General features: G+C 38.1%; 6 protein-coding genes across 8 annotated transcripts in view; 5 read left to right on the top strand and 1 right to left on the bottom strand.

Moving 5' to 3' along the window:
• Positions 1-2,968: 2,968 nt before the first annotated feature.
• LOC141427965 (T-box transcription factor TBX6-like) lies at positions 2,969-51,805 on the bottom strand. The gene is made up of 5 exons (XM_074087582.1): positions 51,596-51,805; positions 44,609-44,726; positions 23,806-24,073; positions 10,529-10,669; positions 2,969-4,599 (listed from the first exon to the last, which is right to left on the bottom strand). The coding sequence occupies exons 1-5, from the start codon at positions 51,672-51,674 to the stop codon at positions 4,126-4,128; spliced, it is 1,080 nt and encodes a 359-aa protein (XP_073943683.1). The 5' UTR covers positions 51,675-51,805; the 3' UTR covers positions 2,969-4,125.
• A 10,402-nt stretch (positions 51,806-62,207) lies between these two features.
• LOC141427964 (ubiquitin-protein ligase E3B) lies at positions 62,208-85,878 on the top strand. The gene is made up of 19 exons (XM_074087581.1): positions 62,208-62,625; positions 64,232-64,468; positions 65,139-65,391; positions 68,250-68,438; positions 69,736-69,927; positions 70,782-71,107; positions 71,404-71,528; positions 72,526-72,697; positions 73,340-73,458; positions 73,941-74,113; positions 75,033-75,113; positions 76,275-76,476; positions 76,826-76,989; positions 77,437-77,583; positions 77,885-78,000; positions 78,435-78,564; positions 79,201-79,365; positions 80,057-80,168; positions 80,468-85,878. The coding sequence occupies exons 1-19, from the start codon at positions 62,465-62,467 to the stop codon at positions 80,638-80,640; spliced, it is 3,237 nt and encodes a 1,078-aa protein (XP_073943682.1). The 5' UTR covers positions 62,208-62,464; the 3' UTR covers positions 80,641-85,878.
• Positions 85,879-95,055: 9,177 nt separating this feature from the next.
• On the top strand, positions 95,056-221,690 carry nmo (serine/threonine-protein kinase nemo). Its single transcript, XM_074087569.1, is given in 11 exon segments — positions 95,056-95,613; positions 156,495-156,624; positions 158,228-158,283; positions 189,875-189,981; positions 202,431-202,599; positions 208,348-208,474; positions 209,127-209,297; positions 210,860-211,079; positions 211,895-211,988; positions 216,036-216,064; positions 216,067-221,690. Coding segments are annotated over 11 exon segments (1,368 nt in total). The 5' UTR covers positions 95,056-95,419; the 3' UTR covers positions 216,138-221,690.
• Positions 221,691-223,506: 1,816 nt separating this feature from the next.
• On the top strand, positions 223,507-233,247 carry LOC141427956 (lymphocyte antigen 75-like). Its single transcript, XM_074087570.1, has 7 exons — positions 223,507-223,674; positions 226,271-226,452; positions 227,952-228,054; positions 230,192-230,347; positions 231,628-231,764; positions 231,835-231,961; positions 232,638-233,247. Exons 1-7 carry the CDS (start codon positions 223,635-223,637, stop codon positions 232,805-232,807), a joined length of 915 nt encoding a protein of 304 aa, XP_073943671.1. The 5' UTR covers positions 223,507-223,634; the 3' UTR covers positions 232,808-233,247.
• Positions 233,248-235,208: 1,961 nt separating this feature from the next.
• Positions 235,209-274,450, top strand: LOC141427954 (uncharacterized). Of its 3 annotated transcripts, none has more exons than XM_074087567.1 (37): positions 235,209-235,307; positions 241,533-241,775; positions 242,607-242,765; positions 243,078-243,323; positions 244,172-244,375; positions 245,929-246,165; positions 247,244-247,399; positions 247,525-247,770; positions 247,975-248,178; positions 248,599-248,838; positions 249,133-249,294; positions 249,902-250,147; positions 250,989-251,144; positions 251,724-251,960; positions 252,177-252,332; positions 252,452-252,697; positions 252,964-253,167; positions 253,461-253,697; positions 253,923-254,078; positions 255,032-255,277; positions 255,952-256,155; positions 256,576-256,812; positions 258,683-258,832; positions 259,128-259,373; positions 260,864-261,067; positions 261,912-262,154; positions 263,054-263,203; positions 263,475-263,723; positions 263,887-264,090; positions 264,565-264,801; positions 265,486-265,635; positions 265,728-265,973; positions 266,106-266,315; positions 271,098-271,352; positions 272,119-272,274; positions 272,856-273,101; positions 273,435-274,450. In XM_074087567.1, the coding sequence occupies exons 1-37, from the start codon at positions 235,271-235,273 to the stop codon at positions 273,710-273,712; spliced, it is 7,683 nt and encodes a 2,560-aa protein (XP_073943668.1). In that variant the 5' UTR covers positions 235,209-235,270; the 3' UTR covers positions 273,713-274,450. The 3 variants fall into 3 exon arrangements, with proteins under 3 accessions (XP_073943668.1, XP_073943666.1, XP_073943669.1); XM_074087565.1 differs by having other exon boundaries at positions 251,724-251,975; XM_074087568.1 differs by lacking the exons at positions 247,975-248,178; positions 248,599-248,838; positions 249,133-249,294; positions 249,902-250,147 and having other exon boundaries at positions 251,724-251,975.
• A 5,362-nt stretch (positions 274,451-279,812) lies between these two features.
• Positions 279,813-280,149, top strand: part of LOC141427953 (uncharacterized) — a 7,677-nt gene continuing 7,340 nt past the window's right edge. The window contains exon 1 of the mRNA XM_074087564.1: positions 279,813-279,923. Within this exon, the coding sequence (XP_073943665.1) occupies positions 279,875-279,923 (49 nt within the window). The 5' untranslated portion in view covers positions 279,813-279,874. The remainder of the gene's footprint in view (positions 279,924-280,149) is intronic.

The raw sequence follows: 280,149 nt of genomic DNA, 5'->3' as shown, positions 1-280,149 counted from the left end.
TGGCATGATAAGCTAAACCACCCACTTGCTGAGCGGCCCATCTAGCAGCTCGCCCCCTCTCCGGTAAGATGCAAAAGCCGTCTGAGGCTAACAGCAACAGTCCGACCGAAAAGAAAGGCGTCATTTAATTGATGATAATTTAATCAACTTTCTAATTCGGTAGGTACTTTTGTGTTTACTTACCTAAATATCTACCTCTGTTATACTTTACCTACTTGGTAAATACTCGTAGTTTTAAAAAATAGGTAATTAGACAATGTCTTAATTAAAACCTACTGCAATACCTAGTAAGTAGATAGGTACATTATACATAAGTTTCATTAATATTTCTTAAACAATATACGATGTGAGTACCTACCTACCTACCTATGCATACGCAAACTATTTTCACAAGTACATTCCACGTTATGCTAATCGACGACTGGTCCCATTTAGCGTTTTACTTGTTCTTACATTAGGTACTTAGGTATGTAGATAAGTCAGTTTACTTAGTTTACTAACTAAACTGACTTATATTATAAATAATGTTTGATTTGTCATTTGGTTCGAAAAAACAGGAATCGAACGTCGTACAAGTTGGTACTAGGTATAATGATATTGTACTGGATACGTCTTAGGTAAATCGAGTTTAGCTCGACTTGTTTCGGTTAGCATTCGTAGCCCTTCTTCTTTAGAACAACGCGACTCGGTGGCTGCCACAACATGCGCACTGCGCGCCACCGCTCTGCTCGCGCTACTATAGTAGTAAGTATACTTACCTACCCAACGAAACTAACACCGGCGCGGCGGGTACAATATCATTTAATACGAGTGAGTCTCACGGTACTTTTATGTCTAGGTACTTGTGTAGGCGAAGGATAATAACGGCTAAACCCCTTCGGCCACTTTGGAAACCAAAGGTTCGAAACCAGTTTAGAAAACAGCATTATTTTTCTTTTTCGGAAACCGGGTTTCGAATGAAGAAAAATAATTCTGTTTTCTAAACTCTTCGATCAACAATACAATCTTCTTTTGAAACTCATTCACAAATTTCAATTTCCCAATTTTAATCGATACAGAAACATAGGTAGGTTTAGGTTATATGTTAAGTTTACATCGGCCCGAAGGGCCAAAACTACACAAAAGAAGGAGCTCCTCGTGAGCGGAGCTCCGTCAACACTGTGTCCATATCGATTCTGATTGAAAAAAAAACGCTACTGTGAAAATAAGCTTCAGTAGAAAACCAGAAGTCGATCACTGATCCTAGTTTCGTGCAAGAACAAAAAGTGTTCGTTCGTAACTGGTTTCGTATAAGAACAAAATAGTTTTCGTTCGCAACCGGTTTCGAAAAAGACCAAAAAGTTTTCTTCCGCAACTGGTTACGAAACTCCGGTTACTTACGCGGCCGAAGGGGGCTGAACTTATGTTTGCCCAAAACAAATAAGTAATTAAAAAATAATTCTGATACTTCCAAAACCTAAGGCCAAGTGCAGATGTTGGACTCGCAAACGAAGGGGTTCGTCCTTCATTACCAGCATAAATAGTTTAGCGTCAAAATTTTAGACAAAAACGCTAAAAGATTTTTCTTGTGTCTTCCGGCCGTAATTTATTCAATTTTTTTTTTATTTTAACTTCAAATGAGACTATACAACTTTAATTTGAAATATTCTTCAAGCGATTCCATACGTAGATGACATGTGGCGTTTATCCCGTTTGCGCCTTTGGAGTATCTACCCGTCCCTCGGTATAGTGTACTATTACTTATTCTGTGGTATAGAACCAAAGAAATGGTAATACATTTTTCACAAAATAAATGTTTTCTACTTAATTAAAAATTAATTCAGAATACCTACTCTTACAAGTATAATTAAGTTAGTTTGACCACAGGTTTGACTAAGTATACCTACTCACCTATGTAAATGTTTTTTATGATTTTTACGTAAGTACCTACTACATATTACCGGCTCTATCACTGAGTTTTTTTTTTTCTCAAGTAACACTACCTACTATGTTAATTTCAACTTGTTTTTAATAATTTTTAAAGCCTACATTAAACAGATTTCTTGAGCGAAGAGTAACTTACAGGTTGCAATTGCCCTGCCCCAGGTGTCTTGGTCTATTCTTGTATTGCAATTATAAAAAAAATATGTTGCGATCTAATTGTATATATATCTGTAGCGCAGTGGAAACCAAGGGTGGTAGGTATAGGTAGGTGGGTACATAATATTTTTATCTTACTTTTCCGTCGCTGATTGTTATTTACTTACCTATACAAGGTGTTAATTGAATAACTGAAAACCAGAAAGTAGTTTGCTCAAATCGAGAGTAGAATCGATGACACTATGTTTTAAATCTGGTTGTGTTTGTGTTTTTAAATCCCTGTTTTATTGTGCCCAGTCTAAAAGTTACGACTGCGACAGGCGCCATTTAAATATTTTAACAAGGTTGCATACTATTTCGATAATTTCATACTGGCCGGTTTGCTTGCTGTCACTGTGTGATTTTCTTCTAAAAACTTCAAAGCCAACGCAACTGACAAAAACAAATCATGAGTGGGTCATCGTTCATCCACCATTACCTCTAATATTTCGTTTTCTAGATTTTTTTTACGTACAACGGGAAAACCTACTAGACACTGGCAAAATTGTCCTCCAATGGACAGAGCCATATTTTTCTAAAAAATCTAATCTAATCTAAATCATGAGTGTAGAGTTAGAAATTAAGTAGATTTACTGACTTAGCAAAACACACCAATATCTTTTAAAATAATGAAGATATTCAAAAATAAATTCAATCAAGTTACTTAAAATAAAATGAAAATTTTAGGGTGTCTGAGGTTTTCAGTTAGTTAATTAACTAAGTAGGTATCTAACAAAAAGATATCCGAATAGGACGGTATTCCAGTAATTAAAATAAAACAAAACGTTACTTAAATTGTAAAATTATATTTATAATAGGAAACCTATAAAAATATAAGTAGAACGTTTACCTCTATAATAGAATCTCTTAATTATGTACAAGTTATTTAACGCACAATTTTAACTCAAGTACAATTTATATGCGTATTAAATTTAAGTTCTCATATTTTCTGTAACAACATATTTTTATACGACAATTTCATTTTGACCTTTCAGTCGGTTTAGTGTCTGTCTAATTATATTTCTACCTAGCTTCAATCGTCAATTCAAACGATGTGCACTTTACAGTTAAGCATTATTGTATTTACGTACAGTTTAAAGGAAAACTTTAGTAGGTACCTATTTGATCTCTTCTGTGATCGCAGCTCAAGTGCCGATTTCACCAAAAATATTTAATACGATTTTTTAAGTTGTCAAATCAATTGATTGTGAATTAATTGTTGCATATTTTTAACTGTTGGTGGAATCAGCATTAAAGATAGGAAGATATTTATTTAAGTTACATTAATACAATGCTCTAATAATATTACTAATCGACGCAGATCCCTATTAACTATAAATAATTATTTATTAAAATTATTTTTACAAGGCACTGTTATCACAATAAAATATATCTCAAGTATCCTACGAGGTAATTCTGAACTCACATTTTATAAAAATATCAACAATATTTACATTTTTAAGTATCTATTGCGAATAATGCCCGTCAAGCTTGCAGCCTTACTTTAAGTCTATAGCATACTTTGAAATGCGAAATTCGAATTGAGAAAGAAATAGTACTTAATATAAGAAAAAGAAAGAATTTAATGAAATTCAGAGAATAAATCACAATTTGGTTTATTCTAATTTCTTTGTTTTTAGAACAGTTTAGGATTATGTACAGTAAAATGTATGTAGGTAGGGACGCACGCTAGCTACTCGAAAAGTACAAATCAGATTCAAGACAAAGAAGGGCTCATTTTGGTGAGCTGCGACTACCTCATTGACTATTATCACACTGAAAGTGATCGTCACCTTAAAGAAACAATGTGGATACCTTTATACTTAAAAGGCTTTTAGATATAGGTACTATTTCAAATTGCAACTTAATTTTATACAACTTTATACTTCATACAATTGTCATTGGGGCTTCCGATTGATGTAATTGAATAAAACTTGCCGATGTTAAAACGGCATTTCAAGTCCATCCTTAACACAATTCGTTTAAATGATTACGAGCAAACTCAAATCAACCTTCACCTAGGAGCGCGCTTATGGTGAAACTTTTCAGTCGGCGGCATGGCGCCGGGGCCGGCCCCGGCGGGGAAGGCACGGCCGGCGGGGGAGGGGGCAGAGCTGGTGCCCAGCCAAATCCGGCCATAGGCCCGGGCCAAAGGCCTAACGGCAACGGCATATGTAAGTGGCTTAAGTAGGGAAGCTCAGGGGGGCAGAATGGGGGTGGCGTGACGTTCCCAGGTGGTACGACGATCGGAGTCGGCGAGTCCACAAGCGGCGGTGATCGTGGCGAGGAAGAGCGTAAACTACCCTCTTCAGAACATGATGAAGCTGCGTCCGAGCAGGGTCGCTTGGGCTCAGAAGACTCCGTCGATTCAGTGTTGGTGTCGGTGTCAACGTTCTTTCGTTTACATTTTGACTGCCCGCACGCGCGGAATCCTTTTGCGAAGGGGTTGTTATCGATCTTTAACTTCGTGATGCGGTCGTTCTGTGGACAAGGAGATAAAAATTAGTAACAAGCCACAGAAAATTCAAATTGAAGACTAACTAACTTAAAAACCTAATTCGAAAAGCTTTGTTTTCCTACATTCATGTAGGATTCATGTAGGTTAAACAAAATCAATGATCTACACTTTACATTATATAGTATATATTTGTATTGTATTGTATGTATATGGAATATCTCATGCTTCTTCGCTAATAACCCTGTACGACTGCTGTCTTTGCGACACATAATATTATTACTTATGCAAGTAAACGCATAGTACTAAAAATATTGTAGATCATTGACACAGGGGTGGGGTGGGGTGTGGCTCGCGAATTATAATAACATTTAATAAAAAAAAATGTTATAGACATGTAATATCCTTGGTTATAGCTTAAGGCACGGACTAATGGGATACGACGGTTTAAGCTTCGGCGCACATTATCAACATTACTAACAGATAATAACTCTGTGGCAATCATCAAAGTGTTCAAGACGGCTCACCTGGGCAAATAGCCGGTCATTATAATTATAATCTTATATTATATTCGATCTAGGTACTCAGGAAGTAAACTTTATAAAATTAGTAGTAGTAGTTTGGTATTTGGTAAGTTAACGCATTCACTGCAACCAACGCATATATGCGTTTTTGGAACTTCCCCCCCAGTGCCGCTATCATAATTATTCATACATTTTTAACGCACATGTGCGTCGGTGGCACCTGTGTTCAGTCAAGTCAAGTCAGGTGGCAGTGAATGCGTTAATAAGGTAGGCATTAGATAAGGTTAGGTTAAATTTATTTCGTAAATCAATCACAAATTGACTTAAGCCAGAAACAAGAACATTAAGCTGTTACAAAGTGTATAGTAAAATAGCTTCTGTTTGTATTTATCTTTTAATAATGCCATGTTAAATATCAACCCAATACAATTATCACGACGCTAAATGCTGGCAAATAGAGAAAGTTACTTTAAACTCGGATTAAACTGTGTCATAATTAGCATCTATCGAACTCTAATATCCTCTGCCTCGTTAACCTCAACGACCTATAGGTACTTTTAATTCCAAAGTCAATTAGAATCTTTCTTAAGATATTTACACGCAATTCACGAGACACAATTTACAAATAGCGGGTATTCATACTTATAATATTACTTAATGTAATCTCATGTTTCACTGAAATCTTGTTGGATTAACTCTTGTATTTTATTATTTGCGCAAGATTGAAACAAACAGTTAACTTGACAGAAGTAAACAATTAAATGCAATGTAAACGGTTTGATCATGAGTAGTTACACGTTACCTAATCGACACGATCATCAGCCTGAAGACGTTACATCTACTGTTGAAACAAAGGCCTCCTCCCCTTAGAACTCGCCACTTGCATCCACGGTGGCCGTATCCGTTCGTTTCGCACTAACGTTTGGCAACCTGATTCTTATCGCAAACTCTAAAACTGTAAATACTTCAGGATTTATATCAGGGCCATCGTGTAGAACTCTTTAGAGGTTAGTTTTATAAAGTCCGGAAATATTTACAGTTTCAGAAACAGAAATAAGTAGAAACAGTTGCGAAATAAATCAGATTGCCAAACGTTAGTTGCGAAACATAGTTGGTTAGTATTAATTACTTTGAAATCAACAGTCACCTATTCAATACGAGCTAAAAGACAGGCGAAATATCGCTAGATGGCGTTAGTATCGTGAGGTTTTTACAAGCTTTTCTTTAGCTTGCCCTATTCATTTATTTGGGTCAAATCTTGGAAGCTAAATTTGACTCACTTCCAGCGCTCCGATTGACTTTAAATTTGGCATAAGTATGCCAAATTTAAAGTCAATCGGAGCAAATTTACATAAGTATGTAAATTTGGTGACAATACAAATCAGGTAGTGACATCTTGGTAGTCCTGCCAGGATCATCTTCGCAGAGGGAACTCTTCAATGGTTAATAAGACCGACTTGAAATTTGGTACGAATATGCAGTTTAGATGACAATGCAAGTACAGTCAGCCAAACAAGGTTGTATTATTTGACGTAACGGTCTTGCTTGCAATTGGCTAATAAGTAAATGGGCCAATTGAACGCAAGACCGTAACGTCAAAAAAACCTCACGATACTAACGCCATCTAGCGATATTTCACCTGTCTTTTATTTATTTAGCCCTCATTGAGTGACGTCATAGTTCACTCAGGCCAGACCAGATAGTTTAGACAGACAGAAACCCTCATTGAGTGGTGATGTCAAATTGGCAGATTTAATTTAATAACCTAAACCATTCTCAAGTTACTTCTATCATATATGTATATCCGTAGGTACGTGTGTTCCTGGCTTTACACAGGATTGTTCCCCATCAAAGTTCGACTTAGGTTCCAACGGCTACAGTTTTAAGGCACGGAAACTTCTTATCTCGTTCGAGAATGCAATTTAAACATCCGTTTCCGCATACATCCCTAATAGCTTGTAAGGGATAATTGTCACATGTGGCGTGGCGACAGGCCAATTAGTGGGGCTCATGCGCGGCGCCGGCGCCGACCAACCACAGCTAGTGCGAAATTTGATACTCGGAAGCTATACTCTGGGTACAAACTACACAATATTACTACGTAACAAATCCGATACTCGGTAAAACCCGGCCTACCGCCAGTGGTGTAAGTAACTGTCACAGAAGACACTCTAGGAAGCCTAACTCGCTAGCGCTAGGCTTTTCGCGACTAGAGCAAGTACGTAGCCCGTTCCAATCAGTAAGCATGTTTGAAAGAGATAATTGCTACTTGCTACAGAGGCTGCTTAGTTTAGTGGCAGTTGAGTTGAAATTCTGGGATTTACCAAATTCCGATCGGAGTTCCCGAAATTTTAATTTAGAATAAACTGAAAACAATAGGTAAATTTATTTTTCGTGTATAGTGAAACATAGAAATGTCCAGTAATGAACTTAGGTAGGTAAGTACCTAATACCTACGTACATCATTTTGTTTTAATGCAGTGACTCGATTATTTATGAAAGACTTTACAAATCCCTATTTTCTAATATGACTCAAACGCTTATGCTTGAGCCGACCTGGCCAACCCTTCAGCGACCGAGCCTTTTTAACGCACCCAGTTATCGGCTAAATCCTGACCGCAAACAGTCATCATGGTATGCGAAAGTCACTTGTAAATGATGTTTACCGGGCTTGATAAGCTGGCGCCGACTGCGATAAGGGAACACCCGTCGGGATAAAAAAGAGTGCTAAAAGCATGGAGCAGTACCGCTAAAGTGTGCTTCTCGAGCTGGGCGATTGGCGGCGCCGCCCCCGGCCCGCCCTGTCGTCCGTGACGTCACACAACCCCTGCGTTTTCACTTTTTGCGTGACCGTAACACATATTGGCGACTGTCGCCAGTTTTTTATATGTATAATTAGGTGGCTATGCACTGTTTAAACATTAACCTAACAAGGGTCCAGGGCGGCCAACAGATTACCGCACCGTATCTTTTTTTGGGCATGTGCTTGTTCAATACTGATGATAGAAGCGGTGTGCCACCTAGTTACGCTCGGCGTCGGCTACTACAAAAGACAGTTTCTAATTCGTTGGTAATTCGCAACAATGCTTTAGCCGGCGGGCGTCCGTCTGGCCGCGGTTAATGCGCAATGATACGCCGTTGGCATTGTCCGGTACCGTTACTGGGATAATCCCACAAAGTCGCCGATGTAAATGGACGTTCGCGCCTCGCTGCAGTCAGCATCAAAGGCGCCGCGGGAGCAAAGATGCCGCGACCTAATTATACTGCAGTCCGGGGATTATGCAAGAGCGTCCGCCATTGTACTCGCAACAAACAACGGGGGGCTCCTGTAACGGCGTATGTAGGTAAACAAGCCAAGTACGTTTATAATTGAAGTATCGAATAAATCGGATTAAAAATAACCGCACACGCGTATTAAGTTAATGTTATGTTAATATTTCTTGTTTACGTTGGATTGTCAGCAGTCATTTTAATATCAATATTGTATAAACTTTAAACGCACCGGGCCCTTAAAGGTCTTGTCATAAATAATCCATTCCTTAAAAGCAAAAGTTACTTATAATTAGACTGCCAGGACTAAATATTATAAGTAACCAAAACATTTCAAGCAAGTATTATACAAAAGACCGGTATGTCATCTCAAGTAAAAATTCATAGAAATAACAGTTTCCATGCTAGAGATGCGCATAATTTAACTTTAACACAAAACGGCCTGACAAAGTGAAACAGTTGAAAAGTAAATTAACTGTCTTTTGTTTTCTTAAGTATACAATGACCACTCGAGTCGCAATCGGCACCGTGTTTTTATCTGTGTTTTTTTTTCTGGCACCACAGTAAAAGCATTGGCGCCTTCGGCCGAAAAAAAAATGGTCATAAGTGCGAATCATCGCTTGTTCCAGGAATTTGAATTCGTTTTCGAGGAAGCCTAATGTGATGATATCACTAGGAATTCCCGAGTTCTGATTGAAATTGATCATAGTTAGCCTACATACAGGCATGTATAGCCGCGAAATTAATATAACCCGTGTATCCGTGTACAATTAATTATATATGGGATAATGTTATAAAGGATTTTTTGAAGTCACAGAGTCTAGAATATTAACTTGGCACAGTTTCAGGAGCAACATGACTACAGGCTACGTGAGACAGAAATATCTTGCCATGTCTTTACTTGGAGATGCAAGACAAGTTGGATGCAGAAGTACATAATAATATTAGCTACGTTTCGGACTACGTATTTAATTTCTAACCTCTCTTCTTAACCACACAACGCAATCGAGACATTTAGATCTACATTCTTAACAGAGTTTGTCGGTTGAATACCAGTAGTGAAGTGCGGAACCAATCCTACAGGAATCGAGTTGTCACAGCTCCAAGCTATCTGCTATGTCCTTTTATATCCTTGGCAGTAGGGTCGTAAATCGATCATTGTTCCGACTTTCTGACTGTTCAGTCAAATAAACTGAACCTTTTAATAATCAAAGGAGCTACTGCGCAATCGACAAAGGCATCATCAAACTTTCGGAATGGGGGCTTGTGACGTCACTATTAGGTAAAAATCGTACCATAATAATGGTGACTCCACTCAAAACTTCTAAACACTCTATCCTCGTCACTTTTTGTTTTTCAAACAAAAGAAAAAATACGTGTACAATATTTTTCAATGTACGGCCTTATTTTATGGGGATCTGCTGCAGACATTGAGTCAATTTTTATCTTACAAAAGAGAGCAATTAGAGCAATTTATAATTTGAAGACGCGTGAATCTTTAAGATCTTTTTTTTAAGGAAACAGATATCCTAACCCTGCCGTCGCTTTATGTTTTTAAAATAATCATGTATGTTAGGAAGAACATATGTGATTTTCCCACTAACGTCGATAAGCCAAAGGCTACTAGAAACACAGGGAAGCTTAAAGTTCCATCTTACAGACTGGCTAAAACCAAAAAGTCTTTTCTGGGAAATTGCATACGTTTTTATAATAAAATTCCAAAAAATATTATAAATGAAACGGATACAAATTTCAGATCTATTGTCAAGAAGACATTAATATCAAAGGCGTATTATAAAGTTAATGTTTATATCATGGACAGGGATATTTGGAAATAATTCCGATCCGCATTAGCGATCCCTTCAAATAGCGAACCTACTGTGTTAAAAATAAAGCTGTGTTAAATACTTGTGATGTATACATATCATTTAATAATATTGTAAATCTGTTTTAAAAAAAAATATATATCTCGTTGAGTTTCTTGCCGGATTCTTCTCAGCAGAGGTTTTTCCGAACCGGTGGTGGATTTTTTTTGACATTCATAAGTGCTTGTTATAGCCTAAATTGAATAAAGATATTTTGACTTTGACTTTGAATTATCTAACTGACGGACTAAACAGTTTTTAGTCGTCTAGCCCATGCGTGGAAGTGTTGTGCTAACCTGGTAGGCGGTTACAGCGATGAATTCTGTCTCAGGGAAGGAGAAGGCCGCGTGCGGCGCGCCCCACGCCAGGGCGGCCGCGTCCCGGGCCCGCACCACCACCACCCGAGGGCGGTATTTGTGCATTGACGTTAGCACCATCTGAAACAAAACACAAATACTGTTGAGCGGAAATCATATTTCTACATGAATAACTTTCTGTTCCCAATCCGCGCTGGGCCCGCATTCTGAGAGGAGGCTGTTGCCAAGCATTGGGACGTTATAGGCTGGGACAATGATGATGAACTTTTTGTAAAAAAAAAAAATTAATACAAGCTTTTTTTGCTGACCGAACTTGTTGACTGTAAGTACAGTAAATAAAAAGCCACGCCACACAACAACAACCAACAAGGCAAGGTAAATGAAAGCTTTGTAACTACACTTACACAAATTAATAAACAGGTATTGTTTTACAAGAAAACAAAAATAAAACTAAAACTAACCTATTGAGCCTCAAAAAATGCATATTTACAAATATCACCCAGATCGCTTTTATTAGGCAGAGTGCTCATAAGGCTGGCTACGTTTCCTCGTTGTATAGCAATGCCAATGTGTTGATCAAGGATAGCACCAGCCTTATATGGTCACCTGTGTAACTGACAAGCAAAACAGTTCTTAATTTAGTTATTTAAAATTATTAATGCTCAATTTGCAAAAAAATTTTAATTTGGCCAGATATTTATATAAAAATCCTGTCACTAATTTAAAAATTTAGAACAGCTAGACATAAAACAGTAAACTAACACTCGGCTAAAGCAAAATTACTTACTAGTGGTCAGCGTTAAATAATCCTAACAACTAAACAAACCAACCCAAATATGTATACAGCAAACAGACATAAAGTTCGATACATATTGGCAACGACTGTCGCGACAGCAACTCGTGACTCGTTGTGTGTACAAGCCCTTATGGCACTTGACAATTCGCTACCTGCGGTGCGCGGGCGCCGCTCGAGTGCTTTCGAGAGCGTAAAAGGGTTTTGGTTATTGTTTTAAATTGTTTCGGGTTTAAGCTTCTTGTTTTTGAAAGTAGTGTTTGAAGTATCTTTGGTGGTTTACAAAAAGTTTGATGATGAGAGGCAGCTTCTTAACTTCTGTTACAGTTAAAATAGTAGAGTAAAAAAGAAGGATCAAAAACATTGTCCTAAATATTTACATAGGGAAGTTACGGAAGCATTTTTGTATTAATATTAGGTATAATGTGAGTAGCACAATCGATGAAAGATCTAACAGAGATCGACTCACTCTATCATCTATCATAATGACTCAATGTAGCCGGCCGGATCATGCAAACTGTGTCAGACCTGTAGATATCTTAGACTGTATACCAGTTGCGCAGCGTCCATAGAACCCTATTGTCATCATATTTACAAAATAGACCAACAAGACATACATAATTTATGAAAGATGTACCTAAGCGATCAATGCTTCGGTTTAACCACGAAAATATCTGACGCCACGCCACTGCTGTATACAAAAACGTAAAAACGAGCACAAGTAGTCAGAATTCAATCAAAGAATCTTTTCACTAAGACAATTCATCAAACCACGATGCAAATAAGTCAAATCTGAAAAACCCTCCGTTACGCAAACACATGTCACGCTCGGAGATCGCAGATAAAGCTGTCTAGACACTAGCTAATTGCTGCCGGCGTTTTTGCGTCACAAGTGTGTGCACAGCTTTACGCGACGCCTACGCTTGAAAAAATTGACGCCCACTGTATATGGTACATTGTTTATGCTAAAGATATAAATTGTCGATTGCATCAATAAATTACGGTATTCCGTGGTGATAAAAATGTAGAGCTTTCTAAAATTTATAAGCTTCCTTACTAGTTTATGCCGTAAAAAATCGTCCATTGGTTTGCCTTATTTTATTTACCTACATAGTTTTAGGTTATATATATTTAAATAAAAGTAACGGAATTTAAAAACTACAAATTTAGGTATGTCATGTCGGGTTGAATAAAATTCCATTAAGTTTCATAGCTGTTTCAAACGTCTTGTAACGAGAAACACTTGCATCTTGTTTGAGACGGACATTCGATATGTAGCAACAAAGTAACTCACGGTCACTAGTGCTACCCGAGGATATAAAAAGCCCGCGCCCGAGTTTGTGAATCCCCGTCGAGTATAATTGCTGTTGTAATAATTTCACGTATTGTTACATGCCATCACAACTTAGAAACACTACAAAAAAGACAAGCAAATGTTTGCTTTGAAGTTATGTCATTTATACTTAGTCCATCGTATATGGACGAAAAAAAAACAAAAAACCCGACTGCCTTAAAAACTAAAAGGAAGGAAATAAGTCTAGTGGTCTAGAACTCTGTCAAGAAGCTCATTTAAGGTTCAACAGTCGGGACCCATTCAAATCGTAACCAGCTCAAAAAATCTTGGTCATGGGTCCCGACTGTTGAACCTTAAATGAGCTTCTTGACAGAGTTCTAGACCACTAGACTTATTTCCTTCCTTTTAGTTTTTGAGGAAGTTGGGTTTTATGATTTTTTAAATTTAATCTTTTTTATTTTATACTTTTTTGATATTTCTATGAAAATAGTAGATTAAAAGTATTATAACCCATATATATATTTAGAATGGGCTAATTATTAGCTTTAATTTGAATCCCATATTGTTACTATACAAAATATTTTTTTTTATTCCTCCGCCATATTTTTTTTCGCAGACGCCATATTGAAATATTGACGAATCCAATGATACCTCATATGTTAAAATCTGTCTAGCCTTTTAGGCTGCAGCGAGGACCAAAGAAATGGACATACATACCCACATAAATACATACATACATACGCTCGAAAAACATAACCCTCCTTCGGGCAGTCGGGTAAAAATAGAAAGCATTGCAAGCTACCACTCACATTTGCTGCCTGCTGTAAGATCCTGTTCAAAAGCTTGCAGCATTATGACAGCCGTAACCCTAACTCCTCACTGCTCGTGAAATTGAACGAGGTTAGGCGAATACGATGGTTTGGAAAGGCCGTCCAACTCGCTCGGTACTTCGGTCAACTTTTCCGAGTAGAGTAGGTATATACTTCGTCGAGAACTTCGCAAATTGTGTGGAGCTAGGGTAAAATTGTGATTACTAGCGGGAAATTCCAAAATTCGAATTTTGTATCATGTTTATGATACAACTCTTCCTCTCTCTCTCTCTCTCTCTCTCTCTCTCTCTCTCTCTCTCTTCTTCTGCTTTTTTTTCTTTCTTTCTTCTTTCGTCTCTTTTTAGACCGTGAGGAGTGGCGATTACTCCACCGAAAAGAGCACAGATCTTAAATTTATGAAAAGAAACTTCCTCTCAATCTCATATTAAATACTATTAGCATGAGAGGAACAGCACGATACGTACTTAGTTCGAATTTTGTACTTTGTAGATAGATCGTACACGTATGGGCAAAATCGCGGGCGAAAACTGTAAGAATTTACATTTTTCATTTCCACCAAAGAGAATTTCTATATCGAAAATAAAAACTGAAACACAGATGCACAGAAAAACCAGAAAAAGAGACCAGCGCTGGGAATCGAACCCGGCCCTCAGCATTTTGTCCTATGCACCACATATCTCAGCTTGTTTGTTTCTTATTTAGTCACTTAAGCAGCGACTCTAGCGACATCTATGCTATAGCCCTCATCGAGAAACTTTCAGCACTCCATTGGAACTAACCGCTCACCCGGAAAAGAGATGTCGCTATTAATAAAAAAAAAGCCTTTATTTCTTCCAGAATTTAAGTTTAAAAATGTACTTAATTACTTTTAAATTTAGTGTTAGTATGTTTTCTTGTTTTTTTTTAACAAGATTCAATATTTAAATAAGATTAATTTTATTTATTATTTATTCTGCAAGCTCTGCAGGTGGCTTCCTCCAAGGTAAGCTGTCGCTATTAAGCAATTAAATAAAGATTGTTTTTTTTTTGGAGTCTTATATTATATGGATTCGCAGTCCATCCATTGTTAGTGGGTACAACCCCACGAAAAATCAACCCAATACAACATACTTTCAAATAGGATCGACAAAAAGTCTATGAGAATACATATTTGATCCAAGAATTTCAAAAAACAAAAGATTCATTCGCATCAAACTGAATGATTTGGGACTTTGTGACGCTATCGATGACGTCAATCGGTTTGATTGAAGACGTATCCGCGTGATGGACGAGCTACCGGACGCGGCGAAACTTTGTATGTCTGTCTATCAATCCATGCAAGAACGACGTGAAACGGACAGACGTAGTTTAGTTCAATTGAACTTTTACCCGAGCAGCTTCCTTAGCTTTTTTGCTTCTAGAGAGAAAGTAATGTCTGTCTTCGTACTGGTTGTTCAGCTACCAATATATTGTTTATGTAAAAGTACCTACTTATCTACAATTTGTTTAGGTTAGAATATGAAGCAGCAAACAGATAAAACAGCCCACGATTCCAAATATTCACTTTGCGATACTTTATATCTATCTATCTATATAATACCTTTAAACGAGCAATTCTTTTATAATACAAGATATTTCGGGGATCTCGGAAACGGCTCCAACGATTTCGATGAAATTTGGTTTCTAGGTGTTTTCGCGGATGAAAAATCGATTTACCTTTGGTCTTATCTCTGGGAAAACGCCTTTGATCGAGTTTTAGCCCAGGTGCTTAAGGTATTAATAGTACATTCCCCTCTTAAATTTTGTTTGATTGTAATGTTTCAGGACAAAGTTTTTTATTTCTCATTTTGTGTCTAAATATATATATTTTTTACCTTTGCAGTAAACAAAAGTTTTCTTTCGCAAAAATAAAAAAAACATCCAGTGGTGCCGTTTGAGGCATCAGATAAAACGCCACATTTACACGTGTTAACAAAAAGAGGTTTAATGCTGCGTCTTTATGCGACAAGATAACGCTGTCCTTATACGGTCGGATCGACCTCGTACAAGATTATTAAGATAAGGGTGAACCGGAAATCGGTCTCAGAACGCGGAGGCGAAGGGCCCACTGAAAGGGAGCGAAGTCGGTACGATTTGTTTTGAAAAGTACCCAAATATTTTCCTGGTACCTGATTTTTATTATAACATCCCTTAATATACCATTCATAAATTGGGAAAAATTGTGCTTAGGTAATTTTAAATACAAGTTAAGTAAAAAAATTTAGAAGCTCTGATTATTTTTGTGAAAGAAAAGAAAATTATTTCAATTGCAGATTTGTAGCAATACAAAGATTTTAATAGAAGTTGTGAGTTTTTCACGGACATCATTGCAATAATGGCCATTCAATAAGTCTTTGAATATTTTGAATATTTTATACATTTATTTATTGTTACGTGTATGATTGTGATTATTTCTCTCTTTTACATGTTTGAAATTAACTCGTAGGTTATAAAGCGATTTATTTCGATCCAATAGATATCTTGATCTATTTTTCCACTTGATGCTACAGAAAGCTACGCTCAACAAATTACAAAATTTCCAAAAAAAAACCAAAGCTGGCCGTAGGGCGTGGTCTTTCGTCGCTTTAGGGAAGCAAGCAAGGTGAGCTTTTCCTGATCAGGTTTATTTATTACTAGCTTTTGCGCGCGGCTCCGCCCGGCGTGGTATTCGGTTATCGCGCGCTGTTCCCTCGGGAACTGTGCATTTCCGGGATAAAAAGTAGTCACTCTCGGGCCCATAAACTATCTCTATGCCAAAAATCACGCCGATCCGTCGCTCCGTGAAAGACGGACAAACATACAAACACACTTTCGCATTCATAATATTATTAGTAAAGAAATTAGTAATTAGTAATATAGTAATTAGAATTAGTAATATTAGTAATTAGTATATTAGTATGGAAGTATGGGTTTAGGTACAGTTTTGCATAAAAGGTTTGACAAGCTGAGCGACTATACTTTTATTATTTATACTGAGCGGCAAAAAATCTGGCCCTCAGATGTATGCAGAATTGGTAATTTTGTATGAAGGGTGGGCCAAATTTTGTGCCGCTAAGTATATTATTACATATAGGTAGGTTAAATTAAATACTGTAATGTAATTCAGTTTAGTAGTTTAATAAAAGATAACCATGAACACTTCTTTAAAAAGTACCCCTTTCTCTTTCCGTACTTTTTATTTCACGCGTAGGTGTCAAATTCACAGAATTACTAAGTCGGCCTTTTGTGACGTAACGTTAGACCCTCAGTGATGCCGCATTCTTCATTATCATTATACATTATGTAATAGTAATCTTCGTAATCTTTGATGAACTCGGAAACTCAATTCTTGCCGACTCCGAATGAAGTTTAACAGGTAGTTACACAAAGTATTCTACCACAAAGCACAATTAGTTAAAGCTAGTCTTCTCATTTACTAATTCTGAGGGTTATTAGTTAATCCCTTCGTAGTAATTGCCTTTAGTTAAGCGAGATTAGGTGTAACTAATCCTTTTTGTCATTAGGCATTGTTAAGAAAAAATATAAAGTACTTAACAACTTCTGAACGCTTCTAAGTAGATCTTACGAAGTGTGATAATCATTTATAATGTGATGTGACTCATACGAGTAAAAAATATGAAGATAGTTTTTGTAACATTTTTAACATAACAATATATAAACCAATGAAAAGCTCATTAAAGCAACAATTAGAACGCTATGAAAATTCTACGACTTTTTCCAAATAATTATCACATTAAACTGAAAATAAAACTAGACTAGTATGACAACAAATCGTTTTCAACAAAGAACATTTTCTGTGCCGTATATAAAAGTAAATATTAAGGCTGAATTACTTATTCCTTTGTAATAAAATAAAATGAAATGAATATTAAAAACATCAAACAAACTCAAAAAGGTCCTTAGAACCCCGCTGACTCCAAAATCATATTCCCACCAAACACTGGACTATCTCACTGGTCCCAGCACCGCGGCTTATCCTTTGAGGTCTTAAAAAATGGGCAAAAAGGGTAAACAATACACAGGAGCATTATCGCAGGTGGCGAATCCTCAAGTGCACAGTCAGCCAGGCGAGCGAAATTTCCACACCAACAACCTCGACGCTACACGGATACAATAGGACATTATACTACTCCTTCTTTCACCATCGCATAAGGGACACAGTAGTTTGTACCCTAACTTTTAGTTATAGGGACGTTTGACGTTGAATTTGCGAGGTGCAAAGAAGTATTACAAAGAAGCCGCCTGAAGATTATTGTTTACACGTAATTATATATTATTATGGATTGTTGAGGCCGAAATTATCGCAAGTAGGGTTACTTTTGTGTGGTAGCGGTTCCACTTTGTAATTATTAATATTTTGTGTCAACAACATAGAGAGCCTAGCTATTCTGTCATATCTTATACCACTGATATTATAATAACAGTGACAGAACATGTTCGGATATTTATTAAACACAGTCGAACTAATTTAATCATGACCCAGGGTGGAACCTTTGTGCTACTAATGTCATGTTGACATCACATACTTTTGTCAAGGAAATCATAATGAAATTGATTATTAAAAGGTCAGATGCATGTAAGTTACAAACGAAGTCGATGTTCTTTAACACCTGAGGTCATATAATCTTATTGTCTAACACACTTGGAATCACAATCTTTTTCGCTACTTCGTTCTGTCAAACGGTTTGGGATAAGGGTAGAAAGAGACAGTGAATGCGGTCGCTAGCGCCTATTCGTTAGGCAATACGGTCTTATATTTTGTAGTAGGTATAGGGAACAACTGAATGTTAAGTGAGGTGCATTTCTTGAAAACTTACTCGCTTTAATTTCTAGCTATGGTGTGGTACCTAATTACTAATTGCTGTTCTCTATATTCAGTTACCACATCTACAATATTAATAAATACACGGCATAAACACAGTATCAGGACCTTATTAATACATCACATCGTAGCGCGTTACACGGAAGGCTGCGCTCGGATCGACGCGGGCGCAGCCAAGCGTCATACTCCGTGTTGTGTCGTGATTGTTTTGATGTATGTCTGTGTTTTTCAATATCACTATGATATAGGTCAATCTAAAAGATAATGTTTCTTTTTGGTTTTGAAAAAAAAATGATTTGGTTTAACTATTATGGATTCCTTAAAGCAGAGTTTAGACTTGCAAGAAAAATCGTGCAAGTTGCATTACATTGCGGCTCTCGATTGACCACTACAAACTTCTTACGGCCTCGCAATGTAATGCAACTTGCACGATTTGTCTTGCAAAACTAAACTCGACTTTAGATAAGTTAAGTAAATTAGTTAAATTATTGTCAATTTATTTATTTAATCGTATGTCATACATTTAAAATAAACATTATTGTCAATATGGAATCGAGACACAGCGTCATGTTGAGTAGGTAATATAAAAGGCTTTATAATTTCAGTATGAAATATTTCTAAGCTTATTTTAGATAGATAGATAGATAGAAACTTTAATCTTTAATTTTAATGAAATACCTTCAGTTGTATAATTGTTTGAAAAATCTGGGAAGGTTCTTAGAGTTTTAATTACTTACCTGCTAATGAGCTGTTGTGTGGCTTTGTCTATATAAATGTTAGAGCTAAGTAATGAACACATTCGCGACCACATATCGCTACGCGCTACGCTTGTAGCAAAAACTGCCTGCGAACAGAAAACCCGTTTGTCCAATTAATGGCACTGAACGTGTTAAATATGAATGTAAAATTTTTACTTCATAAGAATTGAGATTATAAAAAAATAAGAACAAATTTTACAGCCCTTGTGTTTAGAGTTATCTTTTCTCACAATTCCTTCAACACAGCAAACAAGTTATAAAAGGAATTGTTGAGACACAGCATCATTAATCGAGGCATTCGAGGCGTGAACCGCTCTGTTCAAACACTGCGCCCGCGCACACAAGCCTAACAAAGCTTTTCAGCGCGATGGTTCGCTGACGAAATACTAAAGCTCAGGCTACAGTGAAGACTATATACTTAGAGGCGAGACTACACTATGTATCTATGTAAGACCAAGGCTGCGCAATTTTTTTGACAGACGGGACAAATGTCTGACGCTAAATTTTATTTAATAAGTACGAGAGTAAAAGGGATGGTATGATACGAACTTCGATTTTTGAATTTTATAGTAGCCTCCCAGGAATCAGACGAGACGGGCTGTTAAGACGCTTTTATTAGATTGATCTATAGACACTAACTATGATTGGTATTAATGGACTCTAATACCCCAATTTTGTGGCAATAAGAGCCATTAAGACTGGGGTAGGTACGACTATTGCTTCCAGTATGCTGTACATTCCCTTATGAGTGACAAGTTAGTTGCGCTTTTGTGAGGCGTCAAACGACTGAAAAATGGGACGCAAATCCAAGCGAAGCAAGGAACTGGGTACGCTGGTTCAGTACGATGTAGGCGGCCCACCCCATACATCCTTGTTATATATTAAAATAGTTAGTTGTAATTTTTATATTTCATATTGAAAAAAAAAAACTTTCTGCCAAGTTTCTTGTGGCGCATTCTTCTTGGCCATGAAATCTTTCTGAAAACGTGGTAAGTATAGTATAAAAAAGTGTAGGTAGTACCTAATATGAAAGAGCCCTTTGCGCCCTATTTGCAGAATTAAACGTTTTGATTTTTGTTTTTTTTTTCAAATGTTTATTTTCTTTTAGTAGGTATAACTATTTTATTATTTATTTTGATATGTCTCATATATTTGAGTATCTATCAATGCTTTTACTGTAACTAAGCCATCTGTGGTGTGGCGTTAGCCTAACGCTTCTTTGTACAAAAGACTCCTGCGGCGAACTTAAACCACATACAAATTTCAACTTTACCATCAATTCCTTGGGTTGCTTTTGCCAGCTAAGCTCAAAAGGTAACCTTACCCGCCCACGTTGCGTAAACGCCGCATCGCAGGAAGATTGTTGTTACAAACTGGATTCTGAGCACGTGTTAATACAGTTCTGAATTGATCGAGTATTGCGTGCAGTTACGTCATGTTGTTACAAGACAAGGTATGGGAGGCGTTGCCTTTGAAATTTATGTAGAGGTAGTGTGCAGTCATGACTGGTCTCGATGTAAGATTCGATTCTTGTCTATTGATTTCGTTTGTATTTGTATGTGATTCTAGTGGTCTATCTTAAGTTCGACTTTATTAAGCGCTTGAATGGAATCATTCTTTGAATCGATTTCGGTGCGGAAATAACCTTTGATGCTTTGGGCTGGAATTAGATGAAGCGTATAGATAGCTGCCCAATAGCAGATAAAACATATTCCACGACTTCACGTTTAGATGTTTAAATGGAGTGTAGATAGCAATTTAAGGCTATGGCATGGGATAAATAATATTAAAGTCACCGGTAATAGATACCTACGATAGGACAAAACTCTCAACAACATCGTTTATCGTTCTGACGGCTATAGAAATTGAATTAAGTTAAATATTTTATGTTATGTTTTTTTATCTTTATGTAAAAAGGTTAGGTACTTAACACTGGCTTTCCTACCAAGATTTTAAAATAAATAAGGTAGGTACCTATAGCAAAAGTAATACGTAACACTTTTGCTCAAGTATTTAAGCAATGTTTAAGACGACCGGATGGCCAAGTGGTTAGATAACCCGACATACGAAGCTTGAGGTCCCGGGTTCGGTTCCCGGCCGGGGCAGATATTTGTATGAATAACACGAATGTTTGTTCTCGGGTCTTGGATGTTTAATATGTATAAGTACCTATGTTTATCCGTTGCTTTTAGTATCCATAGTACAAGCCTTGCTTAGTTTGGGACTAGGTCAATTGGTGTCAAGTGTCCCATGATATTTACTTATTATTTATTTATTTATGTTAATTTGTTCGATCAGTAACATCAACGTTCTAAAAAGTCTAACAAGTCAAGTAGATACCTTTGTACATTATGTTATTGAAAGTCTCTATGAGTAAAGATTAAGGATGCGTCAGCGGAGCAAATCTAAGAGCTATTTTTTTATAGAAATTACAATAGCTAAGTTTCAATACGTACCTACTCGTAAACCTGTTAGCCGTTTATCAGCGAGACGCGTCTCGAACAATTACCAAGACAATAGCAGCGATTACCAGTACCCGGGACATTCTTCGTGGCGCAAATCGTTAATCTTATCTGCGAGAGGCCGTGGAGGTTATGACGTGTCTTTGGTACTTTTGGTCAAGTCAAAGGTCGTAAAATGTGGCTCCCTGTGTTTTAACTATTCTTTGTTTTGATAAAAAGGCAGATTATAAGAATATAATGGTAGTTCCTACGATAACACAGAAGTAGCATGCTTTACATGCTTGTAGAGATTTGCATTATCAGTGAGCAGGGGCTAAGAACTCTACGTTATGCTGACAAATTTAATGTATCCTACCTAGTTAGTACCTATATACCTACGTCCTTCACTTCATACTATAGATAGATAGATAGATAGATAGAATCTTTATTCAAAACAGCATACAAAGCTCAAAGTACAATAGAAAATATACAATAATACCTTTTAACTTAAAACTAGCATCAAAATAAAGTTCACTTATTATTGTTTAAATTCTATGAAATCAAGATTTTAATTTGACATTTACTAATAGCTTTCAAACAAAATAAGAGCATTACGGCTAAAATTGGTTGTGACAGCCTACATACCTAAGTAGGTACAGTTGCGATTCACTTAGGTACATACTTAGCAAAAAAACGCGATAAGCGATAACTTCGTGCAAGGCCGAAACTTACTGGTCAGATTCTCTAGGTATATTTGATTACGTGCAATGCGATTATAATAAGCCAAATATTCAATATTTGTTTATCGTAATACTCTAAAACTCTAATCCACTTCATAAGACATCGACAACAATGTGTGAAAAATTGCAAGCGTGTTAGCAGTTTATTGGCAACTTGTGGCATGACCAAAGCTTTTTACCCATTTAATTCTAGTCAATATGTTAATTCAACTTCAAAGCATTATTAAACTTGGCTAACAACTTCTATTAGGTTTTTTTTATTCGACTGGATGGCAAACGAGCAAATGGGTCTCCTGATGGTAAGAGATCACCACCGCCCATAAGCATCTGCAACACTAGGGTTATTGCAGATGCGTTGCCAACCTAGAGGCCTAAGATGGGACACCTCAAGTGCCAGTAATTTCACCGGCTGTCTTACTCTCCAAGCCGAAACACAACAGTGCAAGAACTGCTGCTTCACGGCAGGATTAGCGAGCAAGATGGTGGTAGCAATCCGGGCGGACCTTGCACAAGGTCCTACCACATGCAAAAAATAGATATAAAAAAATATCTAACGACTCAAAGAACAAGGCAATATTGCACGAAGTACTTACTCACACACTGATAAAACTTCATGACTAAGAAGTTAAAAGACGGCATTTCACGATATGCCTAGGAATTTCGTGATCTGGCGGATTTTACGATCGGCCGCCGACATATATATAATCTGAACAAATATGAAAAGATTTCAAAAAACGGTTGTGACTTCGTGCTAGTAAGAATGACAGATCTGATTGCATACAGAAGTAACCGTTGGAAGTCGCCTCTATTGATTGCACCATTGGTAACTTTATATAATAATATCATCCTATCTTAGTGCATTGCTGGACATAGGCCTCTCCAATTGCACGCCACTGAGCATGGTCCTCGGTCACTCTCATCCAGTTACTGCCAGCTACCCAGCGAAGATCATCGCTCCACCTAGTCTGAGGGCGTCCCACGCCACGCTTGCCGATTCGCGGTCTCCACTCAAGAACTCGTTTACCCAGCGGTTATCGGTTCTTCGGCTGATATGGCCGGCCTACTGCCACTTCAGTTTGCTTATCCGGTGAGCTATGTCGATGACTTTAGTTCTCTGTCGGATATAATAATATGAGATGATAAAATAATGACTGGCATAAGTGGGTAACGTAATATGATGATGATGATAATATTATATGAATGTGACAGTTCGGGTATGAGGAGGATGTATTTATGTGTAGGTGTACCGTAAGCCATTTTAAAACTTTGTACCTTTAACAATTTTACAGAATATTGTTAAATTCAATTCAATTTTGTATTTATTTGTTCAGCTTTCTTCAAGACGTGTTGACGAACTAAATTTCAGAAAAATTATATCATACTTTTAAACGGCAAGTACTAAAGTCATAGTAATTTTAAACACCAAACAAATAAACTGTTCCAAACAAATGAAAAACAACAAACACACATTTCTAAGAACTTATGTTCCGCTTTAGTTGCTGTAAAATATCTAACTGAAAATCGAAATAATAATTAACAGCGGTTAAATAATCTACTTACATGTCCCTGCGCATCCATCGTATTATTCGTGAGCTTGAGCTTGCTAAATGACACGGGATTGGCGGTCCAGTGGTGCCCCGGCGCCGGCGAGTCGGGGTGCAGCATGAGGCGGCGGGGGGACTGGGGCTCCGCGCCCCCCGCGGCCGCCCACGCGCCGCCCGCCCAGCGCCAGCGCCGCCGCCCCACCAGAGTCAGCTCCAGGAGTACGCAGTACTCCTCTCGGGGATCCAGACCGGATAGTGAGATGCGGAGGGAGGGGAACATACGGCTGTAACAAAAGAGATGGTGTCATATTCATTCCTTGTTATAAATAATTATATTTAACAATCAATCTGAAATTTGAATTATTAGAATAAAAAATAAAGAGAACATTTTTCATTCTACAATTACGAATTTATCTAGGTACTTAGAATACACAACCACAACTGAAATTAGGCAAAAATACTTATTCAGTGTTCAGTGTCTGAACTTCAGTCAATCTAATTCACCTGCAGAAAAATTCCATATTATTATTAATTTTAGAACACCTTGTGTATGTATAGGTACTTCTCTAACTTAATATATGTAGATACTATTTACATACTCTTTATTTATCATGCAAGCCCCTACACGAGCCCCTTGAAACGGTAAACACAGAAATTAGTGTCAAATTTATAACATCTTTATTCTGTCAACTCGAAATCGTGTAGGTTTTGTCACAAAGTCCTCAAAAGGGGAATTGACAGTACGCAATCAAAGTGCCTACTCCGAAGCGTGCACGCGTGGGAGGCATGTTTGTTCATTGACAAAGCTTTCGTCAAAGCCGACTTAACACTATTTAATAGACAACGGAGGCAACAGACAGCTCTAAACTTACTTAATTCCCGAACAAAAGTTCATAAATTCCAATTCACGAAACAAAGGTGATAAACAAACATTTCTATACGACAATGGGGTTAGCATTTTATCGTGATTATAAAGTGTGTGATAGAGTAAAAGTGTTGATCAACGAGGACCTTTTGGCACCCGTTTGTTCGGTCATAAAACGACATTGTCATAAAGTCGGATGCATCTGGCGCCTGCGTTATCGAGAGACCGCCCAGCGACTGATTGCCAGTACTTACACCGAATTACCGATACTTTGGGCGTAAAATACGGTGGACGGAAAATTGATGCGGATTTCCAAACTAATTAGCCTTTTTTTAATTGCATGTTGTAAATTTTTGTGAGTTTCGGTAGTTAAGTAATTTGTGTTTATGACTTGTTGCTTAGAGTGGGTCCGAGTAGAGTAAAAATAGTAAGAAGAGTCAAGAACTGAATCAAGCTGTTTCGAGTGTAGCAATCACATTTCTTGAATTATTATTTATGGAATGATTAGCTTGCATTTTTTATTTTGTATTTCATTAATGGCATGGAATCAGCCACTTCAGATCAATTGCGTTTGTCACAAAAACAATTCTATCAATCCTTTTAACTTACTGTGTATATTTTTGGTATCAAATTTCAAAGCAATCCGACAGCTAGAAGTGTTCGAAATTCAACATAAAACTTGCAATTTATATATTTACCTACTGCCATATAATTATAAATATTTCGTTGCGAGTTAAATAAATATATTAAAAAATGGCTCTTATATTCTCAAAATGGTTACATCAACGCGTAAAATTGACTTATTAACTAACAAAACCTCGATAACTTCAATAACCGATAATCTACTCGTACAACTCCCACTTTTTCACGCATTCCATTAAAAAGCCGTACGTCCATCAGTCATAACAGCCTTATCAGTCTCCGGGAGGTCGCTAATGCAGTGGCCTGATAATACACCGACAGAGGGTCAATTAACAGAATCAGAATTAGCTGCCATTAAATGTTAACGATGCCCGCTACCGCCTTACGTATCGCAGCGGCAGAGGATTGGAATATGGAGCACTTTACTGATAAAGTGGAGTGAAAAATCATGCCAGTGTCGGTAAAATGAGGTGACAAATGAAAACCTAAGTCATTTGATATGTGTGAATCGTAATTTCACAGAATAATATTATGTGATTTTTAAATTTTAATGCTGACATAAGGCCCATCTCTAAATTATGTCATATAAACCTTATTATTATTATTTTTTAGACCTCCCTTCACCTCTTAAATTTATGAAGTAATTCATAGATGTTTCCTTAGCTGTTAGTCAGTATTTTAGAACTCTTATCTCATATATCTGTTGTGTTTCGGCGTGGAGAGTAAGACAGCCGGTAAAATTACTGGCACTTGAGGTATCCCATCTTAGGCCTCTAGGTTGGAAACGCATGTTTATGGGCGGTGGTGATCTCTTACCATCAGGAGACTCACTTGCTCGTTTGTCATCCAGTAAAAATATTTATAAAAAAATCTCGTGGCACAGTGTTTGTAACCAAACTCTTCAGAAACGGCTTGACCGATTTTTTTTTTGTGTATATTCGGTAATCCTGAGAATAGGACGTAAACGGTCTACGCGGACGGAGTCGCGAGCAACAGCTAGTATCCCAATATAAATGTATCAACTACCTATACTACCAACAGGACTAGGCTACGGAAATTTGGTAGCAGCCCCCATATAATGTTGGTCCTTCGAGCTCGAGCCGGATTAACTTCAAAAAGATGAATTGGTTCTTCAACCTTTATGTTGTTAACGTTTTTTATTTTATTAAGGTAGCATATGAAACCACTCAACAGCCAAGACAACGAAAATTTCTGCACTGAATCATAAAAAGGTTTCATTTTAAATGTTCAAAAACGTAACTCCATCCCAAATGCGTCAAATCAGTAAAAAACCTCTCTCCCAAACACAGACAATGTTTACTAAGCCCCTCCAAACATGTCATACGGTTTACAAATACGTTCAATACCGAAGTGTGTGCGCCGACGCCTCTTCTGTTGACCGTACATTGACAAATCTGTGCTTGCTACTGTAGGTATGCGCTATCTCTACAGATAATGCGACTGTGAAGTCTTTGAAGTCGCCGGCGCAGTCGATACTGCAGAATGTGTATTGATATACCTATTTAGTACTTTATAGCAAGTAGGTACAGCATAGATAATTTTAATACGAAAGTTGCGCTCGAGCTTTCCTTTGCTGATAACTATGTCTGCGGTAGGCTTTAAGTTTTTTTTTAAATTTAGATACCTTAGTACAGCGAAACGGAAAAGATGGTATTCAAATATCCCTTTGTCTTTATTGTAAGTAGGACCTACACGGTAACTTCAAATGATCTTTGAAATTAAGTAAATGAAATCTCTTGTTTTAAAGTCTTTATTTATACGATGAGATGCAAATGTAATAAAGATACAATAAAATCCGGACTCTATAAAAAGGGTTCTCAACTTCAAAATGATTTAGCCGAAGCGTTTGATTTAAAACGCTTCTTAAAAAATATATTTATCGATTGAGCATTGTCTCTCTCTCTCACTTATCGCTTGACTGAAGAGTTGGAAAGAGATAGGAATAGTTAAGGTATTCCTTCATTGTAATATGAAATTGAATGGGCTGACCTGCCGTCGCGGGCGGCGGGCACAGCTTAAGCACAAACAATGGGACCACCAGAACGTTTGAATAAACTTTAGAGTGGGTCGTAAATCGGTAACAACCCGCCAATTGCCGCACAGAGGCGCGAACAACCCTAGCCGAAACGGTCACATCCGCTCTAACATCCGCACTCGAAAACATTCGGCAAAAACCGATTGACACAGCACTAGCCGCGGATGTCGCTCAAATTTATTGAAGCCGAAGCGGAAAAGATTAGTTTGCTCAAAAGCTGATAATTGCTGATATGAAACAGGTTGTGTCCGTAAATTAAGTCTTGCTCAAGTTCATTAAACTTTGAAGTAACAACATGAGTCTGTTAATTAACATGTCAAGATTCTATGCATCAAGTAAGACTTAAATAAATTGATTAGCTCCTTATCTGCCGTCAGAGAAACGTTGTTCTCTATAAATCTGTGGTAAAATTTACGAGACGTTCACAAGTAGCAACAGATTAGTTCGGAGCCATATTGCCCGCGTTACTCGTCGCCCTCTCCTTCACCCTAACCTATCCTACGCTACTGCTATCTTTACTGCTAATTTCATGGTCTTTTTATCGCCCAAGTTCAATGTTAAGCAGCAAGGCGTCGTTAACGTGACAACCCCGTCGTTGTCCCACGACATCTGCTTCATTTACACTGCGGGTTGTAACTTTAAAGATAAACAAACTCTCCGATTCTCGAGAGCCAAAACATAAGAATGCATATATCCAGTCTAACCCGCGCTCATTAGCGCACACACGAGAGGTCCGGCCAGTTTTTTCCGTCCGCCCAGATGTGAGGCTGAGCAAACAATCCTCCATAACCTGGCTGGTAAAAAATCGGACACCTGGAAGTGTCAAATTGTTCACTAACCCTGTGAGAGCGGCCGTGTGAATCACCGACCGACGTGTTAATCCCACGGCTCGACCCTTCCACGCTTTTTGTCTCTGCTACGAAGCTAACTATAAGAAGCGGCTTCAGGTACTTATCAATTATTATCGCATGACATTGAATCGTAGACATGAACTCCTAATGTCAACAAATAGTACCGGTTTTTGTGTGGGACGTTCGACAGAAAAAGTTGTGTGATCACATGTGTTAATTGTAGCTTTGCGTGCAGCTATCGTGATGGGCGCGGGGCAGCGTGAGCGCTGCACACCCCGCGCATGACAATGGCGGTATTGCGCAGCGCCGGGCGCGCGGACGCAGCCACAAATTGATATCGCCCGCGGCTGAGGCAGGCCCCGTCATTGTTGTTTTAGTTAAGTGGGTTGTTAGCCAGAACGGAACTGTTGTCGATGAATCAGCAACTAATACCGATCACAATGCTCTCCGCTACATATCAGGGGCGGTTCCGATCCGCTATATAAGTACTATGTTTATTCTCGCTGACAAATATCCAGTTGTGACACGGATGTCAAAATTTAAAGTCAATAAATTCGCGCTCAGAAAAAAATAACAGTTTTTAAAATGCTTTCATAGGGCTTTGTGTTTGTAATATCCGAAAACGAGCGCTCCATATGCAGTTTAGGCGCGCCTCCGCAAACCAAACAAACTACACTTCTAAAGCAATACACTCGTAACCAAAACAAATAAACCAATTTAGGGCCGGCCACAAAAAAGTCTCGGAATCGTCTCGAGCGGTGCAACGCCGTATTAGCATATTGATGGGCATCGTCTATCTGTCGTTCTTTGTCTAAAATCAGCGACACCACCTTCAATCATAACGATCGCGACAGAAAAAATATTTTATTAATTTTTTATCGGCGGTGTTTTGCCGGTTTTTGCAGACAGGTGGTGAACAAAAACAGGTAAAATGCGTCAGAGTGAATCCTAATGCGCGTTAAAGTATCATGTTGGAAGGTAATTTTGAGAGACAAGTTTACCCGTTAGTGTAGTTTGTACAGAGCTAGCGCGCGGCGGGAGCGCGGGCGGGCGTGAGCGGGACTCCCGGGACAAAGCTCGCCCGCAGAGAGCACCTGTGACATGTTTATGTGCTACTCGTCGCCAAATTTACAGCCTCCCGGACACCGCCGTAGGAGAAATTGGAAATTTTTAATCACCGCGCCGGCGCCCCTTGAGCCCGACAAGGTTGCGTTTAATTGCAACGAGATTGCATTACGGCTGCAAATTATAAAGCGTCAGCCTTTACCGCTGCTAATTAACTTTTGATGTTATCCCATTGATTTTGCCGAATCGATATCGGCAATCAATGTGATGGCTTTAAACATTGAGATTGGTTTGATTTCAGCTGAGTTTTAATAATGTTTAATCTTGAGTCATAATCCGCAAGGATGTGGTACTTAAATTGATTGATTACAAAGTGCTACTTTATTTCGAGTGCGAAATTGATTACGTGCATACAGGAGGCGCCGGCGCCGGCGCTGCCCGTAAATTGCGAGGGCAAGGGCCGCGCGTAAATCAGTTGACAGCGCCGCCAAAGCGCAGGCGCTTATCGACGGTCCATCTATAGCGTATTATGCGCCTTTTGACGCCGCTCGGACAACGGCCGTTTAGATACCATAGCTATTTTACGGGGTAATTGATTGTAATGCTTGTAAAAGTACCGTTATATTGACGATATGATAGTAGGTACTTGTCTCGAGTACACCGCAAAGTAGCGAAATTAGCTGCTTGCTATTATTTGTATCATAAGCGAGTAAGTAAATTCTTTTTTTATTTCTCAGAATTATCCAAACAATCACGTTCGTGAAAAACACTTACGAGACTTTCTAATGGATTTTCTAATGGCTCTAGCCTGATACAAAACGCATACGAGAAGGAGCAGACATGGAACTTTCCGATAAAAAAAAACAAATTGTCTAATTCAAATGAATCCCAAAAATTGATCTGTAACGTGGTCATAATCATGCGTGAAGTTGTATTGCTCATGCGTTCCGGATTAGGGTTGCCATGTTTTAAAACCGAAAAGCTGGACTGACCAGATAGTTTAGTCGGATCTTTAGGTAAAAAAAGTTTGGAACGCGAAGGAAAAGTGCTAGGCCGCTCACTATCTCGCTTGTGCTAACGATATGCAAAATGAGACGTGCTGAACAGAAACAAACCGCGACAAATGTAAAAAAAATGTCAAATAAAAAAGCTTAATAAAAGTCTAATTTGGCTGCGCACGCAACTAAAAAGCCTGACTATGTCCGGCTTTATCCGGACGCCTGGCAACACTACTCGGGACCAGTGGCGATCGCTCGTTAGCTCCCGACCCCAAATAAATCACTGTTTTATGAGAACACACCATTTTTTAACCTCAAACTTAATGAAATGCGAGCGCAGTATGGGACCCGACTAGTGACATTAAAAACGACAAACCATAAGGACGGACAGTTTCTAATTATAATCCTGTCAAAGCTGCGATATAAGGAAGAATTGATGATCATCTCAAACAAGAGATTTTATCTGAGATAGTGATCGGCGAGATAGTAGCTGTTGAATCGTAATAGCTTATCGTGTTTTTCTAAGTTCGGCTAAACACAAATGAATGTTGCGATGGCCTTGTGGATTTGGGACAGTATTAAAAAGGGCCGCCTCTACAATATTTGTTAAAAGTAGCAATAAATACGACACTTAGTTATCCCTTGCCAATCTAACGACACATTAAAAACCAGGAGATAGCGGTAGGTCAGTCAATCACGAAAACGAAGAACACAACAGAAAAAAGGTAAGTTACGAGTGTTTCCAAAAGTTGAGCTCTCTTATCACTATTTCATGATTGAATACATGACAAATAGGTTGTATTGCTTTCTAAATTCAATTGCAGTATAAATATTTCATCAAGGAGCCTTAAAGTGAAATAAGAACAATCGGTTTTTTGACCCATTACTTTACACCTCTCGATACATCTATGAAGTGATAGGTATTGGTTAAGAACAATTGCCTACTCATATACATAAGTGTAATCATTTATTTATGCAGACCTGTCAGCAACACGCGGAACCGCTTGCAAACCAGAACAAACGACTATCAATCAGGCACAGGATCTGCGCTCGTCCTACCGTGATGCCGCGATCCCTAGAACTGCTACTGTCTTGGTTTACGGAGTTAATCAGAGACATATGCCTGGGTGGTAGGATCCATTTTGGTTCAAGGGGGCGAATGAATGGCGCCAGTATTTTAGGATTTTCGAAGAAGGGAGAGATACGGCGCGGATTAAAGCGCACACGCACTCAGTGACGCCGACAAAGAGGCCGCCGCACGCGAGTCTGCGCCGATTCACAATTAAGCCAGTGTGTGTTAATTGGTATTAATTTGGTGTGTGTGGCCTAAGTAAGATTGGGCAGCGAGTTACGTGGCCTAGAAACGTAAGTCTAGGTTTCGAAGCTGAAAAACCTATGAGGGTCCAATTTAAAACATTACGTCTAGTAGGTAGGTACCTATTAACTGTAATTGGCAAAAAAAAATAACCCAAAGAAAAGAGAAAATTCTCCTTGATTTGGACGCGTTTTGCTACTTATAAGTAATTCAATTGATAAAATTGAATAACCATGCTGAAAAGGCTGCTAATAATCGATCGCAATATGTGTGACATTGCGGCTTGTCGCAACATTTTTCTGAGTGGGCCCTATTGTAAATCCATAATGGATGTAATGAATGGATCTTAAGAGATAAAAGGATTATTTCTCTATGTATGTAAGTTTTCCTTTTTTTCAAATGCACTATTTTTATTCTATGCATATATTGAATATTTGTTATTTGAATAAATCTTCCTCTGTCTTTCTTTCTTTCTCTATAAAGATACTATCGGAATCACGTACATTTCAAAACAAATGCCAAAAATCCCTATGTGAGGGCATCCCATTGAAAACTAAGTTTAACGGAACACACACGAAGTCCGCGACTTCTTGTCATCGGCTTCTGATTGCATGATCCATTCACTTGAAGAACTAAATGACAGGTAATTCATTAATCATCTGGCTGGACAGTAGCCGTAGGTATACTTTAAGACATGCGACATAGCACAGCTGCAACTATTAATCTTGTTTCTCATGTAGGTAGTCATGTACGAGGCATGAAATATTTTCATTCTCTGTACATCTCATCGTTCTCACCATGAAATTCTTTGCAAGCATATGTAGTAAAGTTACCTAGCTAATTTTTTGCACATTCAATAGGTTGGTGATTAAACAGCTTCTTACGAGTAGATGTTGATCCAAGTTGGTTTCCCAGGGGCCTGAGCTGGGTTATCGAAGCTTAAAGTCAATTATTTTCTAAGTACATATTTAGCTTCTTTCTTTAGTGTTTTATTCTGATCTGTGAAAGGCACTGCCTTAGACATCCTAACATTTTCTGTAAACTGTGTTCCAAGTTGTAAGTAGTTGTTGTAATTGTATCTGTCACAAAAAAAGTCAAGCAAATCTCGTTTTATAACAAATTAATTAGTCTATTAATTAAGAAAAAACATTCTATTCGCCCATAAAAACCGTACCTAATTTACTTTTATCCTGGGATCGCTGGTGTTAGCCCAGTGGCGTAGCTATGTAACCCAGGACCCCGGTGCCAAAAAGAAATTGGGCTCCCAAATTTTCATTGACTAGCTTTTCTTTCATGGCGTTGTTTGCGGTTAAAGCACCATTAGGGTTTTTTTATAATTTGCAGGAAAGGATCCGAGGGCCGCCTGAGTGTGAGGGCTGCAGTGCACGATACTACCTAGCCTGGCCCTCCGATGTGTTTTACATTTACATATATCTATCGTGTTGTGTTTTGATGCTCTCTGTCTCTTTCTCTCTCTATAGCTTGTGATGCTACATAACACAAGCCGTCACAAGTCACAACACACTGCATCAGACAAATGTGAACGCAATCATATAAAATGTATGAAACCGATACCATTCTGATGCGTCATGACACAACACGACAGATAAATGTGAATGCGGTTTTAGCCTCTGATGGTCTTTGCAGCCTACCGGACGGACGGCGAGCTGACCGCTGAGGTGAGCCACTTAGCAAGGGACCTAAATTACCTACCCCATAACATCTCTTGCTCTGCCTCACTCGCATTTTCCTGCTGATCCACTCTAAACGCGTGACTCAAGTAAAACCATATGAGTTCTTTATAACAAAGTCCCATCCCTCCGTTTGTTTTGCTATTTTTGGAGTAAATGTAATATTTTTGTGGCCTGTATTACTCTGTTAGTTTTAATTCACAAATTAAGCTCTCTTATTCTTTAAGCCTGTTCGTAGCTCTTATTCGTATCGTTTTAACTCAAATTTCTATCAACATTGTTATTATTATTGTTCCCCTTAATGGCGATCAACATTGTTCTGGTTTTATTTCGCGTTGTCTGCTGATGTCATATGTCAATGTATTCTTATCTTTTTCATTACATGTACTGTTGCCATGATAATGTGGGCTATACAGCCAACTTATATTTTAGTCTCGTAACTATTTTTGTATTTGATTTCACTTTGATTTTTTTTGTGTGACTTTCCGTAATTGCACTCTCCTGTAAGACCAGTGCTGGTTTTACCAGCGATATGCTGAGCCGGGACCTTTTTATAGCGGCAACATTTCCTATTGTTATTTTTACTTATTATGTGTCATTGCTGTTATAAATAAATTATTTTCTTTCTTTCTTTCTTTTCTTTCAAATTTAAACCCTTTCCCGCTTCCTCCGCCCCCATGGCCCGCAGTACCGCGAATCGCGCCAAGGCTGGCCTGATGTGTGGAGTTCAAACGCGCCGCGTCGCAGCAATTAGTGGATGGATTGCGACATCCCACTTCGTGCTATTGACATTGAACACTTGTTACACATTTCACGGAAACCGCTGGTGTCTCGGCTAATTTGTCGACGCGTGAATTACATTGTAGTGTTGGTGTTTGCTTGTGAACGGTAGATTTGTTAGTTTATTGGCTGACTGGCTTTAAGAAGCTTAGTTTCTACGTATAAGCAACGATTTTTCTTAAAATTTGGGACGGTTACGGAAAATCTTTTCTTCTCGTAATCACTTTCTTCGTAAATTTAATCCATAAGCGATCGAATGCCGGGATAGAATGCTTTATAAACATGAAGGTATCTATCAGTTATCAGTTGAAAATTTTAATCCTAACAAATTTCGAAAATGAATCTGAGCTTCTTGATGGCCAAAAGATAAAAATCAAGAAAGTACATACATAGCCCTTAGAAGCCTATAGAGTTCAACAAACTTTAAAAAAGAAGAAGGTTCTCAATTCGTCTGTATGTTGCTTTTTTTTAGTTGCTAGATTTCCGCAGCAAAAGACATGTCGGTTTTGAATAGGTATGTAATAAAGCAGACAACTCACGAAAACCAAGAAATTCCTCCACACCGTTTCTCCCACGTCTACCTAGAACCCTTAAACTTCGTATTCATCAAAAGGCTCCATCAGGACCCGGCATGATACCACGACGCGCTTATGCGGGAATCGTGGGTCCCCACCCACCCCGCTATCGCACGGTAGCCGGCGATATCATCACGATGCGCGAGCGATGCTATCGGCCTCACGACTCTACCCACACGCGATTATCGAGCGACATTCACGTTCATTGCATGGTTGAGACGCTCACCGCGCGTGTGTTTACTGATAATACGCGCAATGTATTGTTTATACACTTGACGCGCCGCCAGTCGCGCGTCGTCCCGGTGGTGGCTTTTATGGGCGCGGGACCGCGGGAGCACGAACCGCGGGTGGCTCACCCTCGGATCATTCCTCGTATACAAGCTACGTTAATGTGAAAGAAACGTTATATGTATGTAACCCTTTTTGGCTCAGGACAGTAAAGCGCACTTTCCCGAAATGAATATTTTAGTCATTGTACCATCAGCCAAATAAGTGGTCTACCAATTTTTAAACAAGTTCCTATCAAAGTAATATGTCGCTAAAGTCGAACTTTTAAGTTGACAGACACGTCTATTGGCATTATTGTTTTATGACATGCAAACGATTATCGACTTTAGGGTGGTAGACCACAAAGGCTATACCGGTGTAAGGGAACAAAATATGCCCCTGACGTTATTAGCCAATGAATGTCAGGGGCATATTTTATTCCCTTACACGGGTATCTATAGCCTTTGGCTGATGTTACACTGCCAAAACATACATTTGCTCATTCGTACAGTCAAGTGCAAAGATGAAGTCCAAAGTGACAAAAATATTAACGACCTTAATATTAAGTGCATAAAGTCGTGTACAATACTTTTCCCGAAACACATGGCACAAACAAGTTTTCTTATAATTGATTGATGCTGCCATTTTGCAGAGATCCATGTCAATTTTATATATTAGGTATGATACGTACCCAATGTTTTTGTTTGTGATTGTTGGGCCTGAGTGACACGCGTATCGATTTATTTGGAAGGAGAGAATCGCAGGGTTATATTAACATATGTGTCGGAGAGACGTTGTTGTCGCACGTGGCAGCAGACACGGAAAAATAAAAACATTTCAATGTTTCCTCATGGGCAGTAATAAGTGTTAATGCTTTGTTAATTGAACATTAAATAGTTTTCGGAATCCATAACTTTACAAAGGATACCTAAGCGCAATTAATGCCAATAATTGGAATGAATAGGACGCCGTCTCACTTCTTGTTGAAGCTATATCTTCTCACTTAGACCAAAAAAAGTGTGTGTCGGGGTGTTTCTTGACTTGGCTAAAGCCTTTGACACGGTCTCTTTTCCAATTCTATTTAAAAAGCTGGAGTTGTCAAGAATTCGCGGCATCCCGCTTAATTGGATCCAGAGTTATTTGTCAGCCCGGACACAATGTGTGAGGATCGACAGTAAACTGAGCGGCCTCAATAATCGCGTTTAGCGTCCCACAGGGAAGCATCTTGGGCCCGGCTTTGTTTGTGTGTATACGATGACCTTTGTAATTTGAAATTAACCAATGCAAGTATTCTGTGTTATGTGGACGACACTGCGGTCATATTCTACGACTACGACGAAAAAGGGATCTCGCGTGTAGCAGAATGGTTGCAAAGCAATCTACTGACGCTTAACTCGCAGAAGTCAAATTTCCTCTGTTTTCACAAAACAAAAGCCACCGCCCCTAAACTATCTTATAAATTGCCTAAGTATTCATACTTGCCTTTCGGCTGTGGATCCGGGAATATGTATGTGCAAAGAGATAGAGAGAGCCGCTTCTACGAGGTATTTGGGTATATTTCTCGACAATAGGTTGACTTTTGGCAAGCATGCTGTTGCTGTCGCCAACCGAATTAGGAAGCTATGCTACATTTTTAAAAAACTACGAAGTGTCATGGATAAAAGTCCACATACATTGCACTTGCTCAATCCATTATCACTTATTGCATTGCAGTGTAGGGTGGTTCTGCCAGCACACACATGTTGCTCCTGGAGAGAGCTCAGCGTTCACTGCTGAAGGTCATGCATGCGAGGCCGCGAAGGTATCCGACTTATGCATTATACAAGGAAAGCGAGGACCTCAGCGTGAGGCAGTTGGTTATTCTGCGGTGTGTGATAATTGCTCACGATATTGTCACATGTTTGCCAGATTATGACCAACGGTTAAATAAACGTGTATTCATGGTTCCATTGCCGAGGGTAAACTCTAAATTTGGAAAACGACTTGGGCCTTATTTGCGTCTTATGATATATCAAAGAGTAGGTACAAATAAACTTTGCAACATCTCAGCTCTGTCGCCAAGGGACGTTAGAGTTGTGGTCTTTGGATGGCTTAACTTATTGAATTAGTATGAAACGGAAAAGATCGCATGGCTACAATTGTAATTTTTAAATTATGAAACAGGTATACAGACGAAAACACACTCACACATATTCACACACACACACACACACACACACACACACACACACACACACACACACAAACACATTAACACACACGCTTTCTTAACACCGAAGGTACCCTCTTTCTTGTTAAAATTTGATGCTGTTTGTATTTTATTGTCTATTGTCCATTTTATGCATGGAAACTTTGAAGTTTAATTATACAGATTATAATAGATGCCTGTCACTTGAATCGTCACAATTAGTAAAGGGTGTAGTGTCACTCTACAGGACATTGCAGGCCTAGCCTAGTGTAGGTGTCACAGGAAATTGTTTTTTAAGAAATCTGCCGCAGCGCTATATTTGTTAGATCGTTTTAATCTATTCATGAATGTAAATTAACTGTTTCAATAAAATTTATTCTTATTCTAAATTATAATTAGTAAAGAAGTAAAAACTTGTCGTATTTATAGGTACCTTCACATTTCATTCTACTTATTAAATGTGGATTTCTATTAGAAAGTGTTTTACAATCCAAAGAAATTGTATTAGTGAATGATAAACATGCGTAATTGAAAATATAATTAGCAGTTCATTAAAATCGGAATTCTTTGAAATTAATCGTTTGCGGTGAATATCAATAATCGATATTTTAGATAGATAAATGACCCTCATAATTTAAAAGGATCTTTCCTCGTTTTACTTACATGGTGATATAAAAACAAAACGTTTTTTCGGTAAGTAGGCCAGAAAAGGGTCTCTTACTTGTTGCTTTCTTTAAACTAACAGAGCTTACGAATTCTCCATCAAGAATCTTGTTCAAGATGGTCAATCCATCCTGATTCAAGATGGTATGGTCAATTTATGCCTGCTTTTTCTTCGTCTGCTTTTCCTTCTTTTACAGAAAGTTTTCTCGTACAGATACTATAAATTTGGCAACTTGCCCTGTATACATCGAAGGTACTTACCTATACTTCGATTGATTGTGCTTGCAATACATATTGATTTTTAGACATATTATCCTGAGACATGCGCGAGCGCATGGCGCCAGCGTCACATTTACATGCGCGGACGACACGCCCGCGTCTGATTTTATCGCGTCCTCAGGGAGCCGGCATCGGGATGAAAATCGAGCCTTAAGGCGAGCTACTGATGATTATTTGGAATAAAATATGTTTGGTTATGTGTATGCCTACCTCAACCTCTCTAATGATCTTGCGTGAAATGTAACAAATTCATAGATGTAAGTATAGAATGTCAGATACGACGGATCGTACGTGACGCGCTTTTTACGGCTGTTATGATTGACGACGCACCCTGTATACACTCATACACATAACAGCTTCTTGGAGACAAGAAATGTTCCACTTAGCACCGCCAGGTTAGGACTTTTACACATTAACACTATACGATGTCGCGTTGTGCTACGACGCGCCATTGTTCCTCGATGCAAAGTCGTGTCGTGAAAAATCAGTCGCATCGTATCGTGTTTGTATGTTACCTTTAAGTTAAGTTTACTTTAGTTTTGTATCTACGTGTACTGCTATGATTAAGATATGTAGAAAATAGTCTATAAATGTAAAACGGTATAAAATGTTATTAAGAATATGCTAGCGACCACCCAAAGACATTTAATTATGGGTAAAAAACCAATAAAATATTTATTAGATATGTACCTAGTTAATTAATTTATCTATAGTTTTATGAGGTTTTCACGGTTGAAACTGACAAAAAATTAAGGGACTTTTTTCTTCGGCCAAATTTATAGTGCCAATGATTTTGAGTAAAAAGAACCCAGGAATACCTAAATCCGTAAAAAAATTAAAGAGTACATCAAACACAAAAACACTCAAAATTAAAAATTCCCATAAATGGCATAGATGGAATGGATGGATGGATGGAATGGAATGGCATGGATGTAATTATCTGAAAATTAATTAAAATATATATAAAAATATAGATTCCCGTAAAGAGTGGCGTAGAGAAAGAATGAAAGAGTTTTATTCAAAAACAGATAGTACTAAGACGAGCACACCCCTCGTTATGAGCACGTAGAGCCCTACACGTGCACGTGAGGGCTTGCCGGGTGCTGGTAATCCTCAGACGCCACGGTAGCCGCGTTGCCCACTTCACGTCACCACAAGTACCAAGGGTGGGCGTGATTAGTGACTCGAAGTACCAAACAAAGACTCTTGCTTTCAAAGAATATTTTGTGCCAGTTCTAAAAATTGTGTATTAGATATTTTAATTCTGGTTTTAGAAACCCCGCTCTTCCCTTGGGTGATATAAAAGGTGACTAAGGGATTTAATGTTAAAGTGACCTGCAGCACTTTTTATTGCCAATTACGAACTCCGGCCGGATTCTAGCTCTGCGATGTGGATGACAAAGGGGACCACCACTCTACATTCCCAAGGAAGTTGTCATGAAGGTTCACTAGCGTAGCGACTTAAGAGAAGGTATTTCATGACAAAAATTAACTACCTGAAAAAGCTTTTAAGAACCAAAGTGGTGTCTTGTTGTAGACATTCTTGCGTAATACCCGTTGCGCGCTATAGATGTGCCAGCGGCGCAATGACGTCATCTTTCGAAGTAAAGTAGGTAATAAACAAATGAAATGTCATTTATTTCTTCCAAAAAAACACCAGTTGACGCTTTAAATGAATGCTGAATTGTTAATCAAGCCCACTTTATTAGTGGAATTCGGCACCCCAGATGCCTCCGCCGCGCGCATTAAAATTTGTTAGCGAACGTTTGTGGCCGTGAGAATTATCCCCGAGTTCCACGTAACATGGGTTAAATGCTTGTATCGGGAGATACCGATCTAACCCGAGCTGCTCGTTGGCGCCATAAAAACAAAACATCTTCAACACGACCACTTTCTTCCCTAAATTATTCGAGGAATTTACGACGTTTCGGCCAACAAAAATGTTATAACCTAATGAGAAATTATCATCAGCCCGCTGTCGTCTGGCAAAAAACAAATCATGCGCCCGAACGCTGGAACGCGTATTTTTTACATTCTAAATTCGAATTATAGTTTTCGTGTTTGTTTTTTCACGAATCGTCGATTGTTTTAGACCGTGGCGGCAAGGTGCGGGAGCCGGCGATGACGCGCCGAGACGCGTGATGGATCTGCGGTCGTGCGCGCACTACATCGCCACGCGGCTGGAGACTTGCCGAGTCAGCGCCTTTGATGGCCGCAATGGAAGGAGTTCTGTGACAAATGACGCGCGCCGGCGGTTCCCTGGAGATATGACAGGTCGCGATATGATCGCTCGGCGCGTGCTTCGGATGCCGGGCCCACGTTTGCTCCTCTTAGCCGGAATTACCCATTACATTCAATGACGTTACGCTTTTGTCCAATGACAAAATGTCCCGTGATTTCATGTAAGCCATCATTAAAGTAAACGTTTTCAATCAATTTAAAAGGTGTACAAACAACCTCATTGTAGATAGGTATTAAGGTGTTTAGAGCAATTTACAGCTTCGTAGACTTTAGCACTCAGCGGCGCACCTTCTGCTGGATTACACAGTATGTCAGTGGGTAGGTATGTAATTGACGTTGCTCGCACGACTGCCTATTGCGTTTACTGAACGTTTTCAATCACTCCTCAAATCAGATAAAGTCATAGTCAAAAATTATGAAGCATTATGTCAGTTTAGTATTCGAGTAGCGCTAAGCGAGCCGCCGCGCCGACAATCAATATGTTTGATCTGAGCCGTTGGCAGGTCTATGCGGAGTCTGATGTCGTCTGCTGGAGCGGGCGCTGGCGGTGGATGCGGCATGCATGCGGCTGTCATAATCTGATTATTAGTGCTGCGTGCGCTGGGCGGGGCGCGCGGCGGGCGGCCGGCGGCGCGGCAGGCGGTCGGCGCCCGCGCACGTCCCGCTCGGGCGCGCGCGCGCCGCGCCCCGCGCGACAGGGACCGCGCTATGCCGCGCAGCGCGCAGGCGACAAACGACCCGTGGTAAAACAAAAGGAATGTCGGCGGCGACGCTTTGAGGCGCCCGGCGCCGGGCCCCGCGCCCTAATCACCCATTTTAATTACGACACAGATCGAATCAATTAATCGGTATTTCTGTTAAAACAAGCGCCGGAATGAGCTTAGCCCGCCGTAATACGAAATCGTGGAGACGAGATCCGAGGCGCGATACGTCTTTCACTCATAAACGTTTCATAGAATGATGATAAATTCGTATGATTTACCGCGAGCGCAACACCGCTTGAGTTCAGTTCAGCCGCGATCACTGACCATGGTAGCTAAACCATGGAGATGCATCCTCAGACATTTTTAATTATAACTTATGATTTTTTCAAGCGAATTTTGGTTCGCCCTTCCCCTCGAATAACACGAGAATAAATAACGAGTTTTTGTGTTGTATGTTTGTTTTAAAATGGCGGGAGGTCCGCGCGACGACACGCGAGCGAGCTCGCGGCGCGGGCGCGCCCATTTGTCATATTTCGGTTTGGAGAAAAAACAAATAGAACAAGTTAAGTCTATTCGAACCAGTGTTTGTTTGTAGGACGGTTATTGAGGGTCGAGTATTATCCGCCGCGGACAGATGGACTGTGTCAGATTTGTCCAATTTACGTTACGTTTTATGTTTTTGCTAGACCCAAAGCGACGAGAAACTTATGGCGTGTCGTAATGTAAACAGAAGAGGGTAAAGATTTACAAGCATAAACTAATGCACCATTACTGGATGCTATTAAATAATTAACTGTTATCCAACAGTCTACGATTGCTGGCGGATTAGGAGGATAAAAATATTGTCCCTTCTTTAATGTTTGAAGTACAAATACTAGTCTTAGAGCATGTCTTGGGACACCATGAGGTAGTAATAATGACATTGTGTTAAATATATCACTTGTATTGATTGGTTAACACATCTAATTCGTACCTACAGTCAGCAACAAGTAGCGGATCCCTTTTTTACTCTGTCTTATTGACATCTTAACAATCTTGCTTGGCGATTAGTACGTGGCTGTAAAACGACAAAGTATAAAAGTGTGTAGCTACTTTTGATGCTGACTGTACCTAGTTGAGAAAGTGACTTACATATTACCTAAGTAGTCGATCACTGTATTGTGGAGCGTTGTCGACTAATTAGGAGTGTAGATTGCGCTCTAGGGTAAATCTATGGGCATCCCAGATCGACCTGTCTGATTGGTTTGTATTGAACAACGTAGCTTACAATTATTAAGTCGAATAAAAACATAAAAAAACGCAGATGTGTCGTAGCAGGCTACAACATAGCCACGTCTCCGACGCCCTTCGACGCCTATTCGTCGACACAGGTAGAAAGGTTGTTAGCTTCGAAAATTCAAAATTTAAACACATAGAGCAAGATGGCAGCCGCGCAGGTGTTAACTCCGCCGCAGCCAGCCTGCACAAACGAACCGCCCAAATCCCCGTGTTTGCGTTACCAATTCACCGGCCGGCCCACTCGCGAACCTCGCCTAATCAACGTAGGAAACCGCTTCAGCTGTTTGAACAACCACTAAAAGCACTCAGACTTAGTTCGTTTCGTAGTTCTTACGCTTCGTTATTTGTATGGACGTGGTTTCAATAACTTAATTACGTCTAGGACTCGATGCGAGGAATAAATGAAATATTTTTGAGCCATTTCGGGTCGCATGGCGCCAGGGCCGGCGCCGGCGCGCCCCCGGCCGCTCTCACGCGGCATCATTAATACAAAACAAACAAAAGTGACCTCTAGACGGGCGCGCAGCTAACGAGATTCACCAAACGGTCGGATAAAGCGGTAAATTATTGGAATGCTAACCGCTCGGTGGTCGTCCGTTCACGAAAAAAACGTGTTAAGGAGATGACAAGAGCACGGATGAGCTGGGCTAATTATCCGCGGCGCAAAAAGAGCGGCGACACGGCGCAGGCGCGCGGGACACCGCCCGGGCATGCGCTCGGAGCCGAACACCACTAGTTTTTGCGGCGATATTTAATAACAGCGACGCTGGCGACGCGACGTGTCTTAGCTTTCGAACAGTAATTACACGCCATTAATTACAGTGTTTTTTTTATTATTCTGGTGCCGACGGCGGCGACATTCGTTATCGATCAAACTTTCTTCTGCGCACGGAGGCAGGAGGACCACTACGAAATTCAAAAATAAAAGTTCGTATCGTACGGTCCCTCTCACTGTCGTATTAGCGTCAGCGGGACGGCAAGATCGAAGTTCGAATTTTGCTCTTCGTAGTATAGGGCCAGGGCTGTGAGCGTCGCTAATGAGGAAGTGGCTCGGAGGCTGCTGCGCGGGCGACCGCCGCAACGCGACTCACGACGACCGACCTGTATAATTTCTTCACTGCTCGCTCCACATTATCGATCCCGTAAAAAACATAATTGTGGGGGTACCATCCTAAAGCAAACAAGCTTATAATAAGCTGTAATTTGTGCTCGGCCATTTAGAGAAATGCACAAATTGCCGAGGCAGCTGTTTGTTTTGTCTATGACGGAGGTCCGGGCTCCCAAATTATCCGTTAACAAGCCCCGCGTCAGATTCGGCAGCCCTAATGGGTTTTCGTTAAGTTTTTGTTGTACCTTTTTGAATTTATGACGAGTAATATGTTTTCTTATATTTGATTCTGGAATTGCGACAGCTGCATCGCTTAATTGACTAGATGGTTAGTCGGAGTGAGATATTTAATAGGTTTACGTCTCGCCGGGCCGTTACCGCGCTGCCAATGTACAGCACTAATTCATGGAAATACTTATTAAGAAAACTCACTTACCAATTAAAGCAGCGACTTAACTAGGAGTTGCACAGAACTGCTTTTCAGTGCTCTACAATATGCATAACTATTCTACCGCGAAACAAAAAATAAGCAATGTTTAAAATACATCGCCGGAGCACATTTTAACGACATGATTTGATCAATGAACTAAAAGAATTTCCTTGCTCATCCGCGACCCTACGATAGTCGCGGGTGAGCAAGGAAATTCTTTTAGTTCATTGATATGGACCTTCGCAAATTAACGCCTGATTCAGTAAATTATGATTTGATCAATTCAAATTTAAACAAAAGCTTTATTTTGGTGTCATCAGTTTCTACTCCGAATGACGTCTATCAAGCATCGAAACATGTTAGATTTAGTCATAACTAATTAGGCATTTAGATTGAAATCTGTACATAATTACAGCTAGTTAGGAATATTCGACATGGTCGGTAGAACATGGCGGGCATTAATAGCTACATTAATTGCCGTTGTATTACTAATTAATGGTTATAATTCCTAGTAATTGGTTAAATGCGGAACCTTGTGATGCGAACGTTACCGGCGAATTGACGTCTGAATTTTACCGACTCGTAAACACAAGGACAATCTTAACTTAAGAGTAGGGAAGTAGTACCTATTATTTATTATACTTAAAAGGAGGTCTCAACTTTGATGTTACTATGTCAGCTAAAAACGAAATAAGTAAACATTTTTTCATTTATAACAAGTCTATATGGCAAATGAAACATTTGGGAATCTTCAGTTGGGAAAAGGCAGAGAACCAAGTAGGTAAGACTATCTTAAAGAAAATGTAATGTTAATGGTACTTACCGTCCCCCCTTGGTGATTATCATTTCAGTGCCGATGTCATGGAAGCGCCTCCAGAGGTCGCCGTTGAGGAGTCGCGCCTCGCAAGCCGGCGGCTCAGCCTCCACGCCCAAACGGTGTTCTGCAACAAACGTACACGTTAATTAGGGTTCTTCGTTATAGAGTTACTTTAATAAAGAGTTCCTTGACCAATTTCAGGATGCCGACGGTGTTGCTGATGTCATTTTTAATACAAGCTTTTTTGGTGACTGTACTTTTTGTTGACTGTACTAGTATTAGTCAAAATACCACGCACAGGACTTATCACGATAACACACACGAGTAATACTACAAGTATTGTCACCCAAACTACATTCGCATACCAAATTTCAAGTCGATGCCGTTAACCGTTGAAGAGTTCCGTCCTGTGGAGACAATCCTGGCCAGACTACCAGGATGTCACTATCAGATTATTGTATTATCACGCAATTTACATAAGTATACCAAATTTCAAGTCAATCTAACTAGTGGAAGTTGGTCGTTTAACTTGCACGACAGACTTGACAGACATACAGACAGAGAGATAGACAACGGGACAGATGAAACTAAATAAAAGCTTGTATTTTTTTTTTAATTTTTGTTGCTTTTTTTAATCCGTTTTCCTATCTTTTGTGATGTTTTGTGTCCAGGATATAGTTAGTTCTATACCTTCATCATCCCAGCCTATAAACGTTCCACTACTGGGCACAGGCCTCCTCTCAGAACAAGAGGGCTTGGGCCATAGTTCCCACGCGGGCCCAGTGCGGATTGGGAACTTCGCACGCACCATTGAATCGCTTCGCAGGCTTGTGCAGGTTTCCTCACGATGTTTTCCTTCACCGTAAAGTTCTATACCTTACCTATGTATAATTATTACCTACCTATGTGTATAAATAGGTAATAATCTATTGTTCTCATAATAAAATATATATATATAATGGATTTGTTGCCATTCCTACTCCCTTTTATTACTTTACATTATTAAATGACAACTGCAAAAGAGAATGGAATCACTATACATATATACATATATGTACCGTACCATCAGCGAAATAAGTGGTCTATTAATTTTTAAACAAGTTCCTATCAAATGAATGTGTCGCTAAAGTCGAACTTTCAAGTTGACAGACACGTCATTATCAACTTTAGGGTGGACGGTATATCGATATACAACATAGGTACTAAAGAAGAATTGACCATATGGTCAATTTGTTTTTTTTTGCAAATAAAACAAGGAAACTTATTTACTTTAACATGGAATATTATTTGTTAGCTCGCAGAAAGCTTTTGATTTTATTAAAATCAATGACTTTGGAAATATATTGTTGTCCTATAAACTCAGCACAGACCCCATGTGGTCATGACCTCATGACTCCCACCGGATCCGCTCTAAGGGAGCGTTTCCACCAGAGACGTGCGAGGATATGGTGCGAGAAAGGTATGTTTTTCATGAACCAATAGAAACGCTTCGTTTATCTACTTATCCTCGCACAAAGAAAGAAAGAAAGAAAGAAGAAATTTATTCACTAATACGGAAGACACACAAATACAATAAAATGTACACATCACACACAAATAAACCAAAAAAAAGTAATATATGAAAAACCATGAAAATAGTAACATAATACACAATTTGGGTGTCCCCGCAAAAGCGAAACGGTCGCTGACTGAGCACCATGCTGTGACGTTAAACGTCAGCAGCGCTGATTTTCCGCCAGAACCGTCTGTGACTCACGGAACGATGCACAAATGTATGTATAAAGAAATAAAATGAATAAATAAATAAACCACTTATCTTCACGTAAATAAAAATAGATTGAATTAAATTATAAGTGACCAAGAAATACATAAATAAATTACCACTAACAAAAAGTAAAAAGCAGGGATAAATATGTAAATTGTTTAAAAGCAACAAGCCGGAATACCAATGTGGATGGTACGCTAAAGTGCTGGTCTAGGAAAGGGATTTTCACAACACATCACAAAACAACACAACACATCTCTGGTGGAAACACAGCCTCAGCCTAGCCGATCTTCCTCGGCGTTTATTTTTTCACAGAAATAGGCTTGCGTTGGACTACAATCACGTTGTTAACGAGTTGTAACGTTATAACGTCGTTAAACGTCAACTCCAAAGTTATCATAACGCAACTTATTTACGACTTCCGACGATTCCTCGCGACGTCGCGTCGAACATCAAACGCGCCCGCGGCTTCGATATCATTAATATTTTGATAGGCAGATAAATTCTATTTATCATGTCATATGTTATTGGCATTGAGATAAATTAGGTATAATTAAATTTTATACATAAGACGTATTACTGCTTAAAACCGGCCAAGGACGACTCGGACTAGCGCACCGATGGCTTCGTACAAACTTGAAGGTAGTTATGAATATTCAGGGTCTGCAGAATCCCTCTCAAGGCAAATGGACGACCGGATGGCCAAGTGCGGTTAGAGAACCTGACTACGAAGCTTGAGGTCTCGGGTTCAATTCCTGGCCGGGGTAGATATTTGTATGAATACCTAATACGAATGTTTATTCTCGGGTCTTGATGTTTAATATGTATTTAAGTATGTATTTATCTATATAAGTATGTATATCCGTTGCTTAGTATCCATAGTACCATCAGCCAAATATGTGGTCTACCACCATAAAGTTGATAATCGTTTGCATGTCACAAAACAATAATGCCAATAGACGTGTCTGTCAACTTGAAAGTTCGAGTTTAGCGACATAATTCATTTGATAGGAACTTGTTTAAAAATTGATAGACCATTTATTTGGCTGATGGTACAAGCTTTGCTTAGTTTGGGACTAGGTCAATTGGTGTCAAGTGTCCCATGATATTTATTTATTTATTTTAAATACCTATGCAGATATTCCTTGCACTAAAAGTCTTTAAACCAAGCCGCGTAGAGACAGACGGACATGACGAAACTATAAGGGTTGTAAGGCTCAGTTTCCACCAGAGAGGGTGTTGCGGTTCATGAAAAACACTTTCCCGGCAACGCATTATCGCACACCTTTGGTGGAAACACAACCTAACACTACGGAACACTAAAAACGCTATAAAATAATAACATAACCGTTTTTGTGGTTTACTCTATTGGCACGAAATTTTATTTTCGTGTAGGTCATTATTTAAAGTTTTTTTCTGGTTATAGGCATGCATTGAGCATGTAAGGTCGTACGTAGTTAATGATGAACACGGTTCCTTAATTAGATGTTTAAAGCTAATAATATGTGTACAGTCAGCACCAGAAAAAGTTTACTTGTGTACCTTTTTTGTTTTACAGCCGCGTGTTTAATTAAAGTCTTAAAAGATAGAAAAAGTTTGAATAAGGTGGAAAAGTGATGTGTGTGTGTGTGGCACCGTAGCTCTGAAACGGGTGAACCGATTTGGATGCGGTTTTTCTTTATTTGAAAGCAGGTTTTCTAGGTTCTTAGACATGTTTCATCAAAATTGGTTCACCCGTTTTTGAGATATTAAACTTTGAAATGACAATGTCGGGGATTTTCTACTTTTTAACACTTTTATTAACACTGCATCTATTAGGTACGTCGTTGAATTTTATGCCGGTTTGTGCTCAACAGAGGTTTATCTAAAACGCTGGAAGTTTTTTTTGACATTCATAAGTGCGTCTTACAAGTATAAAACCTAAATTCAATAAAGATATTTTGACTTTGTATTGTATTTAGTTTTTTGTTTAAGAGCACGTAGTTTTGCTTACCATGAGATGACCCGCAAGCTCGTTTTCCCCTTCGTATATATACATATAAAAGACTATTCAGTTTATATTGTAGGCGTGCCTCCTGATTAAATATTTTAGAGGCAATAATAAAATAATAACTGTAGGAAAACGGAAGGTTAGAAGTTGTACGTAGTGGATAGAGCTCTGCTCAGGACCATGCCGCCGGAAGGAATGTGGCTCTGCTTCTAGACTGGCCTTCTGGGCGATTGAAAATCATTCCGAATCCGCTGCGCAGTTCCGGTGTGCGTATGTTTCGATTCGACACTATTGCCAACACGCGGAACCGACTGCGGCTAGGGGGGTAATGGTTTATCTGGCCGCTACAATATTAAGTGCCATCCTACTACTAGTTAATTTTTAGGATTCTGTACCCAAAGGTTAAAAACGAAAACCCTATTATAACGGCTTCGCTGTCCGTCCGTCCGTCTGGCACCAGGCTGTATCTCATGAACCGTGATAGTTAGACAGATGAAATTTTCACAGATTATGTATAACTGTAACCGCTATAACAACAAATACTAAAAACAGAATAAAATAAATATTTAAGAGCGGGATCCCATACAACAATTGTGATTTTTTGCCGTTTCTAGCTAATGTCTAATGAATGTTGTAACATACTTATAGATTGTACGGAACCCTTCGTGCGCGAGTCCGACTCGCACTTGGCCAGCTTTTTATTTATTTATAATGTGCCTATAAAGTGCTTTATTACACTACAATCTAGTCTCTAGGCTAATAAGTTATTTATCTTGAATTTAAACTATCTAATTAGAATTACATCTAAGAAAATGACCATTGGCCGTTCTTAGTTTCTTAAGGGGAAGACACTATGTTCATGTGTTCTTTTGTGCACTGCAACAATTTTTAGGGTTCCCGTACCCAAAGGGTGCCAACAGAACCCTATTACTGAGACTCCCTGTCCGTCTGTCTGTCTGTCCGTCCGTCTGTCACAGGGATCTATCTCTTGAGCCGTAATAGTTAGACACTTGAAATGTTCACAGATATTACTGTGGTCGCTATAACAACAAATACTAAAATAGAATAAAATAAATATTTAAGGGGGGCTCCAATAGAACAAACGTGATTGTTATGCCGTTTTTGCTTGATATTAATAACAAAAATCGATATTAATATTGATATTAATAACACAAAATCTTTAGTTATATAATCACTTTAAAAATAAATATTAAAATTTAAATAAAATAAATATTTAAGGGGGGCTCCCATACAACAAACTTGTTTTTTTGCCGTTTTTTACTAATGTCTAATTTTGTATAGATAATGGTACGGGAACCCTTCGTACGCGAGTTCGCCTCGCACTTGGCCGGTTTTTATTACTCACTACCTAGTCACTATTCTAGCACTAAACCAATTCAAAAGGCTTTAGTTCTTTTGAGTCTTTTTAGTCCGTGTTGTCGAGAAGCCGGATTGCCTCAACGTTCACATGTTGGTGAAGTCTTTTCTCGTGACTATCTTCGTATTTCTGTATTACTTTAGGAACGAAATCCACTTTGAGGTCCCGATGGAGCTCTTAATTCCCACAAAACGTACCAGGATGTGTTCACAATATCCCTGAACAGTTTATTTTGGAAACGGAGTATTAACTAGTAAGTATGTTACTTTGTTTGGTGTAGTCCCATAGCTGTATACCATAACATCCATACCGGGGGTTTAATTATTATTATAAATGTAAAATAATATATGTATTTTAAATCATTTATTTTTTTATGTAGACCACATAGCTGCCATTTATCAATTGTTACTTCACCACTAACTTACTTACCTATCTCCTAAATGTGAAAGTGAGTTTGTTTGTTTATTTCGTCTTTGCACCTTAATTACTGTACCAATTGCCATTAAATTTTGCATGCATTACATGATATTGTTAAAATTATTCTGATAATATTTAGGATGTGATCAAGTTACAACTTCAAAGAGCGCGTTGATGTCTTTTCTATGAATAGCAAATTTCGCATGTTCATTCGAGAAAATGAAAAAAGCTGCAAGTAGGTATTTATATTGTAATTTACCTAAATTTGCTATTCAAAATTCATCTTTTACCTACAAGATGTACCTATCTATGTGAAAACAAACTATTTGAGATGATGATGAAGAAGAAAAATTAAAATTGTTACAACCATCCCTACACTTTGTTACAGCGCTAGGGGATGGTTGTAACATAGTAAAAAAAACTAAACTTATCATAATAATCATTTTTTATTTTTGATGTTCTACCTTTTCAGTTTTATGTTAGTATCGTAACTGTTCAAAAAATATAATTTATAGAAACCTAATCTTTTTTTTATATAGCTAATCAATATTATAAAAATTTGCTCGGTACTAACTTTTGTTTTAATTTAGCCAACATTTGAAGGACTCGTTGAACCTTCTTCAAGCATTTTTTTTCAAGCCTACTTAAGATCTGCCTATTTACTTACTTATGCAATGTTTACTAATAGTAATAGGATCTTTTAGTCTTTTCTCGAAATGAAGCTAAAATAATCATTCGCATTGAGAACTCATTGACATTTCTGTAATTACTTATATAAAACAATTTTATTGTTCGATTTTACCTTCACAATGTTTATATGTGATTTACTACAAATAGGTAGGTAGAACCTAGTATATCTAACAATAAACAAGTTTTTATGAAGTAGGACTTCAAAGACTTATTATACTCGTACATTTTAATACCTATAGTGTTTTTTTTTTAGATTTTTGGCTTACTGTAGCGAGTACCTAGGTATTTTCAACAAAACAAATTAAAGTGCCCGTATTTTAAATCTTAATGACTTTCTTTCATGCATGGAAAAACTTCAAGCTTTCGTGTTTGTTCCAAAGTTATAAAAATACACGTACTTAATATTAAAGAAAAGGTACTTAGGTATGTACTTAGCAAAAGCTGCAAAAATGAGCACTACTTACTTTTTTCAATTCACCTTAATTTCTAAAGCTATTCTTACCAAAAACAATATTTGTTACAGTTTTAAAATCTATACACATATGTAATAATGTAAAGAATTGTATTTTTTTATATTTATTATTGGAATAAAAAAGGTAAAGTAGAATAAAAATCTAAAAATGATATAATAGACACAGTCAACATACATTTTAGCCGATACAGTTTCCGCTTATAATTTTGTGAATCTTAATATTTAGAAATATCTTATATGGATTTGATTAATAAATCAGTAAGACAATAATATCAACTTACGTAGCCCACTGAGCGACGCAGCCTGCATCATCTGATGCCTCAGCAAGTACTCCCCGAAATGAGTCTGATCCATCATCATTGTGTCCACTCAAGTCTACCACTTCACAATAGCATAACTAAAAACAGTCAAAATTATCAAAAAACAAATAGATAAACACTCGCGACAAAATTGCCAAGTCGTCAAAACGTGTCGACGGCACGGCAGCTGCGTTAAAACTGGAGTCGTTTTGTAGACACAGGCGGCGCGTGCGCATGGCCACGCCCCTCGCTCGGTTTGGTGGGATTCTGACCAATAGGGGCGGGGTATAGAGCCTTCGTAGCATTGGAGAGCACTTTCCCGGGTCTTGCCGCCTTCGGTTAGAGTTGTGATTGACATTCGGTTCGATTCGATGCGTGTAGGCGACGAAATGCTTTTGTTCCCTATTCGTAAGCTTTTTTAGATAATTTTCCTACTTGTGCTCTCATTAGTATCAAGTTATCACTATCACGATTGGCAAAATAACTATTTATATGCAAATTTAATAAATATGTCCATTTTGGAAAAATGAACGTACCTGCTGCTTCCACTGCTTAGAATCTCAATATGAAATAATAATAACATAAATGTTTTACATTTAGATACTTTAGATATTAGAATCTACATAATTCGGTCACGAACATAATGCCTCTTCATTTTTCTTGTTCGTAAAAAAAAGGTAGGGTAGGTATACTGGATGTCGGAAACATATAACTATCTACTTTTTATGCTCTAGCGCATAAAGTAAAATCTTCGTCTAAGACCAAGGCAATCAGGGGGCTACTACGAGGAAAATCGAGGTTCGTATCGAACCTTGCCTCTCACTGTCGTTAGGTAAATAATATTAAAGTCAACGGGACGGCAAGATACTAAGTTTGAAATTAGCACTGCCAAGTAATAGATATATCTAGAGCCTGGTGCCAACAGCCACGAAAAATATATTTTTTTTTTTTTATTCGACTGGATGGCAAACGAGCAAGTGGGTCTCCTGATGGTAAGAGATCACCACCGCCCATAGACAACTGCAACACCAGGGTATTGCAGATGCGTTGCCAACCTAGAGGCCTAAGATGGAATACCTACCTCAAGTGCCAGTTATTTCACCGGCTGTCTTACTCTCCACGCCGAAACACAACAGTGCAAGCACTGCTGCTTCACGGCAGGATTAGCGAGCAAGATGGTGGTAGCAATCCAATAATGCATAAATTGTGTTTTTTTTTTGTAATTATGTTTCCTATGGTTTATCTAATAAATTAATAAAACTTGTAAATGTCCAAATTATTCATTCGTCTGAAGGTTCGTTACCATAGGTACTTTCAGTAGGTACCTAAGCAGTTAGGTAGGTATGTCAGATATTTCAAAAACAAAAACTTTATCTCTGTCTATGTCAATAAACATTGAAAATTACCCCACACTGTGTATATTTCGCTTAGGAGAAGAGCTCTGCTAGCACTGGGTATACATTCATATATATTTGTACCTACCTAGTAGGTAGCTACAAATTTAGGGTTGGTTTTTGGAGTCTTATTGTAATTTTTTTATTTTTTCTTGTGTCGCTGCTTAAGTGGCTAAATATGAAACAAACAAGCTGAGATATGTGGTGTATATGAGAATTTCGTGCCTGTAACTACTCCTGTCCAGTGGTGGTGTAAGGGTAGGTACAGCACGCAGTGCGGAATGCTAAGCGGGTTCGATTCCCAGCGCTGGTCTCTTTTTCTGGTTTTTCCGTGCATCCATGTTTCAGTTTGTATTTTCGAGCTACAAATTTGTTCAAAACCTTTGATGCACGAGTACCTACCTACGACACGCCATCCAGTCGAATAAAAAAACCGTCAGTTACTCAAATCTATAAAAACACAAAAGAAGAAAATAAAATGATACTTAATATCTCTCTCATTTTATTTTTATGAACCTAACCTACTTCAAAAGTTAAAACTTGCAAATTTTGAATCCTGATGCTAATTCACTCTCCGGAGAGACCGGCCAGCTCTTCAACCGCCTCTGCTTCGTCTAGATTCTTTACACCCCACGGAATCCACGGACCAAGGGTCTCGACACCTCGGAGCCTAGATCCCTGTAGGGTAAGGCCTCCGTGATACAAGCTCCAGGACTATATGCAGGTGCCCATTCAGTTCAGGCCGTACGTACATGCTAACGTTATTAAAACGCTCGACGTTAGCATGTGTACAGCCTGAATAAAATGTATGTACCTACCTACTTAGTTGTAAACGCGCGTTAAGCGGTTGTCGTCTGAACTTAGCCTTATTGACTGAAAACTTTTTCAAACATCCGAATTATTAATAACGACAAAATTTTAATGCATTTTATTTAACATATATTTTAGCGAACGTATGTACCTAGCGGTTATATTATTTATCGAATGCGTGAGATACTGTGAGATGATGGATGTTAGGCAATCTAGTAAGTACCTATCTTTAAGTGATGTATTAAAGACAAATAATTATTTGTCTTTACCTAGTCCATACTAATATTATAAATGCGAAAGTGTGTGTGTTTGTATGTTCGTCCGTCTTTCACGTCGAAACAGAGCGACGGATTGACGTGATTTTTGGCATAAAGATAGTTTATGGGCCAGAGAGTGCTTTAATCTACTAAGGGGCTGTTTCACCATCCATTGATTAGTGTTAACTGGCGGTTAAATGTGATGCCGTCTCCGTCTATCCGGACAAAATAAATAGAGACGGCATTACATTTAACCGTCAGTTAACACAAATCAATGAATGGTGAAACAGCCCCTAAATCTACTAAAAGAAAGCGTTGCTAGAATTTTTTTCTGCAGATTGATTGAGATTTATAAGACCTTCTGTTAACCTCATTTAATGCAAATAAATAAATGAATGAATGATCATTCACATTACGTTTACCTAAACGTACGTGTTACGGTGTAAAAAACAGTATATTTATTTTATTTATTTATTTATTTAAGAAACAAACAGTCATTTACAAAAATTGGCTTAATGTCTATTTCTTATATATAAAATTCTTATATATATATTATTATAGTATAAAAACCTAATTACCCTAATGACAGTAGTAATCACTAATCAATAACCTATATAATAACTTTGGTGGCGGCTGACATTCCTTTTAATAACTAGTTTTTAATAATTGATATTTGCCGCGAACAAGCGCCTATCTGGCCTCAAAGCCATAATGCGTTAATTTTCCCGGCTTTTCGGTCTGTATCGGATGGTCAAAATAGTACATAACTGCAGGGGCCGGGAAAGAAAGTTTTGCAGTCCTATCACACCGACACACAACACTAACAACGTCCGATCGTCCCTCCGAACAATAATTGATAGATAGATAGATTGATATTGATAGGGTGACTAATAAAAGTGACCAGGTGCGGGTAGTTCGTGATACGAGTGCCGGCACTATTAGTGATCAAGTGCGGGTAGTTCGAAGAGCTCGCGCTGCTAGGCAGACTTGACACCCCACACTTCAGTCTACTCGTGACCACGGCAACTGTAACGTTGCCGAAACGTCGAGGTTAAATATTACTTGTGTAATAATAGCGTGATAAGTCCCGTTTGTGGTATTTTGACTATGAGTGAGAATCACGAAAGTTTAAAACGTTATATAATAAGATGATATGTCAAATATAAGTATAAAGGTGGTGGGGTGGTGGTGATCTCTTACCATCAGGAGACCCACTTGCTCGTTTGCCATCCAGTCGAATAAAATAAAAATAAAAAATTAGCCTAAGTTAATTTAGTATAAGTATCTAGTAATATTTTTGAATCTAAGCGTCGTCGGTGTCGGGGGACCGCTAAGGTTAATACTTTAAAAAATACAACATATGTGTACTTTAGTTTTCTGTTCTTCCCCGGGACTCAAACTATCTGTACACCGAATTTCATCTAAATCGGTTCAGCGGTTTAGACGTGATGAAATAACAATCAAACAAACAAACTTTCGCATTTATAATATATACATGTGGGAATGAATTTAAAAGCAAATTTTCAGCCATTTACATGTTTTCTTTAATCAATGGGGTGTAAAAAAAATGGACCACCGGACTTCCTGGCAACATTCAGAGTTATAATTTACAAGCTTTTCTGAGTTCAAAACTATTCACAGAATGCGGTCCTCATATTTTGCATACTCAACTTCCCTTGGCGCCTGCACTATGAGCAACGCGTGAAACAATGTCGTTATTCCAAAACTGCATAATCGTAGCTTCCTGCGATAACTCGTGAGTAATGTGCAACAATATGCAACTGGTTATCATTCGTTATCATCTTATCAGTGTTAGTCAGCGCATAGGTTTACATGGGCGCCAGATGGGGTGCAAGGGGGTGCACTTGCACCCCCTGGCTTATGAGAAAGTACATAGAACAAAACTAAGATGTCGAACATGTGAAACAAGTCGAGCTAAACTCGATTTAAGACGTGAGTTATCCCGATTAAATTTCATTTAATTTTAATATAAAAAATAGCATGTATTTTTTGGCCAGACATACATAAGTCAGGACGAGTTGAAAATCGAGGGAGAGGCCTTTGCCCAACAATGGGATAGTGCCACAAGCCAATAAAAAAAATACATAAAAAAATGTTAATGTTAAAAAGGTTAGTCGGAAAGGTTATGTATGGATGTCATTTGTGTTGCTTTTGTTCTGGAGTTTTGGGAGGCCACGGTCCCACGAGGATTTATAATATTGTGAAAACTAAGTACATTTAGAGACTAAAGCTATTTTATAAGCTACTAATGACAAAAAAACAGCCAAGAGCGTGTCGGACACGCCCAAAATAGGGTTCCGTAGCCATTACGAAAAAATGAAGTAAGTTTTGAACATGAATATATTTAATATGAATGAAGTACGTACGTAATATTTTTCTAAGGATTTCGTATTTTATACGGAATCTTCCAAGTTTAGGTGTATTTTATACTTAAGGCTGCTATTTACTCTTAAACTACTAATAATTCTCAAGCAAACTTTGCCGTTAATAGTTTTCCTTGAAAGTTTGATATACTTACTACCATCCTGAATTTTTTCAAATTTTTCCACCCACCAGTTTAAATTTTAGAGGGGGAGGACGCTCGATTTTAATGAAAATTTGCACTTTAAAGTTGAATATTTCACAAACAAATCACTAAATCGAAAACTCCTAATGGTTCTTAGCAAACCCCTAATGGTTTTAAAAGACCTATCCAACGATAGGTACCCCACACTATAGGGTTGGATGAGAAAAAAAAATCACCCCCACTTTACGTCTATGGGAGGTACCCTAAAAAAATGTTTTTTTAATTTTTTATTGTACCATTTTGTCAGCATAGATTACATACATATTCGTGCAAGTTACAGCTTTCTAGCATTGATGGTCCCTGAGCAAAGCCGCGGACGGACGGACAGACAGACAGACAGACATAGCGAAACCATTTTTGCCATTTTGGCTCCGGAACCCTATAAACCATAAATAACCTACACTAGCTGTCGCCTGCAACTTCATCAGCGTGCCAGGGGAACATCGATTGTAAGGATTTTAATTCATGAGCCACCATGGAACCTTTTCAAAGAAAAAGTCATTACGATTCTCATTGTTAATTAATGTGATATCACTATGACGTTTACTGTAAAATGGTTCCGTGGTGGGTCAGGGATTAAAGTCCTTCACATAATAATAGAATTGGCATGTGTTACGTTTCTTAGCAAATTTTTGGTTTTGAGGAGCAAATATATGTATTTTTAACCAGCGCCGGTAGTCGCCAAAAATGTGTCCACTTACCCTAGTAGGTATATAGTCTAATTTGGTCCCACCATTTTATTCATCATCATCATCATCATCCCAGCCTATATACGTCCCAATGCTGGGCAATTTCGAAATGAGTGCCGTTTCACAGGTATGTACAAGTTTCTTCACGATGTTTTCCTTCACCGTAAAGCTGGTGGTAGCGGCTGGTAAATTTAAAATGTATTTTCGAAAAACTTAGGTGCGAGCCTAGGTTTTAACTACTTGGAACCCACGATCCTCTGCTTGAGAGGCGATAGGTCACCAGAGAACCACGGCTAGCATCCATTGGATACAAGCATTTCCATTATCTTATTTTATTACCACTTATTCAGCTTGCCCTGTAAGGTATTTATTTATTTTGGGTCTAATCATGGAAGCTAAAATTGATCCACTTCTTGTGGTGGATTGCCTTGAAATTCGGCAACTTAGGTATGTAAATGTGGTGACAATACAATAATCTGGCAGTATCTGGCTTATAATATTAGTTAGGACGCGAAATTTTGGAAGTATCTCTATCATTATGCGCAAGAGTGTGTGTGCTTGTTATTCTTCAACGTTAACACGGCGGAAATATGGTATTTAGAATTCTGGAACACGGTAGTAACAATAATAGGTAACAAATTGGCTACTTTATACCTAGATATTTCCACAATATCGTGATCTATGCATCTAAAATCCCGAAATATCAACCGTTAAGTGGATATACGTGGCACGTTTATTCTTCGTGCAACATTTATTTATTTATTACATTTCACAGCATAACAGTTAAACCAAAGCACTGTGAAATTCGGATACAATTTATACAAAGAATACACATAAAAACAAAATAAAAGGTCGTACATCCATCTTCTCGCAAAACTTCAAACATTCATCACACACTTCTAACCATCTACTTGCAAACAAATCACAGCTAGGGGTCAATTCGAGAAGCGGGTTTATCTGGTGCAAAGCTCGAACCAGAGGAAATTTTCTGCGACACACTGTTCGCGCTGCCGGCAAACATAAATGAAAGACCACGTACCTAATTATTTTTGGGAATTCCGTAGGTAATTAGTAAAATGCTAGAATTTCTACTGAACTGCCGGGCCTAATAGTTTACGCGTGCGAAACCTCGGGCAAAGGTTAGTCACTTGTACCTAATCACAAACAAAAGAAGATTAGGTACATTTGTAAATTGCTTGAGTAGTTTTTTTTTGAAGTGAAAGGTTACCTGACACAAAAGACTTCTTGTTATTGACATAATATGCCATTATCGCCAAAGAAGGATTACAACTACTTAGGTGTGCGAGGAAATGAAGACAAAAGGGTCATGACATTACTCACTAATCTATGTTCCAACTTTTTAGCAATTCCTAGCCTCAAAAAGTTAGTTGAGTAAATACTTGTGATGAATTTGAAGCCATAATTACTAAATAGTTAGGTACTGCAAACTGAGATTTATTGAGATTGGTTTTTTGGAATCTTTTTGTATTTTTTTATTTCAATTCCAAATTTTTACTTTTACGGTTCTTTTCTGGTTTTTTCTGGCTCTTTTCTGGTTTTTCTGTGCATCTATATTTCAGTTTGTATTTTCAATTTGAGATTTATTGAACTAAGTAATTAACTTCGTAATAGTAAATTGTGTCTTAAGGGCGGTAAATAAGGAATTACGAACGAGTGTCTATTAGAAGCCCGAAGTCGATGTTCGTAATTCTAGTACCGCCCGTGCGACATACAATGTTTTTCATCACATTTGCGAGTAAAATTGTATATTTGTAAAAGAAAAACTAATATTTTATCCAAAATTGCCGATACCGCCGATTGCGCTCTTGGCAATCCTCAGCATGTGCATGGCGTGCGTGTGCAGCGCGCGCACGGAGCAGCAGCACAGCACACCATGCAGTAACAAGCTCATTTACCGTCCTTGGGCTTCATGACATGAAAATTAGTACGGGCAATGACTCATTTACCGACCACGGGTTTCATGACAAGCACATTAAGGTCGAGGGTTTTATTTGGGGGGTTGCAACCAAAGTAGCCTGCATGTGTGATGAAAAATCTTTTTTCATCACACTTGCTCGTAAACAGTGTCGTAACATGCAGGCTACCTTGGTTGCAACCCCCCAAATAAAACCCTCGACCTTAATGTGCTTGTCATGAAACCCGTGGTCGGTAAATGAGTCATTGCCCGTATTAATTTTGTTGTCATGAAGCCCAAGGTCGGTAAGTGAGTGTGATACTGCATGGCGTGCTGGTCGTGCTGGCGTGCAGGAGCATGTCGCGCGCATGGTCAGGCTGGGGTAGGGCGGCTCGGAGGCTGGCGCTGCCAAGAGCGTAGTCAGCGGTATCGGCAGTTTTTGATAAAATATTAAGATTGTTTTTTTTTTTGAATCTTTTTGTATTTTTTATTTCAATTCCAAATTTTTACTTTTACGGTACGCGGCGATGGGGGGCGGTTCTGCGGTACGGTGCGGTACGGATTACCGAGGACCTGGGTTCGATTCCCAGTGATGGTCTTATTTTTCTGTTTTTTCTGTGCATCTATATTTCAGTTTGTATTTTCGATAAAATATTAGTTTTTCTTTTACAAATATACAATTTTACTCGCAAATGTGATGAAAAACATTGTATGTCGCACGGGCGGTACTAGAATTACGAACATCGACTCATTAAAGCCCTCAGTCTTCGACTTCGGGCTTCTAATAGACTCTCGTTCGTAATTCCTTGTTTACCGCCCTTAAGACACAATGTACTATTAAATCGATACCTACGTATTAACTGTCATGCATCGAAAGAGGAATGATTGGATCAGACGAGTCACAAAAGTTCGAGACGTGGTGGAAGAGATCGCCATAGCGGGCTTCATCTACTTTCTGACGGGCCGCTTTTTGCCTTGATACACAACCTGAAGAACGTTTACGTTGACAACGCCGCAACGTGGACATGTGGCCGGGCCCTTAGTCGCTAATTATTTAAATTCTAACGTATAAAATAGTGGACATTTTATTAAATTAGACCTACCACTGTTAATTTTTTGATGACAATATTGTTAAATTTGATGTTCGTTAATGGTTGCTTCAGTCATAATTTCTATCTATATACTAATGTATAAAAATAGAGGTGACAATATGAAATTAGAGTGTTAAAATTGTTTTCTAGATGCAATAGATACACTTATTAGAAGCTTAACATTTGTAGGCATAAGTAGTACAAATTTAGTTGCTATACAATAATAATCGTCATGTTGATTTACTAAAACGTAGCTTGAAAAGTATTTATTAGGCGCTTAAAATTAGTCGCTGATTTATTAATTCAGAAGACAAATAATTTAATTTGAAGGCAAAAATGACAGTTTAAAGAAGCTGCGTTAATTACAACCCGTTAAAGTGTCCCACTGCTGGGCAAAGGCCTCCCCTTCTTTCCGCCACTCGTCTCTATCGAGAGCATGCTCCTGCCACTCTATTTGATATGCGTCTACTCTAAGTCATTGTCGCCCCCTCTTATGCTTCTATAAATGTCATACATATATACGAGTACCTGAGGTGTTAATGGTATACAGCAATAATAAGGCGACAAATATTGCTGAAGCGTGTAAGACGAGTTCTTATTTATGGCTTCACAAGATACCTATGTGATAACGTGATTCCTAACGCGGTGTGGCTGTCCCACGTTCCTATCACAAGCTAGGCCTAAGGTAGCATGCTTAGCTTACGGTCGATTTACTCCGGTCTAGGCACAGCGCTATGCCTGGGTGCCTCAATGCTTAGGTAGAGAGATCCTGGGCCTACCCAGAGTGATCTTCTGACCTATCCCGACCGATCAATAGGCTCCTGGCCGGTTCAGTTTGCCCGTGATCTGGCCTGGCTCCTGCCAAGACCTCCACCATCCCCATAGTCCTGACCTCGGTTGCTCCATCATCATTACGACCGTTACCTAATGCTGGGTAAGAGATACTTACTTGCTCCATGTCTAGTTTATGCGCTCCGCTGTCTATGACTTACCAAGTGTACATTGTACTCTAGCGCTTACTAGACCCATGTACGGAATCTACCCTGTGTTAAATTGCGGTAGTGCCAACACACAAAATTAGACCAATAAGGAAAAGCAATGTATTACACATACTAGGGCTGTGACACTTACCGAGTTTTATATGGCAAATCGCGCTGTGCGCGACACTCATCTCGCCATATCTCCTCTTCGGTCTGCCTCTGTTACGATGGCCATCCGACTGAACCCAATGGGTAGTAATTTGGGCCCATCGCTGTGAGTGCATGCGGCAGACATGACCAGCCCAGTCCCACTTCAGCTTCGCGATCTTAGCACCCACATCTGCAACGCGGGTTTTGGAGCGCAGTTCGGTGTTTCTGATGCGGTCAGTTCTACGGTACGATTTTCCAGCTATTTAATAAAAAAAAAAGAAACAAAACCAATGGTGGAGTTATCTCGTCACAAACAACACCACATTTTTTTGAAGTCGAAAATTGCATGGAAGTACACAGCGCGGTATTACTGCCATCTAGTCAGCAGCAGGTAACATAATTAGGCATAGAAAGAGAAAGGTCAGTTAGTCAAGCTCAAGCGTTTTAGTATTTTAACTATCTGCAAGATGGCGCTTTTAAATGATTTCAATTACCAGTGACAAAAAATAAAGTAGTGCGTCGTTCTTTTTAGTAATAAATTTGATCTATTTGATTATTGCCGGTTAGTGTCATTAAGAATTACTTAGATCACTGACTAAGATTGGAAATCTCGTTATTCGTTTAGGTTTATATTTACAGTTTTATTGTTTCTTATCCTATTTTCGTCGACAAAATAAATAATTATCTTACCACAGGCAACATTTACTGCCAAAACGTCAAAATAAATTTTTCTCTTCGGTTGCCGCTGGTTATCGCTGTTAATTAATTAATAAAATTATCGCTTATTCGAGTAACAATGCTTTAGGAGAGTGCAAATGAAATAAATCCAAAGTGCTAGTTTTGTGAAAATGACAGTATTACCGGGGTAAATCGACGTATTTAGAGTCGGGGCGCCATGTCCTGACACTCGAAATCGGGAAGGAGAGTGCAATAATAACAAAGCACTAGTTTGTGTTTATTGGTTCAAAAAGGTTGAAGATGTTCTCTAAATCAATGACGAGTAAGGACACATTTTTGGAGCAAACCAAGGCTGCGCGAGAGGAGCGGGCTTTGGAAAAGAAAAGGGAGCAGTCTGCCGTAAAGATACAGGCCTATGTGAGGGGATGGCTTGCGAGAGCGAGATTCTTGCGCCTGATACTGTAAGAACTACTTTATTTATTTAGCTATAGTTAAATCGAACATTTTTTCTAATTCAACAAGAATACAATTAGAATGAGTGCATCCAGTATTTTCTGCTACCAATTTTTCATGAACTGAATAAACAAAGCATATATATTTGTGATCACTTCAATAATTTTAACTTAACACTGATTTGGAATGGATTTGGATAAATCCATTGCTAATTAAAGATAAAAAAACTGGGAGTTTCTTGTCAGGTTCTCAATGGAGTTAGACCACTCAGTAGTTTTTTTTCTATGGGCGTGTACACGAAAAACAGGGCTGGACGGCCGGTATTTCCATGTCGGTATTATCCGGGCCGGGAAAGAGTGTCACCCAAATTTAGGTCTTATTTGACATATGTGCTTGTCATAGCCTAAACTTTGAATGAATATTAAAACAAACTTGTATATCACAAGAGAAATCTTATTTCAAGAGCCAAATGTTTGCTTTCTATGATTAAAGAACCTCTTTCATACCAGGGAAAACACTGGTCCCTGGGCCTGTGCTGTAGTATGAATAGTGATTGTTATGAACAAGCACTTTTCGTAGCAAAGGGTATGGTTGACAGAAAAAACAAATACATTTGAATATTCACTTTACCTTCTTAGGATTACACCTCTAGATATAACTCCTTATGGTACAAAACTTTTTTCCTCCTACTATATTTTTCCAATATAGGCACAGGTTTTTTACAATATAGGTATGTCAAATGACATTAATTTATGTCATAAAAATACAAGTTTAGTTGAAAATCTAATTAAATTACGCAGTGTTTATTTGAATCTAAATAATGCACATTGTATCTAAAGTTGATATTCAAGTATTTCAAGTGAAGTCCTAATAAAGTGCATCACAGTATTTTACATTCACAATATAGATTTGACACAATAACCGGATTTTATAACAACGGATGAAGGCGCTATTTGCAATGTCAATATTAAAAGGAAAAAAGACGGTATAAATAAGCACCTAAAGTCAAAAGTTTATAATAAGCTAAAAAATGTCCTGAAGAAAAACCCGAGTTACAATACTGAAAAAGTTGTGTAGCAGCTGATTTAAGGCAAAGAAGTGGATATGCCGGAGGGTGTCAATAAAAATTGTGTGCAATATTTTAAATACTTAAATTACCTTCCTGTGTCTTCTGTTACCATAGAAAGATCATTTAGTTATTTAAAATGGTTTTTTTTTAATCTACATGAACAACTGACAGCCAAATCTATTGAACAAATTTTAGTCTTTTATTCAGTATAATTTTGATAAATGATTATAAATATGTATATAAATCTCATAATTTGTGAAATATATAAGTTTAAAATACTTGTGTATTTGTTTTTTTGTCAACCATACTTTGCTTTTTGTGGCAAAGTTCAGTGTCAAAATTCGAACTTTGTATCTCTCCATCCTACTGACACTTATGTTATTTAACATGAGAGTGAGTGGGATGGTATGATACAAACTTTAATTTTCGAATTTCGTAGTAGTCCCCAAGAGAGAGTAGCCCCCTCAGTATATTTGTCTATATCCATGTCACAATTTTGCTCCAGAAACTACATCCATCCAGAGTAACATAAATTTCCATTTTAGAAATGAGTTTGATCAACTCTTTCCTGATGAAAAAACCTCCCAAGATGATGCACTGCAACCTCCCGAGCTCATCCCAGCCCTGGATGTCTACAAGGCTACCAGTCAGCTGTTCCTGGTCTTCAAGAAAGAGAGAGATAGAAAGCGATTTGAGAAACTCTGCAAATACATAGTGCACAGCCTGCATTCGGAGTCCGTGAAGCTGTCTTATGTAGGAGTGTTTTTTAATAAAGAATACAGGTATTGTTCCAAGTTATATTTATTTTGTGCACTGTGTGGTCAAGGACTTTATTCATGAGCCACCATGGAACCTTTTCGAAGGAAAAGTCATTACAATTTTCCTTGTAATGAGATGTCACTATGACGCTTACTGTGAAATGGTTCATGGTATTAAAGTCCTTGACCATACCATGTTTGGGTGAATGAGGCTCCAGTGTATAAAAAAAAAATTTCATATTCTCTTAAATTCACTAACATACAGAAAGGTTAGAAGTAAAGGTAGAATTCTATATGACATTTTCCTGTTTACCATGATGAGTTACATTGGGAAAATTATGATTCTATTGTTATGTGTTCCTATGTAAAAAATCTATTAGCATATGTGTTATAAAAACAATATCAGTAGGGTTTCAAAAACATGCAAAATTCTCACAGTTAGAAGATAGAAACATAATGATGTTACACTAGAATGCACACACAATGATTTTGCCTATTGCTATGATTCTGTATTGTTACCGTCTTGTACCTCGCCTAATTACCACTTGCTAAATATATAATTTTTCTGAGTGAACTTTATGAACATTATTTCAAGGGTCTATTTTGTTGGGGTATTGATTTGAGATACAAGATTTTTCAAAGTAGTGACGAATTGCAACAAGTAACAAAACAACATACCACTTCACTTCCACAGTCTTCGATGGATAGCCCACATCAAGGACCTCCTGTTCAAATGCTGTATGTACTTAGAAGAACTAAAGCCGGAGTCTCCAGTTGATATGCAGAGTATCCTCATATACCTTCACACCCTCGTTGCCTTCACGGCCACCAACACTTGGGCTCTGACCAGGCTGAAGAACTTTGAGAAGCTCCGAGGTGGCATGATGCAGTTGTGTGCCAATGTCATGGGATCCTTGTTCCATAAAGGATATTATTTGACATTGAAGGTATGTATCGTATTTCAGGGTCCCGTAACATATGAGGCTTAGTAATAGGGTCCCATTTTGTACCCCCAATGGTATCCTATTGCTAAAAGTCTGCTATCTGTCCATTGGTCACAGGTGTGTATCTTTTTACCCATGAAAGGTAGACACATGAAATATTCACAGACTGCTAGGGTTGCGAAGGATATTGGGTAGTTTCTTGTATAATAAAAATAATTATTCTGTTAAGGGGCTGTTTCACCACCCATTGATTAGTTTTATTTGACGGATAAATGTGATGCAGTCTCCATCTATTTGAACAAATCAAACAGAGACGGCATCACATTTGTCCATCAAATAAATTTAATCAATAGATTGTGAAACAGGGGGTTAGTTTGTCAGGTTGATTATCTTGTCTGAATATATTGGACGCGCATTTTTTTCTTTTGTCAATCAAGTGGTGTAAATGGTGGAGGTGCTGGGATGTACAGCAAGTATTAGTTTTGTATTCAAAATGCATATTATATCTTATTCGCCAATTATTCTGACGGACAAAGTGATACCTAAGTAGCTATTCCTCGCGACTTCATCTGCGTAGAATATGGTTATCGCGCGCCCATAGGAACTACTCAAATTTCCGAAATGAAAACTATCCTATGTCCTTTTTCAGTCTAAACTACATCCATAAGTACTTAATGTCTGCTGCCTGCGAATTCATCTGCCAAGAATTCGTTTATCGCATGCCCTCGGGAATTTTTCGGGATAAAACTATGCTGTCTTTTTTGGGGCAGGGTCTCAAATTTTATCACTATCAGTTGAGTACTTTAAGCGTGAAAGTGTAATAAACAAACAAACTACTCCCTTTTGCATTTATAATTATTATTATTAGTAAGGATTACCAAAACGTGAACAGCAAGCATGTAGTGAAGTACCAACTTCATTATGGCATAGTCGATTTTGTAATAATGTAATGTAACACGTACCAGAGCGTTGCGTGACGCGTTAGAATGCATTAAATAGATAGTAGAACAGGAAAAAATTATGAGGTCAAGCCAGTGAACTGTGTTATCTTTATTTTATTACAACAAAGTGCAATCGTTGCAATGATAGTGATATTGAATTGATGTAATTGTTCCTGTTATGTATAATCCGAATTTAAGATTTGAATGAACGGTCAAATTGTAACACCCGTTTCTCGGTTATCGAACACAAATGTACTAAAAATAGCGACATGTACATTTATTAGCGGTATTTATTATGTTTTTACTATAGAAGTTAACACAATTTTAAATAGTTTCGTTGTTTCATTTAAAAACGTTTGCAACCTTTACCGTTAAGTTTCAAATGTTAGAATAAGGAGTATAATGCTGCATGTGTACTGTGGAATAAGTAAATGACCAAACATGGACTTTGAAACTTGGTATGAAGATAGTTTGTGACCTTGGGAAGGACAGGATAGTTTTTATCCTGGAAAAATTAATAGTTCCTACGGGATAAAGGAATTTTTCGCAGGCCCTAGTTTATTTAATACCTCCTGACGACTAAGTCAAATTTTTGATGAGATAAAGTTTAATGTTCAAACGCCGAGTGTCCTTTACAAAGGACACAGGGCGTCAGGAGGTTAACTAAGTTTGATGCAACTGACGCAAATGGCACGATGTTAATTGCCTAGGGTAAGAACACCTTATTCCAATTACGAGTATGTAATGAGTTGCATATTATTCATATTATTGTTATCATGCAGTGTAGACAAAATCCCAAGGGAGAGTGACTGTGCCAAGTTTATTATAATACATACTACAGTAGTTAGAACTAAGTAAGTCTATATAATATCTACTCAGCAGCGTTATAACTTTTACCCTACAATTTATCATACATCGACTTTAGACAGAATATTATTATTTGATTCAGGCCATAACAAAGTAGGTGCATTACCAGTTCCTTTTTCTTTAATTTTGCTGGACAAGCTACCGCGTGTCTAGATTTAGTTATCTATACAAGCATGTTTATCTGTTGACTACCTAATAACTGTAGTACAGTTACCAGCATTAATATCTGCTACAGCGGAGCATGCAAAAATATCTGACACGTCCTTCTGGCTCTAGAAATAGCGTCGTATCAGATATTTATGAACGCTTGTGTCAGATATTTGTGCTGGTGGTGACTGTACATGTAAAACGTCGTATTTTAAAGACCCGCCGGAAACCTTCCTACACTTCCACATACAATGGTAGTGGTCAATTACATTGTGCGCTCTGTAATAGGACATCTACGAGTAAAACAAAGTTTGGCTTCTTCAGCCATATTCCGGCACATAATAAACAAGCCTAAGGTCATCATCATCAATGAGGGTTCTGTTGCGTGAGGTTTTTAAGTATGGCTTTCAAAGTCTGTTATTACGGGCGTGAAAACAAAGTTTAGATTAAAATCATATTTAATACACTTTAAAACCATACCATAAAAATATCGACCATGCCACAGTGTAGCATAGTCCCCGTTTTGTTCGGAAAAAAGGGAGGACAAGGGTTTCCGAAAGACAAAACTGTCTCAAAACACAGACATTCATTGCCCCGGAACGCATATTTGCCATAATTAATTTCAGATATTGCAAAATATTCACAAAATTGTTCTAATTATAAATAAACCCGCGTAGCTCACCCGAATACAAATACAAATACAAATACAAATAACTTTATTTCGCTTGAAATATGGTACAAGAGGTGTTAATTAAAAGACAATATTGGTTCACATATTTCACCATCATCTGGCATCCAAAAACTATGAGATTTGACATTTCGGAGACCTCACGCTACACTAGCGCCTCTAGTGGCGAATTCATACGCGATAGCCCTCATTGGCCCATGAAATATATTTTTTTACAGTCCCTCCTGCTCCGTGGCCTATGTCGCGAGAAAGTATGCCTCAAGAACGTGGCTCTGACAGCCGTGGTGACGCTCTCGCTCCGTCCTCTGGTCTCGTCCCAGTTCTCGGAGAAACTGCTCACGATGTACATCATACAGATACTCTCTGTGCCCACACTGGTGTTCCACATGCAGCAGATTTCGCCAGAAGTAAGTTGAAAAGTGGTGCCATGTGATCGTCTAAGTAAGTGCTTCACTATTTTTAATGACGGTTTCTACACCAGGATATAAACAATAAGGCTGATTGTCACATTGTCTTGTTTTAAACCATACAATAAATCACATTTTTAAAAAGCTTTTTGGGGGATTTGTACAAGCATCTCTTGGCTGACCTTGCCGAGTGTGTCAAATAAACACAGTTATTTCACTGACCCACCTACTCGAATGACTTGATTGATAATGATAACTTAAACACGCCAATAGTGATGTGTGGTGCCATCTATCGAAATTGTCACGAATACTATGTTCCAAATTTCGATTTTTTCATGTTTTTAGTTGACCAAACGTTCTGCAAATAAAAAACAAAAAATATTTGGCATGATTTCAATTATTGTTGAACAGAACAGAACATTTTTTTTTCTGTTTTCTTAAATTGATCCATTGTCCAACAAGGTTGCATGCTCTATTAACTAAGTACCTAGTATTAACAGTATGTATTTGTGTGTGTGTGTCTTTAAACGCGTTTGATACATCAACACTTACAGGGTACAATGATAATTAATCTAATGATAAATTCTACTAATAATAAGTATGTACATAAATTATGAAGTAAATAGATTATGTCATGGAACATAATATGTATGAAATTATGATGTTACAGCAGAGGTGACCCTTTCATCTTGTTATTGCAATTAACATGTCATGTTTATATTTTTAAATACAATACCAGTTTATAATATATCTATATGACTCACATTGAACACAAGTGTCTATTCTCTAATTTGTGAATACAAACGTTTTAAAAACTGATAATTCTAAAATTGGAATGTTTCTGAACAATAAGTGGATTGTGTGTGATGGGTCAGGAGAAGTTGGTCTTTCGTACGTAAAATAATGTATGTCCTTGTAGTAGTTTTTCTTAAATGGCACATTATTTAAGAAATGCTGCTCAGTCTTAATAAATAATAGATAATTAATATTAATTTATGTGCAGTCGAAGAAACTGAATTTTATATCAGGGTGGGACCTTTTCATAATCAATTTTGCTATAATTTCTTCACTAGATGTATGGAATGTTAATACGTCATCAGTAGCGCAAAGGTTCCACCCTGGTACGCGATTCGGTTTCTTTGACTGTATGTCTTCAATTGAGCGTAAATTATATCAAAAAAAAGCAATCACAGGTCTAATTTTAAACGTTTATATACCACACTATTTCCCCTTCTGTTTATCACTGTCTGTCAATTTTCCGAAGTAACGTAACTGGTTCTTTCCTATTTTTCAACAGTCTATAACCGTCTTCCGGACACACGCGATGTTCGACAAATGCTTGGAGTTTCTGAGCACTGATCAGAACATGCGTATAGTGTTCAACACGCTCGAAGGCAACTACGCTTTGTGTCTGCTCGCTAACCTTGTGCAATTGGCGCATTTGGAGCGCGAACATGCGATGGCGGAGAGTTACTATCCTACGTTCGTGGTGAGTTTTTGAGAATTTCTTAGCACTGATCAGTACATGCGTATAGTGACATCACGCACGAGGATAAGTGCGCTCTGTCTCTAATAGGCCGTACGACAAATCCAGTTATCAAAATACTACTAAGCCTAAGAGCCTACATCTTGCTTCCAAAATGTTCGTGACAAATGGTTATTCCTGTATAGTAGGAATTTTTTGAGATGTCCCGATCTCGTTAATACCACCTGTCGAACAAAGCCATTGTATTATATTATGTCCTCAAGTGCATAATCCTGTGTATAAAATGAACTAAAATATAAGATAAAATAGCTCATTGAATTAACTACTTTATATTTACAAGAGAGAGTTCATTTTAAATAAAACTTTTTTGGCAGATCAAATGCGTCGTAGACAAGCAGCCTTATGGAAAAGATATTATCTGCGAACGTGTATTTTTTTTAAATGCACTTTCTGTTCTACTAGATAATAAAGTCGTTATTTCAGTGAACTATTTTATTTTATATTTTCGTTCATTTTAAACTGAGGATTATGCGGTTGAGGGCACAATAGTATACAATGGCTTCGTTCGAAATGTGGGCTGTTAACGAGATCGGGACATCCCAAAAAAATCCTACTATAAAAAGTAACTGCTTCCATGAAACGTTGGTGCTCTAGAGTTCATAACTATTTTCGTGTTGATTTTCCATCATAATGTCCAGATCGTGTCTAAGCCATATTTCTCTAATTTATTGAATGAGTGTGGAGGTGGAGGAACTGCATGAACGCTCATATTTTACATAAGCTTAGCTATCGTAAGGTCGCGGGTGAACAAGGAAATTATTTTAGTTCATTTTAGTTCATATTTCTCTACTCAACAGCTAGTGGTATCCCGCTTCTTAGACTCCTGCCAGCAGTACGTCGTCTGCAAGAAAGGCAATCTCAGCAACTGGCATCCAGTCCTGGGATGGTTCTCGCAAAGCTTCGACGCGTACCTCCCCCCTGCTATGGGGAATCTTCGCACCCAACTGTCGTTGCTTTGGGGGGCTCCTTTGTTGAAGAAGATGTTGGCGGCGCCGCTGAAGGAGATGGTGGATTCGGGGGTGCATGGAGAAGAGGGGGCGGGGCCGTCGCAGCCGTCGACGCCCGTGCAGAGTAATAACCCCGCGGCTATCATTAGAAGGGCTTTTGAGGCGAGAACTAACAGGTAAACAATACTGAGATAATTAGGTACATATATAATGTTACTAATATTATGATTATTTGAGAATGTGTATGGACTTTTTATTTATTTTATTTTATTAAATTGAATTTGGAGATTTTTTTATATATACAAAAGGCTTAGGTCCTACGATTTTAGGGCGTTTCCTATTAACCGACTCTTTCATTAAATAAGAAATTGTTTCCGAAAGAAAAATAGACGAACGCTATATAAAAAAAAAAACAGATTTATTTTTATTGTTTTATCATTTACATGAGACTTGATTCTTATTTGCTTTTCAGAGCGAACGCCAACAAAAATTTCAGAAAACTGGGTTCTCCCGATTGTACCAAAGCAGCTTTAATATGTTCGATGTATCACACGGCACTGCAGACGATGACGCAGGTGAAACTAGACATTTTGACAGGTAAGAATAGGGGATAAAATCCTACAAAATATGTTGTCAAATTATAGAAATGGCCAGATAAATAAATAAGATCATGATGTGAAGATTCTTCACATCTTCATTCTCTTGTTGATATGGATCTCCGACCATGATACCATGGAAACCCGATCATTCGAAAGGTATTCCTGGGGCTGAAAATAAGGCGAAAAGGCTTTTGGTATATACACGTACCATAAAAGTAAGATGGGCGCAACTACTATCCCCTTAAGCTGCGTTTCCACCAGAGCTGTGTTGTGCGAATATAGGTAAATGAAGCGTTTCTATTGGTCCATGAAAAACACATTCCTCGCAACACATTCTCGCACATCTCTAGTGGAAACACAGCCTAATACTCTATGAAGATGTGCTAGAGTCATCTAGCTGCTTGAATCTGTAGAGGACTGTCCATTTCAATATCACATAAAATATAACTTTTGTTAAGCCTTCGACTCGCCTTTCACTAAACTCAATCTGCTTAATTTGTAGTGGGCGGATGGCGGATGACGGATGCACTTTACGTCAAAATAATTTCGAACGATATACGTAATATGGATATGACTACGATTGGTTTAAAAAAGAGAACATAATTGAAAAATAGTTCGATCATTTTTTTTTCATTTCTTTATTGTTGTAGTAAATAATCGTTTTTTTATATATATTACATAGTGCATTTCTTTTATAGTTCTCTATTCACTTATGTAGTGAAAATGACCTCTTTACATCTACAGATATAAGAGGTGCGTATTCGTACGGTGATACTTCACCATTTTTAGGAACATTATCACCATCACTCAAATTTCTATAAATTTTTTATACAAAAATATTAATCGAAGTTTAATAAAAGTCTTATCCATCCTATGCTTTCGTCGCCATATTGCATCCATCATCCGCCCTTTATTAATTTGTTACCGAATAACGTATCTATCTGGAAATGTGTTATTTTAATCATAAACTATGAACAAAAACTTGTCTTTTCTAGGTCTTTGTAACCAAGACGAAATATTGTATTCTCTGTGGCAATTCCTATGCACATTGGGACCAAATTGTGGACTGAAATCATTTCTCGATCTCCTAGCTGTTAATACGAAGACGTCGGCGCCGGAGTTTCAGATGCTGATACTCTTCGCTGATTGTATGACACATTACGTTACGTGAGTTTTTTTTACTTGGGCTGTGCTGACTATAGAGTACAGTTGAGGAAACTGAATCACGTACCAATGTGGAACCTTTTCATAATCAATTTCGCTATGATTTCTTTGGAAAATGAATGGGATGTCAACATGACATTAGTAGCGCAAGGGTTCCAGCCTGGTACGTTATCCAGTTACCTCGACTCTTACATGTATAAAGACGAGTAATTCTGCAGGGAGAGAGAGCTAAGTTGACAGTATTTATCGAGATCTTACGTGATATGTAATCATTTAGCTCAGAAGAGATAGCCTCGTGTTTAGATAACCTGACTATGAAACTTGATGTCCTGGGTTCCATGCCCGGTCGGGGCAGACATTTGTATGAAAAATATTTATAAATGTTTATTGTTCTCGAGTTAAATATGTATTTAATTATGTGTATATTACACGAGATTCGCTAATTTTGGGACTAGGTCAATTGGTTTCAATTGTCCCATGATATTTATTTAAATCCACAGGTCTCTGACTCAACCTTATTATGAAATTTTACAAATAAATTATTGGAATTAGTAAAATTCCGTATACGAAGTTAAGTCTAAAGTCCGACGATGTGAATCACTCGTATTTTTTTAAATACAATTTCATTGTTGTTTTTTTTTTCAGGATTTTAGATGATATGGAAATGTATGAACAACAGGAGCCGTTCAAGCTACAAGACTTTGTAAATATGTCGCAGTTCCTCAATATGTTTGTTTATAAGTCTATAATGAACCAATTGTTTGGTGAGTATTCGTGCATATACAAAAATGTAGCGTAATAAAAATCTGCTATGTTAATAACGCCTAATATGTAGCTATGTGTAATAATCTGTGCCCTGGGCAATACCTACGAAAAGCTAAAGTCAAACAAAATAAGTTTTTGGTAAAAAAATATTTTTAATACAAACTTTTTTTGCTGACTTGCTGGCTTATTGTACTTTTTGTCGACTTTACTTGCATTGTCACCCAAACTACATTTGCATACCAAATTTGAAGTCGCTGCTTTTAACCGTTAAAGAGTTCCGTCCTGCGGAGACGATCCTGGCCGGACTACCAGATTATTGTATTGTCACGCAATTTACATAAGTATGCCAAATTTCAAGTCAATCCGACTACTGGAAGTTGGTCGAATTTAACTTGCAAGATTTGATTACAGACAGACAGACAGATAAAAAAAACTGTGCTCTGGGTCTATAGAGGCTGTAACAATAAGCATTTATGGCCAGATCTCAAGAACATCCAAAGCAACGAGCTGTTCGCGTCTCTCCACACGCTGCTGCTGGTGTTGTACCGGCGCGATTGCCGCCGCGCCTACACGCCCAACAACCACTGGCTGGTGCGGGAGATACGCGAGGGACAGTTCATGGCTGACCTCGAAAAGGGAAAGAAGCCGCAACAGGTAAAACACGACTGCAGATGTGCAAGTTGCGGAAAGTTTTCAAGAAGTTCTCGGAAATTTCTTAAAATTTTCACAAGATATATACATTTAAATTTAAGGAACGGAAAGTTTAACCTCCATACAAAATTGTGAGAATTTTCCAAATCCACAATTTTGGAAAGTTTCCTTTGGCACATCAGTATTTACTACTAACCCTGACGTTAAATGATCACATAGCCCAATGCTTAGAGAACCTGGCTTCGAATCTTCAGGCTCTGGGTTCGATTCCCGGTACCGGCAGATATTATGTATGAGTAACCTACCCAACTTAGAGAAGTTGACAAACCGCCAACATTGTCATGTCAAAGTCCAGAGGCTCACCGGCTAAGTACCACGGCATGGAAATGAGGGCTACCGTTTTCGCGCTCACCTGTTGGTGCCACTGGAGACAAAGATCCTGGCTGATGTATAGTGGTTAGTTTGTTATTACGGGCGTGAAAACAAAATTTACATTTAAATCATATTTAATACCTTAAAATCGTACCATAAAAATATCGAGCATGCCACAGTGTTGCATAGTCCCGTTTTGTTCGAAAAAAAGGGAGGACAAAGAGTTCCGAAAGACAAAACTGTCTCAAAATACAGACATTCATTGCCCCGTAACGCATATTTGCCTTAATTAATTTCAGGCATTGCAAAATATTGACGAAGTTATTCTAATTATAAATAAACCCGCGTAGCTCACCCAAAGCAGTGACATTTGACATTTCGTAGACCTCGCGCTACACTAGCGACTCTAGCGGCGAATTCGTACGCGATAGGCCTCATTCGCTTATTGCGTCAGGGTTTGTTGTCTAGTCTTTGGTGTTTAATTAGTATTTAGGTCGAAGTTTATCCGAAAGGTCTCCTGGTTAATGGGTAACTTGATTTTTGTGTGCAGGTTCTGGTGCAGAAAACCCCACACATGATAGCACACGGCGAGAGAGTCAGACTATTTAGACGTGCTGTTGCGGACGAAAAGGTAAGTGAACGGCGGCGTGGTAGAGCCGACACACCTGTGACACCAGTATCTGATAATGTTATAACATTGTAATGAGTAAGACTGAACGAGAATTTTTGTAGCCTACATTATACGCTACCGTAAACTCAGGTTTCTATAGCCCCAAGCGTTCATTAATAGTCCAAACTGAATTTTTAACATTTCTAACAATTACAGAACTGCTAACGTTTACGAGGTTCATTGTGCATTTTCTATTAGATTAGGCTGCGATGAACCTCCTAGATGACGTTAGCAGTTCCGTAACTGTTCGAAATGTTAAAAAGTCCGTTTGGACTATTTATGAACGCTGGGACTATAGAAACCTGAGTTTACGGTAGTGCAAATTCAGACCGCTAAGACACAACAAATTTTTATTACATCCAGATTGCTTTACTTTTTTTTACGAGTTAGAAAATAAGTGACCCCACATCTTGATATTGCCTTTCCAAATCTACAACTCATAAAAGGTACCTGTGTGTCGAGTACCTAATTTAAATATAATGTTTATTATTTAAATATAATATAGAGTCTGAAAATTGTGTTGGTTTAGCTTTATTTTTATGTATATTTGAATTTTTTTGAATTTATGTGATGACCTAATGGTCCCGAAGGCATGCGTTTTTTTTCATGTTCACTTTAAAAATACCACGAAAATATGTTTTCTTTGTTTCAATAATAATGAAACTAATAATAAACTCAATTTAATGTATGCTACACAATTATAGTGCATAATTTATTTCCATCTGGAAAAGTCGGAATTCGACAACACTCGACATTTTGTCAAAACTGCTGTACGATGGATACTCCAGCTACATAGTTGAGAGAGCATGATAAATCAGGGTGTCCACTTTCTGGAAAGTCAGGGAAGCTCAAGGTGGTCAGGGAAAATTAGGGAAATTTGCTATAAATCCAGAAAGTCAGGGAAAAAACGTGCAGTGGATTCCCATCATCGGGTCTAGCTTAGTATCTCGGGCAGTAAAAAAAAATCATATAACCTGCTTTGAAATGTAAATGATTGGTCAGGGAAATTTAGAAATGTGGTCAGGGAAAGTCAGGGTTTTTTTTAGGATTTGTAGAGGACACCATGTAAATACAAACTTTTTCGATAAAATTCGATGGAAAACCATTAGTGTCTATTTCCAGGTGGTGTTAGGTCTGACGGAGCGCGCGTGCGGCGCCGGTCGCTCGACGCTAGTGACGGTGCGGCGCGCGCGGCTCGTGGAGGACGGGTACCGGCAGCTGGCCGCGCTGCCGAGCCGCGGGCTCAAGGGCTGCGTGCGCGTGCGCTTCATCAACGAACAGGGGCTGGACGAGGCCGGGATCGACCAGGATGGGGTCTTCAAAGGTCAGCGACAGACTTGGATAGTGCTCTAAAAAAGAAGTAATTAGTCCAGCAGTTTAATTATCAAAAAATAATTTAAACGTTATTTTTCTTATGCCTATTAAAGTAAAAATGATGGAGATTATAGCCAATTAAAGTTCTGTGTGACAAAAACACCATTACCATACTTTTCTTTGTGCTGGCTTTAGTATTCTTCTACAGCTTTCTAGCGACTTCCGAAGTCATCCGATCTTCTTCGAACTGGGCTGCCCTCTGACCACATCCTGGACTTTTCTCTTACACACCACTTTGACCCATTACTATATTACTTTCAAAGTCTGCAATGGTTTATATTTCATCCCCTCTCTTACAGAGTTCCTAGAGGAGACGATAAAGCGCGTATTCGACCCATCGCTGAATCTGTTCCGCGCGACGAGCGAGGAGCGTCTGTACCCAGCGCCTACTTCTTGCCTGCAGGACAATCATCTGCAACTCTTCGAGTTCATTGGCCGCATGCTGGGGAAGGCTGTTTACGAGGTTGGTGCTTGATTCATTTACAGTGTGGCCTTTAGCGAAAGCGTTTCGCGGAGTGAAGTACTCATGTTGCTGCGCTCGGGAAAAAAAGCGGGAAAATAGTAATCGACTAGGAAATCGAATAGTTTTTTGTCGGTTACAGGAGTTACCCCCGGCTCGAGAGTGACGAATGGCACGGCAGTCGCTTTTTGGGCGTCGGATGGGGAACCCGTGCCACTCGAGACGACGCGCACGCAATTATTCTTAGAATTGAACCTGTGATTTTGACTCTTAAGTAGAGTTTTCCGGTTTGAAATTAAGCGATCAATTATTAGTGATAGGACACTGTTTATTTATGTTTTATAAGACATTTGACTTTGACTTTTGACTTTGACTTTGACTTTGTGTGAGATTATTCAGGTAGGGGAACGGCCTAGGCCTGCAGTTCTACATTGTTATATCTCTTTATAGGGCATCGTGGTTGACGTGCCTTTCGCCTCGTTTTTCCTGAGCCAGGTGCTCGGACAGACCAACCAGGCTCTGTACAGCTGGATCGACGAACTGCCGTCGTTGGACCGTGACTTGTACCGCAGTCTCACCTACATCAAACATTTTCAGGTAATGACATGTATCAACTTAGTCTAATAGAAATAGAACGTGACGACAACAACCGCACTCAAAGACGTAATTTGACTTTAAAATATTTGAGAAGAAAAATGTGAGTAATGAATGATTAAATTGATTAAATGACACCCTTGCCTTCAGCTCGTGACAAAAATACCTGCGTGTTTCGTTATTATATTTTACGAGCTTATTTGTTTAATCCCTTTTTAATTTATGCAGGAAATAACAAAAACTTAATACCGCCCGACGCGTGAAATGTATCAGTATTATCATTAATAAACAAATACTTATACAGGGTGACATCTCAACGTTAGAGCTTACATTCTCTGTGGACGAAGAGAGACTCGGCGAAATCGTCACTCATGAGTTGGTGCCGGGCGGGAAAGCTATACCTGTCACAAACGAAAACAAGTCAGTACCTATTTTCCATTGCGACATACAGTCAAAGAAAAGGTTGAACCTTTGTGCTACTGATTTCATATTGACGTTCCATATTTCTGCCAAAGAAACCATAGCTAAATTGATAATCAAAAGGTTCCACCCATCAGGTATCAACGCGATCCAGTTTCGTCGAATGTATATCATCGCTTTTGCGTTCCGTTCAGTCAGTCAGAGCAGAGCTCGTCGTGTATTCAAAAATTTACACGCACGGCTCTCTTACATTTAACCGTACATTTATGTCCTCCACTTCAATATAACGTGGCTTGTAGTTGCTAGCCCACACAAAGTAGTCACCCTCTTGTAAAGCGACCTCTGTCGCCTGTAAAATATAAACAGAAAAGAAAGGACTTTCTTTTGTTATAATATGTATCAATCACTTTATTTCATCTGTTTTTTACTTACAGAATAAACTACATACATTTGATGGCACACTTCCGTATGCACACGCAAATAAAGGACCAAACCAACGCTTTCATCAAAGGCTTTAGGACTATCATCAATCCAGAATGGCTGTCGCTGTTTTCTACGCCTGAGGTAAGACATTTCACTACTATTAACTGTGTTTTAGTGGCCAGATTTTGTTAGTGACAGTTTTTTTACTTGAATATAAATAATGTACATTAAAATTTATATTGTGGCATCATCATTGCCCTATGTCGTCTATAAAAAGATGGTTTCAGCGTTCATGGTGGTGCAGCATTTACACACGTGGCTTGTAAGGCTGATTCTACATGGAGTACATACTTAAGCATTGCCACTCTTTACACTTACTGTCGGTTGCCTGAAATTGAAAGAGACGTACTGACACCACGGCAGTGCCGTTTTGCAGAAGTCAGAAAACTGATGAATTATAATGAGGAAATATTATACATCTATAATATGAACAGGCATTTTTTTTGCGTATGAGAGTGATGTGTTTTTGTTATGAATTAATGATACCTCGGTTACGATAATAAAGACTTGTATTATAACTGCTTAAAAAAGACTTCAATTTTTTTTTATCGAAACGATTTCTCCGGATCGTGTTTTGAAAACAACTACATGAACGTAAATATTACGAATATTAACACATATTTTTTCGCTTTGCCAAATCAAGTGGTTGTCGATGAAAAAACAAGTGAAGTCAATTTAGGTATGGTCAAAGCCTTAATAAAACATAACATTCTACAGCTTCAACGGCTGATAAGCGGCGACAACGTGCCTCTAGATTTGCGCGACCTGCGACGCCATACGCAGTACTACGGCGGCTTTCACGACTCGCACCGCGTCGTGTGCTGGCTCTGGGACGTGCTGCAGCGGGACTTCAGCGAGAACGAGCGCGCCATGTTCCTAAAGGTGCGTTATATTGTGTCCCGCAGCTCCAACGGCTCATAACCAGGGTTCGTAGAATGCAAGCAAAATTCATTGAAATGTTGGTTGTCATAATTGTCATACGTCATTTCAATCGATTTGGATTACTCGGGGTGGTTCCTTTGGCTGTTCCTTCGAAGGAACTAATGCGGTTTTTTTGCACTAGTTCCTTCACAAGAGATGAAGGTAACTGGGCCAATCAACTTTTTTATCCACACTAATCTGTCCGCGATTTTTGTGAGTAAACATGTTTTTTCTGTAATTTAATAGATGGTGTACATGAATACATGACCACCTATTAAACCATGAAATATCTTGCTGGAAGTACCATTTTTTGGTAACGCCAGAGACAATTTATTTTGGTAACGCAGGAGACGTCGAAAGTGTGGGTAAAATAGTTGATTGGCCCAACTACGTTTATTTTTCGCCTTTGTTCCTTTCGCAGTAGCACCTTCAGTTCTGGGAAAGAAACAAGGGCGAAAAAATAGACGCAGTTCTTCCTTCATCCCTGGTGAAGACGATAGATGTGGGGAGACCCTTATTAGGGCTTTTCATATTTTTTGTTAAATTTATTATTTTTGATTACCTAGTACTTATTTACTTATGTTTTATTGTTTGCATTATACCTCTCTTTCTTTCATATTAATTTTAGACTTACTGGCTTCTTTTTTCCCAGTTTGTGACGTCATGTTCGAAACCCCCAGTGCTCGGGTTTGCGCACCTCAAGCCTCCATTCTCGATTCGATGCGTTGAAGTTGGCGACGACGAAGATACTGGCGACACTATAGGTACGAATAGTATGGCATATAAAGAGGTCCATTTTGAAGGGTGTCTTTCACGTTATTTATGCGCGATTTAATGACGTGAGAGACATGGTTCAAAGTGAGATTCTCGAAAAAATCTGGGGTAGCATTAAAAAAGCATCTCATAGATAAAGAGAGAATATTGTAAATAAAAGCAAGGGCCTAGTGTCTTTAGTACTTAAGTGATTCAAGCCAAAACTTTAGACATTTCAATATGCATGCCTTAGTTCCGTTTGAGCCGCTTTCTTTATTTTTTACAATGTGATCTGTTTTTTTTTTTACAGGAAGCGTCATCCGAGGCTTTTTCACGATACGCAAGAAAGACCCCCTGAACCGTCTTCCCACGTCGTCCACTTGCTTCAACCTGCTCAAGCTGCCAAACTATCAGAAGCGGAGCACCCTGCGGGACAAATTACGCTATGCTGTCAACAGCAACACTGGCTTTGAACTGTCCTAAACGTATGTGCCCACTTTATAGGAGGTATGTTGAAGGTGCACACATGAAATCTGATCGCTTACGGTAGCATTCTGATGTTGGCGACCGCGACCCACGACCGCGACTGAGTCGCGTGACGCACTGTTTAGTATGAATTTATATTAAACACTGACGGATGGAAGCGACCGCGTCGTGCGATTAAGTTTATACTATGCAGTTCCTTGCCATTTTCCGTGAAAAAAAACTATCCTACCCATGGTCTCAAATTATCTCCGTACCAGACTTCAGCTAAATCGGTTCAGAGGTTTTTATGTAACATGAAAATGAGCCCTTTGTGGCCTGCTTGCAGAATGAACGTTTTGATTTTGATTATGATATGTCTGCAGGTTTTTTTGACACTGAAATCGATGACATGGTTTCTAAGAACATTTGTATGTATGTCTTTAATTTTAGATTTGCCCACACAGACCAGTCTAAATGAGCCACCCTGTATAACTTTGAAGAGTTTTATTTTATGTTTCGAACACAACCAAAGGCTCCTTCTTTTGTACAGTCAAAGGCATAAATATCTATACAGCCATAGCGTCAAATCGACCATCGACCTTATGTTTATTGGCATAAAGGTGTATAGATATTTTTGATGTCTTGGTAAAGATATATTTATGCTCTTGACTGTACAATCATAAACGCACTCGACCAATCATCGTGAACTTTATAACTTGATAAGGTACACAACTGGTCAATTAGGTGTTTGAGATTGTACTGGATAAATAAAACCAACATTTCATTTCACTATTGTAATTTTATATGGTTTTCGACGATTGATGTTTACGAATAACGACGTAATACTAGCCTGAAAATATATTGTGTACTCAATGTTATGTTAAGTTTCATGTACTCAAAGATAAGGTTGTTTTCGGGTATATCCTATTACTTGCTTTGATTTTATAATTATGACCGCAATATTTACTGGCATTTTTTTTTAAAGTAAGCAATACAACAAACAACAAATCTTGCATACCAAGGAGAGATAACTAAGTCAGATAGAAACGCCAAAGTGTTTAAAACTTCATTTGATTGATTCAAATGCAATGTGCAATCTTTCTAATAAAATGTATGAGCGGCATTGATGGCAAAAATCCGATCCAGTTGCAATTTATACTTAACAGTAGTCTTGCACGTTTAAAATAAATATAATATATTATTATATTATATTAACCTAGATAATAATTTTCACGGTTAATGATCATGAAGGATTCAGATTTGCTGTCTGGCTATTTACATATTAGGTACGTTCTTATGCTCTGTCTGGAAATCATTGAGCACTCATAATACAATTGTAAGGGCCGCCACATTCATTCGGAATTCCGAACGCAGTAAATCCATACAAATCTATGGACCTACCACATACAAACAGTAGTTTTCCGTCCGAAGCTTTCTCCGATTCGGAATTCCGGATGGTGGCTTGTGCGTACAGAATTGAAATAAATATATATGTGTGATGTCTTTACGTAATTCCGAATGCATGTGGCGGCCCTAAGTCAGTACACGGCGACTACAATTTTTGAGAAGAAACGTAATTATTATCTATTTAAGCACATCGAATGCTATGTCTCTTTTGATCTTTTCACTGACTATCAGGGCCATTGGTTCCTTATTTCTTTCAATATTAGACAAAACATTATTTTTTTAATCTTGAGACCACAAGTTCAGAGAATTAATTGACTTGCTGATACGTGATCGTTTGTATTTACTGAAAAACTGAGGCTTGCTGTAACTGTTCCATAGTCCTTTGGTAGATTTCTTATCAATTTGTAAGGGTATGACTAAATTGAAACATACTATGTATTTTTAAAAGCCTCAAAATTATTGATACGAATTATTTATACTATATTTGTTAAGAATGTTAGATCTTACTTAATGTTAGATACTGTCACGGATTAGTTGGTTATTACATAATCGGTGTGCGTGTGAGTGTTAAAATTAATGTATGTTTAAAATACGAAATTGTCCCGTCTGTATAATGCCCGGTTTACACTCGCGCGAAAAAGTTGCGAACGCATTGTAGTGTCTATTCACGCGCAAACTGTCCGTTAATAATAAAAAAAAAACGCTGTAAAATAAAAATTGTATCTAACAGTAATAATCTTTTGAGCATTGCCAACATGTAAGATAGTTTCTATAATTTATAAAAAAAATGCAAACTATGGTACATACATAGCAGCTCCCAAACCTAGCAGTACAAAATTATAAAAACCTGGTTTCCCGGGGGGACTACTCCGAAATGTGAGCGAGACGGCACGGTATGAAGTTTCAAATTCGAACATCATAGTATAAAGCCTGACACGTTCGTTCGTCCGTGAGTGTGGCTGGCTCCTAAAATATCTGGATCAACCTTCATGCTCTATTGTGTTTGTATCGCCATTCTCACTCACGGGACCGGATGACGTAATGAAATATTGTTCAATTAAATAGGGAATATTACTGCAATGTTCTACCGTCAGAATGCAGCACTAGCACAAAACGGTAAACAGTTTTTTTGAGTATCTTAAATGCCATAATATCATATTATTTCAATTACATTTTTGGAAATATAGCTCTATCGTTACTATCGATGTAAATATTATCATGATTTTTAAAGGTACTAATACTCTTTGGTCATGATCTGTCATGACGACAAAATATAAAGAGAACTGACGTTATCATAGCAGAGCTTTGCTTAATATGCCCTTTTACGCGTAAAAACATAGAAGCACTTTAAATAATGTCTTATTAAAACCTGGTAGTGGTAGTAGTGACGTTCGCATTATTTTTAAGCGCGAGTGTAAAGGGTACATAACCTGTGTACATAGACAATAAAGTCATTTTAGCAACTCGTTATAAACTTGAGTTCTCTATGGTATGCAATTAGTTCTAATGGCATGTTTTTAAAATTATGATAGGTCATAATGCAGTTTATTATAAATTAACGAAATTACAAGTATAAGTTAGCCGGTTACGTTCATTTAAGTTGGTTTTAGAGCACTCTGTTTCTACCTATACATATACAATTGAATCCTACTTTTTAAAACTAGGGTCTGAAATAGTAAAAAATATATATTTTTGTTTGTTATATAAATTAGTGAAAATTATTTTTATGCCATATTTTATTGTTCTGAATCGTCTGAGTTGCTAGCGCGCTGTTTATTATCGCTGAAAAATCAATAACGCGGTTGCTGCTGGCGCTCCTCGCTCCCAATAGTTTTCAAGATTGTAAAAGCGGCACTAGATTTCTAATGATGATTTTTCGGCAGGTGCAATATCGCTAGATTGGCATTAGTATCGGTCTGTTTGAAATTTTTGTCGTGTCGGGATTGGTTTATAACGCATGATGGTATTCTGACAGGTGAAATATCGCTAAATGGCGTTAGTATCGAGACGTTGGTTTGGCGTTATAGTTTTACTTGAAATTGGCTCAATTATTGAACCAATCCCAAACGTGATAAAAATAAAAATGTAATGTTGTCAAACGGACCTCAAGGTACAATACTTCGTTTTGTTTAGCATTATAAAGAAGGTAAGCGATCGTTACGTGTCTTTTTATTGAAAAACACTTGAAAAATAAGTCACAGCAAATAGTAACAATTAGCAGGGACATATGATCATTTACATGCTTTTGCTTTTGGTATCATAAGTAATAGTTACTGTTTTTCAAAAACGTTTTTAATTAAAAAGGCTCGTCAATGATGATTGTTTACCCTTTATAAATGCTAAAAAAACGAAGTACAGCGCCAACAGAGCTAGTCTTTCACAGACACCGTCATTGTAGCCAATCTCAAGCAAGACTTAAAGTCAAATAGATGTGTCATCGACGGCGCCATCTAGCGTTACCCTTCATTTACAAATGTGATACGCGACAAGTGGTTATAACCATCTGAAATATATTACTGGCTTAAGTTCCGTGTTAAAACGGGCTTCATATTGGCTACGAGATTTTTGTCGAATAGGGCCTAATAAAAAATAAAAAAACGTTAATTTCAGCCTAGCAAATCAATTTTTCAATAATTAGAGCTTTGAAAAATGAAATAAAATTGACAATTGAGTTCGCTAACGAGTTACGTCACAGGTTATTGAGCTCATCAAAAGTATTTCAGTTAATTTTTGGTGTCAAATTCTATTTTAATGTAACCTGACGCCTCTCACGTTTGTAAAATAAGGTCTAGACGAAAATCTAAAGCGCATACCTACATCACTACTTTAAAATAGCTCGTATCTCATAATCGATCATTTTTGTGTGTGAGCTTTATGAACATTAATTTCAGGGTAAATTTTGTTGACTTATCGATTTAGGATACGAAGTTTTTTAAAAAGTATTGACGATGTGCGTTGACAGCAGTGTATACGTTAAAAAAAATAAAAATAAAACGCATGCTAGCACTAGAAGTACTTTTAAGCGCTTGGTTGTTTTATGCGATAAACGCTGCGTTAAACGCAATGCGTTTGACGCACGTCAATTTGTATCAGATAATCTAATTATAGTTGTTGTTTCTTTAAAAAAATATGGCTCTGTCCATTGGAGGACAATTTTGCCAGTGTCTAGTAGTTTTTGCCGTTGTACGGTAAAAAAATTCTAGAAAACGAAATATGAGAGGTAATGGTGGATGAACGATGACAGCGCGAATCCATCTAATTATAGTTAAAGTGAGAAAAGTTTTTCCTTGTCAAAGTCTTTATGACATTGACTTAAGATAGATTTTTACTCGGTCTGTGTAAATACTTTTTTCACTACATTTATACTAAACATGCCGACTTGTGCTATAGCTTAAGTTTAATTTACCCACTTTTGTTTTATTTATTTTTATTTTTTAAGTCGATATCTGCTACTGTACGCTAATTATTTTTTGTAAATGTAGTGTTTCTCATGTAAGTGAATTGTTATAATTCTTTATGAGAATAAAGTTCTTAAACCAGAACATGCGTTCACCGCGTAAGACAATGTTTGGCAATTAGATTATCTGATGCAAATTGATGTGCGTCAAACGCATTGCGTTTAACGCAGCGTTTATCTCATAAAACAATCGAACGCGTTAGATTTAATCTAACTCTGAACAAAGATCATATTTTGTAGTGGTGTTTCCATTTTCATTTGTAATTTTTAGGTATTTACTAACTATACATGAACTTAAAACATGAATCATAAGGAAAATTTTTGTACTAGCCACGTAAATATGTTGTATTACACAATGTGATTCTCTGTGATAATATAGTTGATATTTATTACGATTGACTGTTATTTAATACTAAGACCTAACTAAACTACCCTCATGCGAGTCTTCCATTAAGATGAATAATGAGCGGAAATGAAGATGACAGACTGAGCAGACCTGGGTGTAACAAGCTCATGGCTTCTTATGCAGTCCACCTGTCGGGAGGTCTACCGACACTTCGCCATCCTAAAGGTCTCTCACCGTATCATACATGTAACATGACCGTTATCAACGTGTCGAAAAAAAATTTTTTTTCTTGTATCTAAAAGTATGAGATTTAGTACGTTTCGTCGATATCGTCATGTATGCGCTTGATACATTCCGTTCCTGACACGTTCTTATTACGGGCATAGTATGATACGGTGTAGTGGTTACGGCTTGAGCTGTAGTTCCCACGCGGGCTCTGTACGGATTAATACTTACACACCTACGAATAAATTATAAGTACTAATAAAATAAAAATAAATAAATATCATGGGACACTTGCCACCTAGGCAACTATGCAAAGGTAACTATGTATTAGGTAAATAATACTTTTTATTTATTCGTAGTTACAGACCATTGAACTGATTTACAGATGTATTGTGTATACATCTGTGTGGTTCTGCCTGATGTTTACAGATTATGTAAAAACTATTTTATTTGTATGACGTCAAAGTTGAAAATGGACTGAAAGCACGCCCGCTGTCACGTGTTAACTCCAAGAAATCGTACTGTAGGCATAGTCATGTAAATCCTACTAATATTATAAATGTATGGTAGGACCTTGTGCAAGGTCCGCCCGGAATGCTACCACCATCTTGCCCGCTAATCCTGACGTTAAATAGCAGTGCTTGCACTGATGTGTTTTGGCGTGGAGGGTAAGACAGCCGGTGAAATTACTGGCACTTGGGGTATCCCATCTTAGGCCTCTAGGTTGGTAACGCATCTGCAATACCCCTGGTGTTGCAGGTGTCTATGGGCGGTGGTAATCTCTTATCATCAGGAGACTCACTTGCTCGTTTGCCATCCAGTCGAATAAAAAAAATGAAAAAGTTTGTGAGTGAGTGAGTACGTTTGTTACTTCTTCACGCTGGCTGGACGGATTTGGATGAAATTTGGCAAATAGTTAGTTTATAACCTGGATAAAACATACGATACTTTTTATCCCGATATTCCCACGGGATAGGGCTAAAATCTTGAACTAATAACCGCTGGGCTTAGAGTCATGAAATTTGGCATGGTTGTTTAATATAACGTCAATGAAAACCACGATGTAATTTTAGGGAATTCCCACGAGAATTTAATAAAATTCCGAAATTTCAACTCAACTGCTACCTATATCCAATGATTTACGCGTGGGAAGCCGTGGGTAAACGCTAGTAAATGAATAAATTGACCCGTCTAGGTATAAATGCGGGTAGTAAATGGAGCACCGTGGCGTACCTACCTACATTGCCGAATATTTGCGAAGACATCGCAGCGTGCAGGCCGCGCTATGCCGCGATTCTGCAGGGCTGCTACGTAATTCGAAAATCGAAGCTCATGCCGTTCGGTCCCTCTAACACTTACTATTTAATACGAGAGGGAGAGGGACGGTACGATACGAACTTCGATTTTCGATCTTTGGAGTAGGTCCGCTATGCTGACGATTACACACACAGCTACTCCTATGTACAATGGCCTGCATAAGTGGATGGACACCTTACGTTCTATAATCGCTTGAACACGAGAGTTGGCGATTTTGTTAAGTGTTCACAAGAAATGAACTAGATGGCGCTGTTAAACAGTTATTATGATATGATCGATATTTTATCCCGTAACAGTAATGTGTTGATAGCTGAGTTGATCGGCTGCTTAGATAAACTCGTTAATGATCATGAGTTCGTATCCTACATATCAGAATTGTTTTTTTTGTTCTTATTTTTATATTTTATAAGTTTCTATTTTAATTTTGTAGATAACTGATATGGAAATTAAAAAAAATACTCTGAAAAAAGGATAACGTTGTAACAGAAATAATACACGTTTTGAAGTTTAAAACATAAAATTTTTATTCCTAAAACAATATTTCTATTCATTAAATATTGACGCAGTTATTAATGTTATACTATATATTAATTAAATAACTGAAAACCAGAAAGTAGTTTGTTCAGAATCCAGAGTAGAATCGATTACACTATGTTTTAAATCAGGTTGTGTTTGAGTTTTTAAATCCTTTTTTTATTGGGCCCAGTCTAAATATTACGAATGCATACACCAATTAAATGTTTAAGGGATGTTTCATACCCTTTAGATAATTTAATACCTACCTACTGGCCGTTTTGCGTCAGTTTGGCTTTCTTCTAAATCTGGCATTAAAAATTACAACTGTAAAGTTAGAAATGAAGTAGACTTACTTACTGATTACGTAAAACATACAATTATTTTAGGAAATAATGAAGGTATTCGAAAATAAACGCAAACAACTAACTTAAAATAAAATGAAAAAATATTTACTGGGTGTCGTGTGAGGTTTTCAGTTATTTAATTAGCACCTGACCAAAAGTTGTATTTTAACATTTTATTGAGGTATTAGCTTAAGTATTCATTTCCGATTCTGGAAAGAGGATTGAAGCTGAACCACAATAAAAAAAATAGTATTTGAAAGTATTATATCTCAGACCGGGTTATCATAAGACTCGAAAGCGTTATAAATTATAATAATTGAAGTTTTCCAGTTTTAAACATTTACTTATGAATAGTTGATGGAGTAGATCCACTGTACTGTAGTGTGTAATGTGTTACTGACAGTTATAATAAGATTACAGTATTTACAGTCATATATTGAACTTTCACACTTATCTCATATAAATAAGTAAACAAAACTATCAAGGTATAATTAAATGTTTTGTTTATAATAATAAAATAATTACTTTTCATAACAAAGTGATACCTACAGGATCATAAATAAAGATAAATATTTTGATATAATACAGTGTGCTAGAAAATCAGATGCGGATATTTTGAGGATCGATTATTTGCATCGTCGTTAATTGGTTTCAATTACTTAAATTAAATTAAAAAAATACAGTTCATGTTAATGCGAGGATGATTATTTTTGGACGGAATGGTATTTTTGTATGAAGCAAAAAAATATTACCACACAATACTTAAATAATTTATGCGTCAATTATGATTCTTAGGTTATTAATTACATACCCTGAAAATATCTGCACCTTATATATTTTATTATAACATAATTGTTTCAGTATATAACCCGGTCTACACGTAACTATCAATTTTATTTTAATAACTGGTGTAACCACCGTGATTGTCGATAACTGCTTGCAAAAAGAATCGCATCGATGCAACTAGATTTTCACACATATTAGAGCCGCGAATAACTGTCCCTTATTTTTACACAGTGGGCTTCTAACGTAACAGAGTTCGCTTATTTTGGTTATCCCAACGTTGGACATGGTTATAACACCCCATACATTTTCAATGGGATTTAAATCCGGTGATCTGGCGGGCCAAGGAACGACTTTAATATTATTTTTGTGTTGATCAAACCAGTCTTGCACAATACGCGACCCGTGTATTGGGCAGTTATGTTGCACAAACGTTATGCACGGCACTTGTTCTTCTGGATAGACAATTCTAACAGTGGGCAACATCATAGCGGGGCATCTATGAGTCGTAGTCTACCCGATCTTTGACGATGCAGCAAAGATCCTTCGTCTTGATATCGTCGTACCCATAATATAACTGTTTTTATCTGTAACAATATAAATAAACATAAAATAATATAACGTAGATATAATTTTAATGAAGAAGTTGGTAGGATGAACGTAAACAAAAAAAAACTCACATTATTAACTCCAATTTCTCTAGAAATTTCCGACATATTTTTTCCTTCTTCATATAAATTAATAATTTCACATGTTTTAACCATTTCAATATTGCGATGAGAACTCATTTTAAAGAATAATTACGATAATAAGCAGATTCAACTTGAAAGAGACGATCAAACGATGTTGCAAGCAGCTGAACAAGTAGCAAAATCTTTGTAATAAAAACTTAGACTGGTAGTTTGAAGATCTTCAGTCTACCCTCTTTAAGTTTCGTTAAACACGCATGACTTACCGATTAATTTTAAGACGACCCGATATAGATCCGATTTTCATCGCTTAAGATAACAGTACGATGGTCAAGTGGTTGTGAACTTCGTTCTTCGTTCGTATGTCACAAGTTCAAATCCCACCAGGCGATAATATTGAGTTTGTGTTTTTGTAAATTTACTGCTAGATTTGGAGATTACTAAAGTTGACACTAAGTCGCAACATGAGTCTTCGTAAATAAAGAATTTAACTATCATCAGCATCCCAGCCTATAGATACACGTCCCACTGCTGGTCACAGGCCTTCTCTCAGAATGAGAGGGCTTGGGCCGTAGTTCCCACGCAGGCCCAGTGCGGATTGGGAACTTCACACACACCAAAGAATTTATCGTTGGAATATTTGAAGGACAAGAAACGATAGTAATGCGAATAATAATATTCTCCTTCTCTTACGACAAGTACGAAAGAGACAGAAAATGTCGTTACGCGCTTCGCAGGCAGGGACATAATTTAGTTACTACGGCAGTGAAATAACAAATTTCTAACATGAATATAAAATATTTTTTTAAGGTCAGCGCCAGCGCCATCTAGTGGCATCTTAATAAACTAACTAAGTTAGTAAATAAGTAAATACCGCTAATACACTTCAAACACATAGATGGCGCCGTTTCACGTGTCAGACGATTATGTTTGGGAATTGTCCATCGACTTTTGCTGGCCATAGTACATGAAGAACTGGTTGCATAAAAGAAGAACGAATGAAATGAACGAGTGAATGTCAAAATCCCGCTGTCATTACATGTTCTTGTGTGCGTGACCTCAACTCTGGTGCACTGCCTATACCTACGTACGACAAAGGTTTTAATGAACGTGGCAAAAATTGAACTTGCAAAACACGCTCTTTTTAAAAGAAAATCAAGTAAGATTTTATTTTTAACTAGCTGTTGCCCGCGGCTTCGCCCGCGTGGTATTTGGTAGAACTGTGCATTTTTCCGAGATAAAAAGTAGACTATGTCACTCTCTGGCCCATAAACTATCTCTATGCCAGAAATCACGTCGATCCGTCGCTCCATATTTGCATTGTCATCCAAGTTCCAACAGGCGCGGATCCAGCCCTCAAAAAAGGTTAAGGTCACAGCCACCCGAAAATCGGTTAAGTGCGAGTCGAAGCATGAACTCGCCCATGAACAATCATGACTCGGGCATGAACGACTTTTGAATTTGATTATTTCACTTTTTCCGCGCATCAAGACATTAGCCATCCAAGCATCTCGATAGCCCGTTAGACCAAGTCTATTAGGGCTGTGGGCATGCCCGCCTATCGTGCCCACGACGGTGGATCTGCCCTTGAGTTCCAACCCTTTATTTGTGAGGTACATACATGACGTATGCCAATTTCAAGAGATTTTAAGTCAACCCGACCACTGGAAGTGGTTCAAAATTAACATGTAAGATTAAAAGCAACCAAACAAAAAAAAAAAGTAAAACCGACTCTATTAAAATTTAAAAAATAAAAAATGGATCCGACTACAAAACCCTTAAAAATATTTTATTACTAGGTACTAATTCGGCTCAGTATCAGATAATAACACTACCTACTGCGAAATCTTTTTTGTAGCTAGGCGGGTGCGAATATCCCCTCACCCACGGCCTCGCGGTCTGAGGGGCCTCGCGCGCTTCCAAAAGTTTTCGGTTTTTCCTCAATTACAAATTTCAAGGGACTCGCAAAATATATCTTGCCCACCCAATATTATTTAGATCCTACGCCGCCTCATTGAAATTTTCAGTTGAGAATAGCATTGTTACTAATATTTTTAACTGCTTTACATAGATTGCTTCACTTTTCCATTTTTCGCATTTTTCCTTTCATCTTAAAATTCGAATTCAGCGCGGAATGCTAACTATCGTCGTTATGGCAACGCTACCAGCAAAATTGATTGTAATGTTTCCGCTAGGTGGCGCTCTATTCCAAGTACGTTAGAGCTATGCGCCGATAAATATTTTGTAGATGCTAATTAATGATACTGGCACAACATGTATTTTTTAAATAAAAGCAAATTTCTTGACCTACACCTACGCAAATAACGTCGAAATAGAAATAAGGGGGGCTACTACAAAATTCTAAAATCGAAGTTCGTATCGTGCCGTCCCTGTCTTTCGTTTTAAAAAATATAAGCATAGCGCCTTAGCCCTTAACATTAGCGTCATGTATGTCTTTATTTGTTCTATGTTTGTTTTTTTGGCGTTAAATAAATGTATTTTCTTTCTTTCTTTCTTTCATCAATTTTGCACTTCGTACCTATTCGTAGTATATAGGGCAAGATGGGTTTTTTTCTTTGCAACCGGGTTCGATTTCAGATGCAGTTTCTCCTTCACTAAAACAAATGATTGATATGAATATGTATGCCTACAATCATTTCTGAAAATCCCAAATATTGTGGCATTTGATTATCTGGCGTAGAATAGAGCCAACGCTTCTAAGTATCGCAGTGTACAAGCCATGTCGGCCTGAAGCATTCAATCACGCACGGTGCCACACCGGCTGCACGTGTGAGATATCCATCCATCCCAGCCTATATACGTCCCACTGCTGGGCACAGGCCTCCTCTCAGAACAAGAGGGCCATAGTTTCCACGCGGGCCCAGTGCGGATTGGGAACTTCACACGCACCATTGAATTGCTTCGCAGGTTTGTGCAGGTTCTCACGATGTTTTCCTTCACCGCAAAGCTCGTGGTAAATATCAAATGTAATGAGAGAGAGAGAGATGCAAGCTTTTAACTCTAGTCGCAAACATATAGCGATCTGCAGTGGCCCAGGGCTCAGAAAGGTGCTAAGGTCCTGCCCGAAGGAGGGAGTGCATGCAGCCAGTGCCCGGGATCTGGGATCTGGTACAAATACAGCGAGCAGTTGCCGCGACACTTCCGCGAAATCTATATTGTCTATGGCAATGCCTTTAACTCTATGGTAAGTTAGTCTATGACTTCCTGTTCTGTCGATCTGTCATAGTTCAGTTGGCGCGCTCGTGAGTGTGACTTTTCTAGTAAATGTTCAGTATTCAGTTTACTAGTCGTAAACGTACTATACTAAGTATACCAAGTGCCAAGTAGCATTATGGGTGCGTTAGATTTATCATCTACCTACATTAACCTGTAATAACAAAATGTCCGTTAGAGACAGATATCTTGACAATTGTGGTCTGTGTAACCAATTCTTTGACTCCTAATGTGAGTAGTTAGAGGCTCGTCCACCTGGCGCCGAGACTAAGGTCTCAGAATATGAAAGCGATTCCCATGTTAGACTAACTCTTCATGGTCCCTATGGATATGAGGGGGGAGCTGCTCCACAGTCTGCCTTGCAGTATGAGCACAGTGGGTGACCTGCGGCGATCCCACTGGATGTTTAATATACAGGCTCCGAGAGTACCGATAAGCACATATATCGCTATAAAGAAAGCATATGTTTTATTTAAGTTAAGAAAGCATATGCATTAGTTGAGTTATGTACAATTGTGTATTTACATAATTGTACATAACTTAACTAATGATGATAACCATATAAGTTCACTAGGTAAACCTAAGACACCTATTAGGGCTCCATGCAGTGGAGTCATACTTTATCTACTCCAACAGGTGGTAAATAAAGTATAGCGAAGCAGCCTAAGGCAACGGAGCTGAAAACAGATGGCCTGACTAGGAGTATACAGGTATGAGTCGCAATCTTAATCACTTGCATACTATAATGAGAATACATATAGTTGATGCATTGTTCAACCAGGGCAAGTGTCACTGCCCTGTCTATGTAGGTACGTTAGGTAATGGTGTAACGGCCTAGGATAAAATCGTGGCGACAGCAGTTAGGGTTGCCCGGTAGTGTCCTTTCAATGCAAGTATTTTTGGTATAGCTTTATATTATATATACTCCTCTAGGACATTTGGACTGGATTTGACAGAACATGTGGGAAAAAAAATTGAATGAATGAATGTGTGAATGAGTAAATGTCTAAATTCTGCTGTTATTACACGACATGTTGTAGCTGTATGTGTAATCATTCACTTCAACTCTCGTGGTGTTTTACATGTCAATTATATTATGGATTTAGTTTACAGCACATCATGTCTGTGAAGCTTACTATATTCATTTAATAAATGCATAATAATCTTTATATCTCATCATCATCATCAGCGTCAGCATCATCATCAGCCAAAAGACGTCCACTGCTGAATAAAGACCTCCCGGATGATTATTCGAGCGTTTCAACCGTCTCATTTAAATAAATAATAAATAAATATCATGGGACACTTGACACCAATTGACCTAGTCCCAAACTAAGCAAAGCTTGTACTATGGATACTAGGCATCGGGTTAACATACTTATATAGATAAATAATTACTTAAATACATATTAAACATCTAAGTCCCGAGAGCAAACATTCGTATTATTCATACAAATATCGATGGGATCGAACCCGGGACCTCAAGCTTCGTAGTCAGGTTCTCAAACCACTTGGCCATCCGGACGTCATTTTTCTTGACAATTTTCTGTGTAAATGGCTGAATACACACTTACAGTTTTTTAGTTATTGGTAGAAATAAGAACTTATCAAATAATCGAAAACGACATCAAAAACCCCAATTCGTAAAAAAATGTGATAAAAAAAAATTAGGGGGCAAACGAAACGCTCGAATAATATGCGGGAAGGCCCTTAGAACGGCTCAGTCAAAGTCAGAGTCAAAGTAAAAGTCAAAATACTTTATTCCATTTAGGCTATAACAAGCACATGAATGTTAAAAGAAAAATCTACCACCGGTTCGGAAAAACCTCTGTGCGAACAGTGAAGTGAACTACAACTTGCCACTAGCATCTACCGGTTGCCCGTAATTCTTATGTCCAACAAATCACAATAAAATTAAAATTAGAACACCAAAAGCAAAAAGAGGTTAGTAAAGTTCAGGAAACCATTTTTGAAATAGGTTATATTAGTAGATTTTCGTTTTTACCAAACGGCTTGGTTCGGCGCAGTGCTCTATTTCATTCAGCGGACGAATCCAAGCCAAGCGAAGCAGCTGTTTATCGCGTCGTCGCCATTGTTGTTTGCCCTCTCGTTCTCGCAATCCCTTCCCTTCCAGTCTCGCTCGATTCTCGTGGCGCGTGGACGTTTGCGTAGCGCTGAGAGAAACATCACGGTATCCTTCTTTGTCCAGAAATTTAGATCTGGAATAGAAGAGGCAAACGCTGGTTTGCATACACTTTCGTTTTAAAGTCGCGTGCGTGAACAACCTGGTGAATTTGGTGTATCCCTCCGAGCTTGTGTGTGCGTTCAGTGTTTCCCGCATAGTCGTTCGAGCATGAATAATAAAGAAGCAGCCGGTAAAGTCGCGTGGATTTCGGGAAGGAGCTGGTGACCGGAGCGGTGTGCGAGTTTCGAGGGTCTGTGATGAGCCTGCGGTGACGGCTCGCCGCGGAGCGGTTGGATGGCGGCAGTGAGCGGCCCTGCGCGGCACTCTCGTGTGTCAATGAGTGTGTCCATGTCGCTCATGCAGGGAACGCCGACGGCGTCGCAGGGCGCCATCCTGGCGGCGGCGGCGCCCTACTACCAGACGCCGGCCATCCCCACAGACGTGCAGCCCGACCGGCCCATCGGCTACGGCGCTTTTGGTGTCGTATGGTGAGTCACGTCTCTCCTTATCTAAATCCTAGAGCCTACTTCGTAATTTTCCGGCAAATTAAACGAGCGAGATGCTTGTCTGATTGAGTTTTCCAATTTTGAAATAGGTAGAACTGCGGATTGAAGAATTGACTAAAACTTGGCCTGCTATGCTCTTTACCCAAATTATTCCTTGATCGACATATCGACAAGTTCTAAACAAAAGTTATAAAAGTTCCCTTATAGAAAAACATCTTTTAACTTGATAGTATGGTAACTACCCTACGTACATGTAGTTTTAAAATAAATTGCTGAACTTTGTTCATCCGGACACAAATAAAAAAGTCTTGTAAAAGTTTCATCCATTCAAATAGAGAGAATAACATTTCATACAGTTTTAAATGCAGAAAAGCTAAGCAACGAGCACCAACATAGAAACTTTATTTATGAACTGTGATTTCTACATTTTAAGGTCATGAAGGCACATTTGATTTCATTCTGCTAGAGAAGCATCTTCACATGGTTTATGAGAAGATCTCTTTTACATCAACTGTATGGAGTGATTCATAAACCATGAAATATTTTTATGTAGTAACTACCTACAAATGCTAACAAAGTAATGAATGACCTTGAATGTGCAGAAGTGTACTCTTCTCAGGTCAAAGTACATGAGTTGACTTACTGTCCACCCTGTCACATAAATTTTTATTATTATTATTATAGAAAAATAATAAACAATAGATGTAGATACATGAATCAGTTTGACTGTCCATCCATCCCAGGCTATAATAATGTCCCACTGCTGGACACGGGCCACCTCTCAGAATGAGAGGGCTTGGACCATAGTTCCCATGCGGGCCCAGTGTGGATTGGAAACTTCACACACACACCATTGAATTGCTTTGCTGGTTTGTGCAGATTTCCTCATGATATTTTCCTTCACTGTAAATTTGTGTTAAATTTCAAACATAATTTTGCACATGAATTTTGAACAACTCAGTTGTAAGCCAGGGTTTGAACCCACAATCATCTGCTTGAGAGGCCATAGGTCAAACCCCTAGGCCACCACGGCTATTATAATATTATATTATCATTATTCTTTATTTTTTTTATTCTTAGAATTAGGTTTTTATAATAGTTATAAAAAGTAGGTAAAATACAGAAAAGTACATACAAAATAAAAATATTATAAAAACTTAACCTAGTTTGCTGCCGTTAATGGGGCCGGGCCCAAGCTATGGGTGGTCAGGGCCGCAGAGTGAGGAACCTCCGGACGATGCGTTCCGTGTCCAGAAGTACCGCCTTCTGTATGTGACCCTTGATCCAGCCATCTAGTGAGAGTCTGTTGAGATGTTGGTCGAGACTTTGCGCTATTAGACCGTTTGCCGAATTATTACTTATCATTATTATTATTATGTTTTACTGTACTCATGCACAATGGTGGGCATTCTGGTCTTCCAGACGCTGAAGAAACCACTAACAAAATAATGTTATGGACTGGTTCAGCAACCCCTGTTGCGGACATATATATTTTTTTATTTTTCCTTGACAGATTAATGTTTTCAGACAAATTAGACAAGATATCACCAACAGAAGTTGTCAAGCTAACACACAAGTAATATTTACCCCCACTACAATATATACATACAGCCACTGCAACTGCAATGTAGCCGAAACGTCGAGGTAAATGTTACTTGTGTTTGTTAGCATGATAAGTCCTGTTGGTGATATTTTGACTATGAGTGAAAATCAGGAAAGTTTAAAACTGTAAATTAGACAAGTTTTCAAGCTCAATTTCTGTGCGATTCCAAAATATTGCTTAGGAACATTGGTGTCACTCTTTCTAAGCTTTGGTATTATCAAATTAATCTTTTGTTTGACAGTTAGGTGTGTTATTTGTTTGCTATTAGATTTACAGAACATGTGGAATCTTAACAAATGGTATTGATTTTACTATTATTCATTTAAAAATGTGCTTGGTGATTACACATTATTAATGTCTTCAGTTTCAAATACATCAGTCTACTTAAACGTTTCAATTTCATTTGAACACTTTAAAAGAAAATTGAAAATTTTAAAAATAATTTTGTTCTATAATATGTGAGCATATACATAATGTACTGAAAAGAGTTTTTACACAGGCTGAGCAAAGGTCAACCTTATGTCAATGTCATAAAGACTGACATGGAAAAACTTTTCTCACTTTAACTATTTATGTATTATGTATAGGTAGGTTAATAATACACATGAATAATAGAAACATTGTGTGCGCAATTGTTATTTACTTAGCCAAATCAGTAAATTCCTAAATTTGGTGCATTGTGTTCAGGTAGGAGATGTAATAACAATACAATACAATACTCTTTATTGCACACCAATACAGTAAACAGTACAGAGAACACAAGTATATACATAAGAACAACATAAGATAGGTACCTAAATAAAATGTGGACAATTTGTGTCATACTTCCTGGTGGTGACATGGTGTCTCATGGAATTCAAACTTGCATCAAAAAAATTTACGATAAATGTACTAAATTGTACGCTAATAAAAAAAAATACTGCCCGGAGTTACGAGAAAACAGTGATCAATCTGTCACCGCCAGGAAGGATACTTTCTGGCGGGGACTATCCTTTGTTCCTTGGCAACTAACTGTAAACCCGTGCTATTAAAATGAAAGTTTCGACGAATTAACATTTATTAACGGTTTTTAAAGAAAATAAGTTATAACGAATAATTATTGGAGTAGACATATATATTAAGATGTGTTCTATGAGACATTTTTAATTTTCATTAATTTTTTATGGAATAATCGAGAATAACCAACAAAAATGCAACGTTGCCAGCTCAGCAGGTATAAACGCTCTTAAACTAAATCTAGAATTGTATTTTGCAAAAGATAGAATGTCCTGTGGCCGTACCCGTACACGCTTGAGCGCTCGCGGCGATCCACCATCCCTTTCTACCCTCATCTTTTACCGTGTGACAGAAAGAAGCGGTAAAAAAGATTGTGACTCCTAGTGCGTTGGACGATAAGGTCTCTGCTCACTTTAGTAAACCTAGTGCATCTAATGGTCGCTGGATTCAGGGCGGCACGGCAAGTCGCATCACAGACAGTTGCATTGACAATGGGCGAGACTGCTGGCCATTATAATATCTTCGGGGCTTGCGGAGCTGCCCATTGTCGTGTACCTACACAATGCGAGGAAAGCGTATTCAACACATTTAAACTCGATTACCGTATAACTTTTACAATTTATCTTGAAATGAAAAGAAATCGCTTTAGGAGGTATTGAGACGTTTTCTATCCAAGCAATTTTTGGAGTAGCATTATTAAAAGGTTAAAAAATTTCTCCTTTGATTAATGAATGTTTTTTATATTAAGTTCGACGGACCCTGTATATTTATTTATTAGACGCAACCGACGCCCGTCTACTGCGCTGAAAATTCTCCAAAAGATAGTACAAAAGTGGCTGAATCCATACTAATATTATAAATGCGGATGTGTGTGTTTGTATGTTTGTCCGTGTTTCACGTCGAAACGGAGCGACGGATCGACGTGATTTTTGGCATAGAGATAGTTTATGAACCAGAGAGTGACATAGGCTACTTTTATCCCGGAAAAATGTACAGTTCCCGAGGGAACAGCGCGCTATAACCGAATTCCACGCGGGCGAAGCCGCGGGCAAAAGCTAGTATTGTTCATTTTATGCTCTTTTTTATAGTACTGGATGGCAAACGAGCAAGTGAGTCTCCTGATGATAAGAGATCACCACCGCCCATAAACATCTGCAACACCAGGGGTATTGCAGACGCGTTGCCAACCTACAGGCCTAAGATGGGATACCTCATGTGCCAGTAATTTCACCGGCTGTCTTACTCTCCACGCCGAAACACAACAGTGCAAGCACAGCTGCTTCACGGCAGTATTAACGAGCAAGATGGTGGTAGCAATCCGGGCGGACCTTGCACAAGGTCCTACCACCTGCATCTGCACCTGCTTGTCGTTTACTTGCATGCTTGACGTGTATTAGCGGTTATGAAATGTAGCTCAAGTAGTCGAAACGGTCATTTCACGTTGCAGTCATGCTGCATTGCCTAAAACAATGTCGCGTTTGAATCGAGCGTCACGTGCGATTATGACCGGGAGCGGCCGTTGATCATGTGGTCGCTTTAAAAAGCCACAGAGACAATTTGCGTTGATGGCTCGAAGGGCACGTGGTACCAAACACCAAATTGAGTCAGATATAGTAAGATTAAGTAGTATTCAGCCGGAACACGCCAAAACACTGGCAATATCGATTGTGGGAGGACATACACACGATAACATTTTTATTCCCCTTATAATTTGTTCTGTGGCAGCAATAGAGTACAATAATGATAAATAGCATGAAAAAAATAATAAGGAGGCGCCAATTTCTTCGAAATGCCTTATTTTTGAGGGCTTCAAAATGGCAACAATTTCGTTTGTACATATGTTAATTTATTTTCAGCCATAGTTTGCGTACGACCCTAATAAGAAGTGAAACAAACCACCTCACTACTCCACGAATCAGTTGGGTAATCCGTCGAACAATGGTTTTCTGCAAGGAGCATAAACTGCCAATAAGTACCTACAAGAAATAATAGTGTTGGTTGATGTGGGGGATAGCACGGAACGCACGAATTATGCTAAGCTAAGTAAGGCACAACCACATGCGGTACTTAATATGCTTTATGATATGTGTCTAGTTAAAAAGAAAATACAACGTAAGATTTTGCACGAATTGGTTCCTGTTAAGTTAATTACTTATTACACAGCCAATTAATTAAATTCTGTTTATCTTGAAATAATTGTGGCCATTGTTAACTGGCTGACCTTTCGCAGTACCAGCTTTACAACATACGAACACGAACAACTCGATAAGATGCGAGGAAAGCTATCGTCGCTTCTGATTGCTCGCTGTAACTCGTGGCATCAAATTATGGCTTTAACTCTTCAGTGTAAAAATAAACAGGTAACGTTGTATTGTTAACACGTGCTTCAAACTAACTTTCCAAGCGATAGCAACGTAGTTCACAGGCTGTAATCCGCATTGCTCTCTGTAAACACGTGGTGTTTGTGTCGGTCGTTGACGTGTATTTGATCTACTGTGAACGACATAAGAGCGGTTTTCAATATTCATGTTTCACGCAATCGAATGCACATTGCGCGTACCTAGCGACCGCAGCCGTCTTCAATTGATTCTACACTTTGTTCCTCTACATTAAGTTTCTAGTTTATACGCTCGCGAGTTCTGTTATCGGTATTAATGCAACGCCTGCGTGTTCCCAGTCTGTTCGAATTTCAACTCTATGTTTCGGTTTTAGGACTTGCTTTGTACAGACTGGTTTGGTCGTTGTTTGTCGGTTGAGCAGTGCAGCGGGGGTTGTTAGGTGGGTATGGGTGGATGCTTTGTGTTGAGTCGTCGTGCGTAGGTAGGGCTCCGACGGCGCTTGGCGCGTCGATTGTGTGTGAACGACCGCGACGAGGGGTGGCGCGCCTGATTATAGCGAGACCAAGTCGATCGCCCGGTCGAGGGCTCTAAAACCAGATCCGGACCCGGAGTCTACCCGAGCGCCGCTCTCCCAGTCCCCAGCACTTTACTCGTTCGTTGAATTTAAATAAGGACTTCTTTTAGCATAAACATTTTGGTTATGTTCTTTGCAGTGGGCACTTTAATTTATTCGAACATGCCTTCTTTGCATTTCGTGCTTTTGTATGTAGTAGGTAGCAAAACACTAAGAGAATGGAGGACGATTTGGGTCGCGCATAACGCATATGCGCTTCATATGTTCATCGTTCCTTGCAATAGATGGTTTCGTCACCGCGTGCCAGTGACCGTCAGTATGATGGCCACATTACAGTCTGATTGTTGTCATAATTGCAACAACATGTCTTACATGTTTATTACCGCTGTTAGTAACTGAAGTCTACGTTATGATCACTATGAACGATTGCACTGACTTGACAATATAAGTAAAAGAATATTAATTGTGCGGCTGTCGAGGCCGGGTGGCAATTGGGGGAATCGATCATCCCGGGCTGCGTAGGTGTTATTGATTGAACCAAGGCTGCTAATGCTTCTGGCATGAATACACAAAAACCCATAGCAGCCTGGGATGTAAAAAAAAGGTCAGGGGCTTTAAAATGTCATTGCTTATATTATACCAAACGCTCTTGAACAAAATCGATGTGCACTGAAGTGGAGAAATGATTCTTTTACGCTTTTTATATCGCATGCTGCGCAAAAGCTTCATGCAGTCCACCTTTAAATGTTGCGGAGAACCTGCGTGGAGACAAGTTGGTGACAAAAAAAATTGAGTGTGTTCGGATATTAAAACGAACTTTACATGTAGGTAAGTATACGTGTAATCCAAAACGAAATACATTTCATAAAATTTCGATAAAGTGGTATTTTAACCCCCGACGCAAAAAGAGGGGTGTTATAAGTTTGATCGCTATGCGTGTCTGTGTGTCTGTAACGTCAGTCTGTGGCACCGTAGCTCTTAAACGGGTGGACCGATTTGAATGCGGTTTTTTTTATTTGAAAGCAGGTTTTCTAGCGATGGTTCTTAGACATGTTTAATCAAAATCGGTTCAGCCGTTTCAAGATCATCAGCTCTTTTGTTCGCTGCGGTAGGAATCTTAGACGCATAATGGGTATTTACTTTACTTTCAAACATATTTGGGACCTAAAATTGGAAACACCCATGTATGCTACATAAATATGTAAAATTATGGAATTCTCGGCCTGATGCGGCAGCCAGGATATCCAGAATACTAGTAGGTAAACTCTTGAAAAAATAATAGCAGATATGTCTTGTTTGATTCCTTTTGATCGGTATTTGATTCTACATACAATGAATGGTGGCAACACGATGAGCTGATGCTGCAGCCAGGATATCCAACACACTAGTACACTTTTAAAAAAATAATATACCAAAGCTTAAAAAACATGAAATAAAAAAAACTTAAATTTAAAATTTAAAAAAACCCGACAAAAAACGCCAGCAAAAATTAAAAAAAAACACCCGAAAAAAACGCCGCCAAAAAAGACAACTAAAAAGTAAAAAATAATTATGCACTACCTAGCTGTTGCCCGCGACTTCATCTGCGAAGAATTCGTTTATCCTTATCCCGCGGGGACTATCCTGTTTTCCCGCAAAATTAGCTTAAGTTAATTTAGTATAGGTAAGTACCTAAGGAAATTAATATGCTTTAAAAAATACAACATATTAGTTTCCTGTTAATCTTAGCGGTCCCCCGACACCGACGACGCTTAGATAAAAAAATATTACTAGGTACTTATACTAAATTAACTTAGGCTAATTTTGCGGGAAATCAGCATAGTCGCCGCGGGATAGGGATAAACGAATTCTTCGCAGATGAAGTCGCGGGCAACAGCTAGGTAGTGCATAATTATTTTTTACGTTTTAGTTGTCTTTTTTGGCAGCGTTTTTTTGTCGGCGTTTTTTTTCGTGCGTTTTTGACTAAAAGTGAGTAGAGCATTAGGCATATAGGATTCTGAATCTGCACAAAACATTATTCCTTTCCCTGGCTTCTTTAATCTGATTAGCGGCCACATCATGTTATGTGGCTGTGGTTTCCTTTCCTGATCAAACTGATTGTCCCGACCAATAGTATTAGGTATCTAACTAAATTAATTACCGTAGGGGCGCGGGTTGATTGATCGGCGGTCGCGGGCGCCTCCTGGCCTAGTCGTAACCGTGAGTTTTACAGGAGCCTGGCCTAATGCCACTGGCACAATGGCCACTGTGACCTCGAAGGCGATGATGTAAAAAAAAGGAAACAACGGTTTCTGGACAATGTATTTATTTCCACCAGAAAAAAAAATCAATATATAAGGAAAGGGCTCTCGGCTAGCCAGTAGTTACATAGAGTTGGTGGGTTGTTTGGGCTACCTCAACTGAATGTTCGCTTGCACGGTTTTGTTCGCTTAGTAAAATTAGTTAAAAGGAAAATGTTGAGCGCCACCAGCCGAAGCGGCGACTGGACCGGAAGTTTAAAGGTAAAAAATGTGTGTATCTCGGCCCGGAGAACTACCCATGTGTTTGGCGGCTATCAAGATGTCCTGGAGAGGTGGGCAACGGGAGCCCGCAGGGGCTCGTCCAACCCGAAGGAAAGTTGACCCAGGCAAACGGCGAACCTCAAAGACTTGAAACTTCAAAAAAAACCTCCGCAAGTGAAAACTCCACACGTGAAACCTCCGGAGAGGAATGAAGGTCCCGCTTTAGCTGGCCAGGCTGGTGGTGACGTCTGTCAACTCTCCGGAGGTTTCAGCAGCTCCAAGTCTGTATTATGCACGCGACATTTGGCGTCGCGTTTACGTAATTATGCTCAGAGCGTTCGTTTAAAAAAATATGCGAGGTGAGGTGAGATCAGTCACACTTATTTGGGAAAAGGAGAAACGTCCGCGGCAATAGCCAAATGGAAAAAGAAAGCTCTGGAGCCTCGTGGACGGCGGCCCTCAGAGAGAAAAGTGCTAAATTCAAACTTCGTCTCTTGCCGTCCCGCTGACGCTTTGATACCTATATTATTTGATACGAGAGTGAGCGGGACGGTACGATACGAACTTTAATTTTCGACTTTCGTAAGTAGCCTGCCTGCCCCGAGAACCTTCGACAACTTTGAAGCTGGCGCTCACTGGTTTCCATGATCAAAACAACGTATGTAGCGACCAGCAGAAACAACGCTACAAATTACGTACCTAGGCTTTTTGCTTCTGAGTCAAACTGTGTAGATACCCCAGATACCTGTTACATAGATAAATATTTTCAGTCCCAGTCAGCCAGTAATGATGGTTGATTTATGAGAAAAATTCCTACTTTAAAATCAGATATGAACTAAATAAAAATAGAAAGGAAATCGTTATTATGCAAGACATAATATAATTTTGACATCATTGAATTTTAGACGCAAAGCGGGTTTGCGCGATTTAGGATTAACTATAATATAACTTCGGAGTATGGTGAAATGGTATCAAAAGGGGTCTATATGAATTAACATAAATTAATTGTCCTAATTTAAATTGGCATGTCGTTATTTCGCATAATTATTAATTCGCATAACATTAATTTGCATAGCTGAATACGCATAATGTAAATGCGCATAATGTGGATTGGCATAACGGTAAGTTGGCACAAATTTAATTAGCATAACATTACTTTGCATAAGTATAAAAGAGTGCAGACATAAAATTGTCAAGCAATATATAAAGTGTTAGGTGTACATTAAGTGAAAAATTATTACTAAAAGTAAAATGATTATTATTTTATTTATTCGATTCAATTAGGTAGATCTGACAAGTGAACTACTATTTGAATATATTTATTATTGGGCTATTATAAAAAATACCTAACATCGAAGGCTAAGGCGAGAGCTACGCTACGCTTCGCTCCCGCCTTAGCCTTCTGAACCTAACGTACGTAACCAAGTCGGTTTTGCCTTGAACAAGCTAATTCACTCACTTGATAAAATTATTCGTTTTCATTTTATAACAGTTTAAGTTATAGTTAATAATGTTATGCATATTTCAATTATGCGGATTCATTATTAAGCCAAGTAAGTGTTATGCTTCTTTATAATTATGCAAGTTCGCTGTTATGCACAATTATGTTATGCCAAATCTGTTATGCGAATTCATATTAGGACAATTCATGTTATGCGAAATAAAGGGCACCCTGTCAAAAGGTATCAAACTGTCAACCCTAACCTACCTGGGTTAAACCTTTAAAGATTTTAGTGCAAACAGCCCTTATTATTAGTTATTTTGAGAGCTAAATGTGTCTGCTTCTCCTTTCTCTAATATGCTAGTAATTACAGTTTACTTTCGACTACGACCTTTGTTTATAAATTCGGATATATTATATCTCGTTTATTTCCGACAGCGCGTATGCCAGTTTCCATTGTCGTGTTTTATATATTCCTGTTAGATGCCAGTTCCATATCAGCAAATCAACGAGCAGAAACACAAAGGAAAGGGACTTCATTGTGTCGCAGTTAATAATAGAAATATTTGTATTTACTTATGTAAGCTAGGTTCTTTCAGTATGTGGCTGAAGACCGACCCTACCTCTCAGTTTGACCGGCAAAACGTTTTATGTTACAGGTAAAAATCATTTCGTATTTCTACCTGCCCGCACGCTGCTTCAACTTGTTTCCACGCAATTTATTTTGTTCTTTATATGTTATTCCACTTATTTCGTCACTTATTTATGGCATGCCTATAAGAGCTGTGACGTATTTAAGTCTTACCGATAACACGTAGGTCAACGTAGCCTAGGTCATGAAATATTTACGCCGATATAGTAGCGTGTCATTATTCATACATTTCCGTTCAACACCTTTGATTAATTTATAAGTACTGTTTTAAAATGATAATTTCTTACTTTGTCAGCAATCTATAATTTCACATCAATGATATAACTAATGTGATTAAAGCAGATTTTTTGCTTGAGTTGGAGTGTGACGAATTAAGAAGTGTATGATAATTAAACTACAGCCAGTTAGATAAATGATTTTGGCCATATTATCATGGCCAGGTCCATGTCGTCCAGCCAACGTTATCATTATTATACTTAATAGTTTATTTGCAGAGCAATTTTTTTTTCACAAAGCTCGTTAGTAACGTAATTTAATTTTGTGACTTTCTTCAGAAGCAAGTTAGCGCCGGCAGCTTTCTCGCGCAAAGAATCTCAATCGCAGTTCAACGCGGGAATGCTGCCTGCGTGATGGGCACCATGCCAAGAGGCCCACCTCTCTTTTTTAATTAAAGTTTTAGTTTTAGTTATTTTAATTTAATAGTAGTTTTAGTCCTATGGATATTTTGTATTTTCTTAATAAAAACTTTCAGTTAGCGACTCTGTAATCTTACATTTCCAAAATGTCTCTCTTTCCTTGCCATTTTTATGAAATGGATAATCCAGGAAGATAGCGGTAAGCAAAGAATAATAAGCAATCTTGACGCTTATCTACAAAGTCCGATTTCACAACCCGTTCCTTTGTTTACCATTTGATAACTGGTTAAGGATAACCGTACCTACCTTAGTCCTACCTACACCATCTAGTTCGTTTGACGGCGTCACTGTTTATTATATAATGAATGACATCTGACCTAATTTGATATCAAATTTATTGGTGTCGTCAGCTGAACTGGTTTTGCTCGCAACCATGTCTGTCTAGTTCGTACCCAATAAACGTCACAGTGAATGTAAAACCTGTATGCAGTTGTTTATTGTATTTACTCCCCAGAGCCACCTTATAAGGATGAGTGGAAACTACGAACTGATAAAGTTAAGTTTTTCGCATAGCGCCCGCCGTATTCATCGCCCTCATATCAGCTTGGTTAGAAATGTTAGAATGACATCCCTATAGCGACAAAGCGACTTATTTTTGAACTTTTTCTAGCTGTCTTGTTGATGCGATAGTAGTCGCGTCGGCACGGCATGTATCATTACCGAACCAAACTCCTTTAACGAACCAGCTTTTAGATCAAGTTAACCCTAAACGGCATCGGCAAAGTCTCGACATAGCTAATTAGATCGTTGAATTTCAAAGATTCTGTGCCGAGAGTTACATGGAGTATTGTATCAAAGCAGTTTTTCTGAAGGACTGGCTTAGTGTTAATGGGCTCTGCTGTTATCTTGATTGAAGGTAATCATGATGATAAATATTCTGTGCTTTAGCACGGGCTTGTTATATTTATGAGGTAGACTGTTTAGATTTAATTACCAACGAGTTTATAATTGTTCTTATGGGGACATTTTTGATGCTAGTGAGATTTTTAGAGAATTTTGTTTCTCCGTGTTTGAGGGTGATTAGGATTAGTGACGGATGGAAAGAAAAAAGGAACGCCTTATTTTGAGAACTTGCAAATGAATTATAGGGTCCAACAAAAAAGTGTTTCCATATTCAGGCATTTGAGGAAAAAAATGTGGCAGTTACGAAAATTATATCCTCATTTCATTTACTATAATTTATTGTGGCAATTTAAATAACCTGAGTACATTTAAACCACGTACCAATTGTACCCGAGTGTCACGTTCCCTGTCCCCATACAACAACGTCACACGTCCTAGTGTCCTTCCACTTTGGAGACATGGACTTATCAACGTAAATTTGTGTGGCCCCGGATTAGAGGCACGGACTTGTCGATGTGAATATTGTTTTCCTTATTATCGTGCTATACCTCACGATTTGTCGAAAGATCGTAAAACTATGTTAGTTTATATTTTGATAAATTATATATATAAAGTTTAATAAGAATTAATTGTATTTTGAAACTAAAATGACAAATTCAAATGTGATCCCAATGTGGAGACACGGACTTGTGATCCCTAACGTCGTGGCCCCATTGCGGGGCCATTTGAAGTTGTGAACCCATAGTGGAAGCACGGACTCCTGAAAAAAAGCTTTATGGCCCCACATTGGGGGCATCCGGACAGGGAACGTGTTAACAACTCGATTGAGATCTAGTTCCAAGCCGACTTTTAATCATCTTTGCTTTTCGCGGTACGCCTTGTCTTAGTGGCGTGGGAAAGGGCATGCAATCGCGTTAACTCAATGATTATCTTATAGATAAACTCGCAAGATTGTTATCTTGAGGATGCTCCGTCATAAACTGGTTCAATCAAGCCCTTTTTAGCCGCTAAGCGATATTAGAATTTTGTTTTTGATTTGCAACACATAAAAAATGAAGTACCTACATTTATAGAAATTTCGATAAGATAAGCATAGTTCGAACAATGTCCCTCCCTTAATGTGCTAGAGAAGGCCAGAGTATATCGCAAATTATACAGACTCAATTTGATATATTCTCTTTTCGATGGTAAACTTTGTATCAAAAGTCCAAAACAACCAGGTAGAATATAAAACAATTTACAAAACCTGGACCTCCGCAAAGGAAAGTCTGATTCCATAAATAATTTAAAAAAACCTGAGAGTCTTACCTATGCACCTCCTTAAGGCCACTTGCACAGTTCAGGGTTAAAAAATTAGGTCGTTAACCTTTGGTTATGGAGTGCAGTTCCATACATTTTGACACTACTTAACCCTGGCTTAGCACTTAACTCGGATTTATGTAACTCTGGTTCGTGGAAGTCCGCCTATAACCGCTTGCCAAGCTTCTGCAAGTTCATAATTTGTTTGTCACTTTCATTGCTTTGCCACACAAACAAAACGTAATTTAGCTGTACCTAATGATTTGGAACTAAAAAAGTTCTCTTGACAGTAGGTTCATAAAACTCATAAAAATGAGTAAGGGGGGTTAGAACAACATACGCGTAAACCATTGGTTCTGGGCTTCTGGCAGTCGAATTGAAATTTTAGGATTTTACTGAAACTAAATTCCCGCCCGGATTCCTCAAAATAACAACCTGATTTTCATTTCATTGCAAGGTAAACGACCTTCCAAAATATCATGTCTCTGGACTTAGCGGTTAAAAATTTGAGATTTTACATGGATCCCGCATATTGTTATTCAGACGTTTCTACATACCAGTCTGTCGAGCCGTTTTCGCTAAAGAGTACTAACACACGCACGCATATACTCACAAATTTTCCTATTTGTAATATTAGTGGGATTAGTAGAATTTTGGTTTTGCATAGCATAGCGTAACCACAACGATGACAGAAGGCCAGTATGTGTTTGCATATCGCGTTTACGTTTGTTTTAGTAATCTGCACTCCGGTGGACGCCGGTCGCCACCGCGCGATAACGGCTCGTCGCCTATTTAGAACGATTTATATGGCCCCAAACGATTATTGACGATTAGATCCAAACTATGAATGCTGATAACAAGGTTCTTAGTAATTGTTCAGGTTTAGTTAAGACTCGATGTGGTGTAGATAGGTACAGTAGAGAAAACTGAATCGTGTAGGTACCAGGGTAAGACCGTTTCATGGTCAATTTCGATATGATTTCTTCGGCCGATGTATTGGATGTCAATATGACATCAGTAGTGCAAAAATTTCACCATGGAATGCGATTCAGTTTCTCAGACTTGTCCCTATGGACGGATTTTTGCAGTTCTTGTTTTAGATTACCGCTGTTCTGTTAGTGTCTGCATGATGGCTTTTATAGTTAACTGGAGGGAGAGCTGACGGGCCACTCGGCAAGGGGAGGTTCACTTAGAATATGTTTGCAGTTTTCTTGAAATTTCTGGTTTGTGTAGATATACACATTTAATTAATCTTTGACTAAAAAACTGGTTAGCGCGGTTATTCTTGTCATCAAGTTTTGAATATAACTTTACTGATGATACTAGTTTTAATTTGGATAATATGGCCGTGGATTTCAAAAATAAATTGAATGTCAAAGGTGCAAAGTAGTGGTAGACATCCAAAGATTCGTTTCACGGTCATAACATAAATGCCTTGAAAGTTAATTAAACCCACATTTTAATGTAAAAAGCATGTGCAATTAAAATAATTAAAGTGACAGGTATATAATGTACAAACAGACCTTAAATTTTATTTAATCCTGGCGCGCTGCTGCTGTTAATTTTGTGTAAACAAAACAAACTGTTATGTCGCTAATCCTTTTAATACCCCGGCAGATGAAATGACGACATGCATTGGTCCCCGTTTATCTCCAACGCCGAAAATAGGTTCGGATTGGTTGCGTAATTTACTCGTCATAAATAAACGGTATAATTTATAAATGGTTTACCTGAAAAGCAGCCTCTGGGTGGGAAAAATGGAAATATGTTAAAATAACAACTCGGAAAAGCAATCTTAGCCCAGTCAGGCTCTCGACTTGTATCCGAGCTGCCTGTAGCGTACACGTGCAAAAATATCCGCCTGCTAGCTTCGTTTAGTTACTGTACATTTTCCTGGAAACAATTTTTTTCCCAATACATACCTATGCGAAAATGTATTACTCAACCTTCGCGTCCTTCAACTTGACTAAGTCGCTTTTAATGAGTAAGAATGTTATCTCTATTTAGTTAATAAAGTAGCCTAATACTTACACTGCTGAGTTGAATTTATCTTAACTTTGAGATGAAACATTGGCGAAAGTGCCTCCCGTTTACTTACTTATTTCTTGTTTCCTCGAAACCAAATCTGATTACTGCCTTCGACAAACGGAAGGCTTCTTCACGGAGATTTCAACGCCGGCGTTTCGGTAGACCACATGGCGTCGCGACGAAATCCTTGCTTAATTTAAAGTAAAGCATTGAGAATTCACAATTTCGTTTAGACCTAAAATTCCTTAGGATTCGATTTGGAATTAAGCGGCAATTACTCTGCGTCGTTCACCTAATGCGGTCGCTGAATTTGTTTCAAACTACTTCGGCGAACGAACGTCGTCTTTACATTAGCTGTCCGTCTACTGCGGCGGCCATATTAAGGCGGTGGCAGCTGTCGCTCGCCGAATGCGGCCGACTACCGTGTTCTTTACACTTCTGCGGTCGCCGCATGTACCTAGCATGCGGCGAACGACTCAGTGTAATTGCCGCTTTAGAGACATAACAAAGATAGAAAAGTTATTTTAGTTATTTTTGTGTCCCATTGCAGCGCACCGCACAGGCCTTTCCTCTTGACCTATCTTCCTACCCAGAGCTGTATATGGTAGGCTTAAAAACTTATCTTGATTGATCAATGATCAAGAGCGCAGAACATACTGTTTCTTACCAAAAGTATAGATATCATGATTTTTTTATATCCTAAGATAGCTTAAGAAACGATTGATTCCCCGTATGAACTTTCACCCCCTTATGCACTCCTCTCTAGTTTTCGCTATATAAAGTAGGTAGCCTGTGTTTTCAAATTAGTTTAGGCGTACATTTACATTGCATATATGATATTAGTTTTCACTTGGATTAAATTTGATTATAAGTTATTCGCAGTTAGTGTACCACTAATACCACTATACAACTGTAGTAACCAAATTCCAGCCTGGGGTATTTCTTTAATGGTTATAAAAGTACCTAGTCTTGCTACGAATGCAGTTTGAATTTCATAGATCGAAATATTCCCGCTGAGCAGAAAGTACTCGTGCACCGGCCCCCGAGAGTCTACATCTCGTTAAATTGATTACGAAGAGCGAGAGTAGTGAAACGTATGCGTATAAATAGGTAATGTCATTATAGTTTCAATTCATCGCTTGAAACGTACTACTACTACTACTACTAACTACGTACAGTCCCGGCGGGCATCAGTTGAGAAACCGCACCGTGGGATCCCACACCTCACGCACGCACCAGGTTCAATCAACTTCACAATTTTATTTTATCGCCCCGTATTATTTATTCTAAGTTATTAATATATCCATATCGCAACGTGCGTGTGCGCCGCTCGTTTCGCGAGCCATTGACATTGGCAGATTCTAGGCAGTTTCTAAATAGCACGCGCTAAAAATCATTTTATGCGTTTACCTATCCCGTAGGTTATTGGCATCGCAGGAGTTTAACCAGGCGGCGTTAACCTCTTTCTTGTGTACTTTGTAATGGTTATATTTGGCAACACGGATTTGAATATTGAAGGCGCTGCCCTGTATTTTATATAGCGAATGTTCAATTTTACTGGTCATCTACTATTACCAGTTTAGAAACGCAAACATAACAAGCACTAATTAATGTAAATCGCAAGATGTAGTGCACAAATGTCACAAGATCTAGCCAATAATGGAAATATTTTTAACTATCTCTCCATCTTGTAGACATACGTCCCACTGCTGTATATAACCCATCTCTCTGAATGAAAAGACTTGGGCTGAGAGTTCCACGCGAGCTCAGTGCGGATTGAGAATTTCAATGAATTGCATCGCAATTTCGTATTCAGGTTTTCTCGTGATATTTTCCTTCAGCGAAAAACTGGTGATAAATTTTAAATTTTCGTTCGTTCTTCTTACATAAGTGACCATCCATATCCATAAAGTACGTCACACTAGTTTTGTCCCTTTTAGAACCCCCCCCTTGTCACACGTATTCCTAATATTGCTATGAAATTTGCAATTATTTTGTTCCCGTGTCACAAACCGCTTGACCTCCCCTAAATTTGTGACGTACTTTATGGATGACCCTTATGTCAAGATAAATAGCTAAGAAACGTCGCAAGGAAACTCACGTAAAACAAACGCATCGAAATTGGTCCACGATATGACAGACAGACAGGCATTTTACTTTGGGGGTTCAAAAAGGAGGATAGTACGTCTCTGCCACTGTCAAACAACAGAAAACTAAATTATACCAAACATCAAAGCCCAATGTCGTATTTTAGTTGAAATCATAGTAATGAGTTTTTTTGAATGTAACATATCCTTATAATACCTCATGTGCGGAATGAAATTTAAAATTTACTACGAGCTTTACGGTGAAGGAAAACATCGTGAGGAAATCGGCACAAACCTGCGAAGCAATTCAATGGTGTGTGTTTAGTTCCCATTCCGCACAGGGCCCGCGTGGGAACTACTGCCCAAGCCCTCTCATTCTGAGAGGAGGCGTGTGCCCAGCAGTGGGACGTACATATATAGGCTGGGATGATGATATCCTTATAATATTAAATTAGTTTACGTTACGAGTATCGGCTGTTTAAATTAAATTTAACAATTCAATAACAAAAACAGTTTACAATGCATCAGACAGACGGTCAACGATTAATCAACAAGCTAAAAATCATTTTGAAATTCCACCAAAACAATCTTGCTGACCACGAAAGTCATTAAGGTTATAACATGTTCTACGAAACGTATCCATTCTTTCATTTCTTATTCTTATAAGGGCCAGTAAGGGACGTTTGAAAATTCCGTTAAACTTCCTATATCGTGTGTTCTATTTTAGATACATTTATTTATTACCTTTTGAAAAAATACATTATAAACCGTTTACCTTTACTTGCTCGAATTTCACTTGCCATACCAACGTTTGCCATAAAATATATAGAACCGTGCTGTTTTCAGGATTTTTTTAAATGTCATCATTCATATAGAACGCAGTAGGTTAGGTTAGTTTAGTTTAATATCAACTCTGAAGAAATTACTATTTCAGAAATAAATTATTTTATGGCAAATGAAAATTCTAGAAAACGATACATTCGGGCATATGAAATTCGGGCAAACGATAGAGAACCATTATAAACACATGTCAGGTAATTATAAGAAATTCACAAAAGGATCGTTAATAGTATCTAAAAATAAATAAAAATAGAATTTACAATGTCAAATTAGCGTTAAATTAAAAAGTAGTAATAATCAAAGGTAAAAACAAGAATATAAATATATGTCAAATTTATGAAGTAGGAACAATCAATTAAACAAACAATAAAATAATTAAAATATCCATATATTTATATACTCGTATAATACCTATTTCGCTAACGTGAAATATAAAGTTTCTTCAAATTAAGACCTTAATACATTACTTCGGTACAAGGCGGTTTAAATTCAAGGAAATACAATTATAATTCGTTTCATTTGCTCACCGGCTTTCCTAAATTACCTTCTACGTCGAGGGTAGGTTTGAGTGGGCGGAGGTCCCTCGCCGAGGGGGTCGCAGCCATAATTTTTGTTTCCAGTCACATTCCGGGGCTTAGTCCGTGGTTTCTAAGCGTCAGGTACCTTGCTTAACCTTAGATATCCTTGGGACTAAACCAGGTTTTCCATAATTTAAATTTATGCGGAAATAATGTTTAATAATTTGCAAATTGTTCTTAACACCGTTAACTTCAATAAGTAATGAAATGATTCCCTAAGCTATCAGTTTAGCTCAAGGTAATAATGTTCTTTCGTATGTCAATACAAAAAACCTTTTCGTCCTAGTTTAGTACAGTACCTAATTAGCCTCAATAATAACGCGGTTATGTAAATTGTTTTGTGAAAAGGTCAACTGTGTAATTATTTAAAACCGCAGTAGGTATGTTGGCATGACAAGCCGGCTACGCTAGGTAGTTATGTCCCTTTGGCATAACAGAGGAATCAATATTAACCCTTTGGAGAAAAATGAAGACTTAAATTGTAATTTGTATACAATTAAACCCAATTTTCTAATAGGTTTTCCAATTCTTATTTTAATCTAATAGTGTGGTGCTACAATTCGCAATTCTTTTATACTACTTTCAAATACTTAGACGACATGATGTTTGATACGGTTTTGTTGATTCAATCGCCACTTCGAAACAGCACGTGGACGGTATTTAGAGAATACATCCAGGAAATTACAGCAGCGATAATGTGGTAAAGGTGTAGGCTTGACAAATATCTATTGCCACACTGCATAGGTAATATGCAAACTAGTATATTAACGCGAAACCTGGCTGACCTTCACAGCATACTTAGATACAGTGTGTCAAGGATACCCGAGGCGTGTTGTGAAGCGTAAGTACCTTCGCAAAGGTAGAATCTTTTTAGCCTTCCATCCAACCAGTATATACTTACTAGTCTTTAGCAAGATGTACTTTAAAACAGCTAAATTAGATCTTAAAACCCACCTAAAGCATCTTTTATAGCTGTCCGTTAAGTAACGAGACCAATCTTTAGAAGTAAGATGAAACATTTTCACATTTACTCTGAAGAGTTCTCTAAAGAATTTCTCCGCCCCAAAATGAGGTGAACGCAGCTTCGGTACATTTTACCGCGTCCATAAAAAAGTACTCTTAGTTTCCATGCAATCTCCCTGCCTGTCTAAATGTAGGTACGTCTAGTATAGTATTGATCACGTGGAGAGTTACCCGCACGTTACAAGAGTAGTCCCCCCGAGGCGAAGTGCGTCAATGACGTAAAGGCCGGGGACCGCACACGGCGTGCGTTCCCAGTGCCCTCCCGTTCTTCGATTACTATCATCAATCACTTCCTAATCATATTTATGAACATTTGATCACCGCTTGTTGTGCTAAACAACCGAATGTCGTTGTATTTCAGGTAAACAATAGCCGGACAGGACGTCGAATAGTCGTTATGCCTCTGAATCATGTTATAGCTTCGGAATTGATCCAGATGCAACGTTTTGACATGCATCTTCAAATGCATTAGGTCCCGCTATGTTTTATTCATCTACATTTTAGAAACAACATTTGCCAAGGTTGCTTTAAATAGGTCGTATTATACAGAAAATGTGAACTTTTTTCAGTAAACGGTACTTTTTAATATGCTGGTTTTTGTAATTCTTTATTGTTTGACGCACTAAAGATTATTATCTCGGGAGAAAGTAAACAGGAAACGCGGTCCGTGATCGCGCCGGTTTCCCAATTTGCATGTTTTGTGATCGCAAATCGTAACAATTGACTTTGCTTTTGCTTAATTACGATTACCTACAAATATTTAATAAAATGTATAATACATACAAAACGTGTATATACTTAATGAAAACTTCCCAGACCTGCTAATGAATTACAATGGCTATATTACCTCTGAGTACTGAGAAAATCGGAGAAGGTAATCGGGGAAGGTAAAATGCTCCGATAACTGAATATTTGTTTGGGTCTTATGTTTTATGATTTCCTGTTTGTTTGCATGTGTTATGTATGTCTTGTGTAGAATGTTCATCGTTAACATGTCAACATACTAATTAATAAGGCACTTTTTATTTAGGTACAAAAGGTACACAGAAATTAATAGCACAGATAGCATAAATGTCGAGTCCCCGAGCACCAACATTTTTAATTCTGTGGTTAACGACTACAGTGCTTTGTATGCAAGCGGCGTGACCCACGTTTCCGTTTTCGGGTCCATGTGAAAACGTTTACACAATGTCAATTTGCCTACCTGCCGTTGCAAAATTCGACCTTCCTGCTTGCCCGGGCATTGTTGATGAGGACTATGCAAGAATAACTGTTTGATCCTCATTGGCGTGAAAAATTTATTAGTTTTTACAAGCTTTTATTTAGTTTCACCTGTCCCGTTGTTTGTCTTTCTGTCTGTCTGTAATCAAATGTTGCTAGTTAAATTCAACCAATTTTCAGTAGTTACATTGACTTGAAATTTGGTATACTTATGTTACTTGCGTGACTATACTATAATCTGGTAGTGACATCCTGGTAGTCCGGCCAGGAACGTCTCCACAGGACGGAACTCTTCAACGGTTAATGGCATCGACTTTAAATTTGGTATGCAAATTTAGTTTGGGTGACAATACAAGTACACTCAACTAAAAATACAGTCGGCAAAGAAAAGCTTGTATTAAAAATTTAATTTTTACCAAAAAAATATTTATTTTAAAAAACAAATAACTGCCCAAGACTGTCACAACTCTTAGTTTTAATCTATGAAATATAAATCGTAAGGTAATAGAGTTGATTACAACAAGGTATTTGGTACAGGATCGTTTCGTTTCACATAAGCTAGTTAATTAAACCAAAAATTTAAATAAAACTGACTATTGCGTGTTTACTTCGGTTCCTCTACTCTCTGAAATTTCAGTTATAATAATCGTTTTCAAATTACCACCCGCATGGGTATTATTTTCATTACGCTAATAAACAGTACCTACTTAGTTACCATTCAGACCCCGTCGAACGGACCGGAACCTCTTGGTCATTGCTTCGCTCAAATATGGAATGACATCACGGACATTTCATCCAATTATAGTCATTAGGCCATTGACCCACATTGCAGACCACTACACGTGTGTGCTCCATCACATGCAATACGACTGTACAGGATCATAACCGCAAGCCCGTAATCCCACGAGGGTGAAGTTTGAAGATAGTGTTACCGAAATATTTTATTACTTTACTCCTTGGCAACGGTAAAAGCACCGCCAGGAGAACATTATATTTTTGACAGCGTCTATTCCTTTCGCGCTGGGGCAGAGTATAGTGAGCCTTTATTGTGTCTCTTTTCACAGGTTTTCTATTATTCATATTAGCCGTTAAAGTTGAGCAAGTGACCTAATTTACTAAAGAGCCACTTACTTACACATTGAAAAACAAGATCGGTTGGAATATAACTTGTAAGACGTAACGTAGTCGCATAATTATAGTAAATCACAGATTTTTAACTTTTACTATATGTATGCATCACGCCACGCGGTACCCGATTGTCGTGACGAACACTTGCGGTAAATAACCATCCGTGATTACCATGTCACCTTAGCTTAGCTATATACTCGTATATTTTTTTTTTTGTGTATTGGGATTTGCATTATTTTACGACGGATACGAAAGCTAGCGCCAGTGACAAAGCGATTACGGTAGAGTGATGGCTGTCGATTCAATTCCTTCTATACAACACCAGTGTAGAATACTATTTTTGTTCAACTGGCGTTTATATATCAGAACAGAATAGCAATATTATCGTATGTTATGTACATACGACCAAGTCGACTCGTGTGAAATGGTCGGACTTGTCGCGTGGACGTACGTATTCGGGAAAGTCTCTAGAACTCTTGTGAGCCAAGCTTTGCACTGATTGAATATTCCGAACGCGACACTGCTCTCTTTCCTCTTGCAGCGACCAACTATAAAAGTCTACCTTTATCTGGAACTTTATGGCGGCTTCATGAAACTTGGATATTTTTTGCTCTGTAAAATACGTTTTCTTATCGGTTTAATACTTTTAAACCTAATAAATCTGGAACGAAAAAGGACTATCATGATTTTTCTTTTAATCCTTTTTAAACACTTCATAGAATGTTTAATCCTGCCAACGTGTTAAATATGTTAGTCTTGAGAACGTTAACAGTGAAATCGCGAAGACCACTAGAACAGTTAATAATGTGGTAACTTCAGTCTTAATGACTTACGAAAATTAACATTGAAATAACATCAGCTTCCAAGGCTTCCATACAAAGTAGTCATGGCGAGACTCAAAATCGTATTGCAAGTTATTGTAATTGCAAAGGTTGGTTACAATTAAAATAAATACTATTCAACACTATCAAATATCAGTGAAACCGTTGTAACGACATTTGCGTGCCCAAAATCTCGGATTCCACTTGCGGTCCGGTGCGGATTATGCACAATCTTGCAATACAAGCCGGCTGCACTTTGAAATAGAATTTATGAATGAGTTCTCTCGCTATCGACGGACGCTAACCAATCGTTGCTTGTAAAATTTTCATGCGCGCAAAGAGCATCACGTACGTACCTAGTCACGTAGGTACCTACGTTCGGAATCCTTAATTTAACTCCGGCCTTGTGCCGTAGCCGGAGATGCACCCGGGATGAGCTTCCTGGCTGTGATTGCGTTCGCACCCGCTCCGTGACTTTAAATTAATGTCGCATCTTACCCCACTCCCTCCCTGCTTATGAACTCGCACTATGTCTAGCTTAGACTGCCTAGCTAGCTACTTCGAATTGTGCAGATGAGATGTTTAGGTCACCGTAGGTACGTACGTGTAGGCGCCATTTATCAGCTTGCATTATCTCATTTACGCAATAGGTAGAAGGTTATTTGCCTGTGCGAGAAAGTGTGAAAAAATAATAACCATTAATTATGCTCAAACTGCCAGCTTACGTGTAGCTGTTATCGTTGGCTAAATTATAATTACATGTCAGCTTAATATTTATTAGGTGAAGCAATTTTTCTCAGCAATGTTATAATTTTTTTTTCGTATTGTTCCAGGTAAGCCATCGCAGTGAAACCAATTTGTAAGACTCACGATGAGTAAGTTATCTAATACAAAAGTCATTTATAACCTCTAGGAAATTATATATCTTGAAACGCTGATTATATTTAAACGATAATAGCGGACCAAGCAGGTGCTTAATTAATTGTTCTCGCCTCCTACGCGAGTCGGCGCCCTGTAATTACACCAGGGATCCAGTCGAACGGGATAGCGAAGAGAACGTTCTAGACCTTAGAGAGCGATAGGCAACCGGCTCGACAGTTCCTGATCTAACAGGGTTTTAAGTTACGAGGGTGTAAAGTTTCGGCGACACTGCGGCGCTGAAGACGCCTACACAATACAAACGCGGTTGAGCTCGGATGGCCTCGCCCGCTGCCGGCTCCGGCTCGCAATCTGGTTCCACTAGTTGTAATGAATACTCGATGCGTGCTCGGACAAATTCACAGCGCCAAGGAGCGCTCCTATTTACCGACGCCATTCGTGACGTTACACCGCCAACCAGTGAAGTTTAATGTTTCATTTGGAACTTATTAACAGTGTTGCTGATTACGACTGTAATACTTAAACAAATTTGACGGTCGTATTTCAACTTCAACTAATATGAAAGCATTATGATATGCGCCCTTATTGTTAGATTGTTTCTGAAAGCTAATTCTAAACTTAAAGGTTCTTATCTCATATTGCGACAAACTCATCTTCTTGCTTACTGTTAACTTCGCTGTCAATTATTTAACCTCTGAAATCTTCTTATGTAGCATTAGCTAACATTCTGTTGACTGATTCACTTGTCGATAACAAAAGGCGGTCAAGTGCGGCCTTGTCGGTGCGACCTGTGTTTCAAACTTGCCACATGACGCGCCGTTGGCAACAACTCGACTCCATTACCGCTCTGTTCTACTCTACGGCCGCGGAACACTAAAAGTAAAAATTATAATAACCGTCGACTATTGTTCTCCTCTTTTTATACTCGCGCTAATAAAGGATCCTGCATCGCCGGGCCCGTCACGGAATTAGTGCGGTTACCGCACAGTACACTAGTTGTGAACAGCATGTTAGCCAGAATTAAAAGCGTCTCTGTTGAAAAGGGAATTATATCTTATTTTCGAGTCTAGCTTCCCAGCTAACTTGTAAAATATTCACACAATATGTTTTCCTGAATATTAACAAGAAATAGAAACATATAGTTAATTTAGCTTTAGGAGTAGAATCTGTGTAGTGTGTGCCGGCGTGAGAAGCGATGGTCATTAATAATAGAGTGACCCGGGCCGCGACCGCAGCGTCTGTGATTGATCGGTGCAGCTTCACTATGCCGTGAGGCCTAGATCACTGCTTGCTGCTCAGTCTTAGATACACGTTCTTGAACGTTGGACCTAAACACACTTAGGTACAAATACTTTGAAATACCATCTAGACTCTTACACTCACAACGGAAATTGTTAACATGCATGTTTGGCAAGTAAACAGAAATAAGTAATAATAGAAGAAGCGAGAAGGAATGTACCTAATTGAAATTTTATAAATCGCACATCAAGTGTAGACGTTTACTATTCTATCACCTATCTACTACTGTAAAATTCCCGGACGGGTATGAATACCTAACAGCGTCCACCAGCGGGGACGTGCAATATTGTTTATTATTCACTAACTGAAAATTGAAAAACATGCAATGACCGGCGCGCCCGTTTGACAAAATGCCTTCCGACCCGAACCTCGAGCGACGAATGCAACCGGCAGTTACGTACACCTTCACTTTTTCCAATTTTCGTGACAACCTCTAGATTTTTTTACAGTAGCAATGTGTTACGATTTTACTTTCGTCAAAAGCCGAGTCGCAATAAACGACAAATGTTCGAGTTTTTAAGAGCGTTTATACCTGCTGTGCTGGCAATGTTGCATTTTTGTTAGTTATTCTATAAAAACGAACTAATGTTTATGACCGGTTTTTAAAGAAAATAAAAGTCTATCACGAATAATTATTTGAGTAGACACATTAACTTATATATTAAGAAGTGTTCTATCAGACAACATTTTTAATTTTCATTAATTTTTTATGGAATAATTGAGAAAAACTTACAAAAATGCACCGTGCCAGCTCAGCAGGTATAAATGCTCTTAACCAAAAATGCCGCGGCGCGCTCCTATTCCTCCGTGTCTTCATAATTTTATTTTGTTTGTTTATGACCGGAATCGCGATCGTGTTTTCCTATTTGTTCATGCTAATTCAGTTATTGCGACTGCTTATTTATTGGCCATCGTAAAAACAGACTACGTTTGCGACAAAACTTGTAGATATATTTAACTTAATTACTAGACCAAATTTTTCAGTTTCCAACTGAACTAACAGTCAGTATAGACAGGTTTAGTTAAGGGCCATTGTCGCGTGGCGCGGCGACAGATGCGGCAGCGGGGTCACCGCACTCGGCGGACGCAGCTGGGAGCCCAACGCTCTACCCGGGACGCTTTTTGTGCTCACGAGCCGGACTCCCGGGATCGAATTTTTTTTAACCATTGCACAGCGATAATGCTAAGGGATTGGCACTTTGATTGATATTTATGTTGTAAATCAATGGCCGGAATAATACTCAATCCTCAAACTTAGGGTTGAGGTTGAGTCGGTCATTTGACTTGTGAAGATTTACAGAAATGTTTATCGTACAAAAATTATGTAGAGCTTAAAAATGTACATATATTTTATCACATTGTATAAAATACTATAATAGAAACTCAGCGGCACAAAATTTGCCTCACTCTTCATACAATATTAATTACCTATTATTGCATACATTTTTGAGGGCCAGATTTTTTACCGCTCAGATTTTTGTACTAGACTGTACCTAATCCTGTTTTATCAAATATTAGTTCTTAGCATTACGCGATCCTACCCATTACATGTCGAAACCACAGTACAAAATGATACCAGACGCTATTTTTTCTGTCCGCATTTCCAGCAATAACTCTATGACTTGGCCCATCCATTTGGGCGCTCTGGCGTGGCGTAATTTTCTCATTTCGAGTGGTCATTAGTTCCACAGGGACAGGACTCGACTGTCGCACGACCATTAACTTAACACGCATACCTGCTCGCTTCAAATGGTTTGAAAACTTCACCTTTATGACTCTACAGAAGGCACTCTGAATAGAATGAGAATAGGATGCGACCACATCTAAATGAAGAGATTTCAAAATCTGAACTCTTCGATCTGTCTGTCAAAGGTTTCTAATGACCCAACGATCCAAATGATGATTGCTGATGTTTGAAATACATATTTTGTTACTACAAATGACATAATAAAATCGTGATTGTTAGCCTATTCTGCCCCACTGCTGAGCAAAGGCCTCCCCTGATACTTCCAAAACTTATGTAAAATTCAAAAATCCTAAAAGTAGTGTGTTAAATTTCTTCTTAAGACCACTGTTTTGGTTTGGAAGATTGGTGCAGATGTAATGAATTCATTTATTGAAATAATTGGCTATTTAAATGCAAAATGCAAAAAAATAAGACGCGAGTTAGAGTCTGTAGGCAGTCTAATCAAGCTTTATTGCTGAGGCAGATACTTTATCATTAGATTTTGAGAGGGGCTCCGCGAGGGTACCTCGTGCGCCCGTCGCCTGCTCGGAGTTTGGGGTGCGTTCACCGCACGCGATCGATGCCGGCCCCAGGCCAAGTATGAAGACCCACCTACCAACGACTTGTTTTCATTTAATCATTGAACGCAACGCAAGGGGTGCCTTCTGTTCCGATCGTGACTGTGCACTTACCCTCTCATTATGAGACCCTATTCAATGTAGCGGTCTGAACCTATACTTTTTCTAGCTTTTATTTAGTTTCATCTTTCCCGTTGTCTGTCTTTATCTGTCTGTCTGTAATCAAATCTTGCAAGTTAAATTTGACCAACTTCCAGTAGTCAGATTGATTTGAAATTTGGAATACTTATGTAAATCGCGTCACAATACAATAATCTAGTAGTGACATCCTGCTAGTCTAGCCAGGATCGTCTCCGCACGACGGAACTCTTCAACGGTTAATAGCATCGACTTGAAATTTGGTATGCAAATGTAGTTTGGGTGACAATGCTAATGCAGTCAACAAAAAATACAGTCAGCAAAAAAGCTTGTATTATAAATGTTTTTTTATGGTTAGGTTAGTTATAACTATTAACGCACTTACCCGAATTTATTTCCGCACCTTTTCGAGTGGTATGCGGGAAATTGGTACCACTTAACAGTTTCCCACAGTCTCCATGTTACGCGGCATCTATTACTCTCGATCAAAGCGTGGTAACAGCTCGCCATCTACGTCGCTCCATCACACTACGGATTTTATCAATAACTACTATTCCGTCGTTAACTCGTTACATACGTTGCGTGCGGTGAACGCCGCCGAAACAAGCTTACTCATCGAAACGTGCCGATACTAGATCGCCGGGGCGGAGTTGTGAACAAATCCGAGTACATTCATTATGTGAGATTAGCCATCGATTCACAGACAGAAAGAATACGCGACGGTATTACTAAATTTTACTACCATATTCCAGTATAATTATACAAACTAGCTGCCCGCTCCTGCTTCATACGAGACAATATAAAAAAAAATCAATCCTTCCAATCTTTTTTTGTACGTACAATTACAATAAAGATAAATAATTGCAGCCGTTTTGAAGTGCTTATACATTTGATAATTGCTTTTTGTTTATGTGCGTAGTATAGGTAGATAATATGAATTACACAAGATTATTATCCCATATTATAAATAAAGGATACTTTTCAAAAAGCACTGTCTAATATCATTAATGATAAGCCTAAGTAGGTATACTTTAGCAGAAATTTGCAGGAATTCTTTTCGTTAATCTCATTAAGCGTCATCGCATCACGAACGGACATGCCTACCAAGATAAAAGGATGACTGCCAAGAGCTTCTACGAACGGACCGCAGCCTCCAAACTGGTTTGCTGCAGGTACTCGGCTAAAATTATACGTAGACAAAACGGACGGTCTCCGGTGAACACGAATTTCGGCACCGCGCCGTAGGCCGGGACGGGTCTTTGACAAAGACGCATTCCGATCGCGTATCGCCCTACACAAAGGTACCCGGCCCAAATATTGAAGTGCTATTGTACCCACCTTACACCGTCGAGCTTACGACGAGATATTAGCGTGAAACTCCTAAACATAGACAGTCCCTGGGATACCTTTATCGCTTTACTTCGCCTTCATGTTTAGCATCCCCTCTTGGGCCATTGTTACGTTTTCTGCTTACTTTTACGCGTGTTCTGGTCTATCGAATTTTGCAGGTTGTCAAGTTAGTTAATGTGTTATTTCACCGCGCCGGGAAGTCTCATTCGAAGCCACGCTCAGTATTCTACAAGCTATTTGCACATAATAGGTACCTACTTATAATGCCGATGACCATTCCCCTTCGCTGCTATTGGGAATCGATATCGCTTCCATCGTGTCCCACGGGCCACGCTTCGCTGACTCGCTTTATTCTTCTATAAAATAAGCTTCGCTTTTAATTTTTCTTTTCTGTCGGTTGGTAGGTACTTACTGATGAAAATTTCTTTGTTCAACTCACTTTGCTATAACAAAGCGAACCTTCTACTCTTGGGAGCTTCAATGCGGCCAAAAATAACCAATGTCAAACACGATACGATGACTAATATTGGCCGACTTAAGTTAACTGTTTATTATACATAACTCGAGACGCTGCTACATTTTATTTTAGAACAGCTCGCTGTTACTATAAAACTTGCCTATCGCTTCTATCAAGACTATAGTTTGTGTAGCATCCTTTGAAGCCAGCTCATAAATCGTTTCTCACGAGTCGCTCATGTCGATTTTAACTGTCCCTATCCCAGTAAACGTGGATGACTACGAACGTTAGAGTATTAAGTTGTACTGGAGCGTATTTCACCTCAAGTTCATTAGCTTCGGTATAATGAACGCCTACGCTTTCATGGCTAATTAAAAATACAGTTTTATTTACGAGGCTTTTAAGGCTTTTTCGGATTTAATATTAGAACAAAGGTCTTGTCGATCCGGAAGATTCTTGACTTGATACTGTTGGTGTGTGTGGATATAAGTCTTGGTCCCATGGGCAGGGCGGAATGCCAGCCGGAAACCGCATCAGGTAGAGCAGCGCTGAACCCGGGACGTAGCGCCACAGTCCCTGGACAGGGTTACCAGCTACGTGGCAGTTTATAACGCGACTCGTACAGAACAAATGAATGTGTCAAAGTCAAAGTTACCAACTCTCGGGAGGATGTTAAGGAGAGCTCAAGCGTCATTCTTATAACTGTGTCTCATAGTCTATTCAAGTATTATATACTGTTAACAAGGTAAAACTAGGGAAATATTGCATCCTCGACCAGGATAGGGTAGACTTGACGAGTCACGAGATACTGGTAATAATTTGGCACTTTATTTTATTTATAAGCTACACAAAGGCGTCGTATTCAAGATCTACGTTTGTTTGTTAATAGATGTTATTTACGAATACAACAAAAAACATCTTAATTGAATGCAAGACCGAAACTTATTTCTGACAGCTCTAAGGGCAATGTTCACGACAGATTCAGAACATTAGCCCTAGTTTCGCGGAATAAGACACAGAATAAATTATCCCATCACGATGACGCACCGAAACATCCGGTCCGAGTTCGAAGTATGAATTACTATAATTACAATACACATTGACATTTTAAAACTAACTAACTAACTAATTTGGCTCAGGGACCCAAAGAGGGTCTTGGCCTACGAAACGAGAGCATACCATCTGTCCCGATCGTGCGCAGCCTCTTGCCAGTCGTTGACTTGAAGACGTCGCAGATCCGCCATTTGACATTTTAAAAACAAAAGAACATTGAATTTTAATAAATGACCCATGTCGAATATCAGAATTAGATGAACATTTCTTAATTAAAACTTGCAAAAATTTCATTGAGCAGCCGACAAGCATATCTTGATTAACGTTTGGGGTTGTTGATCTGGGGTGTACCACCCCTGCGCCCGCCCCCGGCCGGGCCTAGCCTTATTCATCGCCAACAGCGCCCTTCGCAAGTTCGCGACCTTTACCTGAGAATGGATGGGAACTCAGTCTTTGTACCCATAGTTTTTGCCTGATGACTCACATTTCATACCTTTAAAACATCCGTCCTTCTAACTTGACTGTTCGCGATAACTACACGTTATTGTCACGGAATATAACGTGATGCACTTTCCTATATCATGAATATTTTTTGTTCTATCACGCTTGGGCCACCCCCACCAGTAATCAACATTGCTAGTCGAAACACTCTGATTCATAATTTGTGCATTCATCGAAAAAGTAAACTAAAACGTTGTATTTCTACAATTTACTAAAGGTAAAACTTTATAAATACAATTAAAGTATACGTTAAATTTTCTCCTTTTAAGTTACTACAAAGATATACAAGAAAATAAGAGGGTGAAGACCAAAAAGTTGCACACCTTAACGCAGGTAGTTAGAATTACTATTAACTTTTTCCATTATGACACGAAAATTATTAATACATATTTGTATGGATAATTTTCGTGTCACAATGGAAAAAAATAATAGTAATTTTAACTACCTGCGTTGAGGTGTGCAACATTTTGGTTTTTACCCAAGATAGTTTGTAATCTCAAACTACTTTTACTTGGCACACGAATCATTAGGCAGAACTTTTAATTAAATATGATGAAGAGTCAGTTTCGACGGATCGAATTAATGGTTTGGACAACGTTACACTTCGCTTTAAAACGGTATTCAATATAATTAAATTAGAACTTTACGAATATAAATTTATTGACAGTGTATCAACGATTCGAAGACCTGCTAGAGTGGAATCTTAGTTACTTAGTGCATAATCGATTGTCCACAGCTGGTTCCGCCGTGCATGGTGAGATTACGACAGTATCGATTTAGACTCGATTAACTAATAAAATCGTTAGATAGTCGGCGCATGTGAACACGCGATAGCTTACCGTGAGCTTGGGAAGGCATCGTCGTATATTACACAACATAAATAAGTTAATAACATCATTTTTAGTCGCTTTTTTGCGTCTTTATGTAGATGACATAAGGACATTTTGAGTTTTTAAGTCAACGCAAGAGTCTGCTAACAATCAAAACATCAACTTGCACATCGTTTTCTAAAATTGATTCTCATCTCGTTCCATCGACATTCATATTGTATTTTAGAATTCATTGCCTTAAAATGTATTTCCAGGAATCTCCTTTCATAACACCGCTCCGAGTAATGAACCGGAGAGCCGATATTAAGGTAGACACGGAAAACTGTGGATATTAATTTCAGTTATGTAAATAGGCTCGTGTTTACGAGCAGGCCTATGATGCGGCATCTTACTTTGTCTTTTTTTATTGCGCAGGTAACACGTCTTCGCGTTCAGGCTATAAATGTACCTACCAACATAAACTATATACTTACAGTATGCTTCTTCAATTTAATTAATTCGGTCTAGTTTAATTAGGTCTACTCTACCAAGGGTGTGAGAACCGAGAACCCGCCTAGTAGGTACATATGAATCAAGCTTAAGCGATGCTAAGTTTATTTATTTTTATTTGTCATGCATCATAAATACTTGAATTGAACTTGAAGTTTCTACTTTTTTATTTCGAATTCTTAATTAAATTGAAAGTTACAATAAAATGAACATAAACGTAAAAGTATCAATTTATTTAACGGTTATCAAACTTGCATTTTTTTATTACTACTTAAATGATTGTAACAATAAAATATATACCTACTTACCTACTGAAAATGGTTATCTTATTTAAACGTGTAATCCTACTAATCCTACTAATATTATAAATGTGACAGTTTGTGAGTGAGTGAGTGAGTGAGTATGTTTGTTCCTTCTTCACGCTGAAACGGCCTTACAGGATTTGGATGAAATTTGGTAAAAAGTTAGTTAATAACCTAGAATAAAACAGGATACTTTTTATCCTGATATTCCCACGGGATAGGGATAAAATCTTAAAATAACAGCCGCTGGGCTTTGAGTCATGAAATTTGGCATGTACGTATAGATAGCTGGACATCTGGAATAACACATAGGCTACTTTTTATCTCGATATTCCCACGGGATAGGGATAAAATCTCGAAATAACAACCGCTGGATTTAGAGTCATGAAATTTGGCATGGTTTTTTACTATAACGTCAATGAAAACCACGATGTAATTTTAGGGAATTCCCACGAGAATTTAATAAAATTCCGAAATTTCAACTCAACTGCTACCTATATCTAATGATTTACGCGTGGGAAGCCGCGGGTAAATGCTAGTGTTCCAATAAAACCCTCGAGTTCCTTGTGGTGAGTGTTCGTTAAGTATTATCTTGAAAGGAGGTTTTTTTCTTCAACAAATCAGGATTATTTATTGAATGTTCTTCATTTCTTTTTCAATTCAAATAAAGAACCGCTACTTTTCATTTCGGAAAAATGTAAGTGGGATAATTTTAAAGGAATTCTACGGAGAATAAGTCACGAGCAAAGGCTCTCTTTTATACCTGTATATTGTAGCCCAAATTAATTTCAGAGCTTATATTTTACCCCAAAAATGAAGTGTTCCCGTGGGTATCCTATAAGCATGAATATGATATTGCCCCAACGACCAAGCCGAGACGCACGGGCTAATTAAAAATAATCTAGCTCTGACTCTAATCTTATTCTGGCGTCCCAATATTTGGCTCCGCATGCGTAAGTATTAAACTGTAACTTAACCCTGCGTACCTCGTTAGCAGTGCGTACCCGTTTAATTATTAAACAGTTTCACACTTATTGTTTATGGTTCCGCAGGAAAACTGCATATTAGGCGCTATTTAAAATTAACATATATTTATCTTTATCTCTGTACTCGGTTGTGTCACATGGTCTCATTAGCCATGCAGACTTGTTAATTAGATTATTATTTATCGACTGAATCAGTAACGTAACGGTAAAATTCGGTTTGTGTTATTTATGTTATAACACAGAAATATAATTAGGTAACGTTAATTGGTACATTTTTCCTATTCTCTGAATAGTTGAAACGAAAGCGTTTTCTAAGTAAAGAGAAAAAACGTTTCTTTTTGTTTCGAGCATTAATTTTACAGCCCATTGCACTTAAGTTCGCTCGGTCACATCGAATGAATGATAAAAGTTATCTGTACGAATTGAGGTACGAATACAAGTGTTAATAAGTTACAATGGTTCTGTTTTTTTCATTAAGGCTCTAGTAAGTCTAGTAGCTAAAGATACAGTTAAGTAATAGTTTTTGGAGCTTTATTTCTTTCCGATACGAAACATTTTGCCTAAAAAACAACAACCGAACAATTAAAAAAAAGACAGTAATTTTTCATTGCGGTGGCAATGAAAGTACTAATAGACGGAAACGTAATAACCCATGGAAATTCACGGAAATCCTTCCATTTTGAGTTCCACATTAGTACCAATGTTTTCGAACTCTGTGAACCAAAATGTCGCACTTATTGAGCACTGAGGTCCGGTCGGATCCCGTAAGTAGGTCGCGGCGCCGGGCGTAGGTGCCAACTGGTCGGCACCGCCAGCGCCGCTCAGCTGATCGCGATACCATATGCAAAGGTCTCTGGGTTAATTGTGCCACCGTTACATATTGTAATATGCCCCTTATCACTAATGAAAACCGCGCAATGACTATAGCGTGCGAAAAAAAAATCGGATGACAATGATCAAGATTTGCTAGTTTCGTTTTTCACCGGTAACATAAATAGGCTCGGTACTAGGAGCTAAAATAATCTATGCTCGAATCTTCCTACACATTTTGAACATTCGACGGGCTTGTCATTATAAACCTAATCCAGGTTTCGTATCGGATAAGGCCGGGGTTGTCAATTATGTGACCAATTGAATTATTTAAAATTATCTTTTTACAGGATCACATAACGTAACGTAACTTACTTTTAACGGTTATTATAAACGTTTGAATAATACTTGAAACTAATTCTCATCCTAACGCTTGATTCCTTTATTGTTATAAAAAAAAACTTTATTTACATCAGTGTTAATCTGCAGTAAAAGCAACCGTTTTCTGGGTCGTTCACCGGTATTAAGATTGCCATAAAAAGAAACGCTCGACTAATAGCAATTTAGCTAACTTAATTTTGAGGGCGCGTGGATATTCTGGTAAATATTAAACTCGGCATATATTTTACGGTGCACATGTCATGTCTTAATATTGCGGCCATTGCGATAATTGACAACATCACGTTCGTGACATGCCTAATCGACTTATAATTTATATGTCTTATTGTTTTTTTATTGCCTGACGACCAGCCATGATTAAAAAAAAATCCCGGTAATTTTATTTTCGCCGTAGCTTGTTACTTCTTTCTGTAATTGTTTTGCTCCATGCGGATGGATAAAACGTAACCGGATTAAAACAAGTGAATATATTCAGTATCTAGACTCAATTATTATTTGTAGAAACAAAGCTCGGGTGTTGTGGGAATATCGGCCGGGTGAAAAGTAGCTCGGCCCGGGGTGCGCCATATGATGATTGATAGATAGGATACCTACTATAGCAACTGTGGCTACCGCTAAATAGAATAGTCCTATCTTAATATTATGTGAGTGCGAAAATTATTTAATCAATTCCTGTTTTTGGATGCTTAGATTGAATTAGCAAGGTTGGAATAAGTACCTACTTTTACTTGTCTGTTATGTATGGATGCAAGAAAAAGAGAGGAAAAGCACTCAGTCGACCTTTTAGTTATATAAAACGGTGAATATGTAGAGTAATCACGAATACCTAGTTTGGTATGAAATGGATAGAATAATTTACAAACATCATCCTTTAAATAATGGTATAGTAAGTTCCCACAAATATTCCGCTAAAGCCTTTACTACCCGCAAAAGTCCCCGTCCGGATCCCAGATAAATGTAGAGAAAGATTTCGCCCGCATTTCATTTGGGGTTTGTCAGGTTGGTTCGGAACAAAGAATGTTATCTTCGGACGCGTTGACGTGCTGAGTAAGTACCTACGTACCTGCTCCGATAATTCTGTCGTATATATTGATGATTTTATACACTGGAGGAAACTGCCTGTCATTATTTTGTCTGGAACAGACGCGTAGGTCTGATGATTATTGTTTGTATATTTGCTTAGTGTTTCACTTGGACGAGTGTACTGTCACATTATGTAGGTACTGTTGGATGAATATTATTTAAATTTGGGTCAATACTGTTGTTTATTAATTATCTACTGGAGATGCTGTGATTATAGGTTTAACGTAGTTGTTTCGCATAGTTTGTGCACCGGACCACACGAGAGTCCACGGCGGTTCTTTACGACAAATTGGCTCCAGTTGGAGGTTGTTTGCATAAATCTGTCTTAGCGAGAGTGGCTTTGGCTTATTCTAGCTAGACCTTGTTTTTGTATGTGAATCTTCTAAACGAGAAGGTTTGTGAGAACGGATGGAAGTATGGATGTTTGTTACTCTATCAATCAAAAACCTACTGAACGTATTTTTATACATTTGGCACTCAGATACTTTACATCTTATTAACGTTGAATGAATTCTTCGAAGGCGAAGTCGCAAGCAGCAACTAGTTTACAGTAAAGTCTAGTGAATGCTATGCGTTGTTCATGTTTAAATTATAAATATATTATTATGTAACCAATGCTGTGTGATATCAACTAGATGCAAAGGTGCTCCGAATACTCAAGGAGCTTAAATTCCTCTTAAAGGAATATTAAAATCGTCGATTAATACCAATGCGTTTTTTTACTCATGAATCCTATCTATATTTTGTTATTCCAACTCTGCGAGTACTAACTCACCTCTATCTATCGCGAATATTTTACAGGCACGGAATGTCGATGTATCATAAAGACGTACTAATTATTTCTCAATGTAATTATTACTATCATAATGTTCCTGCGGTATCGGTAACGTATCTTTACGACCTGCGCCTGGACCCACAATTAATGATTTGCAATGAATGAATATTAAATGCTAGTCGTGTCGTGAGCATCGAACAGCTATCAGTAATTCAATGTTATTAGTATTACGTTGTGGTTTCCATTGTGGTTGTACTATAGATGAACCTCTTATGAAATGTCTTTGCACGCAATAATACATTTTCTGTAATATTGTGGCCGTGGATATGAAGTGCTAAATGCTTAGATAAGTCTATGAATCACGAATAATAATATTGTAACCTTTGTGGTAAATGATTCTATATAAAATTAAATTGTGAGATATTTTTAATTATGTAGTAACAAGATTCTAAGCGTTGTCCGGCCAGTATATGTGGAACCTTTTGCCCAGCAGTAAAACACTTATCCGGGCTAAATAATAATGATAAATTATGTCTTTATTCTGAATCTTCACTTTGGTTTCTGAATTGTTCCAATCTTTAAAGTCGGAGCTGATACCGAGGCAGGAAAGAAGCGATGAGAGAACAAGTCGACAGAATCAGACGGTTAATGCTGTGCTAAAAAGGAAATTGCGTGGCTGACGGGAGCCATTTGTAAATTAATATGTTTCAATTAAACTCTTTTCTAGGCCACCCGAGCGTGTTAGACAACAGGACGTCCGTCAGTAATAATAGAAGTTCAATTTAGAGGAAGTTTGTACTTGTATCATTCCAGTAAAAGGGTTCTGTGTTCTGTGGATCGTCGCGTTCGCCCCGAGCGCGTTTCCGCCGCGGTGCGTTGACCCGCGTTCGCCCGTCTTGGACCAGCCCCATTATTGCACCTCTTTATACCCAATTAACGGACAGAAACATGCGATTCTGTGATAAGAGAACGTTTACTGCACATTCGAATACATTATGAGACGTTTTTAAAACGCCTACTAAGTGTCGGTCCGACTTCAATTGCGTCTGGAACATTAAGTGACGTCAGAGGCGTTTCGTCGCCAATAATATGCACTGGCGTGTTGGCGCTAGATGTGATTGAACTATTACATTGATGGAATTTAATGGCTTTCTCAAACTGTCTACGAGGAGTTGCTGGTAACTAGGAGTTGAGTTTGATTCAGATCAGAACTAGGTTGGTTAGCTTCATCATCTGTTTTGATCACAGATAGCAACTTTGTAATGCATATGAAATCACATGGGGACTTATTCTCATAATACATGTATAGCATCATTTAAAAATTAGAGTATCAACTTAAGATTGACTGTCATACTTCCAACTTCTGAATTCAAATAAATATTTTTTCTTCCGAAACATTAATTGTTGATAAATAGGCAGCATTGTTGCGCTTCCGTGGATTGGCTAAAAGGCACAGGTGTCAGTGGGAGTAGACAACGCCGTGACAGCTGGCGCGCGGCACACCTGTCCATCTGCCACCGACCCTGGGGATATTGACTTCCTGCGACAGTACTGTATTCCATTATATATAGTGATATATACATACATACATAAAATCACGCCTCTTTCCCAACGGGGTTGGCAGAGACTACATCCTTCCACTTGCTACGATTCTGGCATACAACTCTCGCTTCCTCTACATTCATCAATCTTTTCATGCATGCACGTCGGTTTAGATTAGAGTACTCCTGACCCGACCTTTCTTCAGAACGTCCCCGATTTGATCGTGGTACGTTCGTCTAGGCCTTCCTCTCCTAACGTTCCCATTCACGCTCGTCTTATAGATCTGCTTAGTCAATCTGTATCTGTATAGTCTGTGTATCTGTATAGTGATATATTTGACACAAATATGCTACATTTACTAGGTATCATTTCGATTATACACCGCTCTGTACTTAATATTTTATCAATATGAAACCTACATAATTCTCGATTAAAATGGCTCTTTTTTTATCCCGGGAAAGTGCAAAGTTCCTGTGTGTTGCAAAGTTGCAAACAGCAGCTACATAATTCCTTAAAAGTTCAATATCTCAAAAACGGCTGAGCCGATTTTGATAAAACATGTCTGAGAAAGAACCATCGCTAGAAAATCTGCTTTCAAATAAAAAGACCTCATTCAAATCGGTCCATCCGTTTAAGACGGTGCCACAGACAGACAGACAGACTCACACACAGACACACATAGCGGTCAAACTTAAAACACCCCTCTTTTTGCGTCGGGGGTTAAAAATTGTAGACAGCAGCGCGATAAGAACCCGATTCTTAAATATGATACCAATAAAGCCATATCGAATTGTCTGTCACAGTCCGAATTTAAATATAGCTAGTAGGTATTTAAGTAATACTATTTACCAGCCTACGGAATATAGGTCTCTACACGGTACTTAGTTATAAGCAAAAAACTCGCTTCCCCAAACACATAGTTTCCTGCTTACTAATGCATTCCGAGCGTACCGTCGTACGCTCGTTAAACTGATATTGCTGAAAAATGCTATCCCGTAACAGTTTTACACTCTTTTGCACTCAGCGTGGAATTCAATTATCGGTTAGTTTTGAATATTATCACAATATTCAATTTTGGATGTCACATTTTCGTGTTAAATTATCTTAAATGTTGTTTTGTTTGTACAAAATATTATGGTCGTTTCTACTTTAGATAAGAGTACTTGTTTATGTAGACCATTTAGCCCTGGAAACGTAGCTTTAAACTCTAGTCTTTCATTTTGCTGCGGATGTCACACGTCCGTCGGTTCTGGAAAGTAATATTGCATTTCCTCGGCAGCGGGTCGCTCCCGAGCACCTAACGTTAGGTACTCCGCTTAACGGCAACCGTTTCCCCGGAGCTCCTCCTCAGATCTACTCCGATAACAATAATATTTCCTTAATTCCATACCTCCGTGTTCCCTTCCCACAAGCCGCGTTCCAATATCAGTGTTAACAATTGGTTAGGCGATCGGGCACGGTGTTTCTCAAGCGGTCGCTGCGCGGATTTTGAAACGGTAATTTCGCAACACTCCGTAACTGAAGCTTCAAGTATCAGTATAGTGAGGTTCTCACGGCGCCTCGTTCGCGCCCGCCCACGCAGCAATCGGGATTATTGGCACAGCATTTGGCATTAAGCACAGATTATGATACCTTAATCTACCTTGTTACAACCACGAGCGAGCCGTTTCCTAAATTATCTATTCCCAATTTATCACTGATTGAAATTGCGTGTGCAGCTGCTACACCATAGTCGATATCGAAAACGAAAGCGTTCTGTATCCGATAAGTTTCATCGACGAAAAATTATGGTAACTACGGTTTGGCGTGTCGAGGGGGAATTCTGCAATATATCGCGTCTGTCGATGACTTGCGAAATTAACGTTTTCACCCTATCTCGTATCGGTGTTGGATTTTTACGATCAAAAATTTGAAAAAGGTGACTTTGCCAGGCGTATGATCGATTTTATTTGTAGCTATCGTGAAATGCATTGCAATCTACGGTCGGTGCCACGTCGCCTGCGGCACCGCCATCCCGATAGTGTCTGTCTGGCGGGTGACTCATGCTGAACTCTAACACCGAAACTTTGACGTGCACCATCTATCTATCTAATATCTATCAAGATTATTCGTACCTCATCCATATGACTTCGTAACTTCAAACTTTAGCTCTGTTCTGTTAAAAAAAATGCAGAAACTTTATGAACACATCACGTCTTATACCTACGTGCTTTTTCAAACAAACAATAGTTATTTGTGTCACAAGGGAGCAAAATGGTGCATTTACGGCGAGGGCGTAAATTGAATCCAAAATGTAGCGAAGGATTCTACAATAGAATCCTAAGCGTAATGAGGGATTCAAGTGTTAGCGCCCAAGATGAAAATAATTTTGCTCCCGAGTGGCTCATACAAATTTTCACACCGAGCATAAATAAACTTGAAAAAAATAATTCTAAATATTATTAAGGAACAACCAGCATAGAAAATGGCGTAGCTTTACAATTATCACCTTCAAAAAATGGCATTTGCAATAAAACACTTAGAAAAGCCTTGAACAGAAAAGTTGCACTTTGCTCTCTCTCGCCAGGGAGGAAAAGTTACTTTTCTGAAGGAGAGGTGTGAAAAAATTATTTAAGTCCATTTCACCTTGTTAAACTCCTTGATCAATCACAGTAATGTTAAGTGCTAGTTATTTTAAGTGCCCTGACTTAGTTATGACGTCATACGTAACTTAGCGACTTCTCTGGTATTCGATGTATGTATTAAATAAGATTTTTAATACAAGCTTTTTTGCTGAATGTACTTTTTGTTGGCTGTACTTGCAATGTCATCTAAGCTACATTTCCGTACCGAATTTCAAGTCGTCCATTAACCGTTGTGGAGTTTCGTTCCGCGGAGACGATCCTAGATGGTCTATCAGAATTTCACTAGCAGATTATTGTATTGTTACATAAATATGCCAAATTTCAAGTCAATTGTAAATTGCAAGATTTAACCCAAATAAATAAACGAACAGGGCAAGTTAAATAAAAGCTTGTAAAAATTCAAAGTGGTTTCTGTGTCTAACTTAGTTTCTTACGGTACCAAATCGATGTCTCTGGGACACTAAACGGATTTATAGAAATTTGTGACTAATCGAAGTCCCCTGCTGGTTCAGTTTTTATTGCTTGCGGCGTTAAGGCCGTGCCGTCACGTCCTCATGTAGACTTTTAATGAAAAACTATCTATATCTGAATAAACCGATTTTGATGAAACAAATATCTATGAGAACCATCGCTAGAAAACCTGATTTCAAATAAAAAAAAACTAATTTAAATCGGTCCACCCGTTTAAGAGCTACGGTGCCACAGACAGACACACAGACACACATAGCGGTCAAATTTATAACACCCCTCTTTTTGCGTCGGGGGTTAAAAAAAAGTTTTTAATGCAAATGTGCTACTAACTTGTAACGTCTATCGTGTGGCCTCAACAATGGACGCATAAGTACACCCCATATTTTATCATACCCACTTTACCTAGTAAATAAGTAGACATTCAGTATCTAAACCTAGAAGAAACACACTGACGGTGGAGGCGGAGTGGTGCGGCGCAGTGCGGAGACGGTACCGATTGTAATATTCGAGCTAACGTGAAAGAGGCCACACATAATACTGCGGCACGCTTATTTCCCGCGCGGTATTCTGTGTGGCCTCATTCACATTAGCTCGAATATTACAATCGGTACCGCCTCCGCGCCGCGCCGCACCGCTCCGCCTCCGCCGTCAGTGTGTTTCTAGTTTAACACCGACACAACATAATCAATCATCAAATATGCTACACACCGATATTATAGTCTTAGTAAGATTAAAAGTCATGACTTATGATCATACTGTACGTGTACTACAACGCAGATATGCCAAGTATTATACATACGTACAAAGTAAATCTTACTTGGTCGGTTATGAATTTACGAGATACCGCTTTTTAATCTTGTTTTCTTGATGTGGAAATCACCAGAAAAAGGCATGCATAACAAGTAGAGGTCGTCGTCTGAACTTTTGTCTTAATTAGCGCGACCACGATTAATACTTTGTCCTTGTTTATAAAATTAAAGACTAAAGTGTAATCATGTTTTTTTTCCGCTGTTTTGTAGCTGTGGTTTCTGTTGATGGAAACGATTTTTCATCATTCTTTACTTTTACTTTGTTTAAATTTTTCATAAGTACAATTGGTTTTCGCGCACATAAAGTAAAAATCCTGTTAACGCCCTTAAATTGTACCAAAACGTTCTTTAGTCTACGGTCTGTTTTCTTATTTATTAATAGGCCTCGGATTACCTTACACCGCTATGAACAAGCTCATTTTATTCCGCAAGTCGCAATTTTTAACGGTTTCCTCGGTCGTTATAGTTGATAGTTGTTTGGTGAAATATCACGTCGCGGCAATCCCCTTTGCCTCCCCCTCCTACGTGTTCTGTTGGTAACTCGACTCCTCCAGCCTGTATAGCCCCGCATGGTGCACTAAACTCTTATAGTTTCCAGTTTCCCTCACGACGCTATTGGCGGCGTTGTCGTAAACTCTTCAGAATGGTGCTGCGTTCGAGGTCGTTAAATTTGAAACGCTGCTCTTTGATAGGCTCTGTGTCATATCAATGCCGTGTTTTGCGTGATTATTGTTAATAAACGTGCAAAACTACCTTAGAAAGCCTTACCTACTAAGGATCGGTATCTATAAATTATGTACGTATGATGTCATTATTTTGTAAACAGTTTGACTGGGAAAACAAATTAGCTACATTTCTAACTTAATGCGTGTCGCATGTTTATCTACACTAAGAGAACAAAGTGTTCCAAAGGGCCAGAAGTCGTCCAAACTCTAATATGTATTCCCAAAACAGGGTGCGACGTGAAATACGTCCGTCACATCACTGTACATCTTTTTGTGTACAATTCCCACCCTTGGGAAATACAGTTGGCTGTTCGTTTCAAGGTTCGTAGGGAAGAATATATTTCTAAATTAAAAAGCGTATTTATGGCGGCATTGATTTTTTGGACAGGATTCGGATATCATGGACGTGCGACATGTGCGAACCTGTATTTACACACAATGGCGGCGTGAACCAGTCTGCGTGAGCGAACGATGAAATATTAGTACCACGGCCATGGCGGCGGGTGGACCAGCATTCGTCGAATAACGACCCGAGCCTGCGCATGCCCTGCACTCGGCTTCTCATTTGGCTCGATCGATACCAATAAACCGTTTTAATTTTAATCAAAGAATAACCTTTTCAAGTACCTTTAAGCAGTCTTTAGCCATAGATATCCTAAGTCAGTGCCCTGCTCGCTCTTTTCCAACCCCTGGTTGTGCTCTATCTCTGGAGCCCAGAAGTTTACGGCAGTAGTACGGTAGTTCATGAAAATGAAATCAAGTACTTTATTTTCTCATTCATCTAAAAACATAAGCTCCTCTAGCCGGCGTTAAAATTACGCTCACGCCAAGAGGCATCAATTTGTCATGGCCTGTCTTTGTCCGAATAATAATTATTTATCAGCCAGATTCGCACCGTCTACAGATTCCAAAAATCAATTCATATTTAATGAAGACATTGTGCTTCGTCTTACAGTTTTTGCGTCAAAAGAGATCCACGATCTTCATTATAACTGAAAGCGGTATAAAGATTAAGATTGTTAACTTTTAACCGGGCCTGGTATCCTTATCTTACCGTACCTTAGAAAGGGCCACAGGCGTGTCCAATCAACGCCTATATTTGAAACATTGCCAGGTTTTTCGGGTTGTTGAGTATCTGGGGGCACGGCACTGCCCCCGCCAAGTCGAGCAAAACAAAAACAAATGCACGGCCGTACCATACTTTTCTCGAAGCCATTCAGGCTATTTTCAACATAATCTTATCTTACCTTAGTTCAGTCGTTTTTTTTAACAAAAAAAAAAAAGTGAAAAAGTCAAACTGTGCTCTGTTCTGTACCACTCATGGTATGAGTTTACAGTGACCGTACTCGATAGCGAGACGGCGTAAATTATTTGTAGAGGCGCTGTACAATTCTCCATACAAATAATTTACGCCGTCGCTATCGAGTACGGTCACTGTAAACTCATGGTGGTGGTACTGTATTCAGATGCAATGGCAACGGTAAAATGATGTTAGTGACGTTAATGTTTTGTTGCGCGGGGCGAGCTGAGGGGCGTTTATATGGTCGATTTGATCGGGTTGCTTATCTCGGCGTGCAATTTCTTTGTTTGCCTTGTACGCAATTTCCCAAAGAGTGCCGCCCGCGCGCCGGGCCGGGTGGGACGAGATAAACCTCGCAATAGTCTAAGATCCGTTTAAGAACGAACGTCACCGAACTGGTTAATGGATGAAACGTATTTTATATTAAATTTAATATGTCGAATGTCGGCGGCCGATCGTAAAAGCCCGCCTGATCACGAAATTCCTTAGCATATCGTGAAATGCCGCCATTTTATGAATTGGCTAAGGGACATACATCTGCCGTATCGTTCAAAGCTCACCGTTTAACGATTTGCCTAGTGACGTTTAGGTTGTCTAAAAAATTTCAGTCCAGGATATTTTTTTAACGGTTTGGTTAATAGACAAATTTCATAGTAATTGAAAGTATGAAGTCATAGGCATAGGGTTGTCTGCGAAACATCAGTAATAAATTCCGGTTGTCGAATTTTAAAAAGTGAAATATTGCTGCGAGTGAATATGTGCGACTGAGAGTTCGCAACCAACCATCCCATGCGATAGAAGAGGATACAGCATAGCAGCTTTTAGTAGTCCGTCCATTTAAAAAAAGAGTCGCACATAATAATATTCACTCGCAGCAATATTTCACTTTTTAAAATTCGACAACCGGAATTCAGGATTGAATTTTCGCAGACAACCCTATACCACTGTGTTCGTAATGAAATAATCTTTATTTTCATTTAACTTTCATTCATTAACCAGACCGGTGCAAGTTACTAGTATCGATTTACCTGTTGATATATTAAATTTAATATAAAATTCGTTTCATCCATTAACCAGTTCGGTGACGGTCGTTCTTAAACGGATCTTCTACTACAAGGCTCGGCGCCTGGAGATGTCAGATATCTCGGCTGCGTAGTTCGCCGCCGTACCTTCGCGCTGCCATATTTCTTCCTCTAGGCGTGTCTCCTCGCCTCTCCCGGACGCCACAGCCGCCTTCCGCCTCTGAAATATGATTTTGATTATGAAATACGTCCGGGAAATTCTCTGGATAGGCGTTCGCACAATTTATTCACCCGCTTTGCCTAAAATGCGGCGTGAAATTGTGTTGCTACCCTGCGAGGCTGATATTTCTAGGATCGCGATAGTTCTCGTATTTACAAGTCTGACAGCGTCCTGGCAAGATTGCTCATAGTTGTATTGATGGAATGTTCTTTTTTTATCATGAATTATAGGGCGAAGCATGCAGGTGTCTTGGAGGCGAGGCGAGCCGACCAGAACGGCAGGTGTGCCGCGGCGCTACTTGAACCATGTCTTTTATAAATTTCAATCACGAGATACAGCCACTTAAAATATATTTTTGTATAATTTTGGCTTCTATTTAACAGATCCGTTACATACCTACCAGTTTTGTGTAAATTCTGACGTGTCATTAAGTAAGAAATATATGTAAATTGCTAATGCAGCGCGTCAATTAAATTATGCCCGCTCGTCGACTACTTGAAATAATTTGTTGTTTCATCTAGCAATTGAACTGTAAAATACGTCTAACTGTAAAACATGCTGTACTCACGGTACTATTCAATCAAATTATGATTTGTGAATTGACACAAATGCGGTAAACCAGGCTTAAAAAGCATTATATACGAACTTAATACATGCGTTTGCCACATATGGCACGTAATCGTTGGTAATAGCGTGTCGGTTATATGCAAATGTGATGCCTGCGGTCCGTGCCCCCGTTAATAGACAATTTTGCCGATACTGCGCTACGGCATGCTGGCCGCGTGGCTGGCGACTCGCTGCGCTCCTTGGCGACCGCCTTGCATTACTCGAGTTCTCTAGTCGAGTCGGGTCGAGCCGTAGTAATATTGTTTGCGAGCATTAAGCCTATTATCATCAAATTGCTCCCGTCTACTTGTAAAAAGTTCCCTGCATAGGTATAGTTACTTTGGGACTACTTTCTCTCACAGATAGTGATAACTCCTTTAATAATTGTCAGTCTACCGGCCAGGTTTGCGATGCTATAAAATACCGTTCTTTAAAGATACCGTTCAAGTCTATCCACATTTTATGATGCGTGCAATTAAACGCAGATTCTCGTTTAACAAGGGCGTGAGAATCGAAGACGCACGTTATACAAACAGGATATATCTGCATAAGCCTATAAATCCGCGAGTGCCACATGCGGAGCAGCTGTTGAGCCGAAGTGTGTCGAAGCAGCCGATATCTACCGGTACCCGCCGCTGACTCGCAGTTGACCTGCTTAAATGACGCCATATTGCCAGAACCAATTAAACTGACGCTGTCTGGTTTTTAATTGCAAGTTAATAATAATACATCATTCATCACATTCCAGCCTATATACATCCAACTGCTGGGCACAGGCCTCCTCCTCTCAGAATGAGAGGGCTTGGCCTGTAGTTCCCACGCGGGCTCAGTGCGGATTGGGAACTTCACATGCACCATAGAATTGCTTCGGAGGTTTGTGCAGGTTTCCTCACGATGTTTTCCTACTGTAAAGCTCGTGGTAAATTTCAAAATTAATTTCGCACATCAATTTCGAAAAACTCACCAGGTGGGTGCTGGGGTTTGAACCCACGATCCTCTGCTTTAGAGGCGATAGGTGAAACCACTAGGCCACCACGGCTTTATATATTTGATATGATAAATATGATAGGATATACGAGTATATGATCCGTCTTTCCTAGAAAAATAATATAGGCATGTTAGGCCGTCCGGGGAAGGCGCATCATTATGTAAATTTTGTGTGTATGAATGAGGTTAGGATTGGCTTTCCGTTCGAATTATCTATGACAAGGAACCACAGACTATTAATGCGTGGGATCTTATTTTTATGTCTGTGTCTTACTGTAACTTTAATCCAAAGATTGTGAATTTATCTTCAAGACGGGCACGGGCAATTTGCATACATACGGGCATTATTTTCTAAAAGCTGCACACCAAAGTAGGCCGTATAGCGTATTGTTGGCACAAGTGCAATTTAACTAAGTATGTATTCAACAAAGTGATAATTAATACGTTTAGAGAACACCCAATATATAGCCAAGGCATAGTGTTGCCTATTACACGTAACTGTATAAAACCAATAACTAGTAGCGATTCCCAGAGCGCAACAGCGAGCGTGGGAGTCTACTATGATTTGTTTACACCGGTAGGTGCGATCAGCTGGCGGTGACGCGCCGCGGGCGTGCGCCGGCGTCACAGTGACGTGCGCGTCTCGCCCACTCCCGGCTGAGGACTGTCGCGATTCGTGATTAGAGAATAGCGAACGTTGTAACGCTTATGTTCCATGCCGTCGTCGCTCACAGTCGTATTGCACAAACTAAGTTAAGAACGAGCGGCCAGACTGTTAACTGTTACTACGGCTTATCATATGAGCGCCTGCGTACAATAGCAAAGATCATTGTCACATCATCATTAACTGTTAAAAGCTATACATACGTATTAATTATTAAGTCATGACTTTCTACTGATTAGCCTAGTATTTTTATCTGCGGCCGGCGTACAATACACAAAAGCTTTATTTAACACTCAAATGAACAAGAATTATGTCGTCACAGTTGTAGGCCGTGGCCTTTGTTATCCGACTTCAAATATTTTCGCTGCGTAATTCTCCTTGACTTTTTCACCACTCAATTAGGGTCAATTGTAATTGAACCCTAGGACCCTGAGGCCCTTAGCTGGCCATTAGTGTCCGGTTACACCCGGGTTATTTATTAGCATTCATTTACCTACATATTTCATTTGCTTGGTCAGTAAGCTTGTAACAATAACAATCAACCACAATAATAATTAATACTTAATCGGGTGCGCTAACATGATCATTTTTTTTTACGTTAAACCGACAAGTGATCGCACCTGAATGTAAAGTGCAGATGAGGCCAAAGGTGTATCTCACTTGTCCTCAACATCCTTTTGATCCCTTACTATTCCTTACGAACAGTTTACACAGCCTTACATTCCGTGATCAATGATTGAATGATTATAATAATCTTTAAATGAGCAGATAGAAAATTTACCTGATTTATCCTACAAATTTTCTAATCCGATATAATTTATGAAAACCAAGTCCTGCTTATGATACATTGGTTGGCTGTCGTAACCGAACACTCCTTGTCAGCCTTGGTCTCACATGTCTTGTTCTAATGCATTACAGGCGTAGCGAAACATTGTGTGTGACAAAGTCGATGTACTGGCGTGTGCGGGGTTTATATAGATGACTCGTTTGAGCACGAAGCCCCGCAAAACGAGGGCGCGTGGAAAAGACCTGAACTGGCTTGTATTTTCATTGCTTGTACAGCTAGGTTCGGTGAATACAATGAACTACAACCTTTTATCTTGCTATTCCACAACCGATATTTTATGTATGTAAGGACCTCTGCAAAGTAACGTAACGCCTGCCCGTATCAATCAAGATAATACATTCTTAAATAAGACTGGTTCTAAGGCATATTTTGTGCAGTGAAATAGTTTGAGCATCGTGCTTGGTGTAAAACAGTATTTGCCAAAATGCCTGCTGCCTGTCTCTACGGGCTCTCATATCCGCTACTACATATTCCGTGAGGCAACGCACAATTATTTATGGGTAGCTCAATTACTTTCCAGCAACCTACATATTCGCTTTTAGTGGGTCAAGCACTGGTGATCTAACGACTTCCTGGCGCAAGGTTTGAGTGCGTCTAAATATAAGATTCTGTTAGTCATACCCGTATACTAATAACTAAAATAGACACAGGCTCAGCACGTCGCATAGGGCCGCACCGTGACATTTCTCGTGTGGCGTTATTCTTTTTTTCTTCCCACTGTACTTGCTTTATGACCTTTTCGACATTCGCTGTCCCTAAGGAAAAGTCGGGCTCGTTGTGATTTTCTGTCTTGTTAACAATATCATAAAAAAGATGGAAGAATAATTTTTAGGACAAAATATCTTATAGTTAGAGCAATCCGTTAAGAATATAGCGAAACGTCATAAGAAAACTAAAAGCAATTACCACAACTTTGAGTCTGCTCCACACATCAGTCGCGCACTTTTCGTATTTGCATACTCCGAATACTGCGACGTTGGCGATGGACCGGCGAGTGATTCACGAAAAGCGTGTAAAAAGCCCAATACGCTGACATTGACACACTTGCCTATGTAGGCTTCCTGCCCGCCACCTCTGTTCTCCATTTGTTTTAGTTATCTACTCGAATCCGCTTCACTTTTCAACAGATTTTCAATTGTTCTTTGCGGAATTTTTCCTCCCGTTCAATAACACGCTATTTATTTGTTGTTGTTCTTTTCATCGCTTTATGTTACCTTCCGTTGTTTGAAGTATTCTGTTTTTATAGGAACGCGTGAATCAAGTATGATTGTTGTTTTTATTTCACGCGACTTCGTCGTGATTCAATCAATGTTGAGTTGCAAAAGGTAATTACAATTTATCAACCAATTTCTGATGAATTCAATATTTTGTATAGAATCACTAAAAATAATATATAGGTCCTTTGCAGTCTTATAGAGTGGAGATAACTATCTACGTGGCACATTAGCGGTCTAATCCAATTTTCGAACTCCGCTAATCGTTGGGAAGTCACGGAGTCGTGTCAGGCGGCCAAACGACCGGATTATGCTAAACGGGAAATATGGTTACGAAAAAATCTTAGTTAAAAAGTGTCGAAGTTAATAAATCCGATATGAACTAAGAATAACTAACTAACAAGAATAACTAACTAACTAACTTGAATTCAAAAAGTTTTGTTTACGTGGGTTGCAGTACCTTTCCCATTCTAGCAGCCTATTGTACGGTATTATATCGCTTGCGGAAGTTCCTCCTGACACTGGCCTTTATTTATACCTCCTTCCTTACGCTCAGATACGCAAAGATAAAAGATTCGCCGTAACTTCTTATTGCGGATTCACAATCCGTTTCCTTTGTATCCGCGAAAACTTCTACTTGGTTAATGTTAAGAAAAGTTAACACATTAAAGGTTAGAATCACCTAATAATATAGCTCTGTCGGCAGCTTGTTTATATTTTGGTACTAAGTTTTAATTATACGCCGCTGCCTGTACATTGTGTATCTAAGTAAACGCAGAACAGTCAAATTTTATAGGTACATTTCACTAAATAATTGTTTAATATCCTGGGTCTCTGACTACCGGCTCAACGCAGATGAGTTAACGCAAGTAAATCTCGTCAACGCGCGGGATTCTCTCCCGGTACGATTGTTCTTAATCGCATTAACCGAGAACACTTAAGAGGAAATGACAACATTGTACCGTTGACTACAGAGTTAAAGCCTCGGTGTACTTACATTTCCATTTTATGCCAGCGACAAATCCAACTTTATAAGGGATGCGTATAAAATGTTTTAGAATATTAATACAAAAGAATCATTCAATCTACCATTTTGAACATTATAGATCGAATCATGTGTACAGTCACCTGCATTAATATCTGCCACAGCTAGAACTAGGGCCGTATGAGATATTTATGCACACTTTGTCATGTCAGATATTGGTACTGGAGACTGTACCGTTAAATTTAAGGATTAGATTTCGAGCCACTCGTTAATTTAATAATCAGTACCTAAAAACCGCGCGAATCCATTTTATTTAACATTGTGATCACGATTCGTTAGCATCTTAAAATTGGTTTCTGTAATACATTTGCGAAAAACTTTCTATACCCAGCTCGGTAAGGGAGGGAAGCAAATCCTCGTGGATTTACTTCGGGCGCGCCGGCGTCCGCCAACCCGGCCCATTTGATATGTTATTGTTATACGGACGAAATGAACCTGCATGCTCTTCTAAATACTTACTTATATGTTTGTGAACTTACTAAGAAAACTTCTTTAATTGTAATGAATTAAATATTCAAAGGAATACTTCAATCTCTGTTGTGCAAAAAGCATGGAGTTTTTGTCGATCTGGATGTTTACTGAGACGTAATAATATAAATTTAGATATAAAACTAATTGAATAAAATTTTCCTTCTTCCTGATCTTAGTAGCATTCCATAATCTTACAGTGCTGTAAAGCAATATTCCCACGATACCTAGACACTAAATAAATAATCGTAAAACTAGTCGTGTAGTTCAGTAAAGGTGTGGTGGTGCCAGAGCCTGACACATTAATGAAGTTTGCATCAAAATCGATTCAGCCGTTTTCACGTGATGAGCGGTCAAATAAACAGACGCACATGCAGAAAAAAAATTTAAAGTTGAAACTTGTTCTGTTATCGATTCCAAGGATAACAATTTTTTAAGATTAAGACTTACGGCACGACGCTTTTTAGCTTTATTTATATGTATTTTATAGATATAGATAATGATTATGATTTATTAGTAATATTATTTTTAAGGGTAAGAGACTGAATTAAAAAATTGTATCTATTCTACCCGCAATAAAAATGTAATTTTTATTTGTCAGTAGTCATTCGAACACTCCAGTGTCGTTTGCCGTATTTGATTCCTCTGTCACCATGGAACTTTATCTTAGTAAACAATTATATTTGTCTATCTATGTCAATGCTTATCGAATGACTTAAACGTCATTTTGACAAAGGTTCTGTAGTGGCTTAGAGCCCAGTTTAGAATCAAATTGGTTGACTATACTTACAGTAAGATTTTATTTATGTCTATGTTTATTTTGCCAGAGATGAGATGATTCAGGATGCTCCGCACCCCGCGGAGACTTGATTACGGGGCGGAAACCAAAGTTTCTGCGTCGACACGCCCGTCTGTGTGGTACTTGCTAACGCCACACATTTTACACTAACAAACATAAAAAAGTAAAACCGGCCAAGAGCGTGTCGAACACGCCCAAGATAGGGTTCCGTAGCCATTACGAAAAAAAAAACAAGTAATATTATGTGCGTTATAATACAATTAAAACACTTACTACAGTCTTAAAATCTATTACCAGAAAAAGAGCGTATCTTCACGGCATTTACGCTCTTTTGTTGAGAAGCGCAGCTTTTCGGCAATAACTCAAAAACGGCATATCCGATCATGTTGAAACCAATTTTCTTTGAAAGCATTAATTAAGCGTTACCTTTCCATATTTTTTGCATATTTTTTGGACAAACGGTTTACAAGATAGAGGGGGGGGGACACAATTTTTGCTACTTTGGGAGCGATTATTTCCGGAAATCTTCACTTAATCAAAAACAGTTTTTGAGAAACCTTACTGTCTTTTCAAAAGAGCTGTCGAACTATATATGTGCCACACGCAGATGCGAGTTTTTTTTTTTTTTTTTTACAATTTCTGTTACGTGTATGGAGTGCCGCCCCTATAAATATTTATTTTTGTAATTTAACTACAAAACTAAATAGCAGCTTTGACAAGACATCTGTACTCCAAATTTCATTGATATACATCTTGTAGTTTTCGAGTAAAATGCCTGTGACATACGGACGGACGGACAGACAGACAGAGAGACAGACGGACTTGACGAAACTATAAGGGTTCCGTTTTTGCCATTTTGGCTCCGGAACCCTAAAAAGTATATCCTTTAGACATGATTCATGTCTAGCTGCTAAATTTCTTGTCGTGTTATATTTTTGTCAAAGTAGAAAGTTGAAACATTAGTCTTTTTTTTTCTTCCCTTAGCAAAATAAGGGTGATGCTACAAAATGTAAGCGTCTGTGATAGATATGCACATAAGTATATCTATGTATGGTATTGATAATTGAGGAGTGCTAGAAGTTAAAGCTTTTGACTGTTTTTAGGGTTCCGTACGTCAAAAGGAGCAAACGCAATCCTTATAGGATCATTTTGTTGTCCGTCGGTCCATCTGCCAAGACCCATTTTCTCAGAAATGAGTAGAGGTATCAAGCTTAAATAAATCTGGGGGCACGGCAGTGCCCCCGCCAAGTCGAGCAAAACAAAAACAAAGGCACGGCCGTACCATACTTTTCTCGAACCCATACAGGCTATTTTCAACATTAATATTAAATACTCAGGTCTACTCCCCTTAAAGCAGTGAGAAATCAAACGCTTTCAAAAGATACAGTCTTCATTAGAAAAGGTGTTTGTGTGTCTGCCTATGAAATGTGAAAGGTCTATGTCAGTGCCTAACCATCTAAAATGACCCCACACTGCGTATATATTGCTTTGCAGAAGACCTACTTACATATTTGAACGGAAAACTCTGTGCGAGAGTCCGACACTCACTTCGCCGGTTTTTTTAACGCATTCACTGCCACCGACGCGTATATGCGTTTTCGGAACTTCACCCAGTGCCGCTCTCATAATTATTCATACATCTTGAACGCGCATGTGCGTCGGTGGAAGTCAGGTGGCAGTGAATGTGTTAAATTACAGTGTTTTTGATGTGATTCAAATTCAAAATTTATTGCATTTCACGTTTCGTTTCTTAACGAGCAAAATCGATCCGCCTCCCCGAGTCAAAACCCTTTTTTTTCTTTGATGATCCAATAATGTACACATATTAGTCAAAACATAATATGGTCATAGCCACTGCGTAAACACGCCTAGTTTAAAACTAATTTATTCTTATTGTTCCTGGCATTTTGTTCCCCGGCTTGCTCATGGCGCCCTGTGTTATCTCGAAATACGGCCATCCATTTAGTATGTTTGCTCGGGCAGGTGTTTCGTGGCTGTGAATATAAAGTTCTACATTTGGCCCTTTATTTGAAGACGCGTCACGGCCACTCTACTGGCGCCATAAACATGCTCCTTTAGTTCTTACACACTTTGAAACGGTCTCTTAAGCACATTTTTACCTTTATGTTGACAAAGTTCTCATAAACATGCGGCATTATCCCTAGGGTTATTTACTTAATACATAAGAGATTCTAACTTCAACTTTTCATTACTTCATTGCCTACAAAAAACTTCGACGTAAGCAGAATTACAGTCTTAATAATACCTTGCGATTGCGACCCACCATTGTCTCAGAAACAGATACGATTGTGTAAGTAGAAATTAATAGGCCGTCCCACTGTTTCATAATTACAGCTAAGCTAGCACAGCGCTGATATTCGCACATGTTACCAGTAACTTTATTACCTACCTACTTATAATACTATTCAATGGAAAAAATCAATTGTGTAAACAAAGCATTTTTTCACGATTACTCCGTAGTTACTTACATTTGAACGCCAATCCCGATCATATTCACATCTCAATGAGCTCAGCATTGTTTTTAACAATCATTTTATCATTAAATAATCGTGTAAATATGTTTATTTTATAGAATTAAATGGAAGACGTAAATCCGTTATATTTGTCAAATTGACATGATAATTTTTTCCTCACCGAAGTTGGTCTATGGTCGGTCTAGTCTCTGGAAATTTAGTGCTGTACCAACAAAATTAATTATTTGACTGAACCAACCTTACCTACCGATAATTATGGCTGGCTCTGCAAATTAATTTATTCGTAGATATTAATTATTTGTGTTAAGTTACACTATTTAATGAAGGTTTATAAAGGTTTCTAATCCTATCCTACTATCCTACTAATCCTACTAATATTAAAATGTGAAAGTTTGTGAGTGAGTGAGTGAATATGTTCGTTACTTCTTCACGCTGAAACGGCTGGACGGATTTGGATGAAATTTGGCGAAAAGTTAGATAACATAGGATACTTTTTATCCCGATATTCCCATGGGATAGGGATAAAATCTTGAAATAACAACCGCTCAGCTTTGTCATGAAAATTGGTATATAGATAGTTTGACATCTGGAATAAAACATAGCCTACTTTTTATTTCGATATTCCCACGAGATAGGGATAAAATTTCGAACTAATAACCGCTGGGCTTAGAGTCATGAAATTTTACCATGATTGTTTTTAATGTAATGTCAATGAAAACAACGATTTAATTTTCGGGAATTCCCACGGCAATTTTTAAAAATCCCGGTATTTCAGCTGTTGGACCTAATGATTTACGTGTGCGAAGCCGTGGGTAAACACTAGTTGGACGATAAAAGAGTATTATAGTAGAAATTATGAAGATTTCTATTTACTAGTACTTATCATATTTACTGTGGAGTCCATTGTTGGACCAAACAATCATTTTGAATCACTTCCCTGTGTCTACTCTCATTTCCCTGTCTTATGTAAATTTAAAAATGCCTCTTCTAAATTATATCGAAAATACAAACTGAGACATGGATGCACAGAAAAACCAGAAAAAGAGACCAGCGCTGGGAATCGAACCTAGGTCCTCAGCAATCCGTACTGCGTACTATACCCCTACACCACCGTTGGACAGGAGTCAAGATACAAATTTTTCCTATGCACACATATCTCAGGTTGCCTTTTTCTACTACGCTACTTAAGCAGCAAAAAATTCTAAATTAATCCATATTTTAACTGACCCTTTCAATTCTAAAATACTCCATCATAAACCTTGGGGAAAATATACGTCAAAAAATATAAGTGGATATACATGTTTCACCATTTTAAAAAATTCTACCCTTAAAGGGGTATAAAGGGGAGTGTAAGTTTGTATGGAAAAAACGTTAGGTATATATATTTGAAGATATACCTAATCCTAAAACTTCGTGAAAATGCTATTAAACATTCTAAGTTAAAAGGGACATGGAAACATTGTGAATGACTCTTGAACAGGACTAAGAGAATACGTGATTCGCCATTTTTAAAAATTAAACTTAGGGAAAACATTAAATAATGAAATATGAGTAAATTCAAAATAATTATTTACTGCTGATTGAAGTATCTTAAAGAGCTTTCACATCACTAGAGCCAACGTCAGTCAGTCAGTCAGCCAGTCGTCAGTCAAGTGTCAATGTCAGTCACCACATTTGTTTACACAATTGATTTTTTCCATTGAATAGTACCATAGGTCAATGCCGTTTCCATAGTTAGATATCGACTTGATACGGAAACAGTAAATAGCTTTAAACTATTATCAGTAGTACCTACTAAATAAGCGTTTTAGTCGCCGGATACCGCACTGTGTAGTCACGCTACTGCATGAAACCACCATTATAATTTCCCAAAAAAACTATACTTTATTCACTGAACGTACTCGTATCGCTGCAAAAACTTTGCCCATGCGTGAGCTAGTCTAAATATGTTTTTAATGCCCGCATTCAGTTATGAGTGGGAACTAGCGGCTCACTGTGGAGTCGATGGCATTCTTCAGCGTAACACACACGAGAGCGCAATAGGCAGCCAGGTGGGGTGTGAGCAATGTGAACTGCACAGAGTCACGGTCCATTTCCATCGCGTGGCTAAGGGCACGCTAAATACCCACAATCGGCTGCAACTTCCTACCACTAATTATATGTCGTGTAACAATGTAATAACATGCCAGGGTCGAAATCATTTTTAATTGACCGTTTGTTATACTCATCACTACAAATCTACATCAAGCCGATTATTAATATATAGCAATTATGGCACCCTATGGTTTTTTCTTTTGTAAATTGTTTTTTTTTTTAAATTTTAACGTTGCGTCTAATGAAATATTTGATTGGATCAAGTAGAGAAAAAAGAAATGGGAATAATAATGCGTATTCGCGTGAAGACAAAGCACTAGCAAATTCACCGTAAAGTTGTTGATTTATCGAATGCAATAGTCTTTTTAACCGACTTCAAAAAAAGGAGGAGGTTCTGGGTGGTTTTATAGTGACGCTTTTGCCAGCAGCGCGGTTGCTCAGCGTCGCGGATCACGAGCTTAGCGTCTCTTGGATATTTACATAGTTTAACGTTCGTTTCGTTTGATCGTTTACCTATACTACATGGTTCTATGGGCCGCGCTGACCAACCGCACTGTTGAAAGCGTCACTGTAAAACCACCAACCCTATGATCGACTGTATGTACCTATTTTTATTTACTTTTTTATGTATGTTCACCGATTACTCTTCCAATTGTAGACCTATTTTCAAAATTTTTTTTTTGTTTGAATGAATATACTTTCGAGGTGGTCCCATTGGCACCACGTGAAGATCTGATGATGGGATCCTAGGGAAATCAAGGGCAACATTCAAATTTTATAGGCACACCTATGGCAATTTTGGAATTTTTAGCATCAAATCAAGCATTTACATTCAGAGAGTATCACTTGGTGAACTGGACCTGATGAAGAAGGCCGTAGATGGCCAACGGAACTTATCTAAGCTAAGTAATGCTCGCGCGTCTATGAATGATCATTATTAATATACCTAGATAAGCGACTAAGAAGAAGCTTTAAGTTAATGATTATTTTGAACTGATCTGATGCTGAAGCCGAAAGGTAGGCAACGGTACTCTGTTATAAAACAACGTTACTAAGCCGTGTTTGGGATTAATGGAATCGTTGTGAGATGTACTTTGGCTACAAATCACTAAAAAGTGAGAAATAAAGAATTTTTTTAACGATAAAATGATTCGAGTACAAAAAAAAAATAACAAAAAATCGAACAGACTACAAAAACCTTGGAAATAATTTTCTAGGTACCTACTAGCTTGAAGTCGGTGCCTTAGCATGACCCAGCAGGAGTGATTGAAGCCCAATATTATATAATATCTAGGTAGTATCTAGGTGAGGTAGACGACTATAGTTCCACTCCTGCTGGCTCGTGCTGAAGCACCGACTTCAAGCTAGTAGGTACTTACCTAGAAAATTATTTCAAAGGTTTTTGTAGTCTGTTCCATTTTTCGTTAAATTTTTTTTTTAGATTATAGAATATCACCATACACATCCCAGTTAACCTCGAAAGTCAAAACCTTCTAGAACTAGAGTGATGAACTGATGAGTTTTATGGAGTTGGCATAAACTCTACATAACAGGCTCTATTTACAGGTGGTAGGACCTTGTGTAAGGTCCGCCCGGATTGCTACCACCATCTTGCTCGCTAATCCTGCCGTGAAGCAGCAGTGCTTGCACTGTTTTGTTTCGGCGTGGAGAGTAAGACAGCCGGTGAAATTACTGGCAATTGAGGTATCCCATCTTAGGCCTCTAGGTTGGCAACATATCTGCAATACCCCTGGTGTTGCAGATATTTATGGGCGGTGGTGATCTCTTACCATCAGGAGACCCACTTGCTCGATTGCCATCCAGTCGAATAAAAAAATAAATAAAAAAAACTTAAAGCTTATTCCATACTATCGAGAACGTTTCCTGCTATTGTTCGCGCTATATGGACATGCCAAATGCCGAATCGAACACGTCAATCCACATGTTTGCGGCAGGTGTTTCTTTTATGGTGACATTACGAACATCTAGATTTGCAACCCGTATTTGTGTTTATAGGTTTATGTAGGTTTTTATTCAAACCACATCTTTGGAATACCTTCTTACTCGTATAAGGCTAAGTATTTTACGCGTTTCACTAAGAATATAATTAAACAATTCAAAAGCATTTATTCATAATCTATTGACACGTAAATTAGTTTATACATATAATGTGTATGAACGGTGTCTGTTTTACAAATAAGGTAGGCAGTATTTACTTTCTGTCGATCAATTACATGCAAGATTTCGTAAAGCGATAACATTAAAAAGGAATATTTTTTTCTGACCAATCGGCTATAACGAAGAGACTCATTAGTTCTGCTTTGTATTTATAAGTTAGTAACAAATTCTAGTAGTAGTAATATAGTAGTAGTCTAGTCAGACTATAGCTACATTTAGGCAACACGTGTTTTTGTATATGCATATTCGTTTAGACCAAACGAATAAAAGAGCACGTACGATTGTGCTTGTAATTATAAACAAACGAACGTTCTGCGCACCATCTGTTATTTTTACAAGGTTTTATTTAGTTTCACCTGTCCCGTTGTCTGTCTGTGACGTAGTCAAATCTTGCAAGTTAAATTTGACTAACTTACAGTAGTCAGATTGACTTAAAATTTGGAGTACTTATGTAAATTGCGTGAAAAGACAATAATCTGGTTGTGGCATCCTGGTAGTCCGGCCAGGATCGTCTCCGCAAGACGGAACTCTTCAACAGTTAATGGCATCGAATTTAAATTTAGTATGCAAAGTAGTTTGGGTAAAAATGTTTTTTTTTTTTTTTTTTTTTTTATGAAAAAATTGCTTCGGTTAATAATGGTAACGGTGTAAGCTTTCAGTACGATTGCTGGGAATATTTTCTGGTTTTATACAAATTTTTATTAGGGTAAAGACCAAAAAGATAACGTGCTAGTCTTAGAAATATTTCTTCTATTTTGACGGTACTTAGAGTTCTTGTTCCTATTGGATCTGATTGTGGTGGTAGGTCGCGCACCCGGGGTCGATTTGCATTCGCTCGTCGGATCTTATCACAGTAGATAAACCATTTCAAGCCTTTTGTAAACTACAAATATTTTAATGTGCTATTCAACTTTCTTTCAATTTACCATTAAAGTTTATTTTATTTTTTTTACTAAATTTAAACCGATATCGATACTGATGCTTCATAAAACTAACATTAAATTGAACATGTCAAATCGTTGTGACTTGTGACGTTGTGAGCGATGGGAGTTCATAACAATGCTGGTATTTCCGGCGTTCCCGAGGGAATTCGCTGCTGTTAAAAAATGTATCTAACCAAGTTATTTTCTAGCTAGTGTTGTGGGCAATCGCATCGCGTAACTGGTTGTATCAGAGATAGGTTTTAATTCTGTCACCCGATATGAATAAAAAAATTATAAAGTTATCCAACCGCAAAAAATCCAACTAGGCTACGGTGCGTTTTGCTAACGGTAAAAATATGCTAATTTGTTTTTAAATACAATTCCCAAGTTCTGAGCTAACGTAGCTTGAGCGGACTGATATCAATAAATCTCGAATGCTTAAACTTTTAAAGAAACTCAATTTGAATTTAGTTCATATTAACGTTTTCTGAAATATTGATGGTAATGTAATTTATTCGAAACTAAGCTTTTCTATTGTTTAAACACAATAGGCTCGTATGTTAGTTACAAGAAACTTCTTGCACGTGCTAACTATTAAGTCGTTTAAGCCCTCCGTCGCCACTTGCTTACTACTATTAAACGCGGAATATAACTCACTTTTCCCCTTTGTAGTCACGTGTAGATTTATTATAATAGTATTTACACTTAAAAATTTTATTGAAATATGTTAACAAGGCGTGCTTAAGTTACTAGAATAGTTTGTGCAACTGCGAAAGAAAATTTCAGGTGCGAAGTAAACTTTATTTGAATTGTCCATATTATTTTTTACTGCGCTTGTGCCGAATTATGTTTGTTTAGTCCAAATTTTGCATGCGAATTATGAAATACTTTCTTTCGACTAAGGCCAAGGGAGGGCCCTCCAGGCCTCCACTTATTACTGTAAAAATAAATTATTTTGATCGTATGTCTTAAACGCGAGACTCCTTGTACCCCCCCTAAAAGTGTGACGTAATTTATGAACGGCCCCAACTTACTATCGATCAACGGCTAACCGATAGTATCTTTTTCAACCTCGACATTGGCGGAATCATCGCTACTATCGATAGAGCTATACATACCGTCAAGAATTAAATTGAACTTACCAATTTAAACTATGAATTGAATTGCTACGATCTTCAAACATGTCTTCATGCGAAACTATAAGAATTTTGAGTATTTATTTGTTTATTTTAACTGTGTGTTTACAGTCATATTTTTAACGGACAGAAACAACAATCTCGCGTTTCATGACATGAAAGAACTCTTGTTCTGGCGATGTTCGATATTTATTGACATTGTCTTTGTTAGTCCACTTTTATATGATTTGCACAGAGTTATAAAGATAGGTTAAGAACAGACTTTGAGACAGTAACGACCGTTACCTACTGTTTGAACAATAATAAGTAGATTATTATTTTTTTCCTTCTTTTTTTTGGCCTGTTGAACTTATTGTGTGATTGTTCGCAGGGCGGTGACGGATCCGCGCGATGGGAGGCGCGTGGCCCTCAAGAAGCTACCCAACGTTTTCCAGTCACTCGTCTCCTCCAAACGCGTCTTCCGCGAGCTCAAGATGCTTTGCTTCTTCAAACATGAAAATGTAAGTACCATAATTTTTTATATATTCATTTTGAACATGAAACTACCGTGAGACTCACTCATATTAAATGATTTTGTAACAGATAACTCACGTCTTAAACTGAGTTAGCTCGACATGTTTCGGGCTATTTCGTTCGGGGGTGTGCGTGTTGCGGAGAAGAAGGACTACGAAATAGCCCGAAACATGTCGAGTTATCCGTTACAATATTCATTTTACTCATAATCGCTACGATTACGAGGATTAGGAGTATAACCCCATTCTTCGACTAAGAATGTGTATTTATTATTAAACAACTGGCCAAGTGCGAGTTGGACTCGCGCAACGAGGGTTCCGTACAAATTTGTAGATATCTACTATGATTATCCAGTCTCAGCAGAGCACCTCTTAAGCAAAATGTACACACAGAAATGTACAACAATGTACAATGTGGTTGTGATTATATTATATATATATATATAATAGCTACCTTCATACCAAATTTCATGTTTCTAGAGCAACTGAAAGTAAGTACCTTAGAAGTTTTTATTCCCTAGCAATTTGTATAATGCATGGAAACATCTTTTTCATTACCTACAGTATGATTGCGATTACTTAAAAGTTTGATTACTTCACAACTCCGAGTGGTAGCAGACCTAAATATTTGATATTAATTTCAGCTTGATATTTACACGCGTACCTGAGAAAAAGGGTCTTGACAAGCGGATGGACGGACATTTAGACAGACATTTAGATAAGGGTTCTTTTTTTGCGAACCCTAAAAAGTCAGTTTACTTAAGTTACATCAGAATCCTAACGGCATAACTTCGAGAGTCAATATTTGAAATGTGAGCTACAGTTCCAAGAAGAGAAGAAAGTTTAGATTATAATTCGATATTCATTGATGCCTTGTGCGACGTCAAAACACAATTTGGATATTATCCAGAAATGCGTGCACGTTCGGCTTTGTTGGACTGTTCCGTTGAAATTCACGCATTGTTTGTTTTTGAGCAACATTCATTAAAGAAATTCAATAAATTTCAAATAGCATTGCAATTACATTGCAAGCGTGCTGATAATTTATTCATTTTCAATGAGTTTTATCGACCAACGTTGTTTGCGGCGCATGCATTTGTCGTCGCGCACAAACATGGGATTTGCATTCAAATGGGGGAATTGGATCCGATAGCGAGCTTTATGTCCATATCGCGAGTGTGACGGACGCTAATAACATGTCACACCCGAGCGTCGCTCGCGCCGGCTTAACCCGCATCAACAAACTGGATTTAACCAGTATAATAACAAATTTTGAAAATTAATCAAGTCCTGATAACACGACAGAAAACCTGCTCACGTTAAAAACCGACGTTTCGTTTAGGTTCAGCTAATTTATTCCAAATTGTGTTGTGAAATGTATTTAAACCGCGTATTCAGTCCTAAATTAAACTAAGAAAACTCACTGGTTCATTCTTAAATTAATTTATATTCTAAGTGTAAAGGAAGCTTTGAAACTTATCTCATAAAAAGAATTTGGGGCGAACTCCTAAATTCATTTATGAAAATATTCCCGAATTCCCAAAAGTGATATTGCCTGTATTATTTTGCTAACTGAACGATTTCTTCGCAGGTATTATCAGCGTTAGACATCCTACAGCCGCCGACCCTAGACTTCTTCCAAGAAATGTATCCTTTTCAAAGTAGAATAGTCCTTGAACGGGCCCTGGCATTTGCAGGGCTGGTTTTCTGCGGCCAACGGGTAAGGCGCGTTGAAGCTATGTGAGTGATTAATGATTATTGCACTTACATGTGTCAACAACAAGACACAGTTCTTAAACGATTAATTTTAACCTGTGCTGTGCCATTGTAAAACAATTCCTTAAGTCTTTATGAAAATGCTTTATATACTTTTGTTCTAGGTTAGTAATCTCGGGAACTACTGTTTCACATTTAGAAAGCTTCATTATGTCAGATTAACATAGGCTACTTTTTACCCCGAGAATGTGTAAAGTTTCCATGGGATGCGACTGAGTTGCGGAAGCACCAGCTATTGCATTATAATAACATGACCTTAGGGCCACGCAGTATTTACTTACGTTAGCGTGTAGACACAAAATAATAATTATAAATAGGCATTCGCTAACTTAATTTCCTATTTAAGAAACATATATTGTTCGCCAATCCATCTAGATAAAAATCACTCAGACCGCCGTCCTGTGGGCACACAATAGAAGTTTTCGAGTGTCGCTCATTGCAAATTCTTGTACCATGAAATACCTAATTAAAACTTTTACACTAGGTTGCATACATCGGCTACAACCGTGTTTACTATGTTTTCACTCCCGCTTAACATTATGTGGTCTCTAAATGGTAGAAACTAATTACGAACTTGATTTTGTATACATCATTCAGCATGTTAGGTATGTTCGTTGTTTAAAAGTTTGTAGTCAAGTTCTTGTTCGGTACGAGTACCGAGGAAGGAATTGTTTTAGTTGAAGTCAAATTGTCTGTACCTATACAGTCGAATTCGTTAAATATGTACCTTGGTATGTTCCTAATACATCAAAAATATCTACACATCTTTATGTCGTCGATGAATCAGGGGGCATGGTAGTGCCCCCTTCAAGACGAATAAAACAGAAGGCGGACTATACCTATCTACCTTTCTCGAACCGTTGCGTGTGAATCTCAAAACCTCATAGCTTCGTCCCAAATAACCAAAGAGCTCAAATTCACAGGATATAAAATTTACATAGTTATGTAGTTAGTATAATTATCGCAACATATTTATTTTAGAAAATATCATTTAAATGGCGCTAATTGACAAGCTCAAACATTACTATTGCACTGAAATTATATTTTCGCTTCAAAATTTACAATCCTACAGATAATGTACAATTTGCTGCGATTAATGATTTAAAAGCCCGGTCAGAATATCCAAGTCCTATTTCACGCTGTCAAATCAAATGGCTATAAGTGCTATAACGGTTAGACGTGCTCAAGTTTCTGACGTCGATTTTCACCTGGTCTCGGGTTTCGATCAATTTCGTCATACTCCGACACCGCTGCGATTTATCTCCTTGAGCGTATGGCATCCAATATCCGCTAAAAAATATTTAAAGAACGGCTTGTAACATATTTTTGTTTTTATACCAAGTTTTTACTAGTAAAATAACTTTTAACACAAGCTTTTCTTGCTGACCAAAATTTGTACACATACCTATAAACGATCACACACTATAAGCATACGAGGCGAAGTTAAAAAAATGATAGGCCGTTTGTTCGCTCTTTGTTCGTCCATACGAGCTATGCTTTACCTACTTCAATTAATTATCGTAATTATTTGGCTTTCTCCGGCGCCCGCCACAGAGGCGGCACGGCGTCAGCTGGTGCCGAAACACAATATCTCGCTGCCCCTCGCCCGGCAATTTATTCCCCTGCAACTTTTATTGAAATCCGAATAGCACTCTTTGCACTCCTAGTCGCTTTCGACGTAAAACGAGACCAACGACAAAGGCGCTGCTCGAGACTAGGATCCTAAGAAATTCATCGAATTGAATATTTATTGAGAGACCTTTATGAGTAATGGGTGGAGCTTTTGGTGAAGTATTCCCCGGCGAGTACACTATGGACGTGTATTTTGATCGCATGAAAGTGCTCAAAGAAATAAATATAGTTTAAGTTGAAATCAACAATGCTTCGTAATTGTTTTGTCAAATAGTTTTATTCTATCTATTTGTTGACGAATGATCACGTTGACATTGCACTTATAGAAACCTGTTAACAATAAAATACAATGGCAATTATAAACTTGCGTAGTTATTATGTGAGTTAAAGATAAATGGTCATAAAAAAATAATTAAAGCCCGTTCCATTAATTCGTTTGCAATCTTGGTCTCAAATTGTAGGTAATAAGTAATGACTTACCATTTTCTGCGCTCCATTTTTTTTTTTCTAGATCAGCAATCGATTTCTAGATTGAATTGTATGCCCTCGTTCCTCCATAATCTAACGCCAGAAGTGAAAACTAAATGTTTTAAACGTGGTACAAATTTCAATTATGTTTTAGTTTTATTTACTTATATGCGAATTTCACAGTTAAATTCTTCAAAACAATTCTAGAAGGAAAGATCGAGGGGAAGAGAGGAAGTGGTCGACCTAGGCGCAGTTACATCGATCAGATAAAGTCGGCGTCGCGTCGTATCATGTCATATCAAGAGGTCAAGAGGATGGCTCTAAGGAGGGATGTGTGGAAGATACTCCACCGACAAGAGTATAAGTCTTAAGTTAAAGAAAAAGGCAGTTAATTTGCTTACACTTTAGAAAAAAAGGAGACAAGTGCGTTAAACTCGTATTGAAAGGGTTCCGTACCTACTTTCCTAGACATTACGAAAATTTTATATTTTGCTCAAAATATTAACTTCTGAGAGGAGCCCTGTGCCCTGCAGTGCGCTAAAATGACATAACAATGACTTTGAATACTACTACAGACAGGTTTTCCTCTAATTTACATATACGTATTGTTTGTGTTTTTGGATCACCGACTTATATTGTGTACCAATTTTTGAATTCAACCGGTTCAGTAGTTTCCGACCAAATTGGCTGTGACAGATGGACAGACACACATCTGAGTGATCCTATAAGGTTTCAGTTTTTCATTTTAATGTACTAAACTCTAAAAACGAATACAATGAATTACGAAAATTCAGCAAGAGCCCAACCAAATTGAATTTTAAATAACAGCTTTGACGGTAGAATCATCTGCGGGACGAACAGGTGAAAGAAAAACACCGCAAGTTATCTGGAGGCTAGGATGAAGGGACGCGGAAAGTTTACCGAACCGGGGAGGTTACCGGATCTTCAACAAATCTCTTGTACACATATATAACTACTTGCGTCCTCTCATATATTGCAACTGAAGAATATAAAGTAGGAGAGGTTTCTAAAATTAAATACTGATTTTATAGTAAATGCTGACAAAGATAAAAACACAGCAACTCTTTTTAAAGCAAGACTGTAATGAAGTGAATTAGCTAAGTAATTGGTTTACTAATATTTCGGCGAAAATTATTTAGCAAATTATTAGCTCCCAAACTATTTACTATTTAGGCGAAATGTTATTTCCCAACTCAAAATTTCGCGCTGATATCATTTCCCAACTAATCATTTGATAAATTATTATTATACAAATTATAACCTGGGATTTTTTTAAAGATTTCGTTTATGTTTTGGTCAAATTGATTGGTATACCTTAACTTAGCAACATATTGAATGGCATCCAACCTACTTTCCTAGTGGCAGTTATCCTGGCTGCTATAAAAAAAAACCTAACATCGACCTTAGCCTTCTGAACCTAAACTGTCCAAGTCGCTTCTGGTCCGAACCGTCTTGCTCGCTCGCTTCGCTCAGTCGCACAAATTTTGAAGTAAAACTTTGTAATATAAAAATTGGTCCAATGTAATTTGACAAATGGGTGGTGGTGATCTCTTACCACCAGGAGACCCACTTGCTCGTTTGCCTTCCAGTCGAATAAAAAAAGAGCCAATCATTTGCTAAATAATTATTTGCCACATAAAAGTGTGATGAAGTAAAATTTTGCAATATAAAAATATTGCGAAATAAAGTTATGCCAATGATTGGTTTGCCAAATGAAACTTCGGCAAAAGATTGGTTGCTAACTGAAATTTGGCGAAACATATTTTGCTGAAAAGGCAGTACACCAAGTAATTACAATTCTAATCGATGTATCATCATCGCAGGATTCGCAGGTAGTAATAAACCGCTTGATGGTTCAGTGATTTGTTTACATTCGTTGTTCGGCCCATCCAGCGTCGTTAACTGAAATAGAATTAAGTGCTTCCGTTATATAAAATGCAGTAGCATTCCCCCTTTGTGCCACATTATTTTCTGACGTTTGCAATGATTCACACTCTTGGGTTGTCGCAAAATGAAATAAATGCTGTACATCGTTTTAAAGGATTGTTGTCTGGCACGTGTACAGATAATTTGCAAGTTTTAAGTCGCGATTTAAACTTTTAAAGGATTTCTCGCCTTTTCTCGGTTGCCAGGAGCTCATTTTAGCAAGAAAAATTGTATTATATTATATTTAAATATAAAGTTAGTTTAGCAAATAAGCTGTAGAGAGTAGTTTTTACGTTTTTCTAAAGTTTTGTACCGCAGTAGTTAAAAACCGACGCCGTACAGGAGATCTTTGTTGTCTGTCAAAATCCTAAAGCTGATAATCGTTTGCATGTCATAAAACAATAATGCCAATAGACGTGTCTATCAACTTGAAAGTTCGACTTTAGCGACATATTCATTTGTTATTTGCGACATATTCATTTGGCTGATACCAAGCTGTTAATATCAAATACTCAGGCCTGCTACCCCTTCGAATTGAAAAAACCAAACTTGTAATTCAACGCGATCGAAAAATACAGTCACAAAAGAGGTCTTTCTGTACAAATTGGAAATTGGGAAATCATAACTAATTGGATAGCCTCTCAGTTGCCCTTGAAACGCAACGCAAAAAACTTATCAGAGTTTTTTTTTTTTCTAAATTGAAGTTATAAATTTTTCATTTTTATTAAAGGGTATATTGATTATTATGGTAATACTCGTAAATAAAATTGAATAAATGTGAAAAAAAAAAACAATAAAGCAGATGTCACATTGTCTAACTTAACTAAGCTTCTGGCTCTGTAGCAGTGGTGTTGAAGCCTTAGATAATGAGGTTTGATGACGACCAAACACATATGTAACACATAACATAGGTGCGTACATAGTACATGTTATGTAGGGCTGGCGTTTCACATAAATTGGATGAGAGTTAAAGCGGCGACAAGTTGAATGAAGGGATTTGTAATGAATGCCACATTCTTTCCGTAATAATGCACGAGTTGGCAAACAAAGGAAGGAAAAGGAAAATTGGCAACTGGAATGGTCTTACATTGAGGCGATGACGCGAAATCGACCAAGGACTTCTAACGTGTGCGTCTTTTTTTCTGAGTCTTGTATTATTTTTGTTGTATAACTGGCTAATCAAAATGTTTAAATTTCTTATTCTTTACTATACATTGTATTCTATCTGATGTACGTATGTCACTTCAATAAACAAAGTCAAATACAACATTCGTTATCAGCACGAAACTCTATATTTAACTGAGTATTACTTATAAAAACTATATATTCTTTATTAAAAAGTGAATCTACTAGTTTTTTCCAGTATGTGCGTTTATAAATTATGAAAATCTGTGAAAATTTTCAATAGTTCACGAAGATATTTTCATACTATTTTTGTTGTGACATCAAACAGCTGTGCGTATAAATATGGCAAATAATTCGATTTCTGGCATAAAACCACTCATAAACAGAGACGGTTATTCCGTATGGAAATTCAAAATGCGTATGTACCTTATGCATGAAGAGTTATGGGAGACGATCATCGGATATTCTGATGATAGTAAAATTCCTACTGAGGTAAAATCACGTAACGATCAGAAGGCGTTATCGAAAATATGTCTCACTTTAGATGGTATGGCAATAACTCATGTAAGGTCATGCAAAACAGCCAAGGAAGCTTGGGATGCTCTTTCGTCCGCTTACGAGGACAAAGGTTTAGGGCGACGTATAAGCCTCGAACGGAAACTCTACAGGTACTGTCTTGATGATTTTGATTCCAATATAGAGACGTACATAAATGCTGTCATGTCAACTGTGCAAGATTTAGCCGACATTGGCAAAATTATGGAAGATGCTTCAATAGCTGCGATTCTTCTTGGAGGTTTAAGTCCTCAATATGCACCTTTAGTAATGGCTTTGGAAAATTCCAACATAGACATTACAGTGGATTTAATTAAGACCAAATTATTGAATGAATTGAATAAACCAGCTATAGATAACCCAGATACTGCTCTTCGTACACGAATGAACCAGAACAAACCTTCTACATCCAAACCGAAGAAACCTATTGTGTGTTACGACTGCATGGAGCCAGGACATAAGCGTCCAGATTGTCCCCATAAAAAGGACAAGAAGAAGAAACCCGTAAATCACAAAAATTCTCTATGTGCACTGAATGTCAATGACGGATTAGAGCGTGATAAATGGTTTATTGATTCTGGAGCTTCAGCACACATGACATCACGAGCGGATTGGATGAATACTATGAGAAGTTCGTCTATTGGGACTGTAACCATTGCAAATGGAGATGTACTGCCCAGTAAAGGCATTGGAGATATTTCTATTAGCACTTGCGGTCATATAAAGAAGATTACTGATGTAGTTCATGTACCGAACTTGAATTCTAATCTTATTTCAGTAAAGAAGGCAGTAGATAAAGGTTTTAATGTAGTTTTTGATAGAACTGGTTGTAATTTTTATGATTCTGATGCTTTTTCTTGTACAGGTGATGTAATTTTACATGGTTCTATATGTGGTGGACTGTATTCTTTAGACTGTACGGTCAACCCAACGACTCAATTATCTGCTTTTGAGACCCACTCTGATGTTTCTAGCTTCAAGCTCTGGCATAGACGATTAGGTCATTTATGTCGCATCGGAATGGATCAACTGAGGAAGGGACACGCAGTGGGCGTGGACTACTCAGAAGTCGATAAGGAACCATGTATCCCCTGCATTGAAGGTAAGCAGAATAGGAAACCCTTTAAGAAAGTTTCACATAAAAGATCAACTTCTGTTCTGGAACTTATTCATTCAGATATTTGTGGACCCTTGCCTGAAACTTCATTTCAAGGCAATAAGTATATTTTATTTTTTATAGATGATTTTTCTCGTATGACTTTTGTATTCTTTATTCCTTCAAAAGCGGAAGTAAAGAACAAGTTTCGTATTTTCCAGTCCACAGTAGAGCGGGAAACAGGAGCAAAGATTAAGATATTGAAGAGCGATAATGGAAAAGAATATGTTAATGCTGAATTTTCGAGATATTTACAAAATGAAGGAATTCAACACCAAACAACAGTTCCCTACAGTCCTCAGCAAAATTCTATTGCAGAAAGAACAAATCGCTCAATTTTGGAGAAAGTAAGATCAATGCTTTCTGACAGTTCCCTTTCTCCAGCTTATTGGCAAGATGCTGCAGAGATGGCTGTATATCTTAAAAATAGGTCTCCTCACCGTGCTCTCAATGGGAAGACGGCGTACGAGAAATGGTATGCTAAAATACCAAATCTTTCTCATCTGCGTGTTTTTGGATGCAGAGCATTCATCCATGTCCCTGAATGTAATCGGAAGAAATTGGACATGAAAGCATCCGAGCATATTTTCGTTGGATATTCAGAAGATCCAAGAAGTTATTATTTCAGAGATATTAGATATCCCAGAAGACTTGTGAAAAGCAGAGATGTTACTTTTTTTGAATGTGATTTTCAAGATTTGAAAGTAAAGACAACTTGTAAGTCTGATAATGATTTAACTGAATCAGCAGTTGTACCTCTATTGCTTAGTTCGCAAGTAAACTCGTCAAATAGTTCGGATAGTCGAACATCTGTCACAAGCGCTGTCATCGAAAATGAACAGATTCAACCTGATATTGTAGATATTATATCAGAAGATGTTCAGTCTAATATTAATGTCGTGGGGCAGTGGCATAACGCTGTTACTCCAAATGTGTCAGTTCAACCTGTTATTGCATCTTCATCAGAAGAAACTGAGTCTGATACTGATTCTGTAGAACCAAGGTACAATTTGAGACCCAGAAAACCTAATTCTGCTGCCAATTGTGTATGCATGCAAACTTCATCCCCTCAGCTGATGGATGAACCTACAACTTATACACAGGCTGTGAACGCAGAAGATAGTGATAAATGGTATCAAGCTATGCAAGATGAATATCAGTCACTGCTTGAGAAACAAACTTGGGTTCTCGTTGATAGACCAGATAAGAAAGTCATACCTTGCAAATGGATCTTCAAGCTGAAGAAAAATGCGCATGGTGACGTAATTAAATATAAAGCCAGACTTGTCGCGAAAGGATTTAATCAAGTTTATGGTATTGACTACTTGGAAACTTTCTCTCCAGTCGTTCGAAACTCTTCTTTACGCATGTTGTTCGCATTGGCTGCGGAAGAGGGAATGAAAATGCACCATTTAGACGTTGATACGGCATTTTTAAACGGAATTTTGGAGGAAGAAGTGTATATGAGTCAGCCGGAAGGATTTATAAAACCTGGTCAAGAAGATAAAGTATGTTTACTGAAACGATCGCTTTATGGCCTTAAACAGGCTTCACGAGCATGGTATAAAAAGTTGACCGAAATTTTACAATGCATAGGTTTTAACCAAACTCCTTCGGAAGCATGTATTTATACTAAAAAGTTTGGTAAAGAGTTAATAATACTCGCTTTCCATGTCGATGACATTGTCATTTTGTACAAAGAAAATAAAACGCTAAATACTGTCATATCTGACTTGCGGAATCATTTTAGTCTGAAAGTGATTGGCAAACTCAGTTATTACTTAGGTTTAAATATACATTACAAACCTAATGAGATTAAAATATCTCAAGAAAGTTACATTCGTGATTTGCTACAAAAGTTTCACATGATGGACTGTAAGAGCGTTCCTACGCCGTTGGAAACTAAAAAGTTTCTGCCGAGTGAGAAGAATGTAAGTGAATCTTCATTATCCTATCCGTATCAGCAATTGATAGGCTCACTCAATTTTCTGGCCGTTAATACTCGTCCAGACATTGCTTTTGCTACATCATATTTAAGTCAATTCAATACTAATTATGATAAAAGTCATTGGAAGGCGGCAAAACGTGTATTACAATATTTGAAAGGCACTATGGATTTGGGCATTACTTACAGGAAAGACGGTGGATGTTTAATTGGCTACGCGGATGCAGATTGGGCCAATTGTCCTATGGATCGTCGTTCATACACCGGATTCTATTTTTCTATGTCCGGGGGAGCCATTTCATGGGAAAGTAAGAAGCAAACCACCATTGCCCTGTCGTCCAGCGAAGCGGAATATATGAGTTTGTCCAGTGCGGGTAGAGAGGCTGAATTTCTGAGGCGATTGATGTGTGAACTTACTGGTATGTCAACTGTTATTACTATTTATAATGATTCACAGTCTGCCCAGAAGTTGGCATTGAATCCGGTTCACCACAACAGAACCAAGCATATAGACACAAGATTTCATTATATACGAGATTTATTATCGAACAATATTGTTAATGTCGTATATATCAATACTTTGGAGATGTGGGCTGATGTACTAACTAAGCCATTGGCTCGTATCAAGCATCAGAATTGTATAAAAGGAATAGGTTTATGTTTATAATCTTGTTTTGATTACGGGGGAGTATGTTGTATAACTGGCTAATCAAAATGTTTAAATTTCTTATTCTTTACTATACATTGTATTCTATATGATGTACGTATGTCACTTCAATAAACAAAGTCAAATACAACAATTTTTCTATCTTTTCTATTTGGTAATATTTTCGTCTTTCTTTGACTACTAACTGGGGCAAGTCAATGTCAAAATCTTATTGCAAAGCACCCACCCTTTTATATTAGCCCGGAGACCCGCGTGCCAAGCGATAAGTTACAAGTGCTCGCCTTTGTTGTATGTTAATGTTACATTCTTGGAAAAGTTTATGCTAGCAACCGCTTACTTACGCACTTCCGTGGCCACTAAAGTGCAGTGTAAGAGTAATCATTGGCATTCGTTTGTTCTCTCGCGCGTCAGACTCCGTAACAAAACATAATTCCACACAACACGCCTTTGTCTTTCTAAACAACGCCATACTGCTGGCGTTTCTGCTTTTGTTTCTTGGTCATTTCTTTTGTTTCATTGCGCGTTCCTTTTGTTTCGCGCGTGTCGTGTCTTTGTTCCAGCGGTTGGGCTAGTCGTTTGCGCATCGTGCGCGGTGCAGCGCCCTTGCGCGTGCGCTTCCTAATTAGCGGGCGGCGTGGGCTGGCTGGGCTGGCCCGATTTAACCTCGCTGCGTCACGGCCCGAGCTCTCCGATACCGACCGATGCACTAACTACCACAGCACTTGATTGTGTTTGCAAGCAATTACGAGATCTCTCCGACCGATCGCTCTTAAATGTATAGGTTCATAAGCTACCTAGTTCTAAACTAACTTTTAGCAAGGACCTGTGCGAGGTAGCGTTGTGCGCGAGGAAAAGTTGCACACTAGGATTACTGTAGTTTCCTAGCCTCGCTTAGCACAGCTTTCCTATTAGTGTTTTTTTCCTCGCACACAGCTTAGTTCAAACAACTCTGGTGTATGCAGACAGAGCCTTAAGGTGACTCGTGGAATGACTTTGCCATGACCGAACCGACCAACACGCGACACGCAGTTTCTATGATTCCAACAAACGTGTTTTTTTGGCAAATTAACAAACGTGTTCTGTCCAAGAAATTAATTACGAAAAAATTACAGATGTTTCTGTTAGCGCCATGGCTCTATTGACAGGCTTCTTTAAAACGTTTGCCTTAAATTTAATTCGTGTATCACATACTCAAATTCAACGAAAGAAATTCAATGGCGTGAAGTTCCCAAATCACACTGGGCCCGCGTGGGAGCTACGGCCCATACGCTGTCATTATGAGAGAAGGCATATGCCATGTAGTGGGACATATTTATATAGGTCGAGGTCGAGATGATTATGAATTACCCACTGCTATCTCAATCCGGTAAAAAGTAGACTTTTAAATTATTTTTCACTGTGATTCAAATGCGTCTACTCTAGTACAAGTGCGCTCAAAGACGTAGGTAGGTCACGCGATTGACCTCACGTCTAAAACGAAGTAATAATACCGTCCTTACGCGACCTTCTGAGCGCGATGAAACTATTCCTTTGTGACAAACGAACCCGCGACCTTGTCATCTCCAGAGTATAATTTGTAGCGCCGGAATACTCTCTCTTTACCGAAAAACATTATACAGCAGTGGCGTGGCGGGTGGGCGTGAATCATTGCCACGTTCACAATGTCTTTATGATGGACGTCGTACGATGGCCGCGGTGTAAAGTGCTTACAAATAAAAATTACGACCGATGTTCATGGCTCTTTGTTTGGATCACAAGCAATTTACGTTTAATTTATACGCTTATAGGGCGTTAATCATATTTAGAGCCTAAGAAGGAATTACTTGATGTTATAAAACGCGTCACTCTTATAAGCGGCGATTTACTACATAATGGACAAGGAATTGTAAAAAAGTTCATTGTTCACCATTCCAAATGGCATTGTAAGATCTTGTCAATTGTAGGCCTAGTCAACAATACAAAATAAAATCCTAACTCCACTAAAATGCACTTTGTTCACTTTTAGAATTTTCTCGTTTTGCCTTCGCACTACCACATTTGTTGTAAAAACCGCAGGAACTAGTCTAAACGTAGCTAGCGGCATAGATATTAACAATTGTCTTTTATTTTGACAGCGACAACGTGCGATTGCACTTCAGAGTCCATGATTTCGTAGGTAGGCAATGTTCCTATTCCCTCCTATTCACGCTTTTACATCAGACTGGATGTTGAACACTTCATTTGATTAGTTAGTTGATACATCGGACCTGTTGTTTGGTATTGGGTCATTTCATTCAACGATTGAATCATTATTTTGTGTTAAAACCATTATCTGTCTGTGCATGCCATCGCTGGCACGAAAGTGGGTGAAACAATTTTGCTTATTTTTTTATTAAATAAATTTCAAGACAATGTTTTGTTCCTGCGTTATTATTTTCTTACTTACTTCATACGGGCCATTAATTTTTGCAAGATTCATTTGATCATAGCGTGCTTTTTATGACTTGGGTTTTTACTGCACCGCATCGCATTTCTTGCCTGTGCGAATGACTTGATTTATGTTGCTCTACTGTTATTTTATTTTGTACTAACCTCCGTTTTAGTTATAAATCGTATAGAAAGTCTTCAGTAACGATTCGATACAATACTGAAAGTCTATTACACCCATACAAAGCTAATCAAATTTCTTCCTATTGCTAAAAGTTCTACAATTATCAGATTTATCAGAGATTTTGTTGGCCAAAAACTTCGATAGTAAAGATACACATTCTCGCACATCTTCGGTGGATGTGCAGCCTAAATGCCATAAATGGTAAATTGATCTAAAATCATTGTCATATCTAATTGCCTACGATACGCCAGATCTATCTAATTCTAATACGCATCGGGTGCAGTGTTTTGTAATATTGCAGATATCACGTAGTAGCATGTGGATGGTGTATTTATTGCTCGCATGAGATCCGCTTATGCGATGCCAGCGACCCCGGGCCGCCGTTAAGTGCGCCCGGTGTGCGCTTTAATTACTGCCCTGCTCTGCCCGCTGCCCGGTGTATTGTGCTCAAATGTTTTTTTTTTACCTATGCATTATATGTCTAATGTACTTCTAGGATGTGATTTAAGCGCCAGCGTTACATGGGTCTGGTTACATAACAAGATTCTGGAATAGTCTATATTGTCTATTCCCCATAACAGCACTGTATCGTAATGTTGCAAAAACGATACTGCAACCACTTACTTTTTTTTCTTAATTCGTACGTTGACAGGCTAAGGTGCAGCCAGTTACATATTTAATATGGTTTTTATACAGAACAAAAACTTTCCGAACATAATCCATAGCCTGTCAACATAAGTAAAGCGTATTTTTAACATCGTCACAGGCAAGTAAACGTTAATCAAACAAAAACAAAATTTAACTTACACAAATTTTGACATTTTTTTTAATGTTGTTTACCTTCTCTTTGCGTTTGCCATACTTTTTACTAAGGTATGAAAACGTTTAACCCTTTAGTGGGTAACGGCAAGATATTTGCCGTCATACGACTCAGATATTTTTTTTTTTTCTCAATGAACGTGTTGTTAGTTAATATAACTTTTGGTTCGCATAAGAGAACATACTCGTACCAATTTACGAAAAAAAGAATAGCAGATAAACGTTATTCCAACCCATGTTAAATGATGATTCTTAGGCCTGAACTTAGATTTTTAACTATTCCTTACAATTGAACAAAAATGTTTGTAAATAAAATTTTGTTTGCTGGATTTATCCGATAGTCACAATTCTCTACTTTCAGAGACAAGATTGGCGATATAAAGTTTAAAGAAAAAAAAACTGTTATTTGATAATTTTAAAAAATGAAGACGGCAATATATTTGCCACTATCCGTTAAGTGTCTGGTGTTGGGTGGGTTAGGCTACAATTGTTATTGATTTATATATGGAGCAATAGCTTAATTCAATACTTCAAATGGCCCAATATGCTCTTGCCCGGTTATTTATTTGAAAGAATTCAGTTTTAAGTTAAATAAAGGTTTTAATTATTTCTTATCATCTATTGGTTTTTAATTTATTTATTTTAGATACGTCGTACCACCCGTAGTTCCCCCGGCAAACTGACATGACGGTCTTGTCACTTAATGCCCTTGGCTGATAGCGGCAAACATATTGCCGTCTCATAATTCGGAAACCCTGCAATAATATATACATTTCTCTTTCTCAAAAATCATAAAAAAAATCATTCATGCTGTGCGTATCGTTAAAGTTCTCGATTCATTGCTTTAAAAAAATAATGGTCAAAGGGTTAAAGCAGTAGTTCCCAAACTTATTTTTCTCGTGGACCACTTTCAAAATTTTACTGGTTTCGGTGGACCCCCTGCTGCTACATTTCTACCACATTCTTAAAGTCGCCAAAAAAAAAAAATATGTCGCTTCTGAGTTCTGTCCAGTCGCTTGCCCTATTAAAATATTATCTGCTTAGTTAGGTACTTAAAACAATGTAGGTAGGCCCTTATAAAAACTATGCTTACATTTTGGCTCTTTACTATCAAAAGCAGATAAATTTTCGTGGACCCCCATTAACATCTTATGGACCCCCATTTTTTGTTCACGCCTACGTAGACCCCCAGCAAGTCTCCCGTGGACCCCTGGGGGTCCACCTGGACCACTTTGGGAATCACTGGGTTAAAGTGTACTATTTGTATTGTAATTAATAAGTACCCAGTCGAAGAAAAAGTATTGTATGCATCGTTGTATAAGTAAGTCAAAAAAAGCTCGTGGCGTCCTTTTCTTACGATGTCTAAAGCTCACATCGTAACTCACGCCACTCACCGTTTTTTAACCCTGTTATACAACTGTTGCATAAAATACTATTATTTTAACGATAACTACTACGAATAGATACCTAATGAGTCTGGAAATGTAACTGCGGTAGAATAACCTAACTAACAAAAAGTTGGAAAACCCCCGACATTGTCACTTCAAAGTTCAATATCTCAAAAACGACTGAACCGATTTTGAAAAAACTTGTTTAAGAACTATCGATAGAAAACCTGCTTTCAAATAAAAAACCGCATTCAAATCGGTCCACCCGTTTAAGAGCAACGGTGCCGTGCCACAAACAGACATACAGACACACATAGCGGTCAAACTTTTAACACCCCTCTTTTGGCGTCGGGGGTTAAAAATGGCCTTGCGTGTAGTAGGCGGGGGCTTAAAAACTGTGTTCTGTACACTTAGTGTAAGTTTTCAGTTACAAAATACGTCTCTACGGAAACACGAACATCGCAAACGTTCCGCTAGAGGCGCTGTTCGTGTTTCCATACAAAATGAGATTTTAACGCGAACGCGATCGAGACGTATCTAGTTACCGAAATCTTACACTAGGGGTAGGTACTGTGCGTCATTTATTTGTCGTGCATCTGACATGTAGCACGCGCGCAAACCCATCCCTGCTTTGTTTCTGAATTAAAACCAATCAACAAGCACGTCTATTTCCAACCTCGAAAATGATTCGTATTTGAATCATAAATTTGGTTTAAAGTATGACCACTTTTTGTGTGAGATTTGTTCTGAGTTACGCTTCCTGACTTATTATTTATTCGTAGGATAACTACCTAAAAATTTTATGGTTAAATTTAAATCGCTGATTTTTTCTATCATTGATACGTTATCAACATAATGTCGTGATTAACGTATTTACCTACCCGTATTAAGCTACACACGCAGTCTTTACATTTTTACCCGTAGTAGTTTTCATAGCTAATATAGTACCTATAAATACCAGTTGAAATTCATGAAATACAAATAGCTTCCTTATTCTAATGTAGTAGTTGAGTACGGCGACCGCCACCATAAAGATTTTTATGGTGATTCTACACTTCATGTGTCTTTGCGGGCTCGCTTTACGATTTGTCATTACATGAAATTCTTCACCCGTCGCCGATCAATTGTTTTATTACCAACATGCCACAACTTGACACATCGTCAGTCATGTCATAGCTTACTCGCAATGCTGGCTGGTGGCTGGTGATGACTATTTAAAGATCCAGGTGCAATCGATAAAAAATGCGCATTCTCTCTAGGTACAAGTAATACTAACACGAGAGTGGCACTTCCAATGGCAGCGATTTTGTACTAAAAGATACTCGTAGCAAGTGCCTTTTTAGGGTTCCGTAGCCAAAATGGCAAAAACGGAACCCTTATAGTTTCGCCATGTCTGTCTGTCCGTCCGTCCGCGGCTTTGCTCAGGGACTATCAATGCTAGAAAGCTGTAGTTTTGCACGCATAATATAAACTACGCCGACACAATGGTACAATAAAATAATCAAAAAAGTTGGATAGGTCTTTTAAAACCATAAGGGGTTTGCTCAGACGATTGTTCGATTCAGTGATTTGTTTGCGAAATATTCAACTTTAAAGTGCAAATTTTCATGAAAATCGAGCGTCCCCCCTCTCTAAAATCTAAACCGGGGCGTGGAAAAATTTGATAAAATTCAGGATGATAGTAAGTATATCAAACTTTCAAGGAAAACTATAACGGCTAAGTTTGCTTGAGAATTATTAGAGAGTAAATAGCAGCCTAAGGTATAAAATATACCTAAACTTGGAAGATTCCGTATAAAATACGAAATCTTTAGAAAAATATTACTTAATTTTTTCGTAATGGCTACGGAACCCTATTTTTGGCGTGTACGACACGCTCTTGGCCGGATTTTTGTTCATTGTTGTTGTTATTGAAAAGTAAAATTCACAAAACTCAAAACTTTTGGGGAAATTTCTAACAGAACTACTTGCTGTACGCAGAAAACAAGCGTCATTACGTGTGGCAACACATGCTGAGTGGAGCCCTTTTTGATGTCCTGTCGTGTCACCATGTAATTTAGTTTTTATTGTTAGTTTTAGTCTTATTACTGTACGGTGGTGGTACTGATGGAACTAAATAAATCTTTCTTTCTTTCAAATATTTATTTATGCCTGAATGTACTTTTACAAACTTTGGCAGTGCTGTGTTACGGTTTAGGTATCATAGTAATTCAGGATATATTATTATGACATCTGTGAAGATCCTTAGGAGCAGTATTTTATTCAAAGAAATTTGATGTATTCCCATACCTGTATTCAATTTTCGAAATAAATGCAAAGATAGTTTCTACAGATATATCAGACGAAAGTCGAGTATCTACAGGTCAAGTCGTAAAAGGAATACACGTTTTATGTTTATGATCCATCGCCGTATCTTTATTTATGTAGCTCTGGTACTTTTTATTATGGTTTTATATGAAACAGCCTCTCGAGCTGTATAATACGGGTCAAAGACGAACTTTTCAATGATTCCTCTACCCTCACTGGACAAAATTTGTTAAATAATGTTGCCAGAGACATTAAAAAGGTTGTAAAACTCTGCTGAGGGCAATAAAACCTGAAGGAAATAAATAATACTATATCTGCGATACACGTGTTCACTGTCTAATACAGATTCCCATCTCAGATACCTTTGCAATGCGTGTATTATATTTTACGGCTGGAAACTTTATAGTTCGATGTCACTAGCTTTTAACATACGACGTATACGAGTTCTTATAGGTATAACTTCTATCAACCAATGAAAAGATTAATGAAAAAGATCCTCTTAACGGGATAAGCGTTATAATTATAATATGGCTCTGCTGGAAATTTGGCACAAGATAATTGAACCCAACATAATATACCACTAAAAGTTGATCTAACAATGCAAATCACCAACAAAGCATGCGAAAAATGACGTTATATTATGTTCTTAACGTAATGGTATGGCCGTTGGGGAACATTAAGCCTTGGTTTTTATTTTCCATGTCAACGTTTAAGGTAAAAGAATCACATCGTAAATAAGCCCTTTATGTTATTCCACGACTTCATTAAGTCCTTTCAATGATTTAATTTCGAGAGTTATAGAATGCTTTTATTAATATAAATTTATTCAGCTTTGTTTCCACATAACGTAGCTGGCCCAATCAGCTCTCCACCAAGCATACGTGACTGGCTTGTCGAATTGTCGATCGATTTGTGAATTCCAATGGAAAAAAAAACTGTATGTGACTAATTTGCCATTCAGTGAGAGCTTAGGTCGTAGCTTACGGTGCAGGCTGTTGAGATAGGGCGGCGTGGGGCACGGGGACCCTTTCCGTTAATGTATTCTGGCAATTTCGCTAACGCTCGCGCCCGAGCTGCCTCCCGGGAACTTGAGCCCTGCCTAAATCCTAGATTAAATTTGTACCCTTCTGTTTATCATTACTTTTTTTTTTGCTTATCCAACCGACTCGTCCGCGACATCTACCGGTAAAGTTTTACCGAGTTAGTCCCCAATCGTTCTGCGATTATCCTATTTTACTCCCTTTGAAGTAATACTTCTCCTGTGCGCCAAATTTTTTTATTTATACATAAAGTTACACGGTAACTTTTTAACGATAGACGCTGTGTTATAAATTATTTCAGAGTCATTCGAGTTTTCAAATAAAGTTATAACAATCAGTCGCTACGCATGATAGATTTTCGAGGCGGGCTGTCAGAGTTTGTTTATTTAATGTCGAACTCAATGCGTCTACGTTATATTGACCTCTGTTCCCAGTGGGGTGAGCCGACCCTCCCTTCTCTCGCGTTACAGAACAGACGCAGCGGCATTTAATAGCCGCTGTGCCCGCGCCGACCCCTGCGTCTATGGCGCCCTACAACGCGCATCCCATAACAGATGCAACGCATAAACCAACGATGTTTGAATGCATCTTTTAAACATTGAGGTTTCAACTCAAACAAAACTGCTAGACTAACTGGGTGATCTTATAGTAGAGAATGAAAATATGAAGATGATACATTATATCAGCCTTAGTTTTAATTATAATCGATTTCGTAATTGTAATGTACAAAAAGTAATTGGGCCAAGTACATAACTCTTGCATGTCAATTGTTTAAGATACTAAGAACTACCTATAATAATCCGTGACTTGGTGCCTCGCAAACAGACGCCGAAGAGTTCATTATGCCAAGGTTCCTCTTAAGGGCATTACCGTTTTTCACGTCCGCTTCATTGAGTTCTGTATTAAACGAATCATGCCACTTTATTTATGCTTGAATATTGTTGTACTTTAATTACAGCCCTGAAAATATTTCCACGGAATCGCAACGAGGCTAGCATAACCATCCAGTGCCGTCGCTTCGCGAATATAAATCACATTTGAATATTCTGTCATAATTTTAGATGGGAAGTCGTAAGCAGGGTTTAGACGGTGCCTCGCAGGCTCTTGGCACTGGGCGGGCGAGAGGTTTCTTGGCGCGGGCCGGCTCGAGAGATCAGTGCTGGCGTGGCCCCTTGCGCTGTCTCGATGACATCTTGGAAGGGTGCCCGCAGCGCGCTAGACTTTAGATAAACGCTACCGTATTGCGGCTACCATTGACATCGCTTTAAAAGTATTTTTTCACGAGTCCAGCTCCACATAATAGATACTGCGGCGATTGTACAGTTATTCACTGCGCAAACTACTCAAAGATAAAGGAAGTACATCCACTTGTTCTTACTTCTTACTTTTAAGTTTGACATTTAACGCTTTCTTTGTTAATCTTTTAAGTATTATTCTCATCTTTCATATAGGTAGGTAATTAGTTTTGTCTATTGACCTAAAAAGACAAAACTATTCGTGCGTTCGTGTTATATTTTACTTTATATGCTGGAATTAGTAGTCATCTGATGAATCAACTCTTCATTACTCAAAAATACAATTCGTCAACATTCACATGTTCGAATTTGCATATTACATGAGTATAATGTTTGGTTTATTTGCGAGAGTAATTAAACGTGATGTGATGACCTTTTGTCGTATTGCAAATATGTATATACTGCCGAAATTATATTTCACCCTTGTCAAAATGACAACGCTCGGTACATATAATAATTATTTTAATTGATAACATTCAGTGAAAGTAAAGCCTGTTCGCGTTTGAACAGTCGAGTGCAAAAATATGAACATACCTACCCAATCCTTCAGAAATATGTACCACAGACTACCTAGACCTAATAAGGCCGTGGTAACATATTTTTGAGGGTTCGAATAGATACATATATATGTTTGCACTTGACTGAACCTTTTACACTACTCAGCAACGTTTCTACCTAACGAAGAGTAGATCATTTTATTGGCTCTTTAAAAATCTCGTGACAAAATAAACAAGCTCAAGAGTTTTCTCATAACATACTTAACGCTCGTAGTTTTTGAACAGTAATTTGACTAACCGACTTAAATTTCAAGGGTTCCGAGTAATCGGAATGGAATCTTGATCTCAGAATTCGTGAGTTGCTCGCATTCTGTTTCGAAATATCTCACAATTCTGTTTACGACATGAGATTACCACGATTTACTCCATTAACTAGTACCTGTTCAATTTGAAACGTAAAGTTATCTCTGTAGTGTCAGCCGGCATGGTCTATTGTTTTTTCCTTCGTCCCTCGTTGATTAAGTTAGCGTCCTGCATAAAGATAAAGCAGCGGGAGCAGACAGACGCGGACGGAAATTTGTTCCCTTGCCCGACCGGCGCCGCCGCTCGCCGCAAATGGCTGAAAATCTATGTGTATAATGTTTTCCAAATTACTTAATAACGAATTTAAAAAAAAAGATATATTTTGCATTTGTTTATATAATGTATGAGCTAATAGTAGTTTTCGTATTACTTCTACCAAAAAAACACATATATCTTATACTTACTAGCTGTTGCCTGCAACAATAGTACAGTCAGCAAATAAAGCTTGAATTAAAATTAAAATTAGATGCGTTATACGCTAATTATGGACAACCACATTAATGATTTAAAAGAAAAGTTAATGAGTTACATTGGTATTAGTTTAGAATAAACACATTAAGGGATAAAAGGAATAACCAATGAGTTGAGGATATCTTGAGAAATACTAATTAATACATAACATGTATATCTACTATTATCTACTTCAGTATTTAATTTAGTGTGAACCAGTGAATAAATGGACCGATCAGTGAGTAGGTACAATAGGTTTCCTGACTTATGTTAACACTTTTGCATACAAGGTGCATACAAAAGTGGAACTTTTGTTAGGGCGGCACCAACTGACCATTCCTGCAACGTGTCGTACTGTGATGATATGAAGGTTATGCTTTAGGAACTTTCAAGATATTCCTCATAGTCTAAATTAGCCTTTATCCTTTAAATTCTTATAGCACGTTATACCTTATATAACTCCAGTTTGGCACAGTGAAATATAATTTTCCTCCAATATTTTAATCTCAAATAAAAGTCTGTCTACTTCACGTAGAGTAGAATCTGCTTAATCACGTCAAGGCAATATGCTACAATGTATAGTCAAGTACAAAAATATGTATCTATTCGAACCACTCAAAAATATGTTACCACGGCCTTATTACGTCGGAATAAGAGTCGGTGTTACATATTTTTGAAACATTGAATAAGTTAATATTTTTACACTTGACTGTACATACATACACAAGCAGTAATTACACCGCCATCAAATAGGAACCTTAAGCACTCCTGGCCATGTCTTTGAATTCCAGCGCGTAAAGAAGTCTCACATTACCCTGAACGTATTTACATTTCGTGCGGGTTTAATTTATTCCGAGATCCATTTCTTGTTCCTCGTGTCGCATTACCTTCCTGATTCTTCCTACAGGATCACCTTTGTTATACATGTAATAGACTGTATCCATGTATGATTAAATGTCAGTTATATAAATCATTAAAATAAAATTATAATTGTGATGACGGGTTAAAAACAATTAAATATAATATTGAATAATAAATATAATTAAATGTCAACGTAATACGTGAAATCATAAATAGTACATTACTGCTGAGGGCGGGAAAGAAAGGCTTGCAGGCCGAGTATGTATGTATAGACGACCGAGCAAAGCGAGGCCGGATAGGTATACGAGGCTGGTATGTTCTTTCACGCTTGTATTGTGCTTTTCTCAAACATTCACTAAAATAAATAAAAACTAGAAATCAATGTTTTATTCGTAAGACTACTAAAACTGTACCAGACTCAAATTATTACTACCATCTAGATAAGTGTTTATTTCATTGTACTTAAAATGAATTTGTAAAACGTAAAAATAATCCCAAAAAAATCATATTGCTATAAAACATATAGATATGACTGCAAAAATAAAAAAATCACGTATCACGTTTCTAAAAGAAACTTTTGAATGACTATGGCACTTGCAAAATGGCTAAAGCCGAAGTCCAGTCAATAAAAAAAAGACAATGACACTTGTCAATATACCCGCCAAAACTTATTTTTATAGTGTTTGCTGTTCGGCTTTTAGGGCCATATACACGAGCTGCAGCCCATTTAATCAGCTACATTAATACTTTATTATGTAAACTAAATTGTAATTTGACGTAAAACGCGTCGGCAATATTTATATAATTATATAGAATATTCAAAGTCCTGTGAATTTATTCAGTAAGTGATAAAATGAACCATAGAAATTCAGATTATTAAGTTCACGTCGTGTATAATGGCCTTTATCGTGGATATTTGACATTTTGCATTGAAACAAAAGACTGTTGTCTTGAACAGTATATTTAAGCCTGTTTTAAGGAACACAACAAAAACATTACATAGCATGTTTGAGAAAAAGCACTTCTTGCCTTTATAACAATGTGTAGAAGGTAGGCAGCTTAAATGTTCTTGACAATGTTAAATCACGAAAAACCTACCTTAATTGAAATAATCCGTGACCATTATTGGCGCTCGGTAAGTTTCTATTACCTAATATTCCCTCTCTACCTATGTCTCTGCAATAAACTCAAAAAAAAATCTAGACCTAACGCAAGTATCAGTTTGTAGTGTGGATCTCCACGAAGTGAGATACTTAGTCGAGGACGCGAGCGTTTCCACTCGGCCGGCTGCAAACCGCTATTTATCAAAGTCCGACCTCAGCTCGCCCTTACGTTTACTTGGCGTGTTTGCTTCAAACTCGACGTACTTTAATATTCATAAAATTAGGCCGTCGCCAAATGGAATTACTTTTGCTTCACGACTTCCGTCGGCGGCAGGAAATGTTACCTTCATTTGATTGGTTTTAACGCTTGATCACCGTTTTGTGTCTCGATTATTGTTATTACAAATCTATGAAAGTACAAATAAAACAACGTTAAAATTATGTATTGAATCAGGCGTTATTTTGCGGCGGTCCATATCAATGAACTGAAACAATTTCTTTGTTTAACATCTGGTAGCATGGTGAACGGTTGTGTTGCTCTGAAGATGAGCTCTGGTTGAGTTCGAAACGCGTCTGTGCAGTGTGGTGGTGGTGGTGATAGATGAATTTGTATGCGTTCTCACAGTGTGGAGGTGGAAGAACTGCATGAACACACATTTCTTGCATAAACTAAAAAATAAAGCTATCATAAGGTCGCGGGTAAGCAAAGTAATTGTTTCAGTTCAACGTTAAAATGCTTAAAATAGGCAGTAAGATGATGCTGTAATCTCTTTGCGTGCAACGTTATTTGCAATAATATTGTGTCTGATAGAATAAAAAAATATAAATAATTTATTGCCACAACACATTGTACAACGCAGACTTATTAAATTATACTACCTTACCTACCTTACCTTACTTTACCTTACTTACCTTACTACTTAATAAATAAATATATATCATGGAACACCTGTCCAATTGACCTAGTCCCAAACTAAGCAAAGCTTGTACTATGTATAACTACTAGGCTACGGATAAACATATGTAAGTAAGTGTAAGTGTAAATGTAAGTAAGTATATACTTATATAGATAAATACATATTAAACATCAAAGACCCGAGTACAAACATTCGTATTTTTCATACAAATATCTGCCCCGGCCGGGAATCGAACCCGGGACCTCTAGCGTCGTAGTTAGGTTCTCTAACCACTTGGCCATCCGGTAGTCTATGTACAAACAGACACCATTTGCTGTGGCAAAGGGGATGTACTCAGGGTATGCTGTGAGGTAGGGTTCCATAGGAGGTCCTGACTGGCACAGCGCTGATTTTCAGTACACCCCCTTAATGACCCTTCTTAACAGAATAAAGTACTCATAAACATCTGATCTGATAGCTCTAACGGCTAAAGTTGTATACGAATAAAGTTGAGCTAGGTATTTTTGAGTGCTTTACCCTAACAGAATATTACTGCCAGTGACTGTATACAAATCAACTTACTGTATAGATTTAAGTAGATCCACTCACTCACCTCATAAACAACGTTTCTGTTAGGCGGATTAGAGCTTAGCGCGACGCAAAATAACTTATCGACTGGAATCCTGTGAAATGCGGATACACGATACCCAACACTGCGAACCTAGCAACACAAAATAGCATAAAATACTGTGGACAATTTTCTCTTGTCCTTATTACAACTGTTTTTCTTTCCTTCCTCCGGGAATAATACAGCCACTACTATTCCAGTCATTGTAATCCCGAGCGTAAGCCAGTGGTTTATCTTTTACATTGACAAAAACAAAGTTTTGTATCCTGGAGATGTCTCCTATGTATTCGTTTTGTTTTCATGTTCAAAATGGCTAATAAACTGTATGTAACTTTCAGACCTCAGCGCGTCTTTGCCTATAACTGTTATTTTCTCTTTAGAATAATCAATGAAAATATTAAGTCTAATATAGTTAAAACACAGACACACAAACATCACGCCTGTATCCAAATGGGGTAGGCAGAGCACACGAAACGTTACCGCTTCGGAGCCACATTTAGCAAAAATTTTTTTTTAGAAGTAGGTAAAATATCTACAAAAATTCGCCTCCGTGTGGATTCTTACGGTGATGTGCACGCTCTAAGGCTTCAAACTAACGCCTTTCGTCTTTCATACGTTAAAAACGTATCTTATTCGCTATCAGGTCAACGCGCATCAATAGCACATGTAATTACTGTGTGCTAACGCGTCCCGTCCGGGAGACGTTGATAGATCGCGAGGGAAAGAACGAGTCGGCGCGTGCAGCCTCCCCCGGATTACTCTCACCGAGATGAATGGGCCCGCCGTCTAGTTATTCAATGATAAAACCCTCTTTGGAATATATACTAAAAGACCAACTGTTAGCCAGGGCCTGTCTTCCACCGTCCGAGTGATAATATAGTAGGGGCAGCGACGCGCAAGCCTGCGTCTCGCTCTTTGACGTATTACAAAAGAGAATTTACATGAGCCCACGCTACTGTTATAATTTACTTCAATGGTAGAGGTATAATTTACTTGGGTGGTACCGGTAGTAGGTATATATATTTTTTGACAACCATTAGTGCTGTTATAGCCTAAATTGAATAAAAATATTTTGATTTTGACTTTAAATGATGTTGAAAAAAAGGCTCTGTTAATTCTCAACATAAGTCTAAATAAAATAATACATAATACGCTCGAAAAACATAACCCTCCTTCGGACAGTCGGGTTAAAACTGAACTGAAACCAACATCAACAATGTATTTTTTCTAGGTTATTTCTTAAGCCAGACCTACATATATTCCAACTGTATTTCAATTATATTTCTTCAACTTATTGAACACGAGCATTGTTGGAATTCCTTATTGCCCCTGAGAACCACTTTTTTATCATCCGACACTTGAATGCACTTATAACTACAGCATTGTGAACATGCCAGGTTTCACACTAAGCACATGCTTTAGAATTATTTATTAGTAAATAAATAAAAAATTAAATTAAAATAACAACAATATGTATAGTATAATATATATATAATTAATATTAATTTTATTATGTAAATTTGTAATAGATATTGTACCTAATAATGAGTTTATATTAAACAACAGTCGTAGATAAAACCAATTAAAATATTTCCGAGGCGGAATCTCTTATTAGATGAACCATACGCCGTCTCCGTTATGCGGCTCATTCATGACTAGAAATGGTGGTCCCTTATGCATATTAGTTGTAAGACTTCTAAGCGAACAATAATGGTGGCACGCAAAAGTTTTTTTTCTAAACGGCTTCCATTGTTATGAAGTAACTGATGTGCATGATTCATCAATGTCGCCCTATTTACCTGTTATTTCCTATTATTGAAGAACATCTTTCAAAATCTTTCAACGCATGTCAAATGTAAAATACTCAGACGCATTCTGAAATTGCGACATCTATAACGCTACAACTTATTCTTTATAATATGCATAACCATGAGCTATGAAATATTCATGTACCGGTAGCCGTGCGTTTACAGCTAAGTGTGTATTGTTTAGGGCCTTGTACTGCATCGTGCATTCTCAAACAATAGTAAGTATTTAAGACGTAGGAACCAAAGCATTATTGTCCAAAGCGACAAAAACAATTGACGTCCAAATTTCACAGTAACTTAATACTTAATAATAGGAAATATGTACATACTCGTAACTAGTCACGTTTACCGAATCTATGAGTTAACTTCAACCAAATGCCTGCTGCCGGGACAAGCGACAGGCGTGGGCCTCGGTGCAAATGGTTTATCGGTCAAAAACAAAGATAACGATAACCTATCGGTTTTATTGCAACCATTCGGCACACATCGGGAGCGTTTACGTTAACGTGTTAACGTTTTCAACGAAATTTTCGAAACTAATGGCGTGTAGTGGAGCCCCAGACTTTTTTTGTTGGAACGCTTGTGGGCGAGTCGGGTGCACAGCTGCAGAACATCCGGTCTATTAACTAGAGAATATGGCTGTGTTTTACTGTTTCGAATGGTCTGCCCTAAACTTTACGAGAGCTGTCAATTCAAATCGGGATATTTATTCTCAGCTAGCCTTTACCGGTCTTCGCACGCGGAAAACATTAAGTCTAGAAATTGAATTGAAATTCCGTTACTTTGTAACAAATCCTGTGAGTATTCCCAAAAATTCCATCGTGGATTTCATTAACGTTGCAAGAAATCAGCCGCGTCAAATTTCATTTCTCTAATCCCAGCTGTTGAAATTTAGCGATCTTGTCCCATCTCGTGGGAAGATCGGAGTAAATATTACTCTACCTATGTATTATTCCAGATGTCCAGCTATATACAAACAAAATTTCATCCAAATCAGTTTAGCCCTTTTAGCGTGAAGGAGTAACAGACACACGCACGCACTTACTAGCAACAAACTTGCGCAATTATAAATAACATTAGTAGGATTCACTTCATCCTTAGCTTTTCTCACTGTACGTGTACAAGCCTTGCAGATTTCTCAAGGATAAAATTTTAATTTTATTTACTTGTTCATTTCCGCACGAAGAAGTTTCAAAGTTTGAAACTCAAGAAATAACAAGCGGACGTTATTGATCAAGATAATAAAATGTAGTAAGAAGATGAACTTATAAAGCGCTGTATAAGCAAGTAAAGCAGCTTCATTGTAATTTGAAGAAGGAAACATAACCAATCAAATATGGGGCCAAATGCGTAGCAGGCGCGGAGTGAAAGCTGTAGGGTAGGGTTGTCAGCCGCGAGTTGCGGATTCATTTATAAGATGTTTGGATTCCCGCGAGCTTGTCACGCTAAACAAACAGACGTAAATCCAAGAACACGAGTGGCGGGAGAATGACAACGAACAAATTTCAGAGAAATGAGATGAAATACGTTCTGTTAACGGCGTTTGCTTTCGTCTTGTTTTGCGTTAATTTCGGCGGAGAAAAATATTTTGTTTTATTTCGCACGCACATACATTTCTACTAAAACTATTTATATGTACAGTCGAAGAAACTGAATCAGGTACTAGGCTTGGAGCCTTTGTGCTACCGTCATGTTGACATCCCCGTACATCGACCAAAGAAATTACAGTGAAATTTATTATGAAAAGCTTCCATTCCACCATCACGTGCGTGATTAAGTTCCCCCGTACTTTGTACATTTTGCTTTTAATTAATAAATTTGTATTTATATTACCTAACATTGCATGAATTTTATTGTGCGTGTTTTATAACCCAGACGGCGATCCACTTCATATAATATTATTTCTTATGTATATATCGTGAAATGGTCCTGGCTACGTTTTTATTTATTTGATTGCCTACTTGAAAAAGTAGGTAGGTACTCAATTTACAAAAGACGTGATGTTACTAGAATATGTTAACGACTATAATAATTCATGCCAAAACTTCGACAGTACTCTTCAGTCTACAGCCCTAGCATGCTTCGTGCAGGGGCAAAATCTCAGCCCCTCTGTAAATAATTACCGCGTCGCACTTGGGGACGGCCGTGCCCGACGCCGGCGCATCCCGGCGGGGCGCTCCGCGCTTATATCTCTGATGTTTGCTTTCATATCAACTAATAAAACAAGATGCACTAAAATATTCTTCCAGGAATGTTTAAGCTCGATATTTTAATGTTTTTTGACTTATCTTATGTTATGCCTTGGTAATGTCGTGTATTTTAATTTTATTGGCTATTTATCATAAGTGTGATTGTTATTGATTATTAGTGAATTATGTCTTGCATGATGACTAATTTCATTAAAATGATTTATCATTCAATAATGATAATCTGTATCGTATTACGTATAAATACGTATGATTGAGCGTCTCTTGCGTAGCTTCAGGCGCAATCTTATGGCAGTCATCGAAATACTTTCACGTCGAGATTCAACTAGGGCTTTTATTACGCGTCTTCAGATAATGGTGGTTGATGAAATGTCATTACATCCCACATTGAATGGCCTCGCTTAGCTTAAGACTTCTCGCGGTTCGCCGACGTACCTATTGCGGTACAGTGGCGACGCACCAGTAGACTTATTTTTCTATTGTGCAGTTGAGACACATTAAGCAGCGACCGCACCGCACTACGTGACCAAGCCCGCATTGCTTTTTTTTTTGTTTTTTTTTGTGCTGATGAACTAAGCCCGCTTCATTGTTCTTTTATCTGCAGTTTCCAGTAATCATCTACGTTTTTCTTGTTTATTACTTTCATTTTATTCATATGTATGGATCAGTAAACTTCTAATAGGTTTTTAATTGTTTTATACACAAATTCCGCCCAGATGCGTAATAATTCGCGTCTTTTATGTTAAAAGTATCAACCATAATCTCATTATCTAATCTAATAAAATACTCATAAGTCATAAGTCATAAGTCATTTATTTGCAGAAAATAGTGTACGATGACACAACTATTTAACTACACAGTAGCATGCCTATATTCATAAAGATTATCAGAAATTCTCTTTTTTGCAGTACATATACTCGGTTTCCCTGTTCTTGGAATATTATGCATTAATTCCGCGGGTTAACTCTTGAAAGCTTCGTTAGTTACGCCATTAGCTAAGTTACGCGTGAACAGAAGTAACATCGCAGCACAATAACAAGTAATGAAGTGACAAGCGACTGATTCAACTGCTACGAGGTCAACGCGAACTTGGACTCGATCTTACGTAAACTTCCACAGTTTAGTCACATACGAGTATAGGAAACTTGTTTATTACGCCTCCTGTAGGCAAACAGTTGGTATTTAAAGTGCCTTGGAACTTTGAGCCTCGGGAAAGAGGATACCTTAGCCGAGTTTAGACTTGCAAGACTTGCAAGTTGCATTACATTGCGAGGCCCTTAAAGCCAACAAGATTGTAGTGGTCAATCGAGAGTCGCAACGTTATACAATTTGCACGATTTTTCTTGCAAGTCTAAACTCGGCTTTATGACACTCGGATTTTGGGCATTTGTTAATATGCGGGCAGCATTGAACGTGAGCGTCTTTGCATGCTCTGTGCATTGATTAAGTTGCTAATCATTATAAATGTGTGTGTAATCATTGTTCATGTTGGCAAATAAATCAATCTTCATTCTTCACTTCTTCAAATTAGGTACTTACCTTATTTTTTTGTCAAAAACACCCACTGCTGAATAAAGGCATTCTCGGATAATGTCGACCAGCTTTCAACGGGTTACCGCGACCTTTATACACGATTGAGGTACTAACAACTTACAATAATTATATGATCTAATCTGCATCAATAAAATAATGTCGGCAAAATAATGTCAAGGGTATAACAAGCACAAGGGGATATTATGGTCTACCATATAGCCGTTGCATCGTTGATTTTTTTAAGCTACCTACATGAGGAAATTAGGTACTACACATTACCTACAATCAAGCACTCTTTCCTACCGAAACAGGAAAATAAGTTTAGATTGTGACTCTAGTGATTATTTGAAAATGTGTTATGTTGTATGTACCTAAGCAATAATATTTTTTAATGTTTGCTTTGTTGATAATGAACGCAGTTTTAGTTGTACGATTTTGTGATTAACATTTGGGCCGCGGGCAGACTTAAATTCGGAAATAAAAATCATTTTTATAGCATCTTTTTCAGACGGTCTATAATTTTCTTTTATTATAGCAGAGTTTTATATTCAACATATACTATATATGTGAGCTTGCCTATTGTCTCAGCTGTCACAATCTGGTCACTCTACAATTTGTCATGACCCGCGATACTAGCATCCCATTATCATCTAGCTATCGTCCTGCATTTAGCTCTGTGCGTGTGGGGAGCCCGGGGTAGTTATGATATGACTAAGCGAGCCCCAATTATATTCTGCAGGGCAGTACTTTCCACATAGCGCGCTAATGCGTCGGTTTGGTTGTGAACCTTTATAGCCGTTATTTAAAGGTCTCGCGTGCTCCGTGTAGTGTACGGTCGGTCGCTCCTGAGTGCTCGCGCCGACATCTGATCCCACCAAGTGCTTATTGCCTCCTTACGCGGTATTACTCAAAACCTTATTTTCCAACTCACGTCACGACCGCTGAATAAGATCGCATCCAAGTTTTATAAAAGTTATTCTGCAATTTAAGTCACTTGTTCTTCATCCGTAACGATAATATCAACTCCAATTTCCTTGCTTTGCCGCCGTGAACATTACCAGCAATTGAGTAGTAATTTTCTCTCTGGTGAGCAATGCGAGTATTAAAAATAAACAAAGCATATAGGTAGGTACAGTCAGCATCAAAAGTAGCGGATATTTTTTCTACATTAGCAATCTTACATGGCGTTTAGTTCGTGGCTGTTAAACGACAAAGTACGAAAGTGTGCAGCTATTTTTGATGCTAACTGTACAACCTAAAATTTTTCGAAAATCTGCTTTGAGTTAATAATAAAACTATATCCAGGAAGCCAAAGGTACTTGAAAAGCATTTCACCGATGAATATACTACTTATTGGCTGTGTAAGTATTGCTATCTGCAGCGCTACAACCCGTCGCCACGCTACTGCAATACATTATTTAAACCGTAATGAACGAAGCGCCGCCAGATTACCATTCATGATACTTTCATGTTCGTTTTAATCACTACATCGCCGGCACTTACTTGATTGATAGATTTAAATGCGACATGACTGTAAAACCCGTCCAGACTTAAATAATACAACGCATTGTTTTTTTTTATCAATGTCACTGTCGGCATCGTTTTGCGGTCGCGTATCGCAGTCCCGAATAGCCCTGGTGTAATTTTGATAATGGCCACGAGGGGCGAACAGATAAGCGAGATAACACGGTCGAGACGGTGCGGTCCGGAGCGGCCCTACAGTCCTGCGAAGGGAGAAGGGAGGGCATTCCCGGTGCCCAGGCGCTGCCACCCTTCCGTGCGTGGGTGTTTAAATTGCGCTTTATGTTTGTCACGGATCGTAACGTTCAATACTTGATTTAGTACGGTATTGTCTTCCAGTACCGTTAACGGTGAAGCGGCGTGTTTAAATCTTTATTTACCTCCATATTGTGCTCAGGCTTTATTGGAAACCGGCGACCGTGACTTGGGTTCGCGAGGGTCAGGACAAATATCTTATTATAAAATCCACTTTACCTTAACAACATTTCTGGTACCATTTTGTGCATTGCTAACTGTATTCTGATTACAGCTTACTGAGAACAGTATTAATCAAAGGCTCGTACTTTCAATTTTGCAGTTTGCGAAAATGTACAAAGTTTTTAACCTATTTTCGAATAACATCCACTGCATTCATCAATACCACCTTAACCAAAGCACTCAGATACGTGATCACGGAGCTGCTCCAGAGCGACCTTCACAAAATCATCGTCTCGCCGCAACACCTCTCCGCTGACCACATCAAAGTCTTCCTCTACCAAATACTCAGAGGTGAGTGTATACTTTACGTAAATATCCTTGATTTCTGTGATGTGTTTAGTCACTTGGTATGACCTTGGTTGCTTATAAATATATTTTATATCATGCTTTATCTATAACTTTGTCACATTGAGGAACCATTTTTGAAGAAAACGGGATTCGTATTTAAATTAATTTGAGTTGAAGTTAAAATTTTTGGTGATTGTATTTTGTTTGTGACGGAAGCAGTTTAAATTATACACCACAAAAGTATTGAGTACCCACCTACTTGAAGTTGAATAGCTTGATATCTGACAAGGTACTCATAAGTTCCTGAACAAGCTCAAATGCCTAGATAAATAGCATTGTATATAAGACTCTAGAAACTTGCTCTCATAGATCTTAGGTAATTGCGATTTGATTAATTGATGCTCGTTGTGCAAATAGCTTAACTTGGTACCGAACAGAAAAACTCCCAACACAAATAAATGTCATAATTAAATTGACGACTTGGACTCTACCCAGTACACATGTGCGCGAAATGATTAATTGTAATAGGTATTACGCGAATTGTCCGTCCGAAATATTGTAAAAGTAAGCTTTGATTAAATCTTGACAAAAAATGCCAGTGTTGAAGCTAAAACTTATATTTTACTTTTATATTGAAACTTCTTTAACAGTTTAAGACAACAGTTTCGGAACTGTGGGAAACTTTTCTCATTAGAACCAGCGCAATCCTCTTTTGTGAGCTCGTATCTCTGTAGATACCTACTATAATAAACCATCATGCTTCGTGTTAATGATGCCTGGTATTATAAATAAAACACGCCATGGGGTAATGTTTATTAAGTAAAATCTCGGCAACGAGAGGAGGGTCCGGCACCGTAAAACTTGGACCATTTGCCCAGCGGCTTTGTAAACAACGGCGAAGGTTGATTGCGGGCGGCGGGCGAGCCGCGCTCAGAGCGCCGCACCGATGTCCGCCGATAAATTCTCGTTTAGCACAAACACAACCCAGACCACAACGCACTTCTACTTGGAGATGAGACAAATTCGAATCTAAAACCTCCGACGCTCTACTGCTCCTCCCAGTTAATCAATTAGCCACACGTACACCGTTCCCAGAAGAACTAACTACTGCATTACGAGTACGTACCCTGCTCAGCATTAAGCTATCATCCGACTCGACTTTATGAAAACTAATTCCACCCCAACATTAAGCACACTCTAACTTTAGATGATTACCGGCGTAAGTAAAATGTATCCATTTGCAGAATGAAAAGAATCTCGCTGCCCCACCCTTGATGCTGTATTATAAATTGCGCAATTATTCGTGTAGTCCAAAGAGATTTCCTGTGAGTAAAGCGCCAAGGGAATGTAGATATATGCGATCGTTAAGCCTCCGGTGCCTGCCTGCCGCGTTTAATTAAAAACTTTATAGTTGCACTGCCTTGATGGTCCCTGCCCTAACTTGTCACGTCGACAGCTCACAGTCTATGGGCTCTACAGAATTTTTCATTTCGGGACACACGAGATAGTTCGCTTCAGTGGTTTTTTTTTTTTCAAAGTATACATAATGAATGGCTCCCTTTGTTTCTTTTTAGCACAAAGAGATGTGAGATTTTGTTTAACTTTTGTTCGAGGATTACCTAATTGTAAGTTAGCGAGAAATACAAATGGAGCCAATTCTTTCTTTAGCAGATTGGATGAAAAAGTGGTTCATGTTTTCAAGAAAAATAACATCATATTTAAATTTTAAACGTGCACAATTTTATAAGTAATTCGTGAGATGTGTTGAGAAAACAACCTGATTCCTGCATTTCGTTGTAGTATTGCGTAAGGTGGAATACGCGGGATTATTTCGCTATAAAAACGTGATGCCTGCCTGCAAGGCCCGCCCGTCCGCTACGAATTAATAATGTATGTTGTGCTGCCGAGCGTGACTCGCACCAAGTCACCGCGCATTTGACATGCGAATGCATATACCCCGACAAGAGGAACTCCATGCAATTACTAATTCTTAATACAAATTTCATAATGGGATTGAACGGCTCGTTTACTTCATTTTAATAATCCTGACGAATAACGTGGTATAAGATCATTAAAATTTACATCAATTATTCTTAGTACAGCAAGGAGGCGAACAGATTACATCGCAAGCCTGTGGGTATGACGTTGTCTACGCGGTAACGAGCGGAATTATGGAAATGCAGCCGCGGTCCTCTCGGCGGCCGGTGCCGCGCCGGCTCGCCCGGCAATTTATATGCGAGCTTTTTCCTTCAGGAAATCGCCGCCGACTCCGACAGAGCACACCCGTAATGTAGGCTTGTTCCAGGGATTTAATCTGATTAATGTCAATCCCTTCTGTTACCTCCGAACCGGCGCCTTTAAAGTTCCATCGCCTTAGACTACCAAAGTGGCATTTTAATGATAATTGCTTTCTTAATGCGAGTATATAAAGTACAGTATCACCATAGAGTGTATGGCATAGACTATTCGGAGACGAAAATAACGACGGACTCATTAAAAAAAGAATGACGTAATTGACACAGCAGACGGATGAGAAGGGCAAGGGTGGAGACGTTAGCCGACGGAAAAACCGCTAAGTGGAAAGTGGCGTCCTGCCCGTCGTGCCGAGTCTATCCCTCTCACTAATGGAATTTGCTTGGAGACATGTCGCTCCCCGCAGGAAAGAGGGCGGTGCGTACAAACATACAGAATATAATCATTTCACATTTTCGTTACACGACAAGAGCCCAAGATATGGGGTATTTGTCTTTTTCTCAGACAGTTTGATTGGCCTTCCGTCGCGCTGCTTCGCCCGCTTTACATTTTTCCTCAGATGCTCTGCGTACCCTCTGCTGGAAGTATGATACTAATGAAACGACTGTTTAAGTTAAAACTCTGTGGCATGGTTAACCCACGGTTAAAACTCACAAATTCAATTGGTTACAGAAATAGTATTTGTAAGATTCGATTTGTAGCATTCGAACATGGCGGATGTAGACAATATCTAATTTTGCTATTTCAGTTTCTTTGGCTAGTTGAAGTATAATTTTGATAGTGTTTTATGCGGCGATTAACCTTAACAGTGAACAGTGATCACAAAATTCTATATTTCTCTCGTGTCTGACATTTTTTAATGCACAAGTTGTGTCCACGTGGTTTCTGGAATTTTACTATCAAGTTGCAAAAACTACAACCACCGTACAACGTCACTCTCAAAGAGAGTTTACTTTGACACTGGTGAAATTGTCCTATTAATTAGGACAGAAACGCCATATTTTAAAAGAGAAGAGAAGAAGTAGTACCTATTTGTAAAAATGTTCTTTTCGAGGTCATTTTTACAGGACACGATTATTCACGATCCCATACCTAATATTATATTCTCACATTACATTTGTTGACACGTGAGACCTTCAAATCCTTGGTCGCTAATTCTGGTCATGTCAAGTCAACCTTGTTATCCTTTAATTATATATATCCGTGGCTTAGTACCCATAACACAAGCTTTGCTAAGCTTAATTTGGGACTAGGTCAATTGGTGTGAATCGTCTCGTGATATTTATTTATTTATTTAATTATACTGGAATTTGTCCCTGGACAGCTACGGCATTTTCAATCGTAACAGCATGTCACTACATGCTAACCTTCCTGGGCCAGCTATAAACCACTCATATACTTATGATTATCTCTTCCCCTGAGGCTTTATTGTCCAACACACTTGAATCACAATTGTTTTCACCCTTCTTTCTGTCATACGGTATAGTATGAGGTTAGAAAGAGTGTGTATGCTCTCGTGAACACCCTCGCGTTACACAGGCCTCTGGTCTTCCCTCATACTTACTTACCTATATATAAATGTAATAAAACGCTATTTGAGCTGAAGCAGGTGTAGAGCTGCGTGTGTATGTGTGTATGTATCTATAATTCATTGTATTGGTTTTGAATGAGATCCACAAGGAATTATGTATTATTTCTATATCAGAATAATTGTTTGAGATTGTGTTAATATTAATAGTCCTCCTGAGAATGACTACAATTAAAGACGTGCTCTGTTCTGTTCCAATTAAAATTTCGTAGTATCCTTAAATTTTTGATTAATTACTCATTAAAAATTTAGATTTTTATGTTTTCGTCATATGTTACTCTGCACTTTGCTTGATAGGTAAGTAAGCTTAACTGCCCTCTAAAAGTACCTAGTTGAACAACCTACTCAGTGTTTATGAATTACCTTTTGTAACGTCCAAGGACTTATACATAGATACACCTACTAATAAATTTATTTCACGAACCAAGAAAACAAACTAAACAATGTTATCTTTACTAACTTAGTTTTTAGGGTTCCGTAGCCAAAACGGCAAAAACGGAACCCTTATAGTTTTGCCATGTCTGTCTGTCTGTCCGTCAGCGGCTTTGCTCTGGGACTATCAATGCTAGAAAGCTATAATTTTGGCACGAATATATATGTAAACTATGCCGACAAAATAGTACAATAAAAATTTGAAAAAATCAAGATGGTAGTAAGTATATCAAACGTACAAGGAAAACTTTAACGGTTAAGTTTTCTTGAGAATTATTAGTAGTTTAAGAGTAAATAGCAGCCTAAGGTATAAAATATACCTAAACTTGGAATATTCCGTACAAAATACGAAATCCTTAAAATAATATTACTTAATTTATTTCATAATGGCTACGGAACCCTATTTCGGGCATGTCTGACACGCTCTTGGCCGGTTTTTTTATCAAACCATTAAAACGTACAATACTTAACTTACACCACTTAAAGTATTTGATTACATGATTACACTTCCCGGAACATGTCGAGATTCTCGATGATGCCGACTTAATCTATCTTTGAGATCTGATGAAGCACAGGCGATCCCAAGGGCTTCTGTACTTGTTAATTTCTTGGAAGGCTTCCAGCGGATAGGCCGTTGTTATTAACGCGACGAACGACGATCCTATAAAGGCGGGAGGCGTCAGGCCGTTAATTGTGAAAGCAGCTTCATGTGGCAGCAGCCGAGCGTGGGACTCGGTGTACAGGAACTGTTTGATATGTTGGGACACTGTACTTACTGTTATTTCCTATTTACATTTTAATTTAGGGAGTCTCTGGGTTTGGAAAACGATAGAAAAGATGATTCAGCCGTAAATAGCCTACCCTGATTAGATCACGCTAGAGCATCTTTCACATATGTATGATCAAGCTAGCAATGGTTCTATTGCAATATTTTCTATATGATAATAGCTGCTTAGCGCTGTTTCTACACCAATGAATGTTCTTGATCATGGCAAAATATATTTTTCAGTTAACCTCACTATTTAAAGGAGAAGTTCTGACTGAACAACCACCCACGCCCTTGAACCTGGAAAGATGAATTTTTGCACAGAGGGATAACTTTACGATGAAGACAAGGAGTTGGGACAATTTTTCTGAGATAGGAAATTCTTCCACCCTCCACGAGGGCAAACCATGCAAAGCAACATGCACTTAACAAATGTAAGGAGTAAATATGGGTACAAAAAACGAAATTTCTCTGAGCGGCTTGCACAGCAACGTTTTGTTTAAATTATTAAATAGAAATATCAATGACTCAAAATTCTGTTAGAAAAAGTATATAATGTATATATTAGGCTGGCATTTTAACGCTAAATGTGACCCTGTTTGGCCGGTGTCGGCGCTGCGCGTGAGCAAACATCACGGTGTGAAACGATTAACTGTTGCTCTTCATTGTGCCTCAGGGAATGTGATATCCGTGTGTCTTCAACAACGTATTCCATACCGAAGTTACTGCATTCCGCTGGAACTCAACACCTGGTTCAATAAAGAATGTTTGAGTGTCGTTTTAACCAAAACGTTGCGCCATCCTACCGTAAACATTGTATGCGACGTTTTGTTTAATTTAAATTTGGTAAGGATTCTATTTGCCTATAAGTACTTGGCTTATAGGTCTCTTGAGTGATTGACCGTGCGTGACTTCGAGTTTCTTACAACCAAGCGTATATATATTTCTTAAAGGAGTCCTCAAATAGAGAGAGATTAAATTAGAACATTCGCAAACGGCTAACGAATTCGTTGCACCGCTTGAAATTCTTCTTTTTTGTTATGCTTGTCTTCTTGGCTTAGCTTCCGAAGCGCGTAGGTGATGCTCTTTGACACAATAAACCAGCAGGGCTACTACGAAACTCGAATCTCGAAGTTCGTGTCGTGTGGTCCCTCTTGCTCTCGTATTAAACAGTATAAGTGTCAGAGGGACCGCACGGCACGAACTTCGAGTTTCGAGTTTCGTAGTAGCCCGGAGCTTTAACATGTTTGTGTGCTTTCAAATTTAATCCCCTTGTTCAACGGAAAGCTTTCAACTGTCGACTGTGTTTCCCGAGTGAAATTGAAGCGTTAATGGGGTCTAAGGTGCATTGTCCCCGTTGGGCGCAGGAGCAAGGACTAGCGTTGCGGTCCGGCGCGCGCGCCGGCCGACGACCCGCGGTGTGACGGACCTGACGACTTTATACTGTAGTTTATATTAAAAGTTGGCAGTGTTATGATTCAAACAAATGTATCGAAACTGTACATATAAATAAAATGAGTTTATGGAATGTATGTTTGCGCATCACGCTAAACTAAAACGTTTGCACTTGCACGTTTGAAAAAATGAAGAAATCTCCATACAAAAAGTGAGCGAGTGAGTGAGACAGAAAAGTGGATGACATTATGTAATGTAGGTAGATATAGTAAAATGTATGAAGATCGAGCGTGTAAATTTTTCACTTCGCCTCTTTTCAGTGGAAAATATCTACATTCGGTCGACCGCCTTTATTTGAATTACCTACTGAGATTCGTGCAATTGACCATTGACTGACTGGTTTAGACAAAGTCAACTTTAGTGTTTCAAGATCAGTAAATGCTGGACGATATAATGCACAAACTCAATGTAAGGAAACCCCTAATCAGACTAATTTAAATAAATAGTTAATGCACTAACTAAGCTTGAAGCGCTATTTTCGTATCACGATTTCAATTTCACCCTTTCTTACGTGTGATATTTAATCCTAAATATATTCTGTCCTGAAAAAAATATTCCATAAGCAAAGCGATTTTTGAAAATATTATCTAAACTTTTTAGACTTGTTTTTTTATTATTATTTTATAATAATCAAAGCGCAAACATAATTTGTTAATGTACTCATTTAATTTGTTGTCCTTTCTGTTTAAAAGCCGAATAGAGTAGGTAAGCTGGTGAAAACTGCGATCCGCTGGGAAATTAAACTGTACGCGACGAGTCGGTGTTAATTTGTTATGGCACTGTCGTCAGACGGAGTCAGACGTCGACGGTTTACTTTAAGACATACTTCTGTCTTGCGAAGAACTATGTTTTGTCAAGGCTGAAGGGCTATTTAACTTGATGGTTTTATCTTAAACTGAAACTGATTTAACCCTTTTCCAGGCCCCGCGAATTAAGATACGCTAGCACAAAATTAATCACAGCTTTATGTTGTTTACTTTTGAGGGATTCATTTAAAAACGCGTGAATTTAGTAAGGTCGAATATTTGTGCACATTTATGTGGTCACTATATGCACTATGTCTGAAAAAGGGTTAAGTGTGAGGAGGTATCAGACAGATTGGCAGAACTCTCGCATTCATAATATTAGTAGGTACGGATGATTGAGATCTTATCGATGCATATCAGAGAAATTATAGTGAATAATTTCATTAATCTATGTAGTGTAGAATCAGAGTACTTATTTTCACCCATTTTCTCGATGTTTTGTATTATTGATGATTAAAATAATGCTGGTCTGCACTTTATAGAAAACTTATCAAAGTTTGCGTGAAACACGAACAACCTTATCGCTTAGAATTTACAATCGGCCTGCATTAATTGACTAGTTTCAGGGCTTGGTTTAATGCTCCTTATTCCAAATTGAATTTGTATGGAGAAAACTTGGTCTAGATAAGCAGAAATATTGTTTTCAAAACGATCAATGGCGCTATAATTAGGTACTATTTTAGTATCTTGAGATCTGGTAAATGGGATTGCATTCTTTGAGCATTGCTGATACCTATACTTGAAATCAATTGTAATTAGTATCATCATCATCCTCGCCTATATATAGGTAGGTACGTCCCTGTTGGGCACAAGCTTCCTCTAATCCGCTCAGAATGAGAGGGCTTGGGCCGTAGTTTGCACGTGGGCCCATGCAGTGCGGATTGGGAACTTCACGCACACCATTGAATTGCTTCGCAGGTTTGTGCAGGTTTCTTCACGATGTTTTAATTCATCGTAAAACTCGTGATAAATTTCAAATGCAATTTCGCATATGAATTTCGAAAATCTCAAGAGCTGAAAGCCGTGGTTTTAAGCCACATGTCAAACCACTGGGCCACCACGGCTTGTAAATTTAAACATCATGCGTTACCTGCTTACGAACAAGAATATGATTCTCGTCACGGCTCGTTTCAGGCAAATCAACGAATCCCGAGCGCGCGTGAGTTTATACTTGAGGTCTTCAGGATTTTGTTCGCGACATCTAGCTCGTACTGGTTTACATAACAATTTCTAATGTTCTTGTGGCAATAAAACTATTAAAACACTTTACAGCGGGTATTATTGTAACTACAAGAGTCAATACAGTTCTCGCGAAGAGTCGGATATGGCATTATAGGATCAGCCTCCTTTTTTCCTTTTAGTGTTTTATTATCAAAGATAATGTCACTATCGGTACATTACCGAAATGGAAAGTTGAAGAATCAGTTTTATCATAATTTAGGCATCTTCAGCAAGTTTCATGTTCGATAGTAAACAGATTATGTAAGTCAGGTATTATTTTCAACGTCCAAAGATCAATTATAACATATTTCATTTAAATCCACAAATGTTAATAGTTTTAAACTTGAAAAATCAATGCGAAAACCTCATGCGGAAACAATTTTAAGGTGTGAAACGTGTCACGGTGAGCTGAATGTAAAAACAACCACGTACGTACAGTCGGAGTAAAAAAAGGTTCGTCACCTTAAGATCTATTTTCCTTTGCTCAGTATGAGCGAGAGCGATAATCTGCTTTATGACATACTGCATCAAACTGCCAACCTGCTAAACAACAACGGCTAAAAAACATACCAACCCTACCACTACACCTTGGCACGGACAAACACTGACAATTAAATAGAACATTATTTGATTCAAACTCTTATTACGCTGTTTATTAAAAAGGTTTGGTATTGATATGAAACTAGATATATGTTAGAGGTGTATACTATTTTGACCCTTATTATCATGTCTAGTAAGTATAATTTGATATGCCCTTGTCTACTTCGTGCTTTGGTTTCAAAACGTACTAAGAGTCTATGACTTTATAAAGGAATCAATTTAATAACTGACGAAGGTTTTCCTACTCCCAGTGTACCTACATTATTTTCAGTTCGCCTCAATCCCCCGGCGTGCCCTGGTTCTTTGGAGTCATTATTCAGGCTTCGTTAAAGCAAAGGGCTGGGGCGAGACACGTCATGTCTAATGAGCTATACTTACCTACTCCCTACGCATTTATTATGTAAAGACTAACGGATAGAATCTGGCACTCTCTCACAAAAGCAATTTACATTTGGAGCGCAACACGACTTGTTATTTATTGTTCTTGTTCAAAGAATGGTCGGGGACTCGTTAGTTGGTAACCTGGACCGGAGCCTCGAGCTCCTAATGTACTAATTCGCCAGAACATTCTAATGTTTATCATTAGTAAACATTTATGATTTACGACGGTTACATGGAGTAGGAAAATCTCATTAGAACGCGTATTAGGATATCAAAAGGAATTTATCCGTGTCAATTGTATCAAAAGGTCTTAACGGATGTGTGTAAATTATAACAGCGTCATTCATTAGGAAGGAATGGAGCAGTTTGGATAATGATTCATCAGCCATCAGCCATCATCAATCATCACCCCGGCCTAAATACGTCCCACTGCTGGGCACAGGCCTCTCAGAATGCAAAGGCCGTAGTTTCCATGCCCAGTGCGGATTGGGAACTTCACACACACCATTGAATTGCTTCGCAGGTTTCATCACCATGTTTTCCTTTACCGCTAAGGTCATGGTAAACTTCTCAAAACGAATTTCTAAAAACTCAGAGGTGCGAGCACAGATTTTGACCCATGATCCTCTGCTTGAGCACGATTGTGATGAAAGCTTTATAATATAAACATTTTATTTCACGAGCATTATTTTCCTTCCGGGGTGCGCAGGGACAGTAACGGCTGAACTGAAGCAGTTAAAACCGGATTAACGTCCGAGCGACGCGACAAAATAGAATCTCGTGTCTAGTTCGCCGCTGCCCAAAAGTGGTTACTGGGTGTTGTGCTCCGAACTCACCTTGGCAGTTGATAACGCTTATACAATGTACATTAAATTGATTGGTCCATTAGCGGCGTATCAGTTTTCAATGATGTAGCCCGCAATTTGGTCCGGGGACGGAATATTATCGAGAACCGTATAAGGTTCCACTAATATAAAAAAAAATAGCTTTTAGTTTTATCGTTTTATTATATCGTTGCTAATTAGACAGTTGAAGTTATTCAATTTTATACAGATCGAATTAACTGTATGCGGTATTCTATAATTATTTATTACTATTCGAAAGATTTTACGATATAACCAATAAATTTAATTTTATGTTTTGTAACACACTGATGTGAATCTAAAATTCAGAGCTGTCGTTTACTGACGCTTTCTAACTTCGCATAATAATAGTAAGATACAGTCAACCAATTTGATTCCTAGGCTACTATAGAACCTTGCTTTAGTAAAAAAAAAAATTGGTTTGTCTTTAGCATTGCTTATTAGATGACGTTACATGTCACAATGACAAGGTTCTGTGGTGGCCTAGGAATTAAATTGGTTGACAGAACATTAAAATACGAACATATAATTTGTAGTATATGTATACACAAAAACTACAAGTACAAAAACAAAAACGCTACCACGCGCTGCACACATAGGGGTGTTGGTTCGATCTACGCGGCCATAAATCAATTTCACAAAATGCACGACAAGTAAAAAAAAAAGAGTTTTTGAGGTAACCAGTAGACAATATCTACCTATACCCTCCCATTATTCTCACAGGCAACCTGTGCCCTAATATTTAAGCAGTGGGAATTGAATATAAATAATAATAGATCCGGTTTTAATTCCTGTTAGTTTTTAAACTAGAAAAACCTTTGAAAAGATTTACTGTTTAAAATTACGCCGCGGAAAGTCGAGGATATAAGCGTTTATTTAGGTCTCTGAAGTGTTGACGAAAAAAGTACTAAAATTATGATTTACGTTAAATTCATTTTTTATTCATCATCATCATCATCATGTCAGCCGGAAGACGTCCACTGCTGGACACTGGTGGTTAAGATCGGGGGATCGCGGTGGATGCGGAAAGCACAAGACCGGTCTGAGTGGAAAGCCTTGGGGGAGGCCTATGTCCAGCATTTTTTATTGCTTGTTGTTAATTTGCTTCTCAGCTCGGACCCTCTTTTGAGCAGCATGAGAAGCGTAAAAAGAACAAATTTCTCATATTTTCAAATTTTTGTTAAAATTTTTGCAAAGTTTCTTGCAGGAACAATCGAAATGTTAATTTCTGCGACGCCACACCAAGAAGAATAATATTATTTTTTCTAATAAATACAATTTATATTTATTTTTAAATCGGCAACCGTTCTTTTAATTATTAATACCATTTAGAAGTAGAATCTGCACTAAAATAATTTTGGCCGCGTAGATCGAACAAATACCCCTATGTGCGATGTCCAACATGCAAGTAAAATCCGAGAATAACATACCTAATGTACATCATCATCATCATCTCAGCCGTAGGACGTCCAAGCTGTTGGACATAGGCCTCCAGTGTACATACGTTTTTTTTTAAATCTCTGACTTACAGGTCGATTCACAAGAGCTGGCACGAATCGATTGAATCACTGAATGAATGTATCTGTGTGTTACTTATTTGATTACACTTCACACAAATATGAAAATGTCATGCACCTGTCATTTTCCAACAAAAATGTCCAAGTGACATACTTTCATTCAATCCAGTCGTGCCAGCTCTTGTGAATCGATCTGTCCGTATTATAAGTACGTTTTATTTTTTATTATTTTATTATACGACTGGATGGCAAACGAGCAAGTGGGTCTCCTGATGGTAAGAGATCACCACCGCCCATAAACATTCTTCGGTATATCGTACCATTTGATTCCTGACTCACCTATAACGTTCTCATAATGAATTTCCTTGTCAAGATATGCGATGTCACTATGACTTTTTCTACGAAAAGGTTCCACAGTGGGTCACGATTCAGTTAGTTCGACCGTACACGGAAATCCTACTTTTTTAACGACCACCCGAATGCCCAGGAGAATTTATGAATTTTATCCAAAGCGTCCATTGGACACTGCAACAAATATACAGTGTTAACTTTACGCTTCCTTTCCCTCAGGTCTTAAGTATCTGCACTCGGCCCGCATTCTCCATCGCGACATCAAGCCAGGAAACCTACTGGTGAACAGCAACTGCGTGCTCAAGATATGCGACTTCGGGCTCGCGAGGGTCGAGGAGCCGGATGCCAGCAAGAATATGACGCAGGAGGTCGTCACGCAGTATTACAGGTGAGACAAACGGTGTCATTATTTGAAGCTTGAAGTGATATAGGTAGAGTCATTCACGATGACGCGTGCCGTAGTTCTTATTACAATGTCATTAATGGCTTATTTTGTCAAAATCACGCGTCTTGGTGGATGGCACTAGGTCTAATAGATACTTGAGGAGCGCTAGCCGTACCCGATAGAGGTGCGACCAAACCGCTGCGTAAAAAACGGTGGCGGCACGGAATCGCAGTGACGCACCGTATGGGCACCGTTTTTATCGCATGCTCTCCACACGGAGCTGCTTGAAATACGGAATCGCAGTGAGACGCATCGTATACGCACCGTTTTTTTTTTACATGCTTTCCACACCGCTGCTTAAAATACGCAAACGGTGCGGAATCGCAGTGACGTGCCGTAAACGTCACGACTTTTGTTCGGTAAAGACCTGAAGTTTACGACGTTCGATACCGTATTTTAATCAGCGGCGTGGAGAGCATGCGTTAAAAACGGTGCGCAAACGGTGCCACACTGCGATTCCGTGCCGTCACCGTTTTTTAAGTAGCGGTTTGGTCGCACCTTAATTGTTTTGTGTTTGGCCTGACCGTAACACTTAAACGACCATTTAAAATTTTTGGAAAGTTTTGAATTACTTGTATGGATGTAGTTTTTTACTGCTGGAGGAGATGTATTAAAATACAGATACCTACTTACCTACACATCAAACATATCACATAACTAAATCCAAAGTAAATCCTAAGTATAGTTCAATTTGTGCGGCTGTAAAACTAAAACAGATATTAAAAGATGGCTAAGTGGAATTCGATATCAGAGTAAAAAGTAATCTGAGCGCTCTTAAGTGTGTGTGTGTGTAAGGTAACAAAATGTGGCGTTATCTGGTAAAAGGTACCTTGTTGTCGGTTCTAGTTTCCGAGATAATCGCGCTTGAAGTAAAATGTCGAAAAAAATCATTTTTTATTTTTTTACTCTATATTAATAAGCAGGGTCTAAATTGTAATTTGACAGAGACACAAGTTTATAAATCGATTCTTTATGAGTTAAAACATCCCTTAAAGTTTAGTAAGAAAGGTACCTTATTGTCGGTGCCGCTCTTGAATGCTTTCTGTGCGCTCGGTATCGGTTTGGAAGACGTGTCGGACGTCGGTACTTTGTCGGCGCGTCATCATCATCATCATCATCCTAGCCTATACTTCCCACTGCTGGGCACAGGCCTCCTCTCAGAATGAGAGAGCTTGGGCATTAGTTCCCACGCGGGCCCATTGCGGTGCTTGTCGGCGCGTAAAAAACGTCAAGAATCATCATAAAATGCGTTTAATTAGAGTAAGGTAAATCATCAATAACTGGCCACCCTTAAGCGGTAGCCAGTTAGGCCCTTATTACACTAGCGATTTGCGGGCGAGTTGAAAGCGAGGTGAGCGCGCAGCGAGTTCGCTTCGAGCGCGTAACGATTTCACCGCGAGCATGAAACGATATCGCCGCGAGCGCGCAACGATGTCGCTGCGAGTTCGCTGCGTTAGCGCCGAAGACGCCCTATTTATTATACGAATTGGCGTTTTTGGCGCTAAAGCAGCGAACTCGCCATGCGCTCGCAGCAGCGACATCGTTGCGCGCTTGCGGCGAAATCGTTATACGCTCGCAGCGAATTCACTGCACGCTTGCCTCGCTTTCAACTCTCCCGCGAATCGCTAGTGTGATAAGGCCCTTCTTATTTTTTTTTATTCGACTGGATGGCAAACGAGCAAGTGGGTCACCTGATGGTAAGAGATTACCACCGCCCTTAGACACCTGCAACACCAGGGGGATTGCAGATGCGTTGCCAACCTAGAGGCCTAAGATGGGATACCTCAAATGCCAGTTATTTCACCGGCTGGCTTACTCTTCACGCCGAAACACAACAATGCAAGCACTGCTATTCACGGCAGGATTAGCGAGCAAGATGGTGGTAGCAATCCGGGCGGACCTTGCACAAGGTCCTACCACCTGCTGGTCTTTAGAGGTTGATTTATAGTAATAATAATAACGATTAATAGTTACAACTACAAATCAAAAGCATTTTTTTAGATCTTATTCTTAACTATGTCACTAAACATTTTTCGTCCGACAATAAGGTACCTTTTCAAATACGTTAATCATTTAGTGTGTTGAGGCAAAATTATAGGTTTTTGGTAAGAGTTTTAATACTACAATGTTCTTAAATTAAGACTATTAAAATTAATCGTAAGTTATTAGTCGTTTTCAAATGATATCACTTCATAATCACTAAATATTTTACCACCGACGATAAGGTACCTTTTAGAAAATATATAGTGATTGTACCAACTTTTTACTAAACTTTACCTTGAATTTTGAGACTGAAAAAACTAGTTTTTTAAGATTTGTTGAGTTAATTTGGTCTCATTTGGCTATGTTTTAGCGTACTAAATATAAAAGTTTGTTGATTTTGACTGTTTAATTACATTTGTAAACAACAAAGTTATTTTTGTTAAAGTATTTTTTTTATATAATAAACAACGTTAATTCAAAACGGAGTAGTTCTTATTTAGTGTCCAATTACGCATAATATTTTTTCCTTCGATAAAATCCAATGGAAATATACTATAAATAGAAAAAAATGTAAAAAATCCATCAACCTTTTTTTTTTACTTTATGCACTTTGGCAAGGTAAACTATATAGGAAAACCGTTGTTCAATTACAAAATTGTTCTTGAAACCTGAAAGCCCGTACAATCTACTCCTCAAATAGCATGTCATCTATGTAACTTCCAACAATAACATACTTTTATTGGGTGTATAAGTTTGAATTCAATTTTCTCATAATCACCTTTTCTGGCTTTTGAGCTTCAACATTTTTTTTAAAAATATCTATTAAACCTACATGCATGTTTCTTACATGGTTCGATAGCTAAATGTATGTAGATTATGGGGATATCAATAACTCAATACCGACAACAAGGTACCTTTTCCCAGATAACGCCACAAATGTATTTGCACGCATTTGTGTTTAAAATCAAATAAAATATTTGAATTTGAATTTGTCCAACGGCGTTAGACAGAGTGTGTTTTCCGGTTTAAAACCGGGGGTTTTATACAGCGGGAAGGAAAAATCTGTGCAATGTGTTGTTCCTCCAAACACGTTTCATATTCATCAGCTCAAATCAGTTCGTGATAAAGCACCGAACAAGATTTCAGATATATTTCCTAAAAGAGATGGACTCATAGTAGATACGTAATTACGAGTAAATTAGCAATGTTTCTTCTTGAGATAAGCCCATCTCTTAAGTACAAATGAATAGCCAGCGAGCTTTGAAATACAAATTAGATTTACTTGTAACATTATAAAAGTAACATTACGGACAACAACTTTCGCTTAATAAGTAGGTGTTTTTAACTATGATGTTTGAAAATCACGACCCATAATTCGATACCCGATCAATCAGCTGATCGATAAAAATTTCATGCAGGCCCTTTTCTGGCGAGTGAGCAGAACTTTACGAGAAAGTTGTTCAATTTATAACATAAAGTGGGATGGAGGTTGCTGATTTAATTAACCGCATTTCGTGTATACTGCAACTGCATGCTTAAATTAAATTAAATTATTTGCCGCAAAGCAATGCAAACTGGCACTGGATCAGTTTCGCTCACCATAGTAGCAATGGGTTCCAAAACAAAGTATTTCTTTGACGTTAAAATGTTCCAACATTGGCTATCTCCAGGCTGATGCATCTTCATAGCCTATTTTGAATATTTGCCTGTAGTTACTTAACTTTTAGGCGAGGCCAAGCCGAGACAATTTATAGGTGCTACCTAATTTTCTACCTGTACAAAACACACAACACAACCATCGATTTATTAGCTAGTTGTTCTTATGTTTGGAATGTACTGACTTTATCCGTATGAAAAGGTAGCTAGGAGCATACCGTCAGCATGTCAGATACCCTAGTTTCTTACTCTTAACAGGTGGATTAACAATTCTAAAAGTAAGTAAACACGTACAGCCAGCATCAAAAGTAGCGGATTAATAAAATAATAAATATCATGGGACACTTGACACCAATTGACCTAGTCCCAAACTAAGCAAAGCTTGTACTATGGATACTAGGCAACGGATAAACATACTTATATAGATAAATAAATACTTAAATACATATTAAACACCCAAGACCCGAGAACAAACATTCGTATTATTCATACAAATATCTGCCCCGGCCGGGAATCGAACCCGGGACCTCAAGCTTCGTAGTCAGGTTCTCTAACCACTTGGCCATCCGGTCGTCTACTTTTTTACTCAGTCACATTGACACATTGACTATCTTGCATGGCGTTTAGTACGTAAATGTAAAACGACAAAGTACGAAAGCATATAGCTACTTTTACTTTTGATGCTGACTGTACAACAAGATACTCTGAAACGGAACTTCAAACTTCGCCACCGCCCGTCTGTCAAAGTCGGCAAACGCCATTATTTCACAAGTGTCACGTTACGTTGGTTTCCACTGAGAAATTGACTTGTTTTTGACGCGTCGTAAATTTCATGCCAACGTGTCGAAGTCTGCCAAGCGTGAGCTGCCATGACTGAACAGGGGCCCCGCATAGCACCGTCTATTGTGAGCAATAAGCATCCGTCCCTTACGCTTACGCCTAATGGTTAGAAAGGAATGTTTGCTTTTTATCAGCGACATAACCTATCGTGCTAAGTCCCACGTACGATTTGCATCGTGGAACGCAGCTTTTATAAATAGGGCATTCATCTCCCGGGCCGAATGAAAACGTCATAAAACTAAACTGTTTTTTAGAACGCCGTGAGCCAGCAAGACCGCCAAGCCTTAAAGTACGGTGTTAATTTTATCTTTAAATTTATGAGCTTGTCCATGTGTTGCTAGATACCCTCGCTGCTATGATGGACTTTTGCAGTTATACACAGGTATAGGGTCTCCCGTAAGTTGCAAGACAAACTTAAGGGGGAGATAGGTCACCTAACAAATATAGAAACTAAGTTTTTCAGTTGTCTTCAGTTCTTCCTCTGCGTGCTGCGCGATTTCCCAGGATAAAAGTCCCTGGTCTATATGTTAATCTGAAATATATGATGTAGCTGTCCATCTGTTCATCTGTTGAGCGAAATGATTTAAGTTGTTTGAGTGATTATTCCTTTCCGTTACATTTACAAGCAAATAGCACACACATATTTTAAAATATTGTATTGTATTGTAACTTTTTATTGTACATAAAACATATAATAATTAAAGTTAACAAGAGAAAGAGATGTACAAAGGCGAACATGTCCCTTAAAGGGATCTCTTCCAGTTAAACTTTGAACTATTGAAAGGACAACAGAAACAAGAGTAGACACTACAATGGAAAGATAAAAGGTCCGAAAACTTAGTACCTATAAGTATTGATAAACCTAAATGAGACAGCGAGTGTCAGACTGCGCGATGGGTGCTTTTTATGACGTCATAGCTATTCAGGTAGCGATCTCAGAGGGAAACCATATTATGTAGTTAGTTCGTTTGTGTCCTTCTCTCAAACAGAATTGTTGACTTAAGTCAGGCGCCTAAATTTACATAAAAGAATCACATAATACGTTTGAAAAATTTACATGAATTAGCATCTGGTTAGTTTTGTATGCAAATTTTGAAACATTTTTTTTCTTGACAGGTAATAATTTTTAACAGGTTTTTCTTAAATCCTTGCTTAATATATTGTGATATTTTTGTGCGATGTAAATTTAATCTTGATATTTCCTGTTTCCAGGGCGCCCGAGATCCTAATGGGCGCGAACCACTACTCGGCGGCCGTGGATGTTTGGTCGGTGGGTTGCATATTCGGCGAACTGTTGGGCAGGAGGATCCTCTTCCAGGCCCAGAGTCCCGTGCAACAGGTAAGGTGACGTCTTGAGGTCTCTAGAAATGTTTGGTCTAGTTTAGGCCCAATGCATTCCGCCATGTTTAGGCCCTTTAACCCTGACAGCCTGTATTATTTTATTTTACAGAGCGGTGTAGGCTGTAGATGTAGTTTATTAGGTAGCGCTCTAGCTCGCCGCTTGGATTTTGTCAGTTTTAAAACATAGATAGAAATATCATCATCATCATCATCATCAGCCTACAGCAGTCCACTGCTGGACATAGGCCTCTTCCATGGCGCGCCACAACACTCTGTCTTCAGCCCAAAAATAGTATGTAGTTATAATAAATTTGCACATAGGTAAGGACGTAGTCTCTAATACCTCTGCTTAAAATGCATATTTTGGAACAGGTACATGGCCTTCACCTGAATTAGCTGTATTGTAATTGGAAAACGTGAATAATTTAGCTGGTTAACGGTAGCTTTTTTAAATATTTAACTAAGGTTAGTGTCCGTAAATCGAGTAACAGTGTGGTCATTGATATCCCCAGTCTAAAAATACCTATGCCTATATATACCTATGCGAAAATGGTATGAATGACTGATACCAGTTCATTTTTGAAAAGATGTCGCTTACCCAGAAATGTTCGGGTATCCCTGTTCTAGAACACAGCATCGTTTGTTTCCAGCTGGAGCTAATAACGGAGCTGTTGGGCACCCCGTCGCTGGAGGATATGCGGCACGCGTGCGCCGGTGCTCGCGCGCACATGCTGCGACGCGCGCCGCGCCCGCCCGCCCTAGCCGCGCTCTACACGCTCTCCGTACAGGCCACGCACGAGGCTGTGCATCTACTGGCGCAGGTATGTCATCATCACCTCCGGCTTACGTCTCACTGCTGGGCAATGACCGCCTCTCAGAGTAAGAGGGCTTGGGCTACAGTTGCCACGCGGGTAAATTATGGATTGAGGACCATTGAATTGCTTCGCAGGTGTGTGCGTGCTTCCTCGCGATGTTTTCATTCAACGCGAATGTTATGGTACAATTTTAAATGTGATTTTTCCCCATAAATTCCAAAAAAGTCGAGGTGAGAGTCCGGGTTTGAATCAAAAACCTTCTGCTTGCGGAACTTATCGAAGTCGTGGTAGCCTACTAAGCAAGAACTTATATCTAATAACAGGAATAGAAATGGCACCCGATATAAAAGCGCGGCCGCACATTAGGCTAAAAAGCCATAGATATTTATTTTCCCAGCTCAGTCTGTAACGAAGTAGGGAAACTAAAGTCTGGTCGCGGAACACGAAGAATTTCGTACAATGACCTTTCATTGTGTGTCTCTGTTAGCTAGCGCGTAAATATTTGCCGCCGCGCTCGCACAGATGAAATTGTACGAATGCGACATCAAATATTCACGCGCTAGCAACAGAGACATACAGTAAAAGGTCATTGTACGAAATTCTTCGTGTCCCGCGACCGTACTTTAGCTCACATAAACGTAACCTCCTTTCGCTTTCGCTCTCAATCGATCTTGTAGGATTTTTATTAAAAATTTGACTTACCTTACTTTTTTAGATCCAGACATTACCTCGTTAATTAATTAGTTCTATCAATATCACTTTTCCTCTTAGTTACATTTAACTGTTGCATCGGTGTTTTTTCCCGTCCATATGACTTGCTCTGAACGTCTGTGTTTGTTATTACTCCAATGATTTTATCTTTAGTTTCTCCTTTTATGGCTTATTATTATATTATTCCAACCCTTTCTAAACAAGTTTTTATATCAGATAGGTATCTACTTAAAAAAAAAATTATGTGTTTTTTATTGTTTTTATTGAAACAAAAATAGATTTTAAACAATATAGTTTTTTCCCGGTATCACGCATGGTTCTTTCCTTCCGATCATCTTTTTAAAAGCTTTTATTTTAACTTGCAATGAATGTTTAGTGTATGTGCGGGTCAAATCTTGCAAGTTAAATTTGACCCACTTCTAGTGGTCGGATTTTCTTGAAATTTGGTATACTTGTGTAAATTGCGTGACAATACAATAATCTGGTAATAACATACTGGTAGTCCGGCCAGTATCGTCTCCGCAGGACGGAACTTTTCAACGGTTAATGGCATCGACTTGAAATTTGGTATGCAAATGTACCTAGTTTGGGTGACAATGCAAGTACCTACAGTCAAAAAAAAGTACAGTCAGTAAAAAAGCTTGTATTAAAAATGTTTTTTTTTACCAAAAACTTATTGTTAATAAACTTTTTGGCTTCTGATTCAACGTGTTTCGACAACTGTTACACAGGCAATACGCTTATCCAACGACCATTGAGCCTGATTCATCGTTTTCGCGGTCTATAGCCGACCATCCGAAATCCGAATTTTTGTGATGTAACGATTGTCACTTATTTTCGACTCCCGTGAATTCCAGATGCTAGTATTCGACCCGGCGAAACGCATCTCAGTCGTGGACGCGCTCGCACACCCGTACCTGGAGGAAGGCCGGCTGCGCTATCACTCGTGCATGTGCAAATGCTGCTACAGCGCGCCGCCTGCCGCGCGTCACTACTCGCCCGATCTCGAGCCCGCGGCGCACCACGCGTTCCACGATGGCTGGGAGAGGAAGTTGACGTCTGTGCATCAGGTCAAAGGTGAGGGGAACTTGGGTAACTTAGGTTTATAGGGAAAGGAAGCTTACTTCTGTGCATCAGGTCAAAAGTGAGAGGAGTTTAGGTAACTGAAGTATATAAGAAAAGAAACTGTGCGGTTAGAAATGAGAGGAATTTAGGTTACTTAGGTTAATGGGGAAATGAAGCTTGCTTCTGTGCATCAGATCAAAGGTGAGGGGGTTTTAGGTAACGTAGGTTTATGAGGAAAGAAAGCATACTTTTGTGCATGAGGTTAAAGTTGAGGGGATGTTAGGTAACTTAGGTTTATGGGGAAAGAAAACTTGCTTCGGAGTAGCTGGTCAAAAGTGCGGGAGTTTAGGTAATTTAGGTTTATGGGGAAAGGAACTTAAGTTCATGGGGAGTAGAAGCTTTTACTTCTGTGCATCAGGTCAAAGGTTAGGGGCTCTAGGTAGCTTAGGTTTATGGGGAAAGAAAGCTTACTTATGTACTTGAGATCAAAGATGAGGGGATTTTAGGTAACATTATGCCCTTTTGGGCTCACTCAGTTGCCTGTAGCCGATGTGTGAAGGCAACTGAGTAAATGCACCCACAAATAGAGATCCGCGATCATTTACGCAACTTGTGACTCGAACGCTAACATTCTAATGCTTTGTACCTACTCCGAAGTATTGGAAAAAATTATGATTACTGTATTATAACTTCTTAACTACGGTCACTACCAATGCCCCAATGTTGTAACCTTTAAGTCTCGCTTTCTCAATGATAACAAAAAATAATAATTATTAATTTTCCCCTTTACATATGCCGTTTTAACCATTCCGCTTATGAATTCGCAGAGGAGATCCACAAGTTCATAGCGGAGCAACTGCAAACGTCGCGCGTGCCGCTCTGCATCAATCCGCAGTCCGCGGCGTTCAAGAGCTTCGCAAGGTAAGGCGCCGCAACCGCAACCAACAACCAACCGCCAACCGCCACCAACCGACACTAGGTGATTTCTTTGCGATACATAACCTAACACGCTCAGCTATTTAGCGACCACCCGCACCCGATTGTGCCACGATAATTTATCTCCGAGTCAAAAGGGATCTCTATTTATCTTATGACATAAATTAAACTAATATTATTTAGTTCTCGACTCGTTGTCACTTTTGACTTGGGCCTGATAGTCCCCTCCGTGACGCACAGACAACACTGCTTAGAGTTAGTTTAATAATTTGTTATAACTTTGTGATGTACAGTTTTGTGTGGTTTCAACACGGCACTAACTTGTTTACGATCGATTCTACCATCAAAATGCGGGTAATGATTACTTTTTAAAGTGTTTTTTTATATGAAAACTTTAAACTTAATTGACTATATTGGTGTAACCGATTGTAAATACGCCTTTGTTTGAAGGTTTAGTAAAGTCAAGCTTTTGTTTTTAATAAATTGAAATACTCCAGTGTTGTCTATGCGCCCGCTTCAGATTTAACAAAGATATAAAAAGAGAAAGCAAACAGTCATCACAACTAAAATGCGTGGCACGGTGCGAGTCTGTAGAGCTGGTCAGCATCGTTGTACATATGCGGAGCCTCGGTCAGTCTCGTCCACAGCCCGGTGGTCGCACAGTGAAGCGCCTATGTCGTGTCCCGCCCGATCCCGTTCCACGCCCCTCCCGCCTTTCGTAGTGTTGATTGTAGGTTTGTGCTATTGTACAGTAATTCATCTACGGCCCTATTTTTGCCAAACCCTAACTTTTGCATGGGTTTTATATTATTTTGTTTATCTATAATATTCTCAAAGCTTCCGACACGTCGTTGTAAATACCGACGCACAGAACCGCTGTTTTCAAGCTAAATCAACCCTCTTGAAATAGTGGGTGCCTCCCGCGCTTTACCATAGCACCGCTGTTGTTGAGTAGTTAATAACGTTCTGCTTTTTTTTTCTGTGTTCCTGCGACAGCTCTAGAGCGGGTTCGAAAGCAAAAGTTTGTTCCCCTTTCAAGACTGCGGCAAAAATACTACTGCTATCACCCGTGATATTTCTGTGCGCCGCGTAGCCCCGGGCGTCCCAGTAAGCGCTTCCGCACGCTATGGCCTTGTGTTGTCCATCCACCGCGAACAGGACGAAATACTGAACCGGCTTACGTAGGCATTTAAAAAGAAACATATTCCTTGACAAATATTGTCGCCTTAGAGCCGGGTGTATTTTGGTGATCTGCATTCGCACACGCCAAGGGGTAAGACAATGCTTCTGATCTAAACAATAACAAGTAAAACTTATGCAAAATTTAGTGTCATAATTTTATTTTGTTTACATGGTTTTGAGTATGTTCTGAATGGAAAAGCATTGCCTGACCTCACGGATGTCGTTTCGGTAATTTCAAAAGGGTTGATTGTTACCAATACTCGCTCCGTCGTTGCTCGTTCCGGTTGCATGCTGATTCCCCCATTTTCTTGCTTGTGATTAGTTAGATATTTTAATTAATTCGATATCTTTTGAAAAGAAAAAAAAGGTGTTTACCGTTTTGACACACCATCCATAAAATAATTAATATACTCAAATAAGTTTGAAATCCAAATTCATTCATGAAAGTTAAATTCATTAAATTTTTATTCATAAAATACTAAACTAATCTCTCAAGCATAAAAATGATTCCTTTAACTTTGATTCGATTTTCTCATCTGTAGACGGGTGAACCTAAAGTTCGCTTCTAATTTAAAGAATGACTGGGATTTAAGTCTGTTGTAGGTACGGGTCGTAATGGCCAAAGCTATCCTAAGTTCTCGATATTCAAAACTTAAAAAAAAAACTTTCTAGTGCTAGTTGGATTCGCATACAAGGGATTCTGTAGATACCACCGCTCATTTGCCCTAATTAATAGCAGACGATTGGGTAAAAGTTCCAAAAGGCTATAGTACCGTGGACCACATACATACGCTGCGGCAGGTCATACAGAAGACCGAAGAGTATAACTTGCCGCTATGACTAGCGTTTGTGGGCGGTGCTAGAGTCTCTCCAACGATGCCGTATCGACTATATATAGAAGTGTTGAAGTGTGTGTACAAAAACGCCACTATGTCGGTCCGAGTAGAGGAAGAGAGTTCGAAGGGGATTCCCTTGAAAAGAGGCGTAAAACAGGGAGATGTTATATCTCCGAAACTGTTTACTGCCGCTTTGGAAGATGCCTTCAAGCTTCTGGAATGGAAAGGACTAGGCATCAATATCAACGGCGAATACATCACTCACCTTCGGTTTGCCGACGATATCGTGGTCATGGCAAATTCGATGGAAGAACTCAGCACGATGTTCGAAGGCCTCAATCGAGTCTCTCCGTTGGTCTTGTGGGCCTCAAAATGAACAGGGACAAGACAAAGGTCATGTCGAATGTCCATGTGGTGCCTACCCCTGTTTTGGTTGAGAATTCGGTTCTTGAAGTTGCTGACGCGTATTTATACCTAGGACAAACCGTCCAATTAGGAAGTCCAACTTCGAGAAGGAGGTCAATCGTCGAATCCAACTCGGATGGGCAGCGTTTGGGAAACTCCGCAATGTCTTTTCGTCCAAAATTCCTCAGTGCCTTAAGACGAAAGTCTTTAACCAATGTGTGCTGCCAACCGAAGCAACTGGAGGTCTGTGGGGGAGGTCTATGTCCAACAATGGACGTCCTACGGCTGCGATGATGATGATGATTGGGTAATTTGACTGAACAGGCCGGTTAATGTTTTTCTTGGGTTTTTAATTGCGTTTCAAAAATATTTCATATGCTGATTGATATTGAGGTGATTGAGGTGTTCAGTCAACATATCCTAACCATCTGCTGATATATTACCACTTAAAACTTCAAGCCCTGTGGCAGTGATTTTAGTTTGGCACCTTTTTGATACCGAACCCTAAGAAAAGAACTTATAAGCAGCACCAATAAAGATTTTTTTTTTTCTAAAAATGGAACTGTTCTGTAATTCTGATATAGTTTAATGTTTAAACCACATGGGATGGAGTTTCTTTATTGGCGTGGCTTGTAACAAAGTTTTTTTTATGAGTTTTGAATAAAATTGAGACTAATGATGGCTTCGTAGTGCATGCGTAGAACCAGTGAGCACAGTGCCATGCACTTGGTTGTGGTGATTTTTTGACGTATTATTATTATTATCCAGTAGCATTTTTTTCTTATTGGACAGTAGAATTAATTTGTGATGCAGTTTTGCTATTCAAATTCTCTTTTATTATCATAGTTTTGTGATGAAGAATCTGAATTACAATTGGAAATGCATGCTAAATCTCGGTAAGTTTGTTGGATTCGGGAATGTTATTTATTCATGAATAGTTTAATAATTATTATGCAATAAAATGCGACGTGGGTCACCACCCAAAAAGTTCAGTGACGCAACAAGTTGCGACGTCTTTTGACACAGGCTAGTGCCTTCGATTGAGGGATAGGTATAAACCTAACTAGAACAGAAAGTGAGGATTTTCCAAAGGAAACTTCTTCACTGCGATGATAGTGTGATTTGATTAGGTTTCGTTAGTCGACACGACGAGAAAGCTGTGGTGACCTAGTGGTTTGACCTATGGCCTCTCAAGCAGAGTGTCGTGGGTTCAAACCCCGGCTCGCACCTCTGAGTTTTTCGAAATTCTTGTGCGAAATTACATTTCGAATTTACAACCAGCTTTATGGTGAAGCAAACATGCTATTATTACTATTATTAATAATTATTAATATATATATCTAATGGGTTTTACACATGAAAATGATTCCGTGGGAATATCAGTATAAAAAGTAGACTGTGTGTTTTTCCCGAGAACCAGCTGTTAAATGATAAATTTCATCGAAACTCATCGAGACATTTTGGCGTCTGACTGAAAAACTCTCGCTTTTATAATATCAGTAGGATTGAATACTTCTCATGATAATTGCATCTCGAATCCAACATTCTCGCACGTGGCGCGGGTGCATCATTGGCCGCGGCTCGCTCTAACCGCCGGTCGACATTGCAGCTCCACAGTGGCGCATCCCTCCGAGCTGCCGCCCTCGCCCCACCAGTGGGAATGACGCGAGACCCGGCGCGGCTTCGACAAGCGACGCGCTGTCTACACTGACACACGATAACCGAACACGCAACGGCGTCGCGTTCCGTACTTAGCTCTGCGCGGTATCAGCTCACCGCGCGAGGCGATATCACGGCACAGGAACATCAGATCATAGAAATGGAGATACATCAACGCGTTTAGCAAGTGCGCATAAGCTATGGCTGATACACCGAAAACAGCTACAGTGGTGGAACTTGTAATTGTTGTGATGACATGTATCTTTTTTGTATGATCTGAGTGGATTTAAGTAAGCAAATTGAAGTTTTGTTTGTAAAATTACCACGGAAAGAAGTCCTTAAACTATCAATAATTACCCAATACGGTATTTGAATACTCCTGAATCTGCCATATCTTAATATTATACAGATAGTGTTTAGCGAAGAGAAAACTTAAATCGGTTGAAAATTGCATTAATAGTGATTTTTTTGAAAAACCATTTTGCCTGTCTCTTTCTCGAACGCTTTTCTCTATGCAGCAAGTATGGCGCTACTGGCGTGTGACTTCACATGCCAGTATGTCTTTCTCTGTCTAATCTTGAATTTAAAACCTTTATTACATTGTTATTTTTAAAGTTAGCTTAAAAATGGTTTCTCTATTCGATAACAGGCATTGTGTAGTTTTAATTTATGAAACATATACAAAATAGTCAAATACCGTATTGTCAATGATGGGAGAACGTTATTTTCGTGGTTATTCTATGATGTGATTTGATTTTTCTGTATGTCTTGTGGGATAATGTTGATTAAGAAGATTAGAACGCGTCACAGTAACTCTTTGATGTCTATGGGATTTATATGCTGTTCGATACATCCTTTTACCGATAGAAGATAAAAGCAGACTTTGACATTTTATATAATAGTTAAAATTACTAAACAAATCGATGAGCACATAAATTGTTTCTTCACTAGAATTTCGTTTGAGGATTCCGTTGATTTGCTTTCTTCTAAATTAAATCAATAGCGATTTGCAACTGAAAATGTAAAAAACCGCACCATACCTCATCGCGATAATAATAATAAGAGCACATATTCGTGTTAGATGTAATCTTTTACTGTACCTATTCATCTGTATCACGGGCCGTATATAATAAGCATAAGAATATTTTTATTCGCTATTCGCAAACACATTCACATACAGAAAAAATAAGAAAAAACACTAATAACACTACAGAGAAACTTTAAGAGAATCGTAGCAAAAAGATGTAGGTTTAAAAAATTATAACATGCTAGTTTTGTTGCAGTTTTGCACGCAGAAATATCAAATGCGGCCACATCACAATCAGTACCGTATTTCTTCAAAATACGCCCGTGTAACTATATGGAAAGCAAAACATATTCCCTGTTGACGCTTCTTGTTACACTCTACCAAATATATTTTTTCCTATTTACTTATAGCGTAGTGTAGAGTTGTGGGTAGTTTAGCGTAGGTCGGTTCTTCGGAACAGAGGTCGAGCGAATCCGTCGCTGAGAGCGATATGATTTTATACAACGAAGTCTCCGCAACTATACGAATAAGTCATCAAAACGTGAAACAGGACACAGTAAAAATTATTTGATGAAATTGAAGTGATTTATTGCGCGACATAAGCCGCGGCTTTGAATGGACTTTTAGGCTTGTATTAAATTACTGCACTCTTGTCTGATATTACAAGCATTTAATTGTATAAAAAAACTATTCAAATATCAGATTAAGTGCAGTCGTTTAATGCTAACCTGAGCGTAAGCAACACGCTTGAGAAGTCGATCTCTTCTCTAACGAGAATCAGTTGGATAAGGCGTCACGATGGCGTTAGCGCCTTTAGTCTAGTTATGTTCATTAATTTAGCGATTCCATGTAATTATAGATTTGTATGTAATTATAACGTGTAGGTTTCATTGTGTGCCTCATTGTGTTTCGTATGGACATTGCTAGCAATAAACGTTGCAATATATCTAATTAAAATAATTAATGTGTTATAATCGTTCTGATCTTCATTTTGTATGACCGAATTATTGAATTATCGTTTTCTATGTGTTCCCTGTTTTAAATATGTAGCTAAGGGCGCTTACAGGCGCCGGCGTCGTACTTAATGTAGATTTCAGTTGTGTGCCAACGCGCGAATCTCCCGGCCGGCCGTCTGCACGCGCCCTTACTTTACTTGTATCATAATTATTGTGTATCTTAAGCTTACTCCTAAACACCATTGTATGTAACATCGACTGAACATTTTTACGTAGCTAGGATAGATACAATTAGAAGTATTAAAACTACTAACCTACTCGGTACAGCAAGTATATAAATAGAAAAAGTACGAGTTCTAAAATAAGTACTATAATAATGCGGTAGAGAGGCGCGTAGGGAATGTAAATGTAATGGATACATGTGTATTTCAAGCATTTATAGATTTAGAGGTTTGTAATAAATAAAATAAAATTAAATATACTGGAGTGTTAGTGCGCGTTTACAATGTAGTTAATTCTTAATTGGCAAGTAATCGTATGAATATTCGTACTATAATTAGTTCAAAATTGATGTTTCTATTTGTGTTTTTGTAGTTCGCGCCCCTAACATGTGTATGATATTATAGTGACTCGGTGTGAGTGTCAACAGACGTCGTAGCCTTAAAACTAGTTCAAAACTATATAAACGATAACAAAAATAAAGAATGTAAATAAATAAAAGTATAGTATTAATTTTAGACTCTAGTGTGGTTTGGGAGGTAAGCAAGCTCACACACGTTTGTAGGTTGACTTGCTTGTTGCAACCGCTGCATACACAATTAACGGCTAAAAAGCGGCGAATGAAGCTACTCATAACAATAATCGAATTTCACTTATCAAATTCATTATGATCAGATCAGTATTTAATAATTTTGTGAATTTGGTGCAACCTAAATGCTTATTACTATGAAACACATGTTTAACATGTTGTTGGACCCATCATGACTTTGGTGACATATTAGTTTCTGTTTTTACCACTCCCTTCCACACGGTATAGGATGGGATAGAAAAAGATGGCGAATGCAATCGCGAGCCTCTGAACAATACAGCTTCTGGTGGACGCTATAACTCAGCAATTACGAAGCAGCTTCAACTACTCATATTGCAGTGCTGCTAATTGGCACGACAGACCCTGCTGGACCCTCTATAGAAATAGCATTTTAATTTGCACATTTTATTTCGAAGATCCCAGAATCTTTACATGAGTTAACGCGGGTTGCCTGTTATATTACTTATGTTAGCGGTTGCAACAGGCCGGTGTCGATGGTACAAAAGATGGCGAGGCCGGCCTTCGGATGTAAATGTACAGGCCCGGCCCGCGACACCCACCTTGCCTTACTCAGTTAACTGTCACTGTGATCCGCTAGGCGTAATTATTGGAACGGGCCGCCACAAGCCCTTCATGTCATCTGACAACTTTTTGTGTTTACTGTACGTATTGTGTAGTAGTTTTTTTAAAAGCCAGAACAAAACCACGAACGACAAAGTCTTTGTAAAATAGAGAAGAAACTGAACACATGTTAAAAATAACCCTTCTTCTTCGCAGTCAGGTAATAACCCTGATTCTACTCTTTGGTGTTTTCGATCAAATATTCTGTTTTTATAAAGAGCTGCATGAAGAGTTTGTGGCAGTCCTAAACACACACCCGTATACAGTCACTTTGTGCGATTATGTACATAGAGAAGTGTTTTTTGCTATTCTACTTATCGGTTTTTAGAAATTGCTTACCGATTGAGTCTCGAAAGCTAAGTGTATTCAGGTCCAGGGTTAACATTACAATTTTAACATACATAAAACTTACTTACTTTTTTTTTTTACTTGACTTCAAATGCAAACATTACCACTACAAAACATCACAACACTTTAAAATCGTGACTCAATTAGTTTTGGTTCTAAGTCTGGACTGGAATGCGCTTCAGCAATAATTTTTAATGGCGACGATCGATTGGATGTATGTAAATAAGAATATAATAAGTAGACGCTTAGTGGTAATCGGCGCTCGTAAAGGTTAGACGCCCGCGCAGTACGGCAGCTGTGGACACGCTTCTTATTTTAAGCCTCGAGCACACTTTGACATGCGATCAACTGACGACTGCAAATAGAGCTTGCAAATTGTTTTGTTTTACTATATGGTAAGGTTACTTAAAGGTAATTTCATAAAATATACTTTGGCCACAGGATACATTGTAATGTTATTTGATTGTTAAAACGTGTAATTATTATGTTAAACGACAGTTAACGTAATTAAAAAATAACGTTAATTTTACTGGTGGTGAAAAGAAAGTTAAAATATGTTAACGTTATTTTATGTATGTCGTGTAGCAAAAAGTTAAAGTTAAATTAAGCAGTATTCCTATCCATCACCCTCAGAACTACAATACGTTTTCTCGACTCACTTCGTCACAGAGCAGTTAAATAACGACTACGTCATTTAGTCGAAACGACACGAGGGCTACAAAGATTTTTTTCTAAAAAGAAAATCGTGCAGTCGTGCGTTTTATAAAACGGCTGCGTTTCGGAGAGTATTTGCAAATACTTTCAAAAGTTGCACGTAATCTGGAGAAGTTGCGTGTTGAAGTGTGTGGCGGCTTTATGTTATGTACGTATCGCGTTTCCAGACTTTCAGAGATCTCGTATATTTTAAGTTTCGCGTACACGACTGTCTTCACACACAAGTGATCTTTAGTTCTAGGACGTATAATTTCCTCTTTTAGTAATGGTCAGTCAACGCTTTTATTCTATTATTATTATAATTTACTCGAATTATTAAACAGCAAGGGAGCATATCCCAATTTTTTTCATTTATGTAAATAATAATTGCAATGCTTAGGTTACTTTCAATAACGATCTTAGTTTTATTTAACATCACCACAATTAAATTTTATATGTAATCCTGATTTATTCTTAAAAACGAAAAAAAAAACAAAAAATTATAAAATAACTATGTCGTTTGTGATTGTTTTTCTTTTTTACCAGTCGTAATGTACATAGTAGGTATTTTGTGCACTGATAGTCGACTTTAAGTTACTCTAACTCTAGTTTATAATATCAAATGGCTGTATTAATTCTCGTTGTAACGCCCAAGACAAAATGTTCACTTATAAGACTTAGTAGTTGGAATGTTTGTTTTGCGATGGTGTCGTGACCTCTGTCGACGTTTCCTGTGTATAGTTGGTTTTAGTTTAATTTTGTAATGATGGACTTTGTAGTAACTTTAGTTCTGATGTGAGGGAGTGTAAGTGTAATTGTAAATATAATGATACGTGTTTCTGTCGTGTACGGAATTAGTTGCATTTTACCATTGTTGCGACCTGCCAAAACTATTGTAATAATTTTTGTAGCGTATGCCCGCGCGGCCGGCGGCGTTACAGCGATGGGTCTCCCGCTGTCATTCACTTGCTTGGTACTGTCACTTGGATCACTCTGGCTCTTGTACAAACTGTAACTTGTAAGGGTTGTCGAAGTGACATTATTGGAGCTAAAGGGTTGTAACGCGGCGGCCGGCGGGCGTAGTTGGCGCGAGCTGCTAGCGATTGTGGCACCGGGCTCGCGATACTGTAACAATAAACTACTGCATAATTATCTTGGGTTTTTTTTAGCTCTCCTTCCACCATTAAATATATAGCACAGCTCTCTATCACAAAAAATTTAAGCGTTACAACTCTACATCAGGGTTTCTCAAAGTGGGGTACGCGAACCCCTAGGGGTTCGCTATTCGACGGTAGGGGGTTCGCGACAAGGTTTACGTAATGGTTGCTGCAAGACTGGCAAGATGATTAAAATTGGTTTTTGGAGTATTTTTGTATTTTTTATTTCAACTCCAAATTTGTTACTTATTTGTTTGTTATTTGTTGCTGTTTGTTTCAATTTGTATTTTCGTTGGCAAGACGATTCATAGATTCTTACCTATATTTGCTACCTTTTATTGAAATAAATAATATACATTATATATTATCATGATGATTGAAATTTTTTTTTTATTTTTTTTTAATTTTTTTTTATGGTATAGGGGGCAAACGAGCAGGCGGATAAAAATAAACTTAGTTTCTCCAACAGCCAGTTTTATTACTTTCTTTGGGTGGGGGGGAGGTAGGGGTTCGCTGTCGTCTAGAAACTTTAACAGGGGTACGTGGAGCCATAAATTTGAGAAACCCTGCTCTACATACTTCAGTAATTGGCACTTTTTTGTAGGTATGAATAAATTGTTTAAGCAGAATTGTAACACTTGTAACTATTAAGGTATAGGACCGAAGTCAGAAATCACTTCGCTAATAGTAGGTAATCGCGGATTTTTGAAGCGCGTTTTTTATAGAGTAGTGTAACTCGCGTGCGTATCGCGTTTGTATTGATAGAAACGCGAATCGATAGCGCATTTAATACTCTCACGTTTATGAGTCGTACTGAAAAATATGATTGAAATAATTTATTGAATAAGGCGTTACTTTGCGTATACCTAGTGCCCATGAAGACGCGTGATTTTGTCAAAATTAGGCATTAATGACATTGTAATAAGAACCACGGCCCGCGTCATCGTGATACTAAAAATAGTTTTGAGAATTGTTCTATATTGAGAAAAAGTTCTGTTCTTAAGCACCTCAAGATCATTCCACGCATGATACCTTATTGAAGATTTAAAGTTGTTTCAAAACTTACCTATAATCCAAGTTTCAACGGTTTTTTTTATTTAAATTTAAATAAGAAGTTTGCAAATACATTGTACCTTAAATCGCGTTTTGGTGACAATTAGGTAATTTAACCAGTCATAACTAACTTTTTGAACGGTAATAACCACAGTATACATTTTTTTGGACTCTTGTTTACTATAAAAAGTCTAGTAAAAGTACCTAAGTTATCCACGTGAAATTCCTTAACCCGTCGCGCGACCAACGACTTTTTTGGGTAATTTTGGACTAGTACCCTATGTTAAAGGGTGATCGAATCTAGTAACAAAAATTGACTAATCACGAGTACTTAGAAACGCGCGGTTAAATAAAATTGTGGGGTTGCTGGGGAGATGCTCTACAGCAACTCCAAATGCAGTTTATTGTGCCTACTCTCGATCTATTGAGGTACTTTTTTAATTAGGTATGAACATGGGCGCCGGGATGGAGGTGCAAATTGGTGAACTTAAAAGAAAAAAGCCCCCAAGCGTAAAAGAAAATACATAATAACTAAGATTCAGAATGAAACCTATAAATGCACCTCTCTATATGCAATGCACCCTTCTGAAAATAATCCTACCGACGCCCAGGAATATGAATAAATTCAGTATATATAGTGTACTTCAGCTGTGTATCTCGAAATCACAAAATAGTTAGAGGGTTTCTAGTAAAAGCATGACGTAGAGATAACGCACACAAATATTTTGTTGATCACAACATTATGATTCTACGCGTCATTATAAATGCGCTCTCGTTTCCACAGTGTATTTATGAAAGTGTATTGCACCGAGACGAACCTACTTAAAAGTGACTTGTTCATTATTATTCTGAGGACCGATAGCCGTAAGCCGTGCAGTGCTGCAGTATGGTGATATACGTTCTTATGATGTTTACGCTATTTTGCGGTAAGTAATTACATAGTTTTAACTACTTAAAAGTTGATGGATAGAAAAAAAAGAAGAAAAAGTGGATGAAAAGAAATAAAGTGAAAGTGGATGTATAGAAGAAGTGGAGGGTTGGTTGATGGAAAGTTGGTGCTTGGTGGATGGAGCGTTATTTTGCGAAGGACCATTTCAAATAACAAACCAGTTGCCAAACTACAGAGCTGATTAAGATTAAATTTGGTATAGAGGGGTAGGTAGGACATAGAATTACTGAAAATTACTGGCATATAAGGTAGGCAGGTCGGTTTGCGATAAAATTGTTTCTTTGTGCACCTAGACCTTCAAGGAATATGTCGGCCAAATTTCAAGTCTGGGAGTCCAGTAATCGGAACATGTAAAGAGGTTAGCACAGGGTTTTTGAAGTCGCAAACTTGAATATGAGGCCTTTGACCAGCAGAGGGACACTTAAACAGGCTAATAAATAAGTTTTTGGTAAAAAAAAATACAAGCTTTTTTTCCTGCTTGTACTTTTGTCGATTTTACTTGCATTGACACCCAAACTACATTTGCATACCAAATTTCAAGTCGATGCTATTAACCGTTGAAGAGTTCTGTCCTGCGGAGACGATCCTGTTCGGACTACCAGGATGTCACTGCCAGATTATTGTATTGTCAGCGGAGATAGCCTGGTAGGAATAGGTGGAACTGGGGGTTAATTTAACCCACATTAAGATTACTGATTACTTAGCAATATACAAACACAACATGATATAAGTGGATAAATATTTTAATTCGAAAAAATAAAATGAAAGTTTTGTATAGAAGTTGAACCACAAGAAGACTTTACAGAGCTTTACAGTATCTCCCTCCATATATTTGACGACCAGATGGCCTAGTGGTTAGAGAACATGACTACGAAGCTTGAGGTCCCGGGTTCGATTCCCGTGTCGGGGCAGATATTTGTATGAAAAATACGAATGTTTGTTCTCGGGTCTTGGGTGTTTACTATGTATTTAAGTATGTATCTATCTATATAATTATATTTATCCGTTGCTTAGTACCCATAACACAAGCTTTGCTAAGCTTACTTTGGGACTAGGTCAATTGGTGTGAATTGTCCCGTGATATTTATTTATTTTAGAATTTCATTGTTTTCCCCTAATAACGTATGAGTAGGTAAGCTTTTTATCCTTAATGTGAGTTAAATTATTATCGTACCAACATAATTTTTTTGACACCATGTATCAATAATTGGCTGTGAATTGTGTGTGTCATTTAAAATTTTGTTATAAATACTTATTATTTATTTATTTGCTAGAACCTAGTAGCCAGTAGCCAGTCGATAAATTGAACCCTTAACCTAAACTCTTAACGCTGCTATTTATCATTGCCTGCTTATCAGCTGGGCAGTGACCACTTAATGAGTATGTGTACCTATCAATACAAAATATACTAAAGCTTTTAGAGTAATTAAGACGGACGGACAACAAAGTGATCCTATAAGGGTTCCGTTTTTCCTTTTGAGGTACGGAACCCTAAAAATTAGTAATTGGGTCATTCTACTTTTCGTTGACCAGTCATTTTTTGTATCAAATAATCTTCAAATATTTTTTTTACAAAAACGGTAAAGTGCTCGGTTTTATCATTTAAACATTTAAATACGCACATAATTAAGCCTAGGTACATTTAAAATTATCACTTCGTATAAAAAAGTAATCATTATTATCTATAAAGTAGGTAACTCAGTGGACATGCATGCCCCCACCATTTGTATGGAAATTGGTGTATTTTCCGCTGAGTTACCAATTTTTTCAAAATTTCTTTAATTTAAAAGTTGTTTTGCTTAAAAAAGATTAATTTTGGTCATTTCAGTTATTATATACCTAAGTTATTTACACTTGAAGATAATCACTAGGTAAGTATGACTTACAAAACAACACACACATTAAGATTACTTAAAAGTAGAATGGCCCAATTAATCAAATCCTAGCTTCCCCTCGCATCTATTTTTAATTAACTCGTGTTTGATATCTAGACGACCAGATGGCCTAGTGGTTAGAGAACCTGACTACGAAGCTTGAGGTCCTGGGTTCGATTCCCGTGTCGGGGCAGATATTTGTATGAAAAATACGAATGTTTGTTCTCGGGTTTTGGGTGTTTAATATGTATTTAAGTATGTGTCTATTTATATAATTATATTTATCCGTTGCTTAGTACCCATAACACAAGCTTTGCTAAGCTTACTTTGGGACTAGGTCAATTGGTGTGAATTGTCCCGTGATATTTATATTTATATTTATTTATTTACTTACATTTAAATGTAAATCAATATATTTTATAAAATAAAAAAATAACAAAATGAAGTATAACCAACTTAATGTATAGTGGCAGAAACTGAATCTTCTACCAGGGTGGAACCTCTGTGCTACTAATGTTATCTTGCTATCCTATAGGTTTGCCAAAGAAATCAAATCATAGTGAAATTGACTATGAAAAAGTTCCACCCTGGTACGCGTTTCAGTTTTCTCGACTGTACCTAACAATAATATTATAGAAAGTCTTCTGGGAATCTTCTGAGATTTGTTCGTCTGATCAAATTCTAATCATCAATTTCCAGACTCGGCCAATCTTTCACCATTCACAACTAAGCAATATCGTACCGACTATGAATATAACGAGCACTCCGATGCTTTTTACAAACTCCACATCGAAACGCGCTCGCCGGAGAGAGCGGAGCAGTGCTGCCAAGTCGAAGGCGCGGAGCTCATGCTGCCGAAGACACTGCGAGATATCGAGCAGGTTATGACTAGTTCTTAGTAGATATTCGAGTGTTGTGACTGCTCAGTAAACATCATTATCAATCCACGATTATTACCACAACGAGAACTTGGAGAAAGTAGATTTACGAGTAGCATTGGTACCTACTTCCTTATATTTTCCAATAATAATTTTTGCTAAGACGGAAGGTAATTCGGAATAAAAAGCACAAATTAAATTCAGTAGCATAGTTACCCAAACGCCGGGTAACATTGCTCCTAAATTAAAGTCTTAATATATATATTAAAACAACATTATGACGTAGTTTAAGCAAGCCAGCATGATAGTAGGGGTGATCTACTTTACATAAATACATATATGAACATACGACAGCATAATAATTTTTAAAATAAAACAAAGATTACGAAATTTGGAGCAAAAATTGGTGCAAAGTAGCCTCGTTTTGCGGTACTATTATATTATAAAATAGCTATTCATGACTTCAATGCAGCATACACTTTGCGGCAATCGCAGCACACCTGAAAATATAGGTACGCGGCACAGGTTGAAAACGTCTGATCTAAAATGTTGTAGGTCTGTAAGCTAAATATATAACGTTATTCTTTAGCCAAATGAATTTACTAATAATTTATTTATTTCAAGACAGCTAAAAATCTAATCTTACTGTTAGAAGTAAGTAGCTATGTTAAATTTGTTTTCCAAAGCTGATTTTTCTTAAAGTGTGGCGACACCCCTGCCACATATTATGTGATCAGCATTTTTAGCTAACCACGCGGGGCCCGCGGCCAACGGACGCCACAGTTGGCACACAACCACCTTCTTCGCTACGAACGCGCCCCGACTCCCGCCTGGTTAGCACACCTTCTGAACTTTCATGTACAATGGATGTGCGCTAATAAATAATTAACTACCTACTGTGTTCAACACTTACATCCCAGTTCTCACCCTGAACAATTAGACTTTGACGCAAATAGGTAGTTAAAGTGGTGACCCCAACGTGATACTTTGTATTAGAATTTATAGCGACAGTCATGCATGAAGCAAACAGCTGGTGCCATTACAATAAGTATTTATTAACTATTTTATTTATAAGAAGCTTAATTAGTTCTAAATTATTTTTTCACTTCTCATGCTCGTAAAGTTCATATTTATGCTGGATCTAGGCGACATAAAACGACTTTTTATGCTCTAGTGCATAAAGTAAAATCTTCGTCTAAGACCAAGGCAATCAGGTGTAAACAGCCACAAACAAAGAAGTTTCTACAATATTAAAAATTCAAATCAATCAAAATAATCAATCAAAATTCAATTACATATATGAAAAAACTGTTGCTATTTCATCATCGAAGTGAAAAGCAGAGTGTAAAACTCGAGCATTAAACCCATTTTTCCCTCGACGTGGCTATATGAACGTCTTGGGTAAAATGGCTCGTTTTATGCTCTTGTTGAACAATCTACTATTATATGTTCATTCTTGCAAGCCTGAACTTAATAAATGATATATAATGTTCTCTTTACAGGTTCACGGAATGTTAAAGAAATACCCAGACCTCGGAGACATCGTGATGATCGCAAGCGACAAACAGGAGCACGATCCTGTGGACGAACCGGCGTTAGTTAACCGTCAGTTAGTTACTTGAAGCTTTAATCATTCGTTAGCCTTTTAGTTTAGTGATAGTCCTGACCGTGACCTCAGTGATATCATGTTGTTTTTGCAGCTCGATATAGGTACCTAAGCGACGTCTAATCATTTTTTTTATATACTCGTATAAGAGGGGGCAAATGTGCGCATGCCGACGGGAAGCAATCACCGATAATAATACATACTACATTTATTTATTTTATTCATAAAAAAGTTTTCACAGCATTACAGTTTCACCAAAGCACTGTAAATAAATAAAGAAAATAAATAAATATCACGAGACAATTCACACCAATTGACCTAGTCCCAAAGTAAGCTTAGCAAAGCTTGTGTTATGGGTACTAAGCAACGGATAAATATAATTATATAGATATAGATACATACTTAAAAACATATTAAACACCCAAGACCCGAGAATAAACATTCGTATTTTTCATACAAATATCTGCCCCGACACGGGAATCGAACCCGGGACCTCAAGCTTCGTAGTCAGGTTCTCTAACCACTAGGCCATCTGGTCGTCTGTGACATAACAACACCTAGCTAGTTACTACGTAGGAGATTCGAGGCTCGTGTTTGACAGCTGCTGTTTAATTCTGCACTGTTCACAGAGAACCCCTCTGTTTTCTGTACTTACTATTTTGTGGTGCTGTACAATAAGGAGTCACTGTATTAAATGATATTAAATGATATTATAACGGATAACTCACGTCTTAAACCGAGTTTAGCTCGACATGTTTCGGGCTATTTCGTAGCCCTTCCTCTCAGGAGCACGCGACTCGGCGGCTGCCGCAACACGCACACATAATACGTTATAATATCATTTAATATGAGTGAGTCTCACGGTAGTTTCATGTTCAAAAAGGAGTCACTGTATTGTACAAGCTTTTAATTGCTTGCTAGCTAGCTAATAAGTTGACGCACTTCCAACTTCCAGTGACCGGATTGACTTTTGGCCTACTTATGTAAAACCTGAAGCCGTATTGTCTAATGTTTTTGATACTCTTTTAACTTTTTAACCGACTTCAAAAAAAGGAGGAGGTTATAAATTCGGTTGTTTTTTATGTTTGGTACCTCAGAACTACGTCACTTATGGCCCAATTTAAAAAAAAAATTGAAGACCGTTTAGAAATACCTTCAATTAGGTCCCATAAGCACCAAATCAGGATGATGATGATGGTTGGATCCCAAGGAAATCGAGGGAACTCTACAAACTTGTAGCGACACTTATGGTAATTTGAATATATTTAGAAGCAATTCGTGCATTTGCTCTTGAAATCATCATTTGGTGATGAGGAACTGATGATGAAGATCCCATTTGACCAACAGAGCTACTACTGAATTACAAGTACCGTGAGGGTTGAATTTCAATTACTTTAACACAGTTGCTAAGCAATTTATGCTCAATTGGTGGTGAAGCACCAGGACTCCTCAATAATGAACGTCTCTGCACCGGAAAAAGCAATCTTTCGTAAAAGGTTACAAACGACGTAACATTATAGTTGACATTAAACTATTGTATCTTAGATAATTTACACTAAAAAGCGTGAAAAAAGTTTTATAACAAAAAATTGAACCGACTACAAAAAACCATGAAAATAAGTTTCTACCAGTATGAAGTCGGTGCCTCAGCAAGAGCCAGCAGGAGTGTTTGAAGCCCAATATATAGTATGTAGGTGAGGTAGACGACTAAGTATAGGTCCACGCCTGCTGGCTCGTGCTGAGGCACCGACTTCATTGTGGACTTCATACTGATAGAAAATTATTTTCATGGTTTTTTTGTAGTCGGTTCAATTTTTTGTTATAAAATTTTTCGTATACAAACACTGTCCTTTGATTGTGATCGCGAGTGTCAGATACCTTACGCAATAGAATAGACCCTCCTCAGGTGACAATACCAAATAATCTGATATTGACATCCCGGTGGTTCGGTCAGAATCGTCTCCGCAGGACGGAACTCCTCAACGATTAATGGGGTCGACTTGAAATTTGGTATCCATGGAAATGTAGTTTGGAATTGGAAGACAATGCAAGTACAGCCAACAAAAAGTACCTACAGTCAGCAAAAAAAAGCTTTAATAAAAACTTATATTGTATCTTAGTGTTCTTATTCTCTAGTGGAACCGGAACCCAAGACGCATGGCTCCGACTGCGAGGTGATCACGCGCGCCGGCGGCATCGCGACGAATCCATGCTGGCGGTACGCGCCATTCATCTGTAAGGTAGAGGCGCGCGCGGCGATATACGACGATCAATGCGGAGTTTACGGGAAAGGTGAGCTGAGGGGATTACTCGCAGTAGCTCCTCTTGATCCTTTCATAGAAATAATACGTATTTTTAAATAATTTTATGTGCATCAAAGAGTGTATAAATACATACAATTTCCCTCTTTCGGCTCTCGTATAAGTTTATTTTCTGATTATAATACCTACTGTGTTAATTTTAATATAACCATGTATAATCATAGAAAAGAAACTATGCTCTCACTGCGTTGCCACTTCTAAGGTAATAATTTATTATGGTTTGATTATTTACTTTAAACAATTAGGTACTTTGCTCACCTGCGACCTTATGATACTTAGCAATTTGTGTTTTATTCTGTGCAATGTTTTTTATTCTGGAACAACCCATAACCGACCGGACTGTCATAATTTGGCGGTAAAGAATGATATTTTTTTCTGTTAATTACAAAGGTTATTCCTATCGATAGAAAAAGATTCAAGCGTTTCTAAAATTTTCATCCATTCCCCATTTACTTCCATTGTGCCTAACAACTATTCTCTAAGTGATTTCGTACGCCGACAGGCACATCATAGTTTGTTCTTTTATTTATTTATCATCTAATTGTATTTTTTTATATAATAGGGGAAAAACGAGCATGAGGGTCACCTGATGGGAAGCAACCACCGCTGCCCATGGACACCTGTCAACACGAGGAGGGGGGGGAGGGTTGTCTATGCAACAAATGTGCGTTTGTACAGCTCTTCCACCTCCAGACTGTAGGAACATACACAAACCACTGTTCTATCACCATAAACCCCTATCAAAATATGGAGGGAGGATAGAAGACTTCAAAACCCTCACGAGCGAAGCAGCAGAATATATATTGAAGAAGTAAAATTTATAGATTTTGCAAGTGTTTATAGTCTGTTTGTTTGTTTGTTACTTCCATCCGCCTAAACCGTTAAACTGATTTAGATGAAATGGAGGGAGGATAGAAGACTTCAAAACCCTCACGAGCGAAGCAGCAGAATATACCTTAGGAAGTGTAAATTTAAGCTATGATTTAAGTGTTTATGTCTGTTTGTTTGTTTGTTACTTCATCACGTCTAAACCGTTAAACAGATTTAGATGAAATTCGGTATACAGATAATTTGCGTCCAGGAGAAGGACAGAGGATAGTTTTATCCCGGAAAATTGCATAGTTCCCGCGGATACTAAAACCACGACACTACACTGACGCGTTTCGAACCAGAGTTCATCCTGAGAAGAACATAACCGTTCTCAGCAAAGTATAAGGCCTGATTGAATAAATCATGTTTTTAACGTTTCAGATTACATATCCAGGATCTCAACGACTGGCAGCTGCTATAAGATTCCTTCCGTCAGCTTCACCTGGAACGAGGCGTTCGCGGAGTGCGCTGCGGAGGGAGCACACCTCGTGGTGCTCAATTCTCAGGGAGAACATGAAGTGAGCCAGCTCTTGTTTGTGTGTTTATGTGTGCGTGTTTATGTGTGAACTATCTTTATATTTTGTTCAGGTAGTACGGGACCTTCTGAATAGTGGCCAACTGCCGGCTGGATTGACCTCAAGCTACTTCTTCTTCGCTGGCATCAGGGCAGACCGCCCGAAAGACGGTGCATCTCGAGTCTTCAGAACTGTCCTAAGTATGTACCTGGTGCAAGAAATGACAATTAAATATTAAGTAGGTACGGGTTAGGCTGGTTAAGATCGCGGGATCGCGGTGGATGCGGAAAGCACAAGACCAGTCTAAGTCTAAGCATTGGGGGAGACGTCTTTCGGCTGGCATGATGATGATGATGTGGGTTAGGCTCCGTTTCCACTAGAGATGTGCAAGGATGCGTTGTGAGGTATATGTTTCCCATAAACCGATAGAAATGTTTCATTTACCTATCCTCGCTCCACTAAGCTGTTTCCACTAGAGCTACCGCAAATTCTTGCCGCAAGTACCTATTGATCCTTTTGTTTTTAACAATTAGGTACACATATTGTAAGGAAGTAAGTAAAGCGTCATAGACAAGAGACGGGTCTTCGTATTAATCATCGCTTTCGACCTTTTTCTTCTTCCCTTGGAAGTTAATAGCTTCCCACGAATTAGTTGAAAATAGTCTCTTTCCACATATTTATAAACTTTTGTCAAGCATTTTTTGTTTTCTTTTATAACAACACAAACAAAACATTTTTTTTTCAGAAACGTTTCTATTGTTTTACGAATAAGGAGGTAAAATTTCCCAATATCATCTGAACTCAAGTGTCAGCAATCGAAGCTCGCATTCATGAGAGTAATTTAACCTTGTAATCATATATTCTAATTCATTCCAGATCAAACACTCGAAGAAGCGGGCTACGCCGAGTGGTCAGAGAATGAGCCTAACAACTACCAACATTCGGAATTCTGCGGGTCCATTTTCAAAACCGACGGGAAATATAACGATCTCGCTTGCTTTGGCCGTTATGGGTTCATATGCGAGAAAGAGATGCGAACTGTATAAGTGTAGGACCAATATTTTATAGATTTTATATCTCATTATTATTAGTCATTAAAATGAAATAACATTATCACTGATATAATATAATAAAATAATATTATATAATTAATTTGTTGTATTACTGTTATGATTATTAGATCTTGGAAAATGATAGAAAAATATGAGTGAAGACCACAGTTTATTTGATATATAAAAGAATATATATAAATGTTGAGAGTAAATTGATAGGCAATGTACGTTTTTATCCCAGCGGATCGCACTTGCGGTCCAAAGGGGTAATGCGGCCAGCATTATGGGAACTCTGCCACAGGCAGATCTTTTGGACGGGGTTTTCTTTTTATAATTTTTATTTTTATAGTAACATCTTAGATATATTTAGTTAAGGTTTCTTAGGCAAGTTTTCTTTGTCTTCTTCTTATTAGTATTATTTTATTTAATTTAATCTGTACTTCTTTTGTTTTTTTTATTTGAGTAAATAAATATTTAAGTCAATTTAATGGGAGAATTTCAATATTTTAGACACCAATTGACGTTGTTTTGTTAACATTTAGTTAAATACCCAAACCAAGTATAAATATTTGTAAACAATAACCGATGATAAGGGCAAAAATTAATAATCTCAACTCTATGCCGCGCGTATTATTGTTTTCTACCTCGGCCGTCTGCTGGAAATACCGGTCCTGATTTAGTTCTGTTTATGTTTAAATAGAGTAAAATAATAGCTTCTAAGAACAAGTTTGCTGTTTGTTTAGCCACAAAAACTTGGAACTGGTAGACTTGAGAATTCAACTATATATGGAGCCAAATATCGCTCTGAATGGTTACATGATCATTCTATATACAAAGGTTCTATTAAATTGTGCTAACCGTTATAAACGAGCAATTCTTGTATTACATTTCGGGGATCTAGGAAGCGGCTAAAACGATTTCGATGAAATTTGGTATGTAGGGGTTTTCGGGGATTAAAAATCGGTCTAGCTTGATCGAGTTTAAGCCCGAGCGGAGCTCGGTTGCCCAGGTAAAAATAGAAATAGAAATGTTTTATTCGCTCCTCGCACATTAAATTTATAAAACATAATAAAAATACATTAAAAAGATAGCATTGATTAACATAGAAACAAGTATTACGCGTACCTATATGCGAAATCGCGAAGCGGCCCCAGCTCAGCATAGTGTCGGCCGTGTAGGCCAACGCTGGTCTTCCGACAGTAGGTACTCAATATTTACAGTAAGTACCCGATATTTATTCGAACAATACTGTACTTAGATTGATTAAATTTGGCCCTGGCGCTCTGCCGGCCGTTACCGCTGCCGGTGATGCATGATTCTATATCACATTAATCACTTTCTTTAAACTGCTTATCTGATACATTGGAAAAATTCTAAAATCAGGTGACAATTTTATTTAAAAAAAAAATCCGCTTTTTCTTAAAAGTTCTGCAAGTTACATTGATACCTACTCAAACTCTAACCGAACTGCAACGCGGTGAAAACGAAAAAATAATGCGAATCTGGCACACGCGTAGCGCTCGTAAGACACTTTGATCTGTTTAAGCCCAATGTATCAACTAAGTATAGCTACTTATATGTTTTCTGTAAAACCCCAATAGCAAATTCCCGCATTGATTGAGATTGTAAACAACCAGCGATATCAAAATCGTCATTATCAAGTAGGTATTGGCTTTTGTGCACGACGTCAGCGCCACCTAGCGTCCGCAACTTTATTGGCTCTAAGGCTCTGACGTTTTGAAATTTCATCGCGACTTTGTGACAAAAAACAAAAGTATCACGTATTAATTTATAATAAAAAATTACTGTAATACAGTGATTTGGGTGGGCAAAAGGTTGTGATTTCATTTTTGGTCATTAAAATTAAATGAGGTACTTAAGTACAACTTATTAAAAATGTCAGGGTTTGTTTACTTCATGTTTAGTTGTACTTTGACTGTAAAACAAAAAGATAAAGCTACTTTAATGGTTTCTTTAATTAATAGTAAACATAATTAAATAATTAAAAAATGGTTTACAAATCGAAATGAGGAGATATCAATTTGAAGACCGGGTTAGTGAGTATCACACCAATATAAAATTTCAACCACAAACCGTTTCAAAAAGAAAATTGTTGGTAAGTATCTGCTGGACATGTCCGGGATGTAGAGGAATTACGAACAAAACAGGGACAGTGTTCAATAATTCAAGCTCGCATCATAAGACAAACGTCTATTACTAAAATTAGGTAGTTAAGTCTAAACAAATTGCTTTGTTAATGACAGATCTATACTCGTATGACAGATGACATAGCCTACATTTTTATTACTTTTGGCCACTATGAGCGCTGTGATATATTTCATTACCCCCACTTAGTACTTCCCACCCAGTTAATATAAACACTTTAACTCACCATAGTACGTTAGTTGTGCTAAATTAACACTCTGGGCCAGTGCGGTGTTTGTAATAAGTTTTAGAATGAAACTGAGGATTTTAATTTTCGCATCGTTAGTAGGTGAGTTTTTTTTCAAGGTTGTCAAGGTCGAGCTTGTCAATGTTTTATAAACATACGATAATAATATCGCGCTTTTTTGTAAGATGACTTTACTTAGCTAGCTTAATTAGCTATTGCTAAGTCTGCGAATAATTCGTTTATCGCTATCCCACGGGAATAATGTGATTTTCCGGGATAAAAAATATCGTATGTCTTGTCTAATGTTCCCTATAAATCGTCTCGTCCTATGTATTTTCCTATCTATTACTTTCTGTAAAATTTTTTTTTTACCATTTCGCGGTTTCGATTCCCGGTTCAGACAGGTGGTTAGTCAATAATCTATGAATACAGTTAAAATTATTTTTAAAATCAAAATGAAGTCTCTTTTCAGTAAAATTGTCTATCAACAATATTTAAGATACTTTCCCTCCATTTGCATGGTCTTGGGACACCCTGTATGGCCCTGTATATAGAGAACTATGGAACACCACAGCTATGGAGTCGTCCAAATTCCAATTACGAGTGTGATAAACAATATAGCCTCAGGTGTTACATTACCAATTGCCAAGCATTTTATTTACGAAGTAGCAGTTGACCGCGAATCCGATGGATGTATGTTTATGGGCGGTGGATATCTTACGATCAGGAGACCCACGTGCTCGTTTGCCATCCAGTCGAATAAAAAAAAATCGTTTATTGCTATCCCGCGGGAACTATGCAATTTTCTGGGATAAAACTGACCTATGCCGTTCCCTGGGACTCAAACTATCTGTATACCGAATTTCATCTAGAGCAGTTTAGCGTCTTAGACGTGATGATGAAGAGTTAACAAAAAACAAACAAACAGACTTACAAACTTTCGTATTTATAATAAATCGGTTCAGCGGCTTAGATGTGAAGGGTAACAAACAAACAAACAAAGATACACAAACTTTCGCATTCTACAACGTGTCCAATAAGTTCGAATACACATCTTTTTGCACTAACCCTAATGCGACATACGGACTACATACAACCCAAGTAACACAACAACGCACTATAACGGCCGGTTTACTGCTGCTACATTTTAAGTTAGTTCTATAGTAGCATTATAAACGGTTATACGGCTACTGTAATGCTTATTTGGCCACAAATTATACGCCTTTAGGTCCTAAATAGGTCCACAATAATTGGTTAATTGCATTACGGACGAATTATATTAGCATAAGTGTGGCAAAAGAAAATGTCATTCGCATTAAAGAAGCATTATTATGGTCAATGCAGTTGCCAATCGCAATAAAGAAGCATTATTACGGTCAATATTAACCAGCCGCATTACAAAAGCATTATACTAGAAATCTTATTAACAAATTGAATTACAAAAGCATTAGACTAGCATTACAATGTAGTAAAGGAATGATTGGAGCTATTTAAGTGGTCACAGTTAGAACTTTAATAAACCCTACATCATTGCAAAAACATCTCTAATACCAATTTATTTAATGATAGAATCGTAAAAATGGAATTCCTTAATGACAAAAATACGCGTCGAAGTCAGAAGACGTTTCTCAGCACTCCGCGTTACCAGAACTTGTATGCGGCCCAGCGTCTCCATTACAAGGTTCCTTTTCTTTTTAATGAGTTGCCACTAGAGGTTAAGTCTATTTTAAATGAGGAAAATATCAAACGGAAACTTAACCAATATTTTGTGAACAGGTTGGATCCAGTATTAAAAGGAGATGCTTCATTATATTAATTATAAATCAACTAATTAAATTTAGTGACGCTCGGCGATAGTTAAACATCCTGTACTATGTTTAACTCCCACACCCGGCGGCCTGAGCGCCGATGCGCCTTACGTCAAAGTCGTAAAATGTCCAGTATCGAAATTGCGTCCACATCGTAAGAGGTCCATGTCTTACATCGTCTAAGTCGTGCCACGTCCAAGTCTCGGGTGGTCCAAATCGCGAAATTTCAAAGTAGTAAAATGACAATCTTTACTAATGCCTATGTCTCGGACGGTCCAAATCGCGAAATGTCAATCTTTACTAATGTCTATGTCTCGGACGGTCCAAATCGCGAAATGTCAATCTTTACTAATGTCTATGTCTCGGACGGTCCAAATCGCGAAATGTCAAAGTAGGTAGTAAAATGTCCAATCTTTACTAATGTCTGTCTCGGACGGTCCTAATCGTGGAATTTCTAAGTATTAAAAACCGGCCAAGAGCGTGTCGGACACGCCCAAAATAGGGTTCCGTAGCCATTACGAAAAAAAATCAAGTAATATTATGTGCGTTATATTATAACACAATTAAAACACTTACTACAGTCTTAAAATCTATTACCAGAAAAAGAGCGTATCTTCACGGCACTTACGTCCTTTTGTTGAGAAGCGCAGTTTTTCGGCAATAACTCAAAAACCAAGTTGAAACCAATTTTCGTTGAATGTATTTATTAAGCGTTACTTTTCCATATTTCTGCATATTTTTTGGACAAACGGGTTACAAGATAGAGGGGGACTCACAATTTTTGCTACTTTGGGAGCGATTATTTCCGTAAATCTTCACTTAATCAAAAAAGTTTTTGAGAAACCTTATTATCTTTTTTAAAGAGCTGTCGAACTATGTGCCACACGTTACAATTTTTTTTTTAAATTTCGCATGTAGGTACCCAGCCAATTTGCGTAGGAGTAAGTAATAAAATTTTAAATCTGGACCGCACACAGCCATGCAATTGATTGAATGATTGCCATGCCGATCCAAAAAAACTGCCCCATTATTCCTTCCGATTTAGATAAATTTCGGTATACAAAGTTGGGTTTACCTTATTGTGAAAAAATTTCGTACTATGTACTATTAATATCAATTTACAACCTGGCATTTAACTACCTGGTTATGTTACGATCTTGACATTCTACTACTTGGTTATGTTACGATCTTGACATTCTACTACTTGGTTATTTTACGACCTTGACATTCTACTACTTGGTTATTTTACGACCTTGACATTCTACTACCTGGTTATTTTACGACCTTGACGTTCTACTATCTGGTTATTTTACGATCTTGACATTGTACTACCTGGACATTCTACGACCTGGGCACCTGGACATTTTACGACTTTGACGTAAGACCGGGTGGGAGCGCGTAGCTTGCACGTCGCCGTGCTCATTCTACCTACTAAATGTTCAAAGAAAATATATATATATATATATCGCTATCGTTGTTTTGTGTGTTTGTGGAGTCGCAGTGCAAGTTAAAACTTGTGTTAGTTTGTATGTACTGTCTTTGTTGTATGTATAGCATTCTTGTGTTTACAAATAAAGATTTTTACTTTACTTAGGTACTTACCACGACGGTAAATCATAAATAAAGTTGTAGTAATTTAACAACTTTGTCTCGCAGTATCATTATTAATGGCGACGAAGGCAAAACTAAAGTGAGTGACAACCATATCTATTCTGTTTGTAGCATCAAAATAAAATTATATTACTTACTGGGTTTAGGTATTATGTAATATACCACGATAACTTCTAGCCTGTAGGTATGCACTGTTTCGTAAATTATGTTCTGTATCTATAAAACAAAGATATTTATTGTCAAGGCAGCTCAGTTAATGTATTTTAATACTTATTACAGTTTAACACTGATTCGTTTAAACAAAGTCTACGAACTTTTTTTTTACACTGTTTAATGAAATTTTCTTACACTGTGGTTTAAATGTCGATTATTTGATACTAGCCGCTATCCGCGACTCTGTCCGCGTAAAAATCGGTTTTACTATACCGCAGGAACTATGCAATGCAATTGTCCGGGATAAAAACTATGTCCTTCCCCGGGACGCAAAATATCTGTATACCGAATTTCATCTAAATCGGTTTAGCGGTTAAGACGCGATGAAGTAACAATCAAACAAATAAACAAACACCTACAAACTATCACATTTATAATATTAGTGGTAAAGGTACCTTGATTTTGGATCTCTTTTAACAATTTCCCGTGAGTTTTATGTCGACTAGCACTTCGAGTTTTTTTTTAATAGTATTTTAAGCAACAGTTGTAAACAGGGTTCAAAAAGGTGAGTGGTTCGCCAAAGCTCACATCGTAACTCACGCGAACATCGTAACAAAAAGACGCCACGAGCTTTTTTTGACTTATACAACGTTGCATACAATAATTTTTCTTCGACTGGGTACTTATTAGTTAGAGAAAAAGTCAACTTTACATGTGTAAAATACGTGACCGTAAATAATCTGGTAGCGACATTCTGGTAGTCCGGCCAGAATCGTCTCCGCAGGACGGATCTCTTTAACGGTTAATGCTGGACTTGAAATTTGGTATGCAAATGTAGTTTGGGTGACAATGCAAGTACGTACAGTCAACAAAAAGTACAGTCAGCGAAAAAGCTTTTATTAAAAATTAAATTTTTACCAAAAACTTTTTCCATATCAGGTTCCTCCTACAATCACAACGGAAGCCTGACAAAAATGATCTTCGCTTCGTCGTATTTTTTAACCTTCTTAACTTGGGTTCGGATTATACCAGATAAACAAAATTTTCGGGATATGATGTCAGTGGTTGACTTATTAAAACTATAAAGTTTCAATAGCATAGCTCTTATACTTTAGATTTTATTGATATCTAAAATACCCCGATTTCGTCACTGATTCACTGATGATCATCAATATTCTTAAGGTTCTTCCTGAAGTCCTAGAAAGCTGAAATTTGGTATTATAAGCTAGTAATAGTATACAAACAACGAAAACATCTTAAAACTTGAAACTGTTATTGTTACTGGGGTGAAAGTTTGTATGAGACTTCCGCATATTTTGATGCTAGAGGTCTGAAAATTGATATTTATAGGGGGTCCTTGTTATCCTTGTTAAAAATAATAAGATATGTATTTCAGGATTTTTAGTAAATCATCCCCTACCATTTAAACAACGTTTTCCCGCTATTAATCTCGTAGGCGTGCAAACCGTGGACTAAACCGGCGAGTCGGCCGCAAGAACCTTTTGCAATTCTAAAAATCTACATTTCCGCACGGAAGGAGTTTAAAAGATTGAATAGATTTTTAAGTTTAAGCCCATATGACGAATTGCAAAAGGTTCGTGCGGCCAACTCGCCAGTTTAGTCCACGGTTTGCACGCCTACGAGATTAATAGCGGGAAAACGCTGCTACGCGCTACGAACTACTCGCTACGAACTACTGCTGTAGTATTTCGTCGCAACTTTAGTGTAAAATTAGGGCTTATAGATTTAGAGATGGGCACGTAGGGTTAGAAACTTGGCTCTACAAAAGATCTGATTACTTTTTGACAGTGCGAGCTACATGGTCTCGTCTGGGCAACATTTAACATGAAATGTTTCTGTGGGATCAATAGTGTCTTCTTCCGCTTCGACATTGGCAGAATCATCGACAATATCGATGGAGCTATATTTTTCAAAATTAAACTGATAAATAGCCTATTATGTATCATAATATTATTATGTTGACCAGCAGACTCCATAATTTAACGCCAGCGATACTTTCATGGGAGGCATTATTAAATATTTTGAAAACAACCTAACCATAAAAAAACATTTTTAATACAAGTTTTTTCCTGTCTGTACTTTTTGTTAACTGTTCTTGCATTGTTACCCAAACTACATTTGCATACCAAATTTCATGTCGATTTCATTAACCGTTGAAGAGTTCCGTCCTGCGGAGACGATCCGGGCCGGACTACCAGGACGTGCCTACTAGATTATTGTATTGTCACGCAATTTACATGAGTACTCCAAATTTCAAGTCAATCTGACTAGTAGAAGTTGATCAAATTTAACTTGCAAGATTTGATTACAGACAGACACAACGGGACAGGTGAAACTAAATAAAAGCTTGTAATAGCAGAAAATCCTGTCATGCTATTTAAAGCTTTTGTAATAATTAGTACCTTCTTTCCCCCTTATTCATAAACGACAATCAAACCTATTTTAGTTAAAATGCCGCTAAAATTCGTTTGTCCTTATCTGTCACTTCGACATTTGTATTTGTTAGAAAGGGACAAAGCATTTGTTAGTTAACATAGGCTTGTTAAGTTTTATGAATAAGGGGGTTTATCTTTAACTTTTCCGTGGATCCCAGGCTGCAAAGGATACCGTGTTATAGAGAACTGCTGTATACTCGTAGAGGGATTTCTTTTTTTCAAATTCATCCTGATATCTCAATAATATAACTCAATTCTAACAACGGAACAATTTAAACAAATTCCTTTATTCCATTCAGTGTGGGCAGTATCATCGCCGGTTCCACCCAAGCAGTACCGATCAGACTATGAGTATAACAAGAACACCGACGCTTTCTACAAGCTGCACACAGAGGGCGCTCGCTTGGCGTATGCGTCTAACAAATGCATTGAAGAAGGGGGAGAACTTGTAAGGATCACGTCCGATGAAGAGTTAGTGCAGGTCCGCGCCATGATAGACAAGTTTCCGGATCTACAGGACTCTGTGTTGGTCGGGCCCGAAGGTATGCATCAAATCCGCAGGACATTCGGAATTCCCAAAAAACTGAACACCACACACGATACAAAACACAAAAAAACATTCAGATAATGCCTTCTTAAACTTTGATAGGGTGATGGCACCAGCTAAGGACAAGAACCAATAATTGGATTATTTTTCATTAACCCAACTTGTAAGAAACGGACCCTACTTTTTAAAACTAATAAGTCAAATAACACTAATGTTCAGATAATTTCGGTGATCATAACTAGTAAAGTTCATGAATAGTGAGCTGTAAGACATTGAATCCTTGTTTTCCATAACTGGGTGCTACTATGGGTACTACTGTGCTTAACATGTCCATGATTGGTGCCGTCACAGCCGACACTCTATGTATTGCTTACTTGTATCATTATTTTTTATTTATTTCATAAAAACATGGTATGTACTATTGGAATATGCACGAGTTTGAATCTTGACGAATCAGCTAGAGTCATTATTTTAGATACACACAAAATCACAACTCGTACCAACTACTTACTACTCCTGTTGTCTAGCTGAAAACTGTCGCTACTAATACAAAACAAATGAGTGTAGCTTCTAAACTATTATGATTTCCCTAGCCTAGCCCACTTCTTATACAAAGGAATCTCCTTCCTTTAACTATTTGTTTCTGTTGAGTTGCTTGATTTCTTTTCAATTGTAGTCTATCTTCTTTATTATTGCAAATTAAAAGAAAATAACTTTTTTTACACGTAACTGACTCGTGACTGACCGCCTTATCTCACCTGATGAAAAGTTCAGCTGGGGCTAAAGTTTTAGGTATCTTACTAGTTCAGCCATTTGTATGTTACAGCGAATTCAGACGATGACAGCGAAGATAAATATGAGTGTAACGTGGTAAACCGGAATGGTGAAGTCGTTAAAGAAAGCCTCTTCCAAAACAGACCCTATGTCTGCAAGGTGACAGCCGAAGACGTGCCGTATAACGAGGAATGCGGCGTTTATTCAAATGGTAACATTAATAGCTTATGTTCTTAATAGAAAGTGGCGTGAAAGAGAAATATACTGAGCGACAAAAAATCTGGCCCTCAAATATATGCAGAAATAAGTAATTCTGTATGTAGAGTGGGCCAAATTTTGTGCCACTGAGTATATTAATCTGCTGTGAAATTAGGAACGCTACCGGCCGAGCTGTTCTTCGACTTTCTATATAAAAAAACAGTAGTTTAATATATCTATTAATGTTTATTCACAATTACAAGTCGAACATGATTAATCCTGTTTTTGTATAAACACAAGCCAAGAAATGTCTTGAAAATTTCAGGCTACGAATCAAGGCTATCAACTACAGGCAGTTGCTACAGAATATCCACAGTTGAAGCCAATTGGGATGAGGCGCAAGCAAACTGCCAGGCCGAGGGGGCTCATCTGGTGATTCTGAGCAATGATGTGGAACTCAACATTTTATTTAACATGTTGAAAGAGAAGCCACATAATTCCGAAACGCAGTACTTTGCTGGGGTGAGGACAGAGTCGACTACTGAGCCGCGAGTGTATAAGACTGTATTGAGTAAGTCATGTTTTATTTTTTACTCAACTGCACGCACGCACGCATTATTAGGTAGGTTTTCTTTATGTTTGCGTTAATTTATGTTTGAGGTTGCTGCATAAAGAAATGAAAATCTTAAAAAGTCTTCTTTAAATATAAGATTTTTCTACATTATTGTTACGAGATTTTGGGTAAACCCGTTCCCTTCCTATAGTTTTCGTTTATTCTAAGTTTAAAGTTCCAATCTTTCGATTACACTTTATATGTAGGTAATGTAATGTATGTACGTATGTAAGTATAACTATTTAGGAAATGTAAGGGTATTCTGACCTATTTTTAACTCCCGACGCAAAAAGTGGGGTGTTATAAGTTTGACCGCTATGTGTGTCTGTGTGTGTGTCTGTCTGTGTTTCTGTCTATGGCACCGTAGCTCATAAACGGGTGAACCGATTTGAATGCGGTTTTTTTTATTTGAAAGCAGGTTTTCTAGCGATGGTTTTGCAAGTGGTAGGACCATGTGCAAGGTCTGCCCGGATTGCTACCACCATCTTGCTCGCTAATCCTGCCGTGAAGCAGCAGTGCTTGCACTGTTGTTTTTCGGCGTGGAGAGTAAGACAGCCGGTGAAATTAAATCTTAGGCTTCTAGGTTGGCAACGCATCTGCAATATCCCTGGTGTTGCACATGTTTATGGGCGGTGGTGATCTCTTACCACCAGGAGACCCACTTGCTCGTTTGCCATCCAGTCAAATAAAATAAAAAATGTTTTATCAAAATCAGTCCAGCCGCTTTTGAGATATTGAACTTTGAAGTAACAAAGTAGCGAGTTTCCAACTTTTTGTTGCTTAGGTTATGACTCAAAATTTTACAGATCAAACACTTGAAGAGATGGGATATGGACCGTGGGAAGAAGGTGAACCGAACGACTATCATGGTGATGGCGAGAACTGCGTTGTCCTGGATACCCGCCGCCATGGCAAATACAACGATGTCGCGTGCCACGTCAGAATGCCGTACGTCTGTGAGGTCTCCAAGGCCCCCCCGGCTACCAGCACGCCCAAAAGTGACACAAAATGTGAGTTTCCTTTTGGCACAATAAAAAAATTATCAGATTTTTAGGTATTTAGAAAAATACACATTTTGAAAATACAAACTGAAATACCACACACAAAAAACCAGATAAATAAAACTAGCGCTGGGAATCGAACCCAGGTCCTCGGCATTCCGTGCCGCGTGCTATACCGCTACACCACCGCTGGACAACGGTACAGACACGAATTTTTCCTATGCACCACAAATCTCAGTCTGATTGTTTCTTATTAAGTCACTTAAGCAGCGACACTAACGACATCTATGCTGTAGCCCTCATCGAGAAACTCAGAACTCCATTGGAATGGAACTAATCGCTCACCCGGACAAGAGATATCGTTATTAAGCAATCAAATTAACATTGCTTTTTGGAATCTTTTTGTATTTTTTATTTCAACTCCAAATTTTTGTTACTTTTACGGTCATCCCGTAAAACCCATATCGAAAATACAAACTGAAATAGGCATGTGCATCTATATTTCAGTTTGTATTTTCGATATGGATTTTACGGGATGACCGTAAAAGTAACAAAAATTTGGAGTTGAAATAAAAAATACAAAAAGATTCAAAAAACCAATCTTAAAGTACACATTTCATTAAACGGCCGTGTGTCATAAACGTATACATTTTCAGAAATGCACTTGTTGGGTATATCGGTGCACAATTTGGGTAAATGGTTTTATGAGCCTACGTGACGTGACATCATTCTGATTGAAATTTTCTGTTTAGAATTATTTGTTATTTTTGACTAGTTCGACGTAGTTGAGGTATATATATTTTTTTTCACTTCTCATGCTCGTAAAGTTCGTGTTTATGCTGGATCTATGCGACATAAAATGACTTTTTATGCTCTAGTGCATAAAGTAAAATCTTCGTCTAAGACCAAGGCAATCAGGTGAAAACAGCCACAAACAAAGAAGTTTCTACATATTTTTTAAATAATGTATGATTTATATAAAACTAAAAATCAATCAAATCAATCAAATCAATCAAATCAATCAAAATAGATCAATAAAACTAAAATCTTCTAATTATTATAGTAATGCGTGAACAATACTAAGTGAAAAATAGTTTCCAACGTTGCCATTTCATTTCTTCGCCATTGAAATGAAAAGCAGAGTGCAAAACTCGAGCATTAAATCCATATCCCCCTCGACGTGTCTATCCACCCTCGCCGTACCGGCTCGGATGGCTATATGAACGTCTAGGGTAAAATGGCTCGTTTTATGTCCTCGTTATACAATCTACTATTTTCAATAAATTACTTTGAAAGAATGGTAAGTTCAGTCGCCAGCACCAATATCGGACTCGACAAAGCGTGCATAAATATCCAATACGGCTATTTCTAGGACGTGTCAGATTTTTATCACGCTCCGCTGTGGCAGATATTAATGCAGATCACTGTTCGATTAATTAATCTTTACCTTCACTTCTTATTAATGTCTGTTTACATTATTGCAACTTTTGAGAACAAAATTATAAATTATAATAATATTATAAATATATAAGTTATTGACAAAATTTATTTCTTTGTTGCAGTGCCTGACTTGCCAGATTTACCCAAGCATTACCGAGCAGGCTACGAGTATAACAAAAATACCGATGCCTTCTACAAGCTGCACACAGAGGGCACTACCAAATATTATGCTTCAAAAAAATGCAAAGCAGAGGGTGCTGAACTTGTAAAGATCACATCAGACGAAGATCTAAAGCAAGTCCATGGAATGATGAAGAAGCTTTCGGATTTAGATGATTATATTATGGTCGTATCTGACGGTATGTCAGTTTTGTAGATAAACTTATTACAAATTATGAAATCACGGTAGATAAACTACTAAATGCTGTCAAGTACAGTAATAACTGTCATGTTAAAAGCTTAATGCCCGTTTCTCACTATTCCAGTAAAATTGTTCCAGTAACATGACACTGCGGTGCTCGATCGATCTTGTGTAACTCGTTTGGATCGTGACGACCAGATGGCCTAGTGGTTAGAGAACCAGACTATGAAGCTCGAGGTCCCGGGTTCGATTCCCGTGTCGGGGCAGATATTTGTATGAAAAATACGAATGTTTGTTCTCGGGTCTTGGGTGTTTAATATGTATTTAAGTATGTATCTATCTATATAATTATATGTATCCGTTGCTTAGTACCCATAACACAAGCTTTGCTAAGCTTACTTTGGGACTAGGTCAATTGGTGTGAATTGTCCCGTGATATTTATTTATTTATTGTGACACTACTGGCACGATTTTACTGGAATAATAAACCGGGCATAACTCTTTCATCAATTTTAACACTATCGCCATCTACATTTAAACTTTTACACTACATTTAAATAAGCTCTAAGTCACTCAAAGACCATTGGTGCGAGCTATGCTCGGTGTTTTCTTGCGTGATCAAATCAGAAATGAGGAGATCCACAGAGAAATCTAAGTCACGAACATAGCTAGGAGAGAGAGCTTAAGTGGCAGTAGGCAGCACATTGGAAGTAGAACCGACAGCCAATGGGGCAGTCGGGTTCTAGAGTGGCGACTGCAAACCGGAAAACGTAGTACGGAAAGACCTCCAAAAAAATGGGCCGATGATATCTGATAAAAGTCGCAGGAATGAGTTGGAAACGTGGGACCGATAGTTTTGGAACCCTTTAAGGGAGGCCTTTGTACGTACTACAGAGGCTGACTTTCCGGAGATATGATGATGCAGGTTTCCTCTACAAAGTAGCGATGTCCTCCTCCTTAGGAAAGTCGTCACTCTTAATAAGTGCTGTTCCTGCTAACTGGTGTAAAATGTTCAGTGCACCCCGACATCTCATTTTCGTTCTGCCTTAGTTCATTTGATTAATTATACCTTTCAGTGGACTCTGATGAACCCCGTCTGAATTATGAATGCAACGTGGTAAACCGCCGGGGTAAAATTGAAAAAACAACCGGGCGCCAGCAGCTGCCGTTTGTGTGCAAGGTGGCAGCCAAAGACGCACCGTATAACGAGGAATGCGGCGTTTATTCTAATGGTAACTTCAATTGTCTTAAATGAAGAGAAGCTTAACTAGTTATCGGCTATTTCCAGTCATTTTTATTAATATAGGTGCAAAAGTTTATTAGATATATTCAACGATTATGAATATGTGAATTTCAGATTACGAATCAAAAATGTCAACCACGGGCAGTTGCTACAGAGTATCCACAACTGAAGCCACCTGGAATGAGGCAAACGCGAATTGCCAGGCCGAGGGGGCTCATCTGGTGATCCTAAGTAATGAAAAAGAGCTCGAAGTTCTATTCAACATGTTGAAAGAGAAGCCGCATGATTCAGAAACGCAGTACTTTGCGGGGGTGAGGGCGGTCACGACTACTGAGTCGCGATTTTTCAAGACTGTTTTGAGTAAGTTGCATTTTTTTAAATAAAATATAAGTTATTTGTTTCTTAGAGAAAATCGCAAACTAAACCAAATCCGACCCACCTAATGATATTTCTACGTAAAATAAAAATATATATCAACGTACTTAAAATGAATCCATGGAAACACGGAATGGAGACAGTGTTAAGTGTCATAATAAAAATGAGCGTTATGTTTTATGTGTTTAGATCAAACACTAGATGAGGTGGAATATGGGCCATGGGAAAAAGAGGAACCAAACGACTACGAAGGTGGTGAGAACTGCGTAGCTCTGGATACGCGCCGTCACGGCAAATACAACGACGTCTGGTGCCACGTCAGAATGCCGTACGTCTGTGAGAGTTCCGGGGCCCCACTGGAAATCAGCACAACTCCTAGCACGCCCAAGAGCGGTATTATACAAATATAAATCAGTACTTTTCCTCTCCTTCCCTATTTTACTATTAAGGACTACTGCGTGCCTCGCGTATTGTCTTATTAAACAAAAAAAGTATTATGCATACGTGTTAACTCTTACGAACGATGTGAATGAGATTAAGTATTACGTTCGCCATTAAAGTGTATGTTGTTATCCACCCAATCAATTTAACAGAATTTGAAGACGACCGGATGGCCAAGTGGTTAGAGAACCTGAATAGGAAGCTTAAGGTCCCGGGTTTGATTCCCGGCCGGGGCAGATATTTGTATGAATAATACGAATGTTTGTTCTCGGGTCTTGGATGTTTAATATGTATTTAATTATGTATTTATCTATATAAGTATAGATGATCGATTGTTTGCTTTAATTAATGAAAAAAAAATGGTCTTTACAGTGCCCACTGAACCACTCCCTTCAAAGCAGTATCGATCAGACTATGAATATAACAAGCATACCGATGCCTTCTACAAGGTGCACACAGAGCGCGCTAGCAAAAATTCTGCTTCCGTGAAATGTATTGAGGAGGGAGCGGAACTTGCAAAGATCTCATCACAAGAAGATTTAAAGCAAATCCAAGCCATGATGAACAAGTTTCCAGATTTGAAGGACCATGTTGTGTGGGTCTCGGTGGAATGTATGCAATGTTTCCCTTTTGCTATAATATTGTGTGTCTCATCTGCTCATACGCAACTCGCCCCTTGTATCGCTGCCTTTTGTATTTAAATTATTCCGTCCTCTTCTTTAAACTCTGAACGCTCTCGCTCTCGCTGTTAAGCTCGTTCTTGCCTTTAGGTTAAGTTAGCTATGTAAATTCTTACAAATTCTTTTTACAATAAACGCAGCTCTTACTTCTGATGCCATCAAAGCAAAGTACATAATATATTTTATGTGAATTCCTTTATAAAGATTACTTACATGAACTTTCCAGGGAGCTCAGGCTATCAGACAAAATCAGATTATAATGAAGACAATGTGGTGGATAGCAACGGAAATATTGAAACAGCAAATATCTTCCATATGCTGCCGTTTGTCTGCAAGGTGGCAGCCAGGGATGTGCCGTACAACGAGAAATGCGGTGTTTATTCAAATGGTAACCTCAATTATCATTCATTAAAGAAATATTGATTTACTTTAACGAGTAAATTACTTTTATTTCAGCATAAAATTTTAAGTTGTATCTCTTACTATTTGGCACTTAAAAATGTAATCATTTAAAAGTACTACTAAACCCTTTGGCCTTTACCCAACTACATGGTTTGTCGAAGTTCACTTTTATACTGCTTGCGTGTATGATCAAGAGCATAGTATAATTTAGCAAAAAAGAGACTGCGAATAGATAAGTACAATGCGTTAATGCCATTAGTTCCTATTTTAAGGATACCTAAGGGTTGAAGTGTTGCAGCGTCGGTGCCAATCACTGATAATTATTAATCTCCGATTTGTTTTCTGATTGTCGTATGCATGTTTGTTGTTATAGTTGGTGTATTCGGTAAGCACCCATCACGGAATGATGAGAATCTGAGCTCGATCCATGGGGATCAAATATATACGTATCATATCTACCCGGTTATCTATAGCATAAACCCAATAATTCATCAATAGGAGTTATTGGTTTTATGTATGCTATCTTAGTCGAATGCTAATCAATATTAACGGTAATCGTATTCCAGTAAACAAGGGCATATTGAAAATTCCAGGTTATGAATCAAGAATCTCGACCACAGGTAGTTGTTACCGAGTATCCACAGTTGAAGCCACCTGGGATGAGGCACACGCAAACTGCCAAGCCGAGGGGGCTCATCTGGTGATTCTGAGCAATGATGAGGAACTCAACATTTTATTTAACATGTTGAAAGAGAAGCCACATAATTCTGAAACACAGTACTTTGCTGGGGTGAGGACAGAGTTGAATACTGAGCCGCGAGTGTTTAAGACTGTATTGAGTAAGTCATGTTTTATTTTTTCACCCGACTGCCCGAAGGAGGGTTATGTTTTTAAAAACGTCGTTCAGATTAGATTTTTCTAGTTAAAGCAGCGTTTCCTAGTCCGAGGATGTGTTACGAGTAATGTGTTTTCATTACCCAATAGAAAAGCTTCATTTACACATCCTCGCACAGCACATCTCTGGTGGAAACAGGTGAGCGGAGCGAGGCGAGGTAAATGAAGCGTTTCTATTGATTAATGAAAAACATATTCCATCGCACATCTTTGGTGAAAACGCTGCTTTATAAAGTACTATCTATTGCCCGCGGCTCCACCCGCGTGGTATTCGGTTATCGCGCGCTGTTCCCTCGGGAACTGTGCATTTTTCCGGGATAAAACGTAGCCTATGTCGGGCCCATAAACTGCCTCTATGACAAAAATCATATCGATCCGTCGCTCCGTTACGGCGTGAAAGACGGACAAACATACAAACACACAAACATTACAAACCCACTTTCGCATTTATAATATTATAGTATATAGTATGAATGGATTGATATCTTCCAAAAAGTAACGATGTGAAGATCCTCCAACTTAGTTTGATGGCAATTAAGAAAGCAGAATATGCAGCCCAGTATAGCATGATATCACACCTACAATTTTTTTATCTTGAATTCAGTCCATATTAGGTGTACATTAAAAAAAAATCGACAAATGCTTTCGTGCTGCTTTCGTTTTGGTTAAATTATTAAAAGATCGGTTTAAATTTGTTATGTGTTAGTTCATTTTAAACTCACGATTAAAAGTAAACTTAATTGTTTTTTTTTTATTCAAAACTAAATATTACCTGCTATGTTTCAGATCAAACACTAGAAGAGGTGGGATACGGGCCGTGGGATGAAGATGAACCAAACGACTATGAAGGTGGCGAGAACTGCGTGGCTCTGGATACGCGCCGTCACGGCAAATACAACGACGTCTGGTGCCACGTCAAAATGCCGTACGTCTGTGAGAAGGGTAAATTTTGAATTGGAGTTAACTTTATTAACTTTTGTAGTTATCAAATTCAAAAAGTTTATCGAACCATTTTCTTCTTGATTTGTACTACCTATGTTATGTTTTATTAATAAATACCCCTTTTCTCCTAATATTACGTTAAGAACGTAATAATTACCATTATCATACGCCTTTAATTTAAGGTTTGAATAAACGGTCAAATTGTACACGTTTCTCGGTATTTCGAACACAAATGGACTAAAAATACCTACATATACATTTATTGGCGGTATTTATTGCTTTTATTACAGAAGTTAATACAATTTTAAATAGTTACGTTGTTTTATTTAAAAACGTGTGCAAATTTTACCGTTAAGTTTCAAATGTTCAAATAAATGGAGTATAGGGACAGGAATAACGGGTGAGATTTTTATAGCAAATTTGTACAGAAGGTGTCCCGTCATTTTAACTAACTAGATTTCTTAAGGAGCAGGTTCATGCTTTCTCTTTTTCTATTGAATTGTCTGCCAAAAAAGTAGCTTTCGCAAACAAATGAAGAAGAAATCACTTTTAAAATGCCTATTTTCTGATCCATAACAGCGTCTGTCGTGCCAGTTCCATCAAAACAGTACCGGCCAGACTACGAGTATAACAAGGATACTGACGCTTTCTACAAGTTGCACACAAAGGGCGTGTCCAAACACTATGCCTCTAACAAATGCAAGGAAGAGGGAGCAGAACTTGTAAAGATTACAACAGACGAAGATGTCAAGCAAGTACACTCCATGATGAAGAAGCTTTCGGATCTGGAGGATTACGTGATGGTTGCGTCTGATGGTATGTCGGTTTTATGTAGGTCAATTAAATTTCAACATTAGTAGGTACATAATTAAATAAAAATATTACTTCGCAAAGTAATCACAACACTTAATTTAATGCCTGCAATCACTAGAGTTCGTTCTTCTGATGCTAGTAATAGCAGAAGTAGCCAATAATACACTTTCCTTTTCTTTCCTCAGTCGTTTTTATAACTAAAATATTTTTATCTTACAGTGAACTCTGCCGGATACAGCCCGAGTTATGAATGTAAGGTGGTGAATCGCAAAGGTAAAATTGAAAAGACAACTTCCCGCCAGGAGCTACCATTTGTTTGCAAGGTGGCAGCCAAAAACGCACCGTATAACAAGGAATGTGGCGTTTATTCAAATGGTAAATTAAAATGTGGTCAAAAATGCAGAATTTAACTATTTATTTCATTGTACAAATGTATACATTTACAATAACAGAAAAAATAGTAAAAAAATAATAATATAACATTAAAATTTCAGATTACGAATCAAGAATCTCAACCACAGGCAGTTGCTACAAAGTATCCACAGTTGAAGCCACCTGGAGCGAGGCTTACGCGAACTGCCAGGCTGAGGGCGCTCATCTGGTGATCTTGAGCAACGATGAAGAACTGAAAGTTCTGTACAATATGTTACAAGAGAAGCCACACAATTCCGAAACGCAATACTTTGCGGGGGTGAGGGCGGATACAACTAGTGTGCCTCGAGTGTTTAAGACTGTTTTGAGTGAGTCACATTTTTTTATTAAAAATAGTTATATTTTAAATGTGTCAAAAACAAAATATTGCTAATCAAATCAAAATGGACATGAATGTATTTATCTTACTTACATAAAAGATAATCAACAAAAAAAGCGATGTTAATATTTAATGTGGAGATGGACTGCGTCAACGTTCAATCAGAGTACTCGGTCATCCAGCTTCGCTTAATTCAAGTTCACAATTTTAGAGGAGAATATGTTGGAAATTTATTTATTAAATGTATGTTTTTAGACCAAACACTAGAAGATGTGGGATACGGGCCGTGGGAACAAGAGGAACCAAACGATTATGAGGGTGGCGAGAACTGCGTGGCTCTAGATACGCGCCGCAACGGCAAATACAACGACGTCTGGTGCCACGTCAGAATGCCGTACGTCTGTGAGAGCTCCGGGGCCCCACTGGAAAATAACACAACCCCCAGCACTACAAACAGCGGTATTGTACAAGCTATCGTTGTATTTTATTTTTGTTAACTGTGCATAATAAGTAGCTACGCGGAAATCAAACAGAAAAATATTTTTCTCCTTTTTTTATTCGTTTTAACAAAGAACGCCTTCTTAACTATTGCTTATATTGTGGTTTTAGACTAATCGAAACTTTTGCTTTTATGATACAATTTTGCTTTTATAATACAATCAAATATAATACGTTTACTGTATTATTCAAGTACCAATGACCAAAATAAATAAAGTAAAAAAGATTTTTTTTAAATGCTGATTTTATTGCAGTGTCCACCTTGCCGGTTTTATTGAAACAGTACCGACCAGACTACGAGTATAACAAAAATACCGATGCTTTCTACAAGCTACACGCAAAGGGCTCTTCAGAATATTATGCCGCCAAAAAATGCAAAACAGAGGGTGCCGAACTTGTTAAGATCACGTCCGCCGAAGATTTAAAGCAAATTCGTAACATGATGAAGAAGCTTTCAGATCTCGAGGACTATGTTTTGGTCGCGTCTGACGGTACGTTTGTTGAATATTGTAGAAAAATAGTATGTAGGTGGGTATGTAATTAAATGGTTAAAATTCGTAACAAAAAAATTAAAATGCCTAAGCTGTTACCGATTTCTCACGAGGCATGTTCCGCTATCTTCATTCGGTTTGCCTTAGTGCGCGCATATGATGGATTCTAGTAGAGGTTATTTATACTTTTACCTTTTTTGTAACTAAAATATTTGTACCTTGCAGTGGCCCCAGGTCGATACGGATGGAGTCCTAAATGCAACGTGGTGAACCGCAGGGGTAAAGCTGAAATAACGACCTCTCGCCAGGAGCTGCCGTTCGTGTGTAAAGTGACAGCCAAAGACGCGCCGTATAATAAAGAATGCGGCGTTTATTCAAATGGTAACTTTTATAATAATTATTAATTAGCCTAGAAACACTTTCATATCTGATGATTTCATTAGCAGTGAAACAACACACAAATAAACAAAACACACAGGAGACACAGAAATAACCACAAGAGATAAAAGAAGGCCTTTTTCCTGTCTTTGTATTTTCTCCATTCGTCATTATTTTGAGTGGTGTTCAACCAGCAGTTAAGGATCCCGTCTAGGTCATCCCGCCAGCGCCTACTGGGCCATCATACATTTTTTGGCATCCAGTCCATCGCTATTTTAGCCCATTGGATCCATTCGGCTGACGTGGCCTGCCCAGTCCTACTTGAGCTTGTCAGTCTTGGCACTCACATTTTTAATGCGTGTTTTGGAGCGCAGAGTAACGTTTCGGACCCGGTCAACTCGCTTGACTCGGAGCGGAGTGTACTTGCACGTAGGCGTGTCATTGCTTTTTGTTATTTAAATACCTTGTTAAAAAGCTAAAAGGTTAGTTTTGACGACCGGAAGTGGTTAGAGAACCTGACTAAGAAGCTTGAGGTTCCGGGTTCGACCCCGGCCGGAGCAGATATTTGTGTGAATAATAAGAATGTCTGTTCTCGGGTCTTGGATGTTTAATATGTATTTAAGTATGTATTTATCTTTATAAGTATGTTTACCCGTTGGTTAGTATCCATAACACAATCTTTGCTTAATTTGGGACTAGGTCAATTGGTGTCAATTGTCCCATGATATTTATTTATTTATTTAATAGTGTTATATTTACAATTTTAATAAAACAAGGGACCAAAATTAACCCTACATTGATTTATCAATTTACTAAAAACATAATTAATAAAAAAAAGTTATGTTGGTATCTATTTATTATTTACTGTTGAATAAATCACTTGGGTATTTTTCTGAGATAATGTACAGAACAAGAACCTATAAGGCAAGTGTGTGTTTATTCAATATTTCTTTCAGATTACGAATCAAGAATTTCAACCACAGGCAGTTGCTATAGAGTAGTTTCAGTTGAAGCCACTTGGAATGAGGCGCACGCGCACTGCCAGGCCGAGGGGGCTCATCTGGTGATCCTGAGCAGTGATGAAGAGCTCGAAGTTCTATACAACATGTTGAAAGAGAAGCCTCACAATTCCGAAACGCAATACTTTGCAGGGGTGAGGGCGGATACGACTACTGAGCCGCGAGTGTTTAAGACTATATTAAGTGAGTCACATTTTATAAAAAAAAAACAATATAATAATTAATTTATAAATGAAATTGGAGCTTATATATAAATAATACACCTAGAGATCGATGAAAACTATTGAGGTAGATTTTAAACGTGAAATTAAATAGCTTTAAACATAAATATTTCAAAAATCAAAGTTCACAGAGGTTAAACATAGTTTGGTGGCGAGGATAAGGTACTGCGAATGGAGCTTGTGGATGCCATTTTGATTTGTTAAATATAGGAAATAAAAAACTGACTAAGTATCGGGCCACGCGCCGTGTAGGGTTTCGTGCTAATCGGAAACAAAATTAAATATTAACTTTCGTTTGACTAATAGTTAAATTAACTTGTAAAATCTACAAGGCTGTGATAGTATTCCTTTTAAATTGTTTTATATTCTACCATCATGTTTTTTTTAGTTTTTTCAAGTTAATGGTAAACATATTGTTAGTGTTGTTTAGCACTTTAAAGTCTTTTATTTTGCAAACGGATCCCTAAATCGAAAAACTATTGTAATAAGATTTTATTGTTTTTGAAATATCTAACAATACTTATCCATACTATTAGTTTAGACAAGATAAAAAAATACTTTTTCTGTTTTATTTTACCTCATAGGTTTCTTATTAAGTATCATCCTATTTTTAAAATAGATAATAAAATTTTTTAGACCAAACACTAGAAGAAGTCGGCTATGGGCCGTGGGAAAAAGAGGAACCAAACGACTATGAAGGTGGTGAGAACTGCGTAGCTCTGGATACGCGCCGTCACGGCAAATACAACGACGTGTGGTGCCACGTCAGAATGCCGTACGTCTGTGAGAGCTCCGGGGCCCCACTAGAAATCAGTGCAACTCCCAGCAAATCAAACAGCAGTAATATAAATATATTCCCTTCGCATTTTATTTTAATGAATTTCGTATGATGATACGCTGAAATTGAGCTGTCAATTGTATTTTTTTTCCTTGTCTACTATTCTTAGAAAATAAAAAACAATTTCGATAGCAAAATTTTTCATTAGCTTTCTAAAAAATATACCTACTCTCGTATAACGAATACGATCTAATGTTTTTATGTTCACAATAATTAGGTACAAGTTCACAATTATTGGATTACTTAGGTAAGGTATACTGTCGGGTGTAAGTATTAATTGTACTCAAAATGACCTATCTTTCGTGCACGTCTGAATATAAGTAAATACACTATAAAGCATGTTCATGCTTTCTCAATTTCTATTGACTGATTTGAAGAAAAAGTAAACAAAAATAATTTTTAAATTCCTGTTTTTATTCTAGTGTCTGCCGAGCCGATTTCATTAAAACAGTACCGACCAGACTATGAGTATAACAAGAATACTGATGCTTTCTATAAGCTGCACACAGAGGGCGTTTTCAAATATGATGCATCCGATAAATGCGAAGCAGAGGGCGCTGAACTTGTAAAAATCACATCCGACGAAGATTTAAAGCAGGTCCATGCAATGTTGAAGAAGCTTCCAGATCTGGAGGACTATGTCATGGTCGCATCCGACGGTACGTCAGTTAAACGTTGTCGTAAAATAGTATATTGCAATGCGACAAAGATCTTAATGAATGTGGGTGTCGTATGCAGGAGGGCATTTTATTGAATCAAAAATGATTATAATTAATTTTATGTTATTAGTGTTTAAGTCTCGAAAATATAAAGTAAAAACCACGGATAAAAGATACAAACAGAAACATTCACGGCAAACTGTAAAAAGTAAAGTTTTGCAAGATAGCCGCAGCTTCATCTTTGTCGCACTGCAAACGAATGAGCTGCGAATAAGTCATTGCACGAAAAATTCGTAACTTTTAGAACAATTTCTGTTGTCGATTTGATTACTGCCACCGGTGTTCCCTTCTTTCACAGACAGAAATTTCACAGAATTTCGTTTCGAAGAAAATATTTCATATAATATTTAGTCCTTGTATTTTTACTTTAAATATTATTGTTTCAATTACTATTTACTTGGATGAAACATATTTAATAGAAAAATGTTTCAATGAGTTTTATAATGAAATTATTTTATTTAAGAATTGTGTCAAACCATAGAATTATTTTTTAAAGAATATTTTTTTTTCGGTTTATTTATTCACTATATTTTGTTTCAACGAAAATATAAAAATAGACGTTATGTTGTCCATAATTTAATAAAAATACCACATTTTAACATAGTAATTTTATGTAGGTTAGATTTGGTTATATTAGAGCTGTGACCCCACCAGAAAGCGAATCGCTACCAGAATAGTAGGTTAGGTTAGGTTAGAACTGTGACCCCACCGGAAAGCGAATCGCTACCAGAAAAGTAGGTTAGGTTAGAACTGTGACCCCACCAGAAAGCGAATCGCTACCAGAAAAGTAGCTTAGGTTAGGTTAGAACTGTGACCCCACCAGAAAGCGAATCGCTACCAGAATAGTAGGTTAGGTTAGGTTAGAACTGTGACCCCACCGGAAAGCGAATCGCTACCAGAAAAGTAGGTTAGGTTAGAACTGTGACCCCACCAGAAAGCGAATCGCTACCAGAAAAGTAGGTTAGGTTAGGTTAGAACTGTGACCCCAACAGAAAACGAATCGCTATCAGAAAAGTAGTTTAGGTTAGAACTGTGACATCACCACTACTAAGCGTATCTCTAACAGAAAAGAAGGTTAGGTTAGATAAGAACTGTGACCACACTAGAAAGAAAGTGAATCTCTACCGTTATAGGAGGGTATGCATTTTGTGGCAGGTATGAATTTAAACGTTTAGAAGCTACCACCACACGAAATGTTTTTCTTTGTAAAAAGTTTTAAATCAACTAAATAATATAAGAATTAATAATATTTGATTTGTTATTCTATGAAACGAATACCTAAATCATTAATTTTATTTGTAACAAAAATAAATGATACGAATTTCTTCAAAGTAAGTGTTCCATGTATTGATTATTCTATGAAACAATAATTATGAGAAAAAATATCTGCTAAACGAAATTCTATTAAAACGTTGTCAACCCACTGCCACCACATCATTAAAATATAGGCTATAATTTCTTAAGTCATGACATATTTCATTCAGTCCATCACAGAGCGTGTCGCTGATGCCATAATAGAGGTACTTTAAGAATAAGAATAAGAAGTTTATTTGTTTTCTCCACCACCAAGTACAATGAAATAGACTTAGATACTACATACAATTTAGGTGTAGTTGACAGTCTTGGGTGGGGGAGACTGGTGCCCGAACTAGGAATGCCCTGTGTGTCAGGTCACCAGGTCTCCAACCCTCAGATGTCCGCAACTACTGAAAAGCGTTTCGCGACGCGTCAGTTCGCTACGGGCAGCAGAGGGGAAGGTACTAATTTAAATTTATACCTTTTGTTTACATCAAATAATTGTACTTTACAGTGAACCAATACAGCTCAAATTATGAATGCAACGTGGTAAACCGCAAGGGTAAAATTGAAAAGACAACTACCCGCCAGGAGCTGCCGTTTGTGTGCAAGGTGGCAGCCAAAGACGCGCCGTATAGCAAAGAATGCGGCGTTTATTCAAATGGTAACTAATAAGTTTCAGTTAAAAAAAAAATAATAATACAAGATTTATTTTGTTAACTCCACGTGCATTGACGTCCCACGTGGCGTGGATTAGACTTGTAAGATTTGAAACAAACAAATAAATATTATGTATGAGGTGAAGTGAAGTTAAATAAAAGTTTGTAAAAAGTGAAGAACAATAATTAACTTAACATGATTGAAACAAAATATAAAAGGAATGGTTTACGTATTTATAATAAGGTATCTAATGTTTATTGACCAACAACAAGCATTAAAACTGTGTGCTTAAATTTCAGATTACGAATCAAAAATCTCAATCACAGGCAGTTGCTACAAAGTATACACAGTTGAAGCTACCTGGAGAGACGCGTACGCGCACTGCCAGGCTGAGGGGGCTCATCTGGTGATCCTGAGCAACGAAAAAGAACTCGAAGTTCTATACAATATTTTGAAAGATAAGCCTCACGATTCCGAAACGCAGTACTTTGCAGGAGTGAGAGCGGACACGACTACTGAGCCGCGAGTGTTTAAGACTGTATTGAGTAAGTTCATAACAAATTAATGCAGACATTAGATACTTTGCCTATGTTTATATTATTGAACTACAAACTTCAGCTTGATCCTTCGCTACCACACGTGTATGACAGGTAGTGTATATACGGCATATTCATGCGATTTTCATCTTCTTTTACTTTAACACAAATTAATGCCACGTACTAGGTCATTTTTAGTCACTATCCAATTTTGATATGTGGTTCGGTATAGATTAAAGAAAAAGTTCAAGAACTTTCAACCGCATGCTTCAGAAACTCATCGACCTTTAGTCATTTAGAGTACCTAATATATTGATTTGCATTTGAAGATTTACTTAGGCCTGATCAGCTGCAGTGCCGGCTTCTGAGCTGGTTGCTGATTACCATAATATGGGACAGAGCGAATGAGTCAACCGTCATAGTCATTCACATTTGGGTCCTATAGAGTTTCCAAGGCACCAGACCTACGATGTCGGGAAGCTTGCCGTTGTTTTTCGCTATTTGAGCTAGCTACAAAGCAGAAGACATTGACGTTGTGGCAAGCGACCGTACATATGTCGTATGTCGACCCTGTTGATTCATCTCTTTAAAGTTTTTTTTTAATTTTCAGTTGGATGCTGTTTTGCAATAGTGTGTTAACCTTGATTAATTCTGCAATACAATGTCAAACCTTAGAAAATATTTTTTACAGTTGACATTGTATTGCAAAATGACAGTGGGTTGACTCAGTATTGCAAAACAGCATCCAGTTGTCCTCAACCTCAACTCAAAATGAAAAAAGAAAATGAAAAATGTTTTATGGTGATCTATAAACGATACTGAATGTTGTATCAAAATGCGGAAATTGACTGTAAAATTAACTTTTATTTCAGTCAGATAAATCCAACAAAATATTTACTTGTAATAGGCTATTTACAAAGCCTGGAGTTTTCGCGGCATTTTTGATCTGTCATAGTGACTTCTCATTTATCGACTTCCAACATTCAATATCGATATATTGATACACAACATGTTTAAAAAGATTAAAAGTAGAGATTAATAATAGACAGTTTTATCGTTAAAGTGATCTCTTCCATTTAATTTTTGAGTAGTCGAAAATATAAAATAGACATAAATATGTATTATGTAATGAAAACAATAAATAGCTAACAATTTCTAATTTAATTATTCAGTCTGTAGCAGTGCTAATAAGTGTTCCATTAGTATCCTTATAAAAGTTATTGCGATTATTATTTTAGGATATTATTACTGTCGATATCATTTAGGTAGAGTCGATTAGTGAGAAGTCACTAAGACAGATCAAAAATTCCGAGCTCTGTTTATTTATTATCCTCGTTTTAGCTATACGATATGTACTAACCGAGTTGAAGACTACCTATTGATTTAATTCCTTCCTTACCATCGACAGGACCATATTTTTTTATGTTTCAAATGTATTGCAAGTTTAATTCAAAGCACATTTTTTCAAAATTTTCATCATAAATCTGGTATGTTTTCAGACCAAACACTAGAAGAGGTGGGATACGGGCCTTGGGATGAAAATGAACCGAACGACTATGAAGGTGGCGAGAACTGCGTGGCTCTAGATATGCGCCGTCACGGCAAATACAACGACGTTTGGTGCCACGTCAGAATGCCGTACGTCTGTGAGAGCCCCGGGGCCCCACTGAAAATCAGCACGACTCCTAGCTCGCCCAACAGTGGTATATACAAGCTATCGTTGTATTCCCTTTTCTTAAACTTTACATAATGTGATGAAACAATATAATTATTTCGAAAATACATACTTAAACATAGATGCACAGAAAAAAAATGTTTTTTTCATATGGGTTTTACGGGATGACCGTAAAAGTCACAAAATTTGGAGTTGAAATAAAAAATATAAAAAGGCTCCGAAAACCAATCTTAATATATTATTTCTTTCCTACCTGGGGGTTTCCGAGGGCGAACAATTCTAGCTTTCGGTTGTCTCAGGACAAACACATGTTTTTAGTGTTAATTAAATTATATAAGCCGTGAATGTAATTACGCTTTGTAATATTTCGAAAAAAATTAAAAATGAATCCGTAATTATATTATAAATGCGAAAGTGTGTTTGTTTCTATGTATGTTTGTCCGTCTTTCACTTCGAAACGGAGCAACAGATCGACGTGATTTTTGGCATAGGGATAGTTTATGGGCCAGAGAGTGACATATGGTACTTTTTATATTGAAAAAATGCACAGTTCCCGAGAGAACAGCGCGCGATAACCGAATTCTACGCGGGCGAAGCCGCAGGCAAAAGCTAGTTTATTTATATTTTTAAAGCCGAATTTAGACTTTCAAGAAAAATCGTGCAAGTTGCATTACATTGCGAGGCCGTATTAAGATTAACTTTTTTTATATATTTAAAAGAGTTATTGCATCCACGGTAGTGACATCCATAGAAGTGACTGTGTGCACAAAAATGAGAATACACCGGGTACCGGGATTAGTTTGGTAATAAAATATATGTAAGTTGATAAAAAGGAATTGCATTCAGCTATAAAATGTCCGTTTTCTTTGCAGTACCCGCCGTACCTGTCCCATTGAAGAAGTACCGAACTGACTACGAATACAATCAGAACACCGATGCTTTCTACAAGGTACACACAGAGGGCGGCATGTATTTCTCCGCTGTTGACGATTGCAAAAAAGAGGGGGCAGAACTTGCACAAATGACGTCGAAGGAAGATTTTAAGCAAATTCAAGCTATGATAAAAAAGTTGCCGGATTCAAAGTATCCTTTCATGGTCGGCCCGAATAGTTCAGGTACGTTTCGTGAATATGAAGACATGTAGTGAATAATTCGGTCCCATTGTGAAAATTCTAAACACACGCATACTTCTGAATGCTGCCGACGTGTCTGTATTAATAATAAGTGAAACGTTTGTATTAAATTAATACTCGTAGGGTACTTTATTTTTAGTGAAAAATGACAAACTACAAGTTTGAAGTATCACACTGAGAATTGAGATGTTAATACCCATATATTATATGTATAATTGTTTAGAGAATGTAGTGTAAATAAAAATCTTAATTTAGATGTCAGTTACTCTATATCTGTTTTTAATCTCTTAATGCGAACTTGCTCTACCTACGCTGTCTTGACACTGAGACTGACTGAGGAAGCATCACAAATACGAAGATTTCCTAGGAGATAGGATGAGATAGGATTATTCATTACATCTGTACAGGATAAAGATTTTCGAAACACTGTTGGAGCCTGGATTAGTGCAGTAGATGGAAGTTATTGCTGACAGGATTTCTTGATGGATTGAAATTAAACTGGACACGTTTTTATTCACCGGTCTATATTATATCAGGATATAGTACATAATGAATTTTACATATATAAGAGAAGTAAATCGGTTAGTTATCAACACAGTCCTTACAAGCACACGTACGATAGCGAGCAGCTCCGAAAGGGAAGAGAAGGCGGAAGCGAAGTGCCAAATTAATAAATAGTAAAATTTTACAGATACTCTATCAATGTCACTTAAGACATTCGAGATAATGTTAAAGAAGCCAATCATGCTTACTTGAACGTGGTAAAAAAATGTATTACTAACAAATTATAGTTCAAAATAAAATGTTCGACTAAGTACTTGATAACATTAATAGATTACATTAGAGATTAGAATTTTGTAATAATTATTTTTAATTTACAGGAACACCAATGTATAATTTTGATTTCGTCGACGTGTTGACCAGCGACGGTATAATCGAAAAGATAGAGGCCACTGAAATGCTTCAGTTTGTATGCAAGGTAGCAGCCAAAGACGCGCCATACAACGAGGAATGTGGCGTTTATTCAAAAGGTAACTCTAAATAAGTGGATTTTTACAGAAATCTGAGACATTATAATGTTCATGTCAAGAATTTTGGCGAGTGAACCTCTTGATGAACCTTGGTCTTATACTCGTATCTAGGAAAAAGAGTGTTTTCGAATTTTAGTCCAAGCTACACTCAGTTGCCCAGCTACTTATTATTTAATGGTGTCTGCAACCTTAATATTTAGTAATTTGCATTGATTATGAGTTAGTCATGTTGTTACACACCAACCAGTAACTGTGCCCATAAAAATTTCAGATTACGAATCAAGAATCTCAACCACAGGCAGTTGCTACAAAGTATATACAGATGAAAAAACCTGGGATGAGGCGCAAGCGAATTGCCAGGAGGAAGGGGCTCGTCTGGTAGTCCTCAGTAGCGAAGAAGAGCTCAAAGTTCTATATGATCTGTTGAAAGACCAGCCACACGATTCCGAAACGCAGTACTTTGCAGGAGTGAGGACATACTCGACTACTGAGCCGCGAGAGTTTAGGACTGTTGTATGTAGTAAGTCAAATGTTTTGTCTTAAATAAACATGCCATTTACCTACTTTGTAGAACGATCACAGCGTTCTGATCTACTGACTACAGTTGACTTTATTAGAAGTAGCCTTAGTTTTTTGTTGAAAATTACGTTGTTACCACTGGCTTAAACATTGTGTGCTCTCAGATGAAACACTAGAAGAATACGGATACGGGCGGTGGGAAGAAGAAGAACCGAACGACTATTATGGTGGCGAGTACTGCGTGGCTCTGGATACGCGCCGCCACGGCAAATACAATGACGTCTGGTGTCACGTTAAAATGCCGTACGTTTGTGAGAGCTCCGGAGCCCCACGAGAAATCTGCGCAGCTCCTAGCACGCCTAGCATTGGTATTATAATAAACATAAAATTATCTTAATATTGATTTGCTTACTACGTTTTTAGGGTTCCGTACCTTAGTATTGAATGAAGGTTTAAAAGTATAAGACGCATAAAGGCCATAAAGTCAAAATAAAAACCCTTATAGGGTCACTTGCTTATCCGTCTGTCTGTCAAGACCCTTTATTAAGGAATACGCGGAGATGTTCAGCTGAAATTAATATCAAATAGGTACTCAAGTAGTCTAAGGGCTAGCTACTTGAGTACCTATTTGATATTAATTTCAGCTGAACACCTCCGCGTATTCCTTAATAAAAGGTCTTGACAGACAGACGGATAAGCAAGTGACCCTATAAGGGTTTTTATTTTGCAAATAAATCACCTAGTTGTTTAGATAGGTAGGTACAAAGTCTGTTAGGTACCTTCACTAAAATATTTTTTAAGACAAAAAAAATATCGTTGATAACTAAGTGTTTTCATTACAGAGTCTGCCGTGCTAGTCCCGTCAAAGCAATACCGACCAGACTACGAGTATAACAAGAATACAGATTCCTTCTACAAGCTGCACACAAAGGGCACTTCCAGATATGATGCCTCCGACAAATGCAGAGCAGAGGGTGCCCAACTTGTAAAGATCACATCAGAAGAAGATTTAAAACAGGTCTATGCCATGATGAAGAAGCTTTCGGATCTGGAGGACTTGGTGATGATTGAATCTAATGGTACGTTAGTTTATAACGAATTTCTGTAGGTCATTGACGTTTTTTTAAATAATAGCAGACCATACCATTTGACATCACGAATCAATTGCCTTACTCGTACTTTTTATTAGCTGTCAAAATGGTACTATCCCATAAAATTTGTGTTGTACTGTACTCGTAATGTACTGTAAATTTGTACTGTAATGTAATTTACTATACCGTACAGCTTTGATACCACTTATTAGGCAATTATATTGACCATTTAATTAATTTAAAGGCGAATAAAAGTTTACAATTCATTGAAAATTTGTCTGGTTTTTAGAGCTCTTGGATGGAAGTAGTGATGAATGTTGTCAATTAATTACCCTATATTAATTAAACTAATAATAAATAATTATTATGTCACAAGGAAATTCCAACATTGCAATGCATGTTATTTTATAAAAATATTTTGCAATCACTATAAGAAAACGAAAGATAAGTAGGTAAACAAAAAGCTTAAGAAAAATACTAAAGCTACCAAGTGCCCCACTGTGCGCAACCTTTACTAAACTCGTCCCCGTGAGTGCATATTCGTGCTAATATTTTTAAAACGTTCACGTAATCCCGTCATGTCCTTTTCAGTCTGCCTTCATATCTCTGACCCATTGGCAGTAGAGATAATTTACATGAATTCATGTGTTAAAAAATATTTGTGGTTTACAGAGGACGTTGGCAGCTCTAAGTACGAAGGCAACGTGGTGAACCGCCGGGGTAAAATCGAGAAGACCACTTACCGCCAGGAGCTACCTTTTGTTTGCAAGGTGGCAGCCAAAGACGCGCCTTACAACGTGGAATGCGGCGTTTATTCAAATGGTAACATCAATTTGTGCTTAAAAATAGTACTGTAGATGTAAAAAAAACTGTTGTTATGCCTAGTAACCAACAATTTCCTCTAAATATTTCAGATTACGAATCAAGAATTTCAACCACAGGCAGTTGCTACAGGGTATCTACAGTTGAAGCTACCTGGAAGGAGGCATACGCGAAATGTCAGGACGAGGGGGCTCATCTGGTAATCCTGAACAACGATGAAGAGCTCGAAGTTCTGTACAATATGTTGAAAGATAAGCCTCATAATTCCGAAACGCAGTACTTTGCGGGGGTGAGGGTGGACACTGCTGCTGAGCCGCGGACATTCAAGACTGTATTAAGTGAGTAACAATATTTGATAAAAATAAAACAATGTTACTGTTCATCTACGTAAACAAGATAAAAGAATGGGGCAATAACGCTTTTCACTCGAATATTTGCATATTTCCTTCTATACAAATGAATGTTTTCAGATCAAACACTAGAAGAGGTGGGATACGGTCCGTGGGATGAAAATGAACCGAACGACTATGAAGGTGGCGAGAACTGCGTGGCTTTAGATACGCGCCGTCACGGAAAATACAACGACGTCTGGTGCCACGTCAGAATGCCGTACGTCTGTGAGAGCTTCGTGGATACATCGACAATGATTGACCAGCAATTGTCTTCTATTTCACCTCATGGTAAGTCCAGATAAGATCGAAGATGCACATTCAATCGTAAGTGGGTCACTTGGAGCGAGTTTGAATGGATAATAAAATTATCACGACTACAAATTAAAAAAAAGGAAAATAGTAAAACTGTTCCATTAGCATTGCGGAGCCATGACCTTCGTCCATAGTCCCATTTTGTCACCTTCTTAAATCGTCCACAGTGCCATGTCGTCAGCCTACATTTTCTAAATTGTCACCTTCTTAACTCGTGCACTTTCTGATTTCGTCAATATCCCATTTTGCCTACATCCCTACTTCGACCACAGTGCCAACTCGTCCACTGCATTTATCAACCACAGTACTAATTGGTCAGCAGTGTCAACTCGTCCACATTTACTCAACGTGTCAGTCAAATTGATAAGTCTGTTGGCTGGCACTGTGGTCTAAATAAGAATGTTGACGAGTTAGCATTGTGTCGAAATAGGACTGTTGACGAGTTGGTACTGTGACTCACGTAAGTAAGAAAGCGGACAAAGTCAAAGTCAAAGTCAAAATATCTTTATTCAATTTAGGCTATAACAAGCACTTATGAATGTCAAAAAAAAATCTACCACCGGTTCGGAAAAACCTCTGCTGAGAAGAATCCGGCAAGAAACTCAACGAGGTATATATATATATTTTTTTAAAACAGATTTACAATATTATTAAATGATATGTATACTTACATCACAAGTATTTAACACAACTTTATTTTTAACACAGTAGGTTCGCTATTTGAAGGGATCGCTAATGCGGATCGGAATTATTTCCAAATATCCCTGTCCATGATATAATCATTAACTTTATAATACGCCTTTGATATTAATGTCTTCTTGACAATAGATCTGAATTTTGTATCCGTTTCATTTATAATATTTTTTGGAATTTTATTATAAAAACGTATGCAATTTCCCAGAAAAGACTTTTTGGTTTTAGCCAGTCTGTAAGATGGAACTTTAAGCTTCCCTGTGTTTCTAGTAGCCTTTGGCTTATCGACGTTAGTGGGAAAATCACATATGTTCTTCCTAACATACATGATTATTTCAAAAACATAAAGCGACGGCAGGGTTAGGATATCTGTTTCCTTAAAAAAAGATCTTAAAGATTCACGCGTCTTCAAATTATAAATTGCTCTAATTGCTCTCTTTTGTAAGATAAAAATTGACTCAATGTCTGCAGCAGATCCCCATAAAATAAGGCCGTACGAAATAATGCTATTAAAGTAAGCAAAATACACCAACCGTGCCGTCGCCACATCGGTTAGCTGCCGTATTTTCCAAACTGCAAAAGCAGCAGAGCTCAATCTACCCGCGATTGCTGTGACGTGAGGTCCCCACTGTAGTTTAGAATCGAGCGTTATTCCTAAAAATACTGTTGATTTTACAAATTCAATAGTTTGACCATTTAACTTTATATTAGAAACTGAATTCGAGCTAGATGAATTTATCAACGAGAATTTAATACATTTAGTTTTCTTAGGATTTAGTAACAAATTATTGGCAGCAAACCATGCGGATATCACGGACAGGGTTTCATTGGGCTCAATGAAGTCGTTATCTTTTCTACTAACCTTGAACAGTAAAGACGTGTCGTCAGCAAACATAACTATACCCGACTTTTGGCTTACCATATAAGTAAGGTCATTTACATAAATAAGATACAGGAATGGGGCAAGAATGGATCCTTGAGGCACTCCCATTTCGACCACAGATCCCTCCGATACCGTTCCGTTAATCGCTACCTTTTGCTTTCTTTGTGTGAGGTAAGATTTAATGAGTTCTAAAGCGAGGCCACGAATGCCATAAAAATTTAACTTACAAATTAAAGTATCATGATCCACACAATCAAAAGCTTTCGAAAGGTCGCAGAATACACCTATAGCGTCATGTGATTCCTCCCAAGCTTGCAATATGAATTTAACTAAACTATGACCCGCGTCTGTAGTAGACCTGCCTTTTGTGAATCCGAACTGCTGTGGATGCATGATTTTATGGGTATTAAAATGCGAGATCATTTGCGTCAGCATTATTTTTTCGAATATTTTGCTAAACGCTGATAGGATGGACACAGGACGATAATCAGAGGGATTATCTTTATCACCTGATTTAAAAATAGGAACTACTTTACTATATTTCATCAAATCTGGAAATACGCCTTCATCTATACAGCTATTAAATATAAATGCTAAAGTTGGAGCAACGACATCTAAAATGGAATGTAGAACCTTAACTGAGACGCCCCACAAGTCTTCCGTTTTTTTTACTTTCAATAATCTAAAAGTCTTAATGATGTCACAGGGAGAGACATGCGTGAATTTAAAATTACTTAAGTTTGGAATAGATACATTTTGTTTTAAGAGCGATTCAGCTAACTTTGAGGAAGACGCGAGACATTTTGTCGTTTCGATGGGGATTTTAGAGAAGTAGGTATTAAACTCGTTAGCTACTTTAACCGCGTCCGTTTCTAATACGTTGTTAATCTTTAATGATATAGAGGACTCCGCGTTCTTACGTCGACCGGTTTCAGTATTTATAATTTTCCAAACTGTTTTAATTTTATCATCAGAGGACTTAATTTTATTAGTTACATGGGCTGCTTTTGCTTTATTACATATAATTTTGAATAATTTTGAATAATCCCTGACATACTGGTGGAAACGTTCATCAGTGGTACACGATTTCTTATCATAAAGATCATATAAGACGTCCCTACTTCTACGTATTCCGGGTGTAGCCCATTCATTGAATGATAGTTTGTTTCCTATTTTAATACGTTTTTTACTACACGTTTTATCGTATTCCTCGCATACAGTATTTAATAATATCTTGAAATTTTCGTTTGGATTTTTAGTATTTACTTTTAAATTGTTTACTTTTTGCGCGATGTTTGTTTTGAGACGGTCAAGTCTTTGTTTGTTCAACGGCCTAATTTCTATGGTTTGATTAACACCGCCCCTAGCCCGAGGTAACTTCACTGTTTGAGCTTTGTGATCCGATCGTACTCCACTGATAACAGCTTTTTCTAAATACTTACAAGTTAACCAAATGTTGTCAATACATGTGGCCGAAGTGGTTGTGACTCTGGTGGGTTCATTAAATAAGAAATTTAAATTAAAAGATTTTAAAACAGAAATAAACTGGTCTTTTTCAACGGATTGTGATAAAATATCGATATTAAAGTCCCCGCAGACCACCAGCGCTTTATTACGTTTTACTGATTTCCTTAGAACATCTTCCATAGTATTTATAAACAAAGGAATACTCGAGTTTGGTGGTCTATATATACATAAAATTAAATACTGTTCCGTTTCCGCAGAAGCGATCTCGCATACACGTTCAACAGAAAGGCTGGACAGGTCTTTGCGTTCTTTGAACTTTAAACCATTTTTCACTAATATGAGAGACCCGCCACCTGCTGCAGATTCTCTGCAGAAGGCGCTGGCTATTGCATAATTATGTACATTAAATTGCATTGAATCTTTTTTTAGCCAGGTTTCTGTTAAGCAGATAATATCTAAGTTTAACTTTTCAGAGAGTAATTCTAAATCTAATATTTTGCCAGTGAAGCGATTTATATTTTGATGTAGAAATGATAGACTACTTTGCTTCTCTATTGTCGGTGTAGGTAGTTTAAAGACACATTCGCGCTTGAAGGTGTCGTCCTAACAGGGCCGGGGGAGGGGGGGTGATTTCCGAATACGGAATTAATATAACATGCTAAGGATTTAGCAAGCTTGTCGAGGGTCAGTCGGTAGTCACTAATAACATTATTAGTGTCAAAAAATAAAACGTCACTATGACGGCTCGTCATCTTAAACAATAATTTGTTTAAACGATATAAATGATTATTGGATTTATTTAGAGAAGCAGAATAGGGAAACGCACCTATAATAATGTTTTTAACACCTAGTTTTGATAGTAAATCGAACCCAGTTTTTATGTCCGAATACCTAACGTCGGACCCGTCACTTAACATTATTACAATAATTGACTGCTTAGTCACCTGAGTGAGCATAACAAGATAGGTAAGTGACGATATAGGAATGTTGACAAATCAGAACAGTAGACTATATGAGAATGGGGACGATTTAAGAAGGTGACGAAATGGGACTGCAGACGAAGTCATCCTGAGTCGAATTTTCAATCGTTCGAGTTGCTCAGTGAATGCATAAGTAATATTATTTTTGTTTTTTAAATTTAAGCGCATTGGTAATGTGGTATCAACTGTAATGCTGTAAATTTTCATTAGCTAATAAATAAATAAATAAATAGCATGCTACTTAACATGATTTTATTGGCACCGTGTAAACAAGGTCTCTGTTTAAGCGAAGAATCTGTGACACAGTTATTTGATTTATTACCTAAATTGTAACTAATAGAAAATACCATTTCATCCTCTATAACCACGGTGTGTTTATAACAAGATGTGTTAACTTCATCATCATTATCATCATCCCAGCCTATATATGCCCCACTGCAGGGCACAGGCCTGGGCTTGGTCAGTAGTTCCCACGCGGGCCCAGTGCTGATTGGGAACTTCACACACACCGTTGAATTGTAAAGCTCGTGGTAAATTTCAAATGGTTATGTGCTAACTTATTTTGCTTTAAATTATAATTATAATAGAAAACTGTAATGATAAAAAATGAACACTTTATTCACCTTCAAAGCTTGGTCCTGGGTTAATTAAGTACTGTATCTCGGAGTAACAGTAATTAACAAAACATAAATGAGTTGTGAATATGGATAATTGTTAAAAAACTATCCATTGCAGATCCTAAGCCACTTAAGCCAGTAATTTTACCGGCTTGGCCCATTCCGTACCGACCAGATTATGAGTATAACGCGAATGTCGATGCTTTCTACAAGCTGCACACGGAGGGCGCACACAAACGGGAAGCCACCGCCAAATGCATCGAGGAGGGGGCGGAACTATTGAAGGTCACGTCAGAGGAAGATTTAAAGCAAGTCCGCGCCATGATGAAGAGGTTTCCGAATTTGAACGACCTTGTGATTGTTGCATCAATAGGTATGCCAATTGTACTTAAACCCAAAAGAGGTCATCCATAAATTCTTCTTCTCAGTTATATTCTAGACACAGCAGACGTGGTCGTTGGATGGCGATTGATTGCAAACTTCCATGGCAAATTTTTTGGGAAGATAGTGTGGTAGTTTCTCCCTGCCTTCAGTGGCGTAGCTAGGTAACCTAGGGCCCTGGGGCAAATAAAAAAATGGGGCCCACTGCTATCAAAACTGGTAAGGTTTTTTGAAGTAAAATCATTATATATACAAATACTTTAAAAATGCTAAGCAACTTTATCATCAGCTATAAAGCAGAATTTCGAGGGCCCCCTGAGCTTGAGGGCCCCGGGGCATTGCCCCGCCTAGCCCCTTGGTAGCTACGCCACTGCCTGCCTTCCATACCGCAGTGCTAGAGTACGCAGTTATTATTTAGCAATAGACAGGTTCTCACGTCAAGTTTCTTACGGGGATTTTCCACCGGCGAGGCGAAACGATGCGGGGCGAGACGAGAGTTGAAATTCGTATGCATTCGATCGCCCGCCCGCCGTGAGCCGCCGCAAGCGCCACCATACTTTCAATTCTCGTCTCGCCCCGAAAAAAATCACCTTCAGTCGCTCTTTACGACAGCCACCGGAACGAAAACCGGGAATGGGACGGCACCTTAAATTAAGTCACATCAGTTGAATTAAATCCCACCAATAAAATTAAGTTCCATCAACACGTTGTATATGAATTTCTACCCACCTACGTGACAAATGTTTGGACTTTTACAGAACCCTATGAAGCATGGCAAGTAGATTCTAATTACAACGTGCTGAACCGCAATGGTGAAATCAAGGAGGCAAGCATGCATCAAAAGCTACCGTTTGTGTGCAAGGTGGCAACCAAAGATGTGCCGTACAACAAGGAATGCGACGTTTATTCAAATGGTAAATTCAATTTATGTTTATGAAAGAAAGTGGCTTAAGCTTAGTTATTTACGCTAGAGCTATGCTAGATTTAAGCTTAGTTATTTACGCTGCTATGTCGTCCACTCTCAGACACTAATCTATTAATCAATTAATAATTAATTAATCTTTGACGATCAGATGGCCTAGTGGTTAGAGAACCTGACTACGAAGCTTGAGGTCCCGGGTTCGATTCCCGCGTCGGGGCAGATATTTGTATGAAAAATACTAATGTTTGTTCTCGGGTCTTGGGTGTTTAATATGTATTTAAGTATGTATCTATCTATATAATTATATTTATCCGTTGATTAGTATCCATGACACAAGCTTTGCTAAGCTTACTTTGGGACTAGGTCAATTGGTGTGAATTGTCTCGTGATATTTATTTATTAATATTGAAATTTTATTTCCTGTGTATTTGCCCAAAACAACTTTTCAAATTAATTATACAATACAATACATACAAAATTCATTGATCTGCTACTTTTTAATTAAGGGCGTCGGTCTTAGTTTATGTGTTTTATGTTCATGTTCACCAACCACAAGTGTCTTGAAAATTTCAGATTATGTATCAAGGATCTCGACCACAGGCAGTTGCTACAGAGTATACACAGCTGAAGACGACTGGCATGAAGCGCAAGCCAACTGCGAGGCCCAGGGGGCTCATCTGGTGATCTTAAACAGCGATAAAGAGCTCGAAACTCTATACGCTATGTTGCAAGACAAGCCGCACAATTCGGAAACGCAGTACTTCGCTGGAGTGAGAGCGGACACGACTTCTGAGTCGCGAGTGTTTAAGACTGTATTGGGTGAGTCACATTTTTGTCTGAAATAAAAGGAATCAGGGTCAGGAATTACGGTAGTGTTGTACATGTCTGATGGATATATCCAAATGGTGAGCTCATACTTTTTGTGTGGCAAGCGACCAGCGACATGGTAGACCAGAATAGCAGAAGCAAATTTAAACGTGAATTAGCACTGACCTGAAATTTATTCACGCTGAACTTCGCGGTTCAAGCAGAAAAGCAGTGAGACACTACAGAGGACTAAAAAGAAACAGGGTGAATTTGTATTTTAGGAACCAAATATTCGTACGGCCTATTGACAAAAATCCCTATCCTTAAAATGTTCTTTGTTTTCAGATCAAACGCTAGAAGAGATAGGTTACGGGCCATGGGAAGAGAGTGAACCAAACGACTATGCTGGTGGCGAGAACTGCGTGACTCTGGATACGCGCCGTCACGGCAAATACAATGACGTCTGGTGCCACTTCAAAATGCCGTACGTCTGTGAGAAGACAGTAAAAGAAATACAATCATCTTCCAAATCAACTGACACTGCCAAAGTACAAAGAGGTGTTGCATTGAGCGCCAACGTAATGCGAACATTCAATTTCTTTTTTGGCCCGTTTAGTCCATAATGAAACAGAACCTTCTGTTTATGTGCCATGTTAATATAATATGTATTTTACTTTCTTAAAATGTTTAAGTGATACGCTATATGAATAGTAACGAATAAATCAAAACGAATTTTAAGTATATGGCGTGTCTTATTATTGCTTTCATTAACCTGGTTAATCATTAGCATGCTAGGTCCGATATAGTCTTCAGTGTTCAGCGTTCGTAGAACTCTATTCCCATCGGCTTCCCAATATTTACAAAATTGGACAACAGGACGTACAGGATTTCTGAAAGATGTAAGCGATATTTGCTTCGGATTTACGAGTAACACGGAAATATTTGACGCCACGCCACTGATAGACTTACCTACTTAATTCTGTGCAACGATTTTTTTTTATTTAACATATCTGGTCCTGTACTGCGAGGGACAAAATTCGAGCTTCATATCTTGCCGTCTCGCTGACGCTAATATTATTCAAATCGAGAGTGAGAGGAACGGTTCGGTGCAAATTTTCAAAGTAATTTTAAAGTATTTAAAAAAAAATCAAAGTACGGGTCACTCAAGACAATAGAACTTGTATCATGTTTTAGAATGACATTGAGAGAGAATGCATGCGACAGGTTACCATAGTACAATCTTTTGCCTGCCGTAGAAACACATAGGTACCTTTGTAAATTCCATTGTGATGTGACTTCAAAGGCTTGTGGAGCATCAAGATTCTTTGATTTCGCAAATAAATAATTGGTTTAAACTGTAATGGTCTTTTTCGTTGTCCCTATATTTAAACCGGTACAGTTAAAGTGAATAATGTTTTTCCGTCGTATTTTGTCGGAAAAGTTCGTATTTATGTTGCTTTCTCAACTAGCTTACTGGAGTTAACTGGAGCTCATTGAGAAAGGACGATAAATACATACATACGCTCGAAAAACATAACCCTCCTTCGGGCAGTCGGGTAAAAACGAAGTTATCCGAAAAATTACGATGGAAAAACATTAGGGTAGGGTAAGTACTGACGTGGTGGAAATACCGATTCTGTTATGTTACTATTTACCCGACTGCCCGAAGGAGGGTTATGTTTTTCGAGCGTATGTATGTATGTATGTATGTGGGTATGTATGTTCATTTCTTTGGTCCTCGCTGCAGCCTAAACGGCTAGACGGATTTTAACATAATTATGAGGTATAATTGGATTTGTCATAACTGTCGGAGTGACATAGGCTATAATATTTTAATATGGAGTCTGCAAAAAAAAAATATGGCGGAGGAATGAGAAAAAAATATATTGTACTAGCTTTTACCCGCGGCTTCGCACGCGTAAACTATTCGCTCTGGTAGTTGCAATTGAAATTTACGGGATTTTACAAAATTCACCTGGAAATTTCCAAAATTTATATCGTGGTCTTCATTGAGGTTGTGTTGTGAATAACTGTACAAAATTCAAGACTCTAAACCCAGTGCTAAAATTTCAAAAAATTTCCCTATCCAAATTCAAATTCATATCATTTATTCAGTAAATAGGCCGCAATGGGCACTTTTACACGTAATTTTTTAAAATACCAGCACTTTCGGAAAGACCATCATTGCCAAGAAGAATGCGCCGCAAGAAGCTTGGCAAAAAGTCATTTTTTCAAAATAAAATAAGTACAAATAAAATACTTAAAAACTACAGTAAGTATACAATTAAAGAAAAAATTACAAAATAATAATAACAATAATACACGGATGTATGGGGTCCCTTAGTTACAAAACTATCCCGTGGAAATATCGGGATAAAAAGTAGCGTATGTGTTATTCCAGACGTCCGGCTACATACCAAATTTCATGGCTCTAAGCCCAGTGGTTGTTATTTCGAGATTTTATCCCTAGTTATCCCGTGGGAATATCGGGTCAAAAAGTCACTTAAGTGTTATTCCAGATGTCCAGTTACCTACATACCAAATTTCATGACTCTAAGCCCAGCGGTTATTATTTCAAGATTTTATCCCTATCCCGTGGGAATATCGGAATAAATAGTAGCCTATGTGTTATTCCAGAGGTCCAGCTACCTACATACCAAATTTCATGGCTCTAAGCCCAGTGGTTGTTATTTCGAGATTTTATCCCTAGTTATCCCGTAGGAATATCGGGTCAAAAAGTCACTTAAGTGTTATTCCAGATGTCCAGTTACCTACATACCAAATTTCATGACTGCCCAGCGGTTATTATTTCGAGATTTTATCCCTATCTCGTGGGAATATCGGAATAAATAGTAGCCTATGTGTTATTTGAGAGGTTGAGCTACCTACACACTAAATTTCGTGGCTCTAAGCCCAGCGGTTGTTATTTTAAGATTTTATCCCTAGGTATCCCGTGGGAATATCGATTCAAAAAGTTGCCTATGTGTTATTTCAGACATCCAACTACCTACATATCAAATTTCATGACTCTAAACCCAGCGGTTGTTATTTCGAGATTTTATCCCTATCCTGTGGGAATATCGGAATAAAAAGTAGCCTATGTGTTATTCCAGAGGTCCAGCTACCTACATACTAAATTTCATGGCTCAAAGCCCAGAGGTTGTTATTTCAAGATTTTATCCCTAAGTATCCCGTGGGAATATCGGGTCAAAAAGTCACCTATGTTTTATTCCAGACGTCCAACTACCTACATACCAAATTTCATGACTCTAAGCCTAGCGGTTGTTATTTCGAGATTTTATCCCTATCCCGTGGGAATATCGGGATAAAAAGTATCCTATGTTTTAATCCAGGTTATAAACTAACTTTCCGCCAAATTTCATCCAAATCCGTCCAGCCGTTTAAGCATGAAAAAGTAACAAACATACTCACTCACTCAATCACTCACTTCACTTACAAACTTTCACATTTATAATATTAGTAGGATTGTAACAATATGGGTATCAAATAAAAGCTAATTAATTAGCTCATTTAATCTACCATTTTCATATAAATATCAAAAAAGTGTAAAATAAAACATTAAATTTAAAAATCAAAAACCCGACTGACAAAACTAAAAGGAATAAAATAAGTCCAGTGGTCTAGAACTCTGTTAAGTAGTTAATTTAAAGTTCAACAGTCGGGACCCATTTAAATCATGACGCTCAAAAACTTTTAGTAATCGGGTCCCGACTGTTAAACTTTATAGCTACTTAACAGAGTTCTAGACCACGCGGGTTTTTTTTTTTTTTTTTTAATTTAATGTTTTTTATTTTATTTTAAGAACAATAATCGCCGACGTCGATATTAATCACGAATAATTGACGATGTCGGTAGGCCTCGAAGATGGAGTGGCGACCTTTTTTTTTTTTATTCGACTTGATGGCAAACGAGCAAGTGGGTCTCCCGATGGTAAGAGATCACCACCGCCCATAAACATCTGCAATGCCAGGGTACCAGGGGACCTGGTTAAGATCGCAGGATCGCGGTGGATGCGGAAAGCACAAGACCGGTCTGGAGTGTAGAGCCTTAAGAGAGGCCCATATAGGAGATGAATCGCCGACAGTTTACAGAACAATTATGTTATCCCTTGAGTTTTAGATATCTCTCTAGCTCTAATACGACGATTATTTTATGGGTAATGTAATGACCAAAAAGTTAAACCTCGTTAAACCTTAGTTAAACCTTTACCAGGCGAAGGGATATATTCCTCCCACATCTTATATCGGTTACCGTAGTCAGGTTTTAACTCCAAACCTCCTACAAAATATTTTGTCAATCCCTGAAAATAGTATTGTTATTAGTATTATATGTTAGTTCTACACGCGCGATATATGTATCACCGCAATCACCGCCCGTGTCAAAGGTTAGGAATATCGTCAGCAGTTGTCATGATACGGCAGTGATTGCGGGGAAAATAACAACTCAGTGTTTGTTGGTAAATACTAGGTATTATTTATTTTTCTCAGAAGTACAAACGAGCGTTCTAAGGGTTGTCTGGTGCGGTTAAAGTACGACCTGTAATTGTCGAACCGGAATGAATGACAAAAATTTACGACCCTGATAATTCAAACCCTCGTGCAATTGGCATAAGGGCTTCAGTTACCAGCTCGTGCATTAATGTCCTCCGTCCATTCCCGGTCGGCAAATACGGGGTCGTACATTAACCGCACCCGGGTTATCAACTTATTTTAGGGTTCTGTAGCCGAAGGGTCCAAACGAATATTTTGCTATGTAGATAGCTGGACATCTAGAAGCCATATAAATCCTATAATCTTAACCGCTATGTCTACGGATATGAAATTTTGCGGGTTTTTTGAATACAAAGTTAAACCCAAATTAAGAGCATAATGTCAATTTTGGAAATTCCCATGTGAATTTATCACAATCCTGGATTTTCAATTCATCTGCCCGATCTAATGATTCACGGGAGAGAAGCCGCAGCTAAAGCCTAGTTGTATATGTCGGCGGCCGATCGTAAAATCCGCCAGATCACGAAATTCCTAGGCATATCGTGAAATGCCGCCATTTCATGAATTGGCTAAGGGACATCCGCCATATCGTTCATAACTCACCGTTTAGCGATTTGCCTAGTGACGTTTAGGCAGATCATGAAATTCCTAGGCATATCATGAAGCGCCGCCATTTCATGATTTGGCCAGTTTAGGAAGATCATGAAATTCCTAGGCATATCATGAAACGCCGCCATATCAGTTCTGGCACTTCGCCGGCCGCTGCCGCGGCACGCTCGCTTCGCTCGCTCGGCTCGTGCGTCGTGATCACAATTAATACTAACCACTCCTCGCTTCGCTCATCGTACCTAAATTTTTCTATATAAATAACAACTAGTGAATACTTTATTTACCAAACAAAATACTAACCTCTAAAATACGGGCAGACGTCCATGGTTTTTTCACATTGTGCACAGAATCCGTTTGATTCACATAAAAAGAACGGAGCTGATGTTCAAAAGCTTATTTTGCACTTCTATTTTGAATTCAATCACTATTTTCGGTTTAAAGATCATTTTGTTGCGACGCCGACATTTTTCACGCGCTAAACAAACACGGGTCGGTCAGCTGGTCACGGCCGCCATTGCATACGCAGCGCCACCAGTGGCCAAAAAAGAAACTATTTTACGATGTGCCCGGTATAGAGCTAGGAATATCGACGAATGCGTTGCTCTAATCGACCTGCCGTATTATTTCTCAGGCACATCGTGATATGCCTGGCCAACGTTTAGGCATATCATGAAATGGCGGCGTTTCACGATATGCCTAGGAATTTCGTGATCTGGCGGATTTTACGATCGGCCGCCGACATATATAAAGCACAGGAAAGTAATGTTACTTCCACTTAAGGGTATCCCATGCCCCAATGACCTTCGATCTGAATTTCTTAGTTTTTTTAATGATTTTTTTGTATCTTATTATATTAACAACAACGGCTTTAAGCAATATAGTATCCCATATTTACTTCAAAGTTCATTGTTTTCGAGATATTTGGCATCAAAGTTGAATAATTTTAGGCCAAAAACTGGTTTTCTGGCCATAACTTTTGTGTTCATTAGTTTCAAATGAAAACCCTCGACCAGTTTTTAGAATGTCAAAGACGAACCCAAATATGTAGATTTCGTATATGTTAGATCTTTCACGTCAATAGAGACACGAAGTAAGTGTTTTTTCAGACAATGTTTTAAAAAAATCATACAAAATTAAGTATTCATTTTATTCAAGATCCGGTAGACAAAATGGAGGTAAAAGATTGGAGAACCGATAGCTGTTTGACTTATAATTCTATCTGTTGTGCAAAAGTAGGAGATACGATTCAAAACTTATCAAAAATCGATGAAAACCTTGGGTCGCCCCTTAATGTTATTCAGTCAACTCAATTGTTGCAATTGAAGTCGAATTGTCTACAGCGAGGTACCTTCAGCCAAATTATACTAAAGTTGACTACCACCCTAAAGTTGATAATCGTTTGCATGGTCATAAAACAATAATGCCAATAGACGTGTCTGTCAACTTGAAAGTTCGACTTTAGCGACATATTCATTTGATAGGAACTTGTTTAAAAATTGATAGAACACTTATTGGGCTGATGGTACCTACAAAAATAAGCGCCAACGATAAGACTAAGAATTTATATATACGTAGTATATGTATACATGTTTGTTACAAGAACTTATTTAATTAGTTGATAACAAACATGCTACTGCATTTTAATTAGTAGTCTCGGACAGTTGAATGTCATTTAAAATGGAATTTTGGATTAATCTTTTCGCATTATTTGTGGGTGAGTCAGATTTTGAGATTTAGTCATTAATAAGTTCCTACACAATCTGACATACTTCTTAGCAGATTGTACCTTCGGTATCAGTACTAAACCTGATGTTTACCTATAGTTAGGTTATTAACCAAGGGCCTACATACATTTTTGTAAAATTTAGACATGTAATTCATCTTATTCTTATTTTTATCTATATAATTCTAATTTATACTTTGTTTTGCGAACTTTAATA

Source organism: Choristoneura fumiferana, chromosome 5 (assembly GCF_025370935.1).
Source record: "Choristoneura fumiferana chromosome 5, NRCan_CFum_1, whole genome shotgun sequence".
Classification (NCBI taxonomy): Eukaryota; Metazoa; Arthropoda; class Insecta; order Lepidoptera; family Tortricidae; genus Choristoneura; species Choristoneura fumiferana.
The sequence above is the reverse complement of the archived record's forward strand: the minus strand, read 5'-3'. Positions and strand labels throughout refer to the sequence as shown.

What these genes read in the sequence shown, in the direction of transcription:
- LOC141427965 (XM_074087582.1), bottom strand. Translation starts at nt 51,674, where the DNA reads ATGATGATGGATCAGACTCATTTCGGGGAGTACTTGCTGAGGCATCAG. An exon ending in TGCGTCGCTCAGTGGGCTAC is followed by an intron (nt 44,727 to 51,595) that starts GTAAGTTGATAT and finishes CGTTTGTTGCAG; the next exon opens with AACACCGTTTGGGCGTGGAG. An exon ending in TCGCTGTAACCGCCTACCAG is followed by an intron (nt 4,600 to 10,528) that starts GTTAGCACAACA and finishes CCTTGTCCACAG; the next exon opens with AACGACCGCATCACGAAGTT.
- LOC141427964 (XM_074087581.1), top strand. Translation starts at nt 62,465, where the DNA reads ATGTTCTCTAAATCAATGACGAGTAAGGACACATTTTTGGAGCAAACC. An exon ending in GATATTATTTGACATTGAAG is followed by an intron (nt 65,392 to 68,249) that starts GTATGTATCGTA and finishes ATTTTTTTACAG; the next exon opens with TCCCTCCTGCTCCGTGGCCT. An exon ending in TGTATGACACATTACGTTAC is followed by an intron (nt 72,698 to 73,339) that starts GTGAGTTTTTTT and finishes TTTTTTTTTCAG; the next exon opens with GATTTTAGATGATATGGAAA.
- LOC141427956 (XM_074087570.1), top strand. Translation starts at nt 223,635, where the DNA reads ATGGTGATATACGTTCTTATGATGTTTACGCTATTTTGCG. An exon ending in CACTGCGAGATATCGAGCAG is followed by an intron (nt 226,453 to 227,951) that starts GTTATGACTAGT and finishes TTCTCTTTACAG; the next exon opens with GTTCACGGAATGTTAAAGAA. An exon ending in CGAACCGGCGTTAGTTAACC is followed by an intron (nt 228,055 to 230,191) that starts GTCAGTTAGTTA and finishes CTTATTCTCTAG; the next exon opens with TGGAACCGGAACCCAAGACG.
- LOC141427954 (XM_074087565.1), top strand. Translation starts at nt 235,271, where the DNA reads ATGAAACTGAGGATTTTAATTTTCGCATCGTTAGTAG. An exon ending in TGTGTGGGTCTCGGTGGAAT is followed by an intron (nt 248,839 to 249,132) that starts GTATGCAATGTT and finishes TGAACTTTCCAG; the next exon opens with GGAGCTCAGGCTATCAGACA. An exon ending in GACATTCAAGACTGTATTAA is followed by an intron (nt 265,974 to 266,105) that starts GTGAGTAACAAT and finishes GAATGTTTTCAG; the next exon opens with ATCAAACACTAGAAGAGGTG.